This window comes from Schistocerca serialis, chromosome 1 (assembly GCF_023864345.2).
Source record: "Schistocerca serialis cubense isolate TAMUIC-IGC-003099 chromosome 1, iqSchSeri2.2, whole genome shotgun sequence".
NCBI classification, from domain to species: domain Eukaryota; kingdom Metazoa; phylum Arthropoda; class Insecta; order Orthoptera; family Acrididae; genus Schistocerca; species Schistocerca serialis.
Window position 1 is genome coordinate 823,333,117 of NC_064638.1, and position 288,358 is coordinate 823,621,474.

Genomic DNA, 288,358 nt, shown 5'->3' on the forward strand with positions numbered 1-288,358 from the left:
CCTTTGCATCTTTATTTGAAGAGAAATGTCAAACAAACTCCTTGTTGGAATTTGAAGAACGGCTTGTGCCACTGGTGATATTCTTACGTCGTATACGGTTTCTCAGATGGAGGTGATGAGTTGTGGTTCGCTGTGGAAACTGGAAATATAGCACCCATTTTTCGTGCTTGACTGAGACTGCCTAGGTGACCTGGCAGACATCTACTTTCCAACAAGAGCGATTCGACACTCTACAGGGGATAGGAAAAATAATGTGAACAGTGGTAGTAATGGGATGGTTGTGTTTGACGGTCAACAACGCAGGTAAGGCAGGTGTCACGCTGGACTGTGCGTGTTCAGCACGGACTAGGCATCAGTGCAAGTTGTTTACGCGAAGTGTACACTTCGTATTTGCATTCAGAGGTCTAGATCGACGTGCAATGAAAGACCTAACAGAGTTCCAGAGAGGGTATATTGTGGGGGGCCCGATTAGCTGGAGCATCAGTAACCAAGACAGCCAACTTATTGAATGTTTTCAAGAGCAACTGTTTCAATAGTCATGACAGCCTACACAAAACACGTAAAGACAACATCGTGTAAACGTAACAGTGGGCGCAAATCAAACGTAAATGACAGAGATCGTCGTACGCTAACACGAATTGTGTCGAAACAACACTAAACTACGGTGGCTAAAGTGACTGCAGAGCTCAATAGCCATCTTCGAAACCCTGTATCTATAGACACCGTCCACTGAGAACTCTATAAAGGGAGTAGTCATGGATGAGCTGTTATACCGAAACTATTACTGACGCCAACCAACGCAAAGAAGAGTAAAACATGGTTTCAGGAATAGAAATCCTGGACGGCTGATCAGTGGAAACAGGTCATATTGTCTGACGAATGAAATTTTTTCTTATTTCCAACATCGGGCCGCGCTTACGTCCGGAGAATGCCAAAAGAAGCCTACAGTCCTGATTGCTTGGTTCCCAAGGTTAAGAATGGAGGCAGAAGTGTGATGGTGTGAGCTGCCATATCATGGTATTCTGCTGGTTCCATCATAACTCTCAAAGGCCTTGTTACAGCCAACGATTATGTGAACATTTTAGGTGACCAGGTGCACCCAGTGATTCACATGTTGTTCCCCAACAATGATGCCATATTGCAGGACGATAATCCACCCATTCACACAGTCAGGACAGTAAAATCGTGGTATGAGGAGGATGCAACTGAACTACAGGGTCTTCCCTGGCCAGCACAGTCCTTGGGCTTGAACATATCGAAGCCTTGAACTGAAACTGGAAACTCTATTTCGTTCCCTGTTTTTGTGGGCGGTGATGGAGTGCAGACTCCGGAGTAGGTTTCCACTTCCCTCTCCAGTAAACGAGTTAAAGAAGTTCTAATCGAAGAGTGGCATAACTGGAGACTACACAATCATTATATACCAGTATTCCAACAAGAATCGCAGCTGTATTACGGACAAATTGGGGTCCAATCCGTTATTAATAAACCATTCCCAAGTAAGTACAGATGTATATAGAGCTTTGCGTAGGCAGTGGCACTGGACTTGTATTCGAGAGGACAGTGATTCAGACCCCTGTCCGGCCGTCCAGAAACAGGTTTTCCATGATTTCAGTAAAATGGCAGGTTGGCTCCTTCGCAAAAGGCACGACCGGTTTCCTGCCCCATCCTTCGCAGATCCGACCTTGGTTTCTGACTCTAATGACGCCGTCGACGACGGTATGTGAAATTATAATATTCCTTCTTTATGTCACTTCATGGTGGCCTGGTCTGTGAGGGTAAGGGTCGAGTCATGTCGCGTTATAACATTGTACCCTGTGTTTTAAATGGTGGCCTTCACACCAGCTGCAGACGAAACGCAACAGTCCAGAACGTGAACGTAAAGAATCTCTGGATGAAGAAAGTTTTGATGTTAAGGGACGGTGGCGTCGTCTGCTATCAGCTGAATTTTGTAACGAAATAGGCCGTGTAGCGGATGCTATAGTACGATTTTGCACGATCAGATGTCGGAAAATAAAGTCCATAGATAAAGATTACTGTACTTGCTACTTATGCTCATAGATTTATATACATTCTGTTACATATTCTCTCGTACTGGTGTCTAGTACTTTCAACCATGTTTCTGACCTGCTGCGTGTATAGAGATAATATCCTGAAAAGCAATTTAACTGTGGCCAGTCTTTGACAATCACTACTTCTTTTATAAGAAAACCGAAAAATCAGCCAAATCATTAAGGAATACAAATTGATACTTGATCTCTTGGTACACTTAGCTTCAAAATTTACGTATTTATAAAAAAGTTATATCCTTTCGATAATTCATAACTCAGTGAAATAGAAATTGCGTTTCAGATCGAAATATAGAAACAACCTTAACTCACACAAATACTGCTACTAACATCATTTGAGTTTTCTGTTACATTGAAACAATACTTAAAACATGGAAGTCATCATCAGAAAGAGACAACATGAAATTGAATAGTTATCAGTGAATTCATGAAAAGATGTCCACGTGTAAAAATGTATTGGCTTTGAAAAGGAGCATAATATTTGGTACCGAGAAACGAATAGGTGAGCTGAAAGGGGAATTTCTTGTGAGGTGTGTTATGCAAAAGAGACGTTTATTAAATCAAAATAGTTCAAATGGTTCTGAGCACTATGGGACTTAACATCTGAGGTCACCAGTACCCTAGAACTTAGAACTACTTAAACCCAACTAGCCGAAGGACATCACAAACATCCATGCCCGAGGCAGGATCCGAACTTGTCACCATAGCGTCGGGCTGTTCCAGACTGAAGCGCCTAGAACCGCTCGGCCACAACGGCCGGCGTTTATTAAATCCAACGTGCGTCAAAGTTCAGGGCAACGTTAGCGCCCACGTTTGAACTTTAAGGTGTGGAGCAAGGAGAACAACGAAGTATACTGAAGCTGAGGCCTTTCTTAATTTATTGGTTTATCTGTGTTCAAATGTTTCTATTCCACAAGTGCATGTTCAGTTAATGACTTGTCGCTCCAGTCGCTGGCAATAGCTTCATTAAGTCCACGACCGGTTTCAGCCTTTAACTTCTGCCAGTTACAGGCGGATTTGAAACAACAATTGTTAATGTACAATATGGCAGACTTACAAAAATGAGATAAAACATAAAAAACCATTTTATATTGCTTCCTATCTACGACCAAGTCTAATGCAGACTCAACAAACTTTTTTTAACAAAATATGTACACGTCACCTATAAATCTCAACCTTAACTGTTACGTCTTTCAATATGCGACAGTAAAGAAACGCAAGACTTACTCCAAAACAGCGGCATATACAAAATTTACTGCTCTCATTGTATGGACAGCCACATATGACAAACGAACATGACTTTTGAAAGGCGATACAATAAACACATATAGTTAAAAAGGTTAGAGTTTCTTCCCGCTCGGCCTACCACATTTTCACTTGACGCTAACGTTCCCTGTCTGCTGTTACCTTGGACATCCCCTCTTCTATTCCCTGTCCCGTTTTCCTCACTGGAAAAATGTTCCGTGGTGCGCATTATCGGATAACAATTATGCATATGAAATGTTTCATTGCTGTTCTCCGTATTCGCAATTTACGATCCAGTCGTGCCCTGTGTAGACGCGAAGACCATATCTCTTGCGATATTTCGTTGCACTGCAGATACACTTTCAGCCTGTAGTTGACGAGAAACTCTTGAGCACACTCTAATATCGTCTGGGCTTGGACATGATCGTGTAGAGTTTGAAATGGCTCTTTCGGTTTTTTGTTGTTTCCAAATCGCCTACTTCTTCTTTTCTGAATGGTGATTTTTGCCTTCGTTGCTACCTGACTTCCTGAGATAATTGCTTAATTTCGCTCTCTACGTTCTGTTTAAATTGGGAGAGCTCCTCGGTCAATGCCTTATTTGGTGCAATTTCCGTCTTTTGCAGCTGCGTTATTTCTACATTTGTCACGCGCCTCTGCAACTTCATTAATGCACATCTACCTATCTTTGTCGTATTTTCTCTTTTCTCTAATGGTTCAATAGCAATCCGCTTTGCACCCCTCGCTAGTAATCGTGCCTCGTTCGCGGTTCTTCTGACCTCCGCAATCTCTCGCTCTAGCTTTGTTCGGAGCGTCACTACCTCATTTCTCACTTCCCTCGTCTCATGTTTTATTGACTGAATTTTGACACTAACGTTCTGAATTCTACTTCCCATTTCAGCAATAACGTTTTGAACTTTACTTCCCATTTCAGAGCGAACTTCATGATTCCCCTTTTTTATTTGCTCTCTAAATCCAGCGCTGACCCTTTGAATTTTATCTCCCATTTCGGCACTAACGTTTTGAATTTTACTTCCCATTTCAGCACTAACCTATTGAATTTGACTTCCCATTTCTGAGCTGACCTCCTGCATTTCAGCACTAACGATTTCAATTTTATTTTCCATTTCACTCCCCATTGCTTTCAGGTATGTAAGGTTGTCCAACACACCTGTGTTACCTAAATCTTTTCTCCTGTTGTGACTTTCCATTCCTCTACTCTTAGGTGAGCTTCTCCCCTTTTCCCTTTCCATTTGTCGGTAGTCAAAAAAGTTACCACCGTGCGCCCCTGATATGCTTCCTCGTAACCATACCACAGACGGCGATCTACCACAATTCTTAGTTGTTCTCCGTTCACTTGGACTCCTTGCATTATATTCCAGTATCTTTACGATTGCCTCAGTGCATCGCTGTTCCTCAGATTGGCTACCACGGCCTTGACTATGTCTATCATCCTCAAAAAATTCTCTTGGATCAGTATTCTCCTCACCAGTGCCTCGTGCTGCTAACATAGCTAACTCTTTCTCATACCGTAGGCTTTCTTGACTACTCCGTGTATCTGCCATTTCTATATCGTTACAACTAGTGCTCTGTTGTGCTACTAAGCGCGCTTTCCTCCTAGTTAGACTGATCACTGATTACACTTCTCTCTTAAAATACACTCAATTTACAATACCCACATTTATTATGTAACGGCACGTAAGGTAAATACCTACAACAAAGAAGCTAAACTAATGGCAACGTCGTGAAAAAGTAGTGTCGTTACAATACTACAAAATACACTGACACATTACATAACATAAATCAATAAATTGGAGCCAGTGGGTTGAAGCGCAACGCCTCTGAACGCAATCTGACCACTATCAACACCTAAACATTAAATGGGAAAAAATTTTTTGAAAATTTCCGAGGTTTCAAACCACTTTATGACTACTATCAGAAGACTCTAAGTAGGATCCTGGCAAGGTAAGCCATATCCAAGATGTTACTCCAGGCGGGTATAAAATGAATGTGCGCAACGGTAAATAATAAACGCTAAAATGAAGATTTGGCCCTGTCTGACTACCCCATGAAGCAGATCTTAGGATCTCTTAATTCTATAAATTACAATCTAAACATAAATGAATGATGAAGGCAACTAATACCATTAAATGATAAACGTTGTTCCTGCTTATATACTTATTTTAGATTAAAAAAACCCTTTCTATTACAAAGTTTACATTTCCTAAGGAAAATTACTGATCAATTGCCCAACTCTGCCCCTTATTATGACTGCGCGATCTAACATCAACAACGCGAAATGACTGACATAATCTACATACCAAACACTACATTACTTTCAAAGATGATCTACGGTGGTGTAGAACCTGAGTGATCACAGCTTTTTAGCTATTATAGCCCTATTAAGCCGAAGCTATTTGCGATATCAGGGTATGTACTGCGCCGGTGCGTCGAAGTGATGGTTCTCGTACTCGTCTGCGATGATGGAAGAACTTCAGCCACAAATAAACTCTTTCAAACTCAAGGACGGCAGAAGGCGGTCCTCTGACTAATATACTCTAATACTGTCTTGTCCTCTCTGTGTTTTACAAACGAGAAACGCGAACTCCCAGCCACAAGGACGGAGTACAGTTAACGTCTCAAAGTACGTATAGGCAGAGGAAGTGCTCTCAAATACTGAACCCGGAGATGAAGTCCAGAATCGTATAGGTTTGTAACAGTACAGTGCCTAACTGTTCTTACTATAAACTCTCCTAAGAGCAAAGACAGCAGGTCCGTCTGTACCAACAAAGCTGATATCGAGTGACTGTCACACCCGGGCGCTCACAACGGAAGAGCACGTCTCTCCACTGCTGGCCACCCAACAAGGCTCAGCTCCCCACCATCGTAATTCCGAAAACGAATCATATTCCCGAAACCACGGAATATTCTCAATCTCTAGAGATTCTTCCGAACGCCGAACAACCATATTTTGGTCTTTTGTCGTCCGGCACGGAAAGTTTGCGAGGAATAACATATACACATACAATAGTAGGCTTCTGAGTAAAAATCCTTGGAAATAACCCGGCCTGCGTGGTTTCCGGGGTGCCTCTTCTTCGTTCCTCTCACCTGCTTCCAAGATTTGCGAAGTTCGGAAGTATTATCCGGTTATCCTTCCAACCCTACCACAATAGCGTCCGGTCGCGACTCTATTGTGCCCCAGTGCTCAGGTGTCTCAACGTCCTTCTTGCTACTTCCTGTGTTTAAGCAGGACCAACGCACCTGTGTGGGCCTTCCACCCAGGGCCTGAGTTCCGCCTGCCATTTCATTTCCACTGACGTTGCAACCTCTACTAGTGTAGGTACTAGTTTAGGCAGTCATTCATTATGCTGTTTTTACAATAAAGACACTCCATCACCTTTCATGCAATAAACGTTAATAATTCTTCACAAGGCGTACGTGACAATGTGAGTCTTCTTTAAATATTCACATATACGATGTACAACCTGCCAAATGATGTCTAATTGTAGTTGTAGTTCACGGCAAAGTATGTGGATGAGTGCTTGTAAAGTAGGAAATTATAGCCACCTTACAAAGGAAAAACGTAGGAATAACATCCACTTTATCAACTCACCTCATACAAGGTAGTCGCAAAGTGCACAGTATCGAAAACAACCTCATAATCCTTCACACCATGGAGAAGAGATACTTTATGGACATTCATGAAGAAACAGAAACTTACGCCCACCTGAGAAAATCCAAGGAAAAGAAGCTCAACGAATAATACACATTAAGAAAAACGTTCTTCTTGGATATCTGCGGCCCTGTCATTGGCAAAATGCCTTTAAAGATAGTCTACAAGTTCTCAGCTGTTTCTAGATGCTTGCAAACACAATTTCGTAAACAGTCACCGATGCGTCCAGTGAGCTCATTAGTAAAATACAGAGAGAGAACTCCATGAAGCCAAGCCATGATGCAATACGTTATAAGCGTCATGATAGCTCGGAGCGAGCTGCCAAATCGTTCCGAACAGGTGACATGAAATTACGCTTTACTAATACTATGTGACGCTATGCAGGTTTAGTTTATAGTTCAATGGAAGAATCCCTCGAAAGTCGCAAGCACAAACACTACTAATAACCACGAATGCTCCTTTCCAAAATGGCAGCTCCACCAAAGACAATCACGATTTTCCGTGCAAAAACACCTCTGGGGCCTGTAGTATCTCCAGTTTAGTACCGAGCTCACTGGATGCGTCCAGGCTAAGCTTACGCCCTCTAGAGTTCCCAATGGTTTAACTTTTGTACGCTTGAGGACGCAACTTTACACTCGTCTGGGACACCGCATCCACTACAACTGTTTTACCTTTTTATTTAACGTTGAGAGCTACTGTAGGCATGCAGCTTGAAATTTCGAATATATCAGAATGTAATTCTTCATCCAAGGTAAAGTGTACCAATAATGTATAGAGTTGTACAAGTTTTGTAACCAATACGTCCATTTTTCACGCTATGTTATTGGGCACTTTTCAAATCGATCTGACGTTCACATTTGACTTTACTTGTCTAATGCACAGTCGACATACATATTTTTCTCGTACTATTACTGTACAACTTTATGTTTTGTTTTTATCTCCTTTTATGCGAAATATTTGAATATCCATCATATTGTGCATTAACAATGGCAGTTTGAAATCCACCTGAAGTTGGCCTACTGTAAAGTCGGAAACCGGATGTGGACTTAATATAAATGTTATTAGCAACTGGAGTGGATTTTCATAAACTTTTATAAATTTGTGCAAAGCCGCTACTATGAACCTGAAGACAAAAACTGTGCATTTTCGACTTCAAACAGATCACTAAGAAAAAATTATGTATATAGTATCACCTAATTTTCTTCAGCATAAAGGAATTCGTAGTGTTGGAATTACGTCAGGCTTGACGGTACATGCAAATTGCGCCGTGATTTCTAAGGGAGTTCACTATTTCTTGGCACATTTGTCATGTAATAATGCTGACATGTGTGGTTATTTTGTCTTTCTATCCTTTATTTTACTGGATGCTCTTGCCTGTTGACTCGTTATAAATGCTGAACGACTATTAGAAATCTTTCGTATTACTGTCCAATCATGAAAGACACCGAAAATTGGAAAGAAAAAAATTAGTTGCTTTCTACAATATCTGTATCAAGCAGAAACCTATATACTGTCCATAAATAAAAGATGTCCTATGTTTTTAGGAAAATGGCTTCAACAGTGGGATAAATTTGGGGGGGGGGGGGCAACGGTTATTCGCAATTGCAAGTAAGGAAGGAGCAAAAAGATGAAGCAATAGGGAGCTACATATTGCTTTATGAACATTGTAGTTCGGTTCGTATTTGCATACAGGGTGACCCACGTTTGATGAAATCCCGTTGATTTGCACAGGGTATGCTCCTTTGACTCCCTCGGCAGTTCGGTGCATCTTTACCGAGTAGAGCCTCAACTAAGACGCAATTCGACTAAAATTCCCTTCATTTTAGGCAGGTGCTCAGAATGACGTCTCCATGTATCGAGAGCATCCTGACGACTTATGAACAATCTGTCAAACACTCGTTGTATTCCAGCAGTCGTAGTTTTCGACATCACTAGCCAAATACAGTCCTCCAAATCTTTGACTGGGTGTGGTTACTTGGTGCACCTTCCCAGTTAAAGTTAACCAAAGATAAAAATAACATGTATTCAGAACTGAGAATGAGGAGAAAGCCGGCTATCGCATCATCCAGAGGTACTATCGGAGTGTGCTGTTGCAACGTCCTGCATCATATAACCGGGAGGTCTTTTAGTGACAGCTCCTTGAGGAAAAATCGGAGTACAATGCTCGCACACCTGGTGTGGTGAAAAACGCTTCGTCCAGTAACGTAATACTTCCTGTTACGCTGGCTGCACGTCACATTCCTGTCTCCACATGATTCATACGTTTTTTGGTGTAAGTGATAAGGTCTTTCGGAACTCCATCGTCTATCATTCTGCAAATTCATGTGCGCCTATAATGCATTTAGGATTTGCTGGAAACAAATTCATTTCAAGAGCAACCGCCCCATCAAACACAGACTGCAGTAGCCAGATGCAGTGCTGGATTGCTGAGCTAATGCACTATCGTTAGGGGAGACCGGCGCGTGCTCATGCATGGGGCACGTTTAGGGCGCTACCGACAATGGAAGTAATGTTGTCACCTTCTGAGGGCTCTCACAAACTTCACGGCTTCACGGCTACAGCTGGGGAACGTCTAAGCACGAAGAACATTTTTTTTTTTTTGTGCAAGGTGAATAAACTTTTGTGTTCAAGTATCCAAGCTTCCAGAGAGCATATCTTCTAAACCTGAAAATAGATAAATAAGTTCGTTTACAGAAGTTTATTCTACTTAATAATATTGTATAATATGAAAGTCTGAAAGTTTCTACTGTAGTTTCTAAACTAATTCCTGCATGGTGATGGAGCACATTTATGCAGTTTTGTTGGGACACGCATAGGCGCTTATTTTGCGTTACCGTCCTAACTGATACCCCAGTCAAGGATGATTTAACCAACAACAGTTGGAAACGCAGTCTAAAAAGTGAAGGCACAAGAGAACAGAAAGTAAGAATTGGTAAAAAATGCTATTTGAACTTAATAAATATCGATAAAAAAGAATTAATTCAATGAGAGCAAGTACTGATAATGGCAAGAAACTGCTAAAGGCGAGAACAAGGATAGGCCTTCTTCTGATGTCATCTTTAATCTTCTGCTCAAAGGTAAGTTTTCACATGGAAACTGTCGATGCTCTCTTGTCTGCTGCCTCCCTTTTTAGATGCACGCAATTTCCGCTTCCCTTTATGTCACCTATCATCTTGCATCTCCTCCTTCTTCCCAAGCTCCTCTCACAAATTAACCCTTCCAAAGCGCCTGTTAGCAAGCACTCCAGTCTCAATGAAAGTCCCATCCAGTTCTTCTTTTTTTTTGTCTTAATTGCTTTTGTATTTACTGCTCCGAACGATACTACCTGTCAAACATAAATCGAGAATGAGTCCATTGCCTTAGATATAAAAGACGAGCTCAGCTCGATTGTGCCACAGCCAACAAATTATTTTGTGTGTGCATAAGTTGCAACTCGAGAAACGATGATGAAAAGACTTTAATTAACAATTAAACTACTACGAAGGCAATGTTATACTAACGGATGTATGTTCGACGAAAAATTTGTTTATTGCCAGTAAAATCTTGATGTTTTACCATGTTAACTGGTGTTATGTAAGACCGTAATTTTGTTTACTGTCAACAAAACATATCTTGAATAGTTTAGTAGTCTGTTTTCTTCAGTCGTTTATGTGTTCCATTGTATGCATTACCGTGCTCCACGGGTGTGTAAACATCCCACACACCGAGGTCACATTTACGCTCTCGACTTGACACTGTATAATATTGAATGGTTCAAATGGCTCTGAGCACTATGGAACTTAACATCTGAGCTCATCAATCCCCTAGAACTTAGAACTACTTAAACCTAACTAACCTAAGGACATTACACACATCCATGCCCGAGGCAGGATTCGAACCTGGGACCGTAGCGGCCCCGCGGTTCCAGACTGACGCGCCTAGCACCGCTCGGCCACTGCCGACGGCTACACTTAAGTACAGTTGTGGCACACTGAAACTCAGTTAAATACAAGTTGTTAATTTATTGCATATTCATTTTTTTCTTACACATTTTCACATTAAATGTTGAAAGTGTCCCCCCTCCCCCCCTGTTGTTGAATACACAATTCTATTATTCTAATCATGTTTCCAAACACAAGATGTAACATTTCCCCTGTAACAGAAGCAGTGAAAGTGGATATTGCAGTTTTCAATTTATCGATGGGTTTTGGATGGTTTTTATAGACAGATGCTTTCGCTGCATCTCAGAAGAAAAATCCAGGTGGTGTTAGGTCAGGCGATCGTAGAGGCCAAAGTCGCTGTGAAATTATGCTATCACCAAAAATATCGATTTCCTGGGCGAGTTTGCTTACTGACTTGTCCTGACTCATGGACATTTTATTGGAAATATCGAGTAGTTAATCCTCAGACAAAACGTTAGGGCTACCACTTTTCGGTGCATCTGTCACTGAACCCGTACTTTGAAATTTGTTAATAAAATCTCACACAGTATCGCGATGTGGGGGTGTTGTCTCTCGCAAAACTAAATTAAATGTTTGACGAACTGAAACTTTGTATTTACCGCCACCTTTGAACACTTGTTCGACTAAAAGCACACGTTCTTTAAAGGTTAGCATTTTAACAGTGACAAAAATGAAACAAACGAACAAAGAAACTAAACTGAAACGTTCACGTTAACACGTAACGACACACACCAACGATACTACTGACGCTGGCTGAGATAAACGAAACAGTTGAATGCTGGGAGAGTCCACTTGAAGGGAAGTAACACAGGCAGGCGAACAAACTTACGGCACGTGCGGCTAACAATCATACGGCACTGCGGAGAGACTTTTTGAACACCCCGTATTCTATCGGACCTCCTTTTACCCTGCGTAGCGCAGCAACTCGACGTGGCACAGACTCAACAAGTCGTTCGAAGTCCCCTTCAGAAACATTGAGTCATGTTGCCTCTATAGCCGTCAAAAATCGCGAAAGTGTTACCGGTGAAGGTGTTATGCACCAACTGACCTCTCGATTATGTCCCACGAATGTTCGTTGGGATTCATGCCGGGCGATCTGTGTGGCCAAATGTTTCATTCGAATTGTCCAGAATGCTCTTCAAACCAATGGCGAATAACTGTGGCCCGGTTACATAGCGCATTGTTATCAGTAAAAATTCCATCGTTGTCTGGGAATACGAATGGTTGGAAATAGTCTCGAAGTAGCCGAAAATATCCATACCAAATCAATGATCGGTCCATTTGGACCAAGAAACCCAGTCCATTCCATGTAAGTACAACCCACACCATTATGGAGCCACCACCAGCTTGCACAGTGCCTTGTTAATAAACGTGGTCCTTGGCTTTGTAGGGTCTGAGCCACGCTCGAACCCTGCTATCAGTTCTTACCAACTAAAATAGGGACTCATCTGACTAGTCCACAGTTTTCCAATCGTCTAGGGTCCAATCGATATGGTCGTGAGACCAAGATAGGTGCTGCATCCGATGTTGGGCTTTTAGCAAAGTCACTCGCAGTTATCACCTTCTGCCATACGTATTGACGCCAAATTACGCCGCAATATCTTAACGGATACGTTCGTCGTATGTCTCACATTGATTTCTGCGGAAATTTCACGCAGTTTTGGTTGCCTGTTAGCAGTGACGACTCTAGGCAACCGCTGCTGCTCTCGGTCGTTGGATGGAAGTCGTCGGTCGCTGCGTTGTCCGTTGTGAGAGGTAATGCCTCAAATTTGGTATTCTTGGCACACTCTTGACACTGTGGACCTTGGGATACTGAATTCCCTAACGTTTCCGAAACGGAATGTCCAATGCATTTATCTCCAACTACAATTGTGAGCGTGGGGTTGATCTGATATTCTGTTATTCTGCGCAACGGATTAATCTGAGATGTACCCTTTACCCTGTGGCTCCTGCAAGATGCAATTTCCACCCCCACACAACTACAGAAGTCATACAGACGCTCCTAACATTCTAATGAGAAATGCCTGAAAAACTTTCAGCAATAAATATCTTCTGGAGTCGTCCACTGTAAGGAAATGACACAAAAATTCACAAATTTTTTTATGTAACTAGTGGGATACTTGGGTACTGGAGTAGTGCTAGTTAGTGTAAGAAAAACATGAAACTAACGAAAATTATTATTTATTTTGCAAAAATTCTGAGAAATCACAATGGCACATTTAGTTATGAATTGAACAAGTTATATCCTGGTTCTTTTCAGAATGCAAAGTTACCTCGCAAGGACAGGATTCGCTAATGAAATTTCTATACAAAGTTTAAGATTGTTATTGACTTGGCAGAATGGGTGAGAGGTGCGCCTACTCAACTTGAATAATTATCCTTTAGAATGTTGCTAGGTACTGTCGAGGCTGTCACGGTGAAATGCAGTGAAGTGTATTGTTGTGGAGGAAAGATGGGACTCGCAAGAGCTGTAGCGCACAATACTGTAAGCGGCGATGACCGCTGTCTGCGCCGCTCACTGCTGACAAATAAGATAACTCTCATTCTATCTGGATTGACCTTCGCCAATCAAACTCTCCCTACGCCTTGATGAAGTCAAGGACTCCTATTCGCCCCTAGTCTAACTATTGGTGTGGTAAACCGGTCAGACAACCAGTCCACCATGATGCCACTCAAAAATTCGCTCGCAGGCGTTTAACTATAACTCTGTGCGTTCACACCGCACAATAAGTGTGTCGGCCAACACAGTGAACAACGCTTAATCGCAAGGACTCAATATAGTGTAGCACTTCGATTCACTCTCGACAGAGGTGCTCTCCCAGTGAAGTACTGAGGAGAGACTTGTTCCTCACTCCAAGAGCGACAACGGAACGGCGCCTCTCCACACCAGACGTGAAGAGATATATCTTTAGGTCTATTCTATTACTCCTTCAGCTCAAAGTGTCAAAAATATCGTCTGCCAATCAGCATTGCTCTTTTAAAACGGGAGAATGACGTTTTGTTTAAGGCAACCAATCCGGAAATCTGTAGTATCAGCGTTTGGCGTTTCCTGTCTCCCTGTGAAAATCTCTGAAACTGTGTGCTATGTGTAAAGAATGCATAGGTTGGAGGCTCCCACACAATGTAGCGGAATTTGCTTTTAAGCCAAACATGGGGTCGTTGCCCCTTTCACTCGGGCACATGCTGTCTGCTCCACGGGCGGCCGAGGTTGACTCGTCCTCTGAAGGGACCGGCCTCCCAGTGTGTGGTCTGCCTCTCTCGAACTAAAAGCTCCTGTGACCGTCGTGTCTGGAATTTGTGTGTGTACGCCAGCCTCGAGTATTTCAACCCAGGTGCGCACTTGTTATTTGCATATCGTTTACATGAATTCATACAACATTGACTTTATCTTATCGAGTTTGGGTTCGAATGAAGCGTCTTGATGTGCGGAATATGATTGTGAGGGCGGAATATGTAAGCAATGAAGGTCAGGAGACCACGACGTCTTACACCATTCGCCATTCAAAGTCTGTTAATTGCCTTCGTGCGGCCACAGTTACGTCGGAAATCTTTTCACACGAGTCACCTTAATGCAAATGACAGCCCCGTCAATGCAGTTCCTTGTGTACACGATACTACCGTCGTCTGTATATGTGCATATCAGTATCTCATGACTTTCGTCACATCAGTGTGTATATACCACGTTATCAAAGTATAACTCTGTTATAAGACTAAGCCATTTCAAACACGGTGAATGTAATCGTAAAAACGTAAGGAATTTCGAAAAGAATTCCGCATAAATATGTCTCGGTCTTCTCCACATTTATGATTGCAGTTCGAGTTCGTGTATAGCTCTGTGGGGAGATATTACGGACACGTCAGTCTTAAGCGCTATATGATGCAATAGTATTCTTGAATTTCTTTCCAGTGTCGCTCCTGTGCCCTGAAACTGAAATTTCTCGACACGATTCTCTTCTCGTCCACCAAAGCCTGTGGCGCCTGCATGAGCCAGGCAGTCTAGTCTCTGCATGTGCCGCATGTGGCGGCGAAAGGGCAGGGGTAGCGCAACACCGAGCACTGCTGGGGCGGCGCGAAACAGTGGGCGACAGTTGCGAACGTGAAACTGAACCGAGCATGTCACTTGGAAAGTGACAGTGAAGTGAAAGTCGCAGAGAAAGTGGCTGATAATACGGTGGTGCATCACTGGGGCCCAGGGGCCGGCGCGACAGTTCAAATGGCTCTGAGCACTATGGGACTAAACATCTGAGGTCATCAGTCCCTAACTAACGTAAGGACATCACACACATCCGTGCCGGAGGCAGGATTCGAAGCTGCGACCGTAGCGGTCGCGCGGTTCCAGACTGAAGCGCCTAGAACCACTCGGCCACAACAGCCGGCGGCGCGACAGTTGAGGTTTTTTGAAATCTAGGAGGCTGGCCCAGGATGCGCTGGTCACAGGAAATCCCAACTGTGGCGCTAGAACGAATAAATCTACTTGAACCGGCGCCAGAGAGCATTGCACGAAGGGGCAGGCAAGTCCCGAGGTGCAGCCAGGGCTCCGTATGGCGCACCAGCCAGAACTGCTTTGCTTCAACGTGGCTGGCCCGAGGAGCAGCCACAGGACGGGGTCCGGGTAATTGTCGTGGAAGTTCAGAGACAACCACAAGGAAAACAGGCTCAGGAGAAGAGAGTGCCGTGGAGCTGAGAGCAGCCAAGAAGCAGCAGGAGTGGACTGCAACGGCCAGAGTGGGGCGTGGGCGGCCGCAACATAGCGTCGAGCTGTGCTAGCAGAAGGTGTCTTCCTTCTGGCGGCTAGAATAAGACAGCGAGTCACAGACAGGGAAGAAGGAGGGTTTCGGTTACAGCAACACAGTGCAGAGCATAATGCGACTTCTTCTTTAGTGTGTGACGTAACTACAGTCGGCGGGCATTGATCATGGTCAGTATTTTGACCAACCAAACTAAAGTGTAGTGCTGTCTGGCATAATCGATTGAGTTGCGCAGGTATTGTTTGTTGCTGTGAAGAAGCACGGCAAGGCTGGAAGGAATTTCATTGTGCCATAACTGTGCTTAAGTGTAATTCCACAGCATAGCTTTGGTGCTATCTAAGTGTGCCATTGATGTTTGAATTGTGATATCGTTCTGTAATAGCAATGTCACTGTACCTTTTAACTGTCTAGACATTTTCCTGGCCGATACTATATTACGTTGTATGTAAATGTAGACTGTGTTGTCCTGTGTCTTGTCTGTTCAGGATTTGGTTTGTGTGTTAGTACCAGTGGATTGTAGATCCATCTAGTGCGTTGTTGCTCTTTTACTTTCGGCCCTTCTGCAAGGTAATTTGCTAGCAGAAGCAATGTTGTTTTATCTATACAGGGCCAAATATCTCACGAAATAAGCGTCAAACGAAAAAACTACGGAGAACGAAACTTGTCTATCTTGAAGGGGGAAACCAGATGGCGCTATGATTGGCTCGCCAGATGGCGCTGCCATAGGTCAAACGGATATCAACTGCGTTTTTTTTTTTTTAAATAGGAACTTCCATTTTTTATTACATATTCGTATAGTACTTAAAGAAATATGAACGTTTTAGTTGGACCACTTTTATCGCTTTATGATAGATGGCGCTGCAATAGTCACAAACAAACAGCTCACAATTTTAGACCAACAGTTGGTAACGGGTAGGTTTTTTAAATTAAAATACAGAACGTAGGTACGTTTGAACATTTTATTTAGGTTGTTACAATGTGATACATGTACCTTTGTAAGCTTATCATTTCTGAGAACGCATACTGTTACAGCGTGAAAACCTGTAAATACTTCATTAATGCAATAAATGCTCAAAATTATGTCCGTCAACCTCAATGCATTTGGCAATACGTGTAACGACGTTCCTCTCAACAGCGAGTAGTACGCCTTCCGTAATGTTCGCACATGCTTTGACAATGCGCAGACGCATGTCGTCAGGCCTTGTCGGTGGATCACGATAGCAAATATCCTTCAACTTTCCCCACCGAAAGAAATCCGGGGACGTCACATCCGGTGTGCTTCGACGACCAATCCACCTGTCATGAGATATTCTATTTAATACCGCTTCAACCGCACACGAGCTATGTGCCGCACATCCATCATGTTGGAAATACATCGCCATTGTGTCATGTAGTGAAACATCTTGTAGTAACATCGGTAGAACATTACGTAGGAAATCAGCATTATTTGCACCATCTAGATTGCCATCGATTAAATGTGAGCCAATTATCCTTCCTCCCATAATGGCGCACCATGCATTAACCCGCCAACGTCGCTGATATTCCACTTGTCGCAGCCATCGTGGATTTTCCGTTGCCCTATTATTCCGGCTTATGTTACCGCTGTTGGTGAATGACGCTTCCTCGCTATATAGGATGCGTGCAAAAAATCAGTTATCGTCCCGTAATTTCTCTTGTGCCCAGTGGCAGAACTGTACACGACGTTCAAAGTCGACGCCATGCAATTCCTGGTGCATAGAAATATGGTACGGGTGCAATCGGTGTTGATGTAGTATTGTCAACACCGACGTTTTTGAGATTCCCGATTCTCGCGCAATTTGTCTGCTACTGACGTGCGGATTAGCGGCCACAGCAGCTAAAACACCTACTTGGGCATCATCATTTGTTGCAGGTCGTGGTTGACGTTTCACATGTGGCTGAACACCTCCTGTTTCCTTAAATAACGTAACTATCCGGCGAACGGTCCGGACACTTGGATGATGTCGTCCAGGATAGCGAGCAGCATACATAGCACACGCCCGTTGGGCATTTTGATCACGATAGCCATACATCAACACGATATCGATCTTTTCCGCAATTGGTAAACGGTCCATTTTAACACGGGTAACGTATCACGAAGCAAATATCGTCCGCACTGGCGGAATGTTACGTGATACCTTGTACTTATACGTTTGTTACTATAACAGCGCCATCTATCACAAAGCGAAAAAAGTGGTCCAACTAAAACATTCATATTTCTTTACGTACTACACGAATATATAATAAAAATGGGGGTTTCTATTTAAAAAACGCAGTTGATATCTGTTTGACCTATGGCGGCGCCATCTAGCGGGCCAACCATAGCGCCATCTGGTTTCCCCCTTCAAGCTAGACGAATTTCGTTCTTTGTAGTTTTTTCCTTTGATGCTTATTTCGTGAGATATTTGTCCCGGTCACTAGCAATGGACCACCCTGTATAATGTTTATCTGTTACTCAGAATACGTTTTTATTGTATATTATTCTTGTCCGCTTTCGAGATCACATTATTTTATTACTGTTGCGAGAGTAATTGTTTTACTTTGACATGCTGTTTGTTATCTGAAGTTAATTGCTGAAAGAGACTGACCGCAAGGCTTACGTGTGCGCTGTTTTCGTATACACTCTCTCCTCCTCCCGAACAGGCTATGAAGGCCCAACGGTACCGGCCGGCCCCCGTGTCATCCTCAGCCCACAGGCGTCACTGTATGCGGATACGAAGGGACACGTGGTCAGCACGCCGCTCTCCCGGCCGTATGTCAATTTCCGAGACCGGAGCCGCTGCTTCTCAGTCAAGTAGCTCCTCAGTTTGCCTCACAATGGCTGAGTGCACCCCTCTTGCCAACAGCGATCGGCAGACCGAATGGTCACCCATCCAAGTGCTAGCCCAGCCCGACAGCGCTTAACTTCGGTGATCTGACGGGAACCGGTGTTACCACTGCGGCAAGGCCGTTGGCTTCGTATACAGTCAGGCATTCTAAATTGTTGTTTGATAAAACAAAGATTGATTAAAGAACTTGCTTGCCAACCTGCAGATAAACTTCACTTCCACACAAAAATAGCATTATCTAGTTTATTCTCAGTTGAAATAGTTTTCTGGATCTTTCTTTCTGTAACACAGATACAGTGATCTAGTCTCTGTAAATTGCTTTACTAATCTATACTTCATCGGTCTCGGAAACTGACATACGGCCGGGAGAGTGGTGTGCTGACATCATGCTCCTCCATATCCGCATCCAGTGACGCCAGTGGGCTAAGGATGACACGGCGGCCGGTCGGTACCGTTGTGCCTTCATGGCCTGTTCAGGAGAAGTTAATTAGTTAGTAATCTACACTAATGGCCAAAATAGTGGGAGACCCCTGTGTAAGGCGCAACTGACTACTAGATGTCAGGGGAGGAGACCTAGCCAGTTTAAATGATACTGTGTTGGTAGCAGAGAAGCAATAACAGCTGAATGGGCTGTGTAGGGGAACTCAGTGAGTTCGAACGTGGAGTAGTTATTGGGTGCCACCTGAGTAACAAAGCCACACAAGGACATTTCAGCCATTCTACAGCTGTCATATTCCGCATTGCGGAGGGTGGTAGTAAGAAATTACATAAAATCAGCGGATGAGTTTCTAAGTGCGTCGAGGTGTCCAGCTCGCACAATGATTGCGTGTGGGGAGTAGAAAAGAATAAGGTACAGTGGTCGAGCAGCTCCTCACAAGCCACACATTTCTGGGTTGTTTTTTGTGTTTAGGATGTGGTCCCCTCATTGCACCTCAGAAAACGGTTGGCGTGGAAGCATTGGAACACCTTTTACAGCTTTGTGTACTGCGTACAGAAGGACAGTTAGCAAACGATGACTGTTTGCATCAGCATGACGATGCACCCTGTCATAAAGCAGCACCAGTGAGGCATTGGCTTGTCGACAATTATATTCCTGAATTGCATCTGCCTGACCAGGATGTCGACCTGAAACCAATGGAACACCATTGGGATGGGTTACAGCGTCAGCTTGATTATTTCTTCTTCCGATATTTCTGCTGATAACCTTACAAGACTCTGTTCCTGCATGTTTCGGCTAGGTAAACACTCATCGATCATTCATCTACATAATGAATGAAATTAACACAACAACAACAAAGGGTAAAATGATTTACTTGATCCAAGAGTAAACAAGGAATTACACTCACACTTGTTAATCAATACACTACGTGGCACACTTTCTGAAAAACGGACCAAAGCGTCGTGTAGTTTAGGAAACTGGAGGCCGCGTGACTCTAGACTTGGTGATTGTATAATACATCAGATGCTCATTTGTATTAAGTGAAATATTTATAACCTTTCCCTAATCTCTCAGCTTCCAGGAGTGTGGAATTTACCACATGACTTTTTTGAGGAAAATCTATTACGAATTTTTCTTTGAGCGTAAAGAAGGTCTATTACTGTTCTAGTCCTTTGATACTGAAGCTTTATTCCGAATTCCTGTAAGTCGAACACTTCCTAATAAGCTCACTTTCACCGACTAGTAACGCAGTGAGGTGATGACGTTCCGTCTAGTGTGAACACACCAACATGACGTTCCGCCAAGTGTCGTTTTGTTGACAAGTACTGTGAATTGGTATTAAGTAGAAAAATGACCTCCTTTGAGTGGCAAATGCATGTATCCCACAAGAGTGGTCATCACGTTTAAGACCGAACGCAAACTTCCGGCTATAACGGTAAGTTCGTGACATATCTGCGCGCCGGAGGTATCATCCCTCTGTAACTGAACTGACCATGGAATTATCACAAGGATGTTCTAACACGATACTTTAAATAGGATGTGCTCGACAAAACCAAATAGTGTGCAGACTGGACACATTATTTATTATTGTCAGAAGAAGCCGCGGTAACATCGGGTAACACCTCCTATAGATTTCATTCGGCGAGGCTTTCATTCAATAAGTTTCTTCTGTGTTCCATATCAAGCTGAATTCATTCTTTCATGACTGCGTCCCGTAGAACACCCTTACTATGATGTTGTTCATTACTACGTTTCACACACTGTTCCAAACAGCCTCACACATTTTGTATGGGATAAATACTTAGCCTGCTAGTTTAGGTGCCGTAGGGCACCTGAATGTTCATCAAACCAGGAACGTATACATGCTTATTGTCATCTTGTAAGACTGGAGTTTCCACAGCGCACATATCATGAAGCTGTTCAAGGTAGCGCAACGTGTGGTCACCAAGAATGTTGAAATCAACATTCTGGTTCATTGATGAAATCTTCTCGTGCTTCCAAGCACGACAGATGGTTCCCACCTGCTTTTGACCGAACTGCTCTCGGCCATTGTCAAGTGGTAAATGATTGACGTGTCGCCTGGCTTCGCAGTTACACAGCCGTGCTGGTGGCTCTGACGCCACTGGTGCTCTCTACCTCGCTAATTCAGAAAACGTTTTCGCCCCGCCTATGACGCGCCCGCTTCAACCTCACGATGGTCGGATTTTAGGGTGTGCTAAGCTGCTAACCGCCGTCCTTATAGACGATGTTTTCAGATGATTATTTTATTTCTTTAGCTTCTTTTATAACGCTATAACTTCGTCCTTGTAATGACTGATGTTTCGACGAACATAATCCGGCGTCGATTTCCTAAAGCGTGTGCCGTTACGACTGCTTTTCCGGGATTGCGTCGGCACAAGCACGTCTAGCGTTCCGTCCGGCGTTGCTGACGTGGTAGCAGCCACACTGACATCATATCTTGTACACTCCACGTGTTCTGAGGCCTAGATAGTCCTTCACAGGTCTCATGAGCTGTCGTATTTTTTCTGGGGACCTGACGCTGCTGAAAAGTTGTGTTTCCTCAGGATCCGGCAAATATTTACTAACACAGAATGACAAAAACGCAAGTTACTTGCTCTCTTCTTCGGTGCGGGACGGAAACATTACTATATTTGGCACAGAAGAGAGCACCAGTGACGTCACAGCCATCATCGCGGTTATGCAGGGTGAAAAAAAAATGACACACTTGTAGGCCGACCACCTCCTTATCTATATTTAAGATAAACGTTCATCTAGAAAAATTAAATCAGGCGTATTTTTAAAATTCATGAGTGAAAACGAGGAGCTGCAACACTGTCACGTCGTGTAGCGCTTTGGAATGTACAGAGGAATGTGTATCACGCCAGACTTTCACCGCGCTTTTCGGAGCTCACTGGGTAGACTTCTGGGATATCAAACCCACATCTGTCCTCAAGTATGGTTCGAATCCTCGTGATGTATCTTTTCTTATGCTTTAGATGTCCGTTCCTAGTTCTCGTAATTTACAAGCAGCACGTCATTTTGTCACATGACAATAGCCATGTCGTGCCAGTGGCTTCCATTAAACTGTGTGGTTGTGTTTACTAACCTCGCAGAATATAACCACAACTGGTCCTGTCAGGTTCATGTAGGGCAGCTTCCCGATGGAGAGCACAGATCATGAATACGTCGATATGCTTTTGGTGCTGGGTGTATCACATAAACAAGTTTCTGCTGCTGCTAGTGCATAGGCTCCACAATACCTTCAAACGCGACATCCCAAGAAGACTGTTTTTCTTCGCCTGGAGCAACGCCTTCGGGAAATCAGTAATCATCGCCCACAAGTTACAGGCACAGGTTGCCCAATGACTAGACGTACTCTGCTAACTAGGGACGTGATACCTGCATCCGTTCATCAGTCACCTCGGCGAAGTACCCGTGATATTGCAAGTCACTTCTAGATATGTCAAACATTGGTTGTTAAGTGTCGCGCGAAGAAGAAGTGCATACATATCATTGTACATGCGGCCACAATACCGTATCCGACGAGTGCCCGTTTGTGGATGGCTTTTGCACTGAATGGAAGATAATGAGCACTTTATAAACAATAATAAATCTAGCGTAATCGTGGAGATATTTTCAATCTCCACAACAGCCTCCAGTGGTCAGAACACTACATAGTGTCATCCGTGAATGTTGCTTTCAGGCACGCTTTTGTTTAAACCTGTGGGCTACAATCGTGAGAGGAGTGTTTTTGGGCGCTTACCTATTGCTGCACAAGTTAAACACGCCCGCGCATTGTAAGTTTCTTTGTGATATTTTGTTTAACGCGTTATAAAACGTCCCCACTTAGTGTCTGGCGACAACTACGTTTTCATAATGATGCTGCATTGCCACACTTTGGAATGAGTGTGCGTAACAATCTAAATGAAGCGTTTTCCAGGAACATTTATTGCTCGTGGAAGTCCTGTGTTCTGGTCTCCTAGTTCTCCAGACCTTAGTCCACAAGATTTGTGTCTGTGGTGACACTTAAAGAAACAAGTTTATAGTACTCCACCAATAGTTGTTGCAATAGGACTTAGTGAGGGAAATTTATGAATTCTTCGATACCACCCAAGATAGCTTTTCTGTTTACCACCCGATTCACATTACACGGAACGAATTACGTAATTAAAGATCTTTTGCTTCATAATTTATGATCAGAAGCTAATTCATGCCTTACGTAAACGATGTAGTATTGGTAATTAGCTTATCAGCCTTAGGTAAAAGTAATTAATCAGAATCTGTAATTACTAGTAATGCATTATTTCGAAACCATCAGTTTGATAATGGTTATAAGGAAACTAAATGCGTAACTTCTGAAAACAATAAGTGAAGGTGCCACGATAATACCAGCATCAAATTCCAGCTTGTAACTAATCATCAAATTAATCGCTAAAATTGGACTTTTAATGTAAAGCCAAATTAACAATTCTAAATGTTTCACGACATCAGATGTAATTAAACTCACGTAGAACCTTAGAGAATCGTGTTATTAAAGACGCCAGACAGAATGCTTGTGGTGGTTTTTGGAATTACACCTTCTAGCAATTTCCGAAATAAGCAACTTGTTATTTTAAAAAAGCAAATTTTCTGTATCACATGTGAAGCTAGTAATCATATTCCGCAGTCTGTAAAGTTCTGCGATTTATGTTAGCACAAGTAGTTATTCAATAATTAATAATAAATTGGTAACCTTTTGTCAGTGTTGTTAACCACGTTTTATCACTTTATTTTCCTCTCAAAACCTATAAACCAGTGCTTGAAGCTATGTTAAGTGTAAAGGAACAGTTGTTTATTTCAAAAGTGTATTGACAGAATAATTTTAATGAAACTTTCTAATTGTAATTCGATAAATCTATTTTGTAAACAATGAGACCAAAAAAGAATGTGTTTTCAAGAAAACACACAAGAGGTGCTGCATGTTGAAGGAAGGGAAAAAAATTTCAGGCTGAGTTGTTCTGTGACGGAAGGCCTGTGTAACTATCATGTTTTAAAAAATATACTACTACCAAAACGAAAATTTTCTGGAGTTGACTTTTTTTTAAAACACCTTATCCTCACATGTTGAATTCTCAGGACCATATGGAAGTGGATGAAGCACGTTTCTGCCACGTAGTGGAGTTTTCCGTATAAATCTAAATAGTCAACCTTCGAACGTTTACTTAAGTTGACAATAACTTGTTATTAAGTTATCAAATTTCTTTAAATGTTGTGAAGTTTAATTAACTAATCAGAAGGTGGCTATGTTAGACTATACACGACCCAATAGTTCACGTGCACGCCGCTTCGGCAGTGGTGGATGGAGGTTAGTTGCGAAGAGTCCAGCGAAGTATGATCCAGCGAGTGGTGAAGTGTCTGCAAATGCAAGGTGGTCGCTTTGAATACCTTTTTTTTTAAATGAGCATTGCTCGTACGTGTGCGTACCGCCTCTGTGAAGATAAGCCTGGACATCAGACAAACGGAACGGAATTATTGTCCGTAGTATGACGTGCAGTGTAGTATAGCGTACCTATTGTGGTTTATATGTCTCACTGAATACACACGATGTTACCATATCCACTATTACATTCTATTGGCTTCATTTGTGTCATGGGTGAAACAAAGTAGCCGTCGAAGTCTGTAAGAAGTTCATGTTATGTCTTAGTGTTTAAATAAAGACAACAGTAACAGTAAGAAATACTCAAGATGCCGCATTGTGGAGGTGTAAATCGGATAGGGTTTGATGCTTTTAATGTCATGCTTTAATTGAAGAAAGAAATCTTAGGTACCAACGGGACTCGAAATTCGGTGATACTGCTTAGCGTTCCCCACGCCGCTGCCTCGTCTCACTGTGCTAATGGGACAGCTGCAGCACAACGCAGGGTTCATGCTACCTGTTCTTGGCCACGCTGCACGCACTTACAGTGTCGCCAGAAACTCGTTTTCTAATCGCATTTCTATTAAACCCTGTTGGTGGCAGTAGATTATGCTAGATACATTTTTGCCTCGAGTTGTCATGAGGAAACAAATGCCGATCGCCAAGTGAGGCACTTTTTCTTCATCCTGTATAATGACGAGGCTGCGGCACCACGACAGTCATTTACCTTTCAGCAATGGCCGAGGAGAGCTCGGTCCAAAGCTCGTGACTTTAACCACGTGAAGCGGCTGGAAGCCCGAGAAGATTTCATTAATTCACATCGCCGCGGAATCTTGTATTAATACTTTCAGGTTTATGTTCACAGCGACATGAAAAAGGAAGCTCCACCCCAAAAAAATCACATAACCATCTCCATCCTGAACTGCATCCTACAGAAATGGAGGGTTAAACGCGTTGTTGAGTCGTCAGTGAGCTCGACCTCTCGCATCATTTGAAAAGAGGCAAAGTTGCGACTCGTCGGAACACAGTTCCCTCGACTAGTCACCTACTGCCCAGTTTCTGTATCGTTTGGCCCACTGAAGACGTGCAGCTTTCTATGCCTATAAGAGCAATGAATATTTTGCGTGGTATTTAACTCCAAATATGCACTGCGTACAGTTTCCTTCTCATTGTTCACTGGGAAAGTGGTTGATACAAGTTGCACTTACTAACGGCAGCAATTCCTATCAGGTTTGATACCTGCTGTCATTGACGAAGTGTAATACTTTTCTCCGGTCCCTGTGGCTTATGATCTTTTTACGACAACTGTTCTTATACAAATTTGCGTGGCGGTGAGTGGTACACCATTCCCTGTATACATCTTGGACAAAACTCGTTTATTCACCAACAAATAAGGGAACTTCATTTACGGTGTGGTCAGGGGTACGTTCAAACACCATTATTCAGTCTGCCATTCTGTCGCCATTCATGTCAGCTCATCTTAAATCACTACTTCCACATAGCCAACTGGCACATACATGTCAACACATTGTTGTCACATATGTCAGCGATGGAGGGTCTCATGGCTTGGTACCTGGTACATTGTAACAGCAGCCTGGACACCATACACGAAGCTCCAAGGCTACCAGAGTGCTACTTCATCAGGATGAGGGATATTTTGTCACCCGGGCGTATTGGGTAATACCAAATTTTATTAAGATTTTTTGATTGAAGACTACTGTCGACTGGTAGTCTCTGATTTCGCAGTTAAACTCCCTTTTCTGAGCGCACAGAGATATTTTGTCAAGCACGGTTTTCGATTTTCTTTATTTTCTCTGGAAAATGAGTACACAATTACATGTTTCTAGGGCGCACTCTTCATTGAGGACGTACGTTTACGGCGCTTGTTCATGATTTGTGAATTTGACACAGTCGTATGTAAGTATTTAAGTTGATAACAACATTCTGGAGTCAATGTTTCTTTTTAACGGACATCGTTGTAGATTAGTATGTAGTTACATAATTCTGCATGGAATTTGCTTCTTGATTCTTAGTCTAGAATTATCAGTGTTAGCGCTGAAGTGACATCTGTATGGATTAGGGTATTTATTCAACCGCTGTCCAGTCCTACAGTTTTCGTCCTCTCCTTTCTCATCCACTGCGAAGATAATTGCAAGAAAAAGCAGGTTAGCACAGGCGAAGAGTACATTCGGCACCAAGACAGTGCTGTTAGTGTCAAACATCTGGCTTAATTTGAGGAAAATATTTCTCAGTAAGTTTGGAGAACACCACTCTATGGTAGTGAAATACGGACTGCAGGAAAACCGGAACACAAGAGGATCGAAGCAGTTGAGATGAGGTGCTATAGAAGTATACTGAAAATTGGGTGGACTAATAAGATCAGAAAAGAAGAAGTTCTCTGAAGAATCGGCGAAGAAAGGAATGTATCGAAAACAATGACAAGAAGAAGGGACATCGTGACTCGACTTTTGTTATCACAGAAATTCAAAAATGGTTCAAATGGCTCTGAGCACTACGGAACTTAACTTCTGAGGTCATCAGTCCACTAGAACTTAGAACTACTCAAACCTCACTAACCTAAGGACATCACACACATCCATGCCCGAGGCAGAATTCGAGCCTGCGACCGTAGCGGTCACGCGGTTCCAGACTGAAGCGCCTAGAACCGCTCGGCCACACCGGCTGGCTATCACAGAAGTACTTCCATGATTCTAGAGGAAACTGTAGACGGAAAAAACTACAAGAGAGGACAGATATTGGAACATACATATTCAGGACGCAGGCTGCAAGTGCTTTTCCGAGATGAAGAGGTTAGAACAAGAGATGAACTCATGGCAGGCCGTATCAAACCAGTCAGAAGATTGATGATCTAGTGGCAGAGAGTACAGCAGGCAGTCTTTATCATATGCAGTGCAATCGCTGGGCACATCTGTTTCCACATGAAATCAAACCTGATAAGACTGATGAATAAAAAAATGTCATTCGTTATTTTGTATTAGCTGTAGGAAATAACTGAAGACGAATCCCCTTGACAGGTTAATACTGTGCGTCTAATCGGGTCTTTTGCAGCACCTCTCTGGACAGATATATTCATTTAGCCAAACCTTGCAGTTCCACCCAGTAAGTAGATCTGATAATATGCCGTTTTTGCCGTTTACATTCCTAGTCTTCCGTGTGTACTGTACTTTTACCCGTTTTCCATTTTTGGTTCCCTTTCTTTCATTTTTTACTCGTTACTTACAATTCCCCGCTGACAAAAAGGAGCCACTCTTCAGCCACAGCGTTATAAAATTTTACAATTCTTCTATAAAAGTGTTTTGAGAAGTTGAAATAGATGATGATGTTTATGACAAGACGACGATGATTTGATGTGCGTTCACTTCATTGTGAATATGAAAAGATGGTGCTCATGGCTATTGTAGGTAAGGATTACGATGTTGGTGATAAAGGGAAGGGTTTATGTATATAAGGCTTTGGGAAGGAACTACACTACTGGCCATTAAAATTGCTACACAAAGAAGAAATGCAGATGATAAACGGGTATTCATTGGACAAATATATTGTACTAGAACTGACATGTGATTACACTTTCACGCAATTTGGGTGCATAAATCCAGGGAAATCAGTACCCAGAACAACCACTTCTGGCCGTTATAACGGCCTTGATACGCCTGGGCACTGAGTCAAACAGAGTTGGAAGGCGTGTACAGGTGCAGCTGCCCATGCAGCTGCAACACGATACCACAGTTCATCAAGAGTAGTGGCGCGTATTCTGACGAGCCCGTTGATCGGCCACCATTGACCAGACGTTTTCAATTGGTGAAAGATCTGGAGAATGTGCTGGCCAGGGCAGCAGTCGAACATTTCTGTATCCAGAAAGCCCCGTATAGGACCTGCAACATGCGGTCGTGTATTATCCTGCTGAAATGTAGGGTTTCGCAGGGATCGAATGAAGGGTAGAGCCACGGGTCGTAACGCATCTGAAATGTAACGTCCAAAGTTCAAAGTTCCGTCAATGCGAACAAGAGGTGGCCGAGACGTGTAACCAATGACACCCCATACCATGATGCCGGGTGATACGCTAGCATGGCGATGACGAATACACGCTTCCAATGTGCGTTCACCGCGATGTCGCCAAACACGGATGCGACCATCATGATGCTGTAAACAGAACGTGGATTCATCCGAAAAAATGACGTTTTGCCATTCGTGCACACAGGTTCGTCGTTGAGTACACCATCGCAGGCGCTCCTGTCTGTGATGCAGACTCAAGGGTAACGGCAGCCATGGTTTCCGAGCTGATAGTCCATGCTGCTGCAAACGTCGTCGAACTGTTCGTGCAGATGGTTGTTGTCTTGTAAACGTCCCCATCTGTTGACTTAGGGATCGAGACGTGGCAGCATGATCCGTTACAAAAATGGTTCAAATGGCTCTGAGCACTATGGGACTTAACATCTATGGTCATCAGTCCCCCTAGAACTTAGAACTACTTAAACCTAACTAACCTAAGGACATCACACACATCCATGCCCGAGGCAGGATTCGAAGCTGCGACCGTAGCAGTCGTGCGGCTCTGGACTGAGCGCCTAGAACCGCTAGACCACCGCGGCCGGCACGATCCGTTACAGCCATGCGGATAACATCTCGACTGCTAGTGATACGAGGCCGTTGGGATCCAGCACGGCGTTTCGTATTACCCTCCTGAAGCCACAGATTCAATATTTTGCTAACAGTCACTGGATCTCTACCAACGCGACCAGCGATGTCGCGATACGATAAACCGCAATCGCGATAGGCCACAATCCGACCTTTATCGAAGTCGGAAACGTAATGGTACGCATTTCTCCTCCTTACAAGAGGCATCACAACAACGTTTCACCAGGCAACGCCGGTCAACTGCTGTCTTTGTATGAGAAATCGGTTGGAAACTTTCCTCACGTCAGCACGTTGTAGTTGTCGCCACCGGCGCCAACCTTGTTTGAGGCTCTGAAAAGCTAATCATTTGCATATCACAGCATCTTCTTCAAGTCGGTTAAATTTTGCGTCTGTAGCACATCATCTTCGTGGTGTAGCAATTTTAATGGCCAGTAGTGTACTATGTAGGATGTAGCCGTTAGGAGGTGACTGGGACGCTAGTTGGCAAGGAATGGGTGGGTTGGATACTTTATTTTTGATAGAAAGGGTAGAGTAAGTTACTGTATGTACATCCTTTATTTTGGATAGACAGGATAGAGTAAGTTAATTGTATGTACATCCTTCTGTTGGGAAGTTTGAGGAATATCGGCAGTTCACTTATGTAAAAAAATGGAACACATACAGCCGTCCTTACGATGTTATTTATTATATGGCTGCCATTTTCGGTGATTCACTACACTATCTTCAGGCCTTATTTGAGTCTGAGGGGATTAACTTCAATCGTGTATACGATTGATCAGTTGATGGCTGGAGAGATAACATCTCATTACAAGAGGTGTGGGAAAACAATTTCATAGATGTTGGCCACTGATGAATTATGTGCACGACTGGAGTTAAACCGTCGGCGCCAGTTAAGATCTGAATATGGTGCATTGAAGCACCGAAACTCATGGCCATACATTAAATAATATCGCAAGGGCGGCTGTAGATGTTCTACTTTATTACAAGAGCATATTATGGTTGAAAGGAAGGGTAGATTTCAGGGATGAGTTAATGATCTGGAAGGCAACTGAAGCTACTTTCGGAAAAGACATGGAGACTTTGGAGATGAAGTGAGTATGGTACGTGTTGATTGAGAAACAGTAGCATGTCAGGGTCCACAAGGATGGGGAGACTATACGGTGTTGTGACTCAAGTTTACAGGAGTTGTGGGACAGGCAGAGGAATTCTAAGTGCTTAAGGAGGTGTAGGATCTTAATGACCTGCTGCAGAATGAGAATGGGGGAAGCTAGTCAAACACGGAATGCAAGGCAGAGCGCAGATTGATTCAGGTATCGAAGGAGCGATAAAACTATTGAAAAGGAAGTCCAAGCTACCACGGTGTAAGGCAGGATAAGGGAGATGAAGGTTTCATTTTTATGAGTGGTGGTCATGTAACTGAATCCTTATGATTGGTGGTTGTTAATTTTAGACTATTGAGCAATTTTTTCTTTTTTTTCTTTTACGGATAGTAGGTGACGGTGCAAGGTATTTTAGTTAGGCGGATTGCGCAATTGTGGATTGTCGGGTAGCGTACTATACTGGACCGGTACTATCAGAACTACAGAAGATTATCCTACAATAGAAAGGACAACAACTACTAATGAATGATGAATGATATTTTCTACAACAGATTGGGAGAATATATGGGTAACAGAGAACTTTCCTGCGTTATGTGAGACGTTCATACATTTTTAGTCCGTTACGTTAAAGCCAAGATACACTGTAACACGTCACACACGTTAAATACCGATAAGAAAGTCCTGAGGAAAGCGAAGCAATGTGTCACGTGTGAACTTCCCCTGGAATGTGAGAACTTTCTTTCGCTTGTTGTACGCGAGCTGCAGATGGAGCACCACCACGGCCAGCGCGACGTGCAAAGTAGCCTGCGAGAGTCACCGCAGGCCCGAGATCCACAGGAGAGCAAGTGCATCATTTATGTCGCCCTCACGCACCGAGAGTCCACATTTTGGAGGCAGTCGAGTTACGCAGCCGGCAGAACTTGCACAGGCTAGCGTGCAGCTCCCAGCAAGGACGTTTCTCTGCACCCTTTCACAATCTACAGTTGTCCTCCGCAAGTCATTGCAAGATGTATGCTGAAAAAAAAAATGCAGAACAGTTAGTCATCCCACAACTTCTCCTACTTCGCTCGCAAGTTATAGATATGAAGAAAGTTGATCTGTAGCCCTCTGCATAAACCAAAATTTCTCTGATAGCACCGAGGTGATCAACAAGCAAAGTAAACATTCGAGGAAGTAACATGTGTCTAGGGTGATACTGGATATGGCCGTCGGTTCAAAATGGTTCAAATGGCACTGAGCACTATGGGACTTAACTTCCGAGGTCATCATCCCCTAGAACTTAGAACTACTTAAACCTAACTAACGTAAGGACATCACACACATCCATGCCCGAGACAGGATTCGATTCTGCGACCGTAGCGGTCACGTGGTTCTAGACTGTAGCGCCTAGAACCACTCGGCCACCCCGGCCGGCTGGCCGTCGGTAATTTTGGAAGTACGGCTCTCTGCGTTGCTAAGAGCCTTTGATATCGTGTCTCCCACTGAAGTTTGTTAAGTCTTAATGCCACTTTTTTGCTAAGAGACAACCCTGCGACGATGTGTATACTTTTTTCTGTTCTTTTTTTATCTTCTCTACCCATTTCGTTAAACCTACTTGGTAAGGTCCCCATCCCAACGATAGGTATTTAAGCAGCCATCGAACGAAAGTTTTGTGGGTTATCTCGATACTTGGGATTATCATGAAAAATCTACTGCATCTCCCTCCATAGTGACAGTGCCTCCTCAACACTGTGACAGACTTGCCCACAGTAGTGGACGGCTGTTAACGGTCGGTTGTTCGGCTTTTTCAGTCAATCCTGAGGCTGAAAATGTACACAGGTTGCAGCAGCAGCAGGGAGCTGTGTGAATTTGCAGCCTCAGGACTGAGAGAAAAGGCCAAAGAAGTGACCATTAACAGATATCCACTCTGAGGGCAAGTCTATCACAGTGTTAAATAGGATAAATACTCCTAAATACATCTACATGTAACCTCTGCAAACAAATATACAGAGCATGGTGGTAGTTACATCACACCAATAGTATCGATTTCCTTTTCTATTCCATACTTGTAATTATCGAGGGGGAAGTGGAAAATTTATATGCCTCAGTATATACCCTAATCTCTCTTATATCATTCTCACGATCCTTAAATGAGATATGGAATGGTGGCAGCAGAAAGTTCTGTCAGTCTTCTTCGAATACCAGTTCTCTGAATACACTCAACAGGTTTCCGCTAGGAATAGGCCATGTTTCTTCCCAGGATTTTCATTAAAATTCCCCGACCATTAGTGCTGCACTTTCGTAGGTAATACCGACCAGCTACAATATTACCAGCGCTTCTCTGAATTTATTCCATGATTGCTGTGGTGCCAAATTGAAACAAATTGATATGGACTCCAAGCACTGGAATAGCAGAATTGCTTGCACAAGTTTCTAGTGTGAAGTTTCCTTTGCAGACGCGTTGCTGTATCCTAGAACCATTCCAACAAATCTAAGGATGCTTTATAAGAATATTGCAGTGTTTTTGTATGATAGTGAGAAAGTTGACAGATATAAAGTATGAATTAATGGAAAAACCACTCTATCCATCAACAATTAAGTAAATCAGGATGTAGAAAAGGCTACTCAAGAGATTAAAATAAATAAATGTTTTTATTTATTGAAACAGTTAGAGGAGCAGTAACCATATTACTTCTCTAAAAGCAAATCTGTACTTACATCATCATCAGAAATATAATCTGAAAGAAATTTATTTGAAGATGATAATTGTTTTTTCAGAATGAAAGCTATTAAATAACAAATTAAGAGAGAAAATAGAAGCAGATGAGAAAGGTTTCCTAATGTAAACAAAATACTTAATTCTGTTCTATTCATTGTGTGACAGACACCAGATATATTTATAGATGTAATCAGTATATCTAATACAAGATCTAGAATGAACAATATTGTACTATTGTGCCAAACTGCCATAATAATAAATGTACAATACTTCTTTAAACTGATAACTTACTGTACTGGCATAAAAGTTTTAAGAAGTTATTTAACTGATAACAGAACTAAAGATCTTAGACATGAAATTGAGGGTTATGTTGGAAAATGTAATCTATGGATGAGAGAAGTTTCCAGAAAATTAAGAGATCTCATTAATAAATTTGAACTTATCACTGATATATTACTGATTAAGTAATAAGTATCACAAAAACGCTACTTACAACAAAATGTTGATGTTAACCAAGATAAGATAAAAATTTAATATCTCACTCCACTAATAAAAAACCATCAGCATTAATGCTTAGGATCTGAAAATCTAAGAAAGTGGTCACATCAGCTTTAGATGCTTGAATATTAGTGAACTTCATATTACCCCACATAGTTTTATACATTTGTTCAAATTATTAGAAATATTGTGCTGAGTGATTCACACAGTATAATATTATCCATAAAATCAGGATGCTATCGACAGCAAGTGCAAAATTGTAGGGAAATAGACAATGAGGAAAGGAGTGATAAATACAGTAGTGAGAATAGCCCCATAAAATACAAAATGGGAAGGAAAAAATTAAATTCATCTTCAGTATGTTCATAAAAGTGGTAAATTCAATTTGAAATGCAATAAAAATTGGGAATGGCCATGGATGCAGTTCTTGATCAATTCTTTCTTGTGATGATGTCATGTAAAACTGAGTGTAATGAATGGCCAGTTTGTGAGAGGACAAATATGGTCATATTTAAAAAGTGCCAATATTTTAAAAAATGCTGTTAAATGAGACAAATAATATGCCATGGCCTATTTCAACACAACTAGTGAGAAATAATAAATGACTTCTCTACAACTGGGAAAACTGGATACATTTGAGTATCCACAACAAAAGAAATAAGAACAGAGAAAATCACAATACATGTAATAGATAAGTTAACCCATAATCCTTGGAGTTTATGAATGTAGGAGATATTAAAACAAGTGATCTTAATAAGAAAAGAAAGACAAAATAGTCTAACTAGTGTGAATAAGATTGAAATAAAGATATTTAACTTAAACTGATGTTAATGTTACAATATCAGCCGTAGGAGTAGTTCATTGTTAAATTGAAATCAACTATTTACAGTTATAGAATTCAATACTCATATGCTTTTTTTGAAAAAGAAATGATTCGCACTTTATTTTGTGTATGCCATTAATTCCTAGTGAAAAGTTCAAAGTAAAAAATAAATGTTTACAGATTATAATTTACTATCTCAGATTTTCAAATAATTACTCTATGTAAAAAAGTAGGAGAAGAGAATTCAGTAAACATGAATTGAAGGTTTCATTCTGCCCATGACTGCTCAACCTTTATAAAGATGTGTTGGCATTTAAAATATTAGTAAAGAGAAGATATGTTAATGCAAAAGAACTTCTTATTTTTCTGTGACTGATAAGCACTGATTAAAGAGTTGTAGTAATCTAAAATGTGATTCTTGAAGGTGTTCTTATATCGAGAAACTGATGGAGAAACTTTTGATTACTACCCTACTGCTAACTTTTGAATGACATTGTACCAAAAATATAAATCAATGCATCTCTTACACTTTACTTTTATAATTTTTTTTTATAATTTAGAATGTCAACACATAAAGAATTATACCACGTGATTTATAAGAAATAGTTTATTAGTTACTGTGACGCTGGACATTTCATTGTTTGCATAACAGTGTCCAATAAATCAATTTCAGATTCCATAGGAAACCTCAAAATAGAGCTGTTACTTGGCATCTACATATTTTGTAAGTCTTAAATTAAGTGATAAAAGTTGTACTTTCATGTATGACACATGGGTAAATAAACTCTAGATTAGTTAATTAAGAATTGTGTCTTATACTTGAACTTAATGAGACACAATTTTATATTAGTATATATCCTTCTTTTATAAAGATTGTTCATTTCCAACTGAACGATGAATATAGATATCCAACTGCTGACAGTTCTTCTTCGATCCATAGGAGAAAACCCATTTTTGCAAAGTATATTACTGCGTATTTACCACAGAAACAGTGTTGTTAAGACCTATAACTGGCTATGAATACGTGTTTTATTGTGTATCTGTTACTGCCTGTTCACTATTTCTCTGAAACAAGTTACTAAGTTTATTCTGAGATTAAATCAAACAAGGAATTGTGAAGAGGAAAATTAATAAAATAATGCTCAAAGAAGGTTCAGAAACATTACTGTTTCTGTCTGTTCCCTCATTACCTTTATGCCAAACAGCTGCTCCATAATGTTGCTATATCTAAGATGAAACAGTAAAACTGAAAAAAAGTCCTTAGTAATATTGATGCATAAGTTCTAATAGGTTGCACATTAAATTCTCATTTGTCTCCAAGCTATTATTACTGGTTGTACATTATTGAGTGCAACATGGAAGTGTCTTTGGTTCTAATTTATGGGAATTATTATTCAGTACACCTGTAGAAATAAGTTTTCATAAGCAAGGTAGATTTAGGTAACAGTGAACTGTAGGTGGATGGAGATAACAGTGTAGAGAACATGACTTTCTTTCACTTGAAGGAGAATCAATATTGATAAAGGTGAGGATAGGCTACATTAGTATTTTGTGAATATGAATGGTATAATGTAATCTGTATGACTCACCATTAATTCTAGTGTCCTAGAGGATTTAATAGCACAATTTTCAGCTTAATTTTTAATCCAACATGGATTCAAAATATTGCAAGCTTACGACTAGGGCATTAACAATTAGAATTTTCGAATTTGTTTTAAGTGATGTGAAGCTTGAAGATAATTTACGTTATCAGTATGTTGGATTCATTGTGTGGGGTGAAATGTAGACTGATGTGATAGTGTTGCAGGCAGATGCCTGATTATTATTTGCTGGGTTTTGGCTGTATTTGTTGTTATGTACTACAGGATACACATGAACACTAACTTTTGGAGTGTGGGTGAAGGACGCTTGGAGAAGATTGAAGTTCTGTTTGAAGTCAGCCGTCAACCATTATGAGTGAAGCGAGGAAGGTAGCAAGCATAAGTTTGGCTTTTCTTTTTGTGTTTTCACTTTAGTTACTAAATTCATTCTCTGTTTTTGTGAGCTTGCAAAGTTTAATACTTAAATTAAGTGTGCACTTGGTGCGTCATCTGAGGGGTCTCACCCGAGATGTGGAGAAATCCCTTTTTGCGGCTATCGAGGGTTAGGGGTGTGGTGACTCCAAATTGTTGCTCTTGTCGGCACTAATGATGCCTGTCGCATTTTCAGTTCTTACTGGTGGCTTCGAGAAGTGGTCAACACTGCTCACCTCGCTCGCAGAATGCAAACGGAGCTCACAGTTTGCAGCATCGTACCCAGAGCCAATTGGGGTCATTTGGTTTTGAGTCGGATAGAGGGTCTCAAACAGCGGCTCCATCGATTCTGTGACGGTCACAGCTGCAGATTTCTGGACTTGCGTTATAGGGTGCAGAGCTGTAGGACTCACCTTGACAGGCCACGGGTGCTCTGCAGAAAGGAAGCAGCTACTCGGGTAGTGGAGTGCACATGGACTTTTTAGGCTAGGCGGTAGTCTGAGATCTTCTAATGAATGCTCACCAGCTGCCATGCAGAGACCGAAATCAGACAGTATACAATATAGAGGTTTTAACAGTAAATTGTGTAAGCATTTGTAACAAAGTTCCCGGATTTACTGCCCTTCAAAAAATTTCTCTCCCTCAGATTTGCATCGCAACCAACCGTGAGATGGCTGAAAGCTCTGAGGTATTTTGCGATTCATGGAATGTATATAGGAAAGGTAGATTAGACGCTATAGGGAGGCGGAGTTCATTGCAGATGTCTAAAATATTGCCTCATTGGAGGTCGCATTTGGGTGTGACACTGAAGTTATTAGAGGTCTAAAATTTTAAAAAAAATTAAAAAAAGCGTCCAAACAGACCTTAAAACGCCCAACGGTACCGACCGCCCGCCGTGTCGAACCTCAGCCCATTGGCGTCACTGGATGCGGATGTGGAGGGGCGTGTGGTCAGCACACCGCTTCCCCGGCCGTATGTCAGTTTACGAGACAGATAACAGCTTTAAGTGACATCAAATTAATTGTTGGGTGTTTTCACAGACCACCCAATCCCGCTGTGACACTTTTAGAATCGCCCAAGGAAAGTCTATGGTCAATATCACGGAAATACCCATATGATGCAGTATTAGTTGGAGGTGACATTAAACTACCGAGTATAAACTGGAACGCAAATGGATTCACTGCAGGTGGTACATGCAGGCAGTCTTGTGAAATACTTCTGAACTCGTTTTTCCAAAACTGTCTTGAGCAATAAGTCAGACAACCCACACGAAATGGAAGTATTTTAGACCCGTCTAGCTACAAGCATGACCTTTTTGATAGAGCCAGTACAGGAACGGGCATTAGTGACCATGATGTCATCATTGCGTCGATGCTTACTAAATTTAATAAATCCATCGAGAACGCTAGGAGAGTTTTTATGATAACGAAGCAAATATCAGTTGTTAACATCGCAGCTAGACAATGTATGGACATGCTGTACGATGGACACAGAAAGGTTATAAACCAAGTTTAGACTGATTCTAAATCATGCCCTGGAGGTCTAAGTGACGAGTAAATGGAGTAATTATGGAAAAGAGTTGGTTTAAGAGTCATATTCGGAAAATGCTGATGAAACAGAGATTGTTGCAGTCCCGGTTCAAACCAAAGTGTGTAAATGATGACACGCAAAAGTTAGAAGAAATTCGTGCATCCGTAAAAAGATCAATGTGCGAAACACACTAAGCGAAAGATATAAAGATATTTTCAAAAATACGAGAAAATCCTAATCATACGTAAAATCATTAAGCGGCTCGAAAGGTTCTATCAAGGTTTTTTGTCGGCCAGTCTATTGTGGTAATAGAAGACAGCAAAAGAATGCTGAAGTTGTAATTTCACGTTTAAGAAATCATTCACGCGAAGTTTCGAAGGTAGGAGACGAGGTACTGGCGGAATTAAAACTGTGAGGACGGGGCGTGTGTCGTGCTTGGGTAGCTCAGATGGTAGAGCTCTTGCCCGCGAAAGGCAAAGGTCCAGAGTTCGAGTCTGGGTCCGGCACACAGTTTTGATCTGCCAGGAAGTTTCATTCACGCAGGAAGTTCGTACAAACATACCGTCGTTTGCCTGTCGTGCAGACTCCCACGTGGAAGGCGTAGAAATTGGCATCCGTGGTGTAGAAATGCAAGAATTGAAACTGAATGTCACCAGATCCAGATGGACTCTCAGTTCGCTTTTACAGAAAATTTCTCGCACAGAGCAAAGTCCCAAGCGAATGGAAAAAAACGCAGCTAACTCCTGTGTATAAGAAAGGTAAGAGAAATGACCGACATACTTACAAAAAATATCCTTGCTGCAGAATCCTTAAACATATTCCGAGTCAGAATATAATAAATTTCCTTGTATAGAACCGCTGCTGTCCAGAAATCAGCACGTATTCAGAATGCATCTCTCCTTCGAAACTCAACTTGCCTTTTTCCTCACATGATATACTACAGACCATAGAGAAGGGAAACATGCAGATTCCATATTCTTAGATTTCCGGAAATCATTTGGCAAGGTGCCTCACTCCAGACTTTTGACTAAGGTCCGAGTACACGGTTTATGTTGCCAGATGTGAGAGTGCATCGAAACCTTTTTTAATTATAGAACCCAGTAGTCCGCAGCTCGTGGTCGTGCGGTAGCGTTCTCGCTTCCCCCGCCCGGGTTCCCGGGTTCGATTCCCGACGGGGTCAGGGATTTTCTCTGCCTCGTGGTGACTGGGTGTTGTGTGATGTCCTTAGGGTAGTTAGGTTTAAGTAGTTCAAAGTTCTAGGGGATTGATGACCATAGTGCTCAGAGCCATTTGAACCATTTTTTAGAACCCAGTAAGTGGTCCAAGACTCTGAGTGTCCATCAGAGACAAGCGTACCGTCAGGAGTGTCCCAAGGAAGTGTGACAGGACCGCTATTATTCTCTATATACATAAATGTATTGGCGGACAGGATGAGCAGCAATTTGCGGCTGTTTGCTGATGACATTTTGGTGTATGGGAACGTGTCGTCGTTGACTGACTGTAGGAATGTACAAGATGAGTTATACAAATTTGTAGTTGGTGTGATGAATGAGTTTCCTCTGTATGTACAAAAATGTAAATTAATGCGGAATAATAGGAAAAACAATCCAATAACGTTCGAATATTGCATTAGTAGAGTACAAATTGACAGTCATCTCAATTAAAGATCTAGGAGTACCGATACAAAAGTGAAATGAAATGGAATGAGAACATCACGTTGGTAGTAGGGAAGGCGAATACTTCGTTTTATTGAGAAAAGTTTGTGAAAATCTAGGTTATCAATGAAGGAGACAGATTGTAGAACACTAGTACGATCCATTCTTAAGTACTATTCGATTGTTTGGGATCCCCAGCAGAGAAGATTAAAGGAAGATATCGAAGAGGTCCAGACGCGGTATGCTAAATTTGTTCCGGTGGGTTTGATCAGCAAGTAAATATTAGGGAGACGTTTCGTGAACTCAAATGGTAATTGCTGGTCGGTAGAGAACACTCTTTCCACAAGGCACTAGTGTGCATATTTAGAGAACCGGTATTTGAGGCGGAACCATTCTACTGCCGCCAACAGACATTTCGAGTAAGGACCACGAAGATAAGATGCGAGGAGTTAGGACTCGTACGGAGACTTTTAGGCAGTAGTTTTTCCCTCGCTCTATTTGATAGTGGAACAGGGAAGGGAAAGACTAGCAGTAGTACAAGGTACCCTCCACCAAGCACCGCAAGGTCGTTTGCGGAGTATAGTCGTAGATGTAGACAATTAACACAGATCTGTCAGCTCAACACGGCAGATGGGCTGAAAGTAAAGTCTTGTTTCAACTGTGTAAAGGTGATATAGTGGTGGAGGTAAGATGTGTCATGATAATAATGACGTAGCTGTTTGCCCATATGTGATTGAGCGAGGGCAATGGTATTTTATGAAGTTGGCCGTACTGTAGGGAGTTACTTACATTTATGTTGAGTCCATGAATGAAGTATTAAAAGTGACTTAGAATCTCAACAACGTGGAAAGCTATTTCTGGATTTAAGGAAACAAAGGTACAACCTTTCTTCTGCCGCTGGAGTATGAGGCGTAACTGAAGTGTCAAGGATTAATGAAGGGTTGAAAGTGTTTAATATCGATATACTGCTGATGTATACAATACGACCACATTCACAATTTTGACTTTTTTTCGTCGACATTTTTGTGAAAAAGGTAATTAGTTTCAGCTTAGAATGTATATAATAATGTGAACATAATGGTGGAGACTCTTTAATATCAGTCTGACATCTAAAAACCGTAATTTATATTACAAAAACGTGTCAGATTAACTGTGGTTGTTATTTGAAGTGGTCAGTAGATGGGTAACTGTATGAGAAGCAAAAGATGATAACAAACTAAGAAGCAAAAGTTAGTGCAGTACTAAGAACATCTTTAATCATTGATAAGAAGCATAATTTTGTGGTCAATTTGTCAAATAGAATATGATTTTATAAAGACGAACCTTCTCATCGACAGAATTCATTCCACAAATTTTGTGTGATTGTGGGCTAGAGTAAGGACTCAATTAATCGACAATAAACGTAAAATAGAATGTCGAAGAATGTGATATTGTGAAGAAAGATAAACTTCAGTATTTTCTTGAATAAATTACCTAAGTATCCCTATTAACGATAAAAAAGGGTGAAAGGCTAACAATCTAAATTGCAGGTGCTTCTGTAAGTATATTAAATTTAAGAAAAGTTAATTAAAATATGATCATAAGAATGTAATTAAAGATACATATTGTGCAGAGAAGAAGACAACGCAGTAGAGGATATGTTGTGAGAGAGAAATTTTTGCTTGAAATTTGAGGTTATGACTGCGTTAATTGAGTGCGAAAAGCACCGGGTCCTTGGGCGAATCTTCATATTTTCGCGGCGCAGTGACTTCTCCATTAAATTTCGGTGTGCAGCAGCATAAATTCTGTACTTTCTCCTAATATTTCGGCTGTATATGGTTCAGCCATCTTCAGAGTGAGCCGAAAGACTGACGCTTCACCACTCGCTCCGTCCTTTGAAATTCGCGGACCGCATCACTGCGCATGCGACCGCAGATACAGTGGAAACTGAAAAGAGTGATACCTTCCGTTTTTGGATGTTTTGGTTCGGGATGAACAGCGCACCGGAACCGTCGCTTACAGATTCATATTTACATGCAAATGGCTGCAACCAGCTTTCGCACACGATGAGTCTTCTCATATCTTTAGTTCCCAGAGCACACATCTTTCCTGACGAGAGAGTCTGGAGGACGACGCCCTAAACTTAAAGAGACTTTTTGAAGCCAACTAGTGTTCTCTACAGCGGATACATAAGGGGCTACAAATGAAAGGAAATGTGGGCATAAGCAATGCAGAAGATGACACCGAAAGATTTAAATCCATGAGTTTCGTGTCATGGGTGGGAAGGATATCGCTTAAAATAGGACGGATCCGCAGCAAGCACAAAGTAAATGTGATTTTTCGATCTCCACTGGGGACAGCTGCATTCTTGGGTTTCGTTGAAGATGACTTCATGCTCAGGAAGGCTGAGGGTTTCAAATATCCACGGCGAATGTGGTCTATCCACGGAAGATGTACGGAGCACCACAGGTACTCTTACAGCCAAATAAATTGGCTGTCACAGAACACTGCATTGATACTGGTCACTCTATGTTGTACGAAAACGTCGAAAGTTTAGCGTCTGCTTCATCTTTATGGGACTCGGTATTGGAACAGGCAGTTTAAATTCGCTTGGCGACGAATTTAATTAATAGAGATAGCGGCTTCAGTTTGGATAAGTGAAGAAATCCTGCCCTTTTTGTAGTAAACTTACAAAGACGTCGCGATTGTCCACCTCAGAGTGATAATCGACAGCCCAACGTGAACCGACTGCTAAGCCACAGATGTAATTAATGCAAATTGTATCTCTTTGTAGCCAACATCTCTGGCGCCTGCGTATTTGGTCCCCTACGCTTAGAATCACTTAGACCTAACTAACCTAAAGACATCACACACATCCATGCCCGAGGCAGGATTCGAGCCTGCGACCGTAGCAGCAGTGCGGTTCCGAACTGAAGCACCTAGAACCGCTCGGCCAAAGCGGCCGGCCATGTATAGTGGCGCGGTCCGCGAGTTTAAGAAGGACGGAGCGAGTGCTGGAGCCTCAACCTTCCGGTTCACTCTGAAGATGGCTGAACGATATACAGCCGAAATATTAGGGGCAGAATATGAATTCAGGCTATCGAACACCCGAAATGTAATGGGGCACCTCGCCCTTAATTTATGAAGTTACGGATTTTATTAAAATAAAACGTGCGAACCATCAGCAGTAAGGAGGCATAGAGAGAAAAGTGTGCCAAACACGGCAATACCTGGCATCTTACTATTGCAGTGCACATCTTCAAGGGCAAGTGGCGTAAGGCATACGTATCCAGCACCGGGATTAGACACGCACATTTCAGTTTGGTTTTTATGAGTGTTCCAAAAGCGAGAGAGGATGGTACATTGTAAGTAGCAGAGGGTGGCTTTGAGGAGCTGGTCGTTACAATCATACAATTTGATTTCATTGGAGAAGACTATATTCGAATAGCTGAAGGTGGAAGCTAAATCGCTGGGCTAGGGGGTAGGGGTTAAACTACTGGTTGCTACAGTTAGCATTACTGAAAGCTCGCTAAGCTTAGATGAAATATTAATGCGTCCATAAACACTGAGAGCGTAGCTGTCATCCGCAGACAAGGATAACCGGTGCAAGATGCGGGACCAACTGAGGCGAGGCGCCTAGTCGAGGACGCAGGCTCCAGCGCCGCCCAGTTCCACGCAACACCACGTAATTATGCATCGTGTACAGCCGTACACGTTCGCCTCGGCGCCACAGCCCGCATCGACAGCTCGCCGGCTGCGCCGCCTGCTGTCTTATTTAGGTGGCTTTTACCGCAAAAAGCGGGCCCGTGTCTCGCCGACTAAGATTTTTAGGAGCTGTCCCTTCCTGGAAAGCGCATTTGTTCGCAGGGGAAGCTACGGCTGGCTCAAATATGCCGTAGCCTGGTGCGAAACAAAACAATCTACTCGGCCTCTGCATAGTACATTATAAATTTCAGATCCTCTCAACTTGGTTTAATTAGTAATTTCTAAATGCCGTCCCTTCAAGTTACTTATTAAAGCTGGAAGTCTTTGGAGAAGCAGTTTCCCACGTTCCAGCAATGGGAATTGTATTTTATCATTCAAAATTCAGCCACTTCTCCTAGGTAAAGCTAATTACTACCACTTCCGTGCAAGAAAAGGGGAAGGAAGACAATAGTTTATGTCCTTTCAACAGTGCATACCCCGTCAGGTAAGCCGCGCGGGATTAGCCGAGCGGTCGGGGTGCTACAGTCATGGACTGTGCTGCTGGTCCCGGCGGAGGTTCGAGTCCTCCCTCGGGCATGGGTGTGTGTGTTTGTCCTTAGGATAATTTAGGTTAAGTAGTGTGTATGCTTAGGGACTGATAACTTAGCAGTTAAGTCCCATAAGATTTCGCACACATTTGAACATTTTTTTCCTCAGGTATGCAACTTTCCGTTTCTCATTAAACGTTTTATTTGGCATGCTTCCGGTGAAGAGAATTGTTTTAGTGTTATTACGTAATGATTTGTCTTCTATGTTTAGAGGTTTGCGTCGCTACCTGTCGATGCAGAAGACTATGGAGATAACTATTTCTGTAACATTATATATTTTGTTGTCTTCTACGTTTAGTGGTCAGCATCGCTAGCTGCCGATGGCGGAAGGCTTCACTTTGTAACCGATCATTTCTCCCTTGGCCTTCCGTCTTTATTCCTCACTCTTAGTTCTTGTACATATTGCTTATTACTCAGTTTTTCTTAGACCTTTAACTGCGAAGAAATCTAGGGCAACAGGAGAAATACTGAAATTGATGGAGGAAAGATGGACTCGTAAATTGGTCAGAAGAAAGACGGGAACTTAACTAACCAGGAAACTAAATTCTTAGGAAGTGTAGAGAAATTGAAACGAAACAGATAAAGAAAACAGTTGAAGAAATCTTAAAGGAAATTGTCGTCAGAACCACTAAGTTAACTGACAGCAAATTACAAACAAAAAGAGAGGCGTCAAAATTAAGAATGCAACATGAAAGGCACCGCTAAACACAGAAAACAGATCTGATGGATGGAAAGAGAACACTGACGGCCTGATTCTGCTGACGTCATAGAAGAAGAAATGAGAACTGGTTAGAAACACAGTTGGACCACGATTTGCAACACTAGTGATCAAATAACACACGAGATGTGGATAACATTCATTAGCAATTTCTAAAAGCATTAAAAGAAATTGCAATTAAACGAATTCAAGATCCTGTGCTCAGTCTACAATGCCGGTGATATATCATCATACTTTTGTAAAAATATCATCCACACACTGCCGAAGATAGCAGCTGCAGATAAATGTGGAAACTATCGCACTATCAGCTTAGCAGGAAATGCATCGAAGTTAATGGCAACATCCTCCATAAACTGTTTGGATGCTTATTTTACCGAAATGGTGTGGAACGACTCAGTTTACAGGATATGTATACATGATTAGTGCTAACATGAATGAGCACTTTATTATTTTGAGTCCTTCGGATGCAACTACACTTAATTATTTTTTAATTCTTTTATTGGGTACAAGTTTTTAAGTAGAAATTCGTCAATGGAATGGAAGGGGTAGTTCGGGAGAAAAATTTTTGAATTGGATGCAAAACTTGCTTCACTACGTGTCAGGTCCTCTTTGTTATTGAGGAAGTGAACGAAAATCTTTGTTGCTGCATACTGAACTCGTTTCAGAGCCACTGACTGCTTTAACAACGGGCAATAAATGTAATTTTGTGCCAAGTGTTATGGGTATAGACATCACTGTTCTTCTCTTAATGTGATGGATTATTTATGACGCATTTCATTAGCGAATATGTGTACTGTAGCGGCCCAGTTAAAAGGCGCAGTCAAAATACCTAGCTCCTGGAAAAGGACATGACGTCCATGGGTGAACACCACACATTATTCTTGTTGCTCGTTTTTGTGCGATCGATACTTTCTTTCTAAGTGATGAGTTACCCCAGAAATTTATTCTGTAAGACATTATCGACTGGAGATATGCAGCCGCCGAGCCGAGAGGACGCGCAGCAGAGCAGCAGCAGCACTTGTCGAAAAACTCACCTCGGAAGATGTTCTCCGTAGTTGAGAACGAAACGTCAGGGAGAAGAAGTTCTACAGATCGACCACGGCAACTTAGCCCGGAAGAGTTTACTGATAAACTGTAAATTAGTTTACTCTTAGTTTTTTTCACGTGCTTCAGCAAAGAAGTGATCTGTACGTGTGTATTTTACTGTGTAGACTAGTGGTTAGATAATTAATCGGTTTTTTTGCGTGTCTTGTGAATATCCTTGTGTAGGGTGGCTTCCTAGTGTAAGTTTTACCGTCGCCAGAAACTCCATCACGCCACTGAGTTTCAATTTTGTGCTAGTACACTGCACACTGTTGAGATCAGTGCATTCTAGTTTGAATATTTATCTCATGCAGTAACTTTTCGGCAAACAGGATTTCCAATAACAGGTATCTGTAAATACATCAACTTCAATAGAGAAATATATTTCTGTTTAATAGCTTGAGGTCTCGGAGTACAGTGAAAAATCTGCACAAAAACTTTTAGTGTTACTTCATTCTCATTTGGTATATTTTTCAAGCTCAGTAGCACCATTTGAGACCTTATATCTATTTTATACACAGTACGACATGGGAAAGGACTGCTTGTTATGAGCGGATACAAGTAGAGTTGCCTGCTGCCCGTAAACAGCAGGATGCTGCGTTGGCTACCGTCGACAAGCTTCTGGCTAATGCTCAAAGTTGCGGTGACGTCGGGGCGCCAGTGACGATACCTGCGACACCTTTGGTGCCACTGGAATCCCCTGCTGACCTGGACGTCGCTGCTGCTTCTGATACGCACCATCTGACCAATCCGTCCTCGCTCCAGAGTGGATGCTAGACAGTGGTGGGTTCACATGTCGTTGGGTGAAATCAGGCCGTGTGGCTGGTTCCCTGCGTCTTAGCAACAGGTACGAGGAGCTACCCAGTGTTAATGATAACTCCGCGCCAACACTGGATGACTCTCCTGTTGGATCAGCGCTCGATTTTCCTGCCCAGTCCGGACAAGTACAGAGAGTGGGTAAGCTTGTCACTGGGAGCTCCAATGCGAGTGACAGAGCCCCTCAGGAAGATAGCAGACAAGATGGGAAAGAATTCCAGTGTGTATTCGGTATGTCTGCCGAGGGGTCTCGTCCGTGATGTGCAAGAGGCCCTGGAGACGGCTGTCGAGCGCATTGGGTGCAACCGGCTGCATGTAGTGGCACCGGCTTGGGTTCTGAGGACATCTTTGGCTCCTTTCGGCGGTTGCCTGATTTTGCGAAGGCAACTAGCAACACAGGCGGGGTGCTGACTAAGCTGTCTATTTGTAGCATCGTACTCAGGGCTGATGGCGGTCTTCTGGTTTGGAGCAGAGTGGAAGGTCTAAACCAGACGCTCAGACGACTCTGCGACGGTATCGGATGCGAATGCGAATTTCTCGACCTCTGCTATCGGGTGCTGAATTGTAGGGTTGCCCTTAATAGGTCAGGCGTGCACTAAACCCAGGAAGTGGCTACTAGGGTAGCGGAATACGTGTGGCGTGCACATGGGGCTTTTTTAGGTTACAGGATCTCTCCCTTGGGATCAAAGACGATTTTCCTGTTAAATCAACCACAGCGACCTCAGAGAATCTTGGTGCTCGCAGATCAGAGATAGAAAAGATTAATATGATTTTAGTAAACTGCAGGAGCATCCAAGGAAAGGTCCCAGAATTAGTATAGCTTACCGAATGTTATATTGCACAGATGGTATTGGGAATAGAAAGCTGGTTGAAACCAGACGTCAATGACAACTAAACTTAAGTTCAGATTGGAACGTTTATCGTAAGGGTAGGTCAGTTGCCAATGCTGGTGGCGTGTTTATTGCAGTACAAATTTCAATAAAATCTAGTGAGGTTATCACGGATTCCGAATGTGAATTAATCTGGGTGAAATTGAGTATCAGTCAAAAATGGTGATCGGATGCTTCTGTAGACCACCTGGGTCAGGATCTGTAGTTGTAGAGCGCTTCAGACAGATCAAATATGGTTCAAATGGCCCTGAGCACTATGGGACTCAACTGCTGAGGTCATAAGCCCCCTAGAACTTAGAACTACTTAAACCTAACTAACCTAAGGACAACACACACATCCATGCCCGAGGCAGGATTCGAACCTGCGACCGTAGCGGTCGCTAGGTTCCAGACTGTAGCGCCAGAACCGCTCGGCCACGCTTCAGACAGAACTTGCAGAATATCGCTAGTAATTTTCCTGATCATGCCGTTGTAATAGGGGGTGACTTCAACTTGCCAGGTATAGATTGGGATTGTTATGCCGTGGCAACTGGTGCTAGAGACAGGGAATCGTGTGGCATTGTTCTGGATGTATTGTCCGAAAATTGCCTTGAGCAAATAGTTAGATAACCAACTCGTGAGGGTACGGTGTTAGACCTCTTGGCAACAAACAGACCTCAATTTATCGAATCAGTTAATGTAGAGGAAGGTATCAGTGATCATAAGGCTGTGACAGCATCTATGACGACGGGTCCTACAAGGAATATTAAGAAAGGTTGGAAGGTATATTTGCTCAGCAAGGAAAACAGGATACAAATTTCAGAATTTTTCAATGGGTGATGAGGACGAAGAAGGGAGAACAAATGGAAAAAAAAATTCAAAGGCGTCGTTCAATATGCCCTAGACAAGTACGTTCCGAGTAGGGTTTTAAGGGATGGGGAAGATCCACCATGGTGGCCGTGTTAGAAAAGCGTTCCGTAAACAAAGAGCACTTCATCACAGAGTCAAGAGAAATAAGAACCTAGCTGGCAAACAAAAGCTGAAAGAAGCGAAAATGAGTGTAAGGAGAGCAATGAGAGAAGTGTTCAATGATTTTGAAAGTAAGACGTTGTCAACCGACCCGAGTAAAAACCCTAAGAGATTTTCGTCGTATGTAAAATCAGTAAGTGGATCAAAATCATCCATTCATTCTCTCAGCGACCACACCGGCACCAAAACGGAAGATAACAGAGAGAAGGCCGTAATACTGAATTCGGTCTTCCGAAGTTGTTTCACCATGGAAGATCGTAGCACTGTCCCTCCTTTCAATCGTCGTACGAACAACTAAATAGCAGATATTGGCATAACAGAAAGCGGAATTAAAAAGCAGCTACGATCGCTTAGTAGTGGAAAGGCTTCAGGACCATATGAGATACCTATAAGATTCTACAAAGATTATGCGAAAGAACTTGCTCCACTTCTAGCAGTAATTTGTCGTAGATCGCTTGAGCAACGAAAGGTATCTAACGACTGGAAAAAAGCGCAGGTCATTCCCATTTTTAAGAAAGGCCGTAACACAGATCCACACAGTTATAGACCTATACTGTTGACGTCAATCTGTTGTAGAATTATGGAGCATGTTTTGTTCTCAAGAATTACGACGTTTTTGAAAAATGAACATCTTCTCTATAAGTTTCAACATGGATCCGCAAACAGAGATCCGCAAACTCAGCTCGCTCTGTTCCTCCATGAGAACCACAGCGCAGTTGACAACGGTGTTCAGGTTGATGCCGTGTTCCTTGATTTCAGTAAGGCATTTGACACCGTCCCGCGTTGTAGTTTAATGAAGAAAATAAGAAATTACGGAGTATCGGAGCAGACCTGGGCTTGGATTCAAGACTTTCTTGCAGATAGAACTCAACACGTCGCTCTTAACTGAACTAAATTGACAGATATAAAGGTAATATCCGGAGTACTACAGGGAAGTGTGATAGGACTGTTGCTGTTTACAATATATGTAAGTGATGTAGTAGAAAGCGTCGGATGCTCTTTAAGGCTATTCGCAGATGATGTAGTTCTCTGTACCAAAGCAGCAACGCAAGAAGATAGTAAGAATTTGCAGAACGATCTGCAGAAAACTGATGAATGGTGCAGGCTCTGGCAGTAAACGTTGAACATAAATAAATGTAACATATTGCGCATAGGTAGGAAAAGAAATCCACTACTGTACAGCTACACTATTGATAACATACAGCTGGAGACAGCATCTGCCGTAAAATATCTAGGCGTAACTACCCAGAGTAACCTTAAGCGGAATGACCATATAAAACAGACAGTGGGAAAAGCAGACACCGGACTCAGATTCATAGGAATAATCATAAGGGAATGTAATTCATCCACGAAAGAAGTGGTTTATAAGGCGCTTGTTCGCCCGATTCTTAAGTATTGTTCATCTATCTGGTATCACTGTCAGGTAGGACTGATATAGAGAAGATCCAACGAAGAGCGGCGCGTTTCGTCACGGGATCGTTTAGCTGGCGAGAAAGCGTTACGGAGTTGCTAAACAAACTCCACTGGCAGACGTTACAAGAGACGCGTTGTGCATCACGGAGAGATTCACTGTTGAAATTGCAGTACAGCACTTTTCAGGAGGAGTCGGACAACATATTACTTCCCCCCACATACATCCCACGTATTGACCACGAGGAGAAAATTGGAGAAATTAGAGCCAATACAGAGACTTACCGCCAATCATTCTTCCCACGCGCTATTCGCGAGTGGAACAAGGTTGGAGGGATCGAATAGCGGTACCGAAAGTACCCTCCGCCACACACCATTAGGTAGCCTGCGGAGTATGATGTAGATGTAGATGTATATGACAATATGTCAGGAGGTTGATATGTTTGTTTCCTGATTAGCAATTATACGAAAAGCAAAAGTAGCTGAACTTAATTGTTTGACAAGCTCGATAATATGTGTGTTCCAGTACACATTTTCATCAACACATACACCCAGAAACTTGGAGTATTCTACCCCGTTTACTGACTCCTGCTCGTGTGCAACATCAGTTGCTGATACGACTCTATTTGTTGCACAGAACTGAATGTATTGCGTTGTTTTTTGTCTTTTTTTTTAATTTTGGGAGATCCAATTTTCAAAGGGCACTTAATAATTCTTTGGAAAACATCAATACCAACTTTTCTGTTGCTTGCTGTCCAATGGGATTATAACACTAGTATCATGTGCAAAAAGTACCAATTTTGCTTGCTGAATGTTAAGGGTACGATCATTCACTTATATAAGGAATAAGAGTGGACCCGAAATTAAACCCTATGGGGCTCCTGTTTTTTTTTTTTTTTTCAGTCTCTAACAATTGCATCCTTTCCGACGTTGCCTGAATTATTCAGCAAAACCTCTTGCATTCTGTTTGTTAAGTGTGATTCAGACCAGCTGAGGATAAAGCCATCAGTTCTATAAAACATGAGTTTTTCTAAGAGAGTAACATAATTCACACAATCAAATATCTTGAAAAGATCACAAAATTACCAAATGGCCACACATTATTATTTAAGGCTTGTTTTATTTCAGAGTGAATCTATAAACAACATTCTCAGTCGAGCAACCTTTCTGAAATCCAAACTGTGATGTGGTAGGTAAATTGTTTCCACTTAAGTATGCGACTGCATGTGAGTGCATTACTTCTCCGAATATTTTGGATAAGAAAGTCAGTAGGTAAATTAAGTGATAGTTGTTTAAGTCTTTTTTCTCACCTTTCTTATGAAGTTGCTTAACAACTGGAGATTTTAAACTGTCTGGAATTATTCCTTGTGCCAGAGAAGCAATGCATATATCACTAAGGTCAGCACTTATTGAGGTGGAACAATTTTTCAGATTTCTGTCTGAAATTCCATCAACTCTACATGTGCTTTTGTTTCCTAGAATTTTTATAACTGTAGTAATTTCACTCAAAGACGTTAGTGCTACTTAAGGTTTTGCCGAATGACATTTTTAATATATTCCCTTGCTTTTTCAATCGGACGATTTAATCCTCTATTTGCCGCTACCTAGAGAAACTGACTGCTGAATGTGCTAGCAATTTGGGAATAATACACAGAAGATGTATAAAAAAAGTGAGGAGGCCGCTGTGGCATTGCGCTGGATAATGGAAGCAAGATAAAGTAATAAGATCTGTCCACGAACAAAAAGCGTTCGACAGTGTGAGGTTATGCAAGATGTTCGAAATTCTGATAAAAATAGGAGTGACATGTAGGAAAAGACAGGTAATATATAAAATGTCCAAAAAATATTTAGCATTTAACATCATGTCGACACTGAGATCATGAGAGATGGAGCAGAAGATCGGATTAAAGAATGAGGGGAGAAAATTGGCCATGCCCTTTCAAAGGAACCACTCTGGCATTTTCCTGGAACGATTTAGGAAAATCACAGAATACTTAAATCTGGATGGCCAGACAGGGATTTGAATCGTAGTCCTCCCGAATGCTAGCCTGGTGTGGTAACGACTTCACCTGTTTGCTCAGTATTTATGGAAGACTGTGACATGGGCCAAATGGGGATTTGAAGCGTCGTCCTCCACAATGCGAGCCCAGTGTGATAACTTCACCAGTTTTCTCGGTAAGAAAGGAAGAGTGTGACATTACTGCCACATAACGCTAAGCGCTATTGTTTCATTTTCTGCCATAATTTGGTGGTCATTTCATTGAGAATGCTGGACATGTAGGCTTGGGAGGAAGCCTCGCCGTTTTTCGGGCAGGGAATGTCCACTTCAAATGTGGTCTCAGGATCCTTTTGTCAGCTGTGGGCAGCCAGTGAACGTCATTAGGATCAGTAAACTTCCACAAGGAGATGCGCAGTCTAAACAGAAGTGAGGTTGTTGCCTTCTTCAGGCATTTGACAGAAGAGCGGGCACATGACATAGCTTAGAGCCGGGGGGGGGGGGGGGGGGGGAGTGTGTGGCTAAGAGGTGCTGTGCTGCCATTGACATGCCCAGCAAGTTGATATTTTTGCATTTTCTGCACAAACGTCAAAATTCAAGACGCCCTGGTGCTTCCTGGTTAGCGAGAGAAAAAGCTGTTGCTTGTGCTCCAAAATTTTTGTCATCCAGTCGATTTGAGTTTTAGTGCCACCATGATATGCTTCAAGAAGCCAACCGATCGACGAGACACTGCTAGAGGTCATTTTTGTTGATGAGCGTTTCCTGTGTCAAGAAGTCCGCCCGCTTAGCTAAGTGGTAAAGTGTTTACCTCTCACGCAGCGGGACAGGGTTCGATTCCCGGCCGGGTTGGAGGTTTCCTCCGCTCGTGGACTGGGTGCTGTGTTATCCCCATCGTCATCTCATCAGCACCGACACGGAAGTCGCCCATTGTGGCGTCACCTGAAATAAGACCCCCAACCCGGGGACCGAACTTCCCGTATCCCGACTCCCGGGTATCAATGCCACACGATCATTTCATTTCTGTGTCAAGAGCGGGAAGTTGTTGTTGTATTACCCTGCTTTTTCATGAAATAAGGGATATTCTGATCTGTCACACTGGCAATAGCAGTGGGTCATCCACTCCATACGTTATTTTCAAAAAGTTTTGCAAATGAAGACCGTGAACTAAGGTTATGGGCTATTCTACGGGCTGCCGTGCTGGACGTTTTTTGTGTGGGCCAACATCTGGTGCTGATCGGCACACGCTAGCTGCTGTTGGGGAAATGTAAATGTAGCGAAGGCAGTAGCGAGATCCACATTCTAATCACCTCGTTACTTGCTTTAACTCTGTTGGAGAGTTAAACTGGCGATGAATAAAATATCTCAGTTTGCTTGAAATACTACGTGTGTTCGGGAATAACTGACTTGGTTTGTATCTTCACGACCATGTTAGCTTAAATTCTTGTGTACGCAAATATTGCACACACTAGCAAATCGGACTTCGTAAATTAAATAGCAGGCAGATTCCGAATAATTACTACAATACGTTGCAGTATCAGTGAGATAGCTGTGATAGTGGCTAAACAGACTTCACGCAATCGTTATTTGTTATTTGCCTTCATAGGATCATACATATATATATATATATATATATATATATATATATATATATATATATATATATATATATATATATATATATAATATTTGTGTGTGTGCGCGCGTGTGTTTCCTTCGTCAAAAATAACACGTTTATAGTCAGAAAATTATATTTGCTCTAAAAAATTGTTTTGATAATACAAGAAGAAAAAGAGAAAAATACTAATATGTCGCTATATCGCTTACTTCGTCACGCGTTTTGAGTTACTTAATTTAGCTGTAATTTGTGACTTCTTTCTATGTCGTCGATCTCGATTTCGCGAGCTGCCCAGATGAAGATAATCTCTTGCACCTTCACCATACAGTTTTTCTACAGTTTTTGATAGCTCCCCGTGGTGTTCTCGGTCAATTTTATTTTGTCAGTCATTAGAAAATATAAACATCTGTTAAGGGGCTCCGAAAAGGCTCAAAATGATGAAAAGTTCAATTTTTACTTTTTGCGTTTTCTGAATCTGCAGACTATTACCTTTTAATAGATATATAATTTATTCAATTCCGAAGACTACAACTATTTTTAAATTTTTTTTGAAATGTGTTCTACATGGGCGTGACCCACTGTGGCGCTGTTAAACTGCTGTCAAATGGTGTTATTATTAACGTCCGTGTTCATCAGGTACATTTTAGTGATGTGAGATAAAGTATGTGTTGTGGCTAACCTGTGATGGTTCAATATATATCGCTGGTGTGATTGTCGATTGTTTCATGTTTATTTACTCTGTCGTTATCTCGAAAATATTCGTAATTAATTCTGTTTCTTGAGTCTCTGTTTTGTTGAAGTGTAATAATGAGTAAAAGTAAAGTTATTAGAAATCCTCTGAAGGCTTTTAAGAAAAGGAGAAATGTTGGAAAGCCAAAGGTATGTGTTATTACTGTAAACAATAAAGACGATAACCAAGTGAGTGAACCTAACCTCTCAAGTACACCTGCCCATAGCAGTCAAAGTGGGAAAGAAAATGGCTAAAATGGCTCTGAGCACTATGGGACTCAACTGCTGAGGTCATTAGTCCCCTAGAACTTAGAACTACTTAAACCTAACTAACCTAAGGACATCACAAACATCCATGCCCGAGGCAGGATTCGAACCTGCGACCGTAGCGGTCTTGCGGTTCCAGACTGCAGCGCCTTTAACCGCACGGCCACTTCGGCCGGGAAAGAAAATACTTCACAGAAGAAGCTTGGTTCAATGAGTGAAAACTATGAATGTTTTATGGGCGAATCGGATGTGAATGAAATATTTGATGTGTCGGTTCTCAAAGGATTTTTTTCAAACTGTGTAAGATGTATTCATTGTAGTGAAGTTGGTCTGGAACTCTCCATAATAAAGCACGTAGGACTTGCTAGTGAAATACAACTGAAATGTGATAAGTGTTCATACATGACCACCTTTTGGAACAGTGTTGCAGTAACTGCAACTGAAGAAAATGGTAGCAAAATCTACGAACACAACAACGAGCGATGCTTGCTTTAGACAAGGAACGCCTTCGGGCTGCAGACAGGGCTGTAAAGAGTCTAGAAATACAAGCAAGAGTAAACGGGAGGAGGAACAAGAGGAAGCTGGAGGAGGAGTTTGCAGAGGATGAAGATAATCCATCCTATGGACCTGGAATGCACTAAAAAGTTAATACAATCTTTGTCGCTCGATTCCCAAAACTTTTATTTTCACATACTAACTACATGTTTTCTAAGGATCTTTCAAACATATTTGTTTCAAACTTTCAGTAAATGTTACACAGTACCCTCTGCATGATTTAACACAGCCTTTTTCCAAAAAACTGTATATTTTTGAATATATAAATAAAAAATTGCAAAAAAATGTTGTGAATTTTCATTACAATTGAAAAAAAAATCATCTTTAATAACTGAACTAAAATTTTGTAAAATCCCTGTGTTAAGTTGTAGCCCATATTCCAATAAATAATCTGTAAAAAGTTCAACTTCCTACCTCAAATACTTTGTGAGGAAAGATGTAATTTATAAGCGTTATTTTAACATTGCAAGTATAGGGCGTTCTGGAGCCCCTTAAGTATGCAATGGGGGCACAGGCAAGCGGATTGTTCTGATTTTTTATATTAGTGGCTCGTGAAGTTCAGAATGCAGATGCAGGTCTCAAAAATTCTCGAGAAAATCGATTATTAACTTATACAAGCGTCTTTCATTTACTTAAATTAAAACAATATATCGATGGACTGAGTGTTTCAGTAATAAAGTGCCTGCCTACCACATGAAAACCCTGGGTTCGATTCCTGGCCAACAAGTTTTTAAACAAAGATGAAATTTCTACGGTCATTTCCGTGCCGTATAAAATGCATACATATGAAAAAAAATCAGTTACGCTCGAGATTGGTAATCACTGATTCGAGTTTTGTTGCGACCATCATTTTTTTTAGTTTTTTTCGCTCAGTTAGAGTTCCTACGTAATTTTAAAAAATAAACAATTTTATGCTAATAAATGCATGTCTAATACCATTTTACATGAAATATGCACATCTTCTAATACGAAATTATGTATCTCACCAAAATTCCAGTTTCCTTTGCAAATATATATTCTTCCCGACTTTTATGTAACAGTTTTATTAAAAATTGTTTAAATGAAGAAATACATTACAAATGCAATCTCTGGAGCAAAAATTAAAAATCAAATATTCTTTACGTGCACTGTGCACATACAGATATGTAGTCAAACAAGCCAGAGTAATAAGCTTTGTAAAATACGGAAAGCAATAATTTTCACGGCGTCGAGCACACTGTAAAAATGTTGCATTTTTATCAGGTTTCCCCTCAACTCACATGCACTTTTCGTAAAAACTGTAGTTGAATATATTGTTCATTATTGTTGAATATATATTAATTAGCATTTATTTCACGAATTTTATATTTAAATGACATGAGTATTCTAACTGAACAAAAAAAGGAAAGAATAATGACTGACAACAGACTATAACGCCACCGACTGTTTTGTTCATTTTACTGTATTTTACGCTTCTTGGAAATGCTCGTAGTACAAGCACCTTTGTTTAAGAATTTCCATTTGTTGTGAATCGAGCGTGGGCTACCCACAGGGAAAGGAAGCATGCTACCACAGAGCGACATCGCCCTCGGGAAACTGACTTAGCTTTGGTGAATTGAAGACGCTCGGAAAATTTCAAAACTGATTTTCTCCAGAATTTTTAATGGTTGCATCCAACTGCAGTGACTGACACCTATTTGAACTCTGCTGTTCACATACTATAAACACAAAAAATTATAAAGATTCGATTGCTGTGTGGTCTGCTAGTGAGTCTTGAGTTAGTTTTCGAGATCTTTTAAAATATCCTACAGCTTGTACACAGCTGGGTGAACCACTAATAATGAACATAATCTGGTGAACATGTAAGCTTGTTGGTCTCGCCGTGACGGCGTCATCATTGTCCACAGTAGTCAAACTCAATGATCGTTCTCTTATTATTCGATGAAGGTATAGACTATTGCAATCGTTCATCTTATTTGAGTATAATTTTTTATTTTACAATAAGGATAGAAGCTGAAGCAATGAACTAAAATTTGTGCCACGTCCTGGACGTAAACCTGGGTCTCCTTCTTAATAAGCAGATGAGCTAACCACTACGTCACCGTAGCACTGTGGTTACTGAAATGAAGTTTGCGTTAGAGAGGGCATTGGACTAGGGTGGTCTGTGCAGCAGTGGCAGCACAATTTCACGGTGATGTAGGAGTTAGCACGTGCGCGTAGTAAGCAGGAGACCTGGTTCAATTCGTGATTTCCCTGCATTGCTTCAGATAAATGCTGGGATAGTTCCTCTGAAGGGTTACGGTAAACTCCGTTCCCCATCCTTTCTTAATCCGATGCGAGCGATGACCTCGCTGTTTGATTCCTTCCCCCGAATCAACTAATTTACCAACCTGGTTAAAATCCTGGTTCTTGAAAAAATTTTAATTTGTTGGTTTATGCTTCAGCTTCTAACCTTATCGAAGATAAAGTTGAGACTCGTATGTCTCCAGTAAAATGTAATCCCTCATATAAATCCTTTTATTGACTAGCAAGAGCTGAGTCAATTCCCTCTAGGATTATAAGCTTGCTACGCGTTATTTCAAGACTACTGGGCTAACTATTTTGTTGAATTCAGAGCAGCAACATCACATACAAATGTCTAATAGTAAGAAACTTTCAATACCAAGAACAGATTAAAAAGGGTGTGAAACAGGGATGTACTCTTTCTCCCCTTCTGTTCAATCTCTACATCGCAGAAACAATCAGGGACAAAAAAGGAAGTTTCAGGAGTGGGATTAAAATTCAAATGGAAAGGATATCAATGGTAAGATTTGTTGATGGCATTGTAATCGTCAGCGGAAGTGAGGAAGAACTGCAAGACCTCTTATGCGGAATGATCAATTTAATGGGCATAGGAGTAATGACTGAGAGCAAAGAAGGAGGGAAGTAATTAGGAGCACTAGAAATGAGATAAGCGATAAACCTAACATCAAGATCTGGGATCAAAAAGTGTGAAGAAACTCTGCTATCTTGGATGCAAAATTACTCTTCTAGGTTTAAACACTTCTGCTGGCCACGAAACTCCCCAGACATGACCATTATTGAGTATATTTTGAATGCCTTGTAACGTGCTGTTCAGAAGAGATCTCCATCCCGTCGTACTCTTACGGATATACGGACAGTCATGCACGATTCATGGTGTCAGTTCCCTCCAGCACTACTTCAAACATTAGTTGAGTCCATGCCACGTCGTATTGCGGCAATTCTGTGTGGTCGCACGGACCCTACCCGATATTAGGCAGGGTACCAGTTTCTTTGGCTCTTCAGTGCATATTTCCGTTAAGGTACTATGTGTGCCCGCTCTTATCCCACCAGTGAGGTAAGACTGGGTGATTTGATTTTTCCTATAAAAGAACCGCTCACTAAAAATGTGCTGAAGCTATGAATTTTCAGGAATGTATATTGTACTCAATTAAGCAATGATTACTTTTACAGAATCTGACAATTTCTGGGTTAAATAGTTGAGGTTCAAAGAATCTTGGAGTATTAGGTATCAATTTCAAGCCACCCCTCAAGCCCCTTTCCCCAAAAACGCACAGATCGTCCATACAACAATGCGCAACCGCCACAAAAGGTTTTCTTTGCTGTGTTGTTCAACATGCGCATCACAAGTTTTTGAATGTCAGTAATGACGCCTAAGTATTGACTCATAATGCGAATTTCTGCACTCTGTAGTTTCTTGGTAAGATAGTATTGTTAACACCAAGTCTCATAACTCATGATGATTTAAAATAGTTGTCCACTTTTTGCATTTCAAACACGTCGTGATAGGTGTTTACTCCTCGTTTTTCATCAGGAATCAAAGTGTGCGGGACAAACTTTGGACTTACTTTTCTCTTCTTCTAAACATTCTGGAGAGTGTCCTGAACATTTGATTTAGACATGTTGCTTCACTGCGACATGTGACACAACGACACTGACACACTACGGTGTGTTTTTTACAGTTGTTCGTTCAAGTTGTTATCGTAGTTACTGCTCTGACGTCGCTTGTACGCCAGAAATAAAATCAGGCTCGGAATGTTTTGGACGGGCAATGTATATTAATATCTGTACCTAAAGCTAATATCCATTTTATGCCTATTATATTTCATTTTTAATTTTTGAGACTGTAAACATCTTATCCAATTTCATATTGGCGAACTTTTTTTCCATGTCGACATGTGCTGCTTCCAATAAAAGCACAACGTCAGAATTACCTGGCGTAAAGGCAAACCGACTCTCAATTTTCTTTTCTGTTATGATGTACATTTTTCTTGGCAGTAACTTTGACTCATGACCTGTTGAGCTGAGTTATCCTTTCTTGATGTCTTTGGTACTTTTCCAAAAGTGAGATTGCATGTCAGGAGTCTCATAGGTTCTACTAATTGACCTGAATAATCGTTTCGTTGCCATAGCTCTTGCTGCTTTTAGAAATTCCGAAAGAATCTTGTCTATACCTTCCACCTTATTTAATCGCACGTCTTCCAAAGCTCTACTAAATTCTGACTTTTATTACTGAATGGCCTATGTCTCTCCATATAGACTCCAATTTTTACTTCTATCATGCCATCAAAAAGCTGTTTCGCCTCCTAGGACCTTTCAATGTACTTTCCCTACCCATCCACTCTCTCTTCCGCGTTTAGCTGCGCGATTATTTTTCCACTCTTAAAGTTGATGCCTTCGCTTCCCTCGAACGTCGTTCTTGACTTTGCAAGGAGAGTAAGTCGTGGTGGGTTTCAGAAAATAAAAGATAGATGGAATCGAGAATCTCTACGATTTTTGCGTGTTATTGACGTTGATACTGGCAAGGTATAGCTTCCACGGATTCCAAGACTTTTTGTTTCAGTTTCATGTTTGAAGCTGGATAACGAGTAACAAGTGAAATATTTTTTTAGTGCGGTACAATCACGAATAAACAAGTTTCCGACTTTTTTCCTTTAGTTGTTCCGTGAAACCTCGTTTCTTGTTAAACTTCAAGGTTATAGGTGAATGCGAAGTACCCTGTTAGCTTGCAGTGAGTGAGTGTGCGAGCATCAAAGAATTTGACGTACATGATCAGAAGTTTTGTACCTCAGCAAGGGAACATAGACGTCATTATTTACCATAAATTTCAGGTTAATAAACGTAAACACGGTCCGTAGTAGGTTATAACTCAATGTTTATTTAATCGTGCGATTAGATAATTTCGACTAAACTTCATCGTCAAGCACATTTTTAACAACTGTATTTCATGTCATTTTCAAATCACTCTTAATTTAAAGTGATTTTAAAATAACGTGAAATACAGATGTTACAATTGTGCTTGATAATCACGCTTAGTCGAAATTAGCTAGTCGCACGACTAAATAAACGTCGTATTACAGCCTACTACGGACCATGTTTACGTTTATTCAGTACCTGGAGACTTTGGATCGCCACAAATACAAGATTTTAAATTTCAGCTAGATACGTCTACCCGTTTCTGAGAAAAAGGGGTCACAGCAGACGGAGGGCAGCCAGACAGTCAGATAACAAATTACGAGGCGTGTTTTTTAAGTAAGTACCGTTTTGAAATTTAAAAAAGACGTGCTAAGATATCTCAATAATTTTAATTTTACATGAAAGCCTGTACCTTAATCTACTTTTCTACATAATTTCCGTCAATATTGAGGCACTTGTCATAACGTTGTACCAGTTCTTGAATACCCTCCTAATAGAAGTCTGCCGCCTGACTTGTTAACCACTGCATCACCACTGTTTTGTCTTCGTCGTCGTCTTAAAGACGCTGACCGCCCAGGTGTTTCTTCAAGTGCTGGGCGCAAGATCGGGGCTGCACGGAGGATGATCTGGAGTTTCCTATCGAAAAGATGTGATGAGATCTTTAGTCTGATTCACCACATGCGGACGGACATTGTCTTGCAGCAAAACGATGCCCTTGCTCAACTTCTATGGACTGTTGTTTTGATCCTGGTGTGACGTAGGTCACCCATGTTTCATCACCCGTAACAATTTGGCTTAAGAAATCATCACCGCCGTTGTGGTACGACGCAAGGAAAGTCAATGCACTGTCTAAAGTTTGGTTTTGTGCACATCCGTGCCCGCATCTCGTGGTCGTGCGGTAGCGTTCTCGCTTCCCACGCCCGGGTTCCCGGGTTCTATTCCCGGCGGTGTCAGGGATTTTCTCTGCCTCGTGATGGCTGGGTGTTGTGTGATGTCCTTAGGTTAGTTAGGTTTCAGTAGTTCTAAGTTCTAGGGGACTGATGACCATAGATGTTAAGTCCCATAGTGCTCAGAGCCATTTTTTTGTGCACATCCGTCAACATTTTCGGTAATTCAAGTGCTCGGTCACAAGGCCCTATTAAACACTACAAGAAACATTAGGAAAGTCATCCCACAAGGAAGAACCCTATTGTCCTCTTCCTGTACCAAACTTTCACTAACGACCGAAGGACGCCCACTCCGTTGTTCATCATGCACATTTGTGGAGCCATCTTTATTACCATTCCATCACTCATTATGTTTTCTCCGTAAACTGCACAGATCTCACGATGAATATCGATCGCTTTTAGGCCTTTAGCACTAAGAAATCGTATAACAGCCCGTACTACACAGTCGGCGGGACTCACGATTATCGGAGACATCTTAAACACTCAGTACACAACGAAACAAGGAAGAATCAGACAGTAATGGCGTAGATTAAGGTGCAGGCTTCCATGTAAAAATAAAATTATTGAGATATCTTAGCACGTTTTTTTTTAAATTTCAAAACGGTACTTACTTAAAAAACACGCCTCGTACAATTTTGTTTCGTATAATGTAATTAAAAATGAACAATTTCGGATTTTCCCTGTACTTAAACTGTGATAGTTCTCTTCTTGTTAGATTTTATGATTTGCGGTCAAAGGGAAGTGCACTATAGGCTTTGATCAGCAGATTTCCAGAATCAAAGTATGTGACATACATGGCCGTATGTCATGGTTGTGTCAGCTTCGCATACTGCCAATGGACTATAGACCTTGGTATATGATACATATTTCAGCTTGATACGTGTAACTGTTCCTGTGAAAAATGGTGCTCAAAATACGGACGGAAAAAAATATTCGTGTAATATAATTACAGGTTCAGAATTTTCAGATTTTTCCCTTTACTTACACAGTCAAACATTGCTTCTTGTCAAGTTTGATGATTCTAGACCAACGGGAAGTAGTCTATACGTTATGACCAGAGAGTTCGTGAGAATCACAATATGTGAGATTAATGGCCGTATCTTTTGGTTGCATTGACTTAGAAACTCACATTTAGCACACCGCCTTAGTATGTGAAATAAATTCAGCTTGATACGCGTACCCGTTCCTGAGGCAAAGTTTTTTCAAAAGTCGGACAGAACGAACGCAGTAATTCTACACTACTGGCCATTAAAATTGCTACGCCAAGAAGGAATGCAGATGATAAACGGCTATTCATTGGACAAATATACTAGAACTGACATGTGATTACATTTTCACGCAATTTGGATGCACAGATCCTGAGAAATTAGTACCCAGAACAATTACCTCTGGTCGTAATAACGGCCTTGATACGCCTGGGCATTGAGTCAAACAGAGCTTGGATGGCGTGCACAGGTACAGCTGCCCACGCAGCTTCAACACGATACCACAGTTCATCAAGAGTGGTGACTGGGGTGTTGTGACGAGCCAGTTGCTCGGCCACCATTGACCAGACGTTTTCAATTGGTGAGAGATCTGGAGAATGTGCTGGCCAGGCAGCAGTCGAACATTTTCTGTATCCAGAAAGGCCCGTACAGGACCTGCAACATGCGGTCTTGCATTATCCAGCTGAAATGTAGGGTTTCGCAGGGATCGAATGAAGGGTAGAGCCACGGGTCGTAACACATCTGAAATGTAACGTCCACTGTTCAAAGTATCGTCAGTGCGTACAAGAGGTGACCGAGACGTGTAACCAATGGCACCCCATACCATCACGCCGGGTGATACGCCAGTATGGCGATGACGAATACACGCTTCCAATGTGTGTTCACCGATATGTCGCCAAACACGGATGCGACCATCATGATGCTGTAAACAGAACCTGGATTCATCCGAAAAAATGACGTTTTGCCATTCGTGCACCCAGGTTCGTCGTTGTGTACACCATCGCAGGCGCTCCTGTCTGTGATGCAGCGTCAAGGGTAATCGCAGCCATGGTCTCCGAGCTGATAGTCCATGCTGTTGCAAACGTCGTCGAACTGTTCGTGCAGATGGTTGTCTTGCAAACGTCCCCATCTGTTGACTCAGGGATCGGGACGTGGCAGCGCGATCCGTTACAGCCATGTCGACTGCTAGTGATACGAGACCGTTGGGATCCAGCACGGCGTTCCGTATTACGCTCCTGAACCCACGGAATCCATATTCTGCTAACAGTCATTGGATCTCGACGAAAGTGAGCAGCAATGTTGGGATACGATAAACCGCAATCGCGATAGGCCACAATTCGACCTTTATCAAAGTCGGAAACGTAATGGTACACGTTTCTCCTCCTTACACGAGGCATCACAACAACGTTTCACCAGGCAACGCCGGTCATCTGCTGTTTATGTATGAGAAATCGGTTGGAAACTTTCCTCATGTCAGCACGTTGTAGGTGTCGCCACCGACGCCAACCTTGTGTGAATACTCTGAAAAACTAATCATTTGCATATCACAGCATCTTCTTCCTGTCGGTTAAATTTCGCGTCTGTAGCACGTCATCTTCGTGGCGTAGCAATTTTAATGGCCTGTAGTGTATAAAGGATCCCATTGTACCGACTGAAGTACGAAGCCTTAAAAACAAAGCTGAGATGTGAACAAGTGGACAGCAGATCGCTGATAAACAGTATTCGAGTATTTTCTAGTAACCCACGTAAATTTTCCCCTTGCCGTCGTTGAATAGAAAGACCGGTGACGCACGTTAGCTGGAACAGCTGCGAAAGAACGCACGGAAACAATCCCAACTCGCTGTCGCTGTCCCAGTGTACCTTTTAGTTACACCTCGTGTATTGACACGTGTTGGATGTGAACTCTTGAAACGACCGCTAGTGTCGGCGGCAGCGGCCGTGAGTTCCCTCCTCTCCTCCGGGCCTTCCGCAGCAACACGTGCTGTGCGCACCGCCCGCCAGTGCCACAGACCGACTGGCGCGTTGTAATCGGGACTGCGGCCGGGTGCCGGCTCGGGATTTACGACCTCTGGCTGCGTGGCGGTGTTTTTATCTGAGCCCAGGTGGACACGGCCAGCGGCGCCGCACCGCGCAGCCTCGTCCCGCCATGCTAATGGCCCGCCCGGGCGGACCGCATTAATTGGCCCCGGCAAAACAGCGCTCCCTCCTCTTATCCCGGCTCGCTAGCCGCCCCCTCCCCTCCGCCGTTCGTTACGGCTGTGCGCACACCCTTATCTCACGGTCTGCGTCTGCTTCTCTCTATACGTCACACTGGCCCGCTCCCTTTTTCCGCATTTACGCATTTCCTTAACGTGTATCCGCACAGCTGAGGCAGGAAATGGCGCCATTCTAAGCTTAATAGACGGTCCAGCCACATTAATGTGATCACCGCCCACGATCGCTGTCAATGTGCAATAACCTCACACAATGGCAGGTAGCGGTACTAGTGGTGGCAGGTACAAAGGGTGATTCAGCAGCCCCTACCGCTGTCGTTTTATGCAACCCGCAATGTTAAATCTTGCCTTAATAACCGGTGTAACTGCCGTAATGTTGTACACAAGCATGCAATCGTGCATGCACTGTGTTGCACAGGTGTCAAATGTCAGTTTTTGGGATGGAGTTCCATGCTGTTGCACTTGGTCGGTCAATACAGAGACGATTAATGCTGTTTGCGGATAACGCTGAAGTTGTCGTCCGATGATGCCTTACATGTGCTCGGTTGGAGACAGGTCTAGTGATCGAGCAGGCCTTGGCAACATGTTGAAACTCTGTAGAGCATGTTAGGTTAGCACAGCGGTATGAAAGCGAGCGTTATCCTATTGGAAAACCGGTGTAACAGCATTAATCGTCTCTGTATTGACCGACTAAGTGCAACAGCATGGAACTCCATCCCAAAAACTGACATTTGAAACCTGTGCAACACAGTGCATGCACGATTGCATGCTTGTGTACAACATTACGGCAGTTACACCGGTTTTCCAATAGGATAACGCTCGCCTTCATACCGCTGTTCTAACCTAACATGCTCTACAGAGTTTCAACATGCGGTATGAAGGCGAGCGTTATCCTATTGGAAAACACGCCCTGGAAGGCTGTTCGTAAATGACAGCACAAAGAGCGAATCGCTAGAATGACGCACAAATCTGCAGTCAGAGTCAGGGACGCGTTGGCAGTCGCTTCAGTGGCTTGATGTATCCTGCCTCAGAAAAATCAACACGCGTCAATCTGGAGTATTACGTGAGTGCGTAATTATCATCATAAAAGTATTAACCACAGTCATTTGATTAGCGACTCACAGATCACTGAGCACGCAAGTAGCTATGTTTGAGGTTGAACAGGTATCTCTTGCACACGCAAAGTGGAATGGTCCTCATAGACTCAGTCGTATGCAGAGCAGGTGAGATATTTTCGTTCATTGCTAGAATGCGTGGAAAATGCAGTCTGTCTACAAAGAAAACTGGGTAAAAAACTCTCGTTCAACCTATCAAAGAACTTTGCTCATGTGTTTGATACTCTTGTCACATAGGACTAAAAGGAAATATTCAACGAAGGGCAGCATGTGTCTTTGCCCGAAAGGCCTTGATGGAAATGCTGGAAAAAAACATCTGGCATGCGTATGCTAATCATTCCGGGAATACCTACTTCCGATGAAGCACAATTAAGCGGCAAATCAGGGTAAACACACTCCTGGAAATGGAAAAAAGAACACATTGACACCGGTGTGTCAGACCCACCATACTTGCTCCGGACACTGCGAGAGGGCTGTACAAGCAATGATCACACGCACGGCACAGCGGATACACCAGGAACCACGGTGTTGGCCGTCGAATGGCGCTAGCTGCGCAGCATTTGTGCACCGCCGCCGTCAGTGTCAGCCAGTTTGCCGTGGCATACGGAGCTCCATCGCAGTCTTTAACACTGGTAGCATGCTGCGACAGCGTGGACGTGAACCATATGTGCAGTTGACGGACTTTGAGCGAGGGCGTATAGTGGGCATGCGGGAGGCCGGGTGGACGTACCGCCGAATTGCTCAACACGTGGGGCGTGAGGTCTCCACAGTACATCGATGTTGTCGCCAGTGGTCGGCGGAAGGTGCACGTGCCCGTCGATCTGGGACCGGACCGCAGCGACGCACGGATGCACGCCAAGACCGTAGGATCCTACGCAGTGCCGTAGGGGATCGCACCGCCACTTCCCAGCAAATTAGGGACACTGTTGCTCCTGGGGTATCGGCGAGGACCATTCGCAACCGTCTCCGTGAAGCTGGGCTACGGTCCCGCATACCGTTAGGCCGTCTTCCGCTCACGCCCCAACATCGTGCAGCCCGCCTCCAGTGGTGTCGCGACAGGCGTGAATGGAGGGACGAATGGCGACGTGTCGTCTTCAGCGATGAGAGTCGCTTCTGCCTTGGTGCCAATGATGGTCGTATGCGTGTTTGGCGCCGTGCAGGTGAGCGCCACAATCAGGACTGCATACGACCGAGGCACACAGGGCCAACACCCGGCATCATGGTGTGGGGAGCGATCTCCTACACTGGCCGTACACCACTGGTGATCGTCGAGGGGACACTGAATAGTGCACCGTACATCCAAACCGTCATCGAACCCATCGTTCTACCATTCCTAGACCGGCAAGGGAACTTGCTGTTCCAACAGGACAATGCACGTCCGCATGTATCCCGTGCCACCCAACGTGCTCTAGAAGGTGTAAGTCAACTACCCTGGCCAGCAAGATCTCCGGATCTGTCCCCCATTGAGCATGTTTGGGACTGGATGAAGCGTCGTCTCACGCGGTCTGCACGTCCAGCACGAACGCTGGTCCAACTGAGGCGCCAGGTGGAAATGGCATGGCAAGCCGTTCCACAGGACTACATCCAGCATCTCTACGATCGTCTCCATGGGAGAATAGCAGCCTGCATTGCTGCGAAAGGTGGATATACACTGTACTAGTGCCGACATTGTGCATGCTCTGTTGCCTGTGTCTATGTGCCTGTGGTTCTGTCAGTGTGATCATGTGATGTATCTGACCCCAGGAATGTGTCAATAGTTTCCCCTTCCTGGGACAATGAATTCACGGTGTTCTTATTTCAATATCCAGGAGTGTACTTCCCCTGCCGCACCGCCATCCATCCCGCCTGCGTATTGCTTCCTTAGGGGCTGAGGAGGACAAGATTAAAATAATTACAAGGCGCAGAAAGACATCGTTCTAGCAATCATTCTTCTAGCTTCCCACACGCGAATGCAATGGATGGAAACCCTAATACATGGTACTACGTGAAATACCCTCTACCATGCACTTGACAGTGGTTTACAGAGTATGGATAAAGATGTAGATCGTGCGTCCAAAGCTTTCGGGAAGAACGTGTCACCCCTAAAAATAATCTGAACGTTAAGCAGAGTGTGTACAGGTTGCTAGCAGTAGCAGTAGTTTGCTCCTCTACACTCATCTTAAGTTTCAGCAACAACTTTAATGATTTAGTGCATCACAATTAAATTGAAACGTGCAAAAATGATCTAGATACTTGCCAGTCACAACGGGAAATAATTTACATAATGTGGCTATCAGTGTACGAAATAGTGCGTAAGAGCTATGCACGCAATCTAGCATCCCACGTATTAAATGGAAACCTAAAAGTTTGGTAGGATATGCTGAAATCACAAACAGATGCAACTTTATTATTTACTTATAAATAGATAATAAAGTGAAATCGTTCATGATCAAATTTCCTTCCAAATTTAAATATACATAGCGAAAAAAATAATCGCCGTACTTGGCAGTCGGCGTGCGATTACTCAGCCCAATTCAAGACAAAGCGCATCTAGGAAAACCTAGTGCCGCCAGTAGTTTAATAGAAACGCGGTTTATAAAACGAGGCTCTGGCAACACAGTAACTGCGCCCAGTGTGTCCAAGAACAGGCAGCATGAACACTGCACTGCGCTGGAGCTGTCCCTTTAGCTCACTTGGGGTGTGCCCTGTCTCTTCATTTCATGAGGCATCTGTGATCACCTTCCATGGTACGGTGCACTGTCACATACCGGCCAACAGACGGGTAAGTGTTAGCAAAAGCAATGCAATGGTGTGGCATTGTTGTACGTGCACCTTACTGGGAAGTTAGTGATGTTTTACAGTTTTCAGCTGACTGGGTGTTGTGTGATGTCCTTAGGTTAGTTAGGTTTAAGTAGTTCTAAGTTCTAGGGGACTGATGACCATTGATGTTAAGTCCCATAGTGCTCAGAGCCATTTGAACCATTTTTGAACAGTTTTCAGCGATTACTGATATTACACACCTATGTTCGTAGAATGTAAATACTGGGTTCCTTCTACATAAAATTCATCAGATACAGATGTTGCACTTAATAATTGGGAAAGAAGTTTTATGAAATGCGGAGAATGCCGATACACCACATACGAGAATATCAATCACGGGCTTGAAGTACAGTTACTCCCCTATGAAAATGTTATCAACATCACTCTGAGTTTCAGAGTAACACATATATTCTCAAGTACAACAATGGAAGGAAACGTGATTTGGGTTAATTTTTAATGAATCTAACTCTGAAATGAAATGATCGTATGGCATCGTTGGCCTGGATGTCCCATTCGGGTTCGGCCGCCAAGTGCATGTCTTATTTCATTCGGCGCCACACTGGGCGACTTGTGACCGATGGTAAGGATAAAACGATGAGGAGGACAAAACAACACCCTGTGCACGAGCGCAGAAAATCTCCAACCATGCCGGGAATTGAACCCGAGACCAGTGCATGTGAGGCAAGCATGTTACCACCCAGCTAAGGAAGCGGACTATCTGGCATAGGAAGGACTTAAATATAAATAAGTAAATTTCAAGCCTTTATATACGCTTTTATTTACCCTTTGACAATTATAAAAAGATTATTCCTACCGCACAGGCCATGAAGGCTGGCCGCCGTGTCATTCTCAGCCCACAGGCGTCAGTGGATGCGGATATGGAGGGGCATGTGGTCAGCATACCGTTCTCCTGGCCGTGTGTCTGTTTCCAAGACCGGAGCCGCTACTTCTCAATCAAGTAGCTCCCCAGTTTGCCTCACAAGGGCTGAGTGCACCCCGCTCGCCAACAGCGCTCGGCAGATCGGATGGTCACCCAGCCCAGCTCGACAGCGCTTAACTTCGGAGATCTGACGGGAATCGATGTTACCACTGCGGTAAGGCCGTTGTCAAGAAAGACACAAGCACGTAGAATTGCATCAGACTAGCTACGAGTTTGTCGGGAAATCGACTGTGGCCTTTTCGATGTAACCGTACCAGTATTCATCTTAGCGACACGAGGGAAAAGTAGAAAACTCCAGTCAGGATCGCGGGGCTGGGGTATGTCACACTCATTCAGAATGAGATTCCAGTGCTGTATTATTACGCCACGCTAAATGGTATTTACTTTATAAATAAACATAAGGAATTTCATAACGTGTCTAGAGTCTACTGCTAGTTTGCTCCACACGCAAGAACTGTAGAACATGTCCCTATTTTCAAATGAAAATTTCGTTCTGTACAAGCCCTAAAAGTCGACACATGAACTCCAACCGACAGTGCCTCATTCATAGCACTGCACAGCTCTTCTTGAAACTGATTCCCATCGTCTAGTTGGTGTATTTGCAGCTCCATCTTGAACGTAATAAACTGGAAATTTACAGTAGAAACCCAGCACAGATTGTATACCTACAGTCTGATTAAGCATACAGATAGTACTTTTGAATACGTGCACCACAATTAACAAAGTGACAAGCACCTGATACCAAGACTCACAAATTGATTTGAGATTTTACTTACATTTAGCAAATAGAGATACTGAGAAACTTCAAGATAGAAACTCAGTTCCTTAAGAATTTTGGTGCGGCACATTTAAGATTATTTCTTTGAAAGAGTGCTCATGTAATGATGATAGTTCACTCTGCCGTACCCTGTGGCATACAATAAGAATACTATCTAGAAGCAGCAGCCTGGATCATTGTAAAGAGCTGTTTAAAAAACTAAGTATCCTTATTGTACCAAGTAAGTGTGTAAGTAGGCTGTTTATGTTTTCTCTATGTAAGTAGGCTGTTTAGGTTTTTTTATTGGTAACGCCACCTCTGTATGAAAATCACTGGCTGTGCTGTGTGCAGTCTGTGGCTGCTTTGCATTGTTGTAATACTCGCCATTGTAGTGTTAGGCAGCTGGCTGTGAACAGCGCGTAGCGTTGCGCAGTTGGAGGTGAGCCGCCAGCAGTGGTGGATGTGGGGAGAGAGATGGCGGAGGTTTGTAATTTGTCATGAACTGCTATATTTATATATGATGATATCAAGGTAAATACATTGTTTGTTCTCTATTAATATCTTTCATTTGCTAACTATCCCTATCAGTAGTTAGTGCCTTCCATAGTTTGAATCTTTTATTTAGCTGGCAGTAGTGGCGCTCGCTGTATTGCAGTAGGTTGAGCAGCGAAGATTTTTGTGAGGTAAGTGATTTGTGAAAGGTATAGTTTAATGTTAGTCAGGGCCATTCTTTTGTAGGGATTTCTGAAAGTCAGATTGCGTTGTGCTTACAAAATATTGTGTGTCAGTTTAAGCACAGTCCAGTATAATTGTTCAAAGGGGACGTTTCATATGTCGACCCTTAGCCGAGGATACCTCACTGGAATCTTCTGATCTTTTGTTGTAGTTTGTTTAATTAGTGTAGATTTTGTTTATTGCTAGCTCGTAATTGTAGAGAAAATCTCCTTTGTAGTTGTAGTTTTTCATTGTTGTACAGTAAAACAGTTGTGGCATGCATGTAGATTTGCACCAAGTATTTCGCAGCTGCGCTGGCAATTAAGTAGACATTATTTCCATTGCTATGTTATTTTATTTTGCTCTTCAAATTGTGCTTTTCTGTGTTATCGTCTGAAATATTGTGACAATTATGGCGTGTGAAAAACGTAATACTAGGCTCCAAAGTAAACTGAGAAATGACAGTGAAGACGAAAGCAGTGTGTTAGCGCTGCAGAGTAATGAATTAACTAATGTTCAAAGTAGTAATTTGGTAATTGCGCATAGGGAAATGGGGCGGGCGGCAAACAATGGTGTAGACAGTGAAACAGGTAGTGAACAGGGAAGCGTTATCGATCGATTGGTCGGAAACAGCTCGCCTCAGGAATCGGGAATGACAGAACACAATATTGCAAATACTGCAGACTCAGGTTTTGGGTTCTCACCGTTTTCTCAAATGAGTCAAGACACATTTTCCGCTTGTCAAAATGTGAATGTTGCCGGTGCAACTTCACTGCCGAAAAGCACTGAGGAACATGTTTCAGACACCAGTGCATTGTTATTACAATTAATGCAACAAATGGGACAAAAGCTTGAAAAGTTAGACACAATGGAACAACACCAGAGACAAACACAGCAACAGTTAGACACAATGGAACAAAATCAGAGACAAACACAGCAACAGTTAGACACACTGGAACAAAATCAGAGACAAACACAGCAACAGCTTCAAAAGTTAGACTCATTGGAACAAACTCTTGAACAAACGCGTGAAGATTTAACTACTGAGTTACATAACATTGAATCGAAATGTCAAAAAGTCTGTAATGACGTAAAAACTCAAATTTGTGAGCATTTTCAACCTATTTTTTCGCGGCATGAAAAGGCATTACAGAATCACGAAGCAGCCATAAAAGAACTGCAAATTATTGTTCATGAAAATCATGAGACCTTGCAAGCTAAATTTGACTCAGTTGCATCTACCGATTCGGTTACGCAACTTGCAAAAACTCAGGAAAACTTAAAGAACACAGTAGATTCGATTTCAACACAAATGGACACTCTGAAACTTGGTTCAGAAAAACACATTGAGGAAATGTGTTCACTATCGGAGAAAGTAGCCGAACTTTCGGATCAATTCACTAACTTATCTACGAAGGTAGATGATAATCTGAACGACACAAAACCGGTAGTCTTTAATGACACAGAAGAGTGCGAACAAATTAGGAAATTCAAACAAAATCAGAATCAAATTAATACGCAACACCAAAGAGAAATCCGGGATGTACAAGATCAGCTGACTCAGGTAATACAAGAATTACGTATTTCAGAGGCCACTCGCGCTCCAATACGGGAAGAGGGACTTAGAAATACGGAACAACCACAAAATAATAACACAGGACACTTCGAAAGTTATGAAAGAAATTGGCAAGGTGCACCGAATTTTGAAATGGAACCGCCGAAACGACGTAACAATGACCGATATGCGACTTGCCGACATGATGACTTTGACTATAAGCTGTTCATTACTACACGTAAATTCAAAACATTTAAGAATTCTGCCAACGACATTCATCCACAAGCGTGGCTCCATCAATTCTCTCATTGTTTTCCTCCCAACTGGTCATTAGAACACAGATTAGAATTTATGTGTGGCTACTTGGAGAATGAACCAGCTGTAAGAATGCGATCGGTAATTCACGATTGCCACAGTGAAGGAGAGTTTTACCATGCCTTCCTCTCAGCATATTGGTCTCAAGCCACACAAGACCGTGTAAAACATAGCATCATCATGATGAAACACTTTGAACAATCTGAATTTTCCAGTCTTGTCAAATATTTTGAAGACATGTTGCATAAGAATCAGTATCTTTCAAACCCATACAGCCCCTCAGAACTCATCCGCATTTGCTTAATCAAACTGCCTGAACATTTACGACATATTATTTGGCAGGACGTTGCAAAGACGACATTGAAGCATTTCAGGGACATTTACAAGAATTAGAAATTGACACTGACAATCGCGGAACGCGAAACCGGGAAAACAATCACTACAGGTAACATCCGTCACAACTCCGTGACGACAGAAGTAATAACTGGACACGACAAGGCTATTCTCACAACACAAATCGTGACCAAAACAGACACCACCCTTATGACAACCGCTGGCAGAATAATAGTTACAGAGAAAGATCGCATTTCCGTAGAAATGAATATGACAGAGATAACCATAGAAACAGACAATATGGTAACCAGAACTGTTATTATCAAGGGAGACAGAATAATTTCAGACGCAACGGTCCAGCGCGCAGTTACGATTCAGGGAGAAATTCTCCACCACATGACCGACAAGAAAGAAACTACAGGAACTACCGACATGACGACAGACGATATAATCATAACGATAGACGTGAATTTCATCAGAACTGGCGGGACTCTAACAGAGCTGGGCCCTCTCGGCAAGGCGAATTTGTAGAAGTTAGGTCTCCTAATCCCAATAACAGCGCGCGCCAACAAAGAGACAGACAATGACTCGCACAGCAGGCAGCTGCGTGCGGCCGCTGGCTCAGGGAAAAATAACAAAGACGCTAGCCTTGAGAAAAGATGTAGCATTCTTTACCGATGTAAACAACATGATAATTGCTTTGAAGTTGAAAGTCTGCGTACTAGGAAGAGTAAAGGATTGCACCACACTTCACATGTAAAACCATTTATTGAAAGATAATCTGCTTTTTAACTTAGTCTTTGCCATAAAATTTTTCGCTTCACATTACTAATATGCATTGTCAGACTTAGAATCTGTTAACATACAACAATGTTTGAAGTTAAATATCCAATCAAGAACCAAGAGAACTTACTTAAACAGAAATGACGAATGCATTGTTATAGTGAACAGACGTCACAGTGTTATTGTGTGTGTACATTCTTGCTTGTTAGTTGCACGATTACGTAACGACTATCAGGCTTACATACTTAGAACATTTACCAGTACTGCTAATGAGATTTTAATGCAACATTTTGGTTTACTTGAAAATATATTCTGGATTTAAAGTACTTTCAGTGAGATACCAGATGGCACAGTGGTTAGTTTATGTGACAGCTACACGATTTTATCACGACGCTACTAATGAGTGACAATTTACAATGTTGCTTTTGCAGTGTTTCTGTTTTATATCTGCACAGTTTTTCTGAATTCTTCTGGAAAGTAAAACATGTTTTAGTAGTAACTTTTGTGGTACAGCAACAATGAGATTGTCTTTTCCGTAGCACAACAATACGTTACAGCACAGTACTTTCTTCATCACGGCAATAAGTGTAATAACTAAGATATCTATACATAAAGCATTTCACTTTTGTTTATCATGAGGTAAGTACATTGACTTCTGCAGAACTTAGCTTTCGGAGGACGATAATTACGACAATTCCACAGAATTATCTTACAGCAAGACGCACATTTAGCGCTACAGGACACGCATTTGAGTGATTAATCTTGTACTTAAAACATTTATTTTTAAAGATATTTGAAGTACAATGATACGAAGTTTTTCCGTGATACATTTTCCGTGATACATCTGTAACACCTGAGGGTATAATTACATTAATCCTCAGGGGGGTACACGCTTACTTTGTGTACCATGTGTGTGGCAACCACAAGGAACCCTAGCTAATATGGTATTTGCTTATACAACTTTACACATCGGTACCATATTTCTCTAACACACAAACTACACAGCTATCTGATCATTTAACTGAGAGATAAACATTTTTTTACTACATCAGTGACACATGTTTACGCAATACACAGTTGGGTAACTTCACACTTATGAAACTGTATTTTATCTGTACTTTGTAAACTGTTCATATTTTTTCGGAATCATTGTGATACTATGAGAGCTTTGAATGATGTATTTGGTAAGGGAGCATGATTTTAAAGTACGATTGAGGTAGATGACACTATTGAAATGAGCAGAGAATTTTTTTTAGGTTTTGAAATTATTGCAGAAAGCTACGACGATTTTGAGATTTGACTGAGGTGTTATGATGTTATTTTTACGACGACGATGTGTATTATGCTGCTGAGGTATGTTTACGATTAATAGGCTGAGGCTATATGAGTTATTTGATTATGCTTCATATTTATAATGACGAAATATTGACGAGTGTCGATGGATACGTATATGTGTAATAAGGTAAGGAGTAATGAATAGTGGGTAGGGACTCTTGACTTGTGAAAAAGGATGTTGGAAACCAAGAATCGTACTTTAAGAGTTATGAAATGTGTGTAAATACGTGAATGTATCACAATGCCGGCGAAAATTTTTTGGACAACGTTATATTCATAGGATTTTCTTTCTACAGATTTGCAACGCTAATTCTTGACCTGTGAAATATTTTTATGTGAGACTGTCACTGTAGCGGAAACTGGTGTCGTAAATATTTCCGTAAGAAAGTTAAGTGACCACCTGCACGTAATGCGTCGTGGGCACGCAGCTGTGTCAAACACCTGGAGAACAAGCCATTATGGTGTGCCTTTCCGGAAGCACAGGTAGAAAAAAAAAAAAAGAAAAAAGGCAGGCCTTTATCCTCGCCATTGGCATTCCTTTAGAGAAAATATTGCAAATGCGACACCCTCATTACTTCCATTAACCTTGCTATTGACATTCCTTTGTAGAAAGCATCGCAAATATTACACGCTCATTACCTGAAAGCATATGATTACTCGTACTTTGTAGTAATTACTGCAATGCTTATGAATTGATGGGAAATATTCGTACATCTGCACACCTGATTATGACATGTGTCTTTCTATGAGAGTTGAGAGCTACTGACTTACGAAATGCCACATGACTATTGAATGATATTTTTATGCTTTGCTTTTCGTAGTTGCTTATTTCACTTGATATCTGGTTTCCAGCTGTGTTGCAGCATTGCTTTTATAAAATAAAATGCATTTGCTAATGTGAACACTTTCTGTCAACAGATCTATTAAATAATTATTTTATGATCCACATTCTTTAAAAAAGGAGGTCTTGGAAAGGAAAGAACAATAAGAAGGAACTAGTAACAGTAACACATAATTTTCTTTTCAAGTACATGGTAATATTTCTTTTTTACAATCAGTTGTTGTGGTGCACCACTTTAATTACATAGATATTAAGATGTGAATATACATTTCCCTTATCTGCATTGTTGTTTTTACTGTAATATTTTTTCTGCTTGAGCTTTGTCATGTATAGATATAAGTTTTATATTTTTTATATTTTTTATATTTGCTGCTGCTGTTTGCCAGGCACAGTGCTACTGAATTTTAAATTGTGTTACTCTGTTAAGCTAATTTTACTACTGACTTATTTTTCTTGCTACTGTACATTGGCTCATATTAGTTGTAATGTTGCATTGCTTGGTAATTTATATTTACTGTAGCTTGCTTTGCAATTTTCCATTTTTTTTGCATTGCTGTTTGTGTTAATTTGTTATGTGCTGCTGCATTGCCTCGTCCCTTAGTTTAGTATCTGAGCTCAGTAGATTTAAGTTAGCTTAAGAGGAGACTATATAAGAAACTAACTATTATAAATTTATAAGAAATGCATTGAGAAGCTATCAGAAAATGGTCTGGCGAAATAAAAAGGATACTGTACAGTGGAGAAAAACTATTATTGACAGAGGATGTGAACAGAATACAGAAAGCAGAGAGAAAAACTATTTTTGACAGAGGATGTGAACGAAATACAGAAGGCAGGCTTAGATTGGACTTTTGGGAATAATGATGAATGAAGGGAGATCTCCAAGAAGCAAAGAAAGTTTTGTTTGCAAAATACTGCAATGAAACAAACCCTGTCCTTTCCTTTTGTGTTATCCCACTATGTGTTTGGGTACACTTGTGTATATATGTTCTTCCTGTCTTTATATGTTTACCTCATCAGACTTTTGTTGTAGAATTTTTCTCATACTCAGCTACATGAACTATGATGAGGAATACTGTTATCCTCAAATATAATTTGCGTTAATAATATGTTATTTACTTTGTAAAGATGTTAGACATTATTAATTCTGTTTTGTTTTAATGCTCATGTGTAAAGTTGATGTTTCAAAAGTTATTCTGATCTTTTATGTATTTACTTATGTCATAATTCCTGTAACACTGATGTATATGTTTATTTCTATTCTTTTGTAAAGCCCCTATTACTACAAACGTTATCTGTATTATTATGTTTTTAATGATGTGTTTTGTACCTTTGTTATTGTATTCTTATGTTATAAAATTGTAATATTCACCAGTTAATGATATTATTAACTTGTTAGTTACATTTCACTGCACACGTTTCTGTTGGTCATAGTATATGGACAATATGTGAGAAGTAGGGACTGATAGTGTTTGCACGTGTGTTAATGATTCAGCAAGGGACTGGATAACAGCATTGCTGGTTCTAAGGACAATTTCAAAAACTTTGTGAGTGCACAAGTGGTGGTTTATGGACTTGCTATATTATCCGCAAGACTCTTCAGCGGTGATTGTGCACCTGCACAGTCACAACAGATGGCTGCTGGCTATCTCTCCAAGGACTACAGTGGGTCTGCATCTTTGATGACCCACCAGTACCATTATCTCTACAAGGACTACAGTGGGTCTGCATCTATGATGACCCACCATGCCATTATTTCTACAAGGACTGCAGTGGGTCTGCACCTCTGGTGGCCCACCAATACCGTAATCTCTACCAAGACTACAGTGGGTCTGCTCTGTGATGACCTACCTACCAATACTCTTCAAAATTTCGACTGACTCTGCTGTGGGTTTGCTCTGTTGTGGCCCATTACCTGTCTGCATGTCGAGAGTCAGCACTGTCTTTCCATTGGAAGGACAACACTACTTCTTCAAGACTGCATGGAAATCCACTACTTCCATGTGCATTTTCTTTTACTGCTCAGACTTTGAGAAAAACACTACTATTTTACCGTAATGAATGATCAGGACTGTCTTTATAGACTGCGAGAAAATTTTAGCTTTTGACCAACATTGTATCAATAAGTGTGTGCATTTTATATCTTTGTTACAGTAATTGTGAAAAATTTTTGTCAAATCTGTATTGGCCAGTGCCCAACACCATTTGTAAAAATTTTTTGTGGGGAGCATGGGGGCTATGTAAGTAGGCTGTTTATGTTTTCCCTATGTAAGTAGGCTGTTTAGGTTTTTTTATTGGTAACGCCACCTCTGTATGAAAATCACTGGCTGTGCTGTGTGCAGTCTGTGGCTGCTTTGCATTGTTGTAATACTCGCCATTGTAGTGTTAGGCAGCTGGCTGTGAACAGCGCGTAGCGTTGCGCAGTTGGAGGTGAGCCGCCAGCAGTGGTGGATGTGGGGAGAGAGATGGCGGAGGTTTGTAATTTGTCATGAACTGCTATATTTATATATGATGATATCAAGGTAAATACATTGTTTGTTCTCTATTAATATCTTTCATTTGCTAACTATCCCTATCAGTAGTTAGTGCCTTCCATAGTTTGAATCTTTTATTTAGCTGGCAGTAGTGGCGCTCGCTGTATTGCAGTAGGTTGAGCAGCGAAGATTTTTGTGAGGTAAGTGATTTGTGAAAGGTATAGTTTAATGTTAGTCAAGGCCATTCTTTTGTAGGGATTTCTGAAAGTCAGATTGCGTTGCGCTAACAAAATATTGTGTGTCAGTTTAAGCACAGTCCAGTATAATTGTTCAAAGGGGACGTTTCAAGTGTATTAATCTGTTGCGCGTAACAGAAAAAACATTACGTATTTCACTTATGGTTCTATACATAATCATGGAAGAAGAGCCAGTTTCTCTGATAAACTGCACCATGAGATGAAAAATATTACTAAAATACACCTGTTTAGAAACGGCTCCTAAAATATTCTTCATAAATAATGCACATCACTCAGTCAAAGACTACGTAGAAGACTTACATTAGTGATTAATAGTGAAATGCGATATCTACATCACCTTGTTGCATTACAATACTGTAATGATTTTGCAAGAAAATCATTTGCCGAGATCTACAGTGCCTGGTAATAATGTCTTGTCATTCTCCTGAGTTCATCTCTCTCATCTATGGGGATGCTAACTCAGAATATGAGGAATAATCACAAATTTACCTGCGTTGAGTCAGTTTTCCGAATGGACTGAAGTTAGTACAAGGGGCATAGCAGCACGTTCATGGCTCCAGAGTTCTTGATGTGTGCAGTGATGAAGAACAAAACTATATTCTTTTGCTAGAAGCTGTCTGCAGAAAATTGTGTGTAAATCAAAGAACATTGTACATTGGGGATAAAATGAACGAGCGAGGACCGAGCTTGCCCTCTCTAGCCATCCTGATACATGTTTGCCCTAGCTTTTCTAAATCATTTCAAGAAAATGCAAAGACAGTTTCTTCGTCAAAGCCATGGCCGACTACCTGTCCTACCATCATAACTAATACTTATATATTTTAATATGTGTATTTATATTTTTGAGCTATTTATTTTCATTGGATTATTATGATAAATCTAGTATCTAAAATTTAGAAAGTATTCTGTAATTGGGGAAAAATTGCGATCGGTATAAAACGCTAAAAATCATATAAAAACAGTCTCGGTAGCGTTTACAGATTTTTATTTGTTAGCAACTGGTTTCAGCCCTTTCCTCAGGCCATCTTCAATCTTTCGCCGATGCAATACAGTACTGATACATATTCACTACAGAAGGATGAAAATATGGCTAAACAACGTCTAAAATACAAGCTACGCTAATTAAAAGGTACGATGTTATACCTGTTGTGGCTCCTGGTGGTGGCAAGTGAAGCGAGATCCGTAGAAGTAAGTAGCAATGTAAGATAACTACTGGATAAATGAATAAATAAATAAAATTAAATTGAAATAAATCATTACTTATTGGTGTTATCAGCAAGTATATCTAATATGAATGTCAGAGTGTACAGTAACAGCTATGTATATTTGTTTAGCAAGCTATGATACACAAAAGAAGAAACGAAGTGGCCATTCAACTCCATGCTTTACCTTAGCTCAATAGGCCTCTCATACGAGGTGCGACAATAAAGAAATGAGACTGATCATTTTTTCAAGATGTGGCAACCCTGCAGGCTTGCATAGGCACAATATCTTTGACCTTGGTCTATTAAGCTGCTTCTAGTCCAAGTGGCACATCGATGCAACTGCTCAGTTGTGAGCCGTGCTGTAATAAGTTAACATGTGTTTGTGTCTCTCGGCACGGAAATGGAACCGCATAATATTGCGCAACGGTATACCATTTCTTTTTCCGTTAAATTGGGTGGAAACGCGACGACAACTTATGGTAAGCTTCAGAAGACTTTTGGAGAAGAGGTTATGTCAAGAGCTCAAGTTTTTCGTTGGCATAAAATGTTTAGTGAAGGCAGAACGAATGTTGAAGATGAAGACCACAGTGGACGACCATCAACCTCACGGACGGATGTCAACTTGGCCAGGGTGCGTGAACTCGTACGATCTGATCGAACATTATCCGTGAAAATGATTGCAGAAGAACTGAACTTTAGTCGACAAACTGTTCGTCTAATGATAACTGAAGATCTTGGTATGAGAAGGATTTGTGCAACACTGGTCCCAAAAAATCCCACACCACAACAGCGAGAAACACGGAAAAATGTGGCAGCCGATCTGTTAGAGCAAACGGAAATCAGTCCAGAATTGTTGAGCCGTGTTATCACTGGTGATGAAAGTTCGTTTTTTTCAGTACGATCCAGAGACAAAACGCCAAAGTTCGCAATGGTGCACAAAGGGATCACCCAGGCCAAAAAAATCTCGCATGTCGAAATGAAAAGTGAAATGCTTGCTTGTGTGCTTCTTTGATTACAAGGGAATTGTTCATAAAGAGTGGGTGCCTCCTGGACAAACAGTTAACCAATATTAGTACAAAGAAATTTTGGAAAGACTTCGTAAAAGAGTTCTTCGCGTCGGTGCCAACATTGCTAATAATTGGATTCTGCATCACGATAATGCGCCATCCCATACTGCTCTGTCAGTACAGCATTTTTTAACCTCAAAACAACTTTTGGTATTACCACAGCCACCTTATTCGCCAGATGTCGCTCCATGCGACTTTTTTCTATTTCCAAGAGTCAAAACGGCTGGGAAGGGACATCATTTTCAAACAACACAAGGTGTCCCAAAAGCTGTGACGAGGGTCTTGGAGCATATTACAGAAGATGAGTTCCAGAAATGTTACCTTCAATGGCAGAAGCGCTGGAAAAAGTGTGTGCAATCAGAGGGGAACTACTTTGAAGGAGACAACAATAAACTTGAGTAAAACGGTAAGCAACTTTTTTTCCACATCAGTCTCGTTACTTCATTGTCGCAAGGAGACAACATTAAACTTGACTCAAACGGTAAGCAACCTTTTTTTTTACATCAGTCTCGTTACTTTATTGTCGCACCTCGTACATCTTCCCCCAGTGTGCTACCGAGGATCCAAACAAACTTCTGGACAGATCACATAACATACATATCTCCCCCAGAACGGTGACATATGATTAAAAACAGACGCACCTTAGTAATTACGATGAGTCGAAATTCCATTTACTGATACTCCTCTGAACGGTGCAGTATCTTACTGCCACAAATATACTCAAAGCAGAAGTCTTCCCAAGCTGTCCATTTGGGAAAATTCTCAATGCTTAGCGTTCATATATTTCTGCTATGAGAAAGTTAGACTAAAGATTATCTCATACTAGAGGCTCTCAGTGTAAGTCACTACATATATGAGTAGTTATTACGTAAATCAGGACAGACTGTTGATAGCTTATGCACACAGGTTCCAGTTATAGTGAACGCACGTGCACACACACACACACACACACACACACACACACACACACACACACACACACACACGCAGATGAGAGAGAGAGAGACACAGATGACACAACAGTTTAATGCGTATCTCCTCTGGATGTCTGAAGACGAACGTAGTTACATAATTGATCACTGACTGATCACTGTCATGTGTGTGGCAAAGGACTAAAACAAAATAAAAGAATGAATGAACGAATAATAAGGTGTTCCATAAACATACAGAACAACTATCCGTTGCCTTTCTGAACAAACCTTTCCTGACATGGTGCTCTACCAACAATACTGTAATACTATGTGAAAGGGCCCCTACCGCACTTGAACTGGCTGCATCTAGGTGTGCTAAGAAGACATGATAATTCATCTATATTTGGAGGAATATACCCTTGAGAGTTTCTGGCAAGTACAAAATTGTATAGCAGGTAACATACTTTTGTAATCAGCTCAACTGTGAAAACAGAAGGTGGTATGGTCTGCAGCAGAATTTGAATTTTGTTTGACGTTATGCCAAATGCATTTGGTACAACATTACGCGATCTGTAGATTCTATACTTGAAAATTCTCTTTTCAGGCCTCATCTCACGTTCAGCAATTGGTTTCATTACGTTCTCCTTCAATACAAAAGCATCATTTGCCACAAAAATGTAAGCAACACAATTTCAACACCTCGTAATGGATACTTTGCTGTCAACTTTAATAAGTCATCCATAAGTTTCGTGCACCATCATTCATTGTACCATTCCTGCCGATCCCAACAAACGAAAATATATGTTTGGGATTTACTAATGCAAAGAAAAAAACCCAATGTTATTATTACCTTTTTAGTTTTAATGATGAACCATTAGAACACAAGGGCCTAAACTCAACAAGTTCCTGTTATGTGCTCCAAAGCAATACGGGAACTGTCAGAGGCTGTGGAACAAATCTTCAATGAACAAAACCTTCGCAGGTTTCCAGCTGTGAAGAATTGTTAATATCTCACCAGCTTTCGGCCGAGCTCCACTCTCCCATTGCCGAGTAGTAAATGACTGTCGTGTCGAACTGGCAGCGCCGTTATATAGTCGCGCTGCTGTTATGACGTCACTGACGTTGACTTCCACGCCACGCAAGGTAATGTGTTCATCCGACGTCCATTGTGCCCACTTAAACCTCACAATCGTCGGGTCTCAAGCTTGTTGTGGTCTTCAGTACAGAGACCGATTTGATGTAGCCCTACATGCTACTCTATCCTGCGCAAGCTTCTTCATCTCCAACTAACTACTGCAACGCACATCCTTCTGAATCTGCTTAATGTATTCATCTTTTGGTCTCCCTCTACGAGTTTTACCCTCCACGCTGCCCTACAGTTTGAAATTGGTGATTCCTTGATGCTCCAGAAAATGTCCTACCAATCGATCCCTTCTCCTAGACAAGTTGTGCCACAAATTCCTCTTCTCCCCTGTTCTATTCAGTACCTCCTCATTAGTTACGTGATCTACCTATCTAATCTTCAGCATTCTTCTGTAGCACCACATTTCGAAACTTTCTATTCTCTTCTTGCCTAGATTAGTTATTGTCCATGTTTCACTTCCATACATGGCTACACTCCATATAAATACTTTCAGAATAGACTTCCTGAAACTTAAATCTATACTCGATGTTAGCAAATTTCTCTTCTTCAGAAACGCTTTCCTTGCCAGTCTACATTTTACATCCTCTCTACTTCGACCATCATCAGTTATTTTGCTCCCCAAATAGCAAAACTCATTTACTACTTTAAGTGTCTCATTTCATAATCTAATTCCCTCAGCATTACCTGATTTAATTCGACTACATTCCATATCCTCGTTTTGCTTTTATTGATGTTCATCTTATATCCTCTTTTCAAGACACTGTCCATTCCGTTCAATTGCTCTTCCAGGTCCCTTGCTGTCTCTGACAGGATACAATGTCATCGGAAAACCTCAACGTTTTTATTTCTTCTCCATGTGTTTTAATTCCTACTCCCAATTTGTCTTTTGTTTCCTTTACTGCTTGCTCATTATACAGTCTGAATAACATCGGGGGTAGGTTACAACCCCGTCTCACTCCCTTCCCAATCACTGCTTCCCTTCCATGCCCCTCGACTCTTATAACCTCCATCTGGTTTCTGTGAAGGATGTAAATAGCCATTCGCTCCCTGTATTTGATCCCAGTCATCTTCAGAATTCGAAAGGGAATGTTCCAGTCAACAATGTCAAAAGCTTTCTCTACAAATGCTAGAAACGTAGGTTTGCGTTTTATTAAATCTATCTTGCCTCACGTATTTCAACATTGCTATGGAATCCGAAGTGACCCTCCCCGAGGTCGGTTTCCACCAGTTTTTCCATTCGTCTGTAAAGAATTAGCGTTTACATTTTGCAGCCGTGACTTATTAAACTGATAATTCGGTTATTTTCACACCTGTCAACACCTGCTTTCTTTGGGATTGGAATTATTATATTCTTCTTGAAGTCTAAGATTATTTCGCCTGTCTCATACATCTTGCTCACCAGATGGTAGAGTTTTGTCAGGACTGGCTGTCCCAAAGCTATCAGTAGTTCTAATGGAATGCTGTCTACTCCCGGGGCCTTGTTTCGACTCAGGTCTTTCAGTGCTCTGTCAGGCTCTTTACGCAGTATCATATCTCTCATTCCATCTTCATCTACGTCCTCTTCGATTTCCATAATATCGCCCTCAAGTACATCGCCCTTGTATAGACCATCTATATTCTCCTTCCACCTTTCTGCTTTCCCTTCTTTGCTTAGAACTGGTTTTCCATCTGAGCTCTTGATATTCAAACAGGTGGTTCTTTTTCTCCTAAGGGCTCTTTAATTTTCGTGTAGGCAGTCTCTATCTTACCCCTAGTGATATATGCCTCTACATCTTTACATTTGTCCTCTAGCCATCCCTGCTTAGCCATTTTGCGTTTCCTGTCGATCTCATTTTTGAGATGTTTGTATTCCTTTTTGCTTACTTCTTTTGCTACATTTTTATATTTACTCCTTTCTCCAGTTAAGTTGAATATCTATTCTGTTACCCAAAGATTTCTACTAGCTCTCGTCTTTTTACTTACTTGATCCTCAGGTGCCTTTACTATTTCATCTTTCAAAGCTAACCATTCTTCTTCTTCTATTGTATTTCTTTCCCCCGTTCTTGTCAATCGTTTCCTAATGCTCTCTCTGAATCTCTGGTTCTTTCAGTTTATCCAGATCCCATCTCCTCAAATTCCCAACTTTTTGCAGTTTCTTCATTTTCAATCTACAGTTCATAACCAATAGATTGTGGTCAGAGTCCACATCTACACCTGGAAATGTCTTACAATTTAAAACCTGGCTCCTAAATCTGTTTCTTGCCATTGTATAATCTATCTGAAACCTTCCAGTGTCAGGTCTCTTCCACGTACACAACCTTCTTTCATGATTTTTAAACCAGGTGTTACCTCTGCATTCCTTACTCCCATTCCACATTCACCTACAACTTTCCCTTCTCTTCCTTTTCCTACTTTCGAATTCCAACTCCACATGACTATTAAAATTTCGTCTCCCTTCACTGTCTGAATAATTTCTTTTATCTCACCATACATTTCTTCAATTTCTTCGTCGTCTGCGGAGCTAGTAGGCACATAAACTTGTACTATAGTGGTAGGCGTGGGCTTCGTGTGTATCTTGGCTGCAATAATGCGTTCAATATACTGTTCTTACTAATTTACCTGCGTTGCAAGTTTTTATTCGTTATTAAACCTACTCCTACATTATCCCTATTTATTTTGTATTTATAACCCCGTATTCACCCGAGCAGAAGTCGTGTTCCTCTTGCCACCGAACTTCACTAGTTCCCAATATATCTAACTTTAACCTACCCATTTCCATTTTTAAATTTTTTAACTTACCTACCCCATGAAGGGCTCTTACATTCCACGCTCCGATCCGTAGAACGCCAGTCTTGTTGCTCCTGTGTAGTTCCTGCCCAGAGATCTGAATGGGGGACTATTTTACCTACGGAATATTTTAACCAAGAGGACGTCATCATCATTGAAACATGCAGTAAAGCTGCATGCCCTCGGGAAAAATGGTTCAAATGGCTCTGAGCACTATGGGACTCAACTTCTGTGGTCATTAGTCCCCTAGAACTTAGAACTACTTAAACCTAACTAACCTAAGGACATCACACACACCCATGCCCGAGGCAGGATTCGAACCTGCGACCGTAGCAGCAGCGCGGCTCCGGACTGGAGCGCCTAGAACCGCACGTCCACCGCGGCTGGCCCCTCGGGAAAAAATATGGCTGTAGTTTCCCCGTGCTTTCAGCCGTTCGCAGTACCAGCACAGCAAGGCCGTTTTGGTTAATGTTGCAAGGCCATATCAGTCAATCATTCAAACTGTTGCTCCTGCAACTACTGAAAAGGCTGCTGCCTCTATTCAGAAAGCACACGTTTGGCTGGCCTCTCAGCGGAATCCCCTGCGTTGTGGTTGCGCCTACGGTACGGCTTTCTGTATTGCTGAGGCACGCAAGCCTCCCCACCAGCGCCAAGGTCCATGGTCCTGGGGGGGGGGGGGGGGGGGGGTTCTTTTATAAAGCTGCCCCAAAATCCGATTGTCCTCAAAATAACAGATATTTCGTTGAACATAATCCAGTGTCACCTTTCTACAGCGTGTTCTGCCATGGCCCTTCTTTCAGGATAGCACAGGCGTAAGCACCTCTCATGTTTCATCTGGCGTTACTCCACAGTGTGTACTGTTTACCCGACGTAGTAGCTTTCACATTGACATAGTATTTTGTACACTCCGGGCGTTCTGAGTACTAGATTCTCCTTTACAGCCCTCACACGCTGTCGTATTTTTGCTGGAAGCCTGAATACTGATGAAATGTTACATCCTTTCAAGAGCAGGCAACACGGAAAGGCGAAGACGCAAGTTTCTTGCTCTATTTCTCAGTCCTGTTTTTCCTGCGTGTCTCACCAGAAATAGTCTGTGATACCTGGCAGTGACTGTAGCCATTTTCCCAGAAGACTCTTTGGAAGTGGCTCAGTTCTAGTGGTAGGTTTTCGGCTATGAGACGGCTTTAGCACATTGGACGAGGGCGTTCAAAGTGACACGTTATTGTACCAGATAGTGGTGGCTGAGAGTGTGCAATCACCGATTTTTAAGTGTAGTTTTCCTGTAGATATTGTGGCCCTGGTGCCCTTGGTTTTTCGGAAAACTGGAATATCAAGGAAGGATATCACACCATCTGTCTCTACTCGCATCGTAAACCTAAGCCTGCCATGAATGCATTTCAAGTTACCTAAAATTCTCCCAGTTTTTCACGTCCATTGGGCCAGATGATAAATGTGTCACTGATGTAATAATAAAAACAACTTGCCTTAGCTATATTCGTGTCCAAAGCGATGTCTTCAAAGTTCTCCGCAGGAAGATTGGCTGTGGATGGAGCTAACGCACTTCTCATCGCCACACAGTCAACCCAGATGCAATAGTGGAAATAGAATGATGCCAACATGAACTTAAACAGTTCCACACCTGTAATTTCAAATAAGTGGCAGAGAAGATCGATACAATCTTTGACAGGAACAATAGGGAGACCACAAAAAGAAGCCAAAGAATTACAAATTCCCAAAAACATGGCCAAAAAGTAATAAGGGATGCTCAGCACAGCCATCGCTGACGCGGGTCGAAATCATTACCATGTTTGACGAGGAAGAGGGCAACAGTGATGTCGCAGTTGGCATCGCGGCTATTTAACAGCGAAACCACAGCACCACGGCGGTCATTTACCATTTGATAATGGCGAGGACCTCTTTGCCGAAACCTCGTAGGATTTTAACTGCCTCATGAAGCTGGAAGCACGAGAAGATTTTGTTAATTCTTCTCACCGTGAGACCATGCGTTCGAAAATTTTTAATTACTTTCTATTCTGCAGCTTCTTGTAGTCAAAGCAAATCAGATTTCATTTTACAGTCATACCATAAAAAGAAGAAACGTAAAGCAGAAACTTATTACCTTTCATCCAAGACTAATAGCATTACGATCTAACACACTTACTAGAGCTGTCGAATCCTCTGGTATCATAAGTGAAAGCCTGTTGTTAACTATTTACGCAGATCGAATTAAATCTTTATAGATGTTTCCCGTCGCTAGAAAACATAGTGTGACATTAAACTTACAGTTGCACATTGTATTCTGAACATAAGTAATACCAATAATGCACTTTACACAGGCGTAATTGCTGGATTCATCATCGTATCTTTCTTGTAAATTGGAGGCGAAACCATATGAAGTAAATCCTTCAATATGAATACATCCATTTGTATGAAATTTGAAAAGGATGCAGGATGTTCTGTCTAATCAAAACAACGTCATGTATGCCAGTCATTGTGGATATACTTATAATGTCAAATTATAAGGAAAAAAAATACTTTTCAAATTGAAATAAGTTTCATGTGAAGTACCCTCGATTCTTTTCTAAGCATAAGATCACACCTCTTTCAGCGTTTCTCCTCCTAATCAAAGTTTTTTACCAGTTTTTTTTTCTCTGCTTGATCAGCATCCATTTCTGCTTAGACCGGCACCAAAATGTTTAATAGCGCCAGTTTTCCCTGCTAGCCAACATTTAAATGCGCCAGCTAGCAAACGCAGATAGAACCTTGCTCTGTGTGAATCAGACTTATCACTGGTGTTCCCTATAACTAGCACTCCCCTCCTCCCACGTGCGTGCTAGGACACTGGAGAGTCCACTTGTCCATTCGCAGGATAATGGGCGACGCTGGTCAGCCAGTGCTCATATTGGCTTTCCACCTTGCAAACCACAAACGTGCCTGCCATTTACTGAGCAGTCGGCGTGGGTCTCCCGTGTCATGTACGCTGTAAGATGCCTTGGCAGCAGAGCTCGTGGGCCAAACAAGCGACACCCATAGTGTTCCATGCGAGGCGCCGAAGTCTCTGGAGCCGCTACACCCTGAGGCAGCAGTCCGCAGATGGCTGGCCACGACCAACAACGCCATCAGCTGTTTGCGAACTGCAGCTAGCTCCTCCACCGTCTGCACAAATTATGCACACACACACACACACACACTATACATCTTACTATTCAAATTCGAATGAAAACAATAGTTCCGTAACAGAGGGGAAAACGGGGAATGTTTTATTATAGAGAAGCATTTGCCCAACAAATTTGTTAAAAGACGAATTCAGGCTACTTGAAAACAATGGGTCTACCACCGACACTACTTCCCACACGCTGGAAGACACAAACAAGCGATTTGCTGTGTTGCTCGTTAACGACAGGAGACTGAGTTTGTGTGTGTGTGTGTGTGAATTCCTACGGGACCAAACTGCTGAGGTCATCGGTCCCTAGACTTACACACTACTTAAACTAATTTACGCTAAAGACAACACACACACCTATATCTGAGGGAGGACTCAAACCTCCGGCGGGAGTGGCCGCCGAGGTTGAGTTTGCTGACTAAAACGATCGGTGACCATTCAAAACAAAAGAAACGCAGAGGCACTATAGACAATAACAAGTCTGCCACAGTTACAGTTCTAATCAAGTAAATATTACGAAGCAGAAGCTTTTGAAATTTTACTGGGACTGCCACACACTATGTAGTCGATGCTTCTTCCAGTCGGATGGTGTTTTTGGCGACGTTTACAAAGATGTGGACCGATTAGCGATGATAATGGCTCCACCAGGCGCCAGCAGTGATAACCAGTCTCCAGCTTGGAGCGGCGGCATGTTGTACAAATGTTCGAAAGATTTTTACATAATGCACTTATCTTGCTGGTGTCCACGGAGAGCCGCTATTTACGAACATCAACTAATCCACAAATGCATTTGCAGGCGCATCCCACGGATTTTGCGGCGCTGTGTACGCCATGTTTGCCAGCTGACAACAGTCGCCAGAGAGCCCTGCAGTATAGTTCACATCCCGCTGTTTCCAAGGTTACTCTTCTTGACCCAATAACATAATAGGTGTAAAACAAATCAGAGGGCTATAGATAGACAGATACACTGATTTGGCAGTCAAGAGAGCAATGCGCTCAATGGCTACTGCAGCAGAATATTGTAACCTTACCTTTCACAAAACCCAGAGAAATTCTGGTCGTATGTAAGGGCTGTTAGTGGCATCACAGTTAATGTCTAGTTGCTTATGGACGATACTGGAACTGAATTTGAGAATAGCAACGCAAAACCAGAAATGCTTAACTCTGTTTCGAAGTGTTTCTTTACAAGGGAAAACCCAGGAGTATTGGCCCACCTTAAGTATCGTACCACTGAAAGGATGAGTGAAATAGATGTTAGTGTCAGTGGCGTTGAGAGACAGCTGCAATCGTTAAAACTGAACACAACTCCAGGGCCTGATGAAATCCCTATCAGATTATGTAAACAATTCACAGTTGAGTTGGCCCTTCCGTTAACTATAATCTGCCGTAAAGCCCTCGAACAAAAAATGCACCCAGTAGTTGGAAGGAAACACAGGTCACACCTATCTACAAGAAGGGTAGCAGAAGTGATCCACCAAACTGCCGTCCAATATCCTTGACATCGACTTGTTGCAGTATCTTAGAATATATTAGTACATATTCTGAGGACAAACATTATGAGGTATATCCAACAGCAAGGATTTCCCAAAACATATATCATGTGGAATTCAGCTCGCAGTTTCCTCACATGACATCCTGATGGATCAAGGCAGTCGAGTAGATGCAGTATTTATCTGTTTGCAAAAAGTATTTGACTCATTACCACACCAACACTTATTATCAGAAGTACGATCATATGGGCTATGAGATGAGAATGTGAATAGCTTGGAGATTTTTTTGGTAGGGAGAACGCAGCATCCTACCTTGGATGGAAGTTATCGACGAATGTAGAAGTAACTTCGGGTGTACCCCAGGAACGCGTGTTGGGTCCTTGCTGTTCATATTGTATATTAATGATCTTCCTGGCAATGTTAATAGTAACATCAAACTTATCGCAGATGATGCAGTTATCTACAGAAAAATGTTCTGTGACGGCAGCTGTACAAATATTCAGTCAGACGTTGATAAGATTTCAAAGCGATGTAATGATCAGCAGCTTGCTTTACATGTTCAAAAATGTAAAATTGTTGCCGGGCCAAGTGGCCGTGCGGTTAAAGGCGCTGCAGTCTGGAACCGCAAGACCGCTCCGGTCGCAGGTTCGAATCCTGCCTCGGGCATGGATGTTTGTGATGTCCTTAGGTTAGTTAGGTTTAACTAGTTCTAAGTTCTAGGGGACCAATGACCTCAGCAGTTGAGTCCCATAGTGCTCAGAGCCATTTGAACCATTTGTAAAATTGTTCATGTCGCAAAAACATTTTTGTACAGCCGCTATGAACCATGTGACGACGAAATTTCGCAGTATGCATTTTATTGTTGACGCTCGCAAATAATGCAATAGGTATAATCTGCTGAAGAACGGCATTAAGTACCCAAAACTTGTTAAGAAATTAAATTTCTTTCTTGCAGGCTGGCTGTTGATTATTTCCACATACGCAACTACAGTTGCTGGGAATGGATAAAATGCTAAACTTCACAAAACAAAAAAAGCTTAGTACTGTTTGAATATAGTGTCAGTGAGCCGCATCTGTAAACTCGTACAAATACCTGAGTGTAACACTTATTAAGGACACGAAATAAATAATAGTAGAAATCTACGCACGTAATAGGAAGGAGAGGTCATACATAGGCTTCAAAATGATATTTACTGTTGAGTCTTTCAAATAAAATGACGAATATCAGTATATGAAGTGTACTTTGTCTTCTCAAAATGACAAAATAATTATGCAGTTGAGTTAGGCTTTCTCGATGGAGTCCAATCTAACTGGTGACCTTTTTGTCTGCATAGTTCTAGTGGATAGCTGCGAGTAGTTATCCTGTACCTGCTAATACAGTACGCAGCTGATATCAGTTATTCATCGTCTTGTTTCTGTTCCAGGTTACCTAGATCATCAGGGATGGTCATCTAGGTGCTGGAGGGGAACAAATAGACACTGAAAAGTGGAAATGAGCGTTTGGCGTCATTGGCCGGGAGGCCTCTTGCGGGGCAGGTCCGGCCGCCTTGATCCAGGTCTTATTCCATTCGACGTCACATTGGGCGACCTGCGCGCCGGATGGGGATGAAATTATGATGTAGACAACATAACACCCAGTCCCTGAGCTGAGAAAATCTCCGATCCAGCCGGGAATCGAACCCGGGCGCGTAGGGCGGCAACCCGTCACGCTGACGGCTCAGCTACCGGGGCGGACATTTGCACTGAAGAGTCAAAGAAACTGGTACACTTGCCCTCGCGAGCACGCAGAAGTGCCGCAGCACGACGTGGCATGGACTCGACAAACGTCTGAAGTAGTGCTGGAGGGAACTGACGCCATTAATCCTGCAAGTCTGTCCATTAATCTGTAACAGTACGAGAGTGTGGCGATCTCTTTTGAATAGCACATTGCAAGGCGTCCAAGATATGCTCAATAATGTTCATTTCTGAGGAGTTTGATGGAAAGCGAAGTGTTTTAACCCAGAAGAGTGTTCCTGGAGCCATTCAATAGAAATTCTGGACGTGTGCAATATCGCATTGTCCTGCTGGAATTCCGTCAGAGTGCACAATGTACATGAATGGATGGTGATGATCAAACAGAATGCTTACTTACGTGGCTCCTGTCAGAGTCGTATCTAGACATATCACGGGCCCCATATCACTCCAACTGTACACGCCCTACACCATTACAGAGCTTCCACCAGCTTGAACAGTTCCCTGCTGACATGCAGGTCCATGGATTCATGAGCTTGTCACTATACCTGTACATGTCCATCCGCTAGATACAATTTGATACGACGCTCGACCGGCCTGGCGACATGTTTCTAGTCATCAACAGGCTAACGTCGGTGTTGACGGGTCCAGGCGAGATGTAAAGTTTTGTGTTGTGCAGTCATGAAAGGCTGCACACGTGGGCCTTCGGCTCCGAAAGCCTATATTGATGATGTTTCTTTGAACGGTTTCGCATGCTCACACTTATGACAGTGCAGTATTGAAATCTGCTGCACTTCTGCCACGTTGTACGATTCTCTTCAGTCGTCGTTGTCCCGTTCTTGCAGGATCTTTTTCCAGCCGCAGCGATGTCGGAGATTTGATGTTTTACCGGATTCCTGATATTGCCGGTACCTTCGTGAAATTGTCGTACTGGAAAATCCGCAATTCATCGCTACCTCGGAGATGCTGTGTCCCAAAACTCAGGCGCCGACTATAACAACACGCTCAAACTTACTTAAATCTGGATAACCTGCCATTGTAGCAGCAGTAACTGATCAAAAAAATGCATTAGACACTTGTCTTATACATGAGTTGCCGATCGCAGCTCCGTATTCTGCCTGTTTTCGTATCTCTGTATTTGAATACTCATGCGTATACCAGTTTCTTTGGCGCTGCGGTGTGTATTCCAGAAACGCATATCACATAAGATCCGAAATGCAGCATTCAGTCATGACATCATAAATCCCGAAGACTGAGGTAATCAGATCGTTTCAACGTTGATTTTCGAAGAACTATATAGTCGATGTTGAGAGCACGAATGCCAAACAAAATATAGTCGCAATTGGCATCGAGCAACTGGATTGCTAAATTTGCTCAGGCAAAAATCGTTACTTACTCTATAGTGGAGGCTTTACATCACACACCGAACGGAAGGAACATTAGTTTATCGTCCCGTCAACGATGAATGCGTTACAACGCATTGCATGGTCAGATAAAGCAGGAAATAACGGGTGGGCTTCTCTAAAGAATCAATCAAATTTTCCCACTAAGTGATTTTTGGGAAATTTTGGAAAACCTGAAGAATGACGATTGGATAACAATGTGAGCCACCTTTCTTCCCCAATGTGCGTCAAATGTCATAAAAACTGCATCGCCTTTCTCAGTCAACAAACGCAGAATAATTTCGAGCGTGCCCAGACAGTCAATAATGGATCGTTACTGTTTATAGTACTTATTAATGTCCTGGTCGATAATATTAACTGCAAATTCAAATTTTTCCACTTGTGAACCCCTTATCTAGGAAAAACAAAGTTCACTGAATACAAAAAACACATTATTCGTGAAAGGAGTGTAAAAATGTGGTCTCCAAGAACCGAAAAATAGATTTCATCTCGTCCACCTGTTACTGGGTGGTAACTGGGCTGTCGAGTCACATCAATATTTAAAATGATGGGTGGGTGTTCGAATTTTAACAACAGTGTAGGCCAGGGGTCCCAACAAAATTTTCTTGAGGACCCCCTCATCGAGCATGATTGGTACCCTGTCATATCACAGTATCAAGTACCTAAAAAAGCCAAATTAACAGTCTTTTTATACGTTTTCTATTTTTGGTACTAGAAATAAATTGACATATTCATTACTGAAAAAATATATTGAGCTTAAGACTTTTTCAATTTAGCCATCGTTGTTATGGTTAAATTTTTGATTATTGCTCAAAATCTTTGTCTTCAAATCTGGGTGCTTAGTATAACAAATGAATTATCTTCCTCTTCATCTGTAGGCCTTTCCCATTTAAACGAACCACATTTTAACCAACGGTCCATTTTTAACTACGCGAACTGTAGCTTCCCCAAAAAACAACTCTTTACATACTTTACTGTTTTAATACAGAATATTGAATATGTAAACAATACTGTCTGTGAAAGCACTGGAAATAAATTAACAATGGCCGATTGTCGTCTGAAATGCGACTTTCTGTGTAAAGTGACTGTCAGTTGTCAGCTGCAAAGAGGCAGCGCGCGTAGTCTAACGATATACAGCAGAACTACTTGCATCTATCTAATTCTAGTTTCGCGCTAGGATGTGCTAGTGTCATTTCGCTCTAGGAAGAAGCCAGACGCAGAAGTTAGCGTTCGCTAAAGCTCTGCTCATGGAGGAAGCGGCCAAAACTAAAAATCTGTTATAATACTAAATATATTTAATATATTTTTTATTCTAATAGTATCTTGTGGACCACTCTGGCATAGCTCGCGGACCCCTGTTGGGAACCACTGGTGTAGGCTCAGTTTAGCTATGGCAAGTAACAGGTGGCAATGGCTGCTTTTGGTACAGGAAAGATAGACGTGCTAGAGAAGTCACTCTTGCTTTGTGCCCAGTAGTAATGAAATAAGGTCAACTACATTGTATCTGTTGAAATACGAAAGTTTTCGAAGATTAATAAAGCAGCAGGCTGTAGTAGCGGTGGAAATATGGGAGACGTACAAGATCAGAAGAGTGACTTAAAGTAGCTGAAAGTACCAATTACGCTATAAATCTGGGAAGTGAGAAAAGATGTCTGTTATTCAGAAGACAGCATCCGAGTTTTGCAGCTTAGGGCCGCTGTTGTTTTACTTGTACATAGAGGCAGGGGTGAAAGAAGCGACGAAAAAGTTCAGGTCAGGATCAGATAAACAAGAAGAAAGAAAAATCAAAGTTTCCACTTCAATGGAAGAAAGATTTGTAATAATTACTGAACAAGGTATAATATGTAGACATCGATTTATAGAATCGGCAGAACAAAGAAGCTGACAAATAGCAATTAGAAAGAAAACCAGTCTGAACGTTATGGAACATCCAGAAAAGACATTGAAAAGAAACTATGTTATCTGAAACAATACATTACATGAGACGGGAAAAGTAAGATAGGTATGAAAAATGTACCTACTGTACCAATAGACAATTCAAGCATTCGTAGACAAAATATATCTTTCATTATCAACAGATGATACGGAGGAAAACAGTTCAATCTACATACTTGGGTCATAGCATTGTATAGAAGTGGAAATAGGTAAATGAGAAAACCTTAAAAGGCAAATTGATTGAATCGACAAAAGATGCAATAATAAATACATATTCGACCTACTGGGCAAAAAATAAATCTAAGTAAAATAGGCAAGCCGATGGGCATGATCTATGCCATACTAGACTAGTTGATTTGTCAACGGAGAGATGAACAGCAGGCTACTACGAAAATTGGTGACTTTAAAAGAGAACATTGAGATCTTTGGGCGTAACCAATATGATTTAGAGATTAACACAGAAGCGAAATTAATAGAGGACGACATTAATCAGTTTAGAAATGCGCCAACACAATAATTTCAATCTGCGAATGTCTAATCCCTTCAGCCTTACACTTTAACATCGATTGCGCTAATTTGTATCTTTATTTCTTTGTAGGCATGTTTTAATAACTGCATTACGTTTGCAGCATTTGATAAAATAAATGTAGTAAATTAAAGGAGACGTAAGATAAACGCCCATAAGAAGTATTGTATGGCTCATGTTCCACTCCCCAATAATTGTGGACTCTGTAACGTGCCGGACTGTATCCTTGTATTAGTGCCAGTTAAGTTCACGTCACAACCGGATGTATTGAAACATTTCCTCACCCAGTAGATAGTGCGCAGTGTTCCCGACCTACCTTGCTTTGCTTATTCAATATTGTCTTCCCGGTAGCTGCGTCCGTCTCACCTAAATCACACTGAAATTAAGAAACCAGGACCCTAGATTAAGTTTTCCAAAATCAAAAGTCAAGACCGTATTCATTGTTGAACATTTATGACAATCACAGTGCGATTTATTTGTTATCACTCACACACGCAATATTCATGTGACCAGGCCTCTTACACTTAATCGTCGTATTAGGTACGTCAAAAACTTCCAGTCTTTAACAATGTTCACAATTACACTTTTTTGGTACCGACCTGAAAAATTAACCGACTTGCCGCACTTTTGCTCCATGAGAACCTGACCGAGAACTAACTCAGAACTGCACCAGCTCGGACCCTATATAGACGAGTGCTTGAATATTTGACTATTTCTGTTAATATATTATAGTTTATAATTTCCCAGGGTTAAAATGATCCTTTCTAATTGGTTTTGAAGTTAACCATTGGGTTTTATTACTTAAATAACATGAGTGAGCTGTATCAATTGAAATACGTGGAACTAACTTATGCATTCGCAGTGGGACTTCCCGACTTGGCAGTCCTCTTGAACAATAATTTTTACTTATTCAAATTTACTTAATTCTTAATTAATGCACTTACAAAGTTGAGACTGGAGTCATTTTACGTAGAAAAATAAAGGTAGTAAAAGTATCAAAACAGATCTCGGAATTATTTAGTAGTTTGGTCACAATTGGCACTGAAAGTCATACAGCCTACAGATTTCAAGTCTTAATATTTATTTAACTAATAGACTTTACGTTAATTTAAACGCTTTACTGGAATCAGTAAAATTTAGGCTTTCTTTTGGATGCAGTCTTATAGCTGAATTCGATCTATTAGCTCACTCGAATTTAACTTAATATGTATTGCACAATATACTTCATTGTTCATAACTTTTAATAGGATGCATTTCCAATAAAACTAATTAGCTCATTACTTTCAGAATAGATATTACAATGTACTCAAATAATAGATTTTACTAGGGGAATTTTATTTAAACTATTTCTGAATTCTGTACTATGAGGCTGAAGGCCGCAGAATCTGCAGTCGCAATCTGAGTAGTGAAAAAAAAAAGTTCATTGCTTAACTAAGTTGCTGAATGAGTGTAAAACCAAAACAGGATAGCAGTGGGCAACCCTGCTTCGTTACAACTCCCAGCAGTTATTTCCAAAACTTCACCGTGACTCCCCATGTTGTTTCACGGGGTACACCATTTCGTCCTTCCAGCGATCCTACGGCTCAGTTATTAAATAGCATGCGTCACTCTTCTGTCCCTTGCTCATTCCCTACTCCTCTTCCCAAGTTCTCGTACAAAACGTTTACGGTCAGCTATTTCAGACAGACAGCTAAGAGCAGCTGCCAGACACACATTGAGACAGCGCCTCATCGATTAGCGGGTAACGCTGCGTGCGGAATTAAGCTGCGCCCACGCACCTGCTCGGCACGGCGCAACCGTTCCCGCATTTGTCGCGTTTTAATTACGGCTCGACGCCAGTCGCTTCCACGGGCTATTAAACAGATTAACTCCGCTTGCAGGGTCCGTTCCGAACGACAGAGTCCACTGCAGAATGTCGCCGTTAATGGAAAGGCCCGCAAATTTGATTTGGTGTCCAATATCTAGATTTCAATTAAAATTGTGATGTTGAAAAATACAGCGAAATCGTACGTCCTGACGTTTGACAAGTAGCTGTGAACACGAGACAAACTACATTTACAGATTTACAGTCTGTGAACGTGTGTGTGTGTGTGTGTGTGTGTGTGTGTGACTATCTTCAGTCTTTATGCTAGCCTGTTCCGCCTAATTTTCTTCAGCTCTCACTTTATTAGCTTGGACCAGTTTATTGCTATCGAGCCTTGGTCCCCACCACCTTCACTCCGCATACGCATACTTCTTTCCATTACCAGTCTAACTACTGCCTGACGCCTCAGAATGTGTCTCATCGATCTACTCTTTCTTTCAGCCAAATTTTCCCAGAAAACCCGTTTCTCCTCAATACGATTGAGTACCTCCTCATTAGTTACCGATCTACCCATAAAAGCTTCAGTATATTTCTGTGAAACTACATTTCAAAAACATCAGTTCTCCTCTTGTCCATATTGTTTATCGTCAATGTTTCACTTCCATACAACGACATACTTCAGACAAATTCATTCATAAAAAAAACTTTCTAGCACTTTAATTTGTATTAGTTACTAGCGTATTTTACTTTTCCTGAAATGATTTTCTTGCTACAGTCAATTCGCATATCATACCTGTTTGCTTCGCCCATCATAATTTATTTTGCTTCCCAAGAGCAAAACTGATTTATCAGTTGTAAAGTCTCATATCCTAATTTAATATACCCAACATCACTTGGTTTAATTCGACTACACTCCTTTTCCTTTGTTCTACTTTTGTCGATGGTCATCATATTGTATGATTATATGATAGCGGAACAAACACTGGTAGCAGTTACTTCTGTAAAATAACTGGGAGTGTGCGTGCAGAACGATTTGAAGTGGAATGATCATATAAAATTAATTGTTGGTAAGGCGGGTACCAGGTTGAGGTTCATTGGGAGAGTCCTTAGAAAATGTAGTCCATCAACAAAGGAGGTGGCTTACAAAACACTCGTTCGACCTGTACTTGAGTATTGCTCATCAGTGTGGGATCCGTACCAGGTCGGTTTGACGGAGGAGATAGAGAAGATCCAAAGAAGAGCGCCGCGTTTCGTCACAGGGTTATATGGTAACCGTGATAGCGTTACGGAGATGTTTAACAAACTCAGGTGGCAGACTCTGCAAGAGAGGCGCTCTGCATCGCGGTGTAGCTTGCTGTCCAGGTTTCGAGAAGGTGCTTTTCTGGATGAGGTATCGAATATATTGCTTCCCCCTATTTATACCTCCCGAGGAGATCACGAATGTAAAATTAGAGAGATTCGAGCGCACACGGAGGCTTTCCGGCAGTCGTTCTTCCAGCGAACCATACGCGAGTGGAACAGGAAAGGGAGGAAATGACAGTGGCACGTAAAGTGCCCTCCGCCACACACCGTTGGGTGGCTTGCGGAGTATAAATGTAGATGTAGAAGTTCAATTGGTCTTCCAAGTCCTTGCTGTTATTACAGAATTATATATTCTTGAACATTCTACATCTGCATGGTTACTCTCCAATTAATAATTAACTACCTGGCAGAGGATTCCTCGGACCACCTTCATGCTATTTCTCTATCGTTCCACCTTCGAACAGCGTTCGAGAAAAACGAAGACTTAAACCTATCCGTTCGAGCTCTGATTTTTTTTTTTAAATTTCATTATGATGATCATTCCTTTCTGTGTATGTGGGCGCCAACAAAATATTTTCACACTCTGGGGAGAAAGTTGGTGATCGAAATTTCATGAGAAGATCCAGCAGCAAAGAAAAACGCCTTGTTTTAATTATTACCATTGCTTTCACAACTCTCTCGTTTACTGCTTGCTGTACCTATAGGTTGGATACCATCAGAGATAGGCTGCAACACTGAGCCACTTCCTTCTCAACTAATACTTCCGTTTCATGTCCGTTGACACTTGTAAGTATAGTCTGTTTCTGTACGACATGTAGCAATTTATAGACAAACATTGGCTTCCTTAATTTTTGTCCCTGATAAAATTCTAATTTGAAACAGTGCATTAAAGCCAACACTGCAAAAGGTTTTTCTGATTCCACAAATCCTATAAATCAACTTACACACTGAATAGCCAAAGAAACTGCTACATCTGCCTAATATCGTGTAGGGCCCCCGCGAGCACGCAGAAATGCCGCAACACGACGTACCATGGATTCGACTAACGTCTGAAGTAATGCTGGAAGGAACTGACACCATAAATCCTGCAGGGCTGGCCATAAATACGTAAGAGTACGAGAGGGTGGAGATCTCTCCAGAAAGGCACGTTGCGTGGCATCCCATATATGCTCTGTGATGCTCATGTCTGGGGAGTTTGGTGGCCAGCGGAAGTGTTCAGACTCAGAAAAGTGTTCCTGGAGCCACTCTGTAGCAATTTTGGAGATGTTGTCAGTCACATTGTCCTGCTGGAATGCCCAAGTCCGACGAATGCACAATGGACGTGAATGGATGCCGGTGACCAGACAGGTTGCTTACGTGTGGATCACCTATCAGAGTCGTATCTAGACGTGTCACGGGTCCTCTATCACTCCATCTGCGCACGCCCCACACCTTTACAGAGTCTCCACCAGCTTGAACAGTCCCCTGTTGACATACAGGCTCCATGGATTCAGGAGGTTGTCTCCGTACCCGTACACATCCATCCGCTCGACACAATTTGAAATGAGACTCGTCCGACCTGGCAACATGTTTTCAGTCATCAACAGTCCAATGTCGGTGTTCACGGACCCAGGCGAGGTGTAAAGCTTTGCGTCGTGCAGCCATCAAGGGTACACGAATGGGTCCTCGACTCCGAAAGCCCATATCAATGATGTTTCGTTCAATTATTCGCATGCTGACACTTGTTCATGGCCCAGCACTGAAATCCGCAACAATTTGCGGAAGGGTTGCACTTCTGTCACGTTGAACGATTCTCTTCAGTCATCATGGGTCCCGCTCTTGCAGGATCTTTTTACGGTCGCAGCGATGTCGGAGACTGAATGTTTTGCCGGATTCCTGATATTCACGGTACGCTCGTGAAATTATCGTACGGGAAAATCCCCACCTCGGAGAGGCTGTATCCCATCGCTCGTACGCCGACTATAACACAACGTTCAGACGCACGTAAATCCCCATAACCTGCCATTGTAGCAGCAGTAAGCGATCAAACAACTGCGCCAGACACTTGTTGTCTTATATAGGTGTTCCCGACCGCAGCAGCGTATTCTGTCCTTTTACATATCTCTGTATTTGAATATGCATGCCTATATCAGTTTCTTTGACGGTTCGATGTATAATAAAAATAAATATCGTGTGTCTGTATACACCCGCCACAACTCTGCTAGCAAATGTCGCACCCCCAAGGGGGGTTATATGGTATGATTATCCTTCATCCCCAATCCGTGAAGAAGCAGCGGCTGTTATGAAGATACGGGTGTCTAAAGAGAACATTTGTTCACAACGACGTTACCGATGTCTGCCACACACTCCCGCAGCCCCATAGGGGTTATTTGTACTTTAGCCTACCATCCCCATTCACGAAGAGGGTTTTGTTTGGAACTGCAGGGATTAGGTTAGGAGGTATAAGTGTGAAAAGGGGGCATCGCACGAATGGACTTTTTATGAGACGACGGTAAAACAAAGTGGAATCGTGAGCTGCGGTGGCTGAGACTAGCCACAATGTTCTTTCTATAATTTTACAGAATGTTCAAAAAGAATGTAACACCTTTCAGAAGATTAGAGAATGTTTTAGATCGCCAAGGTAATCCGGTATTAATTAGAGATGCATTACTTACACATTCTGCACATTTTCGCCAAACGCTTCCAGTTATTCCAAAATGAAATCAATATATGTTTGAAGAAATCGTTTCTTTCCTCTCCAATGAGGAAGATACAACTAACGATAAGAGAGTTCAATTATCCAATGATGAAGATGCAAAACATTTTGTCGAAAAACTCCTTCAAATTAGTGAAGCCACTCAGTTGATTGTGTAACTGGCCAAACTGAACTTACAAATGCTTTATGTAACATTGTAAACACTCCAAATGAATTCATAGATAAAGTTCTTCCAAACATTGTTCAAAATGACTCAGTTGGTCTATTTGAAAGAGACATTTCAGCAATATGAAATGAAGCAGCTGACGATATTAATTTAAAAATTGAAAACAAGAAATGGTCTTGAACAATTACCAAACAACATAATTGAAGCAGAAATAATATCAGGAAAAGATAAAGAAAAACAATATTTATTCCGAGGATTCCCCTCGTATCTACCGAACTGCCGTTTCAACTCAAAAACAGTATTTATTCCGAGGATTCCTCTCATATCAACCGAACAGCCGTTTCAACTCAAAAGACTACAATTTCCTGGAAGATAAACATTTTAGTATCACTGTAATTAAGGCACAAAGACAAAAGTTAAGATGTTATGGTATTCATTTGAAAGAATCATGCATTTCTCACGATCAGTTAGGGATGGAAACCCAAAGGTTTTATGTGTGTACTCATCAAATAACAAGATGACAAATGTTGTTCGAAACCAAGTACTGTGATGGAATAAGTTAATTAAGTATGAAATATAGTGAAAGCAAACCAAAATACAGCTGTGTTGAGAATACGACGATTTAGTGTAGCTTTGTAATCAGAATATATAAAGGCTACTTGTTCTGGAGTATATGAGTGTTTGAAGTGTTCGTTAACACATTTTGGTGTTCACCAGAAAATCTTCCATCTCTTTCACTTCAATGTAAATTTTAAGCGAAAAAGTTCGAGATTTATCTACGTTACCGAGCTTTTAGGACGTTTTAGAAAGTTCCTGCATTAGAGAATACGTATTACCGTGTTTTAGAGAGACCCTGAATGTTCACAGAAAACGAAGGAAAATGAAAGTCATGCGAAGCGGGTCTTTTTCATCTAGTAGTATAACAGAACATACATTAAATAAACGTTTCTGTGACACCCGCTTAACTCATGGAGACATTTGGTCTTTTTTTACGGAAATGAAGTAACTGCGTTATTAATTAGCACTGAAATGAAAGAGCGGACGCTAATTAAAACTTCTCACAGACAGTGGCGCTAATCGAAAGAGATGCCTACTCTTTTAACCATTTCGAGAGAAGAGTATCACGACTTCAGTACAGTTATAAAACCGTCACTCGTGACTTAGTCGCAATATAACGGTAGACGCCATGTATGGCGCACTGGTATAGAATGAGATAGCAACCGTGACGTAGAGTGGTTGTGACCAATAAGCAACTTTAGTGTCTGAGGGAAGTACCCAAATACATAAATGACCAATGCGTTTTCGCTAACTGATTTTGTTGCAAAAGAAACAGCTGTGTTATTTGTATAGGGTGTATCATAATTAATGGCATAAACGCACACAGTTGAAAGTACACGATACTAGAATCAAAAAAGTCTCCGTAAACATAGGGTCGAAAATGTATACCTTAAGAGCTGCGAACAATTTTTCGTCTTCGATACTGTGAAGCAAATCTCTTCTACTGCAAGTTCTTTGCTTTCCACATTTTCGGGAATGGTAATGTGGACCAAAACAAGAAAAAATATCCAGTAAACATGTGCTCTAAAATGCATATCTTAAGAGCTATGAGCACGTGCTCATCTTCGCTACTTGGAAACACAACTCTTCTAATGAACAATTGCTCATAACGTTTGAGGTATGCATTTTAGAGCAAATGTTTGCTGGACATTTTTTCTTGTTTTGGCCCATGCTGCTACTTCCCAAAATGTGGAAAACAAAGAGTTTGCAGTAGAAGAGATTTGCTTCACAGTATCGAAGATGAAAAATAGCTCGTACCTCTTAAGGTGTGCATTTTCGACCCTATGTTTCCTGAGACTTTTTTACTTCTGGTATAGTGTACTTTCAACTGTATGCGTTTACGCCATTAATTATGATAATATACATAGGATGTAACCTTCAGGAAAACAATTTCGTTTGAAACAGATAAAACAGAAAACAGCCAAAAAGGGTTTATGTTAATTATAATAAGCAATTTCCGTTACTCGGTTGTTTAAAATCCCTGTTAATGTTTTTACAGCACGGAGACCATTTACAACTAAAATGTTTTTGTTAACAGAGAAAAAGATGTAGCCCCTATCGTAATTTCTTCTTCGTAACTGTTAGGAATAGAATACTATGATGCAGTTTTACTGTTTAATTAATAAGTTTAAGAATAACAATTACGATGGAAATTTGCTGGCACCGTACAAGAGTCGCAACAATAGTGAGTTCGCTTGGGAGCGTGTGTCTCAGCTAATTTATGAACAGCGACAAGCGCTCCAGACAGTACGCTTATGACTTTTCGTATACACGAAAAATCTGTCACATATAATATTGGATTATTAGATGATGATTCTTCGAACTTTGAAGTTATTTACCTCCTCTTCTTCTTTGAAGACAATGTTACGGCGTCCAGTTTGCTATGCTTAAATTTCTTGCTTCTCCGAAGTATCACAGATACCGCTAACACAGACAGATATATGAGGTGAAATAAGGAATTAGTAAAAGAAGTTGACTTCGCACTATAAGAATTAATGTATTTCACATTTGTGAAGTGCCGGGGCAAGCAGTGTATTTAACATTGAATTCTTCTAGAATCTTCATATGGAAATGATGCTCTAAGCCCCCCCCCCCCCTTTTCTAACTCCGACTTTTACCGTTGCACATGGATTAAGAAGAAGCGCGAACTGACTGTAATAGACCCTGCAAGTGGAGTAGAAAAGAGTTTGGCACCTGCAATAATTTAATTTGACAGAAATTAATTGGATAAAGGAAAGTTTCATTAATGTGGTGAGAAATTAAAGAGTTGCTCTACCGATCAACAGAATGAAAATTCCGTCCAAAATAACAATTTGATTTAGTATGACTAAACTCAAAATAATAAACAAAACACATGAAACATTTACAATACGTCAAATTGGATACTCAAATAAATATTGTGAAGGTGAAGTTGTCCATAAACTAGCTTGTGACATTTATGACCAAGTGGTATGTGGAGCCAATTCCTTGCAACTCAAATCTTAAGAGAAACACCCAGCCCATCCAACATTAATTGTTGCTACAGTAGGGAGAACTCAGACAATGAATATCCAAGACAGAACAAAGTTAGAAAAGACGAACAGGCGCGCTCTGCTGAGCTCTGATTATCACCTAGTAGAATTCCCTAATCTGCCGGTGCTGCGGACATACATTACCAAGCTGTCTTCTTAACAGCAAGGACACGATCTGGCATGCTGGACCTGATGGCTGGTTGCTTCGATGTCCTGTTGTGGTGATGATAATGTCGCGAGTATAGCCCGAAACAAATTATCATGGTCTGGTTGTTCCAGACTAAAGACTTCCTAGCAACACAAATGCGCCTCTGAGGGAGATGAAGAAGGCTCACTAAACAATCACTGACGGTACAGTGAGTGATTTTAACAAGAGAAGTCACACGGTAACTCCGATACAGTCAACTTTAGCCAAAACTGCTCAAGACGGACAACATAGGCCGCTTGTATGCAGAACGCTCAATTGCCAACTGTACTTGGAAAGTTACGTTGAAGTCGAAACTTCAGCAACTTTGTCAAACAGTTACAATTAAATGAAAGTATATTAGACAGCCAACGGAAGGCAGGCTGTCCAGAGCAGCGAGAGCTCAGTCTTGTAACCTACTCTGACTGAAAGGCGAGAGCCCACCCTCTCAAGAGCACCCGTACAAGCCGAACACAGAACATTCCCGCCCCCACGACAGTGGCCGTGATTAAATGTTCCAATCAGCAACTCTAAAACCGGCGGAAAATTCCACTCTATTGCCGCCGCAGTACTATTCCACTAATGGAGATACTTGGCGCCAATTTTGCTACGTCACGGAGCTATCCCCTGAGCAAGCCAATCACAGTTACGATTTTGCAGAAAACGCGGGAATTTGCCCGCCAAGACTGCCTGGGAACACAAGTCATTCCTTCGCCTCGCTGGTAGCCCGCCAGAAAGTGTTTTAACTAAGTTTCTGCGAAGTAACGGAATCTCTAGCCCAGCCGCTCCGTTAGGCCCCTGTGGACATGTCGCCCCCGCTCTTATGACAATGTCGGCGTCTGGAAAGCATCCATTCGACTCACAGTCGTCGGCTTAACCCTTTGAAGATCAGCAGCAACCGCCTGTCACCTGACCACCTGGGTGACGAGAGAATCTGCGTGGGAAGTCCGCGTGTGAAGGAATAGCAACTTTTCACCGCATGCAACTAGAGAGGAAAATCGAACTACTCAGAGTAAGATAGAAATATGAGAGGGGACTCATGCCACCTCTCACATTATTAGTGGACTAAACAGAACTCTATGTTCTACCTCTGTCATGGACGGGAAAATGCAGACAGGACGAGATCGATGAAATATCAGATACAAGTTTTTACAAACCTAATAAAATTAATGTTCTTCATCTTTTCTCGTTTGGCTCTACAGCCTTGGTTGCTGCAGGCATATCGCGTTTTAATCTTTGCCATAAATTATTTAGGCAACTGAATGGATAAAAATAGACAGAAAGAATAAAACCTATGCCCAAATAGGTAAACCAGCATACGTTCCAATACACAGTTCTTTCACGTTATAATCAATCTCTTAATGCATGGTAGAATTTGGTTCTCTTGCAGTGGTAACATGGCGAGAGGAACAAATGTCGCAATGCGTGTCTAAAATAACGGACTGCAGTGGCTGATGACAGTCAAAGCGTATCCCAGTTTACAACTATGTGTTCAAGAACGAGCAGTTGGTTCACAAATTGAATACCTGAAAGAGTAATAGATCATTGCAGCACCGCTATACATTCACTGTACGGACTCTTTTCTTGGGTTTATCAGTTTCCATAGAACCTTGTGATTGAGTCATGCATATTTTGCTGTTCTTGTTGTCTTTAGTCCAAAAGCTGAATTGATACAACTCTCCACGTCACCCTAAACTGTGCAAGCCTCTTCATCTCCGCTTATCTACTGACACCTACATCCATCTGTAGTAGTCTTGATCTGCCTGTACAGTATTTAGCCCCACAGCATCCTCTGTTATCAAACTGATTGATCCTTGACGCCAAACTACGTGCCTCGTCAAATGACGCCTCTACTCGTCATGTTGGGCCACAAACTTACTTTCTCACCAACACTTCAGCAGTTATCTGACACACCCCCGACGCACTGCATTGAAAGAGCTATTGTCCTTACCTGAACTCTTTGTCGCCCACATTTCACTTCGTACAATGTAACATCCCTCACAAATATCTCCAGAAAAGATTTCTTATTGCTTAAAGTTATATTCAGTGTACACAAATTTCTCTTTTTTAGCTATACTGTTCTTCCAATTACCGCTCGGCGTTTTATACCCTCTCTACTTCTACTATTATCAGTTACTTGACTGCCCAAATAGCAAAACTCATCTATTACTTTTAGTCTCTCATTTCCCAATTTAATTCCCCCAGCATCGTCTGATCTAATTCAAATAACTTGAAACAATGTTGTGAATACGTCTTTTTTGTATTACTAACGTACATGGGACGTCAGCGCAGTAATTACGGTGTCAGCTTGAAGTAACAACTCTAAATTACATATGTGTATTCCACCAGTCAGTTGTGAGCAGGCAGTGTTAAGTAGTGAACGAGAGGCAGTAGTGCGTCTGCTTTGTTCTGTCACAAATCACAGTCGAGAAAATTCTCTAAATCGAGTGTTCAAAATGTTTTCCAGGATTTAAAATGTTAACAGTGTTGACGCTGGATAAGTATTTAATAGTCGCTAGATGTAAGACCACCGATTTATTGACGCATTTCGAATATACTCATCTTCAGAATATCAAGCCAGATATAAGAACTTCACACATGCAGCGTGGGGTCATGTGAATAAGACACATTTCAAGGCGTAACGTTAAGTCTCGGAATGTGTCATATTCACATGACCCCATACTGCATGTATGAAGTTATTCTTTAAATGCGAACATTTTTAGGTTAGGCTTTACCGTGACTGTTACTGACATTAAATGAAACAACAAGTTCACTGTTACCAGTCACCATTTTATTTAGTAAGTATTACATTTGCAAAGGATATACATCGAAACAACATCACTGTTTTTGTACTCGAAAATAGCCTTGATTGCCTGACGCGGCAGATTAACTATAAATGCGAACGTTTTTAGGTTAGGCTTTACCGTGACTGTTACTGACATTAAATGAAACAACAAGTTCACTGTTACCAGTCACCGTTTTATTTAGTAAGTATTACATTTGTAAAGACTATATATCATAACAATATCACTGTTTTTGTACTCGAAAATAGTCTTGATTGCCTGACTGGGCAGATTAACTTTAAATGCGAACATTTTTAGGTTAGGCTTTACCGTGACTGTTACTGACATTAAATGAAACAACAAGTTCACTGTTACCAGTCACCGTTTTATTTAGAAAGTATTACATTTGTGAAGAATATACATCGTAACAACCTCACTGTTTTTGTACTCGAAAATAGCCTTGATTGCCTGACTGGGCAGATTAACTTTAAATGCGAACATTTTTAGGTTAGGCTTTACCGTGACTGTTACTGATATTAAATGTCATTCCTCCACAGACATTCAGACACATCATTGAAAGAGTCGCCAGTAGAGTTCAAACTGGCATAAACCCAAAAGATGGACGACCCTTTTTAATGTTCAGTAACAGGTGTCCAGATAGTTGTGATCAGATAGTGTAAATTTCCGACTGATGTCTACTGCACGGTGCTAGAGCAGGTTCGAATATTGGGACCTGCAACAAATTGTAGTATCTATGCCGATAGATTTACGAAATCTACAGCTATCGTGGAAATAGTATATCCAAGCTATCAGATGGTTTCTGTCGTTGCGATTTCCAAAAGCCTTTCGATACTGTACCGCTTTGTCGAATTCAAGATACCTTCATACGGAAACTCTTTACAAATGTTTTATTGTAATATTCTATTTCTTGTAGAGCACTGTACCCGTGGTCTATGGGTAGCGTCTTTGATTCATAATCAAAACCTTTTTGGTCCCGGGTTCGATCCCCACCACCGCCTAAATTTTGATAAATAATCAGCATTGGCGGCCGAAGACTTCCGGCATAACAAGTCAGCCTCATTCTGCCAACGGCCTTGTCAAAGAGGGCGGAGGAGCGGATAGAAGTTCAAGGCACTCTCTTGTCCTAGGGGTGGGAAATTGCCCCTAAAGGCGGAAGAATCAGCAATGATCAACGACATGAGGATGGAAACCACTGCATTAAAGACACGTTACGTGTATCCACAGTACATGTGGCCTGTAATTGAAGAAGTGTCATGATGATCTCTCCATTGGCAAAATATTCCGGAATAGTCCCCCATTCGGATCTCCGGGAGGGGACTGCCAAGGGGGAGGTTACCATGAGAAAAAGATTGAATAATCTACGAAAGAATAACGTTATACGAGTCGGGGCGTGGAATGTCAGAAGCTTGAACGTGGTAGGGAAACTAGAAAATCTGAAAAGGGAAATGCAAAGGCTCAATCTAGATATAGTAGGGGTCAGTGAAGTGAAGTGGAAGGAAGACAAGGATTTCTGGTCAGATGAGTATCGGGTAATATCAACAGCAGCAGAAAATGGTATAACAGGTGTAGGATTCGTTATGAATAGGAAGGTATAGCAGAGGGTGTGTTACTGTGAACAGTTCAGTGACTGGGTTGTTCTAATCAGAATCGACAGCAGACCAACACCGACAACGATAGTTCAGGTATACATGCCGACGTCGCAACTGAAGATGAACAGATAGAGAAAGTGTATGAGGATATTGAAAGGGTAATGCAATATGTAAAGGGGGACGAAAATCTAATAGTCATGGGCGACTCGAATGCAGTTGTAGGGGAAGGAGTAGAAGAAAAGGTTACAGGATAATATGGGCTTGGGACAAGGAATGAAAGAGGAGAAAGACTAATTGAGTTCTGTAACAAGTTTCAGCTAGTAATAGCGAATACCCTGTTCAAGAATCACAAGAGGAGGAGGTATACTTGGAAAAGGCCGGGAGATAGGGAAAGATTTCAATTAGATTACATCATGGTCAGACAGAGATTCCGAAATCAGATACTGGATTGTAAGGCGTACCCAGGAGCAGATATAGACTCAGATCACAATATAATAGTGATGAAGAGTAGGCTGAAGTTCAAGACATTAGTCAGGACGATCAATACGCAAAGAAGTGGGATACGGAAGTACTAAGGAATGACGAGATACGTTTGAAGTTCTCTAACGCTGTAGATACAGCAATAAGGAATAGTGCAGTAGGCAGTACAGTTGAAGAGGAATGGACATCTCTAAAAAGGGCCATCACAGAAGTTGGGAAGGAAAACATAGGTACAAAGAAGGTAGCTGCGAAGAACCATGGGTAACAGAAGAAATACTTCAGTTGACTGATGAAAGGAGGAAGTACAAACATGTTCCGGGAAAATCAGGAATACAGAATTACAAGTCGCTGAGGAATGAAATAAATAGGAAGTGTAGGGAAGCCAAGACGAAATGGCTGCAGGAAAAATGTGAAGACATCGAAAAAGATATGATTGTCGGAAGGACAGACTCAGCATACAGGAAAGCCAAAACAACCTTTGGTGATATTAAAAGCAACGGTGGTAACATTAAGAGTGCAACGGGAATTCCACTGTTAAATGGAGAGGAGAGAGCAGATAGGTGGAAAGAATACATTGAAAGCCTCTATGAGGGTGAAGATTTGTCTGATGTGATAGAAGAAGAAACAGGAGTCGATTTAGAAAAGATAGGGGATCCAGTATTAGAATCGGAATTTAAAAGTGCTTTGGAGGACTTGCGGTCAAATAAGGCAGAAGGGATAGATAACATTCCATCAGAATTTCTAAAATCATTGGAGGAAGTGGCAACAAAACGACTATTCACGTTGGTGTGTAGAATATATGAGTCTGGCGATATACCATCTGACTTTCGGAAAAGCATCATCCACACAATTCCGAAGACGGCAAGAGCTGACAAGTGCGAGAATTATCGCACAATCAGCTTAACAGCTCATGCATCGAAGCTGCTTACAAGAATAATGTACAGAAGAATGGAAAAGAAAATTGAGAATGCGCTAGATGACGATCAGTTTGGCTTTAGGAAAAGTAAAGGGACGAGAGAGGCAATTCTGACGTTACGGCTAATAATGGAAGCAAGGCTAAAGAAAAATCAAGACACTTTCACAGGATTTGTCGACCTGGAAAAAGCGTTCGACAATATAAAATGGTGCAAGCTGTTCGAGATTCTGAAAAAAGTAGGGGTAAGCTATAGGGAGAGACGGGTCATATACAATATGTACAACAACCAAGAGGGAATAATAAGAGTGGACGATCAAGAACGAAGTGCTCGTATTATGAAGGGTGTAAGACAAGGCTGTAGCCTTTCGCCCCTACTCTTCAATCTGTACATCGAGGAAGCAATGATGGAAATAAAAGAAAGTTTCAGGAGTGGAATTAAAATACAAGGTGAAAGGATATCAATGATACGGTTCGCTGATGACATTGCTATCCTAAGTGAAAGTGAAGAAGAATTAAATGAGCTGCTGGACGGAATGATGGGGGGTGGTTGGGATGTGTAAGGGGGACTAAACAGCGAAGGTCATCAGTCCCGGACGGAATGAACAGTCTAATGAGTACACAGTATGGTTTGAGAGTAAATCGGTGAAAGACGAAGGTAATGAGAAGTAGTAGAAATGAGAACAGCGAGAAACTTAACATCAGAATTGATGGTCACGAAGTCAAAGAAGTTAAGGAATTCTGCTACCTAGGCAGTAAAATAACCAATGACGGAGGGAGCAAGGTGGACATCAAAAGCAGACTCGCTATGGCAAAAAAGGCATTTCTGGCCAAGAGAAGTCTACTAATATCAAATACCGGCCTTAATTTGAGGAAGAAATTTCTGAGGATGTACGTCTGGAGTACAGCATTGTATGGTAGTGAAACATGGACTGTGGGAAAACCGGAACAGAAGAAAATCGAAGCATTTGAGATGTGGTGCTACAGACGAATGTTGAAAATTAGGTGGACTGATAAGGTAAGGAATGAGGACGTTCTACGCAGAATCGGAGAGGAAAGGAATATGTGGAAAACACTGATAAGGAGAAGGGACAGGATGATAGGACATCTGCTAAGACATGAGGGAATGACTTCCATGGTACTAGAGGGAGCTGTAGAGGGCAAAAACAGTAGAGGAAGACAGAGATTGGAATATGTCAAGCAAATAATTGAGGACGTAGGTTGCAAGTGCTACTCTGAGATGAAGAGGTTAGCACAGGAAAGGAATTCGTGGCGGGCCGCATCAAACCAGTCAGTAGACTGATGACCAAAAAAAAAAAAAAAACTACCGTATCGACGACTTTCCAGTTTTAAAATGGATGCGTTACTGAGGACGTAACGCATCTGTGAGAAGAGGTTTAGGTACTTCAACAACAATATGGAAACACAATACAAAACGTTTATTATTCACTTCTCCTAGAGTAAACAATATCCAAGCGAACAGTGAGAACATGAAAAACCCATCGAGGGAGGTGGTGCAGTGGTTTGCACACTGGACTCGCATTCGGGAGGACGACGGTTCAAATTCGCGTCGGCCCGTTCTGATTTAGGTTTTCCGTAATACCCCTAAATTGCTTCAGGCAAATGACGGGATAGTTGCTTTGAAAGGGCACGGCCGGCTTCCTTCCTGATCCTTCCCTAGTCCGCTACTTGGTCCCGTCCCCCGATTCAACTAAGCATGACAGACTGTCGAAGGAAACAGTTCTGTGCGTTGTTACCGACTTAAACTGTCAGTGAAGCCTGCGGTGACGAACAACACACTAAGAGAACTTCCATGTGTGAAACTAGGATTCAGTGGAACACATATACAGCAGTATCCTTGTTACATTTCTTGTAGTTGTTTAAAACGAAACGCACTGGATCACTTTATGTAACGAACACCTTTTGTGACAGTATAATAATGTAAAGGAAAAGATCATCTGTCCACCGATTAGCACTGCACAAGAGACTTTTTGCACTGTGCGTCAAAAAAGGTACTTATGGCTAATTTTTGTGTGCTGAACTCAGGTTTGATTTTAGTTTTTCCCCACAACGCACAGTTTCTTCTGGATATCGGTTTCTTCTCTGTTACGGAAATTTCATTTCGTATGCAACAGGGAAACTCTCTTGTCTATGTGTATTCTGATCTCTGCGATTGTCCTGCTAGTGACAGGTATCATAAACAGAACTCACAATTCTGACTTGTGCTGCCATCTGGTAAGATCTCTTGTAATTTCGAATGCATTGCAGTTACTGCTGTACTGTGTGTTGCGATTTAGAGAAATTTGTGATATACGAGTATATTGTCACAAACTTCAGCACCAAATGCCTAGACGATGTGTAAATAACCCCGATATGTTTTGTTACGTATTTGGGGAACGTACAGTGAAAAGCTAAAGGCCTAATTTTATCCTATAGTTAAGAAGACATACGAGTTGTATTTTGGCCTCATAACTATGGACAAAAATAAGCCTTTTGTTCCTCATCTTTTTTTGTACCACATCTGCAAGTAACTTGCGTAAGTCTGCGCAGGATTCTGAAACAACAGTGCCGTTTATGGTACCAAGTGTGGCACAAACGAAAAGATGATACCACTAACTGCTGTTTTTGGTTGACAACAGTGAAAGAGTATTCTGAAAAATCAGAACATGCTATTAAACATCAAAACCTGCCCTCAACCATGCGGATAGTTCCTCATGATGCTTCCCCACCTCCTAAGCCACCAAGTCAATGGACCATTGACGAACAATGTATAGAGACGGTGTCTGGCAGCAGTGGGAACGAAACAGCAGCAGCAGCAGCCAGCCCAGCACGTGTTGGTCAGGATCCGGAGTATTTGACACTACAAGCAACACCATCTAATCGCCTTGCGCAGGGAGAACTTTACGAACTATAAAGGGAAATGAACCTTCATAAGCACAATCTGTGTTAGAGGCTTCACGACTCCAAGAATGGAATTTGCTCGCTTAGGATATTAAAATGACTACATGTAGAAGGCGACAGTGTGAGTTTGAAACCTTTTTCTCTTCCCCCAAAGAGTTTGTTCACTGTAGTGAGATGAACTGTTTGCAGTACTGTGTCGTGTCCACAACCCTGGGAATACGAACTCCGTACTAATCTCGACATCAAGTTTATAGGCAGTCATCCTTCCCAATGGTAACAAATATCCTTCAGTTCCAGTCGGACACTCAATTAACAAGAAAGAGAATTATGCAACAATGCGAAATTTTCTCAGTTATGTACACTACGATTTGTATAACTGGAAATTGTGTGTTGATCTGAAAGTAATACGGTTATTGACTGTTGTGCAAGCAAGTGACACGAAGAACTGCTGCTTTCTGTACGAGTGACATAGCAGAAATAAGAAAGAATATTACGTATGTGAAGAGTGACCATACCCAAACGCTTACTTTCCAGATAAAATGAGTGTGTTGTATGAGGCGTTAGTAAACAATGAATGTGGACGCCTCCCATAGCTGCGTATTATAATGAGGTTAACTAAGATATTTGTAAAGGTGCTGGACAGAGAAGGGGATGCTTTTGCACGCGTGAAGACGAAGTTTCCCAGAAACAGTGGTGAAAAATTGAAGAGGGAGTATTTATTGGTCCACAAATGCGATAGTATATGCAAAAAACAGATTTGCCCAACTCGTTAAGTGATACTGAAGCAAATGCATAGAATGTCTCCAGCTCAGTGTGTACGTACTTCCTTTGAAATCAGAAATCTGATGCCTATAAAGACACTTTATATAACATTATTATGCCTGCCGGAGTAGCCGAGTGGTTCTAGGCGCTACAATCTGGAACCGCGCGACCGCTACGGTCCCAGGTTCGAATCTTGCATCGGGCATAGATGTGTGTGATGTCCTTAGTTTAGTTAGGTTTAATTAGTTCTAAGTTCTAGGGGATTGATGACCTCAGAAGTTAAGTCCCATAGTGCTCAGAGCCATTTATAACATGATTAGACATTTCTATTCCATGAAGTGTCATATGTCACCAAAGTTACCTCTTCTAGGTTGCTATCTTGACTTTTTACCCTCAGAACTTGAAGTAAGCAAGTGATCAACATGGCAAATGGTTTCACCAACACATTGTAGTAATGAAAAAGCGATTTGTGGGGCGATGAAACTGCAGCAAGTTGACAGAATATTTTTGGTCCTTAGTGACACTGCAGAACATGAATACAAAAGAAAATTACCAAAAATACTTCTAAACTTATCCTTAGGTGAAATATTGGTCTTTCCAAGGTTTGAAAGTTATGTATTTTTCGTAAATAATAAAATCTCTACTCTTGGGAAACGGTATGTGTAGAAAGTTGTTAATTTCAAATCCTTATTCCCCGTAATTATTACAAGTGAAAAACCATAACTTTATCCAGAGGGCGGACAAAAAGTTAAAATGTGTTGCACAGTGTTATCGAACACAGTAATTATAGGCAAATAAACGATAAGCCGATTATGAAACCATAAAATATCAAATTTATTAGTCACAAGTAACACCTGTAACTCGTTTGCAATCAGTTATTGTTTTTAGTCTTAATTACCTTCATTAGGGCGGAATAACACATCGACAGCAAAACGCTGACAAAACTTTTGACGGGTTCATATTGTAGTTGAACAACCTGAAACCTATATCGGGAACCTGTGACTAGAATATGAACTACGGTGCTACGTAATATGTGCTGTATTTTCGGTCATTCCGTTTCCTTCTTCAGGAGTCGTTACCAAAACGAAACTCACAATTAAAAGAATGTACAAATGAGGAAATAAAATGAAAAATACTTCTTCGAAACATTTGTTTGTATTACTTTCGGAGTGGTAAAACATTTTCATACAGAAAGATTGTGTATTTGGATTTTGTATCTCTTTGATGCGAACGATGAATGGACGAAATGAATCTTAGTTGGCGCACCTCTTTGAACCTTACTCAGCTGGTCGAAAAGCAGGCTGATTACGCACCAACGACCACGAAAAGTGTCGAAAAGACCGATTTTTTCCTTTCCCTTTTGAGTGAATAGAATCTGAAACATTTTTTCATCCTTTTAAAACTAGATTAAACATTAAGTTCATTAGTAGCTGAGTTAACAGTGTTAAACAAGGAAATCTTTGTACCTTAAGTACGCGATAAAATATTCTTCATCCTTCCACAATATAAATTTACAGGCGTACTGACGTATTAGTCAGAAACAATGATTTAAATTTTAAAATTTACTGACGGAACTCAAGACTGAAATATAAATACAAATATGATAGTTAGCGCTGTCTCCATGATAGTTCTGCCGCATACCAGAGTCCATGTGAATTATTACCACATAGAGTTCAAAAATCAAATCTTAACAAAATCATGAAATCTAAGGCTTAATTTTACGATATACTATTTGCACTTCTCAGTGCCTCCGTGCTATTCAACTACTAAGCAGTTAGAACATGTTGATCAATATTCAGAGCAACATGCAGCTGGAAATGAATCGTGGGCGTTATAAGTTATCAGTTCTGTACCGTACGAATCTGCAGAAAAGAATAATTTTAAGGAGACAAGTGGATTAGCTTGAGAATGAATTTACGACCAAATATTGCAGCTTTGACAGCGAAATCACAATAGAACATTACAATTTCGAGTCGTTACAAAACTGTACGTTAGAAACGCTATATACCATTAGAGTTTCTGTGTGACAAAACCGTCATTTGTGTAATAATTACGACAGTTAGAGAATTCCAGAAAACAACGGCATTTAAGCAAAATACTCGGCAAAGGAAAATGGAAATGAGTCTAGATGCGTATAGTAATATAGCTTTCCTATTCATACTTAAAGATCCGTACACCTGGTGATTCAGTAAATCCATGGTTGGCTATTAGGTACATGTGACTAAACAGAAATTTGAGCATATTGTCTCTAAGCATAAAGGGTTTGCATGACATAGCGTAATAAGTGAAGAAAACACTCATAGGATGACTTACAAAGAATTCGATATAAAAAATGTAACTTAATTGTCTATCGATTTTCATGACACTGAAACAGTTTTCTTTCTTAGAGTAATATAGTGTGCTATCCATACGACGTGAGGTCTGAAGATTACAAGAGAAAGACTGCCAAACTGAAACAAAGGATAGTTTAGTTCACATGAGCATTATCCACGAAAGGCAAGTGTCCTTATTCACGTCCCTAAGAGAGGCCATACATTTACATATTACTCCTTGCCATACCTAATATTAACTATGGACTTGTATTTCTTTTTTAATCGACATGTTTGCTGTAACGGTAACGGCCTTGCCGCAGTGGATACACCGGTTCCCTCCAGATCACCGAAGTTAAGCGCTGTCGGGCGGCCCGGCACTTGGATGGATGACCATCAGGGCCGCCATGCGTTGTTGCCATTTTTCGTGATGCCGGTTGAGGAGCTACTCGACCGAATAGTAGCGGCTCCGGTCAAAAAAAAACATCGTAACGACCGGGAGAGCGATGTGCTGACCACACGCCCCTCCTATCCGCAACCTTACCTGAGAATGACACGGCGTTCGGATGGTCACGATGGACCACTTGCGGCCTGAAGAAGGAGCGCTTTTTTTTTTTTTGCTATAGCGGAAAAAAGCTATAAGTAAAACGGATCTGACTGTAAGGATATATGTGAAAAGCTGTATATCTTTTCTTACTTATTGTACGAATAGCTGTTGTCATGTGGAAGGTGCATGTGTGCACTATTAATAAACATAGGTTCTTAAATGAAACAACAAGTTTACTGTTACCAGTCACTGATTGTTTATCTCCACGATGCGTTTCAAAGATTTAAACATCCATGATCGGGTGGATTTACTTTTGTTAGTGTGACATGTGTGTGTGTTGCGTTACGATTTTTTGGAGGAAGTTGTGGCACTCTCCAGTAGAGAAACAAAACGCTATTTCACAACATGGTTTTTGGTTTATTTTGACAAAAAACTAAACACATGTTCACCAAGTTCAGTCTGGTATGAGCTAACAGACTTCAAGTAAAGTAAGTAGGGGAGAGTATTGTATCATGGAACACGTCTCAGACAGTCCATGGTAATCTATCGAGGACAGTGGGACAGTAGGCACGCATGAACGACTTGAATAATTATAACTGAAAGTACTAGCTATAATGCAATCCAACGTCGTTTATTCAAAACATGCAACCAGTTTCGAAGACAAAGAGAATGATCTTCAGGCCACTGTACACAGACACATACACAGCGTGATTTAAAGATATGAGAGTACAGACAACAAAAATCACAGTTTGTGATTAAAAAGAGGACTACTCACATGATAAAAATATACTGTCGTTATCCACACAAGACAAAACACAGCATCTAACTTATATTCTCTTTAAAAAATCCAATAATCACACACTCCAGTGTCGTAAAGTACCCGAATTACACTAGAAAAGCAATCGAAATCACATACATCCCTAATCGAAACACCTACGAAAATGAGATTTACCAGCAAGTAATGAGCATTAGTAAAGATCGTGTAGAATTCTTTGTTTTATTAACTTTTAATCGTTTTGTTAATATGACAATGGTTGTTTTGGGTCATTGTGGTTACAAATAATGCTTCTTTGCACTGTTTAGCGGTACTTCTACGGCTGTCACTTCTACTGTATTTTATAGTTGTCTCAATAGCGATGATCACTATGTTTTCGCTTTTGGTAGCTGAGTGTTACACGATCAAAACTGAGAAGTCCCTCGCATTTACCTTTAATATTATGACATGAAATTTTAATTAAATAATGCAGTGAGTGTAATGGCCGATTGAATCCTGCTAGGGTAGATGAGCTCCCTACACTACGAAGTTCTGCAAAATTTTGTTAGTTATAATTCATGGTGGCGATCATGAGAAGTGACAACTAAGTCAATACACACACTTTCTAATAACAATTTCTATTATATTTTTCAAAAATACAGATAAAACTTACGCTAATTATCAGATAGCACTACAATGACGTCCTACCTCTAGACGAAACAAAAAAGGAGAGCGCGTTCAATCAATGCATTTTCTCTGATCTTCGTGGCGCCTATGTTACACAGAGATTATACCAAAAAAATGTGTTTTGTTAATTACATCGATATTTGATAATAATAACTTACGTTCTTTACTATTTGTTTTATATCGCGCAGACGTACTTAGTCTTTAGATAATTTATGTTTCACACGTCTCATAGCAAAAACTTCTTTTCCCTTTTTCCAAATCTGCCGGCCGGGGTGGCCGAGCGATTCTAGGCGCTACAGCCTGGAACCCCGCGACCGCTACGGTCGTAGGTTCGAATCCTGCCTCGGGCATGGATGTGTGTGATGTCCTTAGGTTAGTTAGGTTTAAGTAGTTCTTAGTTCTAGGGGACGGATGACCTCAGAAGTTAAGTCCCATAGTGCTCAGAGCCATTTGAACCATTTTTCTCCAAATGTCCATTTATGTGACGTACCGTCACACTTCCCCATGTACGTCTGTGTTATTACAATGGTTGATTATGTGTATGCCACTCGTTGCTTTGCTGGTATTAAAATATTTCGTCCTTCTGTGTTTCTAAACACGTATATATGTTACCTATGACTTGTCGTTTCCGTTATGAAAATGTATTTAGTGTTAGAGTTTTCTAAACTTTTTATATTATTTTAAGCTTTCTGTGGTGCTTGTCTATAATATGTTCATTTTGGTGGTTAACATGCGTACAGTCATTGCGGCTATTTCCAAGTGGCTGCTGAGGTCATTTGTAGCTTACGGTTACTGGGTATATTACTAACATGTTTCCCAGTGTGTGGTATTAGAATGGTGGTTTGGACCATTAGATCTGGGAGTTTAACGTTCAATTCCCATTTTAAGGTGTGTGAGCGTATCGTTTGTTTGCCCTTTTATTACTCTGTGTGTTATTGTGCAGTGTCTGGTTGTGACTTTGTTGCGATTGATGTTATCCTACTTAATGAATGATTTCAACTGATACTTTTATTTTCATTTTGAATGTACGGTAGAGTTCGGTTCATTACTAACTGGGAGTGGATCCAGTGTTGATTTTCCCTGTACTAAGTACTTTTTGGGCACACAATTTGGCTTTCCACTGGTGTTCCGCTTTCAAAACGCAGTTTAGATGGGAGGCGGGGGAAGGGGGGGGGAGGATTAATATAAGATTTGTGCAACTCGTCTCTCATATTACGTCACGTAGGTTCGAAAAGGGAATTGGAAAAAATGGCACCACGTTTTTGTGGGATAGCGAAGACGTATAAAGATGTGCTCGGTGTTTGTTACGTTTACGTAAGTTATTTTCTGGGTTCCCATTCTTATAGAATCTTCGGAGTTCATAGTCTTACTATCGTTGTTGTTGTTGTTGCGGTCTTCAGTCCTGAGACTGGTTTGATGCAGCTCTCCATGCTACTCTATCCTGTGCAAGCTTCTTCATCTCCCAGTACCTATTGCAGCCTACATCCTTCTGAATATGCTTAGTGTATTCATCTCATGGTCTCCCTCTACGATTTTTACCCTCCACGCTGCCCTCCAATACTAAATTGGTGACCCCTAGATGTCTCAGAACATGTCCTACCAACCGATCCCTTCTTCTAGTCAAGTTGTGCCACAAGCTCCTCTTCTCCCCAATTCTATTCAATATCTCCTCATTAGTTATGTGATCTACCCACCTAATCTTCAGCATTCTTCTGTAGCACCACATTTCGAAAGCTTCTATTCTCTGCTTGTCTAAACTATTTATCGTCCACGTTTCACTTCCATACATGGCTATACTCCATACAAATACTTTCAGAAACGATTTCATGACACTTAAATCTATACTCGATGTTAACAAATTTTTCTTCTTCAGAAACGCTTTTCGTGCCATCGCCAGTCTACATTTTATATCCTCTCCACTTCGACCATCGTCAGTTATTTTGCTCCCCAAATAGCAAAACTCCTTTACTACTTTAAGTGTCTCATTTCCTAATCTAATTCCCTCAGCATCACCTGACTTAAATCGACTACATTCCATTATCCTCGTTTTGCTTTTGTTGATGTTCATCTTATATCCTCCTTTCAAGACACTGTCCATTCCGTTCAGCTGCTCTTCCAAGTCCTTTGCTGTCTCCGACAGAATTACAATGTCATCGGCGAACCTCAAAGCTTTTATTTCTTCTCCATGGATTTTGAAAGAGAGTATTCCAATCAACATTGTCAAAAGCTTTCTCTAAGTCTACAAATGCTAGAAACGTAGGTTTGCCTTTCCTTAATCTTTCTTCTAAGATAAGGCGTAGGGTCAGTATTGCCTCACGGGTTCCAACATATCTACGGAATCCAAACTGATCTTCACCGAGGTCGGCTTCTACTAGTTTTTCCATTCGTCTGTAAAGAATTCGCGTTAGTATTTTGCAGCTGTGACTTATTAAACTGATAGTTCGGTAATTTTCACATCTGTAAACACCTGCTTTCTTTGGGATTGGAATTATTATATTCTTCTTGAAGTCTGAGGGTATTTCTCCTGTCTCATACATCTTGCTCACCAGATGGTAGAGTTTTGTCAGGACTGGCTCTCCCAAGGCTGTCAGTAGTTCTAATGGAATGTTGTCTACTCCGGGGGCCTTGTTCCGACTCAGGTCTTTCAGTGCTCTGTCAAACTCTTTACGCAGTATCATATCTCCCATTTCATCTTCATCTACATCCTCTTCCATTTCCATAATATTGTCCTCAAGTACGTCGCCCTTCTATAGACCCTCTATATACTCCTTCCACCTTTCTGCTTTCCCTTCTCTGCTTAGAACTGGCTTGCTATCCTACAGTAATACATACATGGTCTTGGTTTTATTTTGCTGGATTTCCATATGGACGTTCCTGAGCTCATGGGCTTGTATGTGCATGTTACACATATGTGGCTACTGGTTTTACTGACGGACTTCTGCTAGGTTTCTTTGCAGGCTGTTGTTACATATAAACAGAGGATTGGTCACACAAGATATTCTTCGGAAATTGTTTGTCGACATGCATCATATATTCATGTATGTCACTTTTAACCCGGTGGGTACAAATTGACTTCAGATGTTATTCAAGTTTTGCGTCCAACAAATTTTCTGGAATAAGTAGAAACATTGGTGACTTGTTTCGTTGTTACTTTGGAGATATTCCATTTAGAGTCTTAACTTACATAAGTTACACATTTGCTATGCTAGTGTCGAGGACCTAAGAGTTATGTCCTGGTTGCTGCATAGTAATACCAATGAAGCATGTGCTTTTTACTTCAACGCTATTTGTATACTAGGTTTTAGACCATGTTTAACATTGTTTATGTGTCAGAGGTCATTAGAGTATATGTTGTTATTTCGGTGGATCTGCGTTATTCAGTGGACGTTTGTTCATTAGGTTTATGTTGCATTTGTTTACTCCAGCCGTTTGGTATTATTTTATTACTTTGTTAAGTTTCGTAAGTGTTCCATTTAGGAATAAATGTCACTTGGATTGCCTTATTCGTGTAATTCGTAGTAGGCATGGGTTCCCCTCCAGTACATTACGTCATTGGAGTATTAAATAATAAAAATATACTATCGTTATCCACACAAAACAAAATTCAGAATACTGAATTTTGTTTTGTGTGGATAACGACAGTATATTTTTATTATTTAATTTTTTTTGTGATTTATCCTCTTTGTAGTACCAAACTGTGATTTTTTTTAGTCTGTACTCTCTTACCTTTCTATCATGCTATGTATACAGGTATTTCCAAATGCCGGATCCTGAACACGACGCTTTTTGGCATCGAAACTGATAGCACGTTTTTAGTAAACGACGTTGGATTACAATGCAGTTGATGGTTTCAATTATAATTAATAAAATACTTTTCAGACATTTGCCTGTAGCTAGTCGCATAATAGGAAGTTAATATATTTACTTACTCCATTTTTGAATGATGACTTTCGCTTTAGGCGTGCTGCAACCGTTTCCTGATATTAAAAGAATTGCTCCGGAAGCGTTAAGTTTCTCCAAGTGTGAAAAAGTGTTTCAAGACACAACACGGTCGTTACCTAGCAACAAACATTGTGTTAAAATTTAAAAGTGTTGCAATCGACAAAATTTGTCAATACAGTACTTTATAGTCTGTGTGTTACATTAGTATTCTACTACACATCAATAATCAGCAAGTGAAATCAATTAAGAAGAAGTATTATCAAAAACCAGTTTACAGGCTAAAACATTTTGAATTAGGAGTTATTGAAAACAAATTCTAACTTCCATTTTCAAGACAAGGAATCTTGTTTGGAGATTTAAAAAATTCGTACCTTTACAATTATCAAGTATTCAAAGTAAAAAGACAGAAAGCACAAGATGCCGCACGACTCACGATGTATGGCTTAACCTACACACGCTGTGTTAAAAACATACCCGAATTTTACAGAACATAGACCTCAGTAACTGAAGAACTAACAGTATCCTGAAAATAGTAATCTAATACAAAAGAAACGACGCAGCACGAAGGAATTGTCTGAATGGGAAGGAAATCAGTATATACACTATATGATCGAAAGTATCCGGACACCTGGCTGAAAATGACTTACAAGTTCGTGGCGCCCTCCATCGGTAATACTGGAATTCAATATGGTGTTGGCCCACCCTTAGCCTTAATGACAGCTTCCACTCTCGCAGGCATACGTTCCATCAGGTGCTGGTAGGTCTCTTGGGGAATGGCAGCCCATTCTTCACGGGGTGCTGCACTGAGGAGACGTATCGATGTCGGTCAGTGAGGCCTGGCACGAAATCGGCGTTCCAAAACATCCCAAGGTATTCTATAGGATTAAGGTCCGGACTCTGTGCAGGCCAGTACATTATAGGGATGTTATTGTCGTGTAACCACTCCGCCACAGACCGTGCGTTATGAACAGCTACACGATAGTGTTGAAAGCTGCAGTCACCATCCCCGAATTGCTCTTCAACAATGGGACTCTAGAAGGTACTTAAAACATCAATGTAGGCCTGTGCTGTGATAGTGCCAAGCAAAACAACAAGGGCTGCAAGCCCCCTCCGTGAGAAACACGACCACACCACAACACCACCGAATTTTAGTGTTGGTACTACACACACAGGCAGATGACATTCAACGGGCATTCGCCATACCTACACCATGTTATCGGATCGTCACATTGTGTACCGTGATTCTCCACTCCACACAACGTTTTTCCACTGTTCAATCGTCCTTCATGTTTCCACTTCTCTGTCATATTGGAAACAGTCGACCTAGTGATGTTTAGGAGTGTAGAAATATCGCGTACAGACGTATGACACAAGTGACACCCAATCACCTGACCACGTTCCAAGTCCGTGAGTTCCGCGGAGAGCCCCGTTGTGCTCTCTCAAGATAGCTAATTGCTACTGAGGTCGCTGATATGGAGTAGCTTTCAGGACATGGCAGAACAATGGACCTAATAAGAAAAACTTATGTTTTTGGGGCTGTCCGGATACTTTTGATCACATAGTATACGATGCACACGTACAGATAAGCGTATATTTCCAATTTCCGAAAAAGTTGATGATTTATTCAAGAGAAAGAGATTCACATATTGAGCAAGTCAGTGACGCGTAGGTCCACATTATGTACTTAAGAAAGCAGTTATTCGGCGCAGCACTGATTGATATACACTACTGGTCATTAAAATTGCTACACCACGAAGATGACGTGCTACAGACGCGAAATTTAACAGACATGAAGAAGATGCTGTGATATGCAAATTACTAGCTTTTCAAAGCATTCACACAAGGTTGGCGCCGGTGGCGACACCTACAACGTGCTGACATGAGGAAAGTTTCCAACCGATTTCTCAAACACAAACAGCAGTTTACCGGCGTTGCCTGGTGAAACGTTGTTGTGATGCCTCGCGTAAGGAGGAGGAATGCATACCATCACGTTTCCGACTTTGATAAAGGTCGGATTGTAGCTTATCGCGATTGCGGTTTATCGTATCGCGACATTGCTGCTCGCGTTGGTCGAGATCCGATGACTGTCAGCAGAATATGGAATCGGTGGGTTCAGGAGGCTAATATGGAACGCCGTGCTGGATCCCAACGGCCTCGTATCACTAGCAGTCGAGATGACAGGCATCTTATCCGCATGGCTGTAACGGACCGTGCAGCCACGTCTCGATCCCTGAGTCAACAGATGAGGACGTTTGCAAGACAACAACCATCTGCGCGAACTTTTCAACGACGTTTGCAGCAGCATGGACTATCAGCTCGGAGACCACGGCTGCGGTTACCCTAGACGCTGCATAACAGACAGGAGCGCCTGCGATGGTGTACTCAACGACGAACCTGGGTGCATGAATGACAAAACGTCATTTTTTCGGATGAATCCAGGTTCTGTTTACAGCATCATGATGATCTCATCCTTGTCTGGCGACATCGTGGTGAACGCACATTGGAAGCGTGTATTCGTCATCGCCATACTGGCGTATCACCCGGCGTGGTGGTATGGGGTGCCATTAGTTACACGTCTCGGTCGCCTCTTGTTCGCATTGACGGTACTTTGAATAGTGGACGCTACATTTCAGATGTGTTACAACCCGTGGCTCTACCCTTCATTCGATCCCTTCGAAACCCTACATTTCAGCAGGATAATACACGACCGCATGTTGCAGGTCCTGTACGGGCCTTTCTGGATACAGAAAATGTTCGACTGCTGCCCTGGCCAGCACATTCTCCAGATCTCTCACCAACTGAAAACGTCTGATCAATGGTGGCCGAGCAACTGGCTCGACACAATACGCCAGTCACTACTCTTGATGAACTGTCGTATCGTGTTGAAGCTGCGTGGGCAGCTGTACCTGTACACGCCATCCAAGCTCTGTTTGACCCAATGCTCGGGCGTATCAAGGCCGTTATTACGGCCAGAGGTGGTTGTTCTGAGTACTGATTTCTCAGGATCTGTGCATCCAAATTGCGTGAAAATGTAATCACATGTCAGTTCTAGTATAATATATTTGTCCAATGAATACCCGTTTATAGGGTTGCCATACGCCACGGATTTCAAGGACAGTCCGCGATTTTAGGGTAAATAAAAACGTCCGGGCCGAAAAGGCAAATGTCCGCCATATTTGCTGGATTTGAAGTCAACTTCCGGTAATTTCAAAAATTGCTGTCAAAGAAGCATCAATATGTTATCTCTTTGCCTTCACATTATATAAAATCCAAACGGAACAGAACAGCTTGCGAGATATGGAAACAATGGGCAGTCAGGCTCAGGCGTACGGTACATCTTCTTCGATTTGCGAGATTGCGAGTTGTCGATACAGTGGGCGGTCAGTCATCTCTGGCAATGAAGAGTACTATCCTCTTTGATTAGCTTGTTGAATGTTCGCAAGGTTTGTTGTGCTTACGATTTCGTTGTGTTATATTGTGTATTAAATAGTTGTTATTATTTGCCTGGTGGTTTAATAATGTCGGCTAGACGGAAGGTTAAGTACAGGGAGGATTATACTGAACTTCAACAGAAAATGTTGAAAAGACACTCAAGTGGATGCATGAAAACACAAGCTGTTAATTGAATGAGTCCCTTCTCTTTGACCAAGTACTGAAATTAAAGTCTGTTTGGGGGAGGTCAAAGATGAAAGTATGGAGAATATGATGTCACATAAGAAATGGGTGTTCTTCATTCATAATTGTATTTCTAGTGAGCAGTATTCAGAGTTGCTGAAAATTGTGGAATTTTGTTTCTCCCTTGCCAGTCATAACGCCAATGTAGAGAGAGTCTTTTCCCTCATGAATTCTCAGTGGACAGAAGAAAGGAATAGGTTAACAGTAAAATCAGTTAATGCAATGATGCAAATATAGTACAATATGAAAAATGTAACTTGCAAAGAATATCATAAACTGATTGAGAACCAGATTAAGTTCCTTTCATCTATTCAAGGTTCTGAGAAATACGATGACAATAGAACTTCGTGTACTGAATAATGTAATGCATATTCTTATTGTTTGTAATGAATGCTGTCTTAATGAACCAGTCCTTCCTAAACTCTGGATCATTAATTAAATGCACATTTCCCCTAGCTTATGGGCATGAGGACTCCTTATTCCTCTTATTTCCTTCGGTCGGCTACGGTGACCATAAGTTTTGTCCTGGTTTTGGATTCCGAGATTATGGCAACCCTACCCGTTTATCATCTGCATTTCTTCTTGGTGTAGCAATTTTAATGGCCAGTAGTGTAGTTGTTGGATGTCCTCCTGAGGGACATCGTCCCAAATTATGTCCTACTGGCGCGTTAGATATTCAAAACCCCGAAACGGTTTGTAGGCCCTGCGCATAATACTCCAAACATTCTCAGTTGGGGAGAGATCCGGCGACTTTGCTGGCATAGCTGGGGATTGGCAAGCACGAAGACAAGTAGTCTTTATTTTGCTCCGGATGGCTTGCCATGAATAGCAAGTAACGGTGCGTAGAATATCGTCGACGCACCGCTGTGCTGTAAGGGTGCAACGGATGAATACCAAAGGGTTCCTTCTATGAAATGCAACTGCACCCCAGACCATCAGTCATGGTTGTCGGGCTGTATGGCGGGCGGAAGTCAGATTGGTATTCCACTGCTGTCCGGGACGCCTGCAGACACGTCTTCGCCCGTCATCAGGCCTCGGAACTCATCACTAAAGACGCTTCTACTTCGGTCAATGAGATTCCAGACCGAAGACGTCTGCGGAGGCACCGGACAATGCTGGAATATCAACCTGACTGTTGCCCCCCATATGCCTCCACAATCAAGACTGATGGTGTGGGGTACGATTTCTTGTCACAGTAGGACCCCCTGGCCGGCTAGGTCACCGGATTTCTCCCCAACTGAGAACGTCTGGAGCAGGGCCCTCCAACCAGCTCGGTATTTTGACGATGTATCGCGCCAATTGGACATAATTTTGAATCATATCTCTCAGGCAAAATAACTGCTCGTATTATGGTCAGAGGTGGACCGACGCGTTATTGACTTGCTCAGTTTGTGAGCTCTCTCTCTCTTAATTAAATCGTCCAATATTTGTGAAACTGTAATCATTCGTTTGTCTGTACAGGTCACACCTGCCGATTTCCGTCCCATTCGGATCATTCCTTAGTGTCGCTTTGTTTCTTGCCTTACACTGGGAGCTCCCCAATGGTGGGATCGACTTCTTGAAACCGTCTATACGGTTGTTGTTGTTGTTGTGGTCTTCAGTCTCGAGACTGGTTTGATGCAGCTCTCCATGCTACTCTATCCTGTGCAAGCTTCTTCATCTCCCAGTACCTACTGCAACCTACATCCTTCTGATTCTGCTTAGTACGTATATTCATCTCTTGGTCTCCCTCTACGATTTTTACCCTCCACGCTGCCCTCCAATACTAAATTGGTGATCCCTTGATGCCTCAGAACATGTCCTACCAACCGATTTCTTCTTCTGGTCAAGTTGTGCCACAAACTTCTCCCCAATCCTATTCAATACTTCCTCATTAGTTATGTGATCTACCCATCTAATCTTCAGCATTCTTCTGTAGCACCACATTTCGAAAGCTTCTATTCTCTTCTTGTCGAAACTATTTATTGTCCATGTTTCACTTCCATACATGGCTACACTACATACAAATACTTTCAGAAATGACTTCCTGACACTTAAATCTATACTCGATGTTAACAAATTTCTCTTCTTCAGAAACGCTTTTCTTGCCGTTGCCAGTCTACATTTTATATCCTCTCTACTTCGACCATCATCAGTTATTTTGCTCCCCAAATAGCAAAACTCCTTTACTACTTTAAGTGTCTCATTTCCTAATCTAATTCCCTCAGCATCACCCGACTTAATTCGACTACATTCCATTATCCTCGTTTTGCTTTTGTTGATGTTCATCTTATATCCTCCTTTCAAGACGCTATCCATTCCATTCAAATGCTCTTCCAAGTCCTTTGCTGTCTCTGACAGAATTACAATGTCCTCGGTGAACCTCAAAGTTTTTATTTCTTCTCCATGGATTTTAGTACCTACTCCGAATTTTTCTTTTGTTTCATTTACTGCTTGCTCAATATACAGATTGAATAACATCGGGGAGAGGCTACGGTTATGTGGCTTAAAATCCCATGTATCACACACTGCAGCAATTTACCCTGATCGGTCCTCGTTTATGAGTAATTAAAGAAACAACAGTTTCGGAATTTTGCATGACACCCAATAATGTTAAAAAAAGAAACAATGTAATGACCAGTTCCATGGCGTAATCAATGGGTTAAGGTTCTCGCATGTAGAAGGTCGTGGGCTCGAAACCTAATAGTTGTTTTTGTTTATTTTTTAATCGCTATTGAATTCTGTTAACTGGTTGAAATGTAATATATTATTCGTATTCCTTTATCATTTGTCATTGTTTTCCAGTTGATATCTCTTTCATATGATTTTAATTAATTTTATGTATTAATTTCGATTTTACGTGTTTCATTTTATCATTCTTATTTTTCGCCCATGTTATTGTATTCATTAGTTTCGTCCCTCATTTTGTTTGAGCTTCATTTTACTTATAATCCCATTTTTTGTTTAAATGTTCATCTTAATTATTTTGCCTATAGTTTATATTATAACAGATAAATTCAATTAAATTGATATTCATAAAAATACCGAGTGGAAAAAGAATCTTATAAATTAAAAAATTGAGAAGAAATCAAAAAGTTAATACAGTGATCGAAATGTCGTGACAGAGGAATACAAATAGAAAAATACATTTAAGAAATTAATTGATAAAGATTCTTTTTAGTTAATGTAACTGGCGACATTAGAACCCAAAACCCACATGGGAAAGCCTTACCCTATTCATTAAACCACGCAGCCAGCCTATGCAGTACTACATTTTTAATACTATTGAGCGTCACGCAAAATGCCGAAATTTTATCGTCAGTTTCTCGAAAACAAGGGCCCACCAGGCTGCATGACTGCAGTGTGTGATACCTGGGATCTTAACCTCCGGCCGGTCGAGGTGGCTGAGCGGTTCTAGGCACTACAAAATGGTTCAAATGGCTCTGAGCACTATGCAACTTAACTTCTGAGGTCATCAGTCGCCTAGAACTTAGAACTAATTAAACCTAACTAACCTAAGGACATCACACACATCCATGCCCGAGGCAGGATTCGAACCTGCGACCGTAGCGGTCGCTCGGTTCCAGACTGTAGCGCCTAGAACCGCACGGCCACTCCGGCCGGCTAGGCACTACAGTCTGGAACCGCGCGACCGCTACGGTCGCAGGTTCGAGTCCTGCCTCGGGCATGGATGTGTGTATTGTCCTTACCATAGTTAGGTTCAAGTAGTTCTAAGTTCTAGGGGACTGATGATCTCAGAAGTTAAGTCCCATAGTGATCAGAGCCATTTGAAACATTTTTTCTTAACCTCCATAACCGCACTTGTAACACTGCGCTAGTGCACACGATACTCATTAAAGCCTGTACTATGGTAAGTTGACGGGCTTCACCTTATGAGAAAGGATTTTTGTATAGAAATTGACCGCGTGTACCTGAAAGGAGGCAAATCAGACTTACACCCACTCTGTAATAACAATGATACGTCAAGCAAGTCCGAAATGCAACTACACGTCAGGACGGACAAGAAACAACACAGAAGATGCTACCAATTTGTTAATAATACGGTCGCCAGCCTAATTAGGCATTAACTGAGTTTCTTCCCTGTACGAGTTGATGTACGTTCAAGCAAAACAACACGTAGTAACACAGCATAATATGGTAAATTTTAGAACCAGAAAATCTATTGAACTGATAATTTCACTTTCTGTACTGATAGGGATAAACTATAAATACATAACACTACACTATAATGTTTACTACAAAACTTCGTACTGTCTATTGATCTGATTAAAATCGGGCATAGATTACCCTAGAAATAGCACTTTCGAATCGCACACACAATGTCAATTTTGATAAAGGTAAAACACTGATAAATTTGGTTTTTTATATTGACTTTAACTTTGCTGATCAAATCAGTCTAGAACACATCAGAATTCAAATGAATAAAAAAGAGGGGGGGGGGACCCTGAAACTGTTATGATCACTGTATTAAAAAATTCGATTACTGTAATCATTATGTGCTCAAGATTTCCAATATATTAGTTACTACTCTTTTCATTTTATTTCCTGCTCATTTAAATAGCATCATATCTGTCTCGAAATGATTAAACTTCACTACTAAATCAATATCAAAATTATCTTCCAACTTTGTCAGACCTTTGTTATTCGTCTATTAGTTCATTAACAAAAAAGTTCTTTAAACATCATTCTAACATAGCTAGGTCTGCAGGCAATTATTATTAACATAAACTTTGATTCTTCATTTCGGGACACTCGGATTGCACAACATTTGGAAAGGACCCTGGCTAGGTTAGTTGTGAGGATAATTAAATGATAGGACAGTTCTGGTAAAATTTAAGTTGTTATTGAACAGTATGGAACAAAAGTAACACTGGTCCACACGAATACAGTACTAAAAGTTTCAACCTGTTCGTATCGATGCGGCGGTTGGCGGGCGGCGAGATGGCGAGGCACGTAGCACACATACAACCACAGCAATGGCTCTTGATGTATCGGCACTTTACTTCTTCATAGCGTCGCAATACTTTTTCATTTAGCGCCTATGGAATTTTGCCATGCTGTATAGGCTTCGGAACGGCATATCCGAGGCTCAATGAAACTACGTCTTCCAGGAGAGCCTCCTCGATCCAGAACGTGTTACTCAGACCAATGCCCAACTCCGACTACCACTGCTGAGCCCGTTATGCCGTGCAGCGCCCGTGTGCGTTTTCCCGCGCTCACCTGCCATCCACCTTTTACCGCTCCCCTACAGACAGGGTATTCACCAGAGGTTTTGCGTTCTACATATCCTAACACATTGCCTACGTATGGACCAGACGCACAATTACAATTTTAAACATGTTACAATAGATTCAACGTTTGTTACACTTCAATTCTATTACAATATTGCTTGAAATTTGACATAAACATTAATATTCACATTGAAAATTGTTTACAGTTTCTGTAACATAATGGCATGAAACAAAAAAAAAAAAAAGAAATGAAATCGGAACATCGATTACACTAATTTATCGAAAAATCAGAAAAAAATATTATTTGTATAATAGTACAGCGTTGTTATTGTTACACACTGATAGTTTAAAAAGTCGATCCCACCGATGAGGACATCTCCTTGTCAGTGTATACCACTGAAATATGTATACCTGCATAGGCTTCACAAAATGCAACCTCAAGTTTCACACACACACACACACACACACACACACACACACACAAGGAAACTGCTTATGGTGGTCTGTAATGTGCATTCGTTAATTTGGTTGCACAATCGATCATCAGATTGAGACACTGAACAGGAAATGTCATGTTTTTCTAGGTACACTTCCCTCCTATTACAACACTCCAACTGCTTACCGACTTCATACTGATGAACGGGGGTAGGCATGAAGTTTGAACTATCCACATAAAAATAAATTTACGTAATTAACTTATTTTTTCCAGGTGCATTTATGCAGTCCTGGTACACACTGGAGTCCTTGGGCCACAGTACCGTAGCACACTGCTAGATGCCAAAGCAAAATGGCACTGCCTACTTATAAAGTGGAGATCAGCTGTGTCGTGGAGATTTCAATGTGCCCCAGTAAACCTGTAGGCAAACAAAAGATTATTTACGAGGTGAGATTGGAAAGTTTTAAGAATAGGCTTGTAATTGAACAATGATGTTACTTACATGCTACTGTGATTCATCTCTTCAAAATAGTCCCCTTCTGACTGAACGCACCAAATGGTTCAAATGGCTCTGAGCACTATGGGACTTAACATCTGAGGTGATCAGTCCTCTAGAACTTAGAACTACTTAAACCTAACTAACCTAATGACATCACACACATACATGCCCGAGGCAGGATTCGAACCTGCGACCATAGTGGTCGAGCAGGCCTGGACAGAAGCTCCTAGAACCGCTCGGCCACAATGTCCGGCCTGAACACACCGACTCCTCACTTTTGTAAACATTCCTGGAATTTTTTTCCCTCAGATACGCTCTCTGTACCAAGTACCTTTTGGGAGCACAATTTGGCTTCACAATGGTGTTCCACTTTGGGTTGAGGGGGGGGGGGGGAGGACGTTTAAAATAGGAATTACGTATCTTGTCACATATTACGTCACGTAGACACCGAACTGGGAATAGGAAAAATGACACCACATTCTTGTGGGTTAGCGAAGACACACGAAGTTTTACTCGGTGTTTGTTACATTTACGTAAGTTGTAAATAATAGATTTCAGCTATGGCCGTCGGTCTGTTTCAGAAAAAGAGGTGTTCGCCTGCGTTCAATCATCGTCCCGGAAGCAACTGCAAACATTTTTCCGTGAAAGTATTGGCCGTCTTGTCTCACAATGGGATTAATGTATTAACAGTTTTGGCTACTTAGCTTTTTTCCGTCTGGCTCGCTTACATCTGACTGCCACTTATGGTATGTGCAGCGATAACCGTCTTCTACATCACATAAGCATAGTACACTTTCAGATGACGAAAAGTTGCAGAGGACAAAGCCGTCTCCCATCATCACTTAGTTCAGTGAAGGGAAGTGAAAAATGAATTAGCAGAAATCAGCGTCACACAAGCAGATTCTAGACAGGCCAGCTTTCCGAAACAAGATTACAAAGGTTGCGGTTTTTCAAGAAAATGTCTGAAAGAGTATCACTGTATGGGCAGAAAGAACAAAAGAACACAGCGAATGAATGAAGAAACACTGAAAAGGCCGTAAATCGGGAAAGAAGAGGTCACTACTTCAACATCACTACTTCAACAACATTAGCTGCGTCAGATGGTCCTCAGATGACTGAAATCGAAGAAAGAGAAGAAAAGCAAATTTTATGAAAAAAATGATGGAATGTGAGGGAAAATGATTATACATCTGAAGTAGATGACTAACAAAAAGAGATAAAGTAAAAATGAGTATATACGTAACAGACGGTAAAATTTGTTTAAATTTAAATAGAATTCGGAGTGGAATGAAAATTCAGAAATGTGCACGTATCAGTCGTATTGGAACATAAAAATGAAGGACCACAATTATGAAGAATTTTCTGTGAGTTGTTGATTCGTCATAAGGTTTTGGGCTCTGTAACGGAACGAATTCACTCAACAGCAAGTATATGAAAATCAAATGCATTAACACTTGTCCAACCTAAGGGTCACCACCAGACTCTGAACGTAACTGCAACTGGCATCAACTAGGTACCAGGGCTTAACAAAGAAGTAAACGGCAAAATAAAGGCAAAGGATTGGAAAGGGCACAGGTCATCCCCGTTTTCAAGAAGGGACGTCGAGCAGATGTGCAGCACTATAGACCTATATCTCTAACGTCGATCAGTTGTAGAATTTTGGAACACGTATTGTGTTCGAGTATAATGACTTTTCTGGAGACTAGAAATCTACTCTGTAGGAATCAGCATGGGTTTCGAAAAAGACGGTCATGTGAAACCCAGCTCGCGCTATTCGTCCACGAGACTCAGAGGGCCATAGACACGGGTTCACAGTTAGATGCCGTGTTTCTTCACTTCCGCAAGGCGTTCGATACAGTTCCCCACAGTCGTTTAATGAACAAAGTAAGAGCATATGGACTATCAGACCAATTGTGTGATTGGATTGAGGAGTTCCTAGATAACAGGACGCAGCATGTCATTCTCAATGGAGAGAAGTCTTCCGAAGTAAGAGTGATTTCAGGTGTGCCGCAGGGGAGTGTCATAGGACCGTTGCTATTCGAAATATACATAAATGACCTTGTGGATGACATCGGAAGTTCACTGAGGCTTTTTGCAGATGATGCTGTGATGTATCGAGAGGTTGTAACAACGGAAAATTGTACTGCAATGCAGGAGGATCTGCAGCGAATTGACGCATGGTGCAGGGAATGGCAATTGAATCTCAATGTAGACAAGTGTAATGTGCTGCGAATACACAGAAAGATAGATCCTTTATCATTTAGCTACAAAATAGCAGGTCAGCAACTGGAAGCAGTTAATACCATAAATTATCTGGGAGTACGCATTAGGAGTGATTTAAAATGGAATGATCATATAATGTTGATCGTCGGTAAAGCAGATGCCAGACTGAGATTCATTGGAAGAATCCTAAGGAAATGCAATCCGAAAACAAAGGAAGCAGGTTACAGTACGCTTGTTCGCCCACTGCTTGAATACTGCTCAGCAGTGTGGGATCCGTACCAGATAGGGTTGATAGAAGATATAGAGAAGATCCAACGGAGAGAAGCGCGCTTCGTTACAGGATCATTTAGTAATCGCGAAAGCGTTACGGAGATGATACATAAACTCCAGTGGAAGACTCTGCAGAAGAGACGCTCAGTAGCTCGGTACGGGTTTTTGTCAAAGTTTCGAGAACATACCTTCACCGAAGAGTCAAGCAGTATATTGCTCCCTCCTACGTATATCTCGCGAAGAGATCATGAGGATAAAATCAGAGAGATTAGAGCCCACACAGAGGCATACCGACAATCCTTCTTTCCACGAACAATACGAGGCTGGAATAGAAGGGAGAACCGATAGAGGTACTCAAGGTACCCTCCGCCACACACCGTCAGGTGGCTTGCGGAGTATGGATGTAGATGTAGATAATAATTTTACCTGGGGAATTATTCTGTAGGCTTGAGGGATCGACTTTCATCGCTCAAACACACAAGACGCTCTACTATAACCTCAGCTTAATTACCTTTAAGTCTGCAACGATTCTGCACCGCATTTACCAACCACATTTTGTACGATCTATAACTACGTGCAAAAAGTCTGATTCCTTTTTTGGTCCTTCACGGAGAGAACCAGCTTGAACAAAGTAAAGTTGTTCGGACCAATTCCTAATCTGTTTCTCTTGATCGTCGTTCAAACTTCGATAACAGTGCATGCTGAGTCGTGCGAAATTCGCTTGCTTCGATCGATCGAGAACAGAGCGGCCCCTCGCCTTCCTTGTCTTGGCGATGTGTAGGAGGGACTGCTTTGAGTTCCAAACCCAGTGTGGCTGTTTCCAGTCAGCCTGCGGGCTGTGAAAACTATGAATCTTTTCGTCTAACAGTGACTATTCGTACTTTTCCAGTGGAATGAGTGAACGATTCGGGCACTCATACAGCTTTTGCGATTTGTCTGACTCTTCCTCGCACATTTCTCATCTCCTTTTCACTCCACACCAGTGTCAGATTGACGTCAGTAATAAACAAACATAGTGTGAACTGTGAAAGGCAGCAGAGAATCAAGTAGGTAAAAAGACGAGGGCTAGTAGAAATCCTTGGGCGACAGAAGAAATATTGAATTTAATTGATGAAAGGAGAAAATATAAAAATACACTAAATGAAGCAGGCAAAAAGGAATGAAAACGTCTCAAAAATGAGATCGACAAGCAATGTAAAATGGCTAAGCAGGGATGGCTAGAGGACAAATATAAGGATTTAGAGGTACATTTCACTACGTGTAAGATATATACTGCCTACAGGAAAATCAAAGAAACCTTTGGAGGAAAGAGAACGTATGGAGATCAAGAGCTCAGACGGGAAACCAGTTCTTAGCAAAGAAGGGAAAGCAGAAAGGTGGAAGGAATATATAGAGGGTAGGGTCTATACAAGAGCGATGTACTTGAGAGCAGTATTATGGAAATGGAAGAGGACGTAGATGAAGATGAAATGGGAGATATGATACAGCCAGCCCTGGTAAAACTTTACCATCTGGTGAGCAAGATGTATGAGACGAGCGAAATACCCTCAGACTTCAAGAAGAATATAATAATTCCAATCCCAAACAAATCAGGTGCTCACAGGCGTGAAAATTACTGAACTATCAGTTTAATAAGTCACAGCTGCAAACGCTGACACGTATTCGTTACAGACGAATGGAAAAACTGGTAGAAGCCGACCCCAGGGTATATCAGTTTGGATTCCGTAGATATGTTGGAACGCGTGAGGCAATACTGACCCAACGAATTATCTTAGAACATAGACTAAGGAAAGGCAAATTTACGTTTCTAGCGTTTGTAGACTTAGAGAAAGCTTTTGACATTCTTGACTGGAGTACCCTCTTTTAAATTGTGGTAGTGGCAGGGGTAAAATACAGGGAGCGAAAGGCTATTTACAATTCGTACAGAAACCAGATGGCAGTTATAAGAGTCGAGGGGCATGAAAGGGAAGGTAGTGAGACAGGGTTGTAGCCTATCCCCGATGTTATTCTATCTGTATATTGAGCAAGCAGTAAAGGAAACAAAAGAAAAATTTTGAGTAGGAATTAAAATCCATGGACAAGAAATAAAAATTTTGAGGTTTGCAGATGACATTGTAATTCTGACGGGGACAGTAAATGACCTGGGTGAACAGTTTAACGATATGCACAGTGTCTTGAAAGGAGGATATAAGTTGAACATCAACAGAGGCAAAACGAGGATAATTGAATGTAGCCAAATTAAATCAGGTGATGCTGAGGGAATTAGATTAGGAGATCAACTTCTAAATCTATATCTACATGTTTACTCTGCAATTCACATTTTAGTGACTGGCAGAGGGTTCATCGAACCATTTTTATACTACTTCTCTACCAATCAACTCTAGAATGGAGCATGGGGAAAAAGGAACAACTCAATCTTTCCGTTCGAGCTCTGATTTCTCTTATTTTATTATGATGACCTTTTCTCCCTACGTGGTGGGTGTCAAACGTTTAGTATTGGAGGGATGCGTGGAGGGTAAAAATCGTAGAGGGATCCAAGAGATGAATACACTAAGCAGATTCAGAAGGATGTGGGTTGCAGTAGGTACTGGGAGATGAAGACGTTTGCACAGGATAGAGTAACAAGGGGAGTTGCATCAAACCAGTCTCTGGACTGAAGACCACAACAATAACAACCGCTCAACTACTGTGGTCCTTAGAATTTCAATAGTGGTGGATCTTTGTGTTCAAATTAGTGCTGGTAACAACTGAACATTTTCTCCGAGAGGGTATTCAGATGTTCCATTCTGTTTGTAGCATCTCCCCGTCCCCTCTCCTTCTTGTTTCTTAGGATTGTGTCCATGCCTATTTCCCATGTGTGTTGAAAGTATTCAAATTCTCGTGTGCAAGCATATATGAGTACTTTGGTTTGGAACTATATAATTTATTGGAACTATTTTTGCACATATTGGACTTCTTGTCGATTAACTCTTTGGATACATAAAGTTAAGATGAATGAATCGTACAGTTTCTTTAGACCAGTGCTGACCCTTTGTGCATGAACTCTTTAAATCATGCGCCTGAAAGAGTGCTGATGTTGTGTCAATGTGCAAATAAAGTTTTCTTTCATTTTCACAGCCCTTACGGCATTTAAGAGATTTTTCTTGTTTTTGATTCCTCTTCAAATTACATGCCGCTAGCAAAGACAGCAATGCTTTGCAGTTGCTAAATGTGTATGGGAATTCTATATACATCCTGAACTCCTTCCTCTACTCTCTATGTACATCTCCTCCTTCCATTTCTCTTCGTCCATCTCCTCCTTCTCCCCTCCCTCTCTCTGAGCATCACCTCCTTCCCCACATCTCTGTCCATCTCCTTCCCCAACCTGTATCTATTTATCCCCCCACCCCCCTCTATCCACTTACCCCTCTAGCTGACCTTCAGCATTGTTTATTATTCCTGCAAACAAAGGCTTCATTCTGATAGTGAAGTCGATGAAAGGGAATCGTAAATCAGTTGGGATCATTGGTATATAAGGTATGAGAGCTACCTCTTCAACTCCTTTATCTGTGAGTACTGTAGCTTCAAAGACAGTATTTCACATAGTTTTATTCTTTGAATGAATAGGATTACAAAGTTTCGGGCGATTCAGATTCTGTAGTAGTATTCTAATCATATCTCGATAGGCCATAAATACACCTTTCCTGTTTTCTGTAAAACCGACAGCAAGGAGGAAAACAAAATGACACATTGTTGTGTGTATAATATTTGTTTTATATTATATATGAGAGGAAAGAATGAATAAATGAGAAATGATTTGTCTAACGATTAGTATGCGCTGCTATCGTAGCTGAAACTGACTGCAAGAAAGAAAACGAAACCGTACATTTTCCCACCTCAGCGGAGCACAGTGTTTTAATTCTCGCAGTCCAAAAGATCATTAGAATATCGTGTAAAAATGTGAAATAAATAGCTCAAGAACATTTCCAGACTTTTGCTAACAACCTTTCATACATATATGTTTGAAGTAAATCGGCCAGCAACTTTTTGAAATTTCTCGCAATAACGTTAAACTACGACTTGTCTAATTTAGAAGTATAGATTTCATATATATGTTAATATACTGGATATATTTAAAATATGTAGCCTATGTCTGTCGGAACTTTCATCAGAGTATAATGTATAAATCTGAAATAAATCGGTCAAGAACTTTTCCGAGATTTTTGCCTTAAACATTTCCCCGTTGGGTAGGATTTTTACACGGCGCTCTAATAAACGTTCGGACTATAGAGCAGCGTGTAAAAATCTGAAGTAAATCGATCAAGAACTTTTCGAGATTTTTGGTAACAACGTTAAACTGCAACTTGTCTTTGTAAAGTAGTATAAATTACTGACGTATTTGCTCATGGTAATCACCGTAATGGTTTTAGATACTGTAAGATATGCCCTGGATTATGGCTACAATGTTTCAATAACCTAGGGACTTCTTTGTATGTTGCTGTCATTCTCCATCCGATTCTGTAATAATAGTGATCCCTTCTATCGGTGAACGTATTCCCTGAGATAGCTTCCAGTTTATTTATTCATTTATATCCTGTTTCCTCTCTTTTGCAATCTAGGCTGCGACTAGCAAGTCAGTGATGGAGAACTGGTGTATAATTATGAGGAACGCAGATCTAAAATGGGACACAGAGATAGTGAATACAAGTACTAAAAGATAGCTATGGAAATGTTGATACAAATGGTATTTTGAGGATAATATTCTTACTACAGCAAGGCAGAAGTCGCTGTAGCGAAACTGATATTGCTGCAGTACAGCAGGAATGTTGTGGCGTGAAAGAGTGTCTTGGTAATAACCCTGATAGGGTGATAACGAAAGATGATATTGAAAGGAGTCCCTGGTACAAACTGTAAAAGTATTGAAGAAATAAAAGTAGAATAGTATATAGTTGTGGTAAAAGAAAAGCAGATAGTAACAGCAGGAGATGCTGTTATTGAGACCACAGGAAAGTAAATCATAGCTACAGAACGAAGCGCCAAACCTCAATATAGAGATACTGAGGGTACTTTATAGGTAATTCCAGTAATAATTTAAAACGCCAGAACAAAGTGAGAATATTATCTTAGTAGTAGACAAGTATGTAGCTCTTTAATGAGAGGTCTTCTGAGGCAATGCAGAGACACAGAGATGAGACTGTAGGTGGAGTGGTAATCGTCTGCTGCAAGGCAATCATACGTAAACGTTATTCACATACTGATATTGAAAGGTCGGGGAAAATACGCCGACCATTCGAATAGACTTGCAACTTCACCGTGTGTGTTAGTTATTTCCGTAACAACTCCGTGAACGACGGTGCAATAAGAGTTAGACTTAACTTCCAGTTACGAATAAAACGTAAATAAAAACTAAAACACTATTTTCTATCATTGAATGGAATAATACTACAAATACATACAAAGATTAACAAGATAACTGAAACTAACAGGTTTAAAGCCGCACTTAAAGTGGGTCTCTTAAATAATGAATACTACACTACCAGTATCATTTGGATAACACAAAGCAGGGGTTAATAAAAATGCAGTATGAGTTAATAATAAAACGCTTCCGCAATATAAAGCATCTTACTTGAAAATCCTATGTCCAGGATCAGTAGCAAATAATAGATTAACATCCAGTCATCCTCTTCAACTCAATATCTCATTCACAATTACGTGATTTTGAGATTGGCAAATGGGAAAGCATGAAGAACGTAACTGAAATGCAACAGTACAATGTTAGCTTAGGCATTATCGGCTAACTTTTATGAAAAATAAATGCATACAATAAGTAAATCCCGGTCAGACTAGTGCAGTAAGTAACCCCATAGTGCAATAGAGAATTAATTAACACTGCATTATGTGTTACCTTTGTTGCACGCTCGCATAACCAATATAATTTAAAATGACCATTTTTGAATAGTACTGCTACTAATGTTTTAAGGAAGTTGAATTATGGCATATTGTACTAGGTGAAAATTTGATCTAGGTTGAATGAAGACGTAAGGAACACAATTAGAAACCGAATGCTTAATATTACATGAAAACTGTTTATAACCTGCACTGCATTCTTTTCTGGAGGCAGACGCTCACAGCTGGATGAAACATTGCGAACACCTGCTTAATAGTGTGTTGTTCAATCTTTGGAGCACAATACAGCAGTGATTCCGCGTAGCATGGGTTCGACAAGTCCTTGTGAGGTATCGAGGGACGTGTTGCGCCAGAGGTCTACGCATATTTCTCGCAGTTTCCGTCAATTACGGGCCGGTGGTTTATGTCCTAGCCCCACCGTTGTACTTTGTCGTCAAATTGCTACGGCTCGCCACCTATCCTGTTTTACCTACTAGGCAAGTCTCCGACTTCCACGTCCTGTAAACCCCGTATGACACGGAATAACTTTCTCTGCAGTTTTCTAGAAGGCGCGCATGGCTGCCGTCTATCAGCTGGGAGCGACAGCTACTTCCAATGCTGAATATCTCAATCGGTGTATGATTCGGGGCGGAAGATAGCTGGCTGGCTTGACTCCGCCTACGGCAGGGAGCATGAGCCGGCCGAGCAGTGATCTTTCTGAAACGATTCTGAATAAACTTAGGTAAAAAAAAACTGATTCTCACATGCTTATAGCTTCATTCGTCGGGTTCCTGATGAACTGCCTATCATTGCGTCACTGGTCATATTTATTGTGACATTTTAGGTTTAAGTAAACTATTTCAAACTTTTCGTAAAATTTGTAGTGAAAAGTAGAGTTTGCTATGAATTTACTTTTGGTGCATGTCACGTCATATGTTGCTGTCTACAAAATGTAGTTAACCTTTAAACTTTGACAGAGATTGCTATCTATTACTAATATCGAGGAAACAGATCGTATGTAAAGAGCTTCGTCCCGAGCACGCGCGCCAGAGAAAAAGCCAGAATGGAATATTCACAAAGTTCCTCGTATCTCATAAACGGTTTCAAATATTGGAGATATAGTTATTTTAATGCGCATCAGAAACCGTCTTTCATAGTAGGGAAAGTAGTAACTTCATTGTGGCGCGCCGTACTATAATTAATAAATGATATGTATAACTCTGCGATTGTTAAACATTATTGGCATCATCAGAAATCCGTGATGTTCCAGATTCGTACCTTTGTAAGGGTACATCCTTTGATTTCTTGCCTATTTGTGAATATAGTGCTTTAATTGGCTTTAATTAAAGAAATTGATTTATCCCTGCGATCTGAGGCACTTATTAGTGCAGTAGTCAAAGAATGTATCTAATTACAAAATCAAACAATGTTCACTATAAACTCATTGTATTACAATCTTTATCTCCTTGAATGTAAGTAATGACATCTTACAAGAATATATGTTTAATGACTGCTGAAATCAATAAGCCACACTTAGGTGACAAAACTCGTAGGATAGCGATATGCGCATATACATATGGTGGTAGAATCGCGTACACAAGATATAAATGGATATAGCATTAGCGGAGCTGTCATTCGTACTCAAGCGATCTTTGTGAAAAGGCTTCCGTCGTGATTATGGCCGCGTGACAGGAATTGACACTTTGAACACGCATCGGTGGCTGGACCTTGACGCACGAGACATTTCACTTCGGAAATCGTTAGCAAATTCAATACTTCGAGAGCCACAGTATCAATAGTGTGCCGAGAAAACCAAAGTTCAGCAAATTCCTGTCACAGTGGTCCACACAGTGGCCGACGGCCTTCACTCAAAGACCGAGAGTAGCCGTGTTTGCGAAGAGTTGTCAGCGCTAACAGACAAGCAACACTGCGTGAAATATCCACCGAAATCCATGTGGGACGTACGACAAATGTATCCGTTAGAACACGAAATCTAGCGCTAATGGGCTATGGCAGCAGAAGTCCGACGCGAGTACCTCTGCTTAACGGAACGACAACGCCTGCAGCGCTTCTCCTGGGCTCGTGACCATATCGATTGGGCCCTAGACGACTGAAAAACCGTGGCCGGTCAAATGAGACCCGATTTCAGCTGGTAAGAGCAGATGGTAGGGTTCGAGTGTGGTGCAAACCCCAAAAAGCCATGGATCCAACCTGTCAACAATGCACTCTGTAAGGTGGTGGTGACTTTGTATTGCAGTGGTCTGTGTTTACATGGAATGGGCTGGGTCCTCTGTTTCAATTGAACCGATGATTGATTGGAAGTGGTTATGTTATGCTACTTGGAGACCATTTCCAGCCATTCATGGACTTCAGTTTCCCAAACAAGATATCATGTCACCGGAACACCATTGTTTTCGGTTGGTTTGGAGAATATTGTGGGTAGTTCTAGCGAATGATTTGACCATCCAGATCATCTGCGCCTGCTATACGGACGTCTGAGTCACAGCTCTCGTACAAGATAAGTAATTTAAGTAGTAATAAACTGTTTTTAACACTTTAAACTAATTTATTACGTTAATTACAGTGCTCTTCAAGCGTACCACTAAAGGTTTTTGTCTTACTCGCGAATTTTCACAGTAATCACGTAAAGTTCGTTTTGTTTACATATCGCGGGCAGGCCGAACTTTTGAGCTTTCAGATTAAACTCCATACCGCAATTTTAAGTGCATTTACTGATAGTTTAGTGTGCTAAATACGTTTGCTGCCACTTTATACCTCTAGAGTATCGTCGTCTCTTAAGTAATTTCTAGTAAAATACTTCTGAACCACTGTTTACATAGTCGCGAGTTGGCCTAATTTTTCGTACACGTATTTTCATTGTTTTCCGATAACTTAATTGTCTTTCTGTCACTAAAATCGATTTGTACCATGAGTGTAAAGTGCCTCACGTGCCGTAGAATCGTTTGCTCCGGGGTCTGGCGTGATGGATGTAGTAACTTTTTTCATTGGGGCGATTGTAGTGCCGTGGGAATTGGGAAAATGAGCGAGACTCATCAGTGGTTCTGTAGGCTATGCAGTAGAGATAGAAAGATTGTGGAACAGGAGGGGAAAATTGCTGCCCTTCAGGCTGAGTTAGATGAGGCTAGGCGAGAACTGGGCAGGTAAAGGGGGGAGAAGGGTAAACAGGGGTGGGAAGTGGCAACAGGCATAAGGAACAGGCCAAGAAATTCTTCTGACAGCTTTGTTATTAATGTACAAAATAGGTTTGACCTGTTGCCTCAGTCAAAACTGATGAGCCTCTCACAGAAGTAGATGTAGACAGGACTCAACAAGCTTTCAGCAGCAAATTGAATAAGAATGTAGGGAAGTCTGCAAAGAGAAACAAAGTCTTGTTGCTAGGTAGTTCGCATGCTAGGGGTGTGGGCCAACTTCTGCAGGATGAATTAGGGTCAGAATACCAGGTCACAAGTTTTTTCAAACCTAGCGCTGGACTGGGGCAGGTTACAGAGGATTTAGGTTCACTATGTAGAGGCTTTACTAAGGAAGATACCGTGGTTATTGTGGGTGGGCCGGGCAACAGTATTGACAGAGATCCGGGGTACAGCATACAGTGTGACCTGGCAATGATTGCATCAACATCGAGTCATACCAGTGTTGGGTTTGTGTCGGTTCTGGAGCGCCACGACCGACCGCATTTGAGCTCTTCTGTCAGGAGGGTTAATTTGGAGTTGGAACAGCTACTTGGATCTGCTGCAGGGTCACACATTGGTGTGGTTCCTGTTGATTCACTCTGTAGGTGGGACTACGCTAGACATGGCCTACACCTCAAGAAGAAAGGGAAGGGTAAACTGGCTGAGCTGATAGCAGGAAATTTAAAGGGGGGAGGAACTACATCTCATGGTGGAAACTCTTTTTTAGTGTAAGATCAGTTTCCAGTGGGAAACTCAGCCAGGCAAGTACTAAAGATGTTAAAAAAGTGCAAGATACTCGCAAAAGTAAAGTGAAAAATAATGTTAGTATATTTCATCAAAATATTGGGGAATTGAAGAATAAAATTGGTGAGCTTCTCCTTTGTTTAGAAGATATACAAACTGAGAATGTAATAGATGTACTATGCCTGTCTGAGCATCACATTATCACTGATATGCAAAAGGTTAGCATCAATGGGTACAAATTAGCTGCACATGTAAGTAGAGATAACATGATGAGAGGACGAGTTGCCATATATGTCAAAAGCTTCCACAGTGTAAAAAATTTAGAAACTAAAAAATTTTGTGTAGAGCAACATATGGAAGCATGTGCCACTGAACTTAAACTAAATGATGGCACTTTCATAATTGTAACAGTGTATAGGTCCCCCTCAGGGAATTTCCAGCTATTTCTAGAAAACTTGTACGCTCTGTTGTGCTATCTGTCATACAGGGGGAAGCAAATTATCATTTGTGGGGATTTCAATGTTGATTCCCTGAAAGAGTGTAATAGGAAGAATGATCTTCTAGTATTACTCAGTTCTTTCAATTTGAGCTCAGTCATTGATTTTCCTACTCGGATAACAAAGAACAGCAGTACATTGATAGATAACTTTTATATAGACCAAGATAAGTTTAAGGACATAAATGCTTATCCTGTTGAGAATGGTCTTTCAGATCATGGTGCACAGCTGGTTACAGTACATGACATAGCTCCATGCAGTATATAAAATCAGACTTTCAAAGCAGTGCGTTCAATTAACAATATAAATATTGCAAACTTTAGGGAAAGCCTACAGCAGCTAGACTGGGATGAAGTGTATAAGGAACCCAATGCAAACTTGAAATATAACTTATTTCACGATACATTTTTAAGGGTATTTGAAAATTGTTTTCCCAAGAAAATACAGTAGTTAAACATAATTCCAAGAAAACATATAGAAAACCTTGGCTAACTAAAGGAATACGAATATCTTGCAACTGTAAAAGAGAACTGTATCTATCAGCAAGAGGGAGTTGTTGTTGTTGTTGTGGTCTTCAGCCCTGAGACTGGTTTGATGCAGCTTTCCATGCTACCCTATCCTGTGCAAGCTTCTTCATCTCCCAGTACTTACTGCAGCCGACTTCCTTCTGAATCTGCTTAGTGTATTCATCTCTTGGTCTACCTCTACGATATTTACCCTCCACGCTGCCCTCCAACGCTAAATTTGTGATCCCTTGATGCCTCAGAACATGTCCTACTAACCGGACCCTTCTTTTTGTCAAGTTGTGCCACATACTCCTCTTCTCCCCAATTCTATTCAATACTTCATCATTAGTTATACGATCTACCCATCTAATCTTCAGCATTCTTCTGTAGCACCACATTTCGATAGCTTCTACTCTCTTCTTGTCCGAACTATTTATCGTCCATGTGGCTACACTCCATACAAATACTTTCAGAAACGACTTCATGACACTTAAATCTATACTCGATGTTAACAAATTTCTCTTCTTCAGAAACGCTTTCCTTGCCATTGCCAGTCTACATTTTGTATCTGCTCTACTTCGACCATCATCAGTTATTTTGCTCCCCAAATAGCAAAACTCCTTTACTACTTTAAGTGTCTCATTTCCTAATCTAATACCCTCAGCATCACCCGACTTGATTCGACCACATTCCGTTATCCTCGTTTTGCTTTTGATAATGTTCATCTTATATCCTCCTTTCAAGACACTGTCCATTCCGTTCAACTGCTCTTGCAAGTCCTTTGCTGTCTCTGATGGAATTACAATGTCATCGGCGAACCTCAAAATTTTTATTTCTTCTCCATGGATTTTAATACCTACTCCGAACTTTTCTTTCGTTTCCTTTACTGTTTGCTCAATATACAGATTGAATAACATCGGGGAGAGGCTACAACCCTGTCTCACTCCCTTCCCAACCACTGCCATCTGGTTTCTGTACAAATTGTAAATAGCCTTTCGCTCCCTGTGTTTTACCCCTGCCACCTTTAGAATTTGAAAGAGGGTATTCCAGTCAACATTGTCAAAAGCTTTCTCTAAGTATACAAATGCTACAAACGTAGTTTTGCCTTTTCTTAATCTTTCTTCTAAGATAAGTTGTAGGTCAGTACTGCCTCACGTGTTCCAATATTTCTACGGAATCCAAACTGATCTTCCCCAAGGTCGGATTCTACCAGATTTTCCATTCGTCTGTAAAGAATTCGCGTTAGTATTTTGGAGCTGTGGCTTATTAAACTGACAGTTCGGTAATTTTCACATCTGTCAACACCTGCTTTCTTTGGGATTGGAATTATTATATTCTTCTTGAAGTCTGAGGGTATTTCGCCTGTCTCATACATCTTGCTCACCAGATGATAGAGTTTTGTCAGGACTGGCTCTCCCAAGGCCTTCAGTAGTTCTAATGGAATGTTGTCGACTCCTGGGGCCTTGTTTCGACTCAAGTCTTTCAGTGCTCTGTCAAACTCTTCACGCAGTATCATATCTCCCATACTAGATAAAAAGGGACACAGAACTGAAGAAAATAATTATAGAGGTATTTCCCTTCTTCATGACTCATATAAAATTCTGCCTCAGTGTCTCTTGGACCGAACACAACAATTTGAATGCAAAACTGGTGAGTTTCAAGCAAGTTTCAGAGTGAGTTTCAAGCATGTTTCAGACCAAATAGATCTTACCCTAAACAAATGTTAATCTGAAGCTTCAGGATTATTCAAAATTATGTTACCACTCTAGATGCATTCCTGATCATGAAACGAATAAAGAAATAAAGACGTACGTATGGCATTGCGGCCTGGGTGGTCCATGAGGGCAAATTCAGCCACCTACTTTAAAACCTTATTGTCCTTTATCATAATGGCACCTTTCCTTCTCGAATGTGAGGGAGTACTGACCCCGAAATTGTTCAATATTATAAAAACTATTGTGCGGTAGTAAGAAAAGTTATTAAAAAGTCCAGAAGCATGTGTATCATGTCTGAGATTAGTAACTCTGATAATAAAATTAAAGCAATTTGGAATATTATTGAAAGGGAAACAGGGCAACCAAGAGCACAGGAAGACTTTAGTGCCATAAAACTGAATGACGAGTGTACTAACAAACAATCGGAACTTGAAAATATTTTCAATAATCATTTTTTAAATGTTGTGGAGAAAATAGGATCTAGATCTTCACTAGAAGAGGCAAGGCTACTAATAGAAGAGGCCATACCTGTGCAGTTTGAAACAACTGTAATTCCACCAACCTCTCACTCTGAAACCAGTAAAATAATAAACTCACTGAAAAGTAAAAGCTCTTACGGAATTGATGGCATTTCCAGCAAGGTACTTAAAGCTTGTTCCCCACAGATAAGTAGGATTCTCAGCCACGTATGTAATAGCTCTTTGGAGCAGGGTATTTTCCCCGATAGACTGAAATATGCCATTGTAAACCCATTGCATAAAAAGGGGGATATGTGGGATGTCAACCTACCGCCCAATCTCTCTTCTGACAGCTCTATCAAAGATTTTTGAGAAAGTAATGTATTCAAGAGTAGCCTCCCATATTTGTACAAATAAAGTACTAACAAAATGTCAGTTTGGTTTTCAGAAAGGCTTTTCAACAGAAAATGCTATACACGCGCTTTCACAGATCAAATATTAAATGCTCTGAATAACCGGACATCACCTATTGGTATTTTCTGTGATCTCTCAAAGGCTTTTGATTGTGTAAATCATGGAATTCTTTTAGATAAGCTAAATCATTATTGTTTGAGTGGGGCAGTGCACAAATGGTTTAATCCATACTTAACTGGAAGAATGCAGAAAGTTGAAATAAGTGGTTCATGTAATGTTAAAACAACAGCTGATTCCTCAAACTGGGGGGGCTATCAAGTACGGGGTCCCACAGAGTTAGGTCTTAGGTCCTATACTGTTCTTGACATACATTAATGACTTACCATTCCACATTGATGAAAATGCAAAGTTAGTTCTTTTTGCTGATGATACAAGTATAGTAATAACATCCAAAAACCAAGAACTAAGTGATGTAATTGTAAATGATGTTTTTCACAAAATTATTAAGTGGTTCTCAACAAACGGACTCTCTTTAAATTTTGATAAAACACAGTATATACAGTTCCTTACAGTAAATGGCACAACTCCAGTAATAAATATAGACTTTGAACAGAAGTCTGTAGCTACGGTAGAATTTTCAAAATTTTTAGGTGTGTCCACTGATGAGAGGTCAAACTGGAAGCAACACATTGATGGTCTGCTGAAACGTCTGAGTTCAGCTACGTAGGCTATCAGGGTTATTGCAAATTTTGGTGATAAGAATCTCAGTAAATTAGCTTACTATGCTTGCTTTCATTCACTGCTTTCGTATGGCATCATATTCTGGGGTAATTCATCGTTGAGTAGAAAAGTATTCATTGCTCAAAAACGTGTAATCAGAATAATTGCTGGAGCCCTCCCACGGTCATCCTGTAGACATCTATTTAAGGATCTATGGATCCTCACAGTAACTTCACAGTATATGTATTCACTTATGAAATTTGTTGTTAATAATCCAACCCAGTTCAAAAGTAATAGCAGTGTGCATAGCTGTAACACCAGGAGAAAGGATGATCTTCACTATGCAGGGTTAAATCTGACTTTGGCACAGAAAGGGGTAAATTATGCTGCCACAAGTCTTTGGTCACCTACCAAACAGCATCAAAAGCCTGACAGATAGCCAACTAACATTTAAAAATAAATCAAAAGAATTTCTAGATGATAACTCCTTCTACTCATTGTCTGAATTTTTAGATATAAATTAAGGGAAAAAAACAAATTAAACATTAGTGTCATGCAATATTTTTTGTAATGTAATATCTTGTACAGTCATCTTTTATTAACCAGACACGTTCCACATCATTACGAAGTGTCGTATTCATGATCTATGGAACAAGTATTAATCTAATCTAATCTAATCTAATCTGACGTGAGACCCATCGAACATTTCTGGGTCGTGGACGAGATGTCAGTTCAAGCACAAAATCCTGCAATGGTAACACTTTGGAAATTATGGACAGATTGTGAGTTAACCAGTGTTTCGCTCTCATTTAAATATATGGCCGAAAGAGTCAGCCTTCAGGAATTGTGAAACGATCCCTGTCGTTCAGGACCGCATGCCACAAAGAGCGCATATTCACCACGAGATGGGGAAACTCAAAGGCGTCTATTGTCCATTGAGGCCTAAGTGCTGTAGTGTGCGAGTGAGACAGACGAGTACCTACATCATAGGAAAACCCAGTAGAAGCCGTTTGTGACCAAGGAGACGTAGCAGCGTTAAATATGGCGAACCTAAGATCAGCCATAAAGGGAAACATTTATGGAAACTATTTAATTCTGTAGTAATGCAGGGAATGAAGCCATAGTAATTTTAATCTGCCATCCTTCATAAATTTTCGTGGTAATCCCAATAAAACTTGAATATTGTTCATATCTATAATAATTTAGGATTTACTGTCAAAGTGAAATTAAGAAGTTTTGTAACAAAGACCTGAATGTTAAAATCTGAAGGCTTTGGTCGATCTTAACGATCGATATTTCATATAGAAGAGTATCATTAAAATGACAAACGTTGTAAATATCAACGCTGTAACTTTATGTGTTTAAAAGATACAGTAAATTTAAATTATCAGGATTTTCAGTTAAGCATCAGATCACATTTCCGCCACACAAAACACATTGAACGATGACAGCATGACACCTTATTGAATCATTAGGTAATAGAATATTTGTTGTAAATTTTAGTGCGTAATAGTTACTTTTGTTCTTTATTATTTATCAGAATGCATATTGGTACAAGGCTACTGGCCGTGACATTCAAATTTAAGAAGGAAATTGTATTGGTTTTATGTAAAGGAATTTAACATGTAATGGATATAATTGTTACTTTATTTAGAACGTGAATGTGGTCAAGTTTTGATTATTTAAATATTTTAAAATGTAAAATAATGTAGAATAAGCTGTATTCAATGAGATGGACGGCTTCAGGAAAAGGGAACTGCCTGGAAACGCGTCCGGGGACGGGCAGAGGGACAGTGCCGGTGCAGACGCGAAAGCGGACAGTGCTGGTCTAGACACCAAAGGATACAGTTCGAACTGAGACACGAAAGTGTACAGTCGGTCTTTCGGCAGCTAGGAAGTGAGACGACTTAGAAAATTTCGTGTTGTGTGGTATCGCGGAACTTAGTCTCTGAGTGGTGGGCAGCCACGCGCGTGGTGTGAACTCTTAACTTTTCGCGCAGATAACATGTATTTCGCGATGAGATTGAGAATGATCGAACTGCGTCAAATGGAGTGTAGCAATAACTCTAAATACGACCACTTTCGCTATTAGTTTGCTTTCTGAATAAACACCTAACCAAATCGTAACTGTGTGGCCTACATCGTTAATGGGTCGTTATTGTATGTTATGTTAACTTTGTATTTCGCAAACTTGCCATCAGCCAGACTATTTAACCATAGAGTCACAAGTGTCTAATTTATGGCACGTAATGCGACGCTTGCATTTCAACCCCTAGACGAGTTTGAGCCAAGACATTTTAATGAAGGGGAACCGCATGTGGGGTCGAACATCTTTGGGATTTTAGCTCGCAAGCTATATAGGCAGCATGCTTCAATATTTCTGCAGGAGACATCCAACGTCTTGTTGAGCCCATGCCACAATGAGTGGCTGCACTACGCCGGGCAAAAGGAGGTCTTCCATGGTAGTAGAAGGTATTCCTAGACTTTTGTCATCTCAGTGTGATATTTCGGCAAACTAGGATAAAGGAGCCGGAATGATAATTCAAAATTAAGTCATATCTGAAAATAGTATTTACTTCCGTGAAGATGGTACTGTGATAGCCCTTGTTTAGTACATACAGGTAGAAAATAGTACAGAAGAATTTAAATGCGCATCTATTGCTGGAGTTACAAGAATGATGAAATTCGACTTAGTCTTAGAACTTAAAATTAGAAATGCTGAACATCGTTACGTAAAGTTCACCTTTCCTTACAGACAATTTGTCTGTTGTGACTGTGCTTCAGTATGTTTAGGGTCTCCAAGTGGCGACTGCGGTGACTGCAAAATCAGCCATTGGCTCAACACCAGTAACTTCTCTCTGCCTGCCTCTAAGTACAACCTCAGCTGGACGGGAGCCTCTCATCCCAGACGTGTGGCGTCAAAGCAGAAGTATGGTCCAAGAACTGGAGTCAAGAACAGAAGTGACTGCCTGTAGAGTGCTTCCGACAGGGGAAACTTCGAGGTCTGTGGTTTCAGCACTGCGTACTTTTCGTTGGCTGAATACTGATGCTTGTGAGTGCCGACCAGTAATATGTTTCCTTACAAAATGCTTGCCTTCCTCTCTCACTCGAACTTCATGCGGTTAATCAATTAAGAAACTTGTTACGCTTGGAGCTCCAGGATTGTGTACGTTTTACTACCTCTATCTGACTTCTTTCGAGTACTGGCCAGTATCTTTAGAGCTCTACAAACACAGTTGTACTCTCTTCTCCGACTCCTCGGTTGTTTGTATAAACTAATGGGGGCTTCTTTATGTTTCTTGAAACATTCAATTAATTTGGCGTACCACCGCTTGGTGTCGGTGGCTCACGCACTACAAAGAAGTCTTAACTTTCTGTTCCCATTTCACTTTCTAAAATGCTATCTCAGCACCCATGTTTTTCTACGATGTTTGATTTCCTGCTGAGTTTCCCCAAAAAATCAGATCTTCCATGTCTTTGGCCATTCAGCGGCACTTATCGTGTGGACATGGCTTGTTAAAACCGACTCTGTTGTCCTCGTTCCTGAGTTATACTTAACATCGTCTGACGGCATACGCACAGTGCCAACTGTCTTGAGACGGTTTTTCTCCTCTCCCTCCCACTAAACAAAATATTGCACCAGCCATATTCAGAGCTACCTCGCGTTTCCTTTCGCACGGGGAGGCGAGAAGGCAGTTCTGCGTATTGCGCAGGGTAGACGCACTGGGGGCTTTTATGACCTACACAGCGTTCCACGCACTTACCGGCGTTGAACTTGCTTTTCCAGTAACCTTTCATTTAGCTCTGCATGCAATTTACTACATGAAATCAAAATCCAAGTGGTTATGTGTTAGCAACCACTTCATATTTTATGACCTGGTGGGGAGTAATTTATTCTAAATGGGCTCTGATCACTATAAGTCTTCACATCTATGGTCATCAGTCCCCTAGAACTTAGAACTACTTAAACCTAGCTAACCTAAGGACATCACACAACACCCAGTCACCACGAGGCAGAGAAAATCCCTGACCCCGCCGGGAATCGAACCCGGGCGTGGGAAGCGAGAAAATTTATTCCAATTTAACTTGGTCATCTCGTACGGGTTTAACGCATGGTATGGAACAGTTGGATAAAATGGGCACCAGCTTCCAGAAATAATCGGCATAAATAAGGTGCTGCTGAATTTGAGTGCTGAGAGTAAACCGGATCTGAAACTCTTCCAGGTTGTGTATGTATATCTTCTCCGCGAACGGTACTATCATAACTTGAAAAGTTGTGCACAGAGTTCACATCCATTGATAGGCAATCAGCTTCGAATTCTAGAATCATACAAGTGATGTAGTTAAATCACGATTCTTAGCACCAGACTATGCGCCTTTCTTTACCTTATTCTATCTGGAAATAATTTATGTTGGATTGTTCGTTTTTATTTCACTTGTGGAGGTGTTATAGGATAAGCTATCTTTCCTCTATGTAAAATTACTTTTTCTTTAAAACAGTGCAGTATATTGAATTATAGCAATCAGGTTGAACAATCGTAACTAGCAGCTCTTAATGCTGCTGTATTCTGTACACTGTGCTGTAAGCTCTGCTCCATGTATGCAGCATAGGCTTACATACTGTTGTCAGTGTGAGAGGGTCCACTGCTTCACTTTGCCAGTTCAGATTACAGTCTTGACTACCTTTCAGTAACTGGAATAAAGCCAGATTTAATTTAATGTGCCTTCATTACAAGTGGTTGTCATACAGTGCGTTACAAATAACTAGAAAAGTTACTACTACAGAATCAGCTGCAGTATCCAAAAGTGTGAAAGTGATGTGGTATGAGCACATAAAAATATATTGTAACGGCGAGAACTATTTTGTCGATTCACGAGTGATTTCTCACCATTTGGAAATCATCAATCACCCACTTTAATATCTCCCTTGCGATTCTAACGTTACATAGGCCAAATTTCTACCAGTATCGATCCCTGGGTGGTGGTAGCGATCGCTCTACGTCCGTTTACATAGACGTCACTAGATACACCCCATACTAAATGTTGCTTTCAAAGACGATAACTAAGCAGTGTTCAGTGCGGATGCGACCATCCCTACTTGTCCGACTCCAACAAAAGAAGTGCCAGAGACACGTATACAGTCTGTTACTGTATAAGATTCTCTTAGAAGAGATGAATTTTTCACTAAAGAAGTATTTAGGAATAAAATACATGAAAGTGTAGGTTTAATTGGATTGTGACAGCACCAACCGTGACATTAGGTAAAGGCTGTTATTTCGCGAAATGTTCCGTAGCCTCACGGTATTTGAACAATATTCGCCTATTGGCTTATATAAATTCGATACCTGCCTGTATTATATCTGTCGCAAATCAGTATTCGCCTCACAAAATTCTGGTTTACTGCTATATAAGACTACGAGGATTATATCTAGTTGATCCAACATATTTCTTCAGCATGCATCTCTATAAAGTCTGGTCATGTTATGCCAAATAAATGTACTTAATGTAAGATGTAAGATAAGGTAAACCTGTAACCTTAACGTTATGATCACTGCCTACCACTAGACTTAATGCCGCCTCCTGGCGTTTCGGCCACGTGACACGACAAGGAAAGTAGGTTTATGTAACTGGAGCAGAGACGAATGAGGAGTCATTGTAGCGAGGGTACAGGTCGCCAGCGGGGATATCCAACGACATAAGCGCCTTTGACAAAGAGGGTACAGTTTTGGCCCGGTACCTACGGACGAGCATATCGAAAACAGCAAAGCTGGTATGTAATTTATATGCTGCTGACGTGAGGATCTATGGAAAATGGTTGAAGGAAGGTAAAGCCACAAGATGGCGACAAGGTGTTAGACATCCGCGCCCCGTTAAGCCCATCTCGCACCGTGTAAGATTCGCTGCCATCTTACTTGCCCGCTCATGCGGCAGCTCCCTTGAGGGCTGTGTCATCTGCTAAGCCGCTGCCTTGCAGGTAGTCGTGCATCTTTCCCGTGATACGTCGGGTGCTATTTTGCTTGTAAGACCTAGTCGGGTTATCTGCATGCTACCTGCGCTGGCCAATCAGGAGTGCGGTTTGCGACTGACGTCACAGCCTACAGGGCCGGAGCTCTTGAGACAATGCCAGTCAAACCGCGAGACTAAACAGAAGGTCATGCGCTGGCCGTCCAACGTCCGATCTCCCTCAAACGATTGTATAGAAACTACTCGGTAAAAAAATTTATTTTCACACATCTTATAGCCTCATTCTTCAAATTCAACATGAGCTTTATGTTCATGGTCATATTTACTGCAGTATTTTAGGATTAAGTAAACTACCGGAAACATTTAGAAAAGAGTGCAGCAAAAATGGAGGTTGCTATAAATTTGCTTTTGGTGCATGTCACGTCACATGTTTCTGTGTATAGAATGTAGCTAACATTCAAATTTTGAAAGATATTGCTATCTATTACCAACCTCGAGAAAGCGGGTCGTATGTAAAGCGCTTCGTCCCGAGCACGCGCGTCAGTAAAAAAGCCAGAATGAAATATTCACAAAGTTTTTCGTATCTAATAAACGATTTCAAATATTGAAAAAAGATGTTTGCAAATGACAGTATACGAAGAGGGGAATATTTCGCCATATGATTAATACGTAAAGCTTCCATATCTATTACGATTTCAAGCGACTACAAATTTTTTTCACTGAAATGATGTAATATTTAAGCGCCATCAATAGCTGGTGAAACGAGAATTACTGTGGGTTTGTAACAACATACGTGAGACAATTTCACCTTATTTTTGTACCAAGAATTGCCATTTTCATAAACTGATGACTTGTCTTTTCACCAGTTACTGCTTATCGAATCTCTCGCAATTTCAACTGCATTAGAATGTCACTCACATGAATATTTACAAACTCTGTTGAAGCAGATTTGAATGTCGCTACAGGGTAACTTAACACATTACTCAAAACTCTGTAACACGCCCGGGACTACTATTGGGTGGGGTCCCTTCAACTGGCTTCTCGTTTCGACCGTGCGCCCTGTCCACATCACGTACCTGATAATCCCGCAGCGGTCGTACTGTTCTGCTCCACACTGCTGCTGGCTTGCCTGAAATTATGTATGTAATATGCAAGCAAGTTAGGGGAGCCACTCAACATCAAAGCACAACACTGTTCTACGTATGAACAACTATATTCCGAGACGATAAAAGAAAAACGCAGGTTGCACTGTTTACATTCTAAGTCGTAAATGTTTATCCCAATTAACAATCTTGATGATTATCTGTCCACAATATCACTCAGAAGGGCGGACGCGTAACCGACACGAGGCGGGTGATTGTTGATGATGCGGAAGCCGAATGATCGAACGAAAGTTCTTACGCTCGTCACACATACAGATATCTGGTAATAGTCCTCCTTGACATTAGTAATGATATAACACTGTTCGTAAAGTTAATTTTTCAGTTCTCAACTCTCACTTCTACAAGTGTGCGCGTAACCATCGCGGCGCGGCTGATTGTTGATAATGCGGAAACGCGATGATCGAACGCACGTCCTCACGCTCGCTACAAGACACTGGCACTTGACTGCACTCTGTCATGGTAACTAATTTTTACTCATTCACATCGGTTAATTCTGGGAGAGCGAACACGGCGCGGATGATTGATGTTGTGCGACACGCAACGAGAGGATATCGGGGGCACTGCTCATTTTTAATTACATGTTGACGCACTTTCCATGAATCACTTCCATATTTCATCACTTTACTGTAATAGAACTTGTAGCAACACTTCAAACTCCATACTAACAATGCCTCTCACATGCAGAGCTACTCACAATACCACATAACAGTTCCGTGTCCGGTGCTCGACTCTGCGGACGCGGCTGCCCGCAAAGATACTCCACAACTAAGCCAGCGATATGACAATAGGCTTACAACTGAACACTGATAACGTCTGTACAAACAAAGTCAAGCGGAGTTATAAGACTGGCGAAAATAAATCGACACTCCTGTTGAAATTTTAATGGAATCCTATACCCCAGTGTGTGTTTAATAATGAATGACATGGATTGACACTGGCCATAAACTTTAATTTCTATATCTCGGTCAACTGAAAAATATGCAAACATTTAAATTTGCAAACTGCAGTTAACTACCTATGGGTGTATGCAACTTTCTGGCAGATTAAAACTGTGTGCCGGACCGAGACTCGAATTCGGGAGCTTTGCCTTTCGCGGGCAAGTGAGCTACCTAAGCACGACTCACGTCCCATCCTCAAAGCTTCACTGTTGCCAGTATCACGTCTCATACCTTCCAAACTTCACAGAAGATGTCCTTTCTTCCAGGAGTGATAGTTCTGCAAGGTTCGCAGGAGAGCTTCTGTGAAGTTTGGAAGGTAGGTGACGAAATACTGGCAGAAGTGAAGCTGTGAGGACATGTCGTGAGTTGTGCTTGGGTAGCTCAGATGGTAGAACACTTGCCCGCGAAAGGCAAAGGTCCAGAGTGCGAGTCTCGGTCTGACACACAGTTTTAATCTGCCATGAAGTTTCGTATCAGCGCACACTCCGATGCAGAGTGAAAACTTCCCTCTGGAAACACCCCCAGGCTGTGGCTAAGCCATGTCTCCGCAATATCCTTTCTTCCAGGAGTGCTAGTTCTGCAAGGTTCGCAGAAGAGCTTCTATAAAGTTTGAAAGGTAGGAGACGTGAGACTGGCAGAAGTGAAGCTGTGAAGACGGGGCGTGAGTTGTGCTTGGATAGCTCAGATGGTAGGGCACTTGCCCGCGAAACGTAAACGTCCCGAATTCAAGTCTCGGTCCAGTACACAGTTTTAATCTGCCATGAAGTTTCATATCAGCGCACACGCCGCTGCAAAGTGGAGACCTCATCTTGGGAGGTGTATGCAGATTACCAATATCTTTACGAATTAGAAGCTATTTGTGGTGAAAAAGAACAATTTCTCATTCTGTACAGTGACGGGAAAGAAAAGATGGCATGCTATATGCTGTTAATTTTTTCTATATTTCTTAGATTAGTGAGACATACAAATAAAATCTTTTACCCAGTTTCAATCCATATCATTCACTATTACTTAGAAAACTACACTACGGTATAGGATCTCGGCGAAATTTCAACAGAAGCAGAGATTTATTTTCCCCATACTTTCCATCACCTTTATTTTTCTTCAGAGAAATGTTGTCAGTGACGAGCTTTTAGCAATGCGTAAGATTCCTTGTTGCCATGTTATCGGTTTCTTTCGCCAAAATGCAGCTGAGTTTGTAAATATTCATCTTACTAACATTTTAATGCAGTTGACGTGAATACATGTCAATAGTTTGTGAAAATGTCCATTCTCGTTGTACGAATAAACAGTCATTTCTTAATATATATTGTTCCAAACCCACTGTAATTCTCGTTTCCCCACCTACAGTATCTCCAACAAATAAGCAATTACACTGCTCTAGTGGGACATTCATTGATATTCTTCGAGTCAACGACTCTAACATATGTCTTGTCCTAGATGAACACGCTTATTATTCTAGGTACAGGAATTTTTCTCAATAAATAAAGTACTTGCGTGAACTGGAATGCTCACAAACTTATTGGTCTCCAGCGATTCATCAGTGGTTATCGTTGCATACATAACATATCATTTTCACCTCTGAGAATGTTTGTTAGTGTAAAAAATACTAACCGCACGTCGTTCGGAGTTAATGTTAAACTATAGATCGCACAACAACTGGCTCGGTAATTCAGTTCCAAAGTCAGAGAAAGGCAACTGCACAGCAACCCAGCAGGTTCGTAACCAGTCATGCGCTCTTGAATTGAAATCACCAGCCGTATAAATTTCGATACTGAAAACAAAGATACTATTCATTGCGTCCAACGATAAAACATCACGTCAAACAGAATACACTGCCAAAGAAATTAGATCGTTATGTTCAAGATGTAAGCCTTTGGTACACTTAAGTTGAATGTTTGATCGTTGCCTATATATTCTAATAAGTTATTTATAAATTGTTTATTACAATTACGCCTCAGTTGCGTACTATTACCAAGTTCCTTTTCAATCCAGACGTATTACAACGGTTCACCCATTTTCGCCTAACTAAACACTATTAGTGTATGTTCAGCAGAGCGGGCTTGAAAATGAACTTGGTAGTTAGAAACTAGTCGTCAGCATAATAAACTTAGCTGTGACAGAATTACAATAATGAATTAATGTTATTCAAGTTGTTGGTCCTTTCCTAACATTATGTTGGAAATATGTAGTTGTTCATAATGTTAAAATCTGAGATAATGACGAACTGAGACGGTTGTACTGAACTGATTATTATAACAGATTTTTCAATTACTAGTTATGTTTTAGTGAAGTAAAACTGAACGTCATATAGACTGTGATGCCTTGGTCACCGCTGCACAAGAATTAATCTGTCCAAGGTGGCCGAAAGAAAACTCGGATATGATGAAATGCAGAGGTCTGTTTAGTACACGATTTTTGGGTAAGCTAATGGCGATACGTGAAAAGAAGCAAGCATCCTCCACAGAAGCTATTCACTGCTTGATTTGATCAGGGTTATAATATCTAGTGAGAGTAACTCGTATAGAAAATAAGAAAAAGGTAGCGGATTTAGGAAGTAATTCTCCGTAGACGACATTGACGGTTTTGACACGGATGTAGCAACATATTATTCCTGTCGAAAGGAGACCTGCGTGCAACTGCATTAAGTGAATTAGGAGAACTATTAAAAATTTCTATATGGATGGTTGAATGGCGATTGGAGCTCAAAATTTACTGGCTGCAGTTCGTGTTATGGTGACATATCGTATAAAGAGTTTGCAAGATAAATGTAGTTTGAAATATAATTGGTCATCCTCAATATATTCTGCCTTTACGTATCTTGGTCTCATGAGCAGTCTTTGCTATCTATTGCAGATCGATCGGTTTCCAGATATTAAAGGCTGCTTCGACTATACGAATGTACCTGACTGAGGTCTTCGAGACAAGAGTGTCTCCGGCCAATGGTTTTGAGGACGTGGTCGGCACACATAGCTTGACGGTCTGGAAGGAAAACAAGGCGTTCTGCTTCATTTTCATGGCTATTTCGTTTGGGCTGCTTGAGAATGAAGGTACGTTTTTCTCTCCTATGTGATATGGTATGCTAACGAGCGTGGCTGCTTTTGAATGATAAGAGCGAGGAGGCCATCCCTGAAATCAGCAATGGTGTTGTATTAACTAAGTGACTGTAACAACCATTTCTATCCACCTATTCCGCAACACAAGTCATGTGTTTATTTTACGACCTGTCGACCTATATTGGAACAGTGTGTTTGCTTAGAAAATGTCGAATGAGCAGCAGAGTGAAAGATCTGGGTTGACTGCTGAGTTGGGAAGACGGAAGGAAGATAACGGAACTAAAGAATAAATACTGTAATTACTTTCGCCTCCTGAGGGTACAACCACTTTATTTTCTGGAAAGGCGTCACTCCACGAAGAATGTTACTCACAAAGAATGCTGATACTGATCATTGTAGTTTACATCAGACTTGTAGAGGAAGGATTCACTAGGCTGAAAATGTGGAATGTCGCGTTTATGAAACGTAATACAAAACGCGGGTGGTCAGTCACGTTATGCTGTATGGTTAATTAAATGTCGGATTTCGTTTCTGAGCGACTACGGGTTCATTTGTGCACAAATAAAAGGATATAATCTGATAAATTAGCATGTCATATTAAGCCAATGGCGGAAAAGTCCCAAGTCTGAAATTTTGCATAATATCTGTAAATGGAAAGCTGGTAATTACACACCATTAATATACAAGGATACGCTCTGGCTTTGAAATAAATCAACCAAATAAACGTTAATGAATTCAACATTTTATTACTTAATGAGAGGAGGTACTATTCTATTGATGCTTACACGATGGTAGCTGGAACAAGAAAGATAACGCGATACAGCGAGGCTTCTCCTTGCTGCTCGCAGAAAAAAGTGAAAGCTGCTCCTTCCTTTATTTATAAACGATCTTATCAAAGTAAGATAAAAATCACTAACGGACTCTTTGGTCCTCTTTCTCATGACATACGTTTTTAACTTCACATATAGAAGACAGAAAAAGAAAACTAGATATAGGGCTCTTACAGAGTCGCGATTAGGAACAATGTTGCTCACATCCCTTTCTGTTTACGCGTTGTTTGATTCGCGATCGTGTTTAGCAAGTCGGTATCTCATTCACCAAAATGCTTTTACTCGAAATTACGTTTTCTTTTTTTCCTAAAGTCACGTAATGGAACATGTATTCGTATGATTGTATTGAGAGCTTTAACTCACCTTAATTAGAACAGGGCGAGTTAAATTGATGAATGATCTACGGATTTAAAATTTGTAAGAGACAAAATATTATTCTCTCTGAATAACTGATTTGGTTCGTATTTTCACCACGCTGAAGATCTAGAATATCTGAAGTGCGCTAATTTAACATGTACTGGGCAATCAGTTTTTTTTAAATCAAATGATACTCAGGTTCTAAGCAATTACCACAATTCGCAATTATCTCCGTGACGCGGCCGTAATGACGGCTATGCAGAACTCGCCCGCATTTCGTTTCAAAATCTGTTAACAACATATAGAGGGTGATATTAGTGTAAATGAAAGACCACAACACAATGTTTGGACAAAAAAATGAGTGATTACTTTCACTTAAAGAAACTTACGTTACTATGTGCGTCGTAACAGTACAACCCCAGGAGGAGGAAAGATAACGAACGAAGTGCCAGAAAAAAAGCCAGACAAAAGACAGATATCACATCATAAAAACATTGTAATTTACACCCCTTCATCAAGATTTTGAAACACTGTGGATTCATATTTTGTAAATGAGACTCCTTTCCTTGTCATTAATGGCTCAGTGCATAATTAATTCATTATAGTTAGTAAAAGTAATTCTGTTAGCACAAGGACAACAAGATAAAATACTGGTACATTGTTATAGAGCACAACGTGACTTACATAAGGTGATCTGTTGGTTCTGTATGGAATCCTTGAGCCTTTTTGGATCAAATAACTCTGAAGCTGAAAAGAAAATTTCACGTGTTAATGCTATTTCGTTCTAGTCATCAAATTAATTAAAATTTGTTAAACTACTTTTGCGACACAGTAGCACTGAACAGTCACGAGGCTTGCACTGGTGCCTTATGCAGAGACAATTGCAGAAATTTTATCACCTTATAATTCGTCCAATGGTTCAATTGTAACCACTTCTGCTTCAACAATTCTTAGCATCAGCACATTATTTTCAGATTACGGAAGGTAAGCTTGCCTCGAGAATTTTTGTCCAACACTTGTTTCCTTGTCTCGTTATTGTGCTCGGTAACAACGTTACTTTTCTACGTCTTAAGTGCTATTTTTTGGAGGAAAAATTTATTTTCTTTAATGTTTGTAAAGAGCTGATCTCCTCTGTATATGTTTCTGTATAAGGTAGAAGAAAAGTCCCACACAACGTCTTTTTTCAGTGGAGTGTAATATTAATAACTATTGTATTCTGTGATACCGTAGTGAAACTTTATCGGTGATCAGCGATGACTAATGGCCTTTGCTGAAACAGAACACAATAGGCAAAAATTTTCTCTTTTGTTTCTGCAAGAGCCCGAGCTCATTTACTCTTGTCTTTCTATGGTAGTCTGTAGTAGCAAACAAACATGTTGTGTAAGTTGTAGTTAAATTATACGTTTTACTGACTTAAAATAATTAAAAGTCATATATGTTTAGAACTACCTACTCCCACTGCGAATAGTTAACTTGATTTTTGCTGCTGGATGATTTGTTACAGACAGGTTCCAGCGGAGTTGGCAGATAATTGTGAAGACACACAGTGATCGATCTCGTATTGTACTCAGTCGTTAATTTGTATTTTCTCATAGCAGTTCGCGGCCCTGAATTAAAGGCCGATCATTTTAATGTATCTTGCATTCACCTCACGCAAGGAATGTGCAAATGATTCGGCCATTCGTCTCTGAACAGCTATGCTATCTATTTTTGCCCATGCCAGCCACTGGCCACTATTTAGCAATTGGATGGTCCACCATCTTACAAAGATGTGTTGTCCTCCTTTGAAATTATAAGAGTAAAGTAAAAAGAGAAGTGCAACGCGTCAGGTCCCATTTACCAATTTCCGTTGCGTTGCCTATGTGTGTCTATGATGGATGATTCTTGAAGGTAATCAGGTCGCGTAATAACATTAGTTCCTTTGGCTTTAGTGCAATTGCAAAGAGAGTATCTTTAAGCAGGACAACTTAAGTGGAATTTTAATGTCACATCAAATGTAATAAACACCATCCAAGTTTTTCCGGATGGTGCGTGGACATGTTGCTAGCGATTCCTTTCACTGGTTTCAGTCGAAACACACCTGTCCTTTGTGCAGCGTACATTTTTAAGACGCCCAGCGCTTTCAGGGCAGGAGTGGTTTCTTTTGTTTCCTGTCTGGTCCCACTCCCTCCCTGCTTCTGTGACGCAGGTGCAGCGCCAATGCGGGCGTTCTGGCAAAGGAATTCCACGCCAGCTGCAGGACATTCCAAGGCTGACACTCACAGTTACGTCACAGACATTGTAATGTTTTAATGCACACGCCCTTTTAACTCTAAATATTTACATTTGAGCCGGCCATAGTGGCCGAGCGGTTCTAGGCGCTACAGTCTGGAACCGCGCGACCGCTACGGTCGCAGGTTCGAATCCTGCCTCGGATATGGATGTGTCTGATGTCCTTAGGTTAGTTGGGTTTAAGTAGTTCTAAGTCTAGGGGACTGATGACCTCAGAAGTTAAGTCCCATAGTTCTCGGAGCCATTTACATTTGAGTTACTCCCAATTTCCTTGTCTTTCGCTTGCAACGTCGGCATCTGTAGATCTATTGTTGCTCGCGTTCGTTTACCGCTGATTATTATGAGAATAAGCCTGTCAATGTGACTTGCATGAAACGCTGTGACAAAAAACACATATGCTGATGCACGAAATAGACTGTTAACCCTGAAGCCACTTCGTAGCATTCATCGGTAGTACATAGTTTCGAGTGCGAAGTCCTAACGCTTCATCGGCGGGACTGAAACAAAGCCGGCGCACATGGAGTACACTGTGATCCATGAAACGTTATAGATTTTTAGCCAGTGATTATAATCGTGGCGAAATCATCGAAGGCTCGGGATCTTTATCGATACTAACGCAACACATTAATCGATGCAGTTTACTTCTCAATATCAATTAGCAGGTTGATGGCATGTTTACTGGTTTCCAGCCAAGTTGACGACTTCATTGTGCGTGCAACATTTTCATTACTCAGATAGTCGTCTTAAGCGATACGGGCGGTCTTAGTATGTGTGTAAGCAGTCCAGACTCCAATCGTACTGTAAGTGAAGTCTGTCCCCCTTTAAAGCTGAGTTTTGCTGCCCGCTACTAAAGACCGGACTCCAACGCTACCTTAACCTGAAGATACCCTTGCATTTATAAGGTTATCTAACCACCTTATGTCGATAGATATCCACCATTAAAACCTAAAACAATGTATAACATAATGACGACTCTTTGCAGTGCTGGCTACGTTAGTTCATTAATCTTCTTAGTAAATGTGCACTGGTGCCTCCACGACTGTACGGGTTTCTCTGGCGCAGCCGACAAAACCTGCTAGCAAAATCTCCATATTCGTGTATTTCTCGGTAAATCACACCTTGCAATGGTGAAAAACATAAATTTCATGAAACTAGCTAATTCTTATCAGTTCCACTGTGCCGATAACGAATATCATAAAGAAAACTGAAACTTATCTCTGGATTTTGTTTTGCAAAGGTGATCATCCATAAAGGGAAACGGAAGAAATTTATTAGCAACGTCGCATTTCTCCACATTGATAGTGAGCTTCCTTCAGTTCCAACTGTACACGCTGTTCGTATGGAAGAGTAGTCTGTAAATTTGAAATGCTTCGTTGAAGTCGTCGAGTATACGGCAATGGCACCACAGGGGGTTGGGAAGGCGGAGATGGATATACATGAAATATGTTGAATGTGTTGAAACTAAATGAGTTGATCGATGGGTATCCAGCCAAAGAAAATGAGACAGACATGTAGTTGTGCTCACATTGCCTAATGGTTAAGGGAACTGCGCGAGGAAATCAGGAAATTCACATTCGAGGACCAGTCTGACATCGGTTTCCAGTTATCACTAACGGTTGGATAATGCAATCATTACGACGTGAGTTGTACCCTGATACGGACACTGAGTTACGGGCAGACAAGTGAACAAAGAATGCAACAAATTGAAGCTATTGTCATACTTTGTTAACAGGATCACAGGATTCAGTTTTAGCTATGGCTGAGATCCAGAATTCGGGCTATTAGACTCTGTCACGAGATTTCCGTGTCACAAAGGGCAGCACGTGCTGCATACCCTGCCACCAGTACACGTTTCTCTGCCAGAAGCATTTCGCGCGATAAAGTGAAACTGCCAGAATGAGATTTTCACTCTGCAGCGGAGTGTGCACTGATATGAAACATCCTGGCAGATTAAAACTGTGTGCCGGAGCGAGACTCGAACTCGGGACCTTTGCCTTTCGCGAGCAGGTGCTCTACTTACCTTTTTTTATTTTTTTTATTCGCGACGTCTTATCTGCAGTGTGCGACGCTTACCGTTACGCTCCTTTTTTTGTAGCTTGTTGGTCGATTTTTTGCGGTGAGGGCAGAGTGATCAGGGTTCGTAACCCGAGGCAAGGAATCAAGGAATCAGCGATGGTAACGGGAAATCTTTAGTGGATAATTTTATTTATTTATTTTTTATTTACTGTTTTTCATATATTCTTAATTTGGTTTTACTTTATACCACAACAAAAAAATGTACCTAGCACAGCATCGTGCTCTGAGTAAACAAAACATTATCTTGGCACGTTCCTACACCGAGGTAATGTATATGAAGAAAACGAGAAAAAAAGTGCTGAGTACATGATGCAGAAGGGTATGTCGCTACTTTCCTTACGCTTCATCATCTAGGTACGTCTTCACGTATGTCGTATGTTTTCCACCGAGAATCGAATTTAGTATTGTCAGCTCACTCAATGGATGTCTTCTCCTACCTGTTGATGATCCAGCTGCGTGGAGGGTCGCGTAGGGCACTCCCTAAGTAATTAGAAAAATACTGTCCGTATTTTGGGTTCCTTACCATCTTGCAATGACGTTGTTGTAGGTAGTTCCAAAAGTCGAATACATCATTAAGTCCATCGTGAAATAAGTAGTGTACCGCATGCGCACGGATCCACGTAACTGCGTTGGTCTTGGTGCGCCGGAAATACTGTTGATCCGAAAATAGTAAAAACCGAGGTGTATTGTGTTCCGTAGTCACTCGTAGAAAATACGACAAAATTTGTCGCACCAAGCGCCATACATCTTCTGCCGCGCCACATGTGAGACGGTGTTCGTCCGTGTCTCGCATCCCGCAGTCTACACATAGAGGCGATTCCGCCATGTTTATCTTATGGAGGCGTGATCGGGTGATCTGTTTACCATTGACTGTGATGTACCATGTGGATCGGACGTCTGTGTCCAGTGTAACCGCGTGTATCGTCCGCCACACCGCCTTCCAATTAACCTGACGGCTTTTGGTCTCCACGATGTTAGGTGGGCGCCTCTGCTGTAGGACATGATATATATCCCGCGCCGACGCCTGTTTCGTCGGTGGTACTGCGATACGGACATAGCTGTGTTCAATGTAAAAGTTCCCGAAACAATAGAAGGGTGGGGGAATGTCTAACGTCATCAGTGGGAGCATAAGGGAGAGCGGAGCTAAGGACTCCAGCAGCAAACCTGTCAAACTTTCCTGGTTGTGGCGCCACAGCTTGACGTGTGGGCTGACATACAGGGCCACAGCTCTGTCGTGGACATGGACTAGACTAAGACATCCCCTGTCTGCGGGAAGAGTCAGCGACTCATTACTGACTTTGAAGAGCACGCCAGTACTGACGTAGGCTCCGAATGCCGCTAATAGACGTCGAGCCATCAGTAACGGTATTGGAAGAACACGCGCTATGTGTGGAAGGCTCGATGCGAGGTAAACATTGACAAAGTTCGAAATGGTTAAAAAAATGGCTCTGAGAACTATGGGATTTAACATCTATGGTCATCAGTCCCCTAGAACTTTAAACTACTTAAATCTAACCAACCTAAGGACATCACACAACACCCAGTCATCACGAGGCAGAGAAAATCCCTGACCCCGCCGGGAATCGAACCCGGGAACCCGGGCGCGGGAAGCGAGAAACGCTACCGCACGACCACGAGCTGCGGACCATTGACAAAGTGTGTCCTTTGAAGAATGTCGAGGGTCCGCAGACGAAGGTTGAAGATCTGGACCTGAATTTGTTGTAATAAGCGGCGGTAGTTAAGCGCCGCAGTGCGCCGTATGTCGTCTAGAAACTCTATTCCGAGACATTTGATAGTGCCACGAAGCTGTAGGGGTTCGACACACGCTGGGGTCAGCCCGCCTCCTATGGCCATGGCGACCGATTTGGTGACGTTGAGACAGCTGCCGGAAGCCACACCGTGCGTGGTAATCCATTCTAGTGCGTTGATTACATCGTCGCGATTGCGGAACACGAGAACCAGGTCGTCTGCATAAGCTGTACAGCGGAATGTGACGTCACGTAAGGTGAGACCGGTGAGGCGCTGACGGAGGCCACAGAGGAGCGGTTCCAGTGTCAGAGCATATAGTAACGTCGACAAGGGGCAGCCTTGACGCACGGAACGGAAAATCGGGAGGGACTGCGAGGGACGCCCGTTAACGAGCACTTTGGAAGTCGCCCCTCGGAGGAGGCGCATCACGATGTCTGTGAATTGCTGTGGGTACTGCATGTGCTGGAGAACGGACGTTAGGTACGCGTGACCCACTAGATCAAAAGCTTGGCTAAAATCTAGTGATGCCAGCGCTCCCGGGGATGCGGCGTGCCCTGGCTAGGGCTATTAAGTCACGGTATCGACACAGTGCTGTGTGGATGTTGTTGATACTCCCTAGGGAAGTCTGATCTGGTGAGATGACGTAAGGTAGGGTCGGTCGTAGACGGTTTGCAAATAGTCTGGTGAATATCTTCATGTCGCAGTTGACGAGTGTTAGCGGGCGGTAATCTTGTATTCGAGCCCCACCTTTAGGTTTGTGAACCGGTATAATTATTTCTTCTACGAAGGTCGCGGGGAGCGGCACCGCGGGGGACATAACGTCCCGACAGATGTATGTCAACCTGGGAGCCAGTAAATACTGGAAAGTTCTATAAAACTCCACAGGGAGCCCGTTGGGGCCAGGAGGCTTATTCGCCGCTTCTTTACCTATGGCGTCGATAACTTCGCCTTCCTTAATGTCGTTCAATAATTCAGTTTGTAAATCCTGTAGGACAATGCCGTAAACCAATTGTGAGACTGCTGTCACCTTCGTCGGGTAGGAACATTGAGCAGAATAACGTCGTGCGTAATGGTCGAAGAAGGCTGCACCAATGTCGCGTTGTGTGGTGTGATGACGGCTGTCCTCAGTGGTGATGGCATGTATCAGCGCCCGTCTTCGCAGTGTATGTTCTCGAATGACGTGGTTGCGAGTCTGTCTTGTGTCCGCGCTCGGGCGATCGTCCTTTCGAGGTGTCGGCGCATACAGGCTACGAACTGTGCCTTCGCACGCTGTACTGTCAACTGTCGTTCCGGTGTGGATGGCAAGGAGGCGCATTCGCGAAGGACGGTGAAATAAAAATCGAGGGTCTGCCGCCTCCAAGCAGCAGTCTCACGACCATACGTAATAGAGGATCTCCGTAGGGCCGGCTTGGCGCAGTTTAACCACCAACTAATCGATGTCGGATACGTCGGGAGGCTGCGGACGCACAAACTCCACGTACCTTCGATGGCGCGTCGACAATCCGGAGAAGCGAGATGAGCAAGGTTTATTTTCCAGGGATGTCGGCTGGGCCACACCCGTTGGCGACGAAGGGTGACGGCACATATATAGGCCTCGTGATCAGAAAAGGCTACTGGCCACACCTCCGCGTCACTCACCGTTGCCGCGAGAGAACGGGAGACGTAATTCCTATCGATGCGACTAGACGAGTGACTCGTGAAATGGGTGTATCCCGGTCTATTTCCGCGGACATGTTCCAATGTATCTACCAGGTTCGGAGCACGGTGATTGGCGTGGCAGTTGATCTTTATGTGCTTGGGTATAATTGAAATCGCCCCCTAACATCAAGTCATCGTGCCTGCCCTGAAAAAGCGGTGCTATTCCTTCTGCGAAGAAGATCGATCGGTCACAACGGCGATTCGTTCCGGAAGGGGCGTACAGATTGATAAACCGGACGCCTTGCACCGTTACGGCCATTCCTCTAGCGTCGGGGAGATATCGGACTTCGCCTGCCTCGAGGCCATCTCTGAGGAGAACTGCGACTCCACTGTTAGTTGGCGAGGCGTGGGACACATGAGCCTTATAACCATACATACCCGGGAAATCGGCGACGAAGACTTCTTGGAGAAAGACAATGTCAACGACTGCTGCATTGAGCATGTCTTGGAGCAGCGACAACTGTCGTGTCCTAATGGTGTTAATGTTGATGGTCGTTAAGCGATAGGTCTGTAGATCGTCTCCTGCGGTGGGGGCCGCCGTTAGTGTCGCCGTACAAGGTGGGACCTGTAATCTGCAAGCCGCGTCAGCGCCACATGTGTTGCTACTCGGGAGGGGCCGAGGTGTGGGAGGAGAGACCCCTCTCCTCATCCACCACAGCGGCCGTAGAATCGTTTTCAATGTCATCCGCCCAAGGTCCGTAAGTTAACGGTGGCTGCGGTGGAACATTTGTGGGTGGAGAGACTAAGGGTGTATCCGCAGTTCTTTCTGGTTGTGTACCAACGGAGGGCGCTGAGCTTGCCATCTGTCTGCCCGAGAGAGCGGAATCGGGTTTGTCAAAAATCAGACAAAATGGCCGTCCGGTAGTCAACTGGAGAAGACGTCCGCTGGAGGCAATCGTCTGAGGGTGTGCGACGTTGCTTTTTATGTTTTCTCGGTGACCTTTGTTTGCGGAGGTGGGTTTCTGTGTCCGAAAGAGTTTGTGGTTCCCGTATCGCATCTCCCTCAGGGAGAAAAGCAGAGGTCGGTACAACCCTTTGTCGAGTTCCATTCTCTCGTCCGAATCTTCATGTGGAGTCGATGGGCGGCTTTCTTCAATCTCTGCGGACAACGTAATGTTGTTGGTCAATCCAGGACTGGCGGCAGGTGTGCATTCTAACGCTTCCTGACTTCCAGATGGTTTGTCGTCTGTCATGACGGTCGATCGTGTCACCCCTGCGTAATTCAGGGGGAGGGCCGTGAGTGTAGGAGGTGGTGCTGTGTCATGTAATGGAATTTGTGTAACCCGACGTTGAATACACGCCGAGCGCACATGACCCTCCTGGCTGCAACCAGAACAAGTACGAGGTTGTCCGTCGTACATTACTATTGCTCGACAGCCACCTATGACTAAGTAGTATAGCACATGTTTCTTTAATTCAATTTTAACTTGACGGACGCCGCTGAGGACCTGGTACCTCTCGAAGGTGTTCCATTTATCGGCCACGTGACTAATTACCATCCCACAAGGGCGGAAAGCTAAAGTAACTACGTCCGGTGGCACATCGAACGAGAGTTCGAAGACTCTTAGTGTGCGTAATCCTAGTCCAGCATGGTTAACGCTAACCTCTCCGATGTGACCATTGGAGTGTTTGAACTTGAGAGTGTTCGCGCATCTGTTCACAACTGCGTGACATAACTCGTCATCGACCATCTTGACGTAAACGACGCTACTTGTGATGGATAGGTGGATATCGATGATGTGCTGTGTTCGATTTCAAAGGCTCGTGGTCGTGCGTAGTCGGGCTGGAAGCTGATCTTGATGGCAGCTTTTCTGTACGAATGAGCCATTGCGACTCAATGTCAACGGATGCGAGTACTAGTTGCGGCAAGGAAGTAAACAAACAACGCGCGCTTGCGACTCTGCGGACGGGACGTAAACAAGACGTCCACGCCGCTCACAGGCCGAAAGCAGAGTGACCAACTGAGCTATCCAAACACGACTCACGCCCCGTCCTCACAGCTTTACTTCCACCAGTACCTCGTCTCCTACCTTCCAAACTTTACACAAGCTTTCCTGCGAACCATGCAGAACTAGCACTCCCGAAACAAAGGATACTGCGGGAACGTGGCTCAGCCACAGCCTGGGGGATGTTTCCTTTCTTTCAGGAGTGCTAGTTCTGCATGGTTCGCAGGAGAGCTTGTGTAAAGTTTGGAAGGTAGGAGATGAGGTACTGGCGGAAGTAAAGCTGTGAGGACGGGGCGTGAGTTGTACTTGGGTAGCGCAGTTGGTAGAGCACTTGCTCGCGAAAAGCAAAGGTCCGGAGTTCGAATCTCGGTCCGGCACAAAGTTTTAATCTGCCAGGAAGTTTCAAAGTATGTATGCTTAGAAGCCTGTAAAATGCATCCCGCTTCAACCACGCCATCGTCGCGAAACAGGTCGTTGGTGCAGTGATCATGTTGGTTGGGCTGAACAACAGTAGTCCAGAATGATGCTGTTTGACCAGTCCCGCTTCACTGTGGCAATTGATTCTGTCCACCGGTTAGCGTTGCGTGGTAGTAAAACACGTTGCGCAACACAGAATATTCTTGAACGCCATTGTTATGGTCTAGGCGTATTGGTAGGGGCTGGCATTATGCATAATGGCGGGACAATACTGCATATATTTGTGCAAGGTGCCGTCACAGCACAGCGTATTGCAGGGAGACTATCTGGGATCATGTTCGTCTGTTTAGGAGTGCGCTAGGTCCTGACTTTCTGTTTGTGAACGACAATTCCCGCTCCCACAGGGCGAGTGAGATGTCGGACACACTCGAAAGTGAAAATATTGAATGTATGAAATGGCTTGCGTACTTCACGGACCTAAATGCTATAGACCTTGCCTGGCTGGGATACTCATGTCAGACGTGTTCCTCTATGAGCCCCCCCTCCCCTCCCTGTCCGAACCGTTGAAGAACTGAAAACCGCCCTGAGAGCGGACTTGGACAATATCCTTCAAGGACTTCTCAATAGTTTGGTAGCCAGCATGACTAACATGTCCAGTATGTGCATTAGTACCCGAGTAGTGCATATCCTTAACGAGAGTGCGACGTCGACCTTTATATGGGGAGTCTGACCTCTGAAAAACATGAATCTTATTTATACCTGCTATCCTGCTTTCCCATGTGGTAAAATCTGTACCATTTATCGTTATAAACACGCCACTCCACTTAAATAACTTACATACTGTGTTTCATGTCGTCGGTAATTGCTTGTGATTATTCCTGTCGAACAATTTCTCTGTTCCTTAGCAATTTTCAAGCAATTTAAAAAAATGTTTGTTATTTGTCTCTTGTGGTGTTGGCAACATTATTTTTGTTTGACTTTATTATAGAGGACTCGAACCTCCGCCAGGATCAGCCGCACAGTGCACGACTGCAGCGGCGTAGACCGCTCGTCTAATCCCGCGCGACTAATTACAGCAACTACTTTCTGTCGTAAGAGGTTCGCTTCCTTACATCTATTATCTCAGGTGCCAGAATTATTTGATCAAAACAACATAAATGACAGCAAATTGTTCACGATATCATTGCGCTAGTGACTTTTCGTGGATTTAATAAAGGTTGAATCTCAGGAGGTACTTCTCCAACAACGGACTCTTAAAATAATTCTTTATGCATCTGCAACAGAAGGAAGCGATAAGGGAGACATCAGCAGAGGAGGCTTTGACTGTTGCATCATTTGCTTATAACGTCACCTGTAAGTATTATCCAAAGAGAGTTCAGTAAGTAATGCAACACATTTTTTTTCTCGGCCAATTTCAATTGAAAAAATGCGGAATTTGTTGCGCGGCATCGTGGAATATTCCCATTTCAACCCCTAAGTTTCACTAAATTCCGATAGGCGGCGGGGCTATACGTAGTCTTCAAATAGTTGTCTGTAAGGGAGGTACGTTCCAAGTAGACAGCAGTCATTGAGTTTCTTTCGGCGGGAAACCAGGGCATCGCAAATATTCATAATAGTTTCTAGAATGTCTAGGGAAACATGGCAGTGGGCAAAAGCACAGCGAGTCTTTAAGGATGTATCTGTCATCATGAGAAAAGGGTTGCGAAAATCTGTCCAGTGACCCGCGTGCGGACCGGCTGTACACAGTTGTGACTCTTGCAATGCGGGAACATTCGCACACTCTCAATCCAGATGATGGACAGATCACAACCAGATGTACAACTGGACGTTTCTGTTGGTAGTGCCGTCACATTCGTCCACCAGTTGGGGTGTAAGGAATTCCTTGCATGTTATGAGGCTGATCGTGAAAATTTTTTGTCGTACATCGTCAAAGGCGATAAAACGTGGGGTCACCTCTTCGAACTGGAAACAAAAGCCAATCTATGGAGTGGAACCACTCAACCTATCCTCCCAAGAAAAAGTTCGAAGCCGCACCGTCAACCGATGAAATTATGATAACGATGTTCTGGGTTATTTGTTTGATGTCCTCCCTCATGGTGGAACGATCAACTCTGAAGTGTACTGTGCTACCACCAGGTAAATGAGGAAACGATTACAACGTGCTCGAAAGCAAAGAAAAATTAAACGAACTGTTCCCTCTCCATGACAACGCAAGATGTAACACTAGTCTGCGCGCCGGCCGGGGTGGCGGAGAGGTTCTAGGCGCTATAGTCTGGAACCGCGCGACCGCTACGGTCGCTTGTTCGAATACTGCCTCGGGCATGGATGTGTGTGATGTCCTTAGGTTAGTTAGGTTTAAGTAGTTCTAAGTTCTAGGGGACTAATGACCTCAGATGCTAAGTCCCATAATGTTGTTGTTGTTGTGGTCTTCAGTCCTGAGACTGGTTTGATGCAGGTCTCCATGCTACTCTATCCTGTGCAAGCTTCTTCACCTCCCAGTACCTACTGCAACCTACATCCTTCTGAATCTGCTTAGTGTATTCATCTCTTGGTCTCCCTCTACGATTTTTACCCTCCACGCTGCCCTCCAATGCTAAATTTGTGATCCCTTGATGCCTCAAAACATGTCCTACCAACCGATCCCTTCTTCTAGTCAAGTTGTGCCACAAACTTCTCTTCTCCCCAATCCTGTTCAATAGCTCCTCATTAGTTACGTGATCTACCCACCTTATCTTCAGCATTCTTCTGTAGCACCACATTTCGAAAGCTTCTATTCTCTTCTTGTCCAAACTAGTTATCGTCCATGTTTCACTTCCATACATGGCTACACTCCATACAAATACTTTCAGAAACGACTTCATGACACTTAAATCTATACTCGATGTTAACAAATTTTTCTTCTTCAGAAACGCTTTCCTTGCCATTGCCAGTCTACATTTTATATCATCTCTACTTCGACCATCATCAGTTATTTTGCTCCCCAAATAGCAAAACTCAATTACTACTTTAAGTGTCTCATTTCCTAATACAATTCCCTCAGCATCACCCGACTTAATTCGACTACATTCCATTATCCTCGTTTTGCTTTTGTTGATGTTCATCTTATATCCTCCTTTCAAGACACCATCCATTCCGTTCAACTGCTCTTCCAAGTCCTTTGCTGTCTCTGACAGAATTACAATGTCATCGGCGAACCTCAAAGTTTTTACTTCTTCTCCATGAATTTTAATACCTACTCCGAATTTTTCTATTGTTTCCTTTACTGCTTGCTCAATATACAGATTGAATAACATCGGGGAGAGGCTCACTCCTTTCGCAACCACTGCTTCCCTTTCATGCCCCTCGACTCTTATAACTGACATCTGGTTTCTGTACAAATTGTAAATAGCCTTTCGCTCCCTGTATTTTACCCCTGCCACCTTCAGAATTTGGAAGAGAGTATTCCAGTCAACATTGTCAAAAGCTTTCTCTAAGTCTACAAATGCTAGAAATGTAGGTTTGCCTTTTCTTAATCTTTCTTCTAAGATAAGTCGTAAGGTCAATATGGCCTCACGTGTTCCAACATTTCTACGGAATCCAAACTGATCTTCCCCAAGGTAGGCTTCTACCAGTTTTTCCATTCGTCTGTAAAGAATTCGCGTTAGTATTTTGCAGCTGTGACTTATTAAACTGATAGTTCGGTAATTTTCACATCTGTCAACACCTGCTTTCTTTGGGATTGGAATGGACCGTTCTTCCTCAAGCGCCCTACAGGCCAGATCTTGCAACTTCCGAGTCTCATCTGTTTAGCTTAATGAAGGATGCACTCGGTAGGAAGCTGGTTTGAGGACTGGGTATTTCAGTTTAATGACTTACTTTAATGGTTGCTGAATGATAAAGTTTGATCCGATGAAATAATATTTATGAAAATAGTGTGTAACATTACTCATGACACATAAATGTCGAGGTTATAAAACAGTTTGAGAACGAATTACAAAATTAAAACAGAACAATGATAAGAAAATGAATGGTTTTTGCTAGGGTCACCACCAGCTTGATACTGTACAATTACGATTGAGATGGTATCCAGACACATAAAGAACACAAATTATGCTTTCAACCATAGTTGCAAAACTTTAAAATTACACAAAAAATGTATAAATTCGAATAGAGCAATGAATAAAAGATCAATGAATAAAAGAAGAATCAGAAAGGAATATTACTAAGCTGGTGAGCTCCAATGAGTTAACCCGATAGCGAAACAAACATGAGTGGTTACGAGAGAAATCCCCGGCCCCGGATCGAATCCGCCCGCCGGATTAACGACGAGGGCTAGTATGGCGGCCAGCCTGGATGTGGTTTTTAGGCGCTTTTCCACATCCCTCTAGGTGAATACCAGGCTGGTCCCAGCGTCCCGCCTCAGTTACACGACTCACATACATTTGAAACACATCCGCACTTTTCCATGATTTACGCTGGACGCAGACAGATGGGGTACTCTGATTCCATCCTGGGGGGTACGGGGTGGCGGCAGGAAGGGCATCCGGCCACCCCTTCACATTTACATGCCAAATCCGATTTAACCACGCCAACTCCGTGCAAAATGCGGGACAAAGGCGCAAGCGATAGATAGCGATAGAAGCAAGAATTATATTGCAGAAAATCTTGCATACCAGTGCATGAAGCGCGTAGATCACATTAGGAAGACTAAAAAATAGCAACCAGCAATGGAGTCCTCTTCCCTCAACATATAGCGATTCTCGTAGGTGTGAGTGTGTGTTGCAAATGCAGTCTCATCTTGACAGCTATTGAGGTGGCTGCCGACAGGACGGGTGCTCCGAACGGCGGCCGCTGCTAACCTTTGCTGGGCTGAGCCGATGTAATATGATTGCGAATCGCGAATCTCATCATCCTCCTAATTACTCGCCGCGGATGCGCGTAAATTCACAATGAAACTTCGAAGACTTGGCAGGAGGCCGAAGTCAAGAAACGCACGTACGAGCGCGGATTCCAGAATAGCATCACCAAGTGGAAGTTAGGATCAGAAAACCTATACGAACCTGAATACCAGTTATGAATGCTTCTTAATTTTTGATAGCCTTCCTGCAGACTTCGGAAAGGCACCCCGCACAATCTTTCCTAGCCAATCACAGAAAGGGCCTAAGTATTCTTCCAATCAGGGATCCAGCAATCCGTTTCCTGGCTTCCACCATAAAGTTAAAGATGTATCCGCCAATGGGATACGTGTATATGGAAACGGGAGATGAGTGTCGGCCCGTTCCCACGTCCAGACTTGTCGAAAATTCAGGAAATTTTGTTGGCCGTCAGGAAATTTTGTTGGCCTTCGCACATCGTTTCTGCGGGAATGGCAAAGTCTGGAAATTTGCAGACACGCGAGTGGCTATTGAGGAAACGTTTGCGGAGACCACACACAGCATAAAAGCAAGTGGGCAGCTGAGGAATCCACCCGAAGTTTAGTAACAAGGTAGAGTTTTCGCCCCATACTCCAGTGCTTTTCCGTTCTGCTACTGATGACACCAATCTTTCTTTCCGTCACTCATTCTTTGTGGAAGCTTAGCCAGCAGGATAATACCTGCAAAGCTCCGTCCGACTGTCCACGCGGCCCACTAAAATGACACTCTGCACTATCAATGCTCACCAGCTCTTCCAGAACGTGTGAAAGTTCTTCCTGCTTACACCGCAATGAAAAGGAGTTCCGCTAGTCAAGTCCAGATGCATACAATGGAAAAAACTACTACAAGAATGAAATGACACAGGGGTGTATTACCGGCATTGCTGCCGGCCACTGTAGCCGAGCAGTTCTAGGCGCTTCAGTCTGGAACAGCACTGCAGCTGCGGTCGCAGGTTCGAGCCCTGCCTCGGGCGTGGATGTGTGTGACGTCCTTAGGTTAGTTAGGTTTAAGTAGTTCTAAGTTCTAAGGGACTGATGACCTCAGACGTTAAGGCCCATAGTGCTTAGAGCCATTTGAACCACTTTGAACCGGCTTTGCTACACGCTAGACCCTAGCCACTCATCTCAGCAACACGCTGTACAGGTGGAAAATCGACAAACCAGACAGTAAATAAAACAATAGAGTACCCTATGCAGTATGTGCATAGGGTAAAATACGAGGGAAACGACTGAAATTGGGCGCCGCCTCACCGCACTATTGCACCTGTCGGCGCAGCAGGAAACTGGAAATATTGGTAACCGGCGTGTGTCTGTGGCTCTCATTCGAAGTTGTTATTACAATCACGAATGCATTATAAGCAATGAGGAATATCTATGCACAGGTCTCCTTGTTCTTTTGTACCTCACAAAGTCTGAAAGCATGTAACCTGGCGACTCCCCGACTTTCACGACAACTCACCCCTCTGCTACCCGGAGGGGTGAACAGAAGCCTGCTGATTATGGCCGCAGACGGTGTGGGGCGCACCTGGCGGGATGGCGGGCACTCCCACAGATTTCCCGGCGGTGCCCGCAGCTCATCAGCGTCCGTCAGCCCGCACCGCCCGGCTCTCCAAGCGTCCTGGTCGCCAGGCTGCGCGGAAACCTTACGTCGAGCTCTCGTCTCGTTACATGCCGCAGTGGTTAGAAAGACACAAGCGTACATCATTAAACGGAGGTACATTTGGTTATAAACTCTCGTCGATGGTGAGGTCATTAACGACAGACCATTAACTCGTGACAAACATGCAGCTGTCCCGTTTCAGAGTAATCATCTCGGAACTTGAACGATTTTCAGAGACGGCCGTGCCACACCGAAGTCGGCAACGCGAATCGATAGCACAGGCACCAGCAAGGTCTCGCTGCATCCCGCAACAACCAATGTGGGGAAGGAGGGGTGGGGGGTGGTTCTCTCCAGAAGACACGCCCTCTCTCTCAGTATAGTGGCGCCCTAAAGCTGACGTCAATACTCGTGTAGCGTCGAGCATGCGAAAGCTCTCTCTGTGCGAGATATCAGCTCCAACAGTCAACATTATCGTATAGGACAGTGACAGTTAAAGTTTCAGATAGTGTGTCTTTTCGTAAAGGTTGCATTTTGTACTGCAAAAGGACAGTTTGTTAATCTGAGCATCAAGTGGTGCTACCATAGTCAATAACAGTTGTAAATTATGCAGTACTTCCGTGGCAAAGAAGTGAGTCAAAATTAAGTAATTGTTTTTTTTTTCACTTATGTAATGAAGTGAACTAATACTACACGTGTTCTAGTTTGATGTGCCCTTTACCGAGCAATCAAAGAATTCACACTTATGTCGGACGAAAGTAGTTTCTTCTGGTCACAACAGAATTCCCGTCAGACAATTCAGGAAAACTATGGAAGACATGTGATGCTACAGAAACATGCTGAAAATTGGATGGGCTGTTTCGGGAAGTCTCAGATAACAAGTCAAAGAAGTTCGAGGTTCAATCCTTGTTTCGTCTCTCTCATATCTTTCGTATTTCTGATAATAAGTTGTCCATGCGAAAAATGCCAAGCTGGACCGTGGTTAGGTGACTGCCTTCAATTGTTTGTCCCCTTTTGACTGACTTGGTTAGTTGCTCAAAGTAACCAATGAGTGGACGACACCTTTACTTAACGTTCATTGTATGTAAACTATTTAACAAACAAGGAAACTGTCAGCACAAATTCAAAAAATGGCTCTGAGCACTATGGGACTCAACTGCTGTGGTCATAAGTCCCCTAGAACTTAGAACTACTTAAACCTAACTAACCTAAGGACAGCACGCAACACCCAGCCATCACGAGGCAGAGAAAATCCCTGACCCCGCCGGGAATCGAACCCGGGAACCCGGGCGTGGGAAGCGAGACCGCTACCGCACGACCACGAGATGCGGGCGTGTCAGCACAAATTAAAAAAGTTACAAAACCGTAAATACTCTCTAAGACAAAAAGGAAGTAAGAAAAGAAAAAAAAACGACAAACAGCGGAGGAATTATCTGAATGGGACAGAAATCGGTAGATGGGATGTACATGTACAAACAAACAAATGATTAAATTTCAGAAAGATGTGTATGATTTATTCAAAGCAAATCTCATTGAGTGGACTAGACTTGTCTTCAGTGAACTGAACCACAATCACCAGCGAAGACGTGCCTGGAGACGACCTGCACGATGATGCGATACCAACGTGACTCTGAACCGCCAAACGGCCCGACAACAAGGAGTAACCGCCTGTACCGCCATTTCATTAGTAGAGATTGAAAATACCACTTCAGTTGTAAATTACTTTATTTGCACACGACCGGTCTTGGACTGTTATAAACCCATCCTCAGGTGTCGTAGCTGTGCTGTGGTCCCCGAGAGTCGCGAGTAGCAGGCGCGGTGTGCTGCCTATGAGCGCAGACTCCTTGTTCAGCACGCCGCGCCTGGTACTCGCGACTCTCGGGGACCACAGCACAGCTACGACACCTGAGGATGGGTTTATAACAGTCCAAGACCGGTCGTGTGCAAATAAAGTAATTTACAACTGAAGCGGTATTTTCAACCTCTGCTATAATGATCAGTTGTGGATGTTCTTCCAACAGGATTGTTTGCCATTTAATTGCTTAGAAGGACTCCTTTGGTGGTCATCCGCGGCACTCTTCCAGCACGACGATACGTCAACGCTATTCTACGACCCGTTTTGTTGCCCTTCATGGCAAGCCATCCTGGGCTTCCATTTCAGTAAGATAATACCCACCACATACGGAGAGGTTTAATACTGCTTCTCGTAGTGCTTGCCAAAACCTACCTTGGCCGGCAAGATCGCCGGGCCTCTCCCCATTTGATAAAATTTGGAGGGCCCTCCAACCAGCTCGGGTTTCTGACTATCTCATGCGCCACTTGAACGAAGTTTGACACGATATCCCTCAGGACGACATCCAACAACTCGCAATTAACGCCAAGCCGAATAACAGCTTGCGTAAGGGTGAGAGGTGGACCAACGCGTTGTTCACTGGCTGATTTTGGGAAGCTCTTTCTCTTGAATAAATCATCGAGTTTTTTTTAAAACTGGAATCATTTGTTTGTCTGCAGACGTATATCGCTTTTACCGATTTCCGTTCCATTCGGGTAATTCCTCCGTACTGCGTATTTTTTTAACTGAATACTTTTTCCGAATGGCGTCAATTTTTGGAGTAGATTTACATCCACTACTTTACTAGTTTAATTGAGAATTTCATTTATGTGTGTCGGTAAGAGGTAAAAAACGTTCACTACAGTCAAGTATAATAAATTATTTAGGCCCTTTGACTGTGAGCCCGGCAAACCAGTTGTTGTAACGTTCGGTCTACCACAAAAAAATCGGGCATGAGCTATCTCCAGCGACATAGGTATTCGTAGTTGACTCGTGGAGAGATTAATTCGCATTACTACTAATTATACGGTTCCCGGATTCGGAGAAAACTAGAATAGGCGTACGGCTCATCGAACGGGAAGAGTAGCTTTGTACTCCCACTCTTTCACGTTTTTCCTCGCCAATTCGTCCCTCATCCTTATTCATATTTAGAACACCCTAATATCATTTGATATATTGACCAGTTACAACTACAAGATCAATATGTAAATAATTTCCATCTATGTGTAGAATTATTCTAGTAAATGCACTGCTGATAAAGAGCTTTAACTCGTATCAACTGAGATCCTACACTCGGTGCTTTTACTCCAAGATATTTAAACAGACCATGCTCCCGCCAATACTTACGCGTGCCACCCCAGGGAGTGCTGAAACCCATAGCTATTTGAGGCAGCCGCCAAATATTTAACGGAGCAACGTGCCAAGCGCGTCATTTAAGCTATCACATACCGGAACTCTGCCAACTCTTGTCAATTTCAGTTCCAGCATTCGGCAGTTTGTAATCTCACCCTCCCACACGTCACTATTAATATGCCAGACTTTTCGTAGTTTCAAATATTTCTAAAAGAATAATAATTTTAAACGTACATACAGAGTGTAACAAATTAATTTCTTTTTATACATTTTAGTCTGAAATTTAATACATCGTATACAAAATCGAATGAAATTCTTTCAGTGGAACAGCCGAGAATGTTCACCCAAACTAGATTCTGGATTAATCCTGGTATGGTCTACTACTACAAAAAAAGGTTGTGTTAGAAACGACTGTCCCATTACAAGTTCCAGTTAGAGCAGTTTAGTTATCCCAGTCATCGCTCAGCAGTCATCACCCAGCAGTCGTCAGCAGTTAACGCCGCAGTTCAATCGATTCATTCGTCGGAAAATTTACGCCGACTGTCAAACATTTTTCCAAGTGATAATCAAAGTGTTTATTTATTGACAGACTCAATATGAAAACTGCAATCAGTCTGAATCTTCTACGGTGTTACGTTAAATGCCTTCTCGTGAAACAAAAGCTGAGTATATAATTTTGGTCTACATACGTTTAATAACTGATTGTTCTTGAGTCTCATGTGTTGCTACAGTAGTTATGTTTTTATTGCCGCGTGAAGAGACAGTAGCTAGAGTGTAAACAGGCTGCTTCCATTCAGATACGGGTATGTGCGGTAGGAGGTTCACTTCCTGTTGTTACCCTTCTGTTGAGCACCTGATTGGTAGACACAATAGGAACCATTCTGGCATTCGCCTTAAACTATATATAGCTGAATAGCGGACAACCTAAATCTGGATTGCTTAGCGGGAATCGGAATTGCCGTCCTCCCGAATACGAGACTTGTGTCTTAACCAATGAGCCACATGAAGATGGACGGAAGAAAAGGGGGAAGGAAGAGAAGGTGCCAAGTAGGAATATGAAGAAGTAGAGAAAGAAATATTGGAGACAGATAACATGGGAAGGCTGCAGAGATGCATGAAAGGAAGTTATGAGGAGATTCACTTGGCCGTACACGTGAGGGCCGTAGCTGCAGATGTACAGCAACAGGTACACATCGCAGGGCTTCTGTCTCTTACCTGGCGTCTTCTAAAGATGTCCCTCTCACTGCAGAAGATAACGCTGGGCTCTGGCTTCGTCTGTGAAATTGTACTTCAGTATTGCTTAATGCATGTCTTGTTTTATTCCATGCCGTGAGTCTTGCTACAGCACCGTTATTACACCAAATAATTAAACAACCTCTTACTCACATACTTGTCCATTGTTAAAAATAGCTTTACCCAATTTTAATAATGGACCCTCGTAATGCAATTAACACTCTCAATGAGATGATCAACACGCGTTGGTACGTCCGTCTGATACGCCACTGCTCACTTTAGCTGTCGTCAACCAACTCCTGCCAGCAATGACAACGGAGTTGCTGCCTCAAACTTTTCGGCCAGCCAGACCCCAGGAAAATCGTCGCTACCTTATAAGGGTTGGTTTCCCTCAACCGGCGAGAAGCGAACATGCATATGCAGGTGGATTGTGAAGCAGTAACTCGCCACCTCGTAATAGGCTCCCCGACACTAGTGCTTGCTACATATTGCACCATAATACAATTTTATTGGCACTCATTTGCCATAAACGTTACAATGGCATTGGATCAGTATGCAATGGGACAATGAAAAGAGAATCGCGCTATTATAGTAAGCGCCGGCACGCCAGTCGGGAACGATAGAGCAGAGAGGGCTGTGAACAAGGCGTCAGCCAATCGCACGCTGACCGACCCCTCTGCAGGACGGCAACGTGACAGCAGCGGCCCCTATGTGAAGAGGACAGACATAAGTGCTGCGACCGACTGGCGATGCCCACTTCTATAGTATCTTCGAGATTAGCTGGGTCACTTTACTTGTCCTCTCTATGACTTGGAATTGTCTACACTGAAGAAGATTAATTATTTTGTATGTCACCCTCTGCTTGCGACACATTTGCGTAATAGAAAAAATTAAGTATTGTAAATTTATTTCAGTAATAAAACTCATTAATACGATTTGTTGGAGTGTTTGTCTGGTGAACCGAGTGTGCAGTCTTCCTAGACACCACAGCAACAATAAGGCTGCAGCAATGAGGACTGAACAAAAACTGGCAAGATGTCAGCAGCGGACCAGGGATTAGGTGCAAAGTTGGAGTTTCACCTGGACGCTTGTTAGTCTAGCTACGCCACTGGAACAAAGTAATGAGAATAAATTTGCTATAATTTGTAAAAACATTAGTGTCGCGTCCGTAGCTTTGACCACCGGTTTCATGTGTGTATAAATGATCAAGTGTGTGTGAATTCCCAAGGGACCAAACTGCTGATGTCATCGGTCCCTAGGCTTACACACTACTTAAACTACCTTAAACTAACTTATGCTAAGAACAACACACACACACACACGAGGGAGGTATCGAACCTCCAGCCGGAGGGGCCGCGCAGTCAGTGACAAGACACTATTGGCAAGGAACTAAACATCTATGGTCCATAGCACGCTAACACGACAGTACTGGCGAGCCCCTGCAACACAGCTACTACTGGTAACCCCAAATGCTCGACCCGCCGAAAAACAGGCTACCGCAGGGAAACTGTACTGTACACAGCACGCAAACCAGCCACGCACACCCTCTATACTGTCTGTGAGCCGATCTATGACCGATCGCCCACTAATGTTTAACGACCTTGAACTGTTGCAGGGACGCAACAACTGCAGCAAGCCCTGCAACGAGCTCCAGCAACGACAAAGGTAACGTTGCACGATACCTCGCTCTAACATAACCACACCTTGCATGCACTGTCGCAGATAGCAAGCCGCTGCTGCCCTTACTACCCGTGCTACTGTCGCAGAGGTTTTTTTCCCTTAGCGCTAGCCTTCGCACTTTTTTTCCTCTGCCCTTACAACCGCTACCCTTCGATCGCTTTCGTCCACTTTCTATCTCCTGATGGACCATGTTAATGAGTAATCTTACCCAGACGCATTGATAACATCGCAGCCCGCATCCTGTGACTCCTGATTCAAAAACTAACATGTTATACGGAGGTGACAGTAGAACTTTTGGTTTGGTCACCACGTTGGTGTGGGCGTGGAGGGGCCCCATTCAAAGTCAGTGACATGGAGCCTCTAACCGCGCGGCCATTACGCGCAGCTGTATGTAGATTTTAGCATTACTGTGATATGTAGTTTTTTCTTTGGTGTTGCTATCCGTCACTTATCCCCAAAATGCAGAACATGTTGCACAGCTTTCTGATATGTATTTTCGCACGTTACTTTTCTCTCTAAGAGGCACCTCTGGAGAAAAGCGCCATGAGAAGAGCTACTGCCGACGTGGTGCGTACAACGAAAACGTTGACGCAGCAGCTTCCTCCCGATGTTGACAAGCGGAAGCGGACGCATTACTTCCGGTGCCCGCATGTCTGGAGTGCGCCAGCAGGCACGTCACACAGCGAAAGCACAAGAGTCTTCATCTGCGTTCCGCCGGAGTGCTGGCTGTTTAGACACTCCAAGAGGAAGCGTGAATTTCGTCTGCCCTGGGTTCCCTGTGAGAAACACCGACCGCCAGAAAGCCATTCCGTGAGGCCCCACGACTCCGTGGAGGTTCTTAGCACACCAGTCCCTGCTACTATGTGCTTATACACTGTTGATAGAACAAACAAAAGGAAAATGGTGATGTACCTGTAGTTTTTCATAAGTTCACCACAAAGTGCATTTACTAGAATGAAAAACTTTTTCTCTCCAGTGTCAGCGAATTTCAAAAATAAAATATGTAATTTGCTTGGTATTTACAGAATGTATATAGTTATCTTCTAAATACTGGCACTGGTTACGTTATTACAAAAATGTGAGGAGAATCATAGAAATAAGTTCATAGGCAGTTCACCAGTCGAAAATAATCGACGATAAGAAGCTTAATTTCGTTATTATGCCTTCAGTAGTGGGATGCCACCAGCATCAGGGCGTTTTGTTAGTGTGGGTTGTCTACACCAGGGGCAAGTATAGATTAAAGGGCAAATATATTATTCTCTTTTGACTGACAGGTCATTAACCTATTGCTTTGTCGAGTGGATTATGACTCCCTGGAAATAATCTGTCCTTCAGAGAAACCTGCCCCCACTCCTCCCCCTCCACCACCCAACCCCTCTGCAAACCTTCAAGCCTCCCCCCTCTCGCTCGCTGATACAGGTACACTTTCAGTTACTTGAATAGTCCCCTCCCACTCTACCAACTTGAATGATTAACTAATTAAATTGATCAATTAATTATCCCTCCCTCTCTGGTAAATCCCCCAGCCTTTCCTTACACTCGCCCACTCCCCCCCCCCCCTCTCTCTCTCTCTCACCCGCCTGGAAACTGGCGGCTCCCTGCTGCAGAGAAGGGATCACATGACAGAAAATTCAATTACATTGCAAAGCAATTATAAAAAATTCATTTTACCGGGACTTGATCTATGTTGCTCCTCATTCCATGCTGTTTGCGAAAATGCAGGTCTTGTAAAATACTTTGCAAGGATGTCATTAAATCGATCACCTTTTTTATTTTCATCATGCAAGGAATACTGCCATAACACTCATCACACATAATTATACTGTTAAAATCTTTAGATCGCGAAACATGCACCATCCACCATCGCCTGTCCACTGGGCCACACACAAAGCATACTCACACCACTGCATACACAGGCCACTCGCAGTCCCACAAAGAAACGCATCCATCAATGGTTCAAATGGCTCTGAGCACTATGTGACTTAACATCTCAGGTCATCAGTCCCCTAGAACTTAGAACTACTTAAACCTAACTAACCTAAGGACATCACACACATCCATGGCCGAGGTAGGATTCGAACCTGCGACCGTAGCAGTCGCACGGTTCCAGACTGAAGCGCCTAGAACCCCTCGGCCACTGAGGCAGGCGCATCCATCAGTGGCCCCACCCTATGCTGGTACCCAAGAGGTGTCCACTCTGGCTCCATGACTGACAGACCAGATGTCACGCTAATCCCCAAACTAAAGAGTCATGAGGAAGCAACCCTTTGGTATTTGGCACCTAGGAAATTCCTGTCAGAACATCTGGTCTCTCTCTCTCTCTCTCTCTCTCTCTCTCTCTCTCTCTCTCTGTCTCTCTCTCTCTCCCTCCCTCTCTCTCGGGTTCTCTCTCTCTCTCTCTCTCTCTCTCTCTCTCTCTCCCTCTCCTCTCCCTCTCCTCTCCCTCTCTCTCTCTCTCTCTCTTCCTCTTGTCCTGTAACTTGCCAATGCCAGTCACATCGAACCACAAACAAAGCAGCATTTACCTGCTAAACTCTATGGTTTGGATGTCTTGGAAATATTCCCTCACCTTAATCGATTAATTAATTAAATCGATATCCTTTGTGTGGTACTATTTTTCCTTTGTAGGGTGGCTATTATTTCACACCTTACAAGCACTCATTCACATACTTTGCCATGATCTACAATCACATTGGGTATTATTTGATAGGTCCTACATCGTATACAGGGTGAGTCACCTAACGTTACCGCTGGATATATTTCGTAAACCACATCAAATACTGACGAATCGATTCCACAGACCGAACGTGAGGAGAGGGGCTAGTGTAATTGTTTAATACAAACCATACCAAAATGCACGGAAGTATGTTTTTTAAAAGAAACCTACGTTTCTTTATATGGAACCCCGTTAGTTTTGTTAGCACATCTGAACATATAAACAAATACGTAATCAGTGCAGTTTGTTGCATTGTAAAATGTTAATTACATCCGTAGATATTGTAACCTAAAGTTGACGCTTGAGTACCACTCCTCCGCTGTTCGATCGTGTGTATCGGAGAGCACTGAATTACGTAGGGATCCAAAGGGAACGGTGATGGACCTTAGGCACAGAAGAGACTGGAACAGCACATTACGTCCGCATGCTAACACCTTTTTATTGGTCTTTTTCACTGACGCAGATGTACATTACCATGAGGGGTGAGGTACACATACACACGTGGTTTCCGTTTTCGATTACGGAGTGGAATAGAGTGTGTCCCGACATGTCAGGCCAATAGATGTTCAATGTGGTGGCCACTATGTACCGTGTGTACCGTGATGTGCCTACAACCCCAGAGGATATGAAACAACGTATTGTGGCAGCCTGCGGCGACATTACACCAGATGTACTGCGGCGTGTACGACATTCATTACGCCAGAGATTGCAATTGTGTGCAGCAAATGATGGCCTCCACATTGAACTTCTATTGGCCTGACATGTCGGGACACACTCTATTTCACTCCGTAATTGAAAACGGAAACCACGTGTGTACGTGTACCTCATCCCTCATGGTAATGTACATGTGCGTCAGTGAAAAAGACCAATAAAAATGTGTTAGCATGTGGACGTAGTGTGCTGTTCCAGTCCCTTCTGTACCTAAGGTCCATCACCATTTCCTTTGGATCCCAACGTAATTCGGTGCTCTCCGATACACACGATCGAACAGCGGAGGAGTGGTACTCAAGCGTCAACTTTAGGTTACAATATCTCCGGATGTAATTAACATTTTACAATGCAACAAACGGCACTGATTACGTATTTGTTTATATGTTCAGATGTGCTAACAAAACTAACGGGGTTCAATTTAAAAAACGTAGGTTTGTGTTAAAAAACATACTTCCGTGCATTTTTGTATGGTTTGTATTAACCAATTACACTAGCCCCTCTCCTCACGTTCGGTCTGTGGAATCGATTCGCCAGTATTTGATGTGGTTTACGAAATATATCCAGCGGTAATGTTAGGTGACTCACCTGTATATGAATATTTAAAGGAGACTGACACTATCACGTACGCCTTGTAAATAATTGTTAACGCTTATTGCATGAAAGGTGACGGTGTCTTTATTACCATACTAGTAGAGGTTGGAATGACAGTGGAAATGAAACGGCAGACGAAAATCAAGCCTTGGGTGGAAGGCCCACACAGGTGTGTTGGTCCTGCTTCACCACAGGAAATAGCACGAGTGACATCGTAGCACAATAGCGCTGGAGCACAATAGAGTCGCAATCGGCTGGTTTTGTATCCGAACCGGAAGGATTATACTTCGGGAACGCTGAATATCTTGGATGCAGATGAGAGGAACGAAGAAGCGGCACCTCGGAAACCACAAAGGCTGGGTTATTTCCAAGGATTTTTACACAGAAGCGCACCATTTTACAAGTATAGATTTTTCCTCGCAAACTTTCCGCACTGGACGACAAAAGACTAAAATAAGGTTGGTCGGCGTTCGGAAGAATCTGTAGAGATTGAGAATATTCCGTGGTTTTGGGAATATGATTCGTTTTCGGAATTGCAATGGTGGGGAGCCAAGCCTTACTGGGAAGCCGGCACTGGAGAGACGTGCTCTTCCGTTGTGAGTGTCCGTGTGTGACGGTCGCTCGACATCTGCTTTTGTTGGTACAGATGGACTTGCTGTCTTTGCTACCATTAGAGTTTATAGTTAGAACAGTTAGGAACTGTACTGTTGCGAACCTATACGATTCTGGACCTCACCTCCGGGTTGGAAGACGTCGCTGAGTATACAGCGTTCAGTAATTGAGAGCATTTCCTCTGCCTATACTAACGTTGAGACGTTATCTGAACTCCGTCCTTGTGGTTGGGAGTTCGCGTTGCTCGTCTGTAGAACATAGAGAGGAGGTGAAAGTATTAGAGTACATTAGTCAGTGGTCCGCCTTCTGCCGTCCTAGTGTTTGAAAGAGTTTAATTGTGGCTGGAGTTCTTCCACCGTCGCAGATGAGTACGAGAACCATCACTTCGGCGCAACGGACGCAGTACATACGGTGATATCACAAATTGCTTCGGCTTATTAGAGCTATAAAAGCTAAATAGCTGTGATCACGTTATTTTATTTCCACTGAGGTTCCACACCACCGTGGATCATCTCTGAAACTAGTATCTTCCAGTGTTTGGTATGTAGATGATGGCATCAATTTCGCGTTATTGATATTAGACCACGAAGTCATAATAAGGGGCAGAGTTGGGCAATTGATTAGTAATTTTACTTATGAAATGTAAACTTTGTAATCTAAATGTTTTTTTTTATCTACAATAAATATATAAGCAGGAACAACGTTTATCATTTAGTAGGATTAGTTGCCTTCATTACTCATTTATGTTTAGATTGTAATTTATAGAATTAAGAGATACTGAGATCTGCAGATCTGCTTCAGGGGGGGGGGGGTAGTCAGACAGAGCCAAATCTTCATTTTAATGTTTACTATTTTCCGTTGAGCACATTAATTTTACACCTCCCCTGGAGTGGCATCTTGGACCATGCTTCCTATTGGTGGATACTAGGACTGGAATATTTGACGAGATTCGATCCTGCAACCATCCAGTTTCCAAACTCTACTGGATTTTTTTCTTTTCCCTTGTCTCCGGTCAGTGGATACAGACACAATTAGGTCATTTGGTAGCTAAAAATTACAAATTTCAGCTCAGTTGCATGCTGTGTCCTTAAACAATTTGCAGGAGCGTCTTGACAGATGTGTCCTCACAATACAACTATTGAAAACAATAAATTTATCAGTTGGGAATTTGACATTGTGATTGGGTTCTTAAAACACTATAGAAGGAGGAAGAAGGGTCCACCATGTGATAGGATAGAGACAACAACAAATACCACTGCAAGACAAGCTGCAGTCGTGGATGAGCGTGTATGCCAGAGAGCAATACCCCTGGCTATGGAGGGAATCTGGGGATGATTGGAATGGTAGGAATTTGAACTCTCTCATTAAGTAGCCAAATGCCTCATCACATACGAAGTCTCTTGAGATAACAGCACAGAGAAGTTGCAAATGTCAGGTTTATACTACGTACCACTTTATAAATTCGGTAATAGGCCTACATCTGATTTTATTACGATGGTTGTCCCTCCCTGTAATGGTGGAAGATTGAAACATCATTAAAAGATATAGCTGCAGCGGAAAAGAAACGCCTGTTTACTGCGCCAAGTCATGAATCATATCCGTTGCACCCTACACATCTCATCCACCCACCAGGTGGCACGTGATTGATACCAAATTGATAGGCTAATTCATGAAAGTCACTTTGCATGGCGAGTATTTTTTTTTTTTTTCAATAGTCGGATTACTTTAATCAGGTAGTTCAAATGGGAATCTTTGGAGGAAAATGATGTTCTTTTCGATGAACACTATTGGGAACCGACAATTGAACCTGACCACTGAAGGATTCTACTGCCAGCAACATACATTTCACATAAGGACTGCACTATTAAAACACGATCACAATGACTGCATTACCATCACCATGCTTAAAAAGTGGTCTTGGTTCTACTGGCACACACAAGAGTCGCTGATAGTGTTACACTTTCTGGTAGAAATGCTGCCTGCGATTTGGCATCAAGTCTGTCCATTCAACCACATACTTGTGTTGGATACTACGGAGACGTCTTTTAAAGATTACATCCACTGATGAATCATATTCGTTCCACTCTCATACCTCGAAAGGGGTCACCTTTTTTGAGCGTACCTGCTAAGGGTCCCATACAGCAAAAACTCCAGTGCAGTTTCTTAAACAGTCCCACTGCATCTTGTAACTGCTCCTCAGTTTCTACCCAACCCTCGCTGCAGCTTCAGTCATGTGATCGTCCAAGTTTAAGTCAGAACTGAACGGCATCCAGAGAGCGCTATGTCTAATACCTTCCGCATCACGTGGAGAAACAGAGTGAACTGAGTTCATGTGACAGGCCCGTGTTTTGACCAGTCAGTGGAAATGGGAAAACGTCGTAGCTCCGCAAAGCTTGTACAATGTGTAAGGCCAGAACCAAACGAAGCTTTCTCCTGTAACACGAGGTAGTAGAAAAGATAGTATGAGCAGTTACAGTGATGTTTCTCATCAGGAAAGTTAGGAAGACTCCACAACATACAGAAACTGGAAGAAGGACAAAGATTTTGTCACTGCATTGCGGTACGTCTGCAAACTACACACACGTACTGCAGTCTGTAGCCGCTCTCCGTCAATCTGCTGTCGTCGACTTTTCTGATGTAAGAAACTGATGTTGTTATCTAATGTATATGGCCGACTTTTCATTATAGTTACAAATCATATGGAGCAGCCACAAACATCTTCACTGTAACGGCGACTAAATTTCGGGTTTTTACAATAATAATTAATAGTGACCTATTTCACAGTCGATCACCCTTCATTTGTTGCTGCGTTACCGAAGACAAGATAGTGAATTATGTCTTTGGGTGTTAGATATTACTTCAACTTCCTATTTCCGACGTTACTGCTTATCCCCACGATTTCTGATTTTGTATTATTTCTGTCTGTTTGGAAATGAAATTTACGCTTTGTAATATTTCATAATCAAACCTTCCGTCATCCAGAGATAGTTTGCAGCTTGCCTATAATTATTGTTGACTACTCACACCCTGTTGTAGAAATCACTTTAGTTTTTTATTAATAACTTTTAATAACAAGTAAATGATCGTGAATGATTGCGTTTGTTGTATAGGAAAAAGGAGGGTTGATCCTACCATTACTCTCAGCAATTACAGCAACTAAAATGTCTGTGATTTTTATAGCTCGTTACTCAAGGATATTATAGTAAAGACGATAGTCCATTACTATTCTTAGATACAATCATTCAAACTACGTACGCTTTAACTTTCACAAAGCTAAGTGTCCAATTCAGTTCGTGTATTCAATTTAATGTCCCTTCGTAAGGTCCACAGTGCCTACTAGCGATTATTTAGCATGTAATATAATTTAATATTGAGCGCTACTTTTTCTCTCGTACACAGTTTCTCAGATATTCTTAGTCCATGGCCTTATGGCAAAAGTCTGTCCCTTATAAATTAAGTACAGTCAATTTTCTTGCAGCTTAACAAAAGTGCCCTGATCCCTTCTGTAGCATATCACACGGAAATGCCAGCTATATCATACGCCGTAACTACGTAGACTAATTCAGAGCGCAGAAAACAAGACGAGAGAACTAACAATACCCGCGGATGGTTTATATAGTAGAATTTAGAAACAAAACTATCCGTGTTAAACCATCTTTGATTTCCCTGAAGCGTTACTTCGATGGGGGCGTTATTCTGATGAGAGATTATATACCGATAATTTTAATTAAAACTTTTCCACTGTTATTAATTATTTCCGATATTATCGATCACCTCTCACATCTCCCCTATATGAGAATAAGCCTAATAATATTATTCTCAATTAAAAGAGCGATTATAAAAGCCCCAGTTTGCACCCTGCTGCACAGTGTTGTCATTCTCACTCACAACCGCGGTCTTTTTATTTTCACGAAGTTAGTAAACAGCCTTTACTTCGCCCAACAGAGGGAGTGAACTTACATTTGCTGATTTATTTGGGGATTTTAATGTGGACTGTGAGGCTAATCCTCTTGGCTCTTGTAGCACCGAAGTGCTGGTGATTGGGGAAAGGGGGAAGGTTGATGGTTGTGTTATATTGTTCCTTTTACATTAGTTTGTACAATGGTTCTTACGAATAACATGTTTACATAATATCATCACAGATTTTTACATATTGTAAGACAATTAAATACCTCCTGATAATATTATGCGGAATAAGTCTACCTATCATAAATAAGTTCATTACAAGTATTTTACAATTGTTTAAAAGTTATCTAAATGAACAATCTTCGGTCTTAAACTTGATAGGGTTTTCAAGCTAGGCAACTTATCCATTCTCCGTCGCCCTTCTCTTGAGGTCATCCGAGCGGTTACACAGGGGAAAGTGGAACAAATTTTCTTGATGCCCTCCGTTCGGTTGCACAGGGGATTGCAGCAATTATTTGAGATGGAACTCATCTTCTCGAGCAACCTCTTGAATAGGCTAGCGACTCGATATATTGCTGTTAGCGTTGTCTGCATGCTGACTTCAATTATTTATTCGTTCCGTCAGCGCCTTGGCGAGGTTAGTACCAACTCATGCATCATCGTCAATCTTGACGACCATCTGATTATTAGGTTGTCGTTGTTGTAATCTTCTTAACGCCTTTGTCCCTAGCTGCGTGTAATTTCGCCCTACAGGATACTGGTACAGCGTCTTGAATCTCGTTTCATGTAGAAGTCCTCTGCTTCGGCTTAATGTGCTGTCGTCCCATCAGAGAATTCAAGAAACAGCCAACACGTCATCTCGACCACCAGATAGTTGTGCCAGCCTCAGCATGTTATCTCTCCCCGTAAGATGTTGCAGGCAACGTCGGTGTGCATTCTCGCCCCATCAGGTAGGTGGTGCAGCGTCGGCACGTTGCACCGAGCTGACTCTCGAAGGTAGTGATTCCGGACAACTCAGTCTCGTAGATAGTGTGGATATGGAACATAGAATTTGTGCATATATACGGTAGCAACAATTTCATCGCTTCAAGACAAAATAATGATGATTAGTCACATTAAAATAGTTAGCTACGTAAGAGCTTCACAAAATAAACTTCGTCATAGTTATTTTTCACTAAATCACTCATGACACTGTATTTCACACAGATCCTAGATCGTCATCTGTTAAATACGTAAACACATCGGGTTCATTTTATAGTAACATTCGCATTAATTTCATTTAATAATTATGTAACTATTTACGTGAACATATTCCGTCCTTTCAGTTCTACCCACGTACAGTCACAACACATCATCAATCAACGTCTCCCATCACGAGGTCAGATTCTGTCCCTTCAGTTCCAATGTAATGACAAGACGTTCCAGTAAACCACTTCCAGCGCGTCAGGAGCCCAGATTCTGTCTTTTATTCAGTTCCGAACGTGTAACACGCATGATACGACTAACCAAGCTTCTGCCTCACACGTTATGATTCAGTTACGTTTATCTTTAAACATGCAGTCACACATCATCAAATAACTAAGTATAGTACCACGATTCTGAACTCATGCCAGTTCTTGATACCAGGTCAGTCACAGTCGGTGATCATATATTGCAAAAACTTACACAGTTTGTACCATTGAATTAAGATCAATCCCCATTAAATAGGAAATAATCGACTGTTAACTTTTAGGACAATAAATTGTCCTCGCGCTTCGTTCTGAATTATTGCTTCAGTACTCATCGTGCTTTTACATACATTGGCATCATGAAACTGACTTTACATCTGAGGCATTTGTTCAACTTAATACTAGAACATAAATTCACTAACAATGCAAATAACTATACATAAAACATACACTAAGATAATTCCCTTAAATTTACATGAAATCACACAGGTCTTCATGAGAGAACAACCCTTTGGGCGAGCCCCTCATTATGGATACCTACCAGTACATAACTACCCTGATGTGGCATCTTGGTTATCTTATACGGTCCGGTGTGTAGATTTTCATTTTTCATTCATCTTCTTCTCTGCAGATGACTTGCTGTGTTTCCACAATAGTAAAAAAATGGTTCAAATGGCTCTGAGCACTATGGGACTTAACATCTGAAGTCATCAGTCCTCTAGACTTAGAACTACTTAAACCTAACTAACCTAAGGACATCACTCACATTCATGCCCGAAGCAGGATTCGCAGCTTTGTTCTTAACATCGCAGATTTGTGCAAGGCTAGCTGAACTTTACCAATAAGCTAAGAAGCTCTTCTGTGAACCTTGTAGAAATATCACTCCTGGAAGAAAGGATATTGCGGAAACTTGGCTTAGCCACAACCTGGGGGATGTTTCCAGAATGAGATTTTCACTCTGCAGCGGAGTGTGCGCTGATATGGAAGGTAGGAGGCGAGATACTGGCAGAACTGAAGCTGTGAGGAAGGGTCGTGAGTGGTGCTTGGGTAGCTCAGATGGTAGAGCAATTGCCCACAAGAGTCAAAGGTCCCGAGTTTGAGCGTCGGTCCACCACACAGTTTTAATCTGCCAGGCAGTTTCATATCAGCGCACACTCCGCTTCAGAGTGAAAATCTCATTCTAATTAGACAATCTGTCAAAATTATGTTACCCATGCGTATGAAGTGGAAAGTTGTTATACTAATATTGCCTAACAAACGGTGAGATATGTACTTTTATCGCGAAAACCATTCACCACCTGACGGCTGCTCGAGGAATAATAGAGGAAACTACTAGGAGACAGAAGGAAACAAGCTAATGGATTGGGGACCACACTGAAGTGGAAGACGAAAACATGACTGTGTTGACAACGAAATGAGGGCGCGCGGCTCGTGTCTCAGGGCGAACGGTTGGCAGATGGTACAACCAAGTTCTTCACTACATTCGGAGAGTTAAGAAAAGACGGAGATGACAACATTAATGGAATGTGGTTAGCTGGCATTAGAAAGCTTTTAGGAGCATAGTCGACGGGTACTGTGGAAAACTGTAAGGTCTAGAAGAGGCTGCCGTCTAGCAGTGGATGTCAAATTAATTACGATGATGAAGATGAATTATGATTCCAGAATGAGATTTTCACTCCGCAGCGGAGAGTGCGCTGACATGTAACTTCCTGGCAGATTGTGTGCCGGACCGAGACTCGAACGCTGGATCTTTGCCTTTCGCGGGCAAGTCCTTTACCAAATGAGCTACCCAAGCACGACTCACCCCCCGTCCTCACAGCTTTACTACTGCAAGCACCTCGTCTCCTACCTTCCAAACTTAACAGAAGCTCTCCTGCGAAAGGCCCGTGAAAGGCAAAGGTCGCGAGTTCTAGTCTCGGTCCCACACGCAGTTTTAATCTGCCAGGAATTATGAAATTCAGCATTTCAAAAACGTTCAAAAAATTTCACCATATCATCAGTTACATTGCAAATCGTGTGAGACGTACTGAATGTGGCAAATCGGCCGCCAGGAAACCTGCTACAATCCGCAAACCGTCTGTGGTATCTCTGTGTACCATTGTACCCACCACCCCATCCCCACCTTTTTTTTTCAGTCACGAATGGTGCTCGGGAAGACCGATTGTTAGCAACCCTCTGCGCGAGGTCCAATTTCTCTAGTTTCACCCTCGTTACCTTTTCGTGAGATATACGTCGGAGGAAGCTATAGAGAGAGAGAGAAAGAGATTTTACTAGGAATGTAGGCTCCCACAATTTCAACAGTAAACCACACCTCTTACGTAGCGTCTGCCACTGCAATTGTATGAGCGTCTCCCCGGCACTATCACGTTACCAAACTGTGACAAAAGAGCTGCTCTTCTGAGGATCTTCCTTATTTCCTCTGTCGATCCCATCTGGCGCCTAGTACGGTTTCCAGATTGATGAACAATAGTCAAGTATCGGTAGGGACGAGATTTTCGTAAGCTATCTCCTCCGTGGACGGTTTTCACTTCCTGAGAATTCTCCGAACAAAACTGGGTCTGGTGAGTGCTTTTCCTACGGTTTCGTAGCGTTGCGACTTCTTTGCATTCAAACAGTAGGTGCTGATTCAGAACACTGAGGAATGCATGCGACAAACACATTTTAAATGCACAGCTCTCGCTCCTAGCGACACACAGGATCTCAATCTGGCACGTTGTGTAAACGCGGAGTGGTGGTGCTGTTTGCCGTGGATAGTAGGCCACCAGATATTGCCTGAGTGCGAGACGTGCGCACTTCCCGAGCCTCGTCCGCGCACTTTAACGGTAGCTGGCAATCCCAGAGTAGCTGTGAACGGAGTGCAGGACACGCGTGCAGAGCTGGGACCGCCGGCGCCCTTGGTCCCTCAGAGGCCCGCATCAACCTGCAGCTGCCTCCTGCGGCCGCATGCGGGACGGCAGCCAGCGGACAGCAGGTGCTGGCCGGCGCTTTCTCCTGCCACTGCCGGACACGGCAGCAGCTGCCGCACCTGCTCTACCAGGAACCTGCCAACAGCGCAGCCTTTCGCGATGCTTCTCAGTTCAAGTTTTAGAATCTTTTGTTTCCGTCTGAAGGCATTTATCACGCGTCGTCGAGTCGGCATCTGTTCAGCCTTCGGTCGCCGTGTAGCAAACCCTTGTTTCTGGGACTGGATTTCTAGCGGATAATGTGACCTTGATCGATTACAATCCTGCGTGTGACGTCTCCTATTGCTGTCTAATGGAACTTCCACGAGCATCGAAAGTGTAATGTCCTTTTTCTACGTCCAGTCAGTATTCTTCACCTCGTCGAGATACGTGACCACGAAGCGACACAACATTACCTATTATTGTAGTCAATATTTGTTGATTAATGGGTTTAGATTCAAATTATTACAGTTGGCTAGATGCGCTGTTTCGCAGTTGCCACCAGAGATGCTCATTAAGGGGGTAGGACGTCAAACGGACCGACTTGGAGCAGGAGAGGCACCACACGACTTTTTAATTTCCACTGTCTATACTTTTACAAAAAAATTCATAAAACTTCGTCAGCATGACCAGGAAGGATTCAGAATTCACACTCATAGTAGTGGAAGTTCGAAAACAGAACACGTGAAATTTCATAATTTTTTCACTTACTAATGGCAGTATTTGTTGCTGTAGGTACACTTTTCTTCATAACTAAGACAGATTCTTCGATGAATTGTGCACAGCATACAAATCATACTTAAAGGTGTATGAAAATCTAGAATTTTCTAAATCTATTAAAAACTGTGGTAAAATTGAGGTAATTAACTATAAAATTTCTGTTTTTCCCAAACATGAAGTTTAACATATAACAGTTCATTGTTTTTCATAAATCAAATAAATTCTAGAGTTTCATACACCTGTGAATATGGTATATATGATGTGCAAAATTCATCGAAGAGTCTCTCTAACTTATGAAGAAAAGTGTGCATATAGCAACAAATGCAGCCATTAGTAAGTGAAAAAATGATGAAATTTCAGACGTAAAAAGAAATTTATTTTGTTATGTTTTCGAACCTCCACTGCAAAGAGTGTGAATCCTGAATCCTTCCTGGTGATTCTGACAAAGTTTTATGAATTTATTTGTAAAAGTATAGACACTGGAAATTAAAATGTCTTGTGATGCCTCTCCTGCTCCAAGTTGGCCCGTTTGACGTCCTACCCCCCTTAACAGAACAGTTACTAGGTGGCAGATTCGTGTTTCAAAATGAATTGTTATCTTTGATTTGTGTTGCACATGTACACCGAATTATTTCCTTCAAAAGTCACAGCATTCATTTAATTCAGCAAGACGTTTTGTCCGTTGAAAATTATTCCTTGTAATATTAATATGGAATAAACTATTATTATTATTATTGTCCAGAGATAATGTAATACACGGTTCACTTCTCGCGATACTCTATTCGAAATCGTGGGACTCTATAGTTTTTCCATAACTCAGTTTTTATTAACACAGCTTCTTTGATACGATTCATTACTATGAATGGTCACACTTAAGACCGATAATAAGAGTCTAGACAGGATCTATAAGCGAAAGTCAAGTTGCAACGCGACATTTGAATAATATCTAAGGTAACAACTGAAGTTCGAAGTTTTCTTTTAATTAGCCCGGTCTCCATTGAAGTTAACTATATCACGCAGTGGTGCATGAACTTAAGAGACGTTAATATTCGTGGTTGGGTTTATACAGAGTTGTGAAACAAAAGGAACGATCTGAAATGTTGATTTTTGAATAATAAGCGGAATATACCCCAGTCGTTTAATTAAGGCTAAAATACGTTAAGAATTGATATTCTCTGTGTAAATAAATCTGTAAAGTAAGGAGAAAAGGTCACCATTTAATGTAAGGAATGTATTTTTTACTGTTCCGATAAAGAACGTTTCACAGAAATGTTCATGCATTGAAATTGTAAAGTAATTTGAAGACAGTCGCCGTAACTTATTTTTGGATTGAATAAAAGCAGGAGTGTGAGCTCTCTCTCTCTCTCTCTCTCTCTCTCTCTCTCTCTCTCTCTCTCTCTCCCTCTCTCGTTTTCGATGGCTGTTTCACAAACTGTAAGTGTCGTTCTAGTATCTGTACAGTTTTTACTAAATAACTACGCTGATTTAATTACAATAGACGTGTTTGAATTAAGAATCTACTTTCCTACTGCATTAATATCAATCTCAATTTATTATGTTACATTTTAGAACTTTTTCAGGCTGTAACGAAGGAGTGTTGCCGACGAATTGTTTGGTGGCCACAGCCGAACGCTACTAGTGTTCAATCGGCCCTTACTTTACCAAACTTTTATTTGAGCATCCCTGAGATCTCTTTCACCGGTCTTTTCTATCAATATCCGAGCAATGTAATTACGCAAACTGTGTCAATTTTGAGATCGGTCACTGGCCTCTAAACAATGCCGTCGGTCAACGTTCTCGACGGTCTGATGGGAATCTGTTGCTGATTGGCGGAATACATAATTTCATTATTCACAATTAAAAATTTACTATGCACCATTTTACCATTTCAGAAGCTCTACCATGAGCAAAAGTGATAAATATCATATTATTTTATTTGTTTTTATCTACCGGTAATATTACAGTTTGTTAGGAGCTCTTTGAATAAAGCCTCTTGCTAGCTTGCAAGAATACTCCATTCTATTGGTTCTTATTATTCTTTTGTTTAATTATTTCTGCTTTAAAACAGGAATTCGTGACTTTACATGAAGTATTTCGAGTAAATTTTAGTTTCAAAAAAGACCAGACATGTAACGAGGTGTTACAGGTGGAAACTCTAGCAACATGCTGCGGTTCTGCTAGCCAGTGACTCCAGTGATTACCAGGACTGCAGACAAGTACTTGCAAATAAAAGAAAAAACTCTTAACTTCTACGTTTTTGAGGTGTAATTGAAACTGTATGATTACCCCCTTGAAATGAATACGCCATCAACAGGAAGTTGAACCCTAATGCTTCCTCATTCTCCCGTCGTAAAAAGCCTTTCGTCTGACGATGTAACGCCACTGAAGTATATTCTGTCGATACCCAAAAAAGATTCTGGGACCCTCCTTGCTCGTTTTCCCCCCGTATTGACTTATTTTATGATGGAATAATGAGAACATGCGCCTGTTATCTGGTGTCTTGTTACTGTCCTTGCGCTTGTGTTCTCTTTTTACATGTTACGAGGGTGCTGTGCATAGTACAGCGCACTGTTGGAGCGAACAGGGCCGCGGGTTCCTGGCCACTGGCGAAGCCGGCTCGAAGCCCGCGGCTGCCCCGGGGCGCAAGATTAACTTGGATCTTGAAATGAAAAGGAATGTGTTACTGTGCATGGGACTCTTCGTATGGGATGCCAGGAAGTTATTCGGTATGGATCCTGTCCTTTAACAAATACTTATACAAGTTCAAGCCACTACCTTAATTGAAACATAGCGCAATTCTAGATTGTTATGAACTACTGATCATTTTCTGAGACTTGAAGGGAAGTAAGAGATCACTATAGATTTCCTTTCCTGGTTTACTGTTGAATGGAAAGGCAGAAGAGACCTGATACGATAGAAATTACGGAGCAAATAGCTATCTCAGTGTCAGAAAATATTATGCCTGAAGATTTTTTGCAAGTGATATACACTCTTTAGACTAGTTGCAAGGACTGCCTTGGTTCGGAGAGAAACTTGACGGTAGATACCGTTACGAAGAGTTTTTCCTGTTTCGCCGATATAACCAGCAGGAGAGTCGCACGTTCTTCATTATCTCTCTCGTACACCAACAACTAACCGGCGCCGAGGTATAATGACACATTGTGACAGCCAGAGCGAGAGCACCAGTAGCAGCGAGTACTGTTTGTATAAAGCGTTTATTTTGCATTTTGTTTACGACCTTCCACTAAGGAAGGGATTCTATTTGTGTTTATCTGCTCTGCATAGTAACTAACAGTTCTTGATAAAACTTTACGTAGTTTTCGTGTTAGATTTCTTAGTGTTTTCTTGATCGTTTAGAACAGAAAGCGCCCTAAAACCGTCTTTTGTTTGTTTCGCGGCCGTTAGCCACTAGTCACTTGAATCAGCAGTTGTCTTGTGACAGCCAGAGCGAGAGCACCAGCAGCAGCGAGTACTGTTTGTATAAAGCGTTTATTTTGCATTTTGTTTACGACCTTCCACTAAGGAAGGGATTCTATTTGTGTTTATCTGCTCTGCATAGTAACTAACAGTTCTTGATAAAACTTTACGTAGTTTTCGTGTTAGATTTCTTAGTGTTTTCTTGATCGTTTAGAACAGAAAGCGCCCTAAAACCGTCTTTTGTTTGTTTCGCGGCCGTTAGCCACTAGTCACTTGAATCAGCAGTTGTCTTGTGACAGCCAGAGCGAGAGCACCAGCAGCAGCGAGTACTGTTTGTATAAAGCGTTTATTTTGCATTTTGTTTACGACCTTCCACTAAGGAAGGGATTCTATTTGTGTTTATCTGCTCTGCATAGTAACTAACAGTTCTTGATAAAACTTTACGTAGTTTTCGTGTTAGATTTCTTAGTGTTTTCTTGATCGTTTAGAACAGAAAGCGCCCTAAAACCGTCTTTTGTTTGTTTCGCGGCCGTTAGCCACTAGTCACTTGAATCAGCAGTTGTCTTGTGACAGCCAGAGCGAGAGCACCAGCAGCAGCGAGTACTGTTTGTATAAAGCGTTTTTGTACTTATTTGCTGCGCTTAGCTTTTAAATAGTTTTTCTGGGAAAACCTAGCGTAGTTTTCGCGTCTCGTATTTCAGTGAGTGTTTCTTGATTATCAAAGTAGCTCATCAGAAGATTATCTTGGGAATTTGTCACCGTATAGAGTAGGGTAAACATAGTCATGTGTAGGGACTGTGGTTGTTGTGAGCGGACGCAAGGAGAATTGGCCACTCTTCGGGGGCAGGTGGAGGCTTTGTCTGTTAGGCTCATCGAGCTCGAGGCGCAGGCGTCGGCTCGTAGTGGCGTTGGGGCAACTGTGGTGAGACCTATGCCTACTTCGGTGGCCTTGGAATCACATGGAACCCCTGATGTCGCTGCGTCTTCCGGCAGTGAGCATCTTACCGGTCAGCCATCACTCCAGGGTGAATGGCGGACAGTGGTGGGCTCGCGCGTGCCTGGCCGAAAGGCGAAGGTGGGATCTGGCCGCGTGGCAGCTGCCTTACCCCTTTCCAACAGGTACGGGGTGCTTCCTAGTGGTGATGACATCGTTTCCGAGCCACCACAGGATGCCTCACCTGTTGGGCCAGTGGCCGATTCTCCGGCAAGGTCCCGACAGTCACAGAGGGCGGGCCTATTAGTTATAGGGAGCTCCAACGTTAGGCGGGTTATGGAGCCCCTCAGGAAAATAGCGGGTAGGTCGGGGAAGAATGCCAGTGTGCACTCGGTGTGCTTGCCGGGGGGTCTCGTCCGTAATGTGGAGGAGGCCCTTCCGGCAGCTATTGAACGCACTGGGTGTGACCGGCTGCAGATAGTAGCACATGTCGGAACGAATGACGCCTGCCGCTTGGGTTCTGAGGCCATCCTTGGTTCCTTCCGGCGGCTGGCTGATTTGGTGAAGACAACCAGCATCGCACGCGGAGTGCAAGCTGAGCTTAATATCTGCAGCATAGTGCCCAGAGTCGATCGCGGTCCTCTGGTTTGGAGCCGTGTGGAGGGTCTAAACCAGAGGCTCAGACGACTCTGCGACTATAATGGTTGCAAATTCATCGACCTCCGTTATTGGGTGGAGAACTGTAGGCCCCCCCTAGACAGGTCAGGCGTGCACTACACACCGGAAGCAGCTACTAGGGTAGCAGAGTACGTGTGGCGTGCACACGGGGGTTTTTTAGGTTAGAGGGACCCCCCCTTGGGCGAAACGATAAAATACCTGACGGCTTACCAGAGAGGACATTATCATCGTTGATAAAGAACGTCCGTCCTCAGAGACCAAAAACAGGAAAAGTTAACGTAATATTGGTAAACTGCAGGAGTATCCAGGGCAAGGTTCCTGAATTAGTATCTCTTATTGAAGGAAATAGTGCGCATATAGTATTAGGAACGGAAAGTTGGTTAAAACCGGAAGTGAACAGTAACGAAATCCTAGACACAGAATGGAATATATACCGCAAGGATAGGATAAACGCCAATGGTGGAGGAGTATTTATAGCAGTAAAGAATTCAATAATATCCAGTGAAGTTATTAGCGAATGCGAATGTGAAATAATCTGGGTTAAGTTAAGTATCAAAGGTGGGTCAGATATGATAGTCGGATGCTTCTATAGACCACCTGCATCAGCAACCGTAGTAGTTGAGCGCCTCAGAGAGAACCTGCAGAACGTCGTGAAGAAGTTTCGTGATCATACTATTGTAATAGGGGGAGACTTCAATCTACCAGGTATAGAATGGGATAGTCACACAATCAGAACTGGAGCCAGGGACAGAGACTCTTGTGACATTATCCTGACTGCCTTGTCCGAGAATTACTTCGAGCAGATAGTTAGAGAACCAACTCGTGAAGCTAACGTTTTAGACCTCATAGCAACAAATAGACCGGAACTTTTCGACTCCGTGAATGTAGAAGAGGGTATCAGTGATCATAAGTCAGTGGTTGCATCAATGACTACAAGTGTAATAAGAAATGCCAAGAAAGGAAGGAAAATATATTTGCTTAACAAGAGTGATAGGGCACAAATCGCAGAATATCTGAGTGACCACCATCAAACGTTCATTTCTGAGGAAGAGGATGTGGAACAAAAATGGAAAAAATTCAGAAACATCGTCCAGTACGCCTTAGATAAGTTCGTACCGACTAAGGTCCAAAGCGAGGGGAAAGATCCACCGTGGTATAACAATCATGTACGAAAGGTACTACGGAAACAAAGAAAGCTTCATCATAGGTTTAAGAGTAGTCGAATCATAGCTGATAAGGAAAAGCTGAACGAAGCGAAAAAGAGCGTAAAGAGAGCAATGAGAGAAGCATTCAACGAATTCGAACATAAAACATTGGCAAACAATCTAAACAAGAACCCTAAAAAGTTTTGGTCATATGTAAAATCGGTAAGCGGATCTAAATCCCCTATTCAGTCACTCGTTGACCACGATGGCACCGAAACAGAGGACGACCGAAGAAAGGCAGAAATACTGAATTCAGTGTTCCGAAACTGTTTCACTGCGGAAAATCGTAACACGGTCCCTGACTTCAGCCGTCGCACGGACGCCAAAATGGAAAATATTGAAATAAACGATATCGGAATTGAAAAACAACTGCTATCACTTAGTAGCGGAAAAGCATCCGGACCAGACGAGATACCCTTAAGATTCTACAGTGATTATGGTAAAGAACTTGCCCCCTTTCTATCAGCAATTTATCGTAGATCGCTGGAAGAACGTAAAGTACCTAGCGACTGGAAGAAAGCGCAGGTCGTTCCCATTTTCAAGAAGGGTCATAAATCAGATGCGAATAATTATAGGCCTATTTCGCTTACGTCAATCTGTTGTAGAATAATGGAACATGCTTTGTGTTCTCGTATTATGACGTTCTTAGATAATACAAATCTCCTTCATCATAACCAACATGGATTCCGCAAACAGAGATCATGTGAAACTCAGCTCGCCCTATTTGCCCAAGAAATTCACGGTGCCGTAGACACTGGCGAGCAGATTGATGCCGTATTCCTGGACTTCAGGAAGGCATTTGATACGGTTCCGCACTTACGTTTAGTGAAAAAAATACGAGCTTACGGAATATCGGACCAGGTTTGTGATTGGATTCAGGATTTCCTAGAAGAAAGAACACAACATGTCATTCTTAACGGTTCAAAATCTGCAGATGTAGAGGTAATTTCGGGAGTACCGCAGGGAAGCGTGATAGGACCTTTATTGTTTACAATATACATAAATGACTTAGTTGACAACATCGGTAGCTCCGTGAGGCTATTTGCAGATGACACGGTTGTCTACAAGAAAGTAGCAACATCAGAAGACTCGTACGTACTCCAGGAGGACCTGCAGAGGATTAATGCATGGTGCGACAGCTGGCAGCTTTCCCTAAACGTAGATAAATGTAATATAATGCGCATACATAGGGGCAGAAATCCATTCCAGTACGATTATGCCATAGGTGGTAAATCATTGGAAGCGGTAACGACCGTAAAATACGTAGGAGTTACTATCCGGAGCGATCTGAAGTGGAATGATCACATAAAACAAATAGTGGGAAAAGCAGGCGCCAGGTTGAGATTCATAGGAAGAATTCTAAGAAAATGTGACTCATCGACGAAAGAAGTAGCTTACAAAACGCTTGTTCGTCCGATTCTTGAGTATTGCTCATCAGTATGGGACCCTTACCAGGTTGGATTAATAGAAGAGATAGACATGATCCAGCGAAAAGCAGCGCGATTCGTCATGGGGACATTTAGTCAGCGCGAGAGCGTTACGGAGATGCTGCACAAGCTCCAGTGGCGGACACTTTAAGAAAGGCGTTACGCAATACGGAGAGGTTTATTATCGAAATTACGAGAGAGCACATTCCGGGAAGAGATGGGCAACATATTACTACCGCCCACATACATCTCGCGTAATGATCACAACGAAAAGATCCGAGAAATTAGAGCAAATACGGAGACTTACAAGCAGTCGTTCTTCCCACGCACAATTCGTGAATGGAACAGGGAAGGGGGGATCAGATAGTGGTACAATAAGTACCCTCCGCTACACACCGTAAGGTGGCTCGCGGAGTATAGATGTAGATGTAGATGTAGACATCACAGTTCCAAGTCAAATGTCTGAAAATAATCCGCTAATTCAACAGTTGAAATATGAGTGACTGAATGGTCACGCGGCCTTACTTCAGTCGAAGATGGCGCACGTGAAGAACGTCTCTAGACAAACCGCAGACGGAAGCATCGAGAAAGTATATATTTATTTATTCATTGCTTATTTAGCCTGACCAGATTAAGGCGTTCAACGCGTCTCTTACATCTGACCACGAGCTACACATATCAAACATATTACAAAAATTTCTCAATAATAATGATAAAATAATAATAATAGCTGATGCTAGTAGCGATAATAATAATAATAGTACCAGTAGTAGTAGTCTCATAGGGCATCTATGATGAGGTGGATTGGTTTGGCTTATTTGAAGCCATGTTTAGTTTTATCAGAAGTGATATAATACGGTATCTGTCTATCGACGTATAAGATAGCTGGCCGGAATTAATATCTGAAGAAAAATTATAGTGTATTTTACTCCAGAAATCATGGAAAAAGTTTGTTCAATATTTTCAGCAATATTTGGACTAAAAAAAAAAGACATGATTGATCGTTCGAGCTGCTGCCTGTTTACATATTACGTATCTACATTCACGTGATCAACAAATACTTCTTGTGTGCACCTTTTCACGCTTAGGTACAACTTAACTACACTACAGTTGCTGCGTAACAATCATGACAACTTTTAGACATTGCTCTTAATCGTAAGGTCGTCGCTTTATAGAATTCGTTGTCAATTATTTTACAGCCAGAGAAATTCGGGATACAAGGCGGTGCTCAGTTAGCAGAGGAACCCTCCCTGGACGATCACCGTAGAATAGTTTGCGCAAGCCACTTACGGGTCAGGAATCTGGCAAAGGGCGGGTGGCCCTTAGGGCTGTCGCCGCCACAATTAGGGATCTGTCCCTGCAGGCGCCACGCCAAACAATGCACCCAAGTGCCGCCCTCGGCAGGTAACGCAATTACCACCGACGCTGACGGTCGTCTCCCAGGGGCCAAGGGAGTCGCTGTCCGGCGCTAATTTCTCAGTACAAGTCTGTCTTTTGAGAGCACAGAGGTTAGACAATGTAATACGAACATACCGATATACTTCTGGAACGTTATATGATTTATCTGTAATACACTAACGATGCAAAAATCTCTGGAACGTTTTTGCTGTTTATCTGTAACATACTTACGTTGCCTTCCGTTCTTCCTTTCTGAAAGAGTTCAGAATTACCAGTATGTCGGAGATCATTGGCATCTTGGTCGATTACCGTCGTGTTCTACTGTACAGATTTATAATTAGGAATATAGAAAGCATGCTGTCATCAGAAAAAGGTTTACTGATTAATGCAATAATGGAGAAAGAACTAAACTTGCTGTAAAGCCAGGATGGCATAAAATAGAATTTTTACTGCAAATGAGAAAAGTACGGAAGTCGGTACTGGGCTTCATAAGTTAGTGTATTCAGTGCAACAGAAAGTAAAATGTTCTTCGTACCACTACCTTCGTCACACCTGTTGCAGTCAGATTTCAGTGAATTTCCTACTCACATTGAAAGGAAGATGAACAGATTAGGTCAATAACCCATTTTAGTAAGAAGTAGTGTTCGTCCAATGACACAGTTTTCCCAAGAGTGGAATTGCATTTTTCAAGATCAAGGCTTTCTCTGACTACTACAGACACCCGATGTCCTTTTTAAGAGAGTCATTCGGGTGTGTGTTATCAATAAATGGTTTTTTATCTTCCTCCAGCGACTTTCAACGAGATGTGACAGTTTCTTTTCGATGGAAAATATAAAAGTGTGATTGACCACCATTCGGAATTTATAAGGTTTCGTCACCAGGGGAATTAATATTGTTTCGAATGTCAAGGATAACTAGGATCTTGAACGAAAGTGTTGATTTGTATTATACTACCGATAGATACATTACTAACCTCAGCAGAAAAAAATGTTAGCCATCTACTTAAAAGAGCAGTCTGTTGCGTTTGGAGCGCTGTAGAACGGTGTAAATCTGGTACAAGGCAGTCATTCTGTGACTTACCTTTTCATAAAGACACACGGGTAAACCCTTGTGCTTTTAACTAATCCTGAAGCGACATGATAGAAACAATCTCAAAAGACATTCCTGTTCACGTGCTCCCACGTAATCGTTGTTAATATTATTTCAGTTAAAATGTTTACGAGTTTACGTCGATGCCCTTGTAAGAAAGTGAAAAGCTGTTTCGTTTGGTTGTGCTTACGCAAAAGCGAAGTCTTGGAGAAAAACAATATCTTTAACATATCGATGTTATACCAGTTTTTATTCTGTGATAATTTTTCTGTCTCTTAAATGTCCGACACTAGATTGTCTTTTTCTTCTTCTTCTTACATCCTCACGATACGGATATAAGCTGCTCTATACGGGTCTTTATGTCAATAATAATTGGAACGTTGCATTTCAAACTGGTTTTTGCTTGGTAAGAGAACTAACTTCTGATTTCTCCCTTTTCAAATCAAATGATGCAATTAATTTGTGGCCACCTAAATCAAGTTGGAAGTGGTTTGTTTGGTGACGCAGCGATCGAGTGCCTTAAAGTTATGAAAATTCGAGTCCGCGTCTTAATTCGTAATCCAATTAGCTTTTCAAAAAATTACTTCTTTTGTATGAACATAACTACTCAACGCGGTCACGCCACCAAGCGCGCCGTTAACCAACAATGACCTGTTGGCCTGAAACTAATTTTAATTCAGTTAAAGTCAGTAAGTATAATTTCATTTGAAATACAAATAATCAGCATCTACGGTAATTTCAGTTACTGATGAGAATAGTGGCATCCTCCTTTTTCATCGACTCTGGAGTGGATCCTCTTGTTTGTGGTTTTATAATAGGTTATAATCTGCAAGATTATTCAGTCTGTACAAAAAGATCAGCTTCAGTGCTACCCTCATCAGTGAGTGGTGTGTAGGTGCTGGTCGGTTTCACAGAATCTGCAAAATAAGATGGGTCGATGTAGAAAGGTGACAGTATGGTGAAACAGACTATTGTATTCGGACTTGCCTATGATCACAACGTGAACGTTGTTGTCCTTGTTACGATATCAAGGCGAGCTGTCCAATGCGTCTCCAAAGAATGGTGTACCACTCGAATCATTGTAACATAACTTAGGAACAGTGGCCGGAAAAGATCCTAAAGATCAGGAATCGCAGATAAGTGTCAGAACTTGTCAGTGAGAAACGATTTCAAATCTGGCAGCTGCTGGCAGTGACTGCAGGCCAATCTCAGCAGGTTTCCGACCGGATATAGCAAAGGAAACTGGTTGCAACAATTTTCTCAAAAGTATATTATCCAAATTTTCTGTCTCAGCCAACATGTCTCAAGTCCAGTCGATGAAATGGGAATATCTTCGGCATACGTTTGCTTGCTGTTCCTGTTCCGCCTAACCCGATTTCATTCCACATTTTAAATTTTGTTTTAAAATTCCACTGTAAATTTCCCCAGTGCCATCTGCATGTATAGCGGATATGTCTTTAGTCTACCTACTACTTTCCTGAATTTCCCCAGAAACGTGGTACCTTCCAACACTCCATATTTTGTTTTTTAATATCAAAATTTTGTGCAATTTCCTAATAACATCGTCCTGTCCAGATATGACTCAGAGCCACCAACTCCTCTCTGAAACTTTTCGCGAAGGAAAAACTGAATCCTCAACTTTCTAATACTGCGTTTCTTGATGTTATGTATGTATTGCGTCTTCAGTATTGTGGTGGTGACACCTTCTCTGTGCTCACTAGCATAATCATTATTGATATTTCATATTTCATTTCCCAGTTTAGCATTCCGTGGGCAGAAAGAGGAGAACAACCACTAACGTAAAACGTTGGTCGCAAAGTAATGTCTTTTCCTAATGCAAATACTGCATGCTGTGTATCTAGGCACTTTTGCTTTAAGATATCAATATTTTGATCATTACAGCATGGAAATAATCTTTTTAGCACGTCCAATACTTTGGGAGTAGATCATTGGGAAAGAGGTTTGAGGAAACAAGGAAGTAGAACATAAAAACTGCAAGTAGTTTATTTGCTCCTTTTCAGAGAGGCCTCTACTGCATGATGCGCAGTTCTAAGCCACCAATAGGTTAGTCTAATGATCAACTAGCAAGTTCAGAAGAACAAAGCTTTCACTTTGCTTTTTAAAAACTTCGCCTTCCGCAAAAATAATATTTCTTCTTTCTTTTTCTTACCCTTCACCAGAACATGTGTCGACACCACTTTGTTATCTTCAGTTGTCTTGTTTCATTTCTGCGTAAAATATTGTACAAGAATTTCGACGGCTCCCTATGTTAACCTAAAACTGTAACAAGTGCATTTCATTTTGTTGTTATTGCTCATCTGAAACTACAATAATTTTTACGACTGGATCACGTAGACTGGTATGCATTTATATGCATTATGACTTCTGCGACAAACTTGCCTCTCATTAACCTGATTGGATCTTGATTTTTAATTAATAATTCTATTTGTGAGTGTGAAGGCACAGAAAAGAGACACTTCACGTTTTTTCCATAGATTTCACTGAGCACACAAAATAGGGAAGGCTTAGCAGAATTAACTAAAAATATACCAAGTAGAAACTATTAACATATATTCTCTCAATTATTCGCGCTACCATAATTGTGAATTAATTCACGTCAGTCTTCATGTGATTGTAATGGGAATGTACAGAAACTATAGTCAGACTATGCATATAATGAACAGTCTGAATCTGTCTGCGAAATAATCAAAACCCGTACCGTGCGCCAAAATATTCGGAGTCCGTATCTGTCCATGAAATGTTCAGTCCAGAACTGCACGTGAAAGTAATTAGAATCAAAACTGGGCGAAAAACATTCGGAGTCCTAACTACGCGGCCGTGAAGCGACGCATACTGACGGACCTCATGAAAGTCTCGCAACTGACTGATTGATCGTTAGCAACTCTCGCCAAACGCAGACCTAGAGCTCGCTCTGTGCTGTAGCTTGATGGGGCACTCTTTAGCAAATTCTATTGCGACCTACGATCAAAATTAAATTTTAATTCCTGATTCTGATTTATTGCAATCTAGGTGGTCTTCTTATGTGTCAATCGAAGCTTCTTTTAACCATGCATCTGGCTAAGCATCCAAAATTTTGACATACGCAATAGCATTTAAATAACCCTTACTTGCATTATATGGCTGTTTGCTTTCCTACACTATTCTCACAGAAAACAAGCTTATTCTCTACATACTACGTTGATACTACATTATATTAAAGGAGAGACCACCAGTTTTAATGTAATGCGCAGTGCCGGGCGGAGGTTTTAACGATCGAAATCATGATCGTATTTTATTTTGAGCTGGTAAATTGCCGATTTTTTGTTACGATTGATGTAGACTATGTGGTGAGACAAATCGGTTACTTTGTTTGTTACGGTAATTTCCCGTGCTGCATCGAGATCTTCTAAACTGCCTTTATATAAACTGCTATTCATTAAAACAATTACAAAAGTGCAGGAAATTCACTACATTGTTTGAAAATATATACTATTGTCCCATTGACGTGATTCATAGTCTACTATGCATTATCTTTGAAATGAATCATTGTCCTTGTTTTGTATACAGTCATGATTTTCCTAACTTCATGATTTTTCTTGCTGCACTGTAACTTATGAGCAACTAATGCTGTAATTTATTCTTTTTATGGTGTCGAGACCTGTCCAGAGGAATGTTACGTTACACGTAACCAGATAGGTTGTCATGGTTTTATGTTTTATTTGTGACTAATGTATTCGTACCCTCGTAACCCCAAGGCGTTAGCCCACTTGCAGACAAAGTCTGCGTCAATTCCCACCCAGTTGAAGCGATTTTTCTCTTTACCTGCTACTACGTCGTCGTTCCGTCTGCCTGCCGATCACCTCGGACAGACACATGACAGCCCTTGTCGTCAGCAGGTTGCTTTAGGTTCGCTTGAGGAGTTGCCAGAGGGCTCACTTGCGCGGAGCTGAAATCACCTATGGGCAGCGCCTTTTCCCGCTTCTGGGTTCTCCAAGTGTGACTGTTAGCTGTATGAACAGTAGCAGCAAGTAGCCAGCTGCTACCCGGAAAATTTTTTCTGGCGCATTCAAGCTGCCAGATTCGAGCATGCGTAGAGTAGTCTGAGTTGTAGTTGGAGTGGCGGGGGACTCGTGTGTATGTTTCGTGATTTTCCTGTTTTCTCTTCCTCTTCAGCTCTAACGTCCAGTGAAAACAACATGAATTTCTCTGCCTGGAAGCTATCAATGAAATTAAAATACATTCACTTAATCGCGGTAGACTAAAATATGTTATTAGTTTCAGTTTTCTGAGTTTTATTACGGCGTGACTAGCAATAAAGCATTGCAGAACAATGAAGTTATTTTTGTATGTTTCCTAAGGAAATTTGGGTTTTATTGATCTTTTCTGGAGAAGTACGCAATTTATTTACAACAATTCACTATTCACTCAATTTCGAGTGTACATTTTCATTTTCTGCTTCGTATGGCATCGTATCATAATGAAGAATCAAACATGAGATAATACGGGGCTGGTACTCCCAGAAACAGGTATCTCAAAAACCAGATTGAAAAGCTGAATATCAGGTACTTCAGTGTGAATCTGAGCATTTGATTGTTCACTTCAAGCCATATTATGCTCTATAGTATGGTTTATGAAGTTCGAATGTCTTGGAGTGTTCCCTGATGTCCTGTTTCTTTTATGACATGACATAACAACTCTTAATGCTATTTATGTATGAACATATGTTAATGTTCACTCGAAGATGATAAATCATGTAAATTTCGTCAGTAACATAGAGCGAAATACTTTCTTTCAACTACATTGACAGCTTTAGTTGAATTTTACAAACGTGCCTTCCGTGAAACAATGTTTTTCGATCACAACACACATTTCAACACTTGTCTGGTACCTCCTCTGTTTGACGTTATTACTTAGATTGTTTCGTTTACGTCTTTGGTAAATTACAGACTGGCAGCACACCGTGTTACATCATGGTAACTCCCCACATGGCTTTATAGATACAATGAAATGAAATGGTCGTGTGGCGTTGTTGACCGGGAGGCCCCGTCTGGGAAAATTCGGCCGCCAAGTGCAAGTAGTCTTTCTTCAGGCGACGCCACATTGGGCGACTTGTGTGCCAGTGATTAGGATGAAATGATGATGAGGACAACACAATACCCTGTCCCCAGGTGGAGAAAATCTCCCACCCGAGTAAGTGGTCGCTTTATATGTATTTATTCCTAGAGTAGACTACTAACTGATACTTATACTGTTTCTTGGCTTCTCAGAGAACCTTTTTAATTTTCTTTATTTTTTATTCAGTCTGAAATAGTCATGAAATAACTTATTATAGAAGCGGCTCTTTTTACATTTTTGCAGGAAATTTGTATTTCTTGTTACTAGCGTTTTGCAGTGCTGTGCAGATGTAAACCTGGTAGGAAATGCTACGAGACAGTATTATAGAGTACGATTAAAAAATCTATGTTAAGGTCACCACAAAGCAGAACATGAGGGTACTTTGGAAATGAATATTACGCGAAGAACTACTTCCTTATTTTGCATTCCTTATTTGGATAGGATATGGTAAAACAATTGCCCCTGTGATCAACATAACACAGTGCTGCGCGTGGTCAGGTGATTTTACGAAAATAATACAGTCACGGAAGGAATACTGACAGTCTTAATTAAAATATTATATGTCAGATATACAGGTGAAGAAATCAGCAATGAATGGGGCATAAGGGACAACATCAAACGTCTCCAAATACGGAATACCCGTGGAAAAACAGGTAATAAATTCTTGTTCGGTATAAAACACTAACATTTACAACATCGGCGAGGCTCGTTAGACTGATTTATGTCTTCTCTATGCCGCCACCGACAATGTAACAGATATAAGGGGTATTGACACAATCATGGAGAGCAAAATTTCCAGTATCTGAACTCTTATTTTTCCTAAAATATCTACACCAGTTTTAACTTCCTTTCGTCATTTCCACCTCTGCAGTTCTTGACAGTCTTTGAACTGACGGTACTTTTGTTCCTACACATGAAAACAGCGCATTTACGTGGTTCAAACTTTGCCAACATAGTTAATGCATCGCTCCAATCAGTGGTAAACCTTTTATGCGGTACCATGGCAGCAATCCGCCAGTTTGCCTGGCTAACCTCACTGCCACACCGTGCGCTGTGTAGGTGGAGGGGGAGGCTGCTGGCGCCGAGCACGGGCAGCAAGTGCGTTGCTTGTCATTCACTGCGGCTCAGTGATTTCTGACTGTCATCACCCGTCACCTCACTACGAACATGTATCAGGAACATTTGAACACTTTTCATAAGTTGCTATTCATGGCAAAGTGATCCATTTGTTTCGTATTCACCTCCTTGCACGCCATTTATGTCTCCTGGTGTTACTTTTATTCACCAAAGAAAGTGGTAGCTTATGAGTAAGAATACTCAACATTTACCTGAAAATCACCAATATCTAAAAGAAACGCACCTCAAAAGAAGAGATTTATGAACAAGTCCAATACTGACCTTATCAGGCGTACCCAGAAGTAGAGATCAACTAAGGTCACAACTTAGTATGGCGAAGTCTAAGTAGGCTAAAGTTTAAGTCAATCCCCAGGCAATGTGCAATACAGCGAGATTCCGAAATACTGAGGATCGATGAGAAGTGTTTGAAGTTCTGTGGTGCTGTAGATAACACGGTAATGAGTACCATGGTAAGTAGTTGAGTTAAAGTGAAATGGACTTCGCTCATAAAAAGAATCACAAAAGCTGACCGCAAAAATGTACATACGAGTAAGATAATTTTAAAGAAACATTGGCTAGCAGAAGAAATACTTCAGCTAATCGAGGGAAGGAAGATATACAAAAATGTTCAAACATTGATACAGCAATATAAGATACAAACAAAAACAGTAGGAAGTTCGGAGAAGTTGAAGCGAAACACCGTAGGAAAAATGCGAAGAAATGGAAAAGTAACTGATCATAGAAGCGACAGTACAAATAAAAGCATCAACATTAACAGTACAGAAGTAATTCCGCTGCTGTTAAACGCTGCCAGTAGTTGGGAAGAGTATACTAATAGCTTCTACGACGGGAAAGATCTTTCTGCTGACAGAAAAGGACAACAAATGTTTGTCGGTCTGTAAGACACAGGGTTTCCAGTATTACAGCGGAAGTCTGAAAGAGCTTTAGAAGACCTGCGATCAAACAAGAGAGAAAGGATAGATAAAATTATTTTGTAAATGCTAAAATTACTGGGGCAAGTAGTAGCCAAAACATGATTCAACGTAGTGCGCAGACTATTAGACAAGGTCGTCTTACCTTCAGACTTTTTGGGGGGTCATAAGTCTTCTGACTGATTTGATGCTGAGCGCCACGAATTCCTCTCCTGTGCAAACCTTTTCATCTCAGAGTAGTACTTGCAACCTACAGCCATTATTATTTGCTGGGTGTATTTCAGCCTCTGTCTTCCTCCTCGGTCTTTACCTCCACAACTGCCTGTAGTACCGTGGAAGTTGTTTTCTGATGTCTTAACGAATGTCCTATCATCCTTTCCCTCTTCTTCTCAGTGTTTTCCATATATTCCTTTCCTAGTCAATCCTATGGAGAACCTCCTCGTTTCTTATCTTCTCAGTCTACGTCACTTTCAACACCACATCCCAAATCCTTCAGTTCTCTTCTGTTCCGATTTTCCCACAGTCCATGTTTCACTACCATACAATGCTGTGCCCCAAACGTACATTCTCAGAAATTTCTTCCTCAAATTAAGGCATATGTTTGATACTAGTAGACCTCTCGTGGCCAGGAATGCCCTTTTTGCCAGTGCTAATCTGCTTTTTATGTACTCCTTGCTCTGTCTGTCATTGGTTATTTTACTGCCTAGGCAGCAGAATTCCTTAACTTCATCTACTCCGTGATCCCCGATTCTAATGTTGAGTTTTGTCTCTGTTCTTATTTCTGCTACTTCTCATTACTTCAACTTTCTTCGATTTACTCTCAACTGCTGTCCTGTACTCATTAGGCTGTTCATTCCATTCTGCAGCTCCTGTAATTCTGCTTCATTTTCACTGAGAATTGCAATGTCATAAGCGAAGCTTATCATTGGAATTCTTTCACCATGAGTTTTAAACCCACTCTTGAACTCTCGTTTTACTTCCGCAATTGCTTCATCGAAGTATAAATTGAACAGTAGCAACGAAAGACTACATTACTGTCTTCCACCATTTTTAATAGGAGCATTTGGTTCTTTCAGTCTAATTGTTCCTCCTTAGTCCTTGTACATATTATAAATTATCCGCCTTTCCCTATAGCTTACCCCTACTTTCTTCAGAATCTCGAACAGGTGTGCTACTATTGCAGGTCGACAGATCCTATGTACGTGTCTTGATTTTTCTTCAGCCTTTCTTCCACTATTAGCGGCAAAGTCAGAACTGTCTCTTTGTGCCTTTACCTTTCGTAAAGCCAAACTAATCAACACCTAACTAATTCTCAAAAAAAAAGAAAAAAATGGTTTAAATGCCACTCGGTTTCGCAAGCGTTGCCTGTCCGCTAGTGGCACCAGTCGATATGTAGTAACTGTTTCCCTATCTTTGGGGCGACGTAGTTGTTTTTCCGGGTCGTGTGAGTGCGCCAGTTCAGTTGGGGGCTGATGAGGAGCCAGGTCCGCGCAGTGCACAAACACGCCGGCACTGCTGGCAGCACGCATGGACTGCCAGATGGAAGGGCTGTGGTCACAAGAGTGTACGACCTCGTCATAAACCGTATCCAGCAAGCTTTAAGATGAGTGCCTTTCGATCCAAGAAGAGAAACCTCCACCACTGTGATATCTCGCGATTCTCCAGTGACTTGGGTTTGTGTTGCTGCTCGTAGCGTCGCCCAGGCGAAGAGCAGCGAATGGAGGAAGGCGGATCTGATTAGCTTTGCTCGACTTCTTATTACGATTTGATGCGTTCAACTTGTTACAATTTATTAAGTTCAACCAGCGGTAATTTTTCTTGCCTGGTGGCCGCTAACGCCACAGTTACCTGCCCGGGGGGGGGGGGGGGGGCGGTTAGTGATTCTTCCACTCTGGTGGTAGTGATTCCTTTCTCGTTCCGGGTGCTCTAAGCACAGTATTCTGGAGACGTAGTGCAGACCGCCGGTTCCGGCTTAGGCGTATTGTTCCATCGTTGCATTTGGTTTATCAGATGTCAGGTAGCTTCAGCAAGATTATCATTATTCTTTCGTTAGATTGCCACTAGTCTGAGTTACTATCTTTTGAAGTGAATGCAACTCTTGACGGCCTATCTCATTGCTCGCGAAAGTGTTTGTTGCCGGACCTCCTCAGAGGTCGATTCCTGGACCACCGTCCGTAGCCCCTTGGTTCTTGTAAGACATGTGTGTTCTAAAAAGAGGTCTGATGGCCAGTAGTTCAGTATAACGCTCCTTCTAATCACGCCGTTTGATGATCAACAGCTTTTTTTTATTAACCTTTGCTATTGCATTTGCTGTTTTACAGCAGGTTTCTAAATGTTTATATTATTGTCATTCCTGGCGTGTAAGACCTTCAGCCGTGTTTGTGGTCATTTGCCTTAAAATCCTGATTTGGTATTTGTATTTTAGCAGTAAGCCTTAAGACCTTATTACTGCCATTCCTGGCGTCTGATGCCTTCTGCTGTGTTTGTAGTGACTTACCGTTAATATTTCAATACCTGTAAGTTGTAAACTGCAGCGAGTTCTTAAACAATCCTTAATTCTTGGCGTTTAAGGCCTTCAGTCGTAATTCTGGTCGCTTGCCTTAAAATTCTAAGTTTTTATTTGTATTTACGCAGTAAGCCTTTAAAACCTTATTTACTGCCATTCCTGGCGTCTGATGCCGTCTGCTGTGTTTGTGGCGACTTGCCTTTAATATTTCAATACCTGTAATTTGTAAGTTGTTGCGAGTTTTAAACAATTCCGTGTAAGGCCTTCTGCCCAGATCACAGTGGCTTGATTTTAAAACACTATCTATTGCATGCGTATTTAATGGTGATTTGTTAAATTGTAACTCACTGAAAACACTATTATTTACACTGTTGTTCATTTCTTCATTAATAACGTGTGGTACTTTTTTATTTATTGTTGAGTCTGGAATTACTTATTTAAAATAAATTCTGTGTAACAGTAAAAGAAAACCAATAGTAACTGATAACGGCCCCGTCCACTATCTTAACCGAATCCTGCCTTCCCTTGACTACCACCAGGTCTCAAAGGATGTCCAGAATGAAATTTCCACCAGTACCTCGTCTCCTACCTTCCAAACTCCACCGAAGCTCTCCTGCAGACCTTGCAGAACTAGCACTCCTGGGAGAAAGGACACTGCGGAGACATGGCTAAGTCACAGCCTGGTAGAGCTCTTGCCCGCGAAAGGCAGAGGTCCCGACTTCGAGTCTCGGTCTGGCACGCAGTTTTAATCCGTCAGGAAGTTTCAGTAAGGATGTCCTTCTAAGAATCGGCGAGGAAAGAAATATGTAGAAAACACTGATTACAAGAAGTTGCAATACGATAAGACATATACGTAAGCGTCAGGGAATAACTTGTGCGATATTAGAGGGAGCCGGTGAGCGCAAATTTTGTAGAGGAAGACAGATATTAGAATATATCCGACTAATAATTGACGATGTTTTCCGGGCAACTCTGAGATGAAGGATTTCGTACGGAAGGGAATGTTGTAAGGAGCTGCATCAAATCCAAAAATGTTCAAATGTGTGTGAAACCTTATGGGACTTAACTGCTAAGGTCATCAGTCCCTAAGCTTACACACTACTTAACCTAAATTATCCCAAGGACAAACACACACACCCATGCCCGATGGAGGACTCGAACCTCCCCGGGGATCATGCATCAAATCACTCAAAAGAGGATTCGACGAGAGGAATAGAAGTTTGCCTCTTGCTGAACGGGACATTATGCGGCGCGTTTGAGCAAGTATGCTGCACTGACATCCTGAATTATAATTTCGATGTTTTCCCTAAATAAAGTAAATTTCCTGATTAACTTTCCAGAAGTATGATGACCGTCGCCTTTCTTCGTACTTGTGCAATACGAACCAATGTTATGTCCCCAGTGTCTTGATGGGTCATTTTCCATAACGTTCCCTCTTTCTTATCCTTCCTTTCCTTGATAGGAGTGAATGCTAAAGGAAACAGAAAAAGAATTTTCAAAACAGAGAACGGGAGAAAAGAAAATGGTAAAGAGAAAGGCAGCAGATAATTTACAGAATTACTGTACCATTACGTTTATTTTCTTAAAAAACAATTCGTGAGGTCAATACTCCTTGAGGTTTTAAATTTATGCTCTACAAATGCACCTTATTGTGAGTGATAGGCAGCGTATGATAATAATATAGCAACATATTGGGTGCTGAATGCTGTCTGTATGAGGGTATGGCCTGACTGGGCTGAGTCACCTCTTTAACTTTAAATGACTGATTTGTTGTCATATCTTAGGACCTGCAGGCCAACGTCTTCAGTGAACTAGTGAACTCCAAGCGGTGTAACACTTAAGGCATAACAGAAAAGTTTCGTCCATAGGAGTACATCAAATCCCTTGACAGTGTACTAAATTAGCACGAGATATATCTGCCTTTGGATTTGCCGATTTCAATTCTTCATTCTTCCAATGGAGTTATTAGTTGAGATTAAGTGACACCTGATTTTACATCACTAAAGCAAACACACAGCGACCCACTAATGTCTCTTCTAAAAATATTTCAGACTAACATTTAATTTTTCATTATCTTTCACAGAACCCCTCAATTGTGTACTTAGTTGACTTACAAAAGTTATACCCTTTAAATCGCAGCTCATCCGTTTTATCGACGTGATCTGTAGTGAAACTAACAGTTTCGCTCTTGAAAGTTCGCTCTTGAAAGTACAACAGTGCTATAGAAAATTTCACTGGGGCATCCTTGGCTAGAAAGAGCCTTCTTTCCTTTCTGAAGAGTTAACCATGTGTCAGCACACTAGAAGTACTTGATGAGCAAGGAGAGAAGGTTGATGGAATACAGGCAAAAGGTATGGCGCCATTACCTTGGGTTACGTTAGATGCTTCTCTGAAGTCTTATACTGTGAGGGACTGATATTGTTGACGGAGATTCATCCATCATAAAGACCATATAGCTTGTAGGCGCTACTGGTGACATTCGAAGATGCGTCCCTTATTGTCAACGTACCACTCTCTACATGCACAAATCGAAATCATCTAACTTATACAAAAACATGGTAAGTAAGTTACGGAAGTTACACTACGTGAAGGAAGGCGTCGATATCACTGAAGAAAGGAAACTTTCTACATGGCTGCACGTACAACCTGGGATGTCGAAGTCAACACTGACATATTACTGTACTGCACATTTTAATAGTACAGCACTTGTAGTGTACTATTGGGGTTTATCTCAAGGGCCCATCTAGCATGGAGCAACCAGAGCATCGCCCCGGGGCTCCGATCATGAGGGGACAATTAAAATGGAAAGAATGAATGGAAACAGTAGTAAAACTGATCAGTCAAGTGAAATCGCAATAATAATATAATCGAGATTAGCTTTCGAAATCATTCTGATGTAAAGAAATCCGTACAATTTGGCCAACTTTAGCTAACAGACGACGCTGTTTTCAGTGCGTGTATGCACCTGTAAACGGAAGCAGACATAACGTCCGGGGTTGATGATCACAGAAGTATTTTGTGTAATTGAATTTCAAATGGTTTAAATTTACTGACTGTTTCAATGAAGATATTCATTCCACACCATATCAAAAGCTAAGACAGGTAGCGACGGGAAACAACGGATATCAGTCCGAAGTCATACACTTTCTTTCGACTTGAATCTAAAGAGTTACTCCCGTCACCCACTGCTCCGAGAGTGCACTATTAATATCCCTTGTGTCAGATCGAGAGGTACACAGTGGTGAAATAGGTCATGTAAAAATTACTTACAACAGAAATGAAACACGTCATTAAGCAATGACAGTTGTTGTGTCAGACATATTACGCAAAGAATGATTTTACCGTGTTGCTTGAGGCTTTCCCGACGGACATGTTGTATATATGGTTCTCGGGCGTGACGTCGGATGTCATAGTGCAAACTCCACAATATTTCGTCAGCGCAACTGGCCGACATCTTCAGGTGCGACGAACACACTGCTAAGGCAGGTTTTTTTTCTCTTTTTTCTTTATTGTTATTTTAAACCTGTAGAACAGGCAGGCTGTCAGCAGCATTCTACGCCGCTCTTCAGCCAGAGGATACACAAAGAGAAGAAACACTGAGAAGACAAAATGGTTCAAATGGCTCTGAGCACTATGGGACTCAACTGCTGTGGTCATAAGTCCCCTAGAACTTAAAACTACTTAAACCTAACTAACCTAACGCCATCACACACATCCATGCCCGAGGCAGGATTCGAACCTGCGACCGTAGCGGTCGTGCGGTTCCAGACTGTAGCGCCTTTAACCGCTCGGCCACTCCGGCCGGCCTGAGAAGACACATAAGTTACAGAACAGTGGGCAATAAAACAGTAGACATAGAAAGACAAACACAGAGCCGTTCACACTCGACGATAATCCACACTGTGAACTGCTGATACGACGCACAAACACTGAAGAAGACGATGACACTGGTGAACGATGGAGTGGGACGGTGAACACTGAACACTAAACATGACGGCACACACGAAACACTTATGGTGGTGATCTCCAGCGCGCGAATGTCCACTTAGTGTGTGCGAGTTCGGGGACCTGCCAAGAGGGGAACAGGGGTGAGGTGGGGGAGATGGGAGAAAAAGGATGCCAATGGCTGAGGAGACGGGGCAGAGGAGAGGGACAGGGGAAGGGAAGCCCGGGGGAGAAGGGGGGAGAAATGTTAGAGGGAGGGAAAGAGGAGGGAAGGGAGGGAGGGTGCCCAGAGGAGCAAGCACAGGAGGAGGGCGGGAGGATCAAAGTTGGTAGGAGGGGTAGATGGTGGCGAGGAGGGTATCATCAGGGAGGGGGAGCTGGCGGAAGCCACCTTGGGAGAGGGTAAGGAGGGTGGAGAGATGGAGACCGGGTGGGTCGTGCAAATACAGACGCGGCAGCGGGCGGGGGTGGGAGAGGATCGGGGAAACGAGCAGGTGAGGAGGATCGAGTTTGTGGGAGGTGTACAGGATCCGTAGCCTTTCAAGGAAAAGGAGGAGGTGGGGGAAGGGGATGAGATCGTACAGGATCCGCGTGGGGGAGGGGAGACGGATGCGATAGGCGAGGCGGAGAGCATGACGTTCAAGGATTTGGAGGGATTTATAAAAGGTAGGGGGGGCGGAGATCCAAGCCGGATGGGCATAATAAAGGATAGGGCGGATGAGGGATTTATAGGTGTGGAGGATAGTGGAGGCGTCCAGACCCCACGTACGGCCGGAGAGGAGCTTGAGGAGACTGAGTCGGGAGCGTGCCTTCACTTGGATTGGGGAGTCCAGGAGAGGCGACGATCGAGGGTGACGCCAAGGTACTTAAGGGTGGGAGTGAGGGTGATAGGACGGCCATAGATGGTGAGATAGAAATCAAGGAGGCGGAAGGAAGGGGTGGTTTTGCCTACAATGATCGCCTGGGTTTTGGAGGGATTGACCTTGAGCAACCACTGGTTGCACCAAGCGGTGAACCGGTCAAGATGGGATTGGAGAAGGTGTTGGGAGCGCTGTAGGGTGGGGGCAATGGCAAGGAAGGCGGTGTCATCGGCAAACCGGAGAAGGTGGACGGGGGCTGACGGCGGCGGCATGTCCGCCGTGTACAAAAGGTACAGAAGGGGGGAGAGGACGGAGCCTTGGGGCACACCGGCAGAGGGGAAAAAGGTGTAGGAATCTGTGTTATGGATGGTGACATAGGAAGGACGGCGGGAGAGAAAGGAGCCGATCAGACGGACGTAGTTAATGGGAAGGGCGAAGGTTTGGAGTTTGAAGAGGAGACCGGAATGCCATACGCGGTCATAAGCACGTTCGAGGTCCAGGGAGAGGAAGATTGCGGAGCGACGGGAATTAAGATGTTCGGAAAGGAGATGAGTGAGGTGAAGGAGAAGGTCGTCGGAAGAGAAGGACGGCCGAAAGCTACACTGGGTTACGGGAGGCGGTGCTGGCGGAGATGCCGGTGGATGCGTTGGGTGAGGATAGATTCCAGGACCTTGCTGAAGACCGAGGTAAGGCTGATGGGAAGGTAGGAGGAGACGGCGGACGGCGGTTTGCCAGGTTTAAGGAACATGAGGATATGGGAGGTTTTCCACAGGTCGGGGTAGTAACTGGTGGACAGGACTACATTGTAGAGCCTGGCCAGGGTGGAGAGGAAAGAGACAGGAGCTTCACAAAGGTGATGGTAGGTGACACGATCGTGACCAGGAGCTGTGTTGCATTTCGTGCGGAGTGTATCAATGAGATCCTGTGTAGTGATGGGGGCATTGAGTTCTGTGTTTGTAATGGTGCCCAAGTACTGGAAACCAGGAGCGAGGGAAGGGACAGAGGTGTCAGTTCGATCGCGTATATCCGGAAAGAGGGAGTAATCGAACTGGGGATCAATGGGGATGGAAAAAACATCAGAGAGGTAGGAGGCAAAGTGATTGACCTTACTAAGGATGTCAGGGAAAGGGTGATCATCATGGAGAAGAGGATAATAGGGGGAGGGTTTAGTTCCGGTAAGGTGACGGAAGGCCAACCAGAACTTGGACGAGTTGATTGGTAGGGTATCATTTAAACAGGTGCATGTCTGTCGCCAGTCCTAGCGTTTCTCAGCCGCGAGCAAATTACGAATGTGTCGCTGGAGTTGCCGGTGGCGTCGTAGTGTGTCCGGGTCACGCATGCGGAGGAAGGCACGGTAGAGACGACGGGATTCACGGAGGAGGAGGACGGCCTGTGGGGGTAAGGTAGGACGGTGGGGATGGACGGCGACAGTAGGGACGTGGGCCTCCACGGCCTCAGACAAGGTCTGCTGGAGAAAGGAGGCGGCATGGGAGACATCGTCAGGGTGGTGGTAGGTGAAGTGGTGGCTATCGACCTGGGTAGATAGGGTATTCCAGTAGGCATTCCAGTTGGCACGGGAATAGTCATGGACGTACTTAGGGGGAGGGTCATTACGAGGGTCGGGGCGGGGGCGACGACCGTCTGAAACGGTGAGGAGGACAGGGAGATGGTCGCTACCAATAGGCTCCAGGGCATCCACCGTTATGCAGCCAAGGAGGTTGGGGGAGGAGAGGATAACATCAGGGGTGGAGTTGGATTCGGGACGGGTGTGCTGGGGGATGGGGATGAGGTCACCTTGAAGGGAGGAGAGGAACCGATGCCACCGCCGTAACTGGGCAGCGGAACGACTATGGATGTTGAGGTCGGCGGCGATCACGTAGGAGAAGAAGGTACAGCCGATGTGGGAGAGGAAGTCGAAAGGAATAGGGACGTTGGGGCGGACATAGATGGTGCCGCAGGTAATGGTAAGGCTGGAGAAGGAGAGACTAAGGATCAGGTGTTCGGTGGGGTCGGAAAGGAGGGGTTGGAGCCGAATGGGGATCTGGCGGTGGTGACCAATGGCAACTCCGCCACGCGAAATTGGGAGGGGATTATCGGAGCGGTGGAGGAGATAGGGTGAGGTGTGGATGGAGTGGTGGGGTTGGAGGAAGGTTTCATTGAGGAGGAAGGCATCCACGCGGTGGGTGGCAAGGGTGTGCAGGTAGAGGTTCTTGTTGGCGGGAAGGGAGCGGATATTGTTGAAAAGGATACATTGCTGTCGCGCCATGACAGGGATTTAGACGAGGGTGTCAAGACGGGACAAGGGAAGCTAAGGCAGGATCAGGGCCCCCTATTTATGCCAGTTTTAGGCAGGAAGTGCGCATGCGTGGAGGCGCCAAATTCGATGGCCAATAGCGACGATATCAGCTGGTAGCTGGAAGGACAGTAACGCCACCTACAGGATGAAGAACCAAATACTTCGGCGCACGCGCGGAGGCTGCCGCCGCTGCTCTGCGCTGTCATCGGCCGCCCCAGCGATCTCTGTCGGAAGCCGCAAGCCCGGAGGCTGCCGCTGTTACTCTGCGCTGCCATCGGCCGCCCCAGCGACCTCTGACGGAAGCCGCAAGCAAAACTGCGCGTCCACGTAGGCGCCTTGATTATTCTCCCGTTGTCAACAGAATATTTATGTTGCTGACGAATCGTCTTCAGTCTTATGACCAATAGTATTCCTCTCTGCTCGAAGCGACTACAATATGGCCAGTGCTGGATCCCAAGCTGTACTAAGCTGAAAGCCCGTGTCTCTGTTTACAAGATTCGTCGAGCTACGTATTTCCACTGCTTCCTTAATAAAACTGTCCCAGAACGAACTCGTCGACGCGAGAATTTTTGTATGTTGATAATTCATAGAATGACCTGTACTGAGACAATGCTCGGCCACTGCAGACTTTTCTGGTTGCTCCAGACGAGTGTAGCGTCGGTGTTCAGTGCATCTCTCTTCTACAGTGCGACAAGTTTGTCCGATGTACGACATGCCGCAGCTACAAGGAATCTCGTAAACACCGGGTCTTCTTAGGCCAAGGCTATCCTTAGATGAGCCCAAGAGAGCTCTGAGTTTTGCCGGCGGACGAAAAACACATTTAACTTTATGCCTCTTCAATAATCTTCCTATTTTTGAAGAGACATCGCCGATGTATGGCAAGATGACCATTCCTCTTTGTTCTTCGCCTTCTTCCACTTCGCACCCACTCCGAGGACACCACCTGTTCTGGACATCATTAGCTCCGTCGAACAAGGCATCCTAAAACTTCCCAGGGAATCTGCCGAGGAGATCCGGCGGGAGACTTGCCGTGCTCTGACACGGGCTCAAGTGCCTAAGAACAATCTAACAGCTGCAGAGAGGTCAGTGGTTCGATCCCTACGAGAAGATCCTGATATTGTGATTTTGCCGGCGGATAAGGGAAATGCGACTGTTATCCTCTCCACGTCGATGTATCTGAGCAAGGTGCACCAGCTTCTGGATGTGTAATTTGTGGTATTCCGATTTTCCTGTAATAACATGTCTTGTGGTGCTGTTGCAGTTCTAAAACAAAATGCCTCAGATAAAACTTGATAAACAGTCGGGATCTGCGAAATCAAATTAATCCGACCATAACTGCAGTTTCGAAGGTCTCCATATTCATTGAAACATAAAAACAAGTAAAATAAAGTACCTCCAATGGTCATAGGTTCCTTTCACTGTCGTAACACATCACATTAATACTGTGACCACTGGAGGTACTTTATTTTACTTATTTTTATGTTTGCTGTTAGATACACGTTTAACTTTTTGTCAAAAGAAATCCAAAACCATGTTCTGAAAGAGTGTTTTGTTTCTCCACTAGACAGTGCCCCAAGTTCCTCCACAACATCGTAACACAACACACACACAAATGTCATATTAACAAATGTAAATCCAACTAATGGTGGAGGTTTAAACCTTTGAAACGCGTAGTGGTGATAAAGAAACAGTGAGCGGTAAAAATAAACTTGTTTCATTTCATGTCAATAACAGTCACTGTGAAGCCTAACCTAAAATGTTCGCAGTTAAACTTACATACTTATTTGAAACTATCTGTTTGTTCTTATTTTGTCTTGCTGTAGAATAACAGATATTATTCACCTTTTATGACATTATTTAGCGTTGTAATTAATTTATTTTTAATATTTTTTTGGACATAAAAAGATTGGCTTTCTAATCACATAGAGATTCTCATAAGGAGACGTTCAGTTTGGTATAAATTAAAATTAATGTTGGATAGTGTGCAATATTTGTTATGTTCAGTGCTACAGGGATGGTTATCTACTTCATGTAAGGATACATCAAGGAAAAAATTTTAAGATTGTATTTTCCTTCACCAAAGTACTTAAAATATTTTGAAAGTTTATCTTACTTATTTCACTTTTTACTCAAGTGGGAGGAGAGGGGGGAGAGGGGCCGGGAAATGGTGTAGTATACGTGTGTGTGTGTGTGTGTGTGTGTGTGTGTGTGTGTGTGTGTGTGTGTGTGTGCGTGTGCGTGCGTGTGCGTGTGCGTGTGCGTGTGTGTGTGTGAGCTGACAGTAGAGGGGAGGAGTGGCTAGCTGTGCTGGGGCACTTGTCTGTAATATCGCCCTAGTTTACCCTCCGAATTTTGATACACTAATGCATATGACTAGGCATACAAGTACTAAGTAATTGTGCAGTACTATACACATAGTTATCTAATACGTTGCAACCAACAGCTCAGCGAGGATGCCACAGTAGTTCATGCGGTTGAGAACACATGTGGGACCAACTGCAATGTCTCGTCATGAGATGAAGCCATTAATTCCTTTTATTTACCTCACAGGGCAACGACCAATACATATACCGAAAAATTAAGAAAATCGGTCGCATTTTTGCCGGAAATAATTTTCTTTTCTCTTTTGCTTTTTGTGGAGAAATAGTCAGTACATTTTTGATTTTTCATCCAAATTACTGTAGCGACAAGAGCACTCGTTAATGCGTATTCTAATTTACGCTGAATTAATTGCTTGCTTTCTCGTTTGTCCAGTATAAGGGTCAAAAAGCATAAAGCGGACGCAGAGGCAACAAACGCTGGAAGCTTAATTAGGAAATCCATTGAGTGCTGACAGTATCAGAGTTGAAACATTTATATACAAAACGGAGTACATAAAAACAGAATTTGTGAGGAAGTAACGGCATCTATTTGAAATGAATAAAGTAGAGGGTCTATTGAAGACTAGGTAAAGTAGCGTCACAAAACTGATACATAAAATGAGTGAACTCTACATAATTGTAAAAACTTGCGTAATCTTTCTAGAGAAATTGTTTAGCGTTGGAAAGGTACAAAATAAGTTTTTATGAGGAAATGTAGTGCAACGCATTCTGAGCATCGTGTCAAGAGTAGAAGAGCGCATACCTGACACTGATGGAAAAAAAATTATGTCTCTATGAATAGGAAAAGCTGGAATTTTGCTTCAATATGCTGTAAAAGTAAGACATATAAGTCAGTTACCAATGAAGCAATGTTAAATACTTTGGTTCGATATGTCGATTTTTACAGCTATCCGAAGAAACAGTCTGAGTATGTACATAGCAGGTATGAAAGTGAGCTATGTTTCTCGCTCAGTAATAATCTTTTATACGGTATTACATCAAATAATGTAGGAACTGTTTCCTATGGTGCCAAGCAGATTCTAATTCAGCAATAAATGTGAATTTTTGAATTTCATTGCTTGATTGCTGATGAATACATTAAAGGCTTCAGTTTCGTTTTATTGATGTTCTACATACACATGCATACTCTCCAAACCACATTTAAGTGCTTGGCAGAGGCTTCATCGAATCACCTTTAGCTACGATCACCGAAAAACCGAGGGGAAGTTGAGTCAAATCAGAAATAATGTCTACAATTTAGTTCCATGATTGGTATACAAACATTCTTACTTTATTGTTCAGATATTTGAAGGCCGTTTTCGACTGTTTGCGTAAACGTTTTAATGTTTATTGTTTGGAGAGATATTTACCTATGTAATTTTTTGAGTGCCACATACATATATTTAAGTGCTACATTCACTATCAATGTTTCTCACGGATCTAGTGCTTGAAGTATTCATTCGTTTGTTATAGTAGATGTGGGTACACCTACTAGAAATAAATACAGTTACAGAGTACCCAACAACTTTACAGAGGAAAATAAACTTGATTTGTGATACTTTTGGGAATCCAGTTTCAACTCATTTGTTATTTATTTTATCTCGACTGGATTCAGTCTAGACCCGAACTTCCTATTTTAGAGGCACTCGGTCGTTCAACGCATAAGAAGATATTCTGCAGTCGCGTAAGAGCTGCAAGAGCGCTCGATATACTCGTACGTAATTACGAAACCCTCACTGGCCCAAGTACGGAGGAGACTAATACACCACTGGCCATTAAAATTGCTACACGAAGAAGATATGCAGATGATAAACGGGTATTCATTGGACAAATATATTATACTAGAACTGACATGTGATTACATTTTCACGCAATTTGGGTGCATAGATCCTGAGAAATCAGTACCCAGAACAATCACCTCTGGCCATAATAATGGCGATGATACGCCTGGGCATTGAGTTAAACAGAGCTTGGATGGCGTGTACAGGTACAGTGGCCCATGCAGCTTCAACACGATCCCACAGGTCATCAAGAGTAGTGACTGGCGTATTGTGACGGGCCGGTTGCTCGGCCACCATTGACCAGACGTTTTTAATTGGTGAGAGATCTGGAGATCTGGAGATCTGGAGAACGTGCTAGCCAGGAGAGCAGTCGAACATTTTCTGTATCCAGAAAGGCCCGTACAGGGCATTATCCTGTTAAAATGTAGGGTTTCGCAGCGATCGAATGAAGGGTAGAGCCACGGTTCGTAACACATATGAAATGTAACGTTCACTGTTCAAAGTTCCGTCAATGCGAACAAGAGGTGACCGAGACGTGTAACCAATGGCACCCCATACCAGCACGCCGGGTGATACGCCAGTATGGCGATGACGAATACACGCTTCCAATGTGCGTTCACCGCGATGTCGCCAAACACGGATGCGACCATCATGATGCTGTAAACAGAACCTGGATTCATCCGAAAAATGACGTTTTGCCATTCGTGCCCCCAGGTTCGTCGTTGAGTACACCATCGCAGGCGCTCCTGTCTGTGATGCAGCGCCAAGGGTAACCGCAGCCATGGTCTCCGAGCTGATAGTCAATGCTGCTGCAAACGTCGTCGAACTGTTCGTGCAGATGGTTGTTGTCTTGCAAAAGTCCCCATCTGTTGACTCAGGGATCGAGACGTGGCTGCACGATCCGTTATAGCCATGCGGATAAGATGCCTGTCGACTGCTAGTGATACGAGACTTTTGGGATCCAGCACGGCGTTCCGTATTACACTCCTGAACCCACCGATTCCATATTCTGCTAACAGTCATTGGATCTAGACCAACGCGAGCAGCAGTGTCGCGATACGATAAGCCGCAATCGCGATAGGCTACAATCCGACCTTTATCATAGTCGGAAACGTGATGGTACCCATTTCTCCTCCTTACACGAGGCATCACGACAACGTTTCACCAGGCAGCGCCGGTCAACTGCTGCTTGTGTATAAGAAATCGGTTGGAAACTTTCCTCATGTCAGCACGTTTTAGGTGTCGCCACCGGGGCCAACCGTGTGTGAATGCTCTGAAAAGCTAATCATTTGCATATCACAGCATCTTCTTCATGTCGGTTAAATTTCGCTTCTGTAGCACGTCATCTTCGTGGTGTAGCAATTTTAATGGCCAGTAGTGTATATACCACTGTGCTGGCTAAACTTGAAATTTGAGACCATAGGTTTCCCCGGCCGCGACCCATTTCAGTAAAATACTTCCGGGTCCGTGACCCCGTCACACACTCTAAGACAAAAAAAGGCAAGCACCATGAAGGAATAATCAGAATTAGACGGAAATCGGTAGACGTGGTTGACTTATACAGATGAATACATGATAAAAATTTCAGAAAACTTAGATGATTTATTCAAGAGAAAGAGCTTCACAATTTGAGCACGCCAGTAACGCGTTTGTCCATCTCTGGCCTTTGTTCAGGCAGTTATTCATCCTGGAATTAAATGACAGAGCTTTTTGTGTAGCACTTTATGCACAACAGCAAGGAGAGGTGGGCTACTGAATTGCGTGGCATCTGTCGTCGTAGGAAAGCTGTACGGGAACGGAGAAGATTAGCGAACAGGTTAACACAGTAAACAGAACATTTACTTAACTTGTATTTCTCAAGGCGTATCAAGGTTCATTACAAACAATGCTGCAAGAAACAGAAGTCAGCTGATACAATAGCAACAAGGAGGATGCTCTCCGAAGTAAAGAGCAAACGATGGAATCGGACTGGCGACTAGGTTGGCAACAGGGGACCAGGGTGGCAACACTGTGCCGACGCGGACACTTCGAGTATTTGCTGCATTAAATAATTATAAAAAACGTTGTTATTAAGCTGTTTTAAACGTTTACAGTTGTTATAAATATAATCTAAGTGTTGTTAAATTAGTAGGAGTGTTAGTGAAGTATAAAATAAGATTAAACGGGGGAAGAAGCGTATTTTCCTTCTCGCGCCTTTAGCACGAATCCTAGGCCTAATTTCACGCGTGCGAATCGTAAGTAAGTAGTGAATTAAACTTACAGGTAAACGTTTCCTGAGGGTATAAATATAATATAAGTGTTGTTACATTCGTGGAAGTGTTAGTGAAGTGTTAAAGAAGATTAAACGGGGTAAGAAGTTTATTTTCCTTCTCGCGCCTATAGCACGGATTTTAGGCTTAATTTCAAGCGCGCGCATCGTAAGTAAACAGTGAGTTAAACTTATATGTAATCACCAGTTTTTTTATTCAGTAATCTTTCAATTTATTTATATCTGCTTGAATAGTTTCTAGGGTCCTTTGTTTACGTTTTAGTCAGTACTTAAATCCGTTTATACGATTTCTGTTTTTACCATGAGTGAGAAGTGTGTGGCATGCCGTAGGATCGTTAGTTCCGGGGTGTGGTGTGATGGGTGCTGTAGTTTCTTTCATTGGGGCGAATGTAGTGGCGTGAGAAATGGGGACATAAATGAGGCTCACCAGTGGTATTGTAGGATCTGCAGTAGAGACAGGAGAATACTGGAACAGGAAGGGAAAATTGCAGCTCTTCAAGCTGACTTAGACAAGGCAAGGGAGGAACTGGACAGGTTAAAGAGGGAGAAGGGTGAACAGAGGTGGGATGTGGCAACAGGTAAAGGGGGAACAGGCAAAGGAGAGCATCAGACAGCTTTGTCATAACTCTTGAAAATAGATTTGACCTGTTGCCTCAGTCAGAATCGGATGAGCCTCATGTAGCTGAAGCCGTAGAAAGGGCACAACAAGCATTCAAGGACTTGAAAAAGGTAGGGAAATTTGTAAAGAAAAAGAAAGTTCTGTTGTTAGGTAGCTCCCATGGTAGAGGTGTTGGCCAACTACTGCAGGAAAATCTGGGTCCAGAGTACCAGGTCACAAACTTTTTCAGGCCTAGTGCAGATCTGGGTCACGTAACAGAGGATGTAGGTTCTTTATGCAAAGATTTCACGAAGGAGGATGTCGTGGTTACAGTGGGTGGTCCGGGAAATAGCATTGACAGAGACTTTGAATATTCCATAGAGAGTGACCTGGTGAAGGTAGCATCAGCAACGAAGCATACGAGTGTGGGATTTGTGTCTGTGTTGAGACGCCATGATCTGCCTCATTTGAACTCTTCCGTCAGGAGGGTGAACTTGGAGTTGGAGTGTCTGCTTAGGACGGATATAGGGTCCCATATTGGTTTGATTCCTGTGGATGCTGTTGATAGGACTACACTAGGCATGGCCTTCACCTCAATGGGAAAGGGAAGGAAAAATTGTCTGGGTTGATTGCAGAAAACGTAAGGGTAGGGGGGGGGGGCACTGTCACAAGTGGTAAAATACCAGTGGTCACAGGTGTCAGAGGAATGCGTTTTTTAGGATAGGGAAGGGGGAAAGAAAACGAGTCTTAAGAGAGATTGGCAGACACACTCAGTTTGAGAAAACAGATGAACAGGAGTCAGAAAGCATACAGATTCCATTTAAACAAAGTTTAACAGAAAGTAATCAGAAACTGCCAGTTCATATTCGCCAAAGCAGTTATAATCCCATTAGTATGCAGTATCAGTTATCTTTATTACACCAGAACATTCTGGGACTCAGAAATAAAATTGATGAACTACTCATTTGTATTGATGAAATGAATTCATCTAACCAAATTGACATAATCTGCCTCTCTGAACATCAAGTGACCACTGGCATAGACATGTTAGACATTTCAGGATTTAAGGTAGCTTCCTACTTCTGTGGAGTAGATATGGATGGAGGAGGAGTTGCCACATTTATTAAAAACTGCCATAAATTCAAGAACATTGACATTAATAAATTCTGTTTAGACGAGCATCTAGAAGCATGTGCAACAGAAGTAGAGTTCCATAACAGATCCTATATAATAGTAACTATTTACGGAGCACCTGCAGGAAATTATATTCTATTCATAAATCATCTAGAAGCTCTTTTGGGTTATTTAACAGGAAGAAAGAAAGAAATTTTGATTGCTGGTGACTTTAATACAGATTTTCTAATGCAATATTCCAGTAAACATTTACTGCAGTTAGTAATGTTGTCTTTCAATCTAACTCACACTGTAAACTTTCCAACTAGGATCACTAAAGCCTCAAGGACAGCCATTGATAACATTTTTATAGACAAATCAAAGGAACAAAATCATATCATAAAACCTGTAATAAATGGACTATCAGATCATGACATGCAGCTCTTTGTTTTAGATGTAAATTCTGAGCAGATTATCAAGACTGCTAAGTCTGAGTACAGGAAAGTAGTCAGTCAACCAAAAATTGAGTGTTTTAGAAAACTGCTCAAAGATATGAACTGGAAAGATGTTTATAGTGCCCATGACATGAATGAAAAGTATAATACATTCATGAACAATGTCAGTACCATGTTTGAAAACTGTTTTCCTCTAAAAGTTACTCAAATTAAACAGAAGTCTATAATAAAACCATGGATTACACAAGGAATAAAGATTTCCTGTAAGACAAAAAGGAAAATGTATCTGTTGACGAAGAATAGCTCCAATACTGATGATTTAGCTAAATACAAGGAATACTGTAAAATATTAAAAAAAGTAATTCAGACATCTAAACAAATGCACTACGAGAAGAAGATAGCAATGTCAGGGAACAAAATAAAAACAATATGGGATATAGTGAAAGAGGAGAGTGGTAGAACCAGAAAGGAACAGGAGCAAATAGCATTAAGGGTAGATGACACATTAGTAACCGATGGGCATAGTGTGGCAAATCTATTTAACAAGTACTTTACATCCATTACTGATAGAATGGGATTGTCAGTATCAGTAAATAATGCCCTCGAATATCTGAAACTAGCCTTTAAAAATAGCTTCAGCTACATGAATATGTCACTCACTTCACCAAAAGAAATAACTTCCATAATAAAATCTTTGAAAACAAAGAATTCTAGTGGTTATGATGAAATATCAATGAAGTTAATTAAGGCATGTTCTTGTGAGTTTAGTACAATTCTAAGTTACTTGCGTAACCAGTCAATTATAACTGGGACATTTCCTGACTGGCTAAAATATGCAGATGTTAAGCCTCTATTCAAGAAAGAGGATAAAGAGATACCATCAAATTACAGACCGATTTCACTTTTGCCAGCATTCTCAGAAATTTTAGAAAAAGTAATGTACAGGCAGCTTCTCAACCATCTGACCACAAATAACATATTATCAAGAACACAGTTTGGATTTCTGAAGGGTTCTGATATCAAGAAGGCTATTTACACCTACAGTGAAAATGTAATTAATTCATTAAATAACAAATTACAAGCAGCAGGTATTTTCTGTGATTTGTCAAAGGCATTTGACTGTGTGAACCACAAAATCCTTTTAAATAAATTAGAATTCTATAGTGTCATGGGCAGTGCTGCAAAATGGTTCAAGTCATACCTAGCTAACAGGAAACAAAGGGTGTCAGTACAAGGGATTAGTGAATTAAGTCATCAGTCATCATCAGAATGGGAAGAAATTACATGTGGTGTCCCACAAGGATCCATCTTAGGGCCATTGCTTTTTCTTGTGTACATTAATGACCTCTCATCAGTTACACTGCCAGAAGCAGAGTTCGTTTTGTTTGCAGATGACACAAGTATTGCAATAAATAGTATGTCAAGTGTAGCTCTAGAAAGACCTGCTAATGATATTTTCATGGATATTAATAAATGGTTTAAAGCCAACTCATTGACATTAAACTTTTAAAAGACTCACTACATGCAATTCAGAACCTGTAAGAGGTTTCCACCCAGCATATGCATAAAGTATGAAGAAGAGCAGATAGAAGAGGTTGGCAGTCTTAAATCTCTGAGATTACAACTTGATAATAAATTCAGTTGGGAGGAGCACACCACAGAACTGCAGAAACGCCTTAACAAATCTGTATTTGCAATTCGAGTGTTAGCAGACATAGGCGGCATAAAAACGAAAAAGCTTGCATACTTTGCCTACTTTCATTCCACAATGTCATATGGTATAATATTTTGGAGTAATTCTTCAAGTCAAACAAAAGTTTTCAGAGTCAAAAAGCGTGTAATACGTATTATTTGTGGAGTAAATTTACAGACGTCATGTAGAAACTTCTTCAAAGAACTGGGTATACCAACCACTGCCTCTCAGTATATTTACTCCTTAATGAAATTTGTCCTAAATAATATATCTCTTTTTCCAACAAACAGCTCAGTTCATACATACAATACCAGGAACAAAAATGATCTGCATAAAGACTTAAAAGCCCTTAACTTTAGTTCAAAAAGGGGCTCACTACTCAGGAACACTCATTTTCAATAATATCCCAGCAAACATAAAAAAATTAGTTACAAATAAAGATCAATTTAAAAGGAGCCCGAAAGACTTACTAGTGGCCAACTCCTTCTACTCCATTGACGAATTTTTTTAATAGAAACAAATGATGTATTCCATATATTCATACTATTAGTATTGTTATTTCAGCTAAAAAAAAAGTTTACATGTTCCACATCCATGAGAATCTCCTCAGCATGGATCTATGGAACAAAAAACTAATCTAATCTAATCTCTAATCTATGTGTAGTGTGTAATAGCGAAGAGGCTCCAAGCATCAGTGCCCTGAGTGGCTGCCCCCGGCCGCCCTATACTATGGCGGCAGAGGGCGCTCATAGTCCACAGAGGGGGGGCTCAGTGGGCGTGCTCCATTGGTTCCGCTGGGTCCCGCACGACCGCTATCGGCTTCTGACGGAAACTTGCGATTCCGTTGCCAACTTCGTGACACCCAAGGGGCAGTATCAGTACGTGATAACTCAGTGATGATGGACGTCCTCCTGAAGGATATCGCGCCAAATTCTCCACATTTGGCGCCTTTGATCGTCAGAATCCAGAGCTAATTTGAGTGCTTTGCCCTTAAGGCTCCAAAAGTCCTCAATTGTGGAGAAATCTGGCAACCTTGCTGTGCAAGGTAGGATTTGGCAAGCATGAAGACAAGCAGCAGGAACTGTTAGGCAGGCATTATCTTGCTGAAATGTAAGCCCAGGTTGGGTTATCGTGTAAGGCAACGTAAAGAGGAGTATAATATCGTCGATGTACCACTGCGCTCTAAGAGTCTTCCAGATGACCACCATGATCTCCTGCTATGAAATGAAATGTTACCTTAGATCATTACTCCTTGTGTTCTTCTTTTTGGCAGCCATATGGCGAGCGACAGTTAGGATGGCATCTTCTTACTGTCTGGGGCATCTCCAGACACGACTCCATTGGTCACTGGGGGTCATTACGAAGTGACAGCCATCTATGCAGACAATTCTACTGCAGTCAATCATTTTCCAAGCCAAACGTGCCAGAACCACTGCAAACGGACTTGTTGGTGTGCAGAGGTCAACGGAGTTCGGCGCAAGAGGCGCCGCGAGCTCAGCCCCCTTCCAGTGTGAGTCGCCTGTTAATGGTTCTTTTGAGCTCTGAAGCACCAGTTGCAGGTCAGAACGATGACAATGATAAATACAGGTCTCTGGTGGTTGATCGGTCTTCTTATTCTATCGTCTCTTTAGGTCGACCGCTTCCTTCTGGACGCTGTGTTCGGCCACGGTTCCACAGTCCTGCCAGCATTGTCAAATAGTGACATCGCCCCTGTCCAAATGGCGAATAGTTCGCTGATTGCTCCCACCAGCTTCTTTGAGCTCAAATACACGTCTTTACAAAACGTTGACATCTGCGTAGATTATTCACACGCCTGTCAATGACGGATAGTCACTGTCCAACGGAGTACACAGAATGAAATTCGAAAGGCTTTATACCCTGGTATCGGCAGGTCCCCTGTTTACTATTCTTGCCAGCTGTGCGGTGAAATTGCGCTGCAGTATCACACATTCATCCATCGGTCACTACACGCTTTGCATTTTAGGTCGATAGCTGCATGAATGTTAGTTTGTGACCAATTTGCGTAACTCCTTCGTCTTGCGTCTTTTTTTTTTTTTTTTTTTTTTTTTTTTTTTTTTTTTTTTTTTTTTTTTTTTTTTACTGTGACGAAGTGCTGCTTACGTTGTGGCTGGTGGCGTCGGGTCTCGTCAGAGCGTCCTCTTTCCTGCACTGAGGCTTCCACGACACAACTGCGATGGCGCCGTTGGTCCGACGAAATGCGAGATCTAGCGCCTAGGAAGGCGGGAGTCTGGGACTGTCCCTCAAGTTCATGTTGGACGGCAGCTTTGCTATTTCGACAGCCTCTCTGATATTTCGTTTAAAACTGAATCGCTAGCTAATAAAACATGGGCTTGTTGTACTGTATGGACCCACCCCAGTGCCGATTTTAGTGTTTTTATAAAGTGGAAAATCGGCGCAGACACGCACCAAGTGTCTAAACAAAGCTTTCGAGGTAACGTTTCAGCTCGACACAGCTTACCACTGGTATAAGCATTCCAAAACGGCTTATCCGGCACGCACCACACCATAAAATTTCCAATAGTTAGGGATCTGATAATGCAAGACTGTAGGCTGTACAGCCAAGGCCTCCGTGACATCTTGGGAATACGCAATGGCACGTGTGAGAGTATTCTGTTAAAAGACCAGAACATTAGGCGAATTACATCGGAGTTTATTCCACGACTGCTTCAAGACAGTCAGGAAACTTAGCATACTTCAATACGGTCCAAACTTTCTTTCAAAGGTGGTCACTAATTACGAAAGTTGCTTTTATGGCTATGATCCCGAAATCATGCGGTAACTGTCACAATGGAAGAGTCCATTATCTTGGCCAAAAATAGCTCAATTAAATACTTGTATGGATATGGTGTCTGTTCTTTCGGACACCATTTCCATATAAGAATATAGTTCTGGCAACATCGACCATGACGTTCTTCTTCTGTGCGGATGCACACATATTCCCCCACCTCTCACCGGACTTGGTAAGAATGTCTTCCACGCGTAATGAGTGTGTTGGGGTGGGACCATACGAATGTAGTGTGTGGACATACAAGGTGATATTGTGGGTCTCGCGGCAGGCGTGCGCGAGATAGTCCCTGCAGTCGCACTATCGTCTGTGCCCTCGGTGGCTCAGATCGATAGAGCGTCTGCCATGTAAGCAGTAAATCCCGGGTTCGAGTCCCTTCGCGGCACTCATTTTCACCTGTCGCCCTTGATATATATCAACGGCCGTTAGGAGCTCAATTAAAGTCTCAAAACGCTGTAAAGGACGAATCACTGCTCATAACGACGCCAAATTTGAGCAGAATATTATCGAAGAAGAGGAAATCTCATGGAAACAAAAGAATAATTAACGAAAATTTTACTATTAGATGGCTCTGTAGGCAGCAGAATATGCAAAATAAAAGTGGATTGGGCACACGGATGTTCCTAAGTTTGCGTTTGAGACCCTCAGCATGACTGTCTCAAAGCAGGATCACGCAATGCTGATACAGCTCTTTTACGAGAACGGTGATTGTGCGCCATTAGCTTTGCATAAGTTCCGGACACTCAAATGTATGAAAAAACTCTTTGGTCCAAAGTCTCCCAATGGACTAAAGAAAATTTTTACGAAAGTTTATTCTGAAGTTCAGTGCGGCAGATGGAGGAAAAAAATTGATCTGACGTCCGTACAAGATGTGGCCACAGCATTGCAGGAGAGGTCGAGTGGTGGTGTCCGAACTTGTAGTGCACACGAACTGCCCGAACTTTGTACATGCCTGTGAACAAGATGCATAAAACTGTATGTAATGTCCTGCATTGTTGTCCATAGAAAATTACCCATGTTCAGGAGATGTTTCATGCTGACCTCACGTAAGACAAATGTTTGCTCTAGAATGTCTTGCTAGCATGGAAGTGGACACTGAATAGCCGTGGAACATTTCGCGGATAGGAGAAGCCCATTTCTGTGTCCAAGGACATGCCAGTACATAAAAAGTAGAATAAGGGCAACGGAAAATCCGCCTGCACATGAATCGTTACCACTTCTTTCTGCAAAAGTAACTGAGTGGCGTGAGTTGCCGGCATCGCTTATCGTAGGGCCACTTTTTTTTTCGAGGAGACAAATCCTGTGGATCCTGTTACCTATGCCTTCACTTGTAAGTAAAATGAGAGCCTTTAGAGCACCAACGTCGTTCCATCCCGACAATAGCGTGGAGGTGTGCGTGAGATCATTTTTTATGCAAGACAGAGCTCTTCTGCACGTTGCACAGCCAGTGTCATAGCTGTTGCAGAGGTATTCTGGAAATGCTAGAATTATCAGACATCACTTCCCTACAGTCTGTACATGCAGATTATCTGGTATTAATCCGTGTGACTTCTGGTAGTGTTATCTGAAAGATGTCGTGTTTAATGCTTCGATTACAAAACGTAGCTGAATTGAAGGGACGCACTGCGCGACACATTCTGAATGTGGCCTCAGAGACACTTCGATCTGTTGTGAAACTTACTGTTTCTCGATATCAACTTGTGGCAGAAAACGGTGGACAGGGTATTGGATATGTCTTGCGCCAGTCTCGATTGCCGAAAACCCATCTCATTGTTGTATTTCATGGGACTTTTTCCCTCAGTACAATTAAAAACTGATTTCGTTGCTTTTTATACATTTTCGGTCTCAGGACTTAAAAAACCTTTTTTTCCCATCCGATGTGGTACGACCATGATGTGGTGGATGGGTTTGTCCAACTAAGAGTGCTACAGCTGTCGAACGTGAAATTTGTGTGGTCACGTACATTGTACACTATGGTTCGTTTAATATGCAACTCACACCACAGCCGTCATATTGCGATTCATGTGCCATTTGTATCAGAACCCTGTAAGTTATAATGCTTACTGCGTCGTCTAGCGGGAAAATTTTCTTTAATTGTTTTTTCCAAAACGTTTCCCTTCTTCACGAACGGCCTTGCCGCAGTGGTAACACCGAAGTTAATCACTGTCGGCCTTAGCTAGAACTTGGATGGGTGACCGTCGTATGTGCCGAGCGCCTGGGAGAGATGGGTGCACTTAGCCCTTGTGAGGCCAAATGAAAAGTTGCAGAGTTGCTTGATGGAGTAGCGGCTCCGCTCATGAAAACACAACGGCCGGGAGAGCGGTGTGCTGACCACATGCCCCTCCGTATCCAGTGATGCCTGTGGTCTGAGGACGACACGGCGGTCGTTCGTTACCGTTGGGCCTGCATGGCCTGTTCGGACTTTTTTCCCCCTTTCTTCTGAGCGTATATATATATATATATATATATATATATATGTGTGTGTGTGTGTGTGTGTGTGTCCTAATAGTCGTCAGGTGCATTTCCTCTAGTGTTTCAGCAGATGCTTGTACTTTTGTTTTTGCAAGGTGTAGCTGAAGTCAGCTCAAACGAACTGATTTTTAAAGTGGAATTTTACGTGCCCATTCGACAGAGCTGCCCCAAATTAGTATAGTCCCATATTTGTTTTATCGACTGCAAAACACAGTTCTCCAGCAGCTACCGTCCAGACTGCTCCCGTGATGCAGCAGCGCTCCCGAGTCGGTGCTGGAATACCAGTTATTCTAAGTGTTTTACTGTTCCTGATAATACATACCGATAAAACGAACAAATTACTATACCAGTTTGGAAACGATCTATCGGATGGGCACATGAAATTACGATTTAAAAATTATTTACCTTATAACGGGAAGCAAATCGGCACTTTGCGTCGACGTTCGGGGTCGTATGTGAAGCGTGATGAGCAGGATTGCAGGGTTTGTTTGGGTCCACTCCAATAATACGTTGCAAAACGGAAATTGCACGTATCTGACGAAAAAACGCCCCTGACGACTCTTAACAGACACACCGTATATATATATATATATATATATATATATATATATATATATATATATATATATACTGATTAATCCACTGCAATAATTAAAACATTTGATGAAGGGCATGAGGAGAAAATATCCAAAGAAGGGACGTAGTGGCGTACGCACGATAGGTACAATGAAAATGTGCAACAATCGCATACGGAGCGCAATATTCATTAAATCTGGACTACAAAGAAGATGAATGTTCTTCCTGCCTGACGTATTCATCAGAATTCGCTCCGTGTGCCTACTTCCGCTAGATGAAATTCAAGTTGAAGGGTCGAAGATTTGATACAGTGGAGGAGGTTCAAGCGGAACGGCAGGCTTAATTAAACACACTAGCAAAGGATGCATTTCAAAAGTAGCTGAAATATTGGGATCTCTGTCTTCTCTCCCGATGGGGCTACTCTGAAAGTAATGGGGCACAATAAGATCTAGGTAAGACATAATCAGTTTAAGTAATATATTTCGAGAACTTATGGACACCATTTGGTAACCTACACCTTCCTTTCAATGCCACTTATTACTCTGTGAGATTTATGAAAAGAATGTAATTCCCTAAACGTTCCCTTCATATCAGTGCATCTTATTGATAGTTGAATATTCCAGAGTGTTGACAGTGAATTAGTGAGATGGGTTTCATTTCGCGGTGCTGCTCTGTATGCCGCCTGCTACACAACAAGACACGTTGCGTACTGCCAGAGGAATGTTGCAGCTGCTATGCCGAGTCTTCAGCTGACGGCGAGTGGCGGCTGAGGCTGTTCGCCTGATTTACGGCAACCCGAAACCCACCGGCTGCGGCCGCATCCATCACGCGGGGAACGCAACATAACGGAAGCTTGCGCCTTTTCTTCCGTCTCCCTGGCGATACCTCGTTTGTAGTAAGTGGATCGTAAATAATAAGTCATCGCTCATCGCAGATCTTACATCGTATTACCCGTCCCACCAACCCAACAATATCCTACGCTAGAAGTATCAGGTTCCGAGTATCGGAGTAGCGTTTGCCGCCTTTGGACTGAAAACAGCGGTGTAGAGTCTTGCCTCGGGGATTGTTTGTAGGTTTTCAGTGTCTTCTTATTATACATCTGCTGTGTGTGCTCTGTATATTGCATAGAAAACGATGTAAGCTAAATTCTTTAGAGTCTCACGAACGTAATCCTAGCCGTTTTCGATTTCTTAAGAAGAAAAGAAAAAAATCGACATTCTAAAATATTAGGAATCTAACTTACATAATCAAACTAACACCTGGTTTTATTCGCATTTTACAGTTGTGAAAGTGACTGCATTAAAAACACAGAAGCCATACTTTTTGTGCAAATTACCCTCTACACACTTAGCTACTACATAATGTATGTGCGTATAGTTGTGTATGGAAGGTAATTTTATTTTTTTAATTTATTCCCGCACTATTTCACTATTCCCTTTTTTCTTTTTTTTTAAACAGATCATCTGATGAATTTCTAAGAAGTCGCAAGCAGTCACGGGTATAATGATTGGTGGTGACTTCTCAGCATTTATGCGACCAGAGCCTGAAAAGCATAGTTACAGAATTTCGATTACAAAACGGTCGCTGTGTATGCCTAAACTTGCACACATAGTTTGTGCAGATGAATGTACTCTATCTCATTTAATGCTACGTATGCTTATAAAATATGCCTTTGACCTACGAATCAGAACGAATGACATGGCTGTATCACTACATGGGCAAATATTTATTTCTTAATGGAAGAGTGTGGTTCAATTGTCGAGGGCGTCATATCACAATGAATCATTCCCTTGTTTTCATTTCGATGGAGTACCAACGCTGCGTTCACCTAGATGTCAAATCTCAGATGGCCGCTCAATCAGGCCAAAATTTGCTCTCGGATTCACTCCCAATGTAACTGTTAAGTTCTCTCGCAAGCTACTGCTCTTATTCTTACACACCACCTGTGCCCTTCAGCAGCTTGCATTCCGTATAAATATGATCAGAAGCTATAATTATCCAACTTCCAGTTCTATTAGGAGTTATTACTCCTACTTGGGGGACAATTGCTTTTAGTCACGTATTCGACAGGTTCTAAGAGGAGTAAAACGCCTTTAGGTTATTTTCTGTAGCATTTTATGCTGGTAAGTTAATCTGCTTGATCATCAGTAGAAGGAAAACTATGCCATGTCATATCTTGTGCATATCTCGTGCAATGTTAAATACCTGTGTAAGCTGCAATACGACTGACTGCGTCTGGAATGAAATACATCTTAGAATGGGAAACATGACAAGTGAGGTCTTGTAGGCAATGGTATGGTATGTGGTCTTATTTTTAATCAACATAAATGGTTTTCAATTACTTTAAAGGATGGTTCAAAAACTGTTGAGTTTGCTGATGTCCCAAGTATGTTATTAAACCCAAACTGATAATGTCATACTTGAATAATCTTACAGCTGGTTTACCGCTGACATCTTAAGCTTTAATCTCTCTGGGACTCATATCACGCGACTTCAGATATGCAGAAATGGTCTGTTAGCACCAGAAGTAAAAGTTAAAGATCATACACTCGATGTAAAACACAGTCAGAAGCATGTTTTGGTCTTAGGAGTACAGGGGATAGGCAAAATAATGGGAACAGTGATAATAATGGGGTGGTTGTGTTTGACGGTCAACAACACAGGTAAGGCACGTGTCGCGCTGGACTATGCGCATTCAGTACGGACTAGGCACCAGTGCAGGTTGTTGAGTAGTGCACACATCGTATTTGCATTCAAAGGCCGAGGTCGACGTGCAATGAAAGACGGCACATTGTGGGGGCCCGATTAGCTGGTGCATCAGTAACTAAGACAGCCAACTTATTGAATGTTTCAATAGCAACTGTTTCAACAGTCATGATAGCCTACAAAAAACATGGAAAGACGCCATCGTGTGAACGTAATAGTGGACGCAAATGAAAAGTAAATGACAGAGATCGTCGCACGCTAACCCGAATTGTGTCAAAACAACACAAAACTACAGCGGATAAAATGACTGCAGAGCTCAATAGCCATCTTGGAGACACTGTATCTATCGACACTCTCAGCCGAGAACTCCATAAAGCGAATATTCATGGACGAGCTGCTACACCGAAACCATTAGTCATGACAAACAACGCAAAGAAGCTAAAACGTGGTATCAGTAGGATAAATCCAGGACGGCTGATCAGTAGAAACACGTCATATGGTCAGACGAGCCAACGTTTTCATTATTTCCAACATCGATCCAGATTTATGTCTGGAGAATGCCAAAAGGAACCTACAATCCTGATTATTTATTTCCAACGATTAAGTATGGAGGTGGAAGTGTGATGGCGTGGGCAGCTATATCATGGTATCCTGCTGGTTCCATCATTACTCTCAAAGGCCATGCTACATTAACGATTATGTGAACAAAAAAATGGTTCAAATGACTCTGAGCACTATGGGACTTAACATCTGAGGTCATCAGTCCCCTAGTACTTAGAACTACTTAAACCTATGTGAACATTTTAGATGATCAGGTGCAACCCATGATTCAAATGTTGTTCCCCAACAATGATGTCATATTGCTGGACAATAATGCACCCATTCACACTGCCTGAACAGTACAGTCGCGGTATTACGAGCATGCAACTGAGCTGCAGCGTCTTTCCTAGCCAGCACAGTTCCCAGACTTGCACATTATCGAACGCTTGTGGGCTGTATTGGAGCGCAGACTCTGGAGCAGATTTCCGCATCCCACGTCACTACAGGAGTTAGAAGATGTTCTGATCAAGAGTGGCATAACATTCCACTGGAGACTATACAATCGTTATAGGCAAGTATTCCAAGAAGAATCGCATCTGTATTACGGGCAAATGGGGTCCAACCCCTTATTACTAAACCATTCCCAAGTAAGTACAGGTGTTCACATTATTTTGCCTATTCCCTGCATCTGTCTGTGTGTTGACTTAAACACGAAGGTATTGTCGTAACCTGAATATTTTCACTCTGTATTGTATTATGAAATTATGCTGTAGGGCTAACTAATCAAAGCATTTATTTAGCACAAGCGAGCAGTACGAATATTGTATATCATAGGTAACCGAACATCTTGCAGAGACCTTTTTAAAGATTTTAGAATTCTTATGCTCGTTTTCCAATAAATTTACTCGTTAACCGTATTAGTTGCTGATAAGGTAAAAAAAGTCTCATTATAAATTTTGTTTGCACATTTACGATATACAGCGCAAAAACATTCTCACGTAGACTCTGGTCCCTAGTATAGCCTTGAGATTGGAGTTGTGCACAAGCTCCCATCCAACTTACAGCAAAAAAAATTGGAATACATTACAGTTCAAAAGACAATTAAAAATACATTTGAGGAGTCTCTTTTTTACAAATCATATAATTGTCTTGGATCAAGGACTAAATATCTGTACTAGTTACACGACAAGTAGCAGGTTTCATAGGAAATTTGAATGTCATTTACTAACGGGTAGGCATTGTAAACATGGCTACGTATTTACAGACGTAGGTAACAACTTCTACTGAAAAATTCCACTGTAATCAAGCAATTATTAAGCAGCCAATAGAAGCGAAACAGCAACTATATAATGCAAATAAAGAAGCATAAACTTTTTTCATTGTAGTGGCTTTCCTTCAAATTTGCTAATTTATTTTTAATGAACGAATGAGTGAATGATTATACATGGTGTCTGTGTGAACCAAACGCAAATGCTTCTTTTTCACCTTTCTTACGTATAAATATCTAGCGACTGCTATACCACTAACTTACGCTGGCCAACACTGTACTTCCTAATACAAATAGTTATCATAGCCTACATAACACTTCTTACCCCGGCACACAGTTACCTGTGATACCTCACAAATTTCACTTAGGCAATTAAAAAAGTAGTTAGTAGGTCTATAACCAAAAAAAGTAACAAAACAAAATTCTAAATTGAAGTACAGATCTTGAGCTGAGTTTCAATATAACTGCCATCCGCATTGAGACACTTGTCCTAATAAGACAATTCTATTGAAAAGTTAACAGCAATGCTATTGAAGTGTTGTAACAGCTGCTTGACAGCATCATCCTGAAATGCGTAATGGGATACAAGTCGAACATAGGAGTAGCGAATGTCGTCTTGGCAGATAGTGTTCCTCGCTTCGTTCACATATTATGGCAACTGATGAAGGTAATTTGTCGATAAATGAAATAGTGACAGACGCCGTGGAAAAGCGTGTTGTTTAATGCCATAAATGCGTGTACGAATACTGAATGATCTGTTGGAAGGGGGTATCTATCTGGCATTGTAATAATAGGAACGGAATAGGTTGCAAGTATCCTGGCTACAGCCTACACTGTTCAGTGTCGTCTGAAACAACATCAGTGATATATTATCACTGTATCACTCCCCTCCCCAAACGATAATGGCCGAACTGGCTTTCGCTTCCTTGCTCCCTCTCCCAGTTGCTGCTGTCCTAATCGAGTCCCCACTAGCATACGGCCATCACAGACACCAAGCGGAATGCACTCGCACCCCTTGTAATGTTCTGTCTATATTCGTCGTACATTTTTCTCCCCATTAAAGTAGTGATGCGAGGACGATGCAAATTTTTCTGACTGTTGGAAGACGTCGTCAAGTGGGTAAAAATCCTTTTCTTAATGTTTGCGCAAAATAAGGTTGATGGCATCACCAAAGAGTGTAGGAGGAGCCATGCAGCACCACGGACTTAGTACCAGGCTGACCAACTTTGATAAAGTGGAGGCACGAAACATCATCAAGGAGCAAGAAGTGCTACATACCCACCTGTCTATGTTTTCTGAAGAGTGAAGACCAATGCGTGAATGTATTAGCACCAGTCTTAGCACCGTCTTCATTTCTGACTAACGTGCTGCCTAAAGATTTAGTTGTAGCAGGCCAGATTAATTGATATCACGAGACGCAGTCAATGTAAGTGTCTTTTTTAGAATACATGCAGAAGTTGTGTTATTCAACTAATTCACCGTTTCTATTAATATACTGAGAAGGTATGGTTGACAGTGTGATGATCATTTACTAATTTACAGCACAGTGCAACTTTTTTTTTCATTTAATTAATATTAGTGCTGTGAGGGAGAGATAATTATTCTCTTTTTTGTTGTGGGTTACCGCTTGGAATTTTATATGCCGGAAGTGTAAGGGAGTGGTGGAATTTTGTTCATTATAGGACATACACAATTGCAGGCTGTCAGATTTAAATTTAGGACCCCAGTTGTGCTGGACCCGTTGCTATGGTCAGGGTTTTGTGTTAAATCCCTGCCAAGTCAAAATAGTAGCATTGATACTACGCAAGAAGTGAACGCTCGGAAACTGGAGGTTGAGACAGTTGACTTTAAACCAAATGTTTCAGAATTCAGGCCATTAAATAGAAGAACTGACACATCCTTCACACAACAATGAGTGAGGCGGCTTAGTAATAAGATACTGGTATAGCATTTGGAGGGACTGTGGTTTCAAATATTTGTCTGGTCATCCAGATCTAGGTTTCCCGCGGTTTCCCCAAATCACTTCAAGTACTAGAATGTTTCCTGTGGGAACGACACAGCCGACTGCGTCTCTACCCTTCCCTAAATCTAGCTTGTGGTTCGTCTCTGATGATCTCGTTAACGACGATACGTTAAACACAATCTTCCGAACTTCGTATCAGTTCTCCCAGTCGTGTCTTCCGCTACCCTTTCGGTTCGGTGCTGAAACCTAATTCCTCATGAGCGGCAGCCTTGCTCGAAGCTCAGTTTTTAAGGAAACGTTTTGAAAATTTCTGTCGGCCACTGTGACCTAATATTTGCTACGGCGCAGTATAGTCGCCAATTATCTTTGATACACTGTAGAATCTAAATCAGATCTGAGTGTGGCTTACGTCCAGCGCAAGGATGACTGTCATGTAATTTCCTGTGGACAACCATACCAACACTGAAGTTTGGTTGACTAGTCACGGTACTTTTATAAGCCAGTTTCCCAAAGGCACAAAACACGGCATCTTACGAGGTAAACTCCCCATAGCACCCCACTCAGATTTAGTGGTAAGATGCCCCAGTGGATAGCCCGTCAAAAACTGAACACAGATCAAGCCTGAAAAGAGGAAGAAGGTGTACTGAACTGTGAAAAAAGTAAAATACAAACAATGAGTGATCAAAGTGCATGATGTGAAGCACCGAGCGCACGGCAAAAAGAACGGCTTCGTGGTTCTGCGGTCACGGTGTTGGACTGCAAAGCGGATCTGTCTTCAGATCTCTCTCGTACCCCATTTTGTTCACAAATTTATGAACTGTCCGTCTGCTCATTAACGTGTCTGTTCTCCTTCTGTATTCTTGGCCATTGTCATACTATTCATTGGTTATAGAATATGAATCATGTGGTAAGAAGGAAGTTTTCCTTATTAGTTAACTAGTGTATTTATAATACATGGCTCAGATAGTAGATTATGAATTTTGCTACCTTGGAAGCGCAATAAGTCATGAAGGGTGAAGTAAGGAGGATATAAGAATCGTGTTAGAGCAGATAAAGAGAGCATTAGAGCATTCCTCTGCAAAGTTAGCCTACTAGTATCACACAAAGACCTTAACTTGAGAAATAAATTTCTCAGACTGCACATTAAATTCTAAACACAGATTGGAATGTATACCGCAGAGACATCCTGGACAGTGAAGGGGGAGGCGTGTTTATAGCGATAAGCAGTGCAATAGTACCGAAGGAAATTGACGGAGATCCGAAATGTGAAATAATTTGGGTGAAGGTCGCGGTTAAAGCAGGCTCAGACATGGTAATTGGATGTCTTTATAGGCCCCCTGGCTCAGTAGCTGTTGTGGCTGAGCACCTGAAGGATAATTTGGAAAATATTTCGAGTCGATTTCCCCACCATGTTATAGTTCTGGGTGGAGATTTTAATTTGCCAGATATAGACTGGGTGACTCAAACGATCATAACTGGTGGCAGGGACAAAGAATCCAGTAAAATTTTTTTAAGTGCTTTGTCTGAAAACTGCCTTGAGCAGTTAAACAGAGAACCGACTCGTGGCGATAACATATTAGACCTTCTAGTGACAAACAGACCCGAACTTTTTGAAACAGTTAACGTAGAACAGGGAATCAGCGATCATAAAGCGGTTACTGCATCAATGATTTCAGCTGTAAATAGAAATATTAATAAAGGCAGGAAGATTTTTCTGTTTAGCAAAAGTGACAAAAAGCAGATTACAGAGTACCTGATGGCTCAACACTAAAGTTTTGTCTCAATTACAGATAATGTTGAGGATCAATGGAGAAAGTTCAAAACCATCGTACAATATGTATTAGATGAGTATGTGCCAAGGAAGATCGTAAGAGATGGAAAAGAGCCACCGTGGTACAACAATCGAGTTAGAAAACTGCCACGGAAGCAAAGGGAACTTCACAGCAAACATAAATATAGCCAAAGCCTTGCAGACAAACAAAAACTACGCGAAGCGAAATGTAGTGTGAGGAGGGCTATGTGAGAGACGTCCAATGAATTCGAAAGTAAAGTTCTATGTACTGACTAGGCCGAAAATCCTAAGAAATTTTGGTCTTATGTCAAAGCGGTAGGTGGATCAAAACAAAATGCCCAGACACTCTGTGACCAAAATGGTACTGAAACAGAAGATGACAGACTAAAGGCCGAAATACTAAATGTCTTTTTCCAAAGCTGTGTCACAGAGGAACACTGCACTGTAGTTCCTTCTCTAGATTGTCGCACAGATGACAAAATGGTAGATATCGAAATAGACGACAGAGGGATAGAGAAACAATTAAAATCGCTCAAAAGAGGAAAGGCCGCTGGACCTGATGGGATACCAGTTCGATTTTACAGAGTACGCGAAGGAACTTGCCCCCATTCTTGCAGCGGTGTACCGTAGGTCTCTAGAAGAGCGTAGCGTCCCAGTGGATTGGAAAAGGGCACAGGTCATCCCTGTTTTCAAGAAGGGACGTCGAACAGACGTGCAGAACTATAGATCTATATCTCTAACATCTATCAGATGTAGAATTTTGGAACACGTAATGTTCGAATATAATGACTTTTCTGGAGACTAGAAATCTGCTCTGTAGGAATCAGCATGGGTTTCGAAAAAAACGATCGTGTGAAAACCAGCTCGCGCTATTCGTCCACGAGACTCAGAGGGCCATAGACACGGGTTCCCAGGTAGATGCCGTGTTTCTTGACTTCCGCAAGGTGTTCGATACTGTTCCCCGCAGTCGTTTAATGAACAAAGTAAGAGCATATGGACTATCAGACCAATTGTGTGATTGGATTGAAGAGTTCCTAGATAACAGAAAGCAGCATGTCATTCTCAATGGAGAGAAGTCTTCCGAAGTAAGAGTGATTTCAGTTGTGCCACAGGGGAGTGTCGTAGGACCGTTGCTATTCACAATATACATAAATGACCTTGTGGATGACATCGAAAGTTCACTGAGGCTTTTTGCGGATGATGCTGTGGTACATCGAGAGGTTGTAACAATGGAAAATTGTACTGAAATGTAGGAGGATCTGCAACGAATTGAGGCATGGTGCAGAGAATGGCAATTGAATCTCGACGTAGACAAGTGTAATGTGCTGCGAATACATAGAAAGAAAGATCCCTTATCATTTAGCTACAATATAGCAGGTCAGCAACTGGAAGCAGTTAATTCCATAAACTATCTGTGAGTACGCATTAGGAGTGATTTAAAATGGAATGATCATATAAAGTTGATCGTCAGTAAAGCAGATGCCAGACTGAGATTCATTGGAAGAATCCTAAGGAAATTCAATCCGATAAAAAAGGAAGTAGGTTACAGTACGCTTGTTCGCCGATTGCTTGAATACTGCTCAGCATTGTGGGATCCGTACCAGATAGGGTTGATAGAAGAGATAGAGAAGATCCAACGGAGAGAAGCGCGCTTCGTTACAGGATCATTTAGTAATCGCGAAAGCGTTACGGAGATGATAGATAAACTCCAGTGGAAGACTCTGCTGGAGAGACGCTCAGTAGCTCGGTACGGGCTTTTGTTGAAGTTTCGAGAACATACCTTCACCGAGGAGTCAAGCAGTATATTGCTCCCTCCTACGTATATCTCGAGAAGAAACCATGAGGATAAAACCAGAGAGATTAGAGCCCACACAGAGGCATACCGACAATCCTTCTTTCCACGAACAATACGAGACTGGAATAGAAGGGAGAACCGATAGAGGTACTCAAGGTACCCTCCGCCACACACCGTCAGGTGACTTGCGGAGTATGGATGTAGATGTAGATGTAGATCTGAAACACATTATTCGGAAGTGTGGGAAAAGTGAAACAGAACAGGGTAGTAAAAGTGCGTGGAAAATGTTGTTACCGAACAGTGCTGTAAATTAAACGGAATGATAAGAAATTAGAAGGATCTCCGCAGGCCGCATCACACAAAAAATGCATGGGAACTGGAAGCTAATTAGAAGCAGGGATAAGAAGGCAAGACTTGCGTTTATATTCGTCATGGAATAACGCAGAGGGAAAAAATTAGGCGAACAGAAAGCTTGGAATATATTCAACAAATGATTGAGCACGTTGATGGAGAGACGGTCCGCAGCAGACCAGTCACAAGAACGGTGACAAAAATAAAAATCATTGAAACAAAAACCTAAATCTTCCGCGATGATGTAGTGACTATTTGACCTGCCGGCTGTAACAGTACTGTTGCAAATAATGGACTATTAACTTGGCGACAGGATGGCACCTGGCCACCCTCTAGCACTAACATTGCCAAATCCAAAATAATACGCAGATCCCGTGAAAGTATGGGACAAGTTCAAGGAGTAGAAGGAGAACTGATTAGTAAAATGAATGAAACTGTAATTTCGAAGTTACTATTTCGTTTATGGTTGAAGGCTTGCACAAAAATGGAATTCGTTTTGCCATAACTAGTACTTGTTGACGGCATCCCTAAGCGAATGGCAGCACTGAGAGTGGTAATTCGTTTGAGAGTTAAATTCCTCTTTGCATTTTGTTATTTCGGTACCGCGATCTATTAAATTACAACAGCGCGAGCTCTCTGAGCCGCCCACATTCGGCGCGGCAAACACAGTAAACTCAAATTCTCTACTAGCACTACGTAACGCTGTTGTCCCGCTTATAGCTCCATGTCAAAATGTGTGCAGTCGTGTCATTCCATATGCAAATCTCGAATCATCACCAAATGTATTTGCTAGCCCGTAGGCCGACTAACTTTATTGGTTAAACAAAGAGCCAGGAATGACACGCACATGCTCTACTGTCCATTTCGTGGCTGCTCCCCTTTCTCTAGCAGTCGTTACACGATTCAACAGGTATCATTTCCATATAGCGAAAGCCTATGTTCCTGAAAGGTAAAAGTGTAGTCTCATTAACACTATTAGATATTTAATTAAGTAAGTTTATTAGTTTCGAATATGATGAAACTGAGATGTGTTAATGTAGTCTCACTTGAGTTACACAATGATACAGAATTCAGCTATTAAGTTAATAACAATTTTATTTTAATACTTTATTTAGATAAGTTCTCTTCGTTCAGCAGGGCTATCACACTGAGGTGACAAAGTCGTGAGACAGCGATATGCGCACATACAGACGGCGGTAGTAACGTGTACACAGGCTATAAAAGGGCAGTGCGTTGGCGGAGCTGGCGTTTGTTCTCATGGGAATCATGTGAAAATATTTCCGAAGTGATTACGGCCGCATGACGGGAATTAATACACTTTGAATGTGGAATGGTAGCTGGAGCTATACACACGGGACATTAAATTTCGGAAATCGTGAGGGAATTCAGTATTCCGAGACCCACATTCTCAACACTCTGTCGAGAGTACCAAATTTCAGGGATTACCTCTCACCACGGACACCACAGTGGCCAACAGTCTTCACTTAACTGCTGAGAGCAGTGGTATTTGCATAGCATTGTCAGTGATAACAGACAAGCAACACTGCATGAGATAAACACAGAAATCAATGTGGGACGTACGGCGAACGTAGCACTTAGAATAGTATGGCATAATTTGGTGTTAAGAGGCTATGGCAGCAGACGACTGACGCGTGTGCCTTTGCTGACAGCACGACATCGCCTGCAGCGCCTCTCCCAGGCCCTTCACCAGATCGGTTGGACGCTAGACGACTCGAAAACAGTTGCCTGCTCAGATGAGTCCCGATTTCAGGTGGTAAGTGCTAATTGCAGGGTTAGAGTGTGTCGCAGGTCTCACAAGGGCATGGACCCAAGTTGTCACAAGGCAGTGTACAAGCTGCTGGTGACTCCATAATGGTGTGGGCCGCGTTCATAAGGAATGCACTGGGTTCTCTCGTCCAACTGAACTGATCATTGACTGGAAATGGATATTTTCGGACTTCATGTTCCCAAACAAAGATGAAATTTTTGTGGATCACAATGTACCATGTCACCAGCCCACAATGGTCCGCAGTTGGTTTGAGGAACGTTCTGGATAATTCGAGTGAATGACTTGGCCACCCAGATTGCCCTACATGATCCCTATAGAACATTTACGGGACAAAATCCTCCACCGGCAATAGTTCTGGGCGTCTATAAAGGCAGCATGGTTCAGCATTTCTGCACCGGACTTCCAGCGACTTATTGAGTCCATGCTACATCGAGATGTTGCCCTACGCCGGTCCGGCAGGATATTAAGAGGTATCCCATGACTTTTGCCACCTCACACAATATACTTGTTCATAATCGTACTGATCAATAGGTTGTCTGTAATGTACTCATGTAATAAAATTTCTGCTCAGAACCTTCTTTTTAAACTAGTCATAAAACATTGGTTATAGACGCACGATGCTGTCATGCACACGTAAGATAAAGGAAGTTCGCTAGCTCTCTTAACTAGTTTCATAGGTTAACATTTCGAGAACAAACACCGTTACTTTATATAAAATATACCAGATAAGTTATGTATCTCTGACGTTCTACGACGTCATGACTATGCGCTACTACTTATAGCATAAAAGAAGAGGAACCGAAGCCCTAACCGCAGCAACGGTCACAAGTCTATTCCTATTTAAGAAGACAGCGAGTATCATTACATATGTGACTTTTTTTTTTTACTTATAAGGCGTAAATAGCATGTTTATATTTTTGTATGTTGGCAGCGCTCTGCATTAATATCTCTGACAGCGCTGTGCGCCCTCTGAAAGAGACGCGGTGGCTGGTCGGACTCGCACTTAGAAGTTAATAATCAGCAGTTATGACAGTTAGAAGTTAATAGTTAGCAGTTCTGGAGGTTAAATGCACTGTTAGCGCGAGCGGACGGTCTGGACGTATGTCGTCATGGAGATTTAACACCGGTTGGACATGGATTGTAAAATGTGAGTACTGGAATTATTATCGATTACATAATTTTTAGAACTGGATGTCACGGACGATTATATAATTTTTGAAACTGAATGTCACATGATTAAGGTAAAAATCTGCTAAATACATTGTTTGCTCTGCAAAAAAATATTTCCTTTGCTAACCACATGCCTATTAGTAGTTACAGCCTACAGTAGTTACAATCTTTCTATTTAGCTGTATGTATACTTGCTGTATCTGCTGTAGTTCGTCTCATGAAGATTTTCTGTGAGGTAAGTGACTTATAAAGTGCAGGTTATTGTTAGGTTTTCTTCCAGTTCAGAGCCATTCTTTCGTGTTAATTATTTGAAGTTAGATTACGTTGCGCTTGGATGTTGTGGGTAATAAGTGAATAATATTGAATTATATTTATCAGGAATAATTCTGTAGGTCAGAAATGAAATGATAAAAAATAGCAAAGAGACAGTACATTCAGTTTGACTCAGTAGTTTTGGATGGTTCAGTTGCATTAAGGAATTTCTCTCCACAGTTTCAGAATTAAATAAAGACGCTTCACCTTCTCAGATATTTCAGTTTAAGTAAAAAATTTGAATAAAGAAGTTTCAGCGGATTCAAGTGGATTTGGATCTAAGGTATAAGACAAAAAAATTGTAGTTGCTGCCCATTCAATTTTTCAGAACCTCTATTTCCTGCAGAATGAAGCAAATGAAACAAAATTTAAAGTACAATCCTTTAATACATATCCAACATAGTTCTATACAACGCAGTTTTTGAAGGCGATTCAAGAGAAGATGATTTTGTTCGAATTTTTTTCCTCAGTATATGTCCAGATTATAAACTAATATTATGCAGGTTTCAATTTCACCCAAGAGGCGTAATAGGAGGTAAGTTTCAGTAGTTTATGGCTTTTGAAAAATTTTCAAACTTGTTAAACAGCACCTGAATAAACCTCTTGAGTCCATTAATTTACTGGAAACAGTTCTGGTTTTAGAATGGTAGGCCTTGCGTGCATACAACACAGGGAAAAATATAAATGGCAAAGCTGCTTTTAAGAGAATTAAGAGATTTGTTGCCGATAGATGAAACAGAACTGACATAAAAGCTTAATGCTGTCTGGTTTTTTGGATGGCAAAGAATGCAACTATTTTGCAGGCGAGAAAACATTTTCCACGGAAAAAGTCGGAAGTACTGACGCTAGATTACACAGAATTGCCCTTACAAACGCCTGAATACATGTTTCATTCTAAATCTGCTTCCCCATTTGCGCACAGAAGTTTTCAGTTCCGTAGCAGATGATAGAAGATGATTCGGCGCAGTTGTGAGTAGAAAAAATATATCACTGCAAAAGTATACGATATAATTTCATCTTCGCGTAAGTGGTCGGTTAGCCGGTCAGTGAGAGAGCACCGCGAGTTCCTGCTGCTAATAAGGCGAGTACCCCGTTTGTTTATTACATATCTTTACGAGTATCAAACAGGAGCGAGTTCAGAAAAGGATAGGCACTGTAATTGCTGTGTACAGATGCGAGCTGAGTTGGTGACCCTTCGCTCACAGCTCCATGCAGTGTTGGCTTCCGTCACACAGCTTGAGGCAGCTGCCAAGGGGCATCACTGTGGCGGGTCGGACGCGGGGATGCGAGGGACGTCGAGCACGACCCACGTGTCCCCCGATCGGCCCACTGCTGTGGCCGCCCCGGGTACTGCCTGCACTGAGGTTGACCCCTCACCTGTGGTCGAGTGGGATATCATTCCAAAGTATGGCAGGCAGCGAAAGACTTCCCGTGGGGCCGATCGTAGGGCCTCCCCGGTTCATTTGTCTAACATGTTTCGGGAGTTATCTGTGGCTGACCAAGTCTGTGAGCCGGATGCAGTCATCCAACCTGTTCCAGAGGAAACTTCTCGGCCCGCAAGGTCTGGGCATTCACAGAGGGTGGATTTGCTGATAGTTGGGAGCTCTAACGTTAGGCACGTAGTGGGGCCCCTTAGGAACATGGCTGGCAAGGAGAGGAAGGAAGCCAGTGTGCACTCCGTGTGCATACCCGGGGGGAATTCCGGATGTGGAATGGGTGCTTCCGGATGCCATTAAGAGTACAGGGTGCAGCCAACAACAGGTGGTAGCCCACGTCGGTACCAACGACGTGCATCACTTTGGATCGGAGGAGATTCTCTCTGGATTCGGGCGGCTAGCGGAAATGGTAAAGACTGCCAGTCTTGCTTCCAAGATTAAAGTGGAGCTCACTATCTGCAGCGTCGTCGACAGAAGCGACTGTGGTCCTTTGGTGGAGAGCCGAGTGGAGGGTCTGAATCAGAGGCTGAGGCGGTTCTGTGACCGTGTAGGCTGCAGATTCCTTGACTTCTCCCGTCGGGTGGTGAGTTTCCGGCTTCCGATTAATTGGCCAGGAGTCCACTACACACAGGAGACGTCTACACGGGTAGCGGGGGCTGTGTGGAAGGGACTGGGCGTTTTTTTTAGGTTAGAGGGTCTCAGAAAACCACTATAAGGGCGTCCGTCTGAAAGAGGGCAGGTAAAACTCAGTAAGGTAGTTGAAGAAACTATCGATATTGTAATTGTAAATTGTCGTAGCTGTGTTGGGAAAGAAACAGAGCTCCAAGCCCTAATAGAAAACACTGTAGCTCAAATAGTTATAGGTACAGAAAGCTGACTAATGCCGGAAATAAGTGCTGCCAAATTTTTTTCAAACGATGTAACAATGTTCAGAAAGGATAGATTAAATACAGTTGGTGATGGAGTATTTAATGATGTCAGACGTAGTCTGCCTTGCAGTGAAATTGAAGTATATAGTTCCTGCGGAATAGTACGGGTAGAGGTTATACTTGACAATCGGAGTAAACTATTAACTGGATCGTTTTACCGACCCTCCGACTCAGAACATAAAGTTACTGAACAGTTCAAAGAAAACTTCAGTCTCCTTTCAAATAGGTACCCCACTCATACAATTAAAGTCGGTGGTGACTTCATTCTACCCTCGATATGCTGGGAAAATTATACGTTTATAGGTGGTGATAGGCATAAAATGTCATCCGGAATTATACTGATTGCTTTCTCAGAAAATTATATTGAACAACTATTTCATGAGCCTACTCGAAGCGTAAATGGTTGCGAAACCATACTTGACCTCTTAGCAACAAATAATCCTGACTCAATAGGGAGTATCATGACGAATACAGGGATTAGCGACCACAATGCAGTTGCTGCTAGGCTGAATACCATGACACCCACAACCATCAAAAAGAAACGCAAAGTACATCTATTTAAGAAACCTGATAAAAATGCTCTTAACGCCTTTTTAAGAGCAGTCTCCACTCTTCCCAATCTGATCACTAAGCGTAGAGAAGATGTGGAATGATCTCAAAGAGATAGTATCGACGGCAATTGAGAGATATATACCACATAAATTAATAAGTGAGGGTAGTGATCCCCCACGGTGTACAAAACGGGTCAGATTGCTGTTGTAGAAGCAACGAAAAAAGCATGCCAAATTTAAAAGAACGGAAAAACCCCGAAGATTGGCAAAGTTTTGCAGAAGTTCGAAATATAGCGCGTGCTTCAATGCGAGATGCTTTTAATAATTTCCACAACGAAACTCTGTCTCGGAATCTGGCAGAAAACCCAAAGAGATTCTGGTCATGTATAAAGTACACCAGTGGCAAGATGCAATCCATACCTTCACTGCGCGATAACAATGGTGAAGTCACTGATGAAAGTGCCACCAAAGCAAAGTTATTAAACATGGTTTTCCTATACCCCTTCATCAAAGAAAATGAAGTAAATATTCGTGAATCACAATTAAGAACAACTGCGAAGATGAGAAACATAGAAGTAGACATCTTCGGTGTAGCAAAGCCGCTTAAATCACTTAATAAAGGCAAGGCTTCCGGTTCAGATGGTATACCAGTCAGATTCCTTTTAGAGTATGCGGATGCAATAGCTCCATATTTAGCAATTACATACAACCGCTCGCTCACAGAAAGTTCCGTACATAAAGAGTAGAAAGTTGCTCAAGTCACACCAATACCCAACAAGTGAAATAGAAGTAATCTGCCGAATTATAGTCTCATATCACTAACATCGATTTGCGGTAGGGTTTGGAACATATACTGTGTTCGAGCATTATGAAGTACCTCGAAGAAAACGATTTATTGACATATAGTCAGATTCAGAAAATATCGTTCTTGTGAAACACAAATAGCTTTTTATACTCATGAAGTAATGAATGCTATCGACACAGGATATCAAATTGAGTCCATATTTTTAGATTTTCAGAAGGCTTTCGACATCGTTCCTCACAAGCGTCTTCTAAAACACTGTGTACCTATGGAATACCACCTCAGTTGTGGGACTGGATTCGTGATTTCCTGTCAGAAAGATCACAGTTCGTAGTAATAGACGGAAGGTCATCCAGTACAGCAGAAGTAATATCCGGCGTTCCGCAAGGAAGTGTTATAGGCCATCTATTGTACCTGATCTATATTAACGACATAGGAGACGATCTGAGTAGCCCTGTTAGATTATTTGCATTGTAAAGTCATCAGATGATCAAAACGACTTGCAAAATGATTTAGATAAGATATCTGTACGGTGCGAAAAGTGGCAACTGACCCTGAATAAAGAAACGTGTGAAGTTATTCACATGAGTACTAAAATAAATCCGCTAAATTTCGATTACACGATAAGTCACACACATCTGAAGGCTGTAAATTCAACTAAATACTTGGAACGATCACATGGATAACGTTGTAGGTAGAGAAAACCAAAGACTGCGATTCATTGGCAGAACACTTAGAATGTGCAACGGATCTACTAAAGAGACTGCTTACACTACACTTGTCCTCCCTGTTGTGGTGTATTGCTGTGCGGTGTGGCATCCGCATCAGGTGGTGATGATATCGAAAAAGTTCAAAAAAGGCCGATTCGTTTTGTATTATCGTGAAATAGGAGAGATAGTCCCACAGATATGATACGTGAATTGGAGTGGCAATCATTAAAATAAAGCCGTTTTTCGTTGCGACGGGATCTTCTCATGAAATTTCAGTCACCAGTTTTCTCCTCCGATTGTGAAATCATTCTGTTACCACCCACCTACATAGCGAGAAATGATCATCACGATAAAATAAGAGAAATCAGGACTCGCACAGAAAAGTTTAAGTGCTCGATTTTCCCACGCGCCGTTCGAGAGTGGAAAGGTAGAGACACAGCTTGAAGGGTGTTCATTAACCCTCTGTCAGGCAGTTAATTGTGAATAGCAGAGTAATCACGTAGATGTAGATGAATTCAAGAGCGACAACCAACCTTTCTTACGATAGTCTTCGCCCTGAGATAGGCCTTTGCAACTCGGCCGAAACATTGTTTTTTTTCGGTATTTTAAGTATTTTATAAGCAACTGTTTTACTTCCAGGCAGGGCACACGAGCTACTACTGAATCGTTGCTTGAGTACAAAGTTGTTATAACAAACAAAGATTTTATATATTGTTAAATGTTTGTCACGCGTGACGTCAAGAGATACTCCAAATTCGTCTATATTCCATGTGTACACTACATGATGAGGAGTATCTGGACGCATGTTAGGGGACGTTAGTATACGAGTAGTGTCCACCCTTCGGCTTTATGACGGCTTGATCTCTGATTGTGAGGTGTATTAATGTCTTTGGAGGAATAGTGGCACATTCTTCCTCAAAAGCCGGGACTGGTGAAGGTAGTGATGTCACACGCTGGGATCTGGAGCGAAGGCGACGTTCCAACTCATAGCAAAGGTTTTCCATGATTATCAGGTCGGTACGTTGGGAATTGTCATTGTACTCAAACCACTGACTCACGAGTGCTGCTTTATGACAGAGTGCATTGTCATGCTATCATAACAATCAGCGTCTCCGAGCTGTTCCTCTAGTCTGCGCGTTACATACCGCTGTGAAATGTGTTTATATCCATCCGCTCTTAGAGTTTCCTTAAGTGGAATAAGGCGACCACACTCCATCGACGATAAACACCGCCATACCGTAACACTATCTCCTATGTATTACACATGATGACAAGTAATATTTTTCAGCCATTCGACAAATCCAAACCCGTCCATCGGGCTGGCGCAGGGTATAGCGTGATTCACAACTCCGAAGCATTCGTTTCCAGTCATCCACTGCTAAGTGGCGCCGCGCTTTGCACTACCTTACTCGTCTTTTATCAACTACAGAAATGTCTGGCTTATGAGAAACTTTTCACTCATTGTACCTTATTCTCTTAAACTCCGTACACACAGCTGTTGTGTTAGCTTGACTAGAAAGCTCTTTCTGACTCACAGGTGATTCCTTCCGCTGATGTCATGTGATTTTTTACACTATTGGCCATTAGAATTTCTACACCAAGAAGAAATGCAGGTGATAAACGGGTATTCATTGGACAAATGTATTGTACTAGAACTGACATGTGATTACATTTTCACGCAATTTGGATGCATAGATTCTGAGAAATCAGTACCCAGAACCACCACCCCTGCCCGTAATAACGGCCGTGATATGCCTGGGCATTGAGTCAAACAGAGCTTGGATGGCGTGTACAGGTACAGCTGCCCATGCAGCTTCAAAACGATACCACAGTTCATCATGAGTAGTGACAGGCGTATTGTGACGAACCAGTTGCTCGGCCCCCACTGACCAGACGTTTTCAACTGGTGAGAGACGTGGAGAATGTGCTGGCCATGGCAGCAGTCAAACATTTTCTGTATCCAGAATGGCCCATAAAGGACCGGCAACATGCGGTCGTGCATTATCCTCCTGATACTTAGGGTTTCGCAGGGATCGAATGAAGGGTAGAGCCACGGGTCGTAACACATCTGAAATGTAACTTCCACTGTTCAAAGTGCCGTCAGTGCGAACAAGAGGTGACCGAGACGTGTAACGAATGGCACACCATACCACCACGCCGGGTGATACGCCAGTATGGTGATGACGAATACACTCTTCCAATGTCCGTTCACCGCGATGTCGCCAAACACGGGTGCGACCATCATGATGCTGTAAACAGAACTTGGATTCATACGAAAAAATGACGTTTTGCCATTAGTGCACCCAGGTTCGTCGTTGAGTACACCATCGCAAGCGCTCCTGTCTGTGATGCAGCATCAAGGGTAACCGCAGCCATGGTCTCCGAGCTGATAGTCCATGCTGCTGCAAACGTCGTCGAACTGTTCGTGCAGATGGTTGTTGTCTTGTAAACGACCCAATCTGTTGACTCAGGGGTCGAGACGTGGCTGCACGATCCGTTACAGCCATGCGGATAAGATGCCTGTCATCTCGACTGCTAGTGATACGAGGCCGTTGGGATCCAGCACGGCGTTCCGTATTACCCTCCTGAACCCACCGATCCCATATTCTGCTGACAGTCATTGGATCTCGACCAACGCGAGTAGCAATGTCGCGATACAATAAACAGCAATCGCGATAGGCTACAATCCGACCTTTATCAAAATCGGAAACGTGATGGTACGCATTTCTTCCTCCTTACACGAGGCATCACAACAACGTTTCACCAGGGAACGACGGTTAACTGCTGTTTATGTATGAGAAATCCGTTGGAAACTTTCCTCATGTCAGCACGTTGTAGGTGTCGCCACCGGCGCCAACCTTGTGTGAATGCTCTGGAAAGCTAATCACTTGCATATCACAGCATCTTCTTCCTGTAGGATAAATTTCGCGTCTGTAGCACGTCATCTTCGTGGTGTAGCAATTTTAATGGCCAGTAGTGTACAACCACCCTCCGGACTGATCGACGGTTTGGCAGTTAAATTGCTCTCGTTTTAGCTGTGGTTGTTCCTACATGTTTTCACTTCACAGTGACATCATCACAGCTTTTGTTGGGTTGAAATATCCCTGACGGGTATGTCGCTCTGGTGACACCCAAGGACTAGCCCAAGTTCGAAGTCACTGAGCTCTCCGACCCATTCTGCTGTTACCGTTTCTCTACCGGCGACACAGCACTCCCCGCCTCTCGCGACATGTAGTGGCTAATTCGGCATTACCTAAGGCTGTCCGGATACTTCTGTATGTAGGAGGACCTAGTTCGTTTCTTGACTCATTCTGGTTCATGGGCCACCTGAACAATGCTAGTAAAGCTCTCCCCGATACCCCATGTCTCTCGCTTCACTATGCTGAGCATCTCTATGACATTGTCACGCTGTGTAAACAATCCTGTGACGAGACATGCAGCTCTTCTTCTCTGTGCCTTCTGTTATTCAGACACGGCAGAAGTCCCAGAACGGCGAACAACACTCAAAACCAGGTAACACATATACTGCAAACAATGTCCTTCGGCCCGTCAGCAGAGGTTATCTGTTATACCCTCTCTTCCTTCTTCAGTCTGTCCGGATTCCTTCTTTTACCCACAAGGGAATCTGCGACTATTGAAGGTGACTCTATACTCCTCCTGTTTCGCGTTTCCTGTGATGAAGCCTATTAGATTCAAAACACGGCGAAGTTGCTTCCGAGTTGTAACCAAAAGATTACAAACTGTCATTTGAAACAAAAAGGACAAGTAAACATGGCCTATAAAATGCACACCTTGAGAGATGTGAGCAGTTATTCATCTTCGATAGTGCGAAACAAATCTTTTCAAATGCAAGCTCTTTTCCTCCGATATTTTGAGAGGGAATAGTTGCCCCACAACAAGAAAAAGTTGCCTGGTGAACATGGGCTCTAAAATGCATACTTTAAGACCTATGAGCACTTGTTCAGTAGAAGGGACGTGTTTCGCAGTAGAGAAGATGAACACGTGCCCATAGTTCTTAAGGTATTCATTTTACAGCCCGTTTTAGTAGACAATAGTCTCTTGTTTTGCTCCATATTACACTCATGTTCAGAAAAAAGCCTAATACCTCGAACGGCTAGACATAGGACGTTCATATTCATAGGGCACGTACATTACTAAGCTCTTCAAAAATGATGAACATTTCAACCATGTTGACCCGCGGCTTCAGAGTCAACATCGGTAACGCACTGCAACGTCACCTACCGGTAAAAAGTGCCTCGCGGTTCTCATTGTCGCTATAAATCGTAGGTAAGTGACCTGTGTGACTTGAGCAGGCGTGCACGTTGCCTCGCAGACGTGTGTGCGAACCGTTCCATCAAATGAGTGAATTTGAAAAAGGACCCAGTATTGGCATGAGAAAATGTGATGCATCCTTCCGGGAACCTGCTGCTCGTGTGGGACGAAGTAATTCGATAATGCAACGGTGGTGTACAGAATGGTTCATGGAAGGGCGTTGGATCAGGTCGCACCACCCAGACCACCCCCGAGAAGATCGACACCTCACCCGAATGGGATTTCAGGGCAGATCTGCATCCTCCTCGGCTCTGGCGCAACAGTGGAATAGTGTAACACATCGTGTAATATCAGGGATGTCAGTCTGTCACCGTTTATTACGGAACTGATTACGTGCGTGTCCTCTACTTCTCCAACTACCTATGATAAATGTGCACAAACATGCTAGAAGGCAATAGTGTCTGGGACAGGAATGGCATCAGATAGTGCGTCTGGACGAATCCAGGTTGTGTTCGTTTGAAAATTATGGCCACATTTTGGGTCACTACCGTCAGGGGAAGCTACATCACAATGACTGGATTCGCACAAGATATACAGTGCCAACTCAAGGCCTTATGGTGTAGGTTACTATTGGATACAACCACAAATCACAGTTGGTGCGTGTCCAGAGCACTGCGACCCGTAGACATACCCTTTCTGCACAACATCACAACGCCATTTTTCATCAAGACAATGCACGACCACATGTTGCTGTACGAGCACGTGCCTTCTTGGTGTCACAGGATGTCAGCCTTTTGCCCTGGCCCATCAGATCACCAGATTTACCTCCATTCGCAAATGTGTGGTATGTGGTGAAACGACGTGTGCAGCGTTGTGACCCAATGCCAACTACAACAGATGAATTTTGGAACCAGGTGAATACAGCATAGATGGCTATACCACATAACGCCGTTCACGCCTCATACGCATCGAAGCCATTCCGCATGGAACACATTATCAGGTTCTATGGCGGACCCTGGGTTCAATAGGCAACAGGAAACATGCTACACTGAGGTGACTGATACTCTAATCATTTCCGCAGAAATTACTGATGTACATGTCCTGTGAATATGAACATCATGTCTCTAGTTGTTCATTGTTCAAGGTGTTCTGTTTTTCCTGAAGATGAATGTACCTCCTTCTAAAATATGGAAATCAAAGAGCTTGCTCTAGAAGAAATTTGTTTCACAGTATCGAAAACGAAGAAGTATTTATACTACTAAGGGTATGCATTTTTCAGCCCAAATTTACTAGACATTTTTTTCTTGTTTTGGGCCAAACCATCTCCTCTAAAAGCGTGGAAAACAAAGAGCTTGAGTAAGAAGCGATTTTTTGTAGTATAGATGGTGAAGAACTATCCATGAATCCTAAGGTATGTATTCTAGAGCACGTGTTTACTAGACTCTTTTGCTTCGGGCCCGCGTCTCGTGGTCGTGTGGTAGCGTTCTCGCTTCCCACGCCCGGGTTCCCGGGTTCGATTCCCGGCGGGGTCAGGGATTTTCTCTGCCTCGTGATGGCTGGGTGTTGTGTGATGTCCTTAGGTTAGTTAGGTTTAAGTAGTTCTAAGTTCTAGGGGACTGATGACCATAGAAGTTAAGTCCCATAGTGCTCAGAGCCATTTGAACCATTTTTTTGCTTCGGATGGTCGTTGCTGTCATATCCCTGAATATTGACCATTTTCTTTGGGAAACCCTACGTATGATAGGGAAAAATACGATACCGCAAGTGACTCAAAACTCTGAAGAGTAAATTCAGATGTATTCACAAAGATGGGAGGACGTCAACCAACCATTGATAATAATAGTCTTCCCCTGGTCGATCGCTAGACCCGCACAACACAGTGGAGGACTCGTTTGCCGTCATAGAGCAGATGCAGTGTGCCGGTATTATTTAACCTCTGTAATATTATGAACATCACTGTAACCAGCCAAACGTTGTGTGGATATATCATAACGCAATGTATAACTAATTTTCCCAGAAACATAAAGACCTATTTCCCTATTCACGATGTATGGATTTGCCACTGCAAATTTTTATAGTCGTGGGATGTCAAACAAAGACCAAGTACGATGAAAGCCTCAAGGTCGAATTGTAATGCCAGCAGTCAAGCTTCCTGCACTTCAAAATTGCAGACGACAGCTCATATCGCGCCAGAAATGCTTACGCTTACACGATTCAAGTAACAGACAGTAAATTGTCTAGGAAGATTTTTTTTTCAGCTGTATACAGGGTGTCCCAGAAATGTTGCGACAAACTTCTAGGACAAGGTGGGCATGTTATAAAGATTGAGATTTGCATAACAATTAATGACCGCAAACGTCAGGACCAGGGGTGGCATAAGTCGTAGATTGGAAAGGAAACAAGAGAGTGATTCATTTGAAACATTTACTGGATATGTTGAGTACGTATGGTGTACGACACGAATACACCTCTGATGTTACAACAGATGCTCAAAGCTTTTACCTTCAGACGCCACGCATGACTGACACCGACGGAGCATTGGCTGCCGGACACGTGAGTTTCTTTGATTGTAGCAGCTGCGCAGACGATTCTATGCGATGAGATTCATTTCAGACTCCACAGGATCGCGATGCATGAGAGATTTCATGGCTCCCCAAAGAAAGAAATCAAAGCCCGATAAAACTAGTGCGTGTGGTGTCAGAGAACCGACCCACCACATCGATGCGGGAGTGACCTATTCAGATGACTACGAACAGCCAGACCAAAACGAGCAAGCAGCCCATCATATTGGGCTCGAATGAGGAGACCCTCACGCTCCCCTAGAGTACTCTCGTGTACAGCACCATCTAGCGTCCTACAACGACCATTGCTATGCAGTTCTCAACCCTTGTGGTGTTCCCCACTTCCCCTAGAAACTTGTTGCAACACTTTGACACACTGTAGATTTGGTTTGATTATGATGTAAGATTTTGTGCTGAAAATAAAGGCAAAAAGTGCTACTTCATAACTTGGTATTTTTCTAACTGTTGAAATAGTTATTTTATTATTCACCCGTGCTTCCACGCTGCCTCCCAAACATCCCAACATTAGTAACTGAATTCCAGTGTTCTGGCTCCAATTAATTAGCACGGCAGGACTGTTCATCTGTGTAGTTGTAGGTTAGACTGTAAAGGTACTTGGTGCGGTGTACTGATAAGAGCAGCTGACCGGAATGTATCAGATCCTGTTTACATAACGGTAAATTCTATAGTGGTAACTGTTCAATGACAACCTCTATTCAAAGTGAAAATTGTTTCTAGAAGTTGTAGGTGAAATATCTGTTTCACTGACGAAAGACATTCAAGGCATGTACTGTGAAGAATGCCCTTTAAGAGGCAGTTCTCTTCGAAGATTAAAAAAATTTTTTTTCCTAAAATGGTCTCTGGGGTATCTACTTTATTATAGGGTTCATCCCAAGTTCATCAGAAACTACGTTATCGAATTATAAGTTGATTTGTGAAAATGTGTTTCCGAAAACCATTCACAGCGGGAAATAAAGAGCCGTCACTTGGGCCATTGTGGCAGCATGTAATTTCAACCAAGGCAGGAAATTATGAATGTGCTCGAACTTCAGACGGACCGGCCCGTTACAAATTCTGCACAAAAGCGGACGAAAAGTGTATCGAGCGAGCCCAGCAGCGGATGACAGAAGTTGCCAAAGAAGTACGCAGGGCAACCGTGGTCTCAAAGATGGAGGAGGACCTCCTTTTAGGTCAGAAAGGATGGCTGTATGAGCCAGGGATTGCTGATTAGAACTGTGTTTAACTTGACTACAAAAAAAAAATGTAGCCCAAAACTACAAACGCGTTTTTCTCGAAACTGTATTTTTATAATTGAAGGGAAAAATAACTTGAGAACAGTACATACGATTTTGATCGAAATTTGACGTCGCCATTCTAAACTGAATTCTCTATCAGCGAACGTAGCAGTTTTGTGATACCTTGAAAAATCTGTTTCGGTGAAAGTTTTGTCTCAATGTCGTGAGCGAAGAAAATGACATTGTTTCAATACGTCGCTATTTTGTTAGAACTTAATATTTTTCAGTTATCCTTTATAAGCTGATATAAAATACACTGAGGGAAAAAATCGCAACATGAAAAAATAATTAATGTGGAGTTACGAAATTTCGGGAATACTCTTGTCTAAGCAAAAAATTTAAGTGCTTAACGTTGCTAGATCACGGGTTAATTTAGGCTCGAAATAAGCCTTTGCAAATATGAAATGATGATACATTAATTGCCGGCGTAACCGCCAGAATGTTGAATGCAAGCATGCAAATGTGCAAGCATTGTGTTGTACAGGTGCCAGGTGGCAGTTACTGGAATGGCGTTCCATGCATATTGCACTTCGTCGGCAAAGACAGAGACGGTTAACACTGTTTATGGATGACGCTGGAGTTATTGTTCGATGATGTCCCATATGCTCGATTATAGGCAGAGCTGGTCACCGAGCACGCCACAGCAAGATGTCGACACTCTTTAGAGAATGTTGGGTTACAACAGTGGTACCTGGGCGAGCGTTGTGCTGTTGGAAAACAGCCCCTGTTACGCTGTTCATGAACGGCGGCATAACAGTTCAAGTCACCAGACTGACGTACAAATATTCAGTTAGGGTACGTGGGATAACGACGACATCGCTGTAGGCCCAGTGTGACTAGCACGCAGACAGGTTCTTTGCAGCCTCCTTGTAACCAACACACGGTCATCACTTGCTCCGATATAGAACCAGCTTTCATCAGAAAACACAACAGACCTACGCATGCCCTCCAAAGACCTCTCGCTTGACACAACTGAAGTCGCAAATGGCGGTGGTTTCGAATCAGTGGAATGCATGCTACACGGCATCTGGCTTCGTGCTATCCTTGAAGTAACCGATTTATCAGAGTTGGTCGTGCACCGTAGCGCCGACTGCTGCTCAGATTACTGCCGCAGATGTAGTAATATGCGCAGGAGCTATAAGCCAAACACGACGGTCTTCCCTCTCCGTAGTGCCCCGTAGCCCTCCGAAGCCCGGTATTGTTGCGACTGTACATTGTCGTGACCACCGCTGCCAGCACTCAGGTACAGTGGCTGTATTCCTGACAAAGCTTTCTGCAGGAACATCTAGCTCCACGTAGCTCTATTACACGACCTCTTTCAGACTCAGTGAGGTGCTGATAACGGCGACTTTGTCGCCTTAAAGCCATTCGTGACCAACATCAACTCATCACGTCCAATTTCAACTAACACTCACGACCATTACAGCCCGTATTTAAAGAAAACGGGATTTGCATCCTCATAGTGGATCCTTACAAAGAGTACCGCCTTGAAACCCTTGAGGAAGTATTCAAAAAATACGCCACACGACTATACTGGAACTCCAGACACTCGAACAATCCTTTCATCCTTACTCTGGGAAACTACGGTCACAACCATAGCTGGAAGCACCAGCGGCCAAAGAGACTACTAGCTACGGCATAACCACCTATGGCAAGCTAACAAACACCAACAAGCGACAAACGTCGGCAAGCCCCTGCATATTAGCAACACTGACTGGAAATTACCAGCTGCTATTAGAGCCGACCAACAGGCCACAGCAGGGAAACTGATGAGCTCACCCACCACCGCACAAACAGTTCGCCAACATCACCCTACACTGTGAATCCGATATATGACCTATCGGACGCAAAAACGATGATAAACCTAACTGTTGCAGGTTGCTGACGCTGATCCAGAGTTCAACATCGGCACCCAAAGGCAGCCGCCGAGCAACAGCACCGCACAACGTCAAAGGTATCGACATGCATGGTATCCACTACTAACGAAGCCTGCCCTTGCACGACCTATCGCAGGCAGCAAGACATCCGCTACTGCTCTTACCACACGACCCAACTATCGCAGAGGTTTTTTTTTTCCCTTGGCTCTTGCCTTGGCACTTTTTTTCTCTCTGCCCTTCAAACCGCTACCCTTCGTTCGACTTCGACCCAATCTATCTCCAGATGAGCGCGTATTAATGGTTAACCTTAATCAGACGTACGCAAACATCGCAGTACCCACATCCTGCGACACCTCACTCTAGTGAAAACTAACCCATGTGCAGAGATGGCAGTAGACGTTTTGAGTTGTCCATCATGCCGGTGTGGGCGTGGAGGGGCTCCACCTCTGTTAAAGCATACTCATAGTGGCGCTACTAATGCCACTCTTATGCAATTGGTGCGAAATCTGAATGAATGTCGTATCTAAGATATAGAAACACGCCTAGCAATTTTCATTTGTGTCATATGACTCCTTCTTGGTGTTGTAATTTTTTTGCGTCGGTTTATACCGAAAATAAATTGCATAAAATTGTTTTGTTACAGGTTCAATGCAAGGAGGAAGTCGGGAATTCTCGTAGATGACCAATGTTCAGCGGCAAGGGGCCTTTCATCTGGTGCAGCGGTTACAGATAGCGTCCAGTGTGAACACAAAAATTATTTCTTAAAAACAAACGTGTAAGGTATAAAACAATAAGGTCAGTTTCAGTATTAATTTTTATTTCACTTGAAAAAAAATCACGAAAATTACCTAATTCTTATGTGTTCAGAGAGGGCTACCCCCTAAAGCGAAGCACTTAAAAGTTGTCGCATAGTAAATGACAGGAAAATTTAAAACATATCTTGCGACCACTAATTAACATTCCTGAAATTACGCTTTGCTACCAGAGCTACTAAACTTATTATGTAAGTGGATGTAGCGTCTTCTGTGACGCTACACGTGACGTTTTTTTAATGAAATTTGGGAAAGTAACAATTCTCATTGTGAACAATTTGGGTGACTTACTGTGAGACAAGGTCAACAGCTAAGAGGACATTGAGAGCTCTTTTGAGGAGAAGTTACCTCTGCGGGAAACGAAAAAGAGGGAAACATTCAGAGCAAAGAGGGGCTGTTAAATTTCGTAGTGAAACAGGCACAAGTGATGACACTCCGCGAGGCAACACTGTAACTCTGAAAGGAAAGATCGCTCTCCAGACGGTTAGATCAGAAATTATAATTAAATCAAGACCCTACGCTGTCGACAGGCATTGACATCAACGGGGACAGTTGAAAATGTGTGGCCCGACCGTGACTCGAACCCGGGATCTCCTGCTTACATGGCAGACGCTCTGAGCCACCGAGGGCACAGAGAATAGTACTACTGCAGGGATTTATCCCTTGCACACTCCCCGTGAGAACCACATATCCAACTTAATGTCCGCACACTGCATTCGAGGTGCCCCTGCCATTGTCCGAAAGAATAGTACCATCTTCATACATATAGTTCAGGCTAACCGCCTATTGACCTTCTTCTTCTTTGCTGGATGCAGGACTCGGTCAGATTGTCTGCCGCGAGTAATGAGTGTAGTGGGCAGGGGCACTACGAATATAGTGTGTGGACATTAAGTCGGGAATGTGGGTTTCACTGAGAGGGTGCAAGGGATAAATCCCTGCAGTCGCACTATCCTCTCTGCCCTCGGTGGCTCAGATGGATAGAGCGTTTGCCATGTAAGCAGGAGATCCCTCGTTCGAGTCCCGGCCGGGGCACACATTTTCAGCTGTCCCCGTTGATGTATATCAACGCCTGTCAACAGCGTAGGGTCTTCATTTAATTATCATTTATTTCTAGAGCGCTGCATGGTCGCCGATGGTGTCTGTATACCATCTCACAACACAGGTTGGCACATTCATGGCGAGTGGTTGGCTTCAGAAAGACACACTGAGGATTGGCGAGGAGCCGGCAACTGTTCATTCGTACAGTTTGCTGACAGTAGTCAATCAACATAGTCACAGCTAATAATCAGTACGCTACAGTTCCTGTAGCATTTCGCTCACACAAGCAAAAATTGTCGCAAAGTATGATTGATAAATTACGGCCATTGAAAGTAGTAAAATTGTACACCTTACGGAGCATCAATTTTATTTGCACTAAGCAAATATTAAAAGAAAAAGAAATAAAAACGTGTTATACTGTTCTGTCAGTACGAACAACTAGCTCAAAACAGTGAGTAAAGAAACAAGAGGACAGATTTTCAACCAAATCGGCAGATAACAAGCCCGCTGTCATGCTGAGGGAGAAATGTGTGTTGAATATACAGCTGCAGGCCTAAAGAACTCTGCAGGACGATGAGAGTGAAGGAGAAATTTCCCGACAGAACTTCGATATGAGTTCAGTACAACTGAGTTTAGACTGTTCGCATCTCCAAAGCAACGGATGTGAACAAGAAAGTGTCGGGGACTGATAGAGAATGGTGAATTCAAACAAGCTAAAGTGTAATTAACAGCTCACTTAAAAGCACGGAATCTGATTATCATCTGCAATTAAAAGTTTCTCGCCAACTTACGCCCGCGGAGGAGCGAATTCCTCCCAAACCATATAACGGAAGGTTCTTAGTGTCTGCAGAAGGTTTGCTCACAGAGATAAAAGTCAGAAGTTGGGAACTCTGCCGTTGCAGATGACATAGTGTAAGAATGAAAGGAAATGGACAACAGAATGCCTTCAAGACTGTTCTATGTCCTCTTTTAAACAGAATCCAATTAAAAGTTTTAAACTTCTTGTCAACTCTCTTATCACTTGTAACGTCCCCTTAGAGCAATTATGAATAACTGTGCTAGTAAACCTCTTACGTTGTTTGATTTTCAAACAACTGAGCAAAACTGAACGTACTCAGACAGTTCTCTCTTTACTTATTCTGATGATCACTAACCTGACACACAATATTTTTTTAGCGCAACGCAATCTGACTTTCAATAACCCTACAAAAGAATGGCATTAACTTACAATAACCTATACCATTCATGAATCACTTATCTCACAAAAATCTTCGTTATTCGAACTACTACAATACAGCGAGGACCAACACTGCCAGCTAAATAAAAGATTCAAACTACTGAAAGCACTAACTACTGATAGGCATAGTTAGCAAATGAAAGATTTTGGTAGAGAACAAAATATATATTTACCTTAATAGTGTTCAAAAGTCATCAATTCATGACATCCATCTTTACATATTTCCGTTTTCTGGGGGACACACATCCAGATAGTCCGCTCAAAACTCTGGCACCTCTCTCTCCAGGTCCATCACTGCTGGCGGCTCACCTCCAACTGCGCAACGCTCGCGCTGTTCCCACCCAGCTGCCCAACACTACAATAGCGAATATTCCAACAATGAGTCCAACCAGCCACAGACTGCACACAGCACAGTCAGTGATTTTCATACATAGCGCTACGTGGCGTTACCAACATAAAAACCTAAACAGCCTACTTACACACTAAAATCACAAAACTGAACTTGGAAAAGCGTTAAATGACAAGGGAAATACCTATACATGGCTGCTAAGTATAACTGGCGGTGTGTTTAGTAGGCGTTTATATTCTTTTCTATACAGCCATTTGCGAAATAATTTTGTTTCCACTGTACTTTTTTCCTATGTCGATACTTTACGCAGTAGAGATTAATTTCATTTATTCTTTGAAGGTCCACTATATAAGGAGTGATAAAGAGGTTTACGTTTGAAGGCCGTACTGTCCACAATCGATCCGTCAGTTGGACAAACTCGTCGTCAGTACTGAGGCAATCATCCAACAGATGCACCAAGTTGAAGATATTGTTTGGTAAAACGCCGCGTCCTGCTGCGTGAAGTAGTGGGCACATCCTCATCCGACAAGAATCATCGACACTTCAAGGCCTTTTTTTAAGGGACCAAAGGCGTAACAGTTGTATGGGGAGAGATGAGGGCTATAGGGTGGGTGTTCGAGTGTCTCCCACTTGAGTTTGGTTAATGAATCAGGCTGGCCTCCCAAATCGATCGGCGCCTCATGTCGAACCTCGACGAGCACGGAACTTGTCGCACCATTCCACAAGAGTGTTTTTCGACAGACGTGCTGCCCAACATATTCATCCTCCGATGGATGTCAACGGGTGTTTGCTGTACGGCAGCCAAGAAAAGAATAACAGCACATTGGTTCTGATTGAACGCATTTCGTAGTAACGTCAACGAAGTTTTCGTTGCCGCACTTACTGTACGTACGTCGAAAGGATACGAATACCACACTAGTCCTTTTCCGACTTGTCGGTGCTTATATACCCCCATCGGAGTCACGTTACGTTCTACATACGCTGCAGCAACGCCGTCGAAGAGGAACTCTTTGATCGCCCCCTTCTAATCCTGTGTCATTAAAATTTTTGTTCCAGTTTATTTATTCCAAATAACAGTTTGTGCGTCTTGTAATGTTGTCCAGTATCACGATATCTAGTTTTCCTGTACACTTCATAAAAACAACCTGTGCACCCCAATGCAACCTGTTTTGATCCAATTCATTTTGAAAACTGTAGGTTAACATTCTGTTATCCAAACACTGTAATTTAGATACCGTTGTCTTACATAATATGTAAGAACCTATACGTCTACTGTGTCAAAACGTTAATAATAATTCTGAGTCATTCATACAGAGATAAGTATTTACGCTGCTGTCTGTCAACTCTCAATTTCTGTTTCCCTACACAGTTGTAAACACTTACGTTAAAGCCACTTAATGCTTATAGTATATTTCATACATAACCTGAGTTAGGAATATTCAGTATGCAGGTGTTGATATCTTAATGTTTTCAAAGTCTGGTTACTTGCACACTGTCGGCAGCTGTGGCCGAGCAGTTCTAGGCGCTTCAGTCCGGAACCGCGTTGCTGCTACGGTCGCAGGTTCGAATCCTACCTCGGGTGTGGATGTGTGTGATCTCCTTAGGTTAGTTAGGTTTAAGTAGTTCTAAGTCTAGAGGACTGGTGGCCTCAGATGTAAAGTCCCATAGAGCTTAGAACCATTTGAACCTTTTTGAACTTGCACACTAGTATGTTTGTTGACACTAGCCAGTTATTACCCGACGATGATGGCATAAGGAATCGAAAACTGAGTCATAATTAATAAACTTTAGGAGAATCAAACGCAGATAACTTCATTTACATCTTTCAATATGAACTTTTTATGCGATGAAGTTTCAGAAGAACTATTAACATATTAGAGTAAAAAAGAGATGCAGTCAGTAAGTAACTTCAAAGGAAATGAAGAAATAAGGTGAAGAAATACTAACCACAGCCAAAACCAAGAATATCATTTCACTATGAAGCCGGTTTCATGTTTCAGGGAGTTTTGAGAAAATTCAAGGATTCCGCTCCTTGCGATGTAATAGGAAACATTTGCTTTGCCTACATGACTCAGGAAAAAAAAGCAGTGCTTGAGATACTTGGTAGGAGCGCGATTTAAGCCCCAATCCCATCTACGTCCATATTGGAGTTTCTAATTCGTTCTATGATCGAAAATGACAGTTAAGAATAAGAACATTGTAAGCAGGATTACGGGGAAACAGCAAATCCGCTAGCTGATGTGGGGGCTCTCAAAGGCTGTGTCGGGAAACGCACTGGTACTGCGCACTCAATATCATTGAAGCAAACGTTGTATGGGAAATCGCGATTCTCCATCAGAATCAAAAGGCACCATAAAGACAGCTTGTACTTCGTAATGTCGTGAAATTGGAACCGGTACAGGTCGTAATGTAGCTGTAGCGATAAAGAAAATCACAAATATCCTTATAGCAGAAGCGGAGCACTAAACGCGCCGTCGTAGGTGTCTTCTACCTAGGACAGAGACGGAGCAAACTATTTCATCCCATGTGTTGGTAAAATTGAGTGATAATCGATTTGATCTGAATCATCTGTTGATGATTCTGAACATTTTGTTAGGTACATTTTGAGTAAGGAGACTCTTACTGCTTTGTACTGCCATAAGTGTATCGTCTGCAGAAAGATAAAATTGGCTTCGTCTGAAACTGCAAGTGGAAGATCATTCATGTCCCTCAGAAACGATAGAGGACCCAGCTAGAATCTTGTGGTACGGTATGTATTATTGGTCCAATGTCTATAGATAGAGTGCCTATTATTAAGTGATACACATGGAACAGATAAAATTTGCTTTCTGTCATTCAGATAACACAAATGCTGTGAATCTGCAGTGTGTACAATGCGATAATATTTTAAATTGTACATAAGAACATGAAGGATCACACAGTCAAAATCCATAGCCCAAGTCACAAAACACTCCCAACATTGACAATATCTGGTTCTTTGATTCTAGGATATCACCTGAGAAGATAAATACAGCCTATCAAATTGGCAGTCGTTTTTAAACTCCCAAAACTGCCAAATATACAGGATGTAAATTTTAAGTTGACAAACCAGAATAACTCGAAAAATTAGCTTCACACGATAAAATGTGTAGAATCCGAAGTTGATTATTTTCGAGGGGGACATCAGCTGGTGCTAAAATTAGCCTCCACCCCAGCCCCCTGGGGGTGGGGCGGGAGGCAGCTTTAAAATTTCAAATGAGAACCCCCATTTCTATTGCAGAATAGATTCTACATAGAAAAACTACATACATTATGTCTTAAACATTTGTTTTGATTCTTAGTAGTTGGCGCTGTAATTCAAGAAAATCCATGTTCTCATTCTTGCGTGGAAAATGGTTACGGATAAATAAAAAGTACTTATTTACTTCGTAAATTTTGATTCGCTTAAACTAAAACTCTCCCTCTCTCCCCATACGGTGGGGTATGAGAGAGAGGAATTAGAGTTTTACAAATGTTGACCCAAATATTAACTTTTTCCGCAGCCCAGGGGGCTGGGGTGGGGGGCTAATTTTAGCACCAGCAGATGTCCCCCTCAAAAATAATCAACTTCGGATTCTACACATTTTATCGTGTGAAGCTTATTTTTCGAGTTATTCTGGCTTGCCAACTTAAAATTTACACCCTGTATAAATGTAAATGAAAAGCGCAACGTCATGGATGTTCTACAGTATTAGTCATTTCGTTATCCGGTTTCCGGCTTACAAGGCTATCTTCAAACGTTAACTATTTATTTATATACTTAATTAAAATTATTAATTTCTAGGAAATGAATGTCGTGCAGGTTGTCGGTAACTATGGGCAATGGTCGGACGTACTTGGGCATCCGCACTAAAGAAGGTGGATCCATTGCCCGTCTAGGCGAATTAATTATATGAGTGCATAGTGTCTGTTCGTAAGGACATTTCCGAAAGAATATATACAACGCATTGATATAATTGATTTGCCTAAATGGGCAGATAGATACTAGATACATCTCCTTCACTGCGGATGCACAAGGACGTCCAACCTCCTGTAGGAATCACAGAGTGGCGAACATGGAGGAAATGGAAGGGACTGCGGACAGGCGGCGCTCGGTGGGAATGTGGGTCGGCTGGGGGCGTGCAGAGGTAGTCCGTGGAGGTGGGATAACTCTGCGTCCCGGATGATCCAGTGGTTGACGCACCTGCCAGCGAAACAAAAGATCCCGGGTTCGAATTGCTGTCCAGCTGACATCAGTAATCCCTTTCCTTTCTTTCTTTCAATTTAAATATGAAGGGAAAATCGTCAACAGCACGTCGCGTACTCGGACGGACGCCCATCTAAGCACAGGCCACGCCCAACGGTGTTTAATTTCGAAGATCTGCCGGGAACCTGTGCACGCACCTCTGCACGTCCGTTGACGACAAGTACACTACTGGCCATTAAAATTGCTACACCAAGAAGAAATGCAGATGATAAACGGGTATTCATTGGACGAATATATTATACTAGTACTGACATGTGATTACATTTTCACGCAATTTGGGTGCATAGTTCCTCAGAAATCAGAACCCAGAACAATCACCTCTGGCCGTAATAAACGGCCTTGATACGACTGGACATTGAGTCAAACAGAGCTTGGATAGCGTGTACAGCTTCAACACGATACCACAGTTCATCAAGAGTAGTGACTGGCGTATTGTGACGAGCCAGTTGCTCGGCCACCATTGACCAGACGTTTTCAATTGGTGAGAGATCTGGAGAATGTGCTGGCCAGGGCAGCAGTCGAACATTTTCTGTATCCAGAAAGGCCTGTACAGGACCTGCAATATGCGGTCGTGCATTATACTTCTGAAATGTAGGGTTTCGCAGGGATCGAATGAAGGGTACAGCCACAAAGTGCTGTCAATGCGAACAAGAGGTGACCGAGACGTGTAAGCAATGGCACCCCATACCATCACGCCGGGTGATACGCCAGTATGGCGATGACGAATACACGCTTCCAGTGTGCGTTCACCGCGATGTCGCCAAACACGGATGCGACCATCATGATGCTGTAAACAGAACGTGGATTCATCCGAAAAAATGACGTTTTGCCATTCGTGCACCCAGGTTCGTCATTGAGTACCCCATCGCAGGCGCTCCTGTCTGTGATGCAGCGTCAAGAGTAACCGCAGCCATGGTCTCCGAGCTGGTGTCCATACTGCTGCAAACGTCGTCGAACTGTTCGTGCAGATGGTTGTTGTCATGCAAACGTACCCATCTGTTGACTCAGGGATCGAGACGTGGCTGCACGATCCGTTACAGTCATGCGGATAAGATGCCTGTCATCTCGACTGCTAGTGATACGAGGCCGTTGGGATCCAGCACGGCGTTCCGTATTACCCTCCTGAACCCACCTATTCCATATTCTGCTAACAGTCATTGGATCTCGACCAACGCAGGCAGCAATGTCGCGATACGATAAACTGCAATCGCGATACGCTACAATCCTACCTTTATCACAGTCGGAAACGTGATGGTACGCATTTCTCCTCCTTACACGAGGCACCACAACAACGTTTTACCAGGCAACGGCGGTCAACTGCTGTTTGTGTATGAGAAATCCGTTGGAAACTTTCAAAATGGTTCAAATGGCTCTGAGCACTATGGGACTCAACTTCTGAGGTCATTAGTCCCCTAGAACTTAGAACTAGTTAAACCTAACTAACCTAAGGACATCACAAACATCCATGCCCGAGGCAGGATTCGAACCTGCGACCGTGGCGGTCTTGCGGTTCCAGACTGCAGCGCCTTTAACCGCACGGCCACTTCGGCCGGCGAAACTTTCCTCATGTCAGCACGTTGTAGGTGTCACCACCGGCGCCAACCTTGTGTGAATGCTCTGAAAAGCTAATCATATGCATATCACAGCATCTTCTTCCTGTCGGTTAAATTTTACGTCTGTAGCACGTCATCTTCGCGGTGTAGCAATTTTAATGGCCAGTAGTGTATAATGAGCTTGATGTTATGCAACATCTTCTCCTATCCACAAAAACCTCTTCTGCATTTTTAAGCAGTGTAGCAGTCTTCTTGCCGTCTTGTAATTGGACAAGTCTTACTTCACCCATTTGAAGGTCGTTTGTACGTTCGCTTAGAAATATATTTTCCGATTTGCCGTTCTTTTTATCAAATATGTGCTGTAATAACTCATCTGTAAGTTGTCGGCCAAACAAAGGGTCACAAGGGTAAATATGCCAGAGTACTTTTTCGTACGCTCCCATATTACAGTTTCCCTAATTTTTCTATTGCTGCCATTTCTGTTTCTTAATCAACCTCGACCCATTTCATTATGATTATTATTCATATCATTTGATCCTACAGTGTCTCAAAACGCATTTGTAAGTTGTGATCCAACAGTATCATTACCAATCCAAGTGTTGCATTATTAGATATCAGGCATCCTCCTCTCTTACATTTCCACTAAAGCGTAAAACATTTAATCCGTAAAGAAGAGATTATTTTCTGTTTACTTGTTTCCATAGTTCTTCAATATTTTGAAATATTCTGCCTGGATTGTTATATTTATTTATTCAGCAAGTGCCATTGTCATGATTACTGTGTTAATTCAAATGTGTTAGAATAACTAAGCATTGTGGTGTTTAAGGGAAAGGAAAAAGAAATAGCTCCATAAAAAGAAAAACAACAAAAAGAATTTTAAAACATGTTACATACTACCATTTGCCCATCTGGCGTACAGATACATGTTCATCCGGAATCCACAAGGCACACTCTACCAGTCTGCCACACTGCGCAGCCTTGATAGATAGCCGCGCGTGGTAGTCGCACGGTTTAGGGCGTCTTGTCACGGTCCGCGCGGCTCCCCCTGTCGGAGGTTTGAGTCCTCCCTCGGGAATGGGACTGTGTGTGTCGTCCTTGGCATAAGTTAGGGACCGATGACCTCAGCAGTTTGGTTCCATAAGACCTTACCACAAATTTCCAAATTTTCCTTGATAGATCATAAATTTATAATTCTGTTCTTCACTACTAAGCAACACTATGCTACACCGAACTACACTATACAACGCTACTTACACTACTGTACTTGATATCAGAAACAAGCTGCATTGCTCACTTGCCAGGGTAATCATATTACGGCACGCTGAGGAACAATTCAGGATTCACAAGGGCTGCACTGTTGTGCCATACGTGGTGTAGAGTTGGTAGATGGCTTCAGAGTCTCAAGAAATCCTTCCTGGTCCTCTCCAAGTCTCATCTCCTCACTGCTTCCGGAAGGTTCTTGAGGTTGGTGTTCCGCCTTGGTGCGTCTCGTTGTCATGATGTGTGCCCTCTTCTTGATTGTTTCTCAGCCACACAGACTTGCAATTCATAAGCTGATATTCTAACTGTCAACGAGTTCAGATTATGGCACTGTTCCTCATTCCCTATTACATTGTAGATTGTTGTATTAACAGAGGTGTCCCTGTCCTGATCTGTAACATCTTGTCTAATGGCACATTCTCAGACGACATGATATGGGTTATAGAATGCTCTACATTCACAAGTGTCTGTGGTGCGGTGTAGTTGGGATATGGACCATGACCCGACTGGTAGTGTATGGCTCCCTTGGTCAGAAAGAAGTATGTCGTTCTTATTTCTCCTTTTATATTAGGTACGTTCTCCTCCCTATTTCTTTCCTGTCCCACATTTCTTGCCACTCTCTATTAAAGAATGCCTGTATTTCCTTTATCGATGTGGCTGTTGGGACCAGTATCTGCTTTAACTTATCATGTTTGTGCTTTTTGAACCAATATTGTGAATATTTCTGACGGCTAGGTCTAGAGGCACCAAGCCTAAAATCACCAGCAGCGCCTCAGTCAGTATTGTTTTTTTAAGTGCCTGTGATCGCCGTAGAGTCTGTTCTAGCCTTACATTTTTTGCCCTAAGAGTTCAAACGCTCCCTCATAGCCCACAACAGCGAGTAAGAGTGCATTGTGGTGTGTTCTTATTGCACGTTCTTACTGAACCAAAGCTCAAATGCATCAATAGGCTGCTCGTATAATGTCTTAAGAGTCCATGTTTCACAACTGTAAAAGAAGAAGGAAGACACATTTCAACAAGCCGGACCTTTGCGCTGTTCTTCATAACTCTTTTTTGCCAAATTTTGATGAGCTTCTTCACAGCAGCTTCCCTAGCGTGATCTTACCTTCAGTGATCGCGTGTCGTAGATGGCTGACCCAAGATAGACGAAAGAATGCACGACTTCCAGTTTCTTTAATCGACCTATCAGTTGGATTTGTGCTCCTCGATCAATTGACGTAAGTTTGGACCTGAGATTGATTTGTAATCCATATGATACGCTAATGACCTTTACTTTTGTTCGGAGCTCAGCTATTTCATCTTCAGTGATGACTAAAAGCGCAGTGGCATCAGCAAATTGGACATTGGTAGCAGTTCCACCGCCAACTGAGATGCATTTAATCCAGCCATCAAGATCATTGCTAATGACATTTTCTGCATAGATGTAGTACAATTGGTAGGATAGGACACACACCTAAATGACACTTTTCGGTACAGTGAGGAATCAGAGTACGTTATGCATTTATGAAGTGCATTAAAACAAGGCAACGAATCAGGCTATCGCAATACTACACACGCTGAAAACCATGTTAATATATACATTGCCCCACTTTAGCGATGTCCTCAATGAGAAGCAGCTACCAACTTATTGTACTTTATTATTAGTTTTTAGGATTGGCTAGGACTTCATACAATGTCAAAGATTTTACGGTAGACAGTATCATCACTGGAGGCTGTGATAATACGCGTTAAACAATTCAACTAGCTTTGGTAGATGAAGGCAGTTGCCTTTAATTGACAAACGAGTCTTGTGAGAATATTAGGCGCTCCGATGAGATGTTCAAGCAAGAGTTTTATGTTTGACCGTGCATGTTTGCTGCTGGCTTTTTAGTCCTAACGGTGCCTACTGGCATGTAGAGTTCAAGGTATGTTATAGCATGGAACAATATAATCATTTAGATGTTTATCAGTGTGTATGGTATTGCGATGTACTGATTTGGTGCCTTGGTTGGTTCATTCGGAGGAGGGGACCAAACAGCGAGGTCATCTGTCCCATCGAATTAAGGAAGTTTAGGGAAGGAATTCGGCAGTGTGCGTTCACAGAAACCATCCCGGCATTTACCTTAAGCGATTTACGGAAATCACGGAAACCCTAAATCAGGATGGGTGGACGCGAGTTTAAACCGTCGTCCTCCCGAATGCGAGTCCATGTGCTATCTACTGCACCACCTCGCTGAGCTTGGTGGCTTGTTTTATGCATCTGATAATGGGATAACGTAGTCCTGTAACACATTACGGTAAATACATCACAGGTCCGACAAATGGTGCATACCAATCTCAATACAGACACAGTGGATGTGTCTATGCCACCTAACCGCTCTGTGATATGATGGTACATTGTTGCTGTATACTACCCTTATGGACTGTTGCTATATCCTCTTCGAATGGAGAAAATGTTTTAACATGCGACCCACCACGTAATCAATACTGTAGTGGCGAGATTTCAGTGTGTACGACGACTGCAGATATGTACGTGCGAACACACAGAATATTAATAGCGTCACTTCATTTTTCGATGATGATGATGTTTGGTTTGTGGGGCGTTCAACTGCGCGGTTATCAGCGCCCATACAAATTCCCAACCTTTTCTCAGCTCAGTGTCGCCACTTTCGTGAATGATGATGAAATGATGAGGGATGAGGACAACACAAACACCCAGTCATCTCGAGGCAGGTGAAAATCCCTGACCCCGCCGGGAATCGAACCCGGGACCCCGTGCTCGGGAAGCGACAATGCGACAGCGAGACCATTCTTTTTTTTTTTTTTTTTTTTTTTTTTTTTTTTTTTTTTTTTTTTTTCGAGGTGATGGTTAAAAATCATGTGAAGGTATGAGTCATGACGGATAGTTAACTTGGCGTTGAAAACAGCACTATACAGAGGAAAATTGTGTGGAAAGGAAAGGGACAGGATATAATAAACAGGTATAGAGTGTAATAAGAGAGAAGTATTGGATAAGGTATGACAGATAGCACAATCAGCCGTGGAAAAGCTCTTGACTTTAAAGAAGCCCATTTATCCTTAACTTGTCGTTTCATGTCCGTGGACTGTAAGTACTGGGTGATTCAAAAAGAAAGCACAGATATCATTTCTACATTACAGACAAATTATAAAAGATAGAAGCACATTGCGCGTGTCACTGGACAGAGGAAGTTTCAGAGTTTTGATGGAGCTGCTCTGTTGTCTCCCTGTAGCAACATGGTAACTGCACCACAAGAGAAATCGGTTTATGTGTCGGAATCAACGCAAAGTTAATCCATTGTTCAAACACAACGTGTATTCCGCCGCCGGTTCAGCTAGAGGCCGCCTCTGCACACGTAGACTTATGACTGGTATACAAAATTCTTGGAAGTTATTTCCATATGCAAAGGGAAGACCATTGGTCGGTTATGCATCTCTGATGAAAATGTCGAACGTAGTCGAGATCCGTTCACCCGGTGCCCTCGGAAGCCCACAAGACGGGAAGGCAAGGAACTTCAACTTCCTCAAACAAGGGCGTGGTGTGTTCTGAAACTACGTCTGAATACGAGGTTCAAATGGTTCAAATGGCTCTGAGCACTACGGGACTTAACATCTGAGGTCATCAGTCCCCTAGAGCTTAGAACTACTTAAACCTAACTGACCTAAGGACATCACACACATCCATGCCCGATCCAGGGTTCGAACCTGCGACTGTAGCGGTCGCTTGGTTCCAGACTGAAGCGCCTAGAACTGCTCGACCACGCAGGCCGGCATGAATATGAGGCCTCACAAGTTGGAGTTATTGCAGCAATAGCTTCCCGGCGACCGTAACAGAAGGTACAAATTTAGAATTTCTGTTCTCCAGGAAATGGCAGAGGACACTTTTTAGAACGACTCATCTTGTAAGACGAACCGACATTTCATCAATCGAGTAAAGTAAACCACCATAGTGTACGAATATGAGGTTCACAAAATCCTGGCGTCGTCGTCGAACAAGAAAGAGACTCGCCGAAACTGAATGACGCTGTGGCTTTTCTGTTCACCAACTTTAGGGATCTTTCATTTTTGCAGAGTAAACAGTGACAGAATTGTCGTACCAGGACATGCTGCAAAACTGGTTCTTGCCTCAAGTTCACAGAGGTTTGTATGATTTCACATTGATGCATACGGCTCTCAGCCTCACTCTCGCCTTCACGTGTACCGTTATATTGACGATATCATCTCAGAATATTGGCTTGTAAGAGGTTGACAACAAGATCTTGCTCACTGCTTTTGTCTTGCCAGGTCCATAGACCTCACACTTTACGATATTTTTTTGCTGTAGGGGTACATGAAAGACAGAGTCTTTGTACTACGTATGGTAGCTAAACTTCAAGACCTGAGGAATCGAATTGTTGAAGCTGTCGATTCAGTAAACAGGGATCTTTTGATTCGTGTGTGGAATGAAACTGATTACTGTTTCGATGTTTCTCGAGCACGCATGGTGATCGTGTTGAATACACACTGAGGTGATGAAAGACATCGGATACCTCCTAATATCCTGTCGGACCCCTTTCGCCCGGCTTAGTGCAGTTAACTCGACGTGGCATGGACTCGACAAGTCGTTGGAAGCCTCGTACAGAAATACTGAGCCATTTTGCCCCTACAGGAGTGCATTATTGCGAAAGTGCTATGCACGAACTGAGATCTCGATTATGTCCCAAAATTTTCGATAGGGTTAATGACGGGCGAACTTGGTAGCCAAATCATTCAAACCAATCGTGGACAACTGTGGCCCAGTGACACTACACCTTTGTTCGGGAACATAAGTCCATAAAAGGCTGCAAATGGCCTTCAGTAAGCCGAAGATAACCATTCCCAGTCAACGATCGGTTCAGTTGGACCAGAGGACCCAGACCATTCCATACTATTATGGAGCCACCACCAGCTTGCACAGTGCCTTGTTGACAACTTGAGTCCATGGCTCTGTGCGGACTGCGCCACACTCGAAGCCTGCCACCAGCTCTTAACAGCTGAAATCACGACTCATCTGACCGGGCCAAGGTTTCTCAGTCGTCAAAGTTGCAACTGATAAGGTCAGCAGCCCAGGAGAGGCGTTGCAAGCTTTGACGGGCTGTTAGCATAGGCACTCGCGTCAGTCGCCTACTGCCATAGCCCATTAACACCAAATTTCTCTGCACAGTCCTAACGGATGCGTTTGTCGTACGTCCCACATGGATTTCTGTGGTTGTATCGCACTGGGCTGCTTGCTTGTTAACACTAACAACTCTACGCCAACCCCGCTGCTCTCGGTCGTTAAGTGAAGACCGCCGGCCACTGCGTTGTCCATGGTGAGAAGTAATTCCGGACTATGTTGACATTTCGGATCTCGGAATATGAATTCCCTCATAGTTTCCGAAATGGAATGCCTCATGCTTCTAGGACCGGCTACCATTCTGCGACTAAAGTCTGTTAGTTCCTGTAATGCGGCCATAATCACGTCGGACACCATTTCACATGAGTCATCTAAGTACAAATGACCGCTCCGCCAAAGAACTGCCCTTTCATACCTTGTATACGCGATGCCACTGCCATCAGTATATGTGAATACTACTGTCCCATGACTTTCGTCACCTCAGTGTATGGTATTCTGCCTGTGCGATCATAAAGCTTTCAACCTTCCTCTACGCAGTGAGATAGGCAATGTGTTTCTATCTTCTGTAGTTGTCTGCACTAGACAACTGAAATCTTTTCTTTCTTCTTCAGTTCTGCACTTGTATTTAGTTGTATTGAATAATACGAACACTCAATGCCTCACAAAATTAGGAAAGTGGCTCAGCACCTGGCGTATTAAACCTAATGCGCAGAAGAGTCAATTGGTGATATTCAGACACATAAATTTTACTACTAATAAATTACAAACACTAGACAGGGTAAAATTAAAACGCTGGGGAGAAGAAATTTTACCAAAACCAAAAGCAAATTATTTAGGTCTTACAATGGACACAACACTGTCATGGAAGCCTCCCCCAGATAATATCCTAGCGAAGGCAAGGAGAAGAATCGGACTTCTAAAGTTAATTAGAGGCCGTATAAGAGGAGCACCCAACAGTACAAAATGCTTATAAAACGTTTGTAAGACCAGTCTTAGAATACGGGGCACCAGTATGGATTGCAAGTAAACAGCAAACAGAAAGAGTTTTAAGCACAGAAAGAAGAATCTTACGAATTGCTGCTAGATCAAGTCTTGATACTACAAATCAAGAGATATACAATTCAGTTAACGTATTACTGCTACAGCGCCGACTTATTGAGCTTGTCAGCAATATAGGAATGAATAGACGTCACTCTGATGCGTTAACAACTAAAACATTAAGAGAAGAATTTATGCATTTTAATTTTCCACGCTACCAGTATAAATTTCCATCACACACTACAACACAATGCATTAGGGAGACTAATGAAGAATTTGATAGAACAATTCCACTTGAACCTTCTAACAATATTGGCTATTTAGTTAATGAAAGCTGAAATGTAAATGTCAGTTCTATAATAAAATTAAATAAATTAAGTGAGATAAGAGAAAAAAATAATATAAAGTAAAACATTATGTAAGATACATTATCCCAAGTAGGGTTTCAGAGGGGTTTTCCCTACCGTTAAGGCGAATTCCGGGATATAACAGCTTTTCCCCTCAGGAACAAGAAGAAAAGAGGAAGAAGTAGATTAAGTAGGAAAAAGGAAGAAAGTATTGATGGATATGATAGAAGACATATAATGTATTACTGAAAAGTTATTGATATTAAATTGGATAACGAATATTTTAAGTAAAACAGGAAATATCAATTTTTCCCAAGTAAGATAAATAAATGGAGTCCCAACAGTATTAAAGCACCTATGGCTGAAAGTAGCTAAGCTCTAGATACTGCCCAACCTCGTAAGAGGGAATGAAAGATGGAAAAAAAGTGTAATGTAACATACTTTAATCAAAATTGTTTCTAATGTCGTTCATGATTTGTTAAGTGTCGTGGGACTTCAACTGGGTTATAAAGGAGGACGAGGCTCAGCGAGAGCTTGGTTAGTTGTTCCCGGTAAGCGTGCGAGAGCAGGGCGTCGAGTGGTTGTGGGCCGTGGTGCGAAGAAGCAGCCGCGTGCCGGCCATCTATCAGGTTGCGGAGAAGGTGGCGGTGAGGGCGCGTTCCCATCAGCGCTGATGGCGCAGACAAGGAGCGGCCGGCAGCGATCGACCGCCGGCGCCAATACTCGCCTGCCGAGTTTCACGACGCGGCGCCCGCAGGCTCTGCTATGATAGGCCGCCGGCACCGGCGCCTTCGCCTTCGTCTGCCCCACTCCACCACAGCGCCGCTGTCAGAAACACGGGGGCGCCTGTGGCTGGGCAGACTGTGCTCGGCGAATTGTCTAGCGACGTCACTCGATGACGCTGGGTTTGAACATTAAGTATGCAGGGTGCTCTTACAGTTTTTGCGACTAACGCCTAGGGATGATGAATCACGTCTTGAGGTACAGCTTTTGTTAGAGTCAAAATCTTCGCTGACACTACCTGGGGCCGACCGACGTCGTTTAAAATGAAACGTCCCCTTTGAAAAATTATGAATGACAGTGCTGGAAAAACTCTTACGTTATTTGATTTTCAAACAGCTGAACAAAACTGAACGTACTCAGACATTTCTCTCTTTACTTATTCTGAACATCGCTAAACTGACAGAAATATCTTTAGCGCAACGCAATCTGACTTTCAATAATTCCTACACAAGAATGGCCCTGACTAACAATAACCATATCTTTCATGAATCACTCACCTCACAAAAATCCTCGTTACTCGAGCTACCGCAATACAGCGAGCGCCAATATTGCCAGCGAAATAAAAGATTCTAACTACTGAAGACACTAACTACTGATAGGCATAGTTAGCAAATGAAAGATTTTGATAGAGAATAAACAATGTATTTACCTTAATAGCGCTCAAAAGTCATATATATAATTTTGTGACATCCAATTACACAAATTTTGTTTTTCTGATGGACACACGTCCAGATCGTCCGCTCAAGACTCTCGCATCTCTCTCTCTACATCCACCACTGCTGGCGGCTCACTTCCAACTGCCCAACGCTACGCGCTGTTCACATCCAACTACCCAACACTGCACAAACGAATATTCCAACAATGGGTCCAACCAGCCACAGGCTGCACACAGCGCAGTCAGTAATTTTCATACAGAGAGCTACGTGGCGTTACCGACATAAAAACCTAAACAACTTACTTACAAAAGTGGTTATGCTCCTGAGAGACAGCAGGGCGTAGGCAATCTGTAGCGTTCGCATGCAATGCGTGTTGCTTATCATCCAGTAAATAGATATACCCTATGCGTGAAATGCAGCAGGCCAAACAAAATTGAAGTTCCAGATTCGTTTCTAAGATTTCGGTCTCTACTCAGAGACGCTCATTCTTGTGGTTTTCTTGTTGAAAGTCACACTATTAAATTACTGGGGTAGGTAGTGTGCTGCACACATGATTATTGGACCCTGCTAGCTGGCTAAAATCTCGTCGTCCCAGGACCAGTGATACTAACAGACGGCTAGCGTCGCTGAGAACCGTCAGTGAAGATTTCTTCTCTAAGAAAATTTGTTTCCCATGCCGTGTTCCGTCACCCCTAGACGTTTGATGAAAAAGCTTTTAAACACCATGTATATCATACCTCATTGCAAAAGATTTGTGCATATGTGGCACGTTAACAAATAATGAGTCTATCCTGTGTCAGAATAGTTCTCCCAAGATGCTCGATAATCCATATTCTATAGGACATTAAAATGAGCGTTTGGTGACAGATTTGATACGTGGCAGGTATAGCTGATTGCATGCGATATATTTTACAATAATTTTCATATTATTTACTAAACATAAAACCGCAAATAAGACAACTGATAGTTTGATTATGCAAGGCGGCTCTGTATGCTTCAAATTCAGAATTCAAAATTTAGACAAGTTAGTATCAAAATCCTAGGACAAATATTGTGAAAATAATGAGCTGTGACACTAAAACCACTGAAAAAATCAAACTTTT

At 42.2% G+C, this 288,358-nt stretch overlaps 1 pseudogene; it reads right to left on the reverse strand.

Annotated features, from left to right (window-relative positions):
* Positions 1-18,525: 18,525 nt before the first annotated feature.
* LOC126427297 (5S ribosomal RNA) lies at positions 18,526-18,643 on the reverse strand (annotated as a pseudogene).
* Between the last annotated feature and the right edge of the window lie 269,715 nt (positions 18,644-288,358).